Source organism: Ascaphus truei, chromosome 2, assembly GCF_040206685.1.
Source record: "Ascaphus truei isolate aAscTru1 chromosome 2, aAscTru1.hap1, whole genome shotgun sequence".
NCBI classification, from domain to species: domain Eukaryota; kingdom Metazoa; phylum Chordata; class Amphibia; order Anura; family Ascaphidae; genus Ascaphus; species Ascaphus truei.
Genome location: NC_134484.1, coordinates 320007223 through 320277284, shown reverse-complemented (window position 1 = coordinate 320277284; position 270062 = coordinate 320007223). Strand labels below are relative to the sequence as shown.

At 42.2% G+C, this 270062-nt stretch overlaps 1 protein-coding gene across 3 annotated transcripts; it reads right to left on the bottom strand.

Annotated features, from left to right (window-relative positions):
- Positions 1 to 28983: 28983 nt before the first annotated feature.
- ITPRID1 (ITPR interacting domain containing 1) lies at positions 28984 to 249337 on the bottom strand. 3 transcript variants are annotated; one of them, XM_075586548.1, is made up of 16 exons: positions 249159 to 249337; positions 234632 to 234696; positions 194502 to 194639; positions 188633 to 188673; positions 181915 to 181965; positions 170452 to 170503; positions 128336 to 128416; positions 123110 to 123312; positions 120719 to 121296; positions 111137 to 111191; positions 61057 to 61139; positions 48233 to 49366; positions 32859 to 32986; positions 32380 to 32491; positions 31760 to 32011; positions 28984 to 30652 (listed from the first exon to the last, which is right to left on the bottom strand). In XM_075586548.1, the coding sequence occupies exons 3-16, from the start codon at positions 194540 to 194542 to the stop codon at positions 30617 to 30619; spliced, it is 2847 nt and encodes a 948-aa protein (XP_075442663.1). In that variant the 5' UTR covers positions 194543 to 194639; positions 234632 to 234696; positions 249159 to 249337; the 3' UTR covers positions 28984 to 30616. The 3 variants fall into 3 exon arrangements, with proteins under 3 accessions (XP_075442663.1, XP_075442662.1, XP_075442664.1); XM_075586547.1 differs by lacking the exon at positions 234632 to 234696; XM_075586549.1 differs by lacking the exons at positions 234632 to 234696; positions 249159 to 249337 and adding an exon at positions 229206 to 229363.
- Between the last annotated feature and the right edge of the window lie 20725 nt (positions 249338 to 270062).

The following is a 270062-nucleotide window of genomic DNA, read 5'->3' as shown; positions in this document are numbered from 1 at the left end:
CTCCCCTCTCTGTTTCTCTGTCTCTCCCCTCTCTGTCTCTCTGTCTCTCCCCTCTCTGTCTCTCCCCTCACTGTCTCTCCCCTCTCTGTCTCTCCCCTCTCTGTTTCTCTGTCTCTCCCCTCTCTGTCTCTCTGAATCTCCCCTCTCTGTCTCTCCCCTCTCTGTCTCTCCCCTCTCTGTCTCTCTGAATCTCCCCTCTCTGTCTCTCCCCTCTCTGTCTCTCCCCTCTCTGTCTCTCTGTCTCTCCCCTCTCTGTCTCTCTGTCTCTCCCCTCTCTGTATCTCCCCTCTCTGTCTCTCCCCTCTCTGTCTCTCTGTCTCTCCCCTCTCTGTCTCTCCCCTCTCTGTCTCTCTGTCTCTCCCCTCTCTGTCTCTCCCCTCTCTGTCTCTCTGTCTCTCCCCTCTCTGTCTCTCTCTCTCTCTCCCTTCTCTGTCTCTTCTCTCGCCCTTATCTGTCACTTCGCTCTTCCTTCTCTGTCTCTCCCCCTTATCTGTCTCTCTCCCCCCCTGTCTCTCTCCCCTCTCTGTCTCTCTCCCCTCTCTGTCTCTCTCCCCTCTCTCCCCTCTCTGTCTCTCTCCCCTCTCTGTCTCTCTCCCCTCTCTCCCCTCTCTGTCTCTCTCCCCTCTCTGTCTCTCTCCCCTCTCTCCCCTCTCTGTCTCTCTCTCTCCCCTCTCTGTCTCTCTCTCTCTCTCACTCTCTGCCTCACACTCTGAATCTGGATATCTTATTTACCTTGTATATCTTAACTGCCCTATACTACACCGAAATAACCTATACTGCTTTCTTCCAGATCTGACTCAAGCTTCACACGGGAGACATCGGAATCCCCCCTAACCCAGAAGACAGGTAAGGAACACCTCCCCTCCAATGTATAACATTGCGGGAATGAGGGTACCTGGACATTGAGGGACTGCGGATCAGGTAAGATCCCAGGCAGGATTGCTGCTTTAAATATTGTGAAGCGGGGGCATCCAGACACTGGTTAAGGGGTGCAGGAAACTAGTCATTCACATCTGGCTTTTTTTCTAGATCCGACATTTACACACACACGTATCAAGGACTAATTGTAGTATAATGTAATACAATAAATAAACTTATGTCAAAAACGAATGTTCTTACTAGGAATTTATTCAATTTATGTATTTTTTTAAAGCGGGGGCGGGGTTGGGGGCGGGACTAGGGGCGGGGTTGGGGGCCGGACTAGGTGGCGAATAGATTATTTGGTTCGGCGAGTAGATTTTTGGGTGATTTGTCAAGCACTCATATATATATATATATATATATATATATATATATCATATAAAAATATACTTGTGAACACATTCACATGTCTTAGACAGGTCTGCAACAACCCTGCTTTTCACCATTATCACCTAGCATACAGAGCTTCCACTGCAGCAAGGGATTCTGGAAAATGACATGCAAATGAGCACACAGGACCACAATACATGGAAAACCCTTAAGCCTATATATATATATATATATATATATATATATATATATATATATATATATATATATATATATATACACAGTATATATATATTCCTGTGAGTGGTCATCTCATCCGTGGCGGGATCCTCAAAGGTGGGGACCCTGCACCTTGCACCCCAAGCTCCCCATGAGTGGAAGCTTAGGCCTTTTGTAGACCTACAGGTTAGCACCATAACACTCATTGCCTGCAAATATTCCTTAGGGCGGGTGGGGGGTGTTACAGTTATTTAGCTAAGTACTCTTTACCTGTATATGTGTATGCACTGCAAATACAACGGCAATATTTGTTTGGATGTTCAAGGATGGGTATTAAGTGACATGTATACATGAGATTGATATATTGTATTTTGTATTATGAAAGTACTGTATTGTCACTTGCCACGTCTCTCTAGATCCCCTGAGTCCACAAGGCCAGCTAGTCCCACTATCATTGAGCGGGAGCTGACTGAGCTGATTCGCTCCTCTACGTGTCAGGTGCAGGAGCTCAGGTACCCGTCTTGGCTGCAGCTGCATGATCAGCCGTTCTCTTATTTTTTTGTAACAATTTTTTTATTGGACATGTTCACAAATTGCTGTACATACAGAAATGTCATGAGCCCATGACACATCAGCTTAATACAATTATACAGTGACCAATAACATTTTTCCATTTCCTTTTAGGGGGAGGAAGATAGAGGGGGGGAGAAAGAAGGGGAGGGGGGGGAGAGGAGAGGGAGACAAACAAGTGGGGGGGATGGTTGGGTAGGTGGGGGGGCGCCCAGAGGCTTCCCTGACATTCTCCCCTGGGGACACGGGGGTTCTAAGGTACAGGAGATTGGCCGTTGTGGGTTTTATTTCTCTAACCAGGGGTCCCAATTGTTCCAGAACTGGGGCATCTTCTTTTGGAGCATAGCCGTCAGCTTCTCCATTGTCATAACCTTGTTTATTCTTCTAGTTACTGTAGTTCTCGAGGGGGCCTTAATCCATTTCCAGGCGGCTACTATAGAGCATCTAGCCGCTGTCAACATGGCCGTGATCAACCTGGACATTGGCGGCGGGAGGTCCTCAATGGGTTTGCTCAGCACCAGGGACAGAGAGTCCAGAGGAATGGGGAGTCCCATGACCTCGTAGATAAGCGTCTGGATCATGGTCCAGTACCTATGAATCTCCGGACATGACCACCAAATGTGGGCCATGTCCCCCATTTGACCACATCCCCGCCAGCACAGGTCCAGTGTGCCTGGGTAGATCTGGCTCAGCCTAACAGGGGTCAGGTACCATTGAAATATGATTTTATAGATATTTTCTTTTATTGTTGTGCAAATTGATGTTTTAGTAGCTTTCTCCCAAATCTCCTCCCAGTCTTCTTGATCTATTAGGAGGCCTAACTCCTCCGACCATTTCTGCATGTAACGGTGATTCGGTGGACTGGGTGATGGCTCCATGCCTTTATATATCTCGGAGATCAGACCTTTTTGGTAGGTGGTTTTGATACATAAGGATTCGAATCTGGTTAGCGGGGGGAATTTGGAGGTTGGGGATAATGACAATAGGAAGTGCCAGACTTGTAGATACTTAAACAGGTGGAAGCCCTGGATCGCGTATTTATCCCTTAGCGCCTGATAAGTAGCGATCTCCTCCTTCTGCAGTAGATCGGCAACCATCCTAATATTGTGACTCTGGAGTTGGTCAAATTGGTTTGGGGAACACCCTGGCGGGAATTTGGGGTTCCGAAAGATTGGAGTGAGCTGGGAGGGGGACGCTACCAGACCATATTTCCCTTTGCTTTTAAGCCATACGTCCCACGTGCATCTCATTGCTCCCAGGCTGAACCTCTGTGATCCAGCCCCGCTGCCGCCAGTGGTCCATAATGCCACTTGGAGGGAGTGTGGGCGGGCATAGTAGGACTCTATTTCGAGCCAAGAAGCTGAGGCCGGGTCGCAATTCCAAACTACAGCCTGCTTCAATTGTGCTGCGATGTAGTACTTGGCTATGTCGGGGACCCCCACACCTCCTCTTGCTCTTGAGGAGCGCATCACTGATCGAGGGACCCTGGGTTTTTTGTCATTCCAAATAAATTGGAGGAGAAGTGATTGGATATTTTTTAGCGCTAGCCGTTTTCTTTTTAACATTGGCCTTACTGTCCGCCCATCGCATTTTTAGCATCTCAATGGTACAGACAGTATTGCCCAGAGCGTTAAAGCATTGTAGAAAGCACCCAAAAACGCTGCTTTTCGGCAAAAACGCTGCTTTTTGGCAGTCGTGTTCCTCTTGCACATAGCCCCCAATAATTTGAAGTTGTTAGCCACAACTCCTTCAATGAGGATCTCCAGCGTCCAACATGAGCTTGGTATTACGGCCACGCTTCTGGACTTCCCTTTTCTGTTTTATTCTCAACATTCTGTAGGGAATTGCAGCCAGCAGCAATCCTAATTTCAACACTAAAAAATGCATCATACAGTATGCATAATATGCTAACATTTCTACAGTATGTAGTGAAATTTCCCCCACCCTATGGGAGATGTGGCGGCTACTGAGTGTGTGGTGCTTTACCTGTGGCTCACAGGAGGCCTGAACCTCCGCTCCTGGGTGTACCTGATCCGTCTGGTGACAGCGCCTCCACCTATGAGGGATCCTAGCTATACTGGATAACCCCGTCACAGGACAATATACCCAGTAACAAACACCAGAGTATGGTATAATGGTATTTACTAGGCACAGACTTAGAACTCACATATAATATGCAACAACACCTTACAATACGTATATTGGTATACTCACACAGTATTCCCACAGTACTTGGGTGCAGGAGCACCAGTGTCCAAGTCTCCAGCCCACAATAGGCACTCCCACCCAAATATGTGCGACAGGGCTGCCCACAATCAGTGTTAACATTGGTGCACTTGTAGATTGGATATACTTGCCGGGTGCTCCAACACCCGGTAGCACCAACGGAAGAAAAGGGGCCGTCCTGTCCCACGCCATCTCTGTCAGCGATGAGTCCGCCTCCACGTGGGGTGGTATCCATCTGGAGGGTCCCACCTTAACAGTCTTTTAATGCGTTGGTGGTCCTTTGCTGTGTCCCTGACACTAATTAGATAATGGGGCAGTGTACCTGTCTAAGGCCTGTCCCTGTAGCAGCAACAACCTAAATGGGAGTCAGGGCATAGCTGGGGCCTAATAGGGGGTTTCTGGCCTAGTGCAGGGGCCACAGACACCCTGCACATACACCCTTACCCTTCTGTGTCCCAGCTCCGTCTGGCGTGGCATGCAGTGTGTCAAAGGTAAGTGCAGGGAGAAGGCTGCAGCCCTATTGGCTGTGCTGGCTCAGGTGACTAGCAGCCCCAGCGGCTGCTGGGGATTATAGTTCCCCTGTGGAGCAATGTTTGTAATGGCCTCCGCTTTTGCGCTTGCACTGCACATGCGCGAGGAGTCCCAAGATGGCTGCTGCAACTCCGATCCCATCTGCAAATACACAACTTGTACTGCACATGCGCACGCATAACCAATATGACAGGGTGCCGCGGGGGACCTCCAGCGACTCGGTCACCTCTCCTGACCGCCCACATGCTCCCCGCATACCTCCCTGTACTCTGCTGCCAGCCGCAGACTGACTGGTGTAAGGGAAACCCAGAGGGAGATCTGGCCACATCTAAAATAAGCATGAATAGATCTAGCTATTTATACTGAAAGAGATATAAAGAAAGAAATAGTATATTATTGAAAAGTGAAAACACTATGATATTATTGGATAACATATGCACAAGCATTTAAAAAAGGGAAAGGGCATACAATATTGTATAGCAGATCAAAATCTTGATGACACTGTATAAAAAATAGATTGCATAGTGGTCTGGATATATTGAAAAGTGTGTGAACATACAGTATTATAGAATACGAATTTGCTTTCAGGAACAAGAAAATGTAGATATCCAACTAACAAAATATTTTTCAATAACAAGGATTCCAGGAAATCAAAAGGATGAAATTAAAAGAGGTGAATCAATACATCAAGCAATATTACTTCTCCATTGAGAGCCGTTCTAAACGCAAAACAGACAGGAAGTCAGTGGAGTTCTCTGGAGAATGGGGTGATACAATCTGGTTTTTTGGACCTGGTAAGAATTATTTTCATTAGGTACTGTATAAATATAGGAGCTCAGGATGTGATCTAATAAATGCATGAAATAAAAGTACTTTCTTAATGAGCAGCATTTTTTCTTGGACTGAGATAGACACTGCCCAAAGGATACTCGGATTTGGTGATGGCATATGTAAATAGTAGTTGACATAAACAAGCAATTATGATGAAAAAACTTATTGACAAAAGCAATTACACACTAAAAAAGGAAATTTCATATTGCAAGAAACAAAAGTGCAGAACACTACCATAGTGCAACAAGTTAGTTCAAGCTCTGCAGGTTAAAAACTTCAGTATTTTACCTAACTCGATGGATGACATGCCTATTATATGCCCTTATCCTGTCAGTTACATAGTGAGTGCATTGCAGCTCTCCTGTATATTCAAGCATACAAATACATTGTTTTATAAATACTGGTGTGGTTACTACCATTAAGGTAATGAAGGGGCTAACCCCTCCCGCTACCCACCTGAGAGGCCTAACTACCCACCCCTGGGACATTACAGTATGTGACCGGGACATTTAAACTTGCCAGAGATACCGTCCTCCCATACTTGGGCCTGTTACTCGGGTAGCAGGGGGTCCCTGGTGCTGAAATTAATGGGATTCATCTCCGTAAACCCCCTGCTTCAATCCTATATAATTAAAATTAAAGCTGCATGATTGCTTGTTAGAGCTGCACAGAGAGAGGGATTGATTCTGTTTCTCTCACTGCGCAGCTCTTCCAGACTGGTGCAGTCAGGTAGGATTAGCATAGTGGGAGTTCCATTCAGAAGCAGGAACCCCCGCTGTGTTAATCCTGATGAGCAATTAGTCTGACTGCAGCAGAACTGCGAGCAGGCAGTTGTCAGGCAGCTGCAGCTGCCACCTGTGGTTTCCTGGAGGAAAACTTGACAATATTTTGGACTATGGGGCCTATGCTAATAGCCTTCATAAACCAACTTGCTAGGCCTGTTACGCAACCAGTTTTTTCAGCCTAGTTATCACGGTATTCAGAAAGATTCTAAAGACCGGCGATAGCTAAATGCTCAAAACTGGAGAGGAGCAGTGATGTGATATTCGCATCTCTCAAAAGCCTTAATTTGTCTACCTGCAGCGATCTACTGCGATTAGGACTGTGCATATCTTGCCAGTGATCGCAGGGTTTTAATAACAATTTTAATACAAGTGTACGTTAGAAGGGGGTCTCCTGAGCAGAACTGCATTGATTTCAGGTCCGGGGACCCCCTGCTTCCCGAGATACAGGCCCCATTATGGGGTGTCAGTATCTCGTATGTATTTAAATGTCTCGCGTCATGTGACCGTGGGATTTAAATCTTTCTATCTTTTCATTTATACTTTTAGATATGGATATATCATTTTGTATATATTGAAATCTTTGAAAATACTGTTCATATTCTTCATCTTTTGTATCTTCTGAGTATGTAATGCATGTATCATTAAAGTATTGTTGATAGGGATTAAGGTTCCCTGCAACTCCGCGGGCACCTTCAGCTTTATCAAGCACTACATGGTGCAGGAATGGGATGTTTGGCCGCGACCAAACCTCCACTGGCGCTCTGCCGTAACAACAACTCATCAAAGGGCATCTCACCACTTGACTTTTTGCCAGGCATACTCTGACCTCGGCGCAATATTTAAATGTCCGAGTCCTGTGATTTGAAATTTAAATTTGGCGTGTCGGAGCGGCGGCCACAAGGGACATTGACGAGGGTTCACAGAACTCAGAGCACAGGACTCGGACATTTAAAGACGGTGTCGGGGTCAGAGCTCGCACAGCAAAAAAGTCAAGCGACGAGGTGCCTAACGGTGAGTTGCCATGGCGGTTTTGTCTCGGCCAATGGCAGCGGCTTAGTCCTATTTGGTGCTGTCCGTTCTACATAATATTTTTGTATACAAACAATGTCTCCATCAAGACACTTAAATTTTTTCTCTATGCTTGAAGTTAGTGCTGAGGCTTTTCACTTTCAGTGAGATTAGTTTTAGTCATCATTTTAAAAAAGATTTTTGAAAAAAGGAGAAAATAAGAAAATTAATCCTCGTAATTTCGTTCTTTCATTTTGCCGGAGATTGCGACTTCGTAGGAATGGATGTTCCAGTAAATGTGGGTTAATATATCTCATGGTTGAACGGGGCATAAAAAGGGTAGATGCCAAAATTAGGAGTCAGGCGAATATGGTAAAATGAAGTGAGTTGCAGCTCGCACCCAAAATTGAAAACAGTACCAGGATTTTAAATAACTGGTAAAAGGCAAGAAGCCATTAAGGGGGGCATGCAACTTTGGGGGTTTAGGACCATGAGAGCAGCTATCAATTACCGACAGCACATGTGTTGTCTAAGAATAAGAGTATGAGCCCAGGATAAGGGAGCGGTTGGGAGGAATATATTAAAACAATGGTTACAAAATAAACAACAGTACTACGTATTAGACAAAGCATTGTAGATACCCTCCCACCCCCTAGTAGAAACACAGTAATAACACACTAATACAATAACTTAGAAACTATTGTTTCCTATAGGTTTGAATGACACTTGTTAAAATTTCAAAATTCAATCATGATTTTCTTGATAGCGTTTCCCCTTGTAAGATTGTAGTATCTCATTATTTTACCCCAGAAAGACTGAGAGACTCCCATCCCCTGCTCAACTTCCCATCTCCCCATCCCACACTCGCCACCTGGGATATGTTTACTATTTAATTATTATTTAATATTAATCACTTGAGGTACTGGGGCTGGAAAAGTTAAGACTAACAAAGCGGCTTGGAGGGCCTCTCAATGATAGCCTGGAGAGCGCGTAATTCTGGGGGATACGGGTGAAGAAGTCATCAGGTAGCATATCTGCAATCGATCTTTAAGAAACCAATAGAGTCCCATCGGGGGTCAACTTTGGAGCAGAGATATTCGAATCTTAGGCAGTTCATGTGGCTTCCTGTTATCGCCATACTGTTTTTTTAATCTGCCCTGCTGTCGAGAGACTCTTAGTTTGGTCTGGGGCCTCATGGGCACATCTTACCTTTGTTATTTTTCTGAGGACTAATACCCAAGTATCGGAGCAAATCATTAGCCTCTTCCATGAATTTAATAAAAAGCTGTTTTACATCTTTGATTACCTTTAGTTTGAAGGGGAATGATATTTAGTTCCTTTAGCTCTCAAGAAACTTTTAATTGGACAAATTCCATTTTGTTTCATGATTGAGGATCTAGCCATGTCATTGAAGATCTGAATGTGAGAGCTTTCACATTTTCTGTCCCCTCTGTTTCTCCTTGCATTCAATAAGCTTCCCTTTGTAGTGCAAAAGTTGAAATTAACAATCACATCTCTTCTATTATCTGGATTCTTAAGCCGAGGTACCAGGGACTGCACTGCAAAATGCTAAAAGAACTAGATTGGCTATCCCTTGAGTCCAGCTGCAAAGTATAATTTTTCTGTTTACAAATACTCTGTGGGCAAGCTACCCGCCTATCTGAACAAACTCATCAACCCTACAACATGCAACACGTATCACCTTGAGATCCAACTCCAAAAGACGGTCCCAAGGCTCAACAAGGAATCCTGTCACTCCTCCTTCTCTTCCTGTGCATCTCACATCTGGAACAACCTACCAGAGACACTCAGAGCCACCTACAGTTTAATTAATTTCAAGAATTCAGCTGTCTCACTTTTTAATCTTCTCTGTAACTGTTACATATGCTCCTAATCGTTTATTATCTCTAACTGTCCATGAAATGTCTGCAAAGTGAATGTACAACCTCTGTTCATTTAATATAACCATGGATTATTATCATAAGTCTGTGCCCAGGACATACTGTATTGGCCTGAATATAATGCTATATTTTTTTCCTAAAAATGACCTTCTGAAAACTGTACTCGTATTATATGCGCAGCCTAACACCTTTTATTTTTAATGTAGAAAACCTTAAAAACATTAGGGTCGGAGGCGCATGCGCGACGGGAACGGAGATGGAGGCTTGAACTGAGAGCTCCGCAACCCGCCGGCAGTAATTAAATAAAAATCGATCGCAAAACTCAACTCAAGCGCAAATAAATAGCGGCACCCGATACAACTAAACACACAGCACAAAAGTAAATGGCGGCTACCAGGAAAAAATCAAAGCAGAAGGTAGATGTACGCACTTACTTTGTGGGGGCTAAAAAGCCCAGGGAGACAGACAGCATGGCGGCATCGGACTCAGACTCCGCACCGGAGCTGGAGGTGGCGACGGATGACCCGACAGGCGCTATGAAGAGGGAAATAGCCCCGCTCCTCTCCGACCTCAAAACCTTTTTCAGGGGGGAAGTGGAACACCTGCGGAAAGATATACTAAGCATCGGGACCCGCATGAATGACTTAGAGGAGAAAATGGAGGAGTCCACACAATGTCAAAAGGAGACAGACTCCAGGGTCACCACCCTTGAACGGAAGGTGGCTGAACTAGAAGAACGCCACGAAGATAGCAAAAATCGTGACAGGAGGAACAACCTAAGGGTTAGGGGGATCCCTGAAGAGATCCAAGACCCCGAAGCAATGCTCAATAGATGGATGACCTCCATAATGCCGGGAAAGACAGAGGCGGAGCTGGTTATGGACCGGTGCCACCGGGCACTGAGGGCCCGTCTACTGCCTAACAACCCACCCAGGGATGTAATTTTGCACCTGCACCACTTCACCACCAAAGCAGAGATCTGCAAAATCACCAGGGCCACCCCTACAGTGAAATTTGAGGGAGTGGAGATGGCCATATACCAGGACATTTCCCCGATTACACTCACAAGACGGCAGGCCCTCCAACCTGTCACCAGAATCTTACGGGACAAAAATGTTAGATATAGATGGGCCTTCCCCTTTGCCCTGATTGTGGTGCAGCACGGCCGGTCTCACATCCTCAAGCACATAGCAGATGGTCCGGAGTTCCTGAAAAGACTGGATCTACCCAACACACTGCAGGTAGAAGCCCCAGGAGAACGTCCTCCCCACCAGACTGAATGGGAAAAAGTGGGCTCCCCAGCCGGCCACCGCCAGGATAAGCCAAGACCCTCAAGATCTGCCTGAAGACCGAGTGCCATGCCTGCTTACTAGTTCCACTAGAACTAGCAGTTACCGTTATTGTCCCTGTTATATTAAAGAAATAAAGAGACTATTACCCTCACTGAGATTTGCCCGATGGCTGCATGCCCTTGCGCCACCCCCCATCCCCCTCCCGATGGTTCGGGACCAGATGGTCAAGTCCCTGCAGAAAACTTGGAGAAGGCCGGAGAAAAAAAAAAGAAAAAAGGAAAAAAATCTTAATACTTACCAAAATGGCTTTCTGCAAAGATCTGCGGGACAAGCTGCAGAAGAAGCGCCAAAAGAGAATGGCGGACGAAGTTTGGGCGCGAAACTCGGGAGCTCCAGTCGGCTCCACCCTCGGGACACACCTTCTTCCTCGGCTGCTCGCAGGCGGATATGCGCATTGGACCCTGATGACGTCAGGGGGCGGTCCCTCGCAGAGCCCCGTCGCAGGGGAAATGACGTCAACGGAGCCACCTGCAATGCAGGAAGGAGACCGGCGTCTGAGACTGGGAGAAAGTAGTGGCAGCCGGAGGATCCGCCAAGGAGGGGGGGGGGGACTCCTCAGGGGGGTGCGCGAATTCCCCCGCTGGGGAGAGGTGCTTAGATAACATTACTTAAAAGTTTAGCCAGTCAGTTATAGACCCTTGAAGTCAGAAGGCTGCAACAACTGAAGTTAGATTTTAGTTAACTAAATACATAGTTGAGTTCTTGACACATGTTTATGAATATAGCTGTAACAAGATAATGTTAGCACTGCCGGCGGGGGGGGCGGGTGATTGCCCTTATCCCCACCTGTTGGCATGTGCCCCTGGGGCTGGACTGCGGCCTTAAGCCACAGCCCGGTCAAAAACCTGGGAATCCGTGATCTGGAAGGTATCCCGCAAACACGGACAGAAGAGTGGGAGCACCCAGAGTACAGGCGGTTTTCCCAGGCAGTAAACCATAGGGCCAAGATGGTTTTCTTTGTACATGTTACAAGGCTTTATGTTCCCTGTCACTCCCCTATGTGTTTTCCTTCCCCTTCCCCAGGTTTCCCAAAAGGAGGTTTCACGGTGTCACGAGATCAGCAACACCACTACTGGCATCCACAGAAAATCCAAGGCACGGGTAGGAGGCAAGCGCACCACACCCACAAAGACTCACTACACACACAAACATGGCTCTGAAGTTCCTATCACAAATTGTTAAGGGTTTCAATTCCCCTCAAAAACGTAGAATCGCCTTTGCAGAATTCAAGCGTAGGAAAACAGATGTTCTCTTTCTTCAAGAGACGCATTACTGCTCCAACAAAAACCCAGGGTTTATAGACAAAAATTTTAGGAGGTTCTATCTCGCCTCAGCCAAAGAAAAGAAAAAAGGGGTTGCCATTTTACTCCATAACAAAATCCCGTTTGAGCTGGAAAAAATAAAACGGGATCCAGAAGGTAGATATATAATACTAGTGGGCCTACTACAGCAATGTAGAGTAACTTTCGCATGCGTATATGCCCCATGTGAAAAAGATCCTCAGTTCTTTGCTGAATTTTTTCTCAAACTACAACAATGGGCAGCGGGAAACATAATATTAGCGGGAGACTTCAATAAGGTTCTAGATCCGCGAATAGACAGATCTCCGAGACAGGAAAAAGAGAGACAAACAGGGGCCACAGCTCTAGTAGAGGGGCTGAGACGAGGATGTTTAGTTGACATATGGCGGGAACAGCACCCGGGCGAGCGTACCTATACATTTTATTCACACCCACACGACAGCTATAGCAGACTAGACCACTTCTTTGTGTCGAGCAGAATGGTCCCACAAATCACCGACACTCTAATCCATGATATCTCATGGTCGGGCCACGCATCAATCGAGCTAAGATGCACTCAAATTAGGCCGGTCAGCCCCAGAGCAAATTGGAAATTAAACGAGTCCCTGATTAAGATCCCTGAATTAGCACAGACAGTTAAAGACGAGATTAGGCAATTTTTTGTCACAAACACAGGCACAGTGGAATCTCACATTACACTGTGGGAGGCTCACAAGGCCACAATGCGAGGAATGCTGATTAGTCTCGAGCAAGACGGAAAAAACAGAGGGAAACAAAATTGACACAACTATATAAGAGGTTACATGAGCTCTCTATACTTCATAGCCGATCAGGTAGAGGGGACATTCTTAAGGAGCTGAAGGATGTAAGGATAGAACTTAACCTCCTCCTCACATCCCAGGCCGAGAGAGACCTGAGTTGGACCAAGAGGAAATTCTTTGAGAAAGCCAACAAGCCGGACACTATGCTAGCTAACAGGATCAGGAATAGGCAACCAAGTTATAATATACAGGCCATTAAAACCAAAACGGGGGAAATGTCCTCCAACCCTAAACGCATAGTGGGAGAGTTTAGGCTTTTTTATGAACAGCTCTATAATGGGGAGAAGGTGACACACAACCCAAAAACGAACAAATTATTACAGACCTTCTTAAAGGAGGCAGCCCTACCTAGACTGAACAGACTGGAGCGCGAGGCAATTCAGACTGATTTCACTCTGGAGGAACTGACCGCAGTTATCAAGAATCTCAAACCCTCTAAGGCCCCGGGACCTGACGGGTTTTGTAATTTGTATTACAAAAATTTTATCGGGGTCCTAGCACCGCACATGCTCAAGTTATTTAACGGAGTCTTGGCGGGGGAACCCTTCTCGGACCAGATGCTCCAGGCGTCGATATCTATAATTCATAAAAAGGACAAAGATCCCACAAACTGTCAAAGTTATAGGCAGATATCCTTAATCAATTCGGACGTTAAGATATACTCCAAATTATTGGCCAATAGATTGAGCGCGATCCTGCCAAGGCTTATCCACCCGGACCAGGTTGGCTTCATTAGAGATAGACAAGCGGCCGACAATACTAGAAGGATAATAGATATCATTAATTACATTAATGCCACGCATGGAGCATTCGGGTTTGGAGGTAAAATTCTAGGGTCAATAAAAGCATTATATACAACACCGACCGCCAGGGTGGTTCACCAGGGCTTCCCGTCAGAGTTGTTTAAAATCAAAAGCGGGACCAGACAGGGCTGCCCACTCTCGCCCTTGTTGTTCGCCCTATGCGTGGAACCATTAGCGGCACACATACGTCGCAGTCCCGATATTTCAGGAATACAAATCCACTCCCAAGAGCATAAAATCGCTCTATATGCAGATGACATCATATTGTCTCTGACAAAGCCGCTTACCTCGTTACCCAATCTGTTTGCTCTACTGGAAAAATTTAGTAGAATCTCCGGTTTTAAGATAAATCAATCTAAATCGGAGGCACTAAATCTAAATATCCCACGAGAAACAGAGAAATTAATAGAAATTAACTTCCAGTTTAAATGGCAGCCCAAAGCTATAAAATACTTAGGGATATACCTAACCAAACATAGCTCCAATCTATATCAAGAGAACTACCCGAGATTATTAAGAGCCCTCTCGAAGGAACTAAAGAATTGGTCTGCATATGGAATATCCTGGATTGGCAGAATCTATTGTGTGAAAATTAACCTCCTCCCTAGGATACTATATCTGTTCCAAACTCTTCCGATACCCGTAGTGAGATCAGACATTAAAGAATTGCAGAACGCAATTACAAGATTCATTTGGAAAAACAAAACACCGCGGGTAAAAATGTCAATTATGCAAAGACCTAGGGAAACTGGGGGCTTAGCAGTACCGAGCTTGATGGCATATTATAAAGCGGCACAACTATGCCAAATTACACAGTGGCATGTGATCCGGAGCAGAGGCGATGGGTGGCACTGGAGAGGGAGGTGTGCGCCCCGATAGAGCTTAAGGACCTAATTTGGTATCCTAAACCTAGATTAAAAGAATTGAAGGATCCGCTGACCTCGGTGCTTAACTCGCTCTCGGTCTGGGATGCGGCTAAAAATAATCACTCATTGACCTCAAAACATACTCTGATGACTCCCCTGTACGGAAATCCAGACTTTGCTCCGGGGCTGGTTGATAGGAACTTCACACGTTGGCAAAGATTGGGGTTGCGAAGACTAAAAGACCTGGAGGGGCGAGACACGATTAAGCCATTTGATCTAATACAGTCAGAAACGGACCTACCCAACACAGAATTTCTTAGATACCTCCAGGTCCGGGCATTCTATACCAAACACTTGAATAGACCACCGCTAACCAATTTTGAGAAGCTCTGTGATCGGGGAACCGATACAATTGGACTCATATCTGCTCTATACAGAGAAGTGGTAAGGGTGGACATTGACAGCTCACATAAAACCAGGTTCATGGCACAATGGGAGACTGACCTGACAGGACCATTAGATGACGACGACTGGACAGCAATCTTTAAAGCTGCGGCCAGTAGCTCAATTTGTACGACATTGAAGGAGAACTCATATAAGGTATTAATGAGGTGGTATCTCATTCCAGTTAGATTGGAAAAATTCGTTGTGGGAGCTTCCCCGCTCTGTCCCAGACAGTGCGGGGAACGGGGAGACCTGGTACACATGCTGTGGTCTTGTCCACGACTCATACCTGTCTGGACACAAATCAGAGATTGGCTACAGAGGATATTTTTGGGCCTCAATATTCAACTAGACCCATGGGTGTTCCTGTTAGGTAAGCCCACAAATGAGGTCTCTAGATCAGGAAACAAATTAATAGCACATTTTGCTACGGCGATGAGGTGCGAGACCGCAGCACTGTGGAACCAGAATGCAATTCCATCAATAGATAAAATCCGGAACAGAATTTGGTTTGCTTGCCAGATGGAAAAGTTGACAAGTCTGGTCAATGACACTGGCTCAAATTTCCAAAAAGTCTGGTCGCTATGGTTGGCGCAGACAGATATCCCAGGGATGAGCAATGCCTCCGTCTGGCTTTGATAGAAACAGATGGGTTCTCCTTCAAGGACGGACCAAAAACGCGGGAGATATGACACTAAAACTAAGCCTAAGGCAGATCAAGGTTGCCTATGCATCCCCCCTGACCCCAAGCCAGGCGCAGTACGGGCATAGATAGTACTGAACCCACAGTGGCGGTATAAGACCAGTGAAATACAAGAACGGAGCTACCTCCTTTACACCACCTTCCCATTCCCCCCCCCACCCCCCAGCACCCCCCCCCCCCCCCCATTACCCCAATTTTCTCTCGTCTACCTCCCCACGTCTGTCTAGATGATGTCTGTCCAACAGTCTATTAAATGGTACTAATTTGATACTTGTATGTAATACCCTTGAAAAACCAATAAAAGAAAGTTATAAAAAAACAAAAAAACATTAGGATTGTATTATATGCGAAGCCGTACTATATTCGGGTCAATACGGTACTCAAAAACGAGAGGTGACTCTCAATGTATTATTTCGTGGTAAAACATTTTACAAATATGTAGCCCCCTGTAAACAGCACAGGCTATACCTATCTTCCTTCTGCTGTGGTAAGTCCTGTTAAGATCAGGCACCAGTAATCATTATGGGTTTTCCCCCTTCATAGCCCTATCCTGAATGATAGACGCAGGCCTGGACTCTGCAGCAGGTGTGAGCAAGAGGGGAGGTCCTGTGACATCACGAGGGGCAGGGCTAGCTCTATATTTAGCAGCCAACTCCGGTTAGTAGATTAGAAAAAGTTGATAGTGATACAGAGAGTTGATAGTGATACCGAGAGCCTGGAGTTGCCGGTTAGTTATGCCGGGAGTATGCAGTGCAGCTAATATGCTATGAGTCAAGAAATCCTGCGGATCGGTCCGAGGATTTGGAGGAGACTACGGTTTCCCCTGCGCAGAGTGCAGGCGAAAGAAGAGCGGAGAGATTCAGCGTCCTTTAGTAGAGCTGATAGAATGATAGACTTGGTGGACCAATGCCCTCACCCCACTGCCAGGGGTGATGGGGAGAATTCAAGACCCCCACGAGGCTAACCTCGGGGGTGGGCCACGGGGTATTGAAGCCCTAGCTCAGACCATCCTGCCGGAGGAGTGACGTTGAGGGAAGGAGAGGAGGAATTATCTGGGTGAAGACGAGCGGCGTGTAACCCGTCCTGACTATTGTGTTGCGGCTGTTGGAAGCCCCTATCGTTGGGATATTGTTGCTTTGTCAATAAAAGAGACTATTCTTCATCTGTAAAGACTGTGTGTGACTTGGAAAGTACTACCCTGGGACACAAGGGGTTCTTCTGTACCGGTCCTTTCCCATATTCCTGGGAGTATAGAAGATGGAGGCGCTGCACCACTAAGAGATCATAGAGGCTACGACCCCAGAAGCCCGGTCCTGGCTCCCCCACAACATCGCGGGAAGCCCAGGCCCTCCTGTTCCTCACAGGTACGCACCACACTGCATGTAATCTGCCCTCATGCACCCTAGACACCACCGTAGAGTCTGGGGGAAGGGGGGAAGCAGGGTTACATTTGGAGGCGCTGCTGAGATATATGTCAGAACAGGACCGACTTATAGCAAGGCGGAACAGGCAGAGTGAGATGCACTCTCCACGCAAGTGTTGGAGAAGGATGGGCGCAATTGCATATGCTGAGGGTAGTCAGGAAGAGCATAGACTCTCGCACAGTATGCTTTGGGTGCCCATAGGAGGTGGCGAAGGAAGGGTGGATAGTTAGAGCTGACCGAGTCCCTTGAGGCAGGTAGCGTGAGGAAACTGGGGGGGTCAGCCTGTTAACCAGTCCAGGAACTATGGCCCATTGCCCGTGCTATGGGTAGCCAAAAGCAGGAGACGCCCGTAACTAGACAAGAGGTACCATAGCTATCACCCACACACACGCACCACAGAACACTTGCATGGTAAACATCGAGTATAGTGCATGGAGGAGAGGAGTTCCGCTGAGACTGGGGTACAAGCCACCTCAATTTAGTGAGAAACAGAATGCAGAGCACACAGTTGACAGTCAGTCAGTGTATTTTAGGTACGAGATACCCATTAGACATTGAGGATAGGGCCCATGGACATTTGGAGGACTCGTCCAAAATGGCGGCCATCCCCACATGCGCTCCGCGGAACAAGGACTGTGATCTAAAATGGCGGTTCCCGCCAAGCCTGGAGCAAGCACGTGCGTTGTTCACAGAGACAATCAGGAGAATGTGGCGGGACATGTGTAACAATTTGGCGCCAAACCCGGATTCTTGGCAAGGGGAGCGGAGCGGCGCGAAAGCCGAAAGCCCACCCACCTATGTCGTGACTGGTCAAGAACCCCGGCCACGTCACGCTGACGAAGAAAAGATCCCGCCTCTGGATTCCACCAGAGGGAGGGGGCCCAAGGAGAGCCAATCAGGAGAGTGCTCCCCCGCGAAGGGAGGGACCGGAAGCCTGAGCGAAGAGCATCACTTTTGTCTGGCATTCGAGGAGCAAGGAGCTGGAACACTGAGCTGTCTTCACTCTGAGTGAACCATGTCCGAGATGAGTACTTCTATTCACCAAGTACCAGGAGGCCTACTGGTAGTGGAGGTAGCTGAGCACGAATACGTTCGGTGTTTGTGTGTACACTGCGGGATACCGGGCGCGGTACCAAGCACCAAAGCCCGATGCCCTAAATGTGGCACGTTTTACCTTTGGCCAACCGAGCCGGGGGATTTGTTTGGAACCCCGCGGGGTGCCTCTCCGGGAACGTTGACGGAGGTGGCGGAAGACAAAGAAAAGACTGCCCTGGGTCCCCGTTATACCATATCGGGAGGAGCCAAGGCTCAGCTAGCTATTGAACTAAGCAAGCTGGCCACCAAAACAAGCGCGACCACAGTGGAGGTACACAAGCGAGAACATTTTGTACCTATACCCACTGGTTGTATCGCTGAAGAACCAGGTGACTCACCAGCGGAGGAACCGATCGTGATTTCTTCGGAGGAGACATGTGTAACATCGGTGGCGATGCGCCTACCGGCGAACCACTCCAAAGGCATCAAAAGAGAGCAGACAAGTCCGGAGACCATCCGACGGCGAGCGCTGGTGCGGCCGGAGGCCCGTACGAGTCCCACCACCGTGGTGACTCCCAGTGCAATAGAGACGGAGACCGAGACGATCCTAGAGGAGCCCGATGTCATCAAAAAGCAGCAGAGCGGTAAGGAGAATCCACCTCCCCCTTACTCCCGCCAGCCACAGACCGCATTCACGGTGAACGGTAAAGAGAAGCTTGAGGCCTACTTGTTTGACCGTGTACCGTATGTTCCACCGCCGCCCCTGCCGGTCCTCGACGCACTGCCGGTGCGTGACCCCGGGGCGAATGGAGATTCTGCAGGCAATTCGGACAACATCGTTTCCGGTTCCACCGTAACGCGAAGTCTGGGAGGGATATTCTCCCCTCAACACATAGCCTCTGTCATTGCCAGGGCTAATCTACAGAATCGAGGCCCCTCCCGAGAAGCCCAAAGTATGAGGGGGAGTGCCTCTTAGAAAAAGTTCATTGGGCGGGGTGTCACCCGTTTGCTGGACAATGCCCTGGACGTTCCCCCAGCCCCAGCCCATAGCCCCCCTGCCCCGGCCCCTGCCCCGTCACGAGTGGTGCCACCGGGACCTACCAGGGATAAGTTATGTAAAAACCCCAAATACTCCAAGGACTTGCGGGACTGGGAGTTGAGTGAAGAGTCGGAGGGGGAGATACCGTATTCAAGTGTTATACCTGTACTTAACCCTGTGCCGTTTTCTCCTGCAGCTAGAGGGAGGGACCGTGGGTCTCACACTCCAGTAGAGACTGGGTCTACTAGTAAAGTGGTGCACAAGATGAACCCCACTAGGTATTATAATGCCAAGGGAAGGAGGGATTGCTCGCGATCTACTGATGCGGGTACGCCCGGTGTATCATCACAGGTAGATTCTGATGTAGAATGCACTAGTCAGGCCGCAGAGTACGAACACCGCGAAAAATGGTGGGCGCCATTGTTCACCGGTTACCACGCAGGGATGGACCGTATGCGGTTCTTGTTAATAAAGAATGACGTGGTAGATCATTGGTGGGCGGCTGGTTCTTTCACTCCGCAGGAGGTGGAAGATGAGTTAGATCACCGGTTTAGGGAGATAGAAAAGAAACGTATTGTACACTGGCGACACGTTTTATTGAAGCACGGCTAGCACCGCAAGCCGGGGGATGCCCCGGCGTGCTAGCCGCACTCCCTCAGCGTGCCGCGCATCACCGATGCGCGGTCACGCGTCATCGGGTGCCTGCGCCCCCTGCACGCGCGTCCAGGGCTCCCCGAGGGAGCCCTGGTGTCCCGCGATGTGGGGGACGGCGGCAGGGGGTTCCGGGGGACCCGGCGGACCCGGCAGCGGGAGGGAGAAAGCCCCGATCGGAGGGCGCTGCTCCGCTGCTTCGCGCCAGGTTACTGCTGCGGCCGAGAACGGGCAATAAACTCGAATAAACTCGGCCGCAGCAGTACCTCAAGGCCCCAGTATATTGTATGACGAGGTAGCTCCAGAGGAGCCTGTATTTTGGGTACTGCCGAGCAGCGCAGGGCACCGCACACTTACCAAGCTAAGTCGAGCTGACCGGGCCATAGTCGCTAGATACCGGCAGTCACACGGGTATGAGTATCCCTACATGCCGGAGCCCATCATGAGAGAGATTGAAGAGAACCGAGACAGTTGGCTTAGGGAGGCAGTCCAGGAGTACCTTCGGACCAGGTTTGGTCAGGCAGGGTATCACAATGAGGATAAGATTAGTGAGCTAGTACGCATATGGAGCATCGGTAGGTGTATTTACATGCACGGTGTTACATACAGGCCTGAGCATGGGCCGGTTCAGTCGTTCGCTGTGACTGTCACTGATCATAATTGACGATGGGTAAGAAAGCCTGATCCAAGGCATTATCTGTAGGGTTCTCCATGTATGGAGTACCTGGGTGTACTTGTATTAAAACTACCTCATTATGCATGTATTATGACAATGTTATGTGTGCTGTTTCTCAGGTGGTTCGCCGCAGGATGGTTCTGCTAAAGATAGGTCCAAGTGGGGACCATTGGATTCCACCATAGGGAGAGTGTAGCCCCCTGTAAACAGCACAGGCTATACCTATCTTCCTTCTGCTGTGGTAAGTCCTGTTAAAATCAGGCACCAGTAATGATTTTGGGTTTTCCCCCTTCATAGCCCTATCCTGAATGATAGACGCAGGCCTGGACTCTGCAGCAGGTGTGAGCAAGAGCTGATAGAATGATAGACTTGGTGGACCAATGCCCTCACCCCACTGCTAGGGGTGATGGGGAGAATTCAAGACCCCCCGCGAGGCTAACCTCTGGGGTGGGCCACGGGTTATTGAAGCCCTAGCTCAGACCATCCTGCCGGAGGAGTGACTTGGAGGGAAGGAGAGGAGGAATTATCTGAGTGAAGGCGAGCGGCATGTAACCCGTCCTGGCTATTGTGTTGCAGTTGTTGGAAGCCCCTATCGTTGGGATATTGTTGCTTTGTCCTGGGAGTATAGAAGATGGAGGCGCTGCACCACTAAGAGATCATGGAGGCTACCACCCCAGAAGCCCGGTCCTGGCTCCCCCACAACATCGCGGGAAGCTCAGGCCCTCCTGTTCCTCACAGGTACGCACCACACCGCATGTAATCTGCCCTCATGCACCCTAGACACCACCGTAGAGACTGGGGGAAGGGGGGAAGCAGGGTTACAAATAAATAAATGAGCATTTTTAGTAGTTCATCCTCCATGCCTGCAATGCATTTGTGTTCCAGCTTGGAGGTTCTTTCACTTAAAGTCATTGAACTTAGCAGCAGCTTTTTAAAATTCCCTTAGGAAAGAACTTGTGAAATTTTTCGTAGATCACCCAGGTCTTTTTTTATTGCTCATCATCGCTCCTTCTTTTTGCAGGTCTGAATCATTTGACATCGCAGGAATTTGGACACTAGGGGCTGCCATTTTCTGATTCAGAAGCCTAGGTTCTTTCTTTGGAGAAAAAAAAATACCTTCTTAGAAAGCAACCTTTTCTGCTTTGAAAGCATGCTTCAAGTAGACAAGACAGAGTATTTAGAAAGCTTCTGGCAAACACATAAGCAAGTTGTGTCTCGTGCCTCTGTCAGAGATATTTATCTTCTTTACTTTGACTTTAGAGAAAAACTCCAGCAAGCTAGAGCATGCATGCATCCTTTTCTCTGTGCTCAGCATAAGCAATCATGATACACCTTGAGGTGATCATCCTGTAATGGTCAACAAGGGAAGCTGTTCTCCTTAAACATCCTTTCTAAAGGAGGTTTTCCCCTCATTTGGATGTGCTGATGCATGTGTCAAGCTACTGTTTCTGTGCAAATGACTCCACTTGTATCTAGAAAATGTAACATGTGGCGCTGGGCCTGTTATGCAAATGAGTAAATTTTCTAGAGTCAGATGCCAACTATAGCATGACAAATGTCCACTTTCCTGACAACTTATATAGGGAAACTACTGCACACCAAAATAAATGACATATATAAGATACAAATACCGGTGCTCCTGGTTCAGGATTCTCTGTGATAATCCAATATTCAGCGAAAGGTATAAAGAACTGGACTCCACAAATTTTAAATACACCAGAATGACATTCTACTGTTGAGAAAGGCCATGTATGGCCGAAACATCAAGTAATTCTGTTGGCAATAAATAGTGTATTTAAAATCCGTGGAGCCCTGTTCTTTATGCCTTTCACTTTCCTGACAAGACAGTTTATACGAAGAACATCTGGCAAGAAATAAGCAAGTTGTGTCTTGAGGCATTCATCTTTATTTTGACATTGATGGTGCTTGTTAAACAGAGCATCTGGTCGGATTTTATTTTACAGGAAGATTTCCATGTTGTGCATTAGTAGGCAAAGGTCTGGGTGCATGGTTACCAAATATGTTTTGGATATTTATTCTGTGCTCATCTATTTATTTAAATTTCCAAATGAAGTAGGTATGCCTACATTTAAAAAATAAAATAAATCATGGTTCCCTGCTAGGTTTCTTACTCAATAGGCTTCTATTCTGTGGTAGCAGGAAGATTGTAAAACCACAACTAGAAAGGAAAAAAAACATATAATAATGATGCAATGTAATAATATAATTAATGTATTGCTTTTTTTACAGCTCTAATACCGTCGATCTACACCATAATAATTCCTGGTATTTAGTCACATTGAGTACGTGACAGTGACATAATAGGCGCAAACACCTCAATAATAATGAAAAATATATAAATATAACAACAATAATATGTGATCAAAATGAGTGGATATGTGATAAAAAATCTGAAATTCCAGCTCAAACCCTCCGGTGGGACCTGTCTTCACAGGACCCTCACATCAACTGGAAATGTCACCTGTCTTCTTAGCCGGTACTCGAGATCAGCAAGAGAACTTCTCTGTGCAGATTACAGCTTCCCTAGGTCTCAGCGTCTCGGCACGCTCGGGTCTAACCCGGTCGCGCTGGTGATGTCACACTGCAGGCGGTTCTGGATACGGTTCGTCTGGGTGGCCAAAATTCCTCCACTCTACGTGTTTCGCCCAGTCAACACTGTTAGCAGCTTCGTCAGGAGTGTGGAGTGATTGATACTGTGCTACATTTATAGCCCTCCTAATCAATAAAATTAATTGGGCTGTTTGTATGGGCAAAAGAAGGGTGCAGCTTTGAATCAATTATACAATGAATAGAAGCACAATAAGAGCACCATCTGGTGTTCTCTTTACACATTTCATCTGTAATGAATTTAGAGGGAATATGTATTTATCCACATAGGATTTTTCTTAAGATTTGTCACTCAGATATTTAACCTTTGATATGGAGGTGGAGAATGAGTGTATGTGTGTGTATAGAGACCATATGTCTCCAGATAAAGAGACGCTGAGACCTAGGGAAGCTGTAATCTGCACAGAGAAGTTCTCGAGTACCAGTACCAGAAGCCCAAATTTTCTCTCTATGACGGATCGTGTAGATATATGTGCCACATTATACCTCTCCTCTGCTTCACATTGAGGGTTTGCCAGCGGGGTCAACAGCCACGGCCTAATTCCGTATCCTGAGTCACCTATAATCCATCGTGCACAAATATGATACAATTTGTGTTAAAATTATTACATTCAACAGTTCATAGAAAAACTAGAGTTGTTTCTTAACACATCATAATATGTACGCACCCACCAGCTAACCAGGTCCAAAATAGCCCTGTTCGAAAGCATGGAAGACTGATGAGTTTCTCAGGATAGAGGAATCGTGACTGGAACCAGGGAATTTGGCTACCACATGCATAATCTTCATCGTGGCATCGCATACCACCTGTACATTCAGGGAATGGTAGTGCTTACGGTTGCGGTAAGCATGCTCACGCTGACTAGGCGGGATCAAAGCAACATGGGTGCAATCTATTGCAATCTATTGCACCCATCACACATGGTATCCCGGCTATGGTATAAAAGCCATTCCTGACTTCCAGCCACTCTGTGTGCTCTGTAGGAAAATGAATTAATTCCTAGCGTGTCTATTCAGTGCACATAGAAACTGGGTAAAGGCCCGCGAGAATGTAGATTGCGAGACCCCACCCACTATGCCTACAGTAGTCTGGAATGACGCGGAATCAAGATAATGTAATGAGCACAGCATTTTAACAAGCCCAGGGACTGCACGACCTCTGGCTGTCACAAAATCTAAATCTCCACGTATCTCTTCATAAAGAGCTAAGATTGCTGCTGAACTCAAACGATAGCGACTTATAATCTCCTCCTCACTTATCCTATCTAACATGGTTCTCTCCCTGTACAAACGAGGACGAGGCACAACTTCTCTCCTCTCTCTTCTCCTCTCATCTCTTTGCCCTCTCCCTCGACCTCTCCCTCTCCTGTCCGCGTCCCTGTCCCTGTCTCTGTCCCTTCCTTGGCCTGTGACATCCTCTCCATCAGCTAGCCTTTCCTCCAATAGAATCTTCCTCCGTCTCATAAACATTTGCATCATTTTCAGGTCTGTAGCTGTCAATGCGCAGGTAATTAGCCTCCTTTAAATACCTATGTGATGATGTCAGGTGACTTGATGAAGTGCAAGGTGTTACATTAACATATCCAAGTAGTTAACTCCAAACGGGTATCCAGTACGAATTAAAAGGATTATTTATGTGTGTTCATCAGGCAATCATGAAATTTGACAAAGATGTAACGTTAAGCTTTGTACAACCATTTATTCGCAAGAATTTATGGAATGTGTAATGCATGTACCACTTCTGAACGCAACACTCAGTCATCTCATTAGGATACAACCATGACATTGACGTTGAAAAAGTACGTTGCAACATGTCTAATTTGGCATGTTATTGTCAAATGTTCACATAAACTAATTGTAATGTGTATATGCATAATTTAATGCCATCAGGATACTTGCTATTGATTATGTTTGAATCGTGTAAAAATGAGTAACTATTATAGATATGTGTATAACTTAGCATGAAGTGATTCTAATGCATGGTGTACAATGTAAACATGCAATGTTATTGAGTGTCCAATTGCGGACGTCATGAAAAGAGGGAGGTCACAAAGTACATGTAAACATGAAAACAAACAGCTACATTGACATTTGATCATGCGTTACACATTCAAAGCATTCTCTAATGTATACCAACATTAGTATATGCTGGATCTGTTAGATGTGTGAAATGTGTTACATCATATAATAAATTGAAGCACACTTAAGTAACATGTTTCATATGATGTGACCTGTTCCTTTAAGAGTTTACTATAGGAGTTTCCCTTGACACATCATAACATTAAGACTAATGTGACACGCAAATCATCATAACATTGAAAAGTACAATGTTGTGCCAATAAAAAACGTAAGCGTTGACACGATGAACTGATTGACATCGACACTGTAATGCCAAGCACATTTGTATTATGAGCAATAGAACGTAAACAGTCCTATAATGTTATAAGTCCCCGCTCCATTGACTACATTGATGTAGAGATGAGCTATTTTTTCTAAGTGCCGTCCCGGCAACCTTGCCGATCCTTCTCCCCTCTAACTTGCCAACTTCAGTTGGCGGGACCAATTGCCGATGAAATCTCCATTTTTGAGTGCCGATCAGCACCGATAAGCTGATCGGGGCTACTAGAATACAGCAAATTTCAAAAAGTGCCGATAAGTGGGTTATCGGCAGCCGCATGCCGATAAATTTTTATCGGGAAGAAGAAATGGCGATTTTGACCAGTTATCGGCACTTACTGAATCTCAAATCCAATTTTGGCGGGAAAATGCCGATAAAAGCCTTATCGGCTTCTTACTGCATGAGGCCCATCATCTTGATGATCTTTAGCTTTTCCACAATAGACATCGATTGGCTCCACTGGGGATGGAACTGCAGAGACATCATCGTTCTCCTCCAGTGCCATTGCTTCTGTAGGTGTACCAAACGGAGCAACTTCCATGGCTCATTAGTCTCTGGAGAACATCTTTGCGTCTTTCCTTGTGTGAATGTCCAGGGCACTCTTCACCTCCCTGGTCTCCTCGATGGCTGCCACTCACCTATAGGTGACTATAGACCTATAGTCTCCTCAGTGACTGCCACTCAATAGGTTGAACTTGATGGACGGAAGTCTTTTTTCAACCTCATCTACTATGTAACTATGTAACCTGCAGTATGAAGGAGGTGTTTCTGTATCAGCTCCTGGCAACACAAGATAAGACATCCATCTCATTGGAACTCCCACTGCCTATTGCTGAAGAAATATCATTATGGACATTCTTGCAGTCCCTAAACTTTTACCTCTGTGAATAGCATGTGCCACATGCATCACATTTGGCAGTGCGTGTGATTTCTCCTCCAGGGCGCCTGCAGATAACTCATACAGTACATCCTGGAAAAATAATTTGCCTAGGCTAGAAATCACAAAGATGCCCACCTTGGACTTTGTAATGTGTGACTGTTAAGGCAGTAGACTCCATGTTGAGTTGAGGTCGCGACATTGTAATGTGTTCAACTTTGCTGGTGAACACTACTAGAAATACTTTAAACTCCTCAAGCTTTAACAGGAACTCAAACGGGGTCGTAGTAAATTTTTAAAATCCAAATGGAAGCAAAATGTGCACACAGTACGGTGGGGCTTCGTTACACACTTGCTCACACGTGCACTTTTGCTTTTGTCAAACGTCTCTCCCCCGTCAAGACTATTGGGGGTGGGTCTGGCTCTTTTCCCTTGATTCTCATCAGACAGTCCTGAAAAGGTGTGGCCATACTTTTGCACCCAGGCATCCTTTTCAAAATGTCCTGTTTTTTTTTTTTTTTGCAGAAAACTTTCTTGGCGGGAATCTTTGTTCCACTTGGTTCTGCAGAAAAATACTAGAGGAAAACTTTTGCACAAAAGTCCCTATCACATTTTCAAACAATTTTTAGCTGAAAAATTGGACCCAGTTTATTCTGTCTCATTGCAGGACATTCAAGCAATGCAATACTCAGTCCTTGGACATTGCAAGCTGTAACTCCTGGTGCATAAATATGACAAACAGTCCATGATACTTTAATTGTGCAAACTAGCTCCACTGGCGGGAGACCGCAGTCCCCTTTTCTGTTGCAACATTTTCTTGTGGGGCCCACTATAAAGTCTGCAAAACTCTCTTGGCAGAATAAATTTTGCAATATAATCATAGCTCTTAGTGCACAGAAACTTTGAACTACAGTACTGAATACATGACCTGTACAGAAAACATTCCACTGGCAGATAACAACAACCTACATTTAGGGAGCGCCCTAGTTTATTTATATTATTAGATAACAACAAAATCTGGTTATATGTTAAAGATCCTCTCCACCTACAGTGTACGCTCACCTCTACCATCCCATGGATGCTTTAAATATTTATATGTAAATTTAAATTTAATTTATATGTAAATATCTGCATATTTGTGAGTGCAGGTTGTGTCTCTTGTCCTGTTTGTGGATTTCCTATGTAAGTATTAAAGTGTAAGTATTAAAGTGCTTTCTTTCTATTTGAATGTGACGTTGTGTTTATGAGTGCAACTTTTGAATATTGGTCCTGTTGGACCTTTAATGCTGAGATGATCCACCAGGCAATTTGCTCTTAATATTCTTAAGTGATGTGGCTAGATTACAGTCCAGTTTTAGTTCGCTGCTCCTTGATATAACACTCCTCTTTCCTTTTTTCATGTTCGCTGGGATATGAGTGGAGCTCTGATACATCTTGATCTTTGGATTTGGTGCAGTCTGGCTGGTGGTATTTGAGAGATCAGAACTCTCCTACTAGTTGAATTCAGTTAAACCTCTCCATTCTCCCACCTCTTGCAGATCTGATCCCAGGTAATAATGCATAGAGTTGTATGTTAACATGGGATACTGGTGAAGACTACTATTAGTATCACCACTCCAGTGTATGGTTAAGTAGGTATAGGGATGCTGGGTGAGCTATTAACTAGGTATAGTAAAGTTGAGAGATCAGGTGTCCCAAACTGCTGAAAACTCAATAAGAGCTGGTATTTATACCCCAATGCTTTAAATATCTGTGAAAGTGTGAGTGAACTGTATTCCTCTCTCTACTTAAAAGCTTATTGATTTGCACTACCGTATGTGTTCCTCTTTTCTCTCTTTTATCTGCATATGCCACTTGATTGGGAGGAGTGGTAATTGCAGCTGATTGCACTGGTGTGCATGTAAATATCCACCCCTAGGATCCTGTGATATGGTCCTATTTTTATTTCCTATCCATTAATATGGTTTAATTGTGTCAATATCACTTTTTAACAGTTACTTATTGTCACATTGTGTATTATATATTATATTGGTAGAGTGCATCAAGTGACCCCTTATATTTTTCACCTATTGTTGAGGAACCAGGGAGAGATTCACCTGCTGAGGGGACCTTCTCTGTAATAAAGCTGTAAGCCAGGGGACGTCCATGTATGGGCATTTACCTGTAAATGGCTACATCCTGTGGACTATGCTAGAGATAGGGATGACTATATTTGGGCATGCCATTTTGGGCTTCTTGGCCCACCTCCAACCCAAGTAATCAAATCAACTGGGCCTGTGGCCATGTGCAGAGACCAGGACTATTGTTCCTACACAGACTGGCTGGCATCTCCCTGATTGGGGCACGGGTAAAACTACTACTGCTCCCCAACCTCATTAGTTATCCTGGAGAGAGCTCAAAGGGAGTCACCAGATGGGAACGGAGGAGACCCAGTGCAGGGGTCTAGAGCATCTGGTAGAGCTGCAGTCTTTGTGTGCAGCATCAGCCAGAGCTTTTTGGAGTGCTGGATCGTATAGGTGAGCCGCATTGGCCGGAGACCCCCCAGGGAACAATCCTGGCACCAGTGCAGAGGAGACCAGCAACCCCTCATCACTTGAAAGAACATTTACCTGGAGAGTCAAGCTGCTGCGGCAGCCTCCAGAGGCAATTTTGGGCATCCAGCTGCGGTGGCTGAAGATTCCCAGCATACCAAGCATGTAGCCCTGGAGGCTATTAGCCACTTTCCAGTACTTTGTTCTGTTGAACTGTTTGAAATTAAAAAAAGACCTGTGGGTGGGTTCCGTCGACTATTCAGGCCCATCTGAAGCTATCACAAGAACTGTGATAACACTCTTTCTATGAGTATTTTTCCCCATGTCATTCCCCTGTATTTTATATTTGTCCTGGGTGTTCGAATCGCTGTTGTTGTGTCCCCACATAATAAATTGATAAATTCAGTATTATGCTGTTGTCTACTTTTAAGTGCACAGTATGTTATTACAATATATTCATGTGATTTGCAAATTAATTAACTTAATTACTTATGTATTTCAGTGAACTTCAGTGAGTTTCATTGAAATTCTTGAAGAAATATATCATATTAATTTGTACAGTATCTTGCATTGCTGTACATTTGTGTAATATTTTGTCTTCATTATCATTGACATTTCTGCAACGGAGATTAACTATCAAAAATGAGCAAGTATTTGAAAAGGATAATTACTTTGAGTTAATGCACACACTGGATATTCACTTTCAGACTACATAGAAGAATATTATTTACGTTTTCAAATAAGTTAAAATCAGACCCTTATCATTGTAAACTAATACAGTATCACTGCCCATTGGGCTGAATGTACTCAGTATATTTCTACAAATGTGTTCCTTTTTCATATACTGTAGTAGCTCAATGTACGCATATACAGTATAACGTTACTGATAAGTTTTTTTTCACAACATGAAATGTTAATAGTAAAGTTATGGAAGTTAAATATGCTGGTATTTGTTTAATTTTATCTACAAAGAAATGTACACTTCTCAATTAATTGTCTATTTAAAGTATAAATAGTATTTTGTTTGCTATAAAACTAATCTGTTGAAAAGAAAAATAACTTGTCACTTAAATCACTACTACCATAGTCTACACAATTATAAATGAATTTGTTGAAAGTAAATTCAGTGCCAACCTTACAAGGCCTTAGATTCGTCTATGCCTCCCACTGGCAGCAGCACAAAAATAAATGGTAAGTATTCTGAAGCAGGGGATAATGACCCTGTGTGCTCTTATTTACAGCAGCATTATTTACAATAAATAATAATCTAGAATGCACTTCCTTTTACGGCAATATGTGTGAAAATATAGGCAGTCGCTATGTACAGTTTCTTATTGAGAGAAACAGTGGCACAAAATGCATGATAGGAATACAGATGCATAGACAAAAGGGCAATTGCTCCGCATTCCTGACAATAAGCACAAAGTCTATTGTTGCCATTAAAGTAAAATATGGCTTATCAAAGGGTCATAGTCTGGGTGACCAGCTCGGTGCAGTATATTAAACCGTGTTAATCCTTTTTCAAGCACTAAAAGGAAAGTCCTCTTGGTTTAATAGTGTATAGTGATTTCTGAACCGCAACACCCGTGTGTATTTTATAGATGCTGGCAATGTCTGTATACTCTTGCACAGATCAAAAAGGACTTGAAATGGCCTTTAAAAATAATCAGCTCCACAATTATGAGAAATGATATGATCAGCAAGTAGTTGTCAGAATTTTTCATCGTCTTCTCCCAGTTTTATGTTCATGGGTTGTTGAAGTTTCTGAAGGTTCTCTTTATCTGGAAAGTAAAACAATGTTATTTTGACAGACATACACAAACAGAAGAGAATATTCTCTAGTGCACTGTGCTTTCTCAGTGGAAAATGAACAGTTATCTTACTTGGTTTTCATAGACTGTTCAGGCATACATAAATATGTATAAATCTCAATGGTTGTTTAGGGTGAAAATTTGAATAGAACTTAATTGAAGATATACTTCTCTTAACAAAGTTTAAAAACACACAACTCTTCATGTGGTGGCTATAATAGTACATCAAAGAAACAAACTATTATTCGCCTTAAATCAGCATTACAGTGCATATTATTAAGCAGTGGTCTGCCATAAGACACCTAAGGCCTGCAATATAGTGCGCTACCGTGCGCGCGTGTCAATTATAATTAGCTGTGTTTGCCAGACGTTCCTATACTCGGGACGCGTGTGCGCTCGGCCATGAGCGGTGGCGCAGCAGACCAGGAAAATTACAATAAAATTGTATTTCCGCGCTGCTGCCGCACCGCTGACCAATAACAGCGCGGCCTAACGCTGTGATGTCAGAGTCCCGCCCCCTAATCACGCACGTCACCGCTTGCAGCCTACAAACTAAATGCACACGCCATGTGCACGAGCAACGCCGGTCGCGCGCCCGCACAATCAGCAGCAACAACTATAAAACAAGCCTTACAGCCCATCCACTTGAATAGACCATAATGTGTCTTCCAGCATAGGAAGATGTCTAACAGTATGTAACAGCACTACTGAATGTATAACAGATATATGACGTTATAAGCCAAAGAGACTAAAGGGATACCCAGTCTCTGTATCCTTTAGAGCTGAAGTAGCAACAACAAGACATTTGGCTCATAACTCAGATGAAATTATATATGAAGCAAATGAACTTAAAAGAACACAGACTCCCTTTAGGTAAATTTACATTCTTTTCCAACAAAAGGACTATGCAACACTACGGTACTGTATTATAATGACTTTGTATTCATTGTAGTTCCTTATAGCCTATTCTTGCAAAGCTTTACTTGCTCAGAAGTAAGTTGTGTCACTTTCATTGTTATTTAGCTTGTATTCTTCGTAGTAGCAAATTATCTAATTCTCTTTAATTGAATAACTTACATTTTGTAGCATGACACTGAAGTCTATTTTTTGCGATTGTGACTGAGCGTTATTCTCCTGTTCTAGTGGTGTAGCTGTGGGACCTGGATCATCCTGAGGATGGACTTTAGAATTAGTACACGCCGATGATGTACAACTACCAATAGTCTGTGGGGTATCGTACTGATCCAAAGACTTCCTTTCTTGTTCCCTGTTACATAATTCAAGTTCAGAATAAAGTCTTGATTGCTCTTCCAATAGCTGGTCCAGTTGCTGAAAAGAAAAGTGAAAAAGGTCTATATTTAAAATATGAAGCACCATAACAGGAGTATCTTAGTGGCTCTGAAGTGGGACCCAACTCCAATCATAGCGTTCACTCTCTTTTTGACCTAGTATAAGTTAACATTGGATTGTAAATATAACCTATTGTATGTTTATCCACTTCAGTCTTGTGTCACAGCTACAGTTGCAGCAACGAGTATCCGAACACTTGCCTTTGAACATCTGGGGCAATCTCCGAGTAATGCTGCAATATTTCTGTGACATTTCTGCAGACGGATATCGGATACTCGTGGCTGCATCAGTACATCAAATAGCATAATAACGATATCACTGGATAACACTTTCTTTAATCCACATACCATTGAAATTGCTCCACTAACATGCTGTGCTTTTTCATCCAAATGGAATTCCAGCTCTGACACTTCGTGTAGAACACTTTGACGTAACAGATGCATTCTTCCAATTTCTTCCCTAAGTAAACGTAATAATCAAGTATTAACTACTTGCGCCTTAATTTATGTAAGACTATGTACTTTGATTTTAATTGTAAAAATAAAATGTGCAAGCAAATAAATTACACACCTTTTTTTCCCCCGTTGTGTTTGAAGTGCAGATCTTAAATGATGAAGCAAATGTTAAAAATTGTGAATGTCTTCACTTCAGTACAAGCAAGTGGGGGAGGTGTTTTAAGAGTGTAACTGGGACAAACTGTCACTAACCAAACCCTAACTTCACTCTAGTCATTTTATATTCATCCTCCAATATGTCTAATGAAAACGAATTACTTACATTGAAAATGTAAACAGAGTGTGATAGCTACAAATAAAAATGGATTTACCTTCCTTCACTTGAGAAAGCAGTCAGACATCCAGCTTGTTGTTCAGTCAAGAGTTGCTCAATTTCTAGTAATTTATTTCGAAACCTCTGACATGCTTTTTTCATGGTTTCCATATCATGGTCTGTATGCTATACAGGAAAATAAAACATTATTAGATAGAGTACAAAGAAAAATTGAAAGGAAATCATTTTTATTTTGGGTTGCACTGATGTTAAAAGCTAAAAGATGTAATTATAAAAATATGCAAAATGTATTACATTTGCCACTCTGAATGGAAGTAAAACTGAACTAAGTTTGGCATAGTTAGTACAATCTCTCTTCTCAAAATGATGACATTCAATAAGAACCTATTTTAAAATTAGAAGTCAAGTTACTGTATAGCTTCACAAAAAAAAATGCTATCTACACATCACTTACAGTAAAAATGTATTGTACGGCTCATTTCAAAAGTTCACAAAATGTAAAGGGAAAAGAACAGAGAGAAAGAGAGCAGCGACATCTACCGGTATCCGACGTCGGAGGGGAGAGAGACAATCCTCAACTAAAATATACCTGTTTATGCCCTGAAAGACATTACCATATGTGAGTGTGCATCCAGAGGGACTATTTTATAAGTGCATGCAATATTAAAGTGTATTTTACATATTACGCTATAAGTCCCCTTTTCTCATATTCCTGCCAAGATCCAATTGCACCTGCACCTACAACTACAACCATCGTTCCACCCAGAACTGCCACATTATGAATGAGCTGCTGTTTATCTACTGTGTCTGCGACACAACCACTCCCTTACCTTGTGTTTACCAGGAGGTATATTCAACTGGAACCAGCTTTATTCCTGTACACTTCACAGCAACACAGCAGTTCTCTGCCTAACACAGTCTCTGTTCTGGTCTCCCAAACTCAGGATGGTCTCTAGACCTTCACTATGGGTCTGTAACGAGTGCTCACCACAAACATGATGGGACTGCATTGCTGATGTGGGGATGTTAGAGAACACTGACCAACAACCGTGCAACCGCGTCCGGATTGCAGTCGCAGTCGTGTAGCTGGGTCAGGGTAGGAGAGGTCAGAATACTTGATATTCGCTGTTGTCTAGGATAGGAGAAGTCAGCTGGTCGTTGTGAGTCCAGGGGTCAGAGAAGCCAGAGGTCCAGGTACAAGCAAAGGTCAGTATCATGAAAGGCAGCAGTCAGGAAACAATACAAGACTGCAGGGTGTCTGGGGCAAGCACTAGTTACAAAACTATGGTTATGTGCAGCCAACTTGGAGAAGGGCTGGCTGAGCATATAAGGGAGTGACAGACAATAACAGGGCTGCAACAGGCTGTGAGCAATGAAGCATTAGACATATTCTGTCCACTGGTAAACAGGGGTGGAGTGTACTGCAGGTGTGGGGTAATTGGAGATTGCATTAACACCATGTGTGCCCCTGGTGATGCGACGTCGGCGCATAGGTGCGTGAGTGCGAGGGACATTCTCCGTGGCGTCACGGGATGCGTCATGGGGGTGGGGCCTAAGCCCAATCCTAACAGGGTCAAGGGCTCCCGCAGAAGTCCTGGCTCTTTTCAAGCCCTCTAGCAGGACCAGGGCAATAGATAATTACTGACTGCTCCCCTCGGGGAAGAGGACAAGGCCCTGCCACTGCTCAGCAGGCCTGTGTGATACCTTGTCTCTCAAGATAGAGACACACTGACAATTTGGGGATGCACTTCCCTTAAGTACAGTAGGGGGAAGGTACTAGGTCTGAATCCAGGGTTGGGCAGAACACAGACCTAGTCACACCTCCTCCCCTGCCACTCAAGGGACTGCTTGTGTGGAGGAAAACCCATGATTGGTTCTGGCACTGCCTGCTCTTACCAAGACTTGCATGCCAGTGAGGACATAATGGTAGCCAGGAACCAGCCATGACTACACTCTCCCTCTGTGGAATCCAATGGTCCCCCCTTGAAACTGAAATTTAGTATACCATCCCTCATCAGGTAACCTGGAACAGAACAACATAACAACAGTGTTTATCAGCAGTAGTATTATCACATGATACACAGGTGATAAGTATACCACCAGTATGAAAACATAGCTCAGTATTATATGAAAACACAGGCATATAACACAATAGAACTGACCCAGGTGCCTCCCAACATGGAGAACCTAATTTACTAACTAGTAGTAATGCTGTGGGTCTGGCTTACGAACCAACGCACCAGTACTGTCTGGTACAGTGACTGAGAATACCCTCTTTGGATGTCATTCTGAAACTTATTCTACACTATCCATGTAAATGGATCTGCCTACCTTCCACTTATCCATAAAATAGTCAATGCGGCATTCAATAGGACCAGCCAAATATTTACAGGTAGGTAATATCCTAGCTATTGGGGCCACTTGTTCCTTTGACTCAGACACAGAGGTCCCACTAGAGAACACCCCAAAAGCCTCAATCCTCCTCAGGGCTTAATTCAAAATCAACATCCACCTCCCACGGTTCCTGGAAATAGAGGGCTGAATTCAGATGATTTCGGGACCACTGCTCAGCTCTCTTAGAAATTAAGGGTGGCGCCAGCACATGAAGGTGGTATTAGTCGTATGGTCTTGTGCTTTAGAGTCCTTCAAGTCTCGTCAAAGTCCTTGGTCTGAGTCCCACCTTGATTGGATACCAGTGATATATTCACTATATGAGGTTCCACAACTGGCTGGTGTTTCTGGCCCATTACATGGTCCTGATATTTGGCCATTGGTTTGGGGGTAAAGGTGGCTGTACTCACCGGAGTTACACATTTTCTGCATTCCAGGTGTGCCCATACACGGGTCATAAAGTGAGCCATTCCAGTGCTAGTTGAAGCGGTACTCACTGGAGCGGGAATCAGCCGTTCCTCATCCGCCCCGGCAGTCGCCTCTGTGTCGACATCATCATATTCCAGTCTCACGGGATCCTGATAGAAGTCGATGTCCCACACCGGAAGTACGTCGACATCCGGTCTTTGTTTGGGTGTGTCATCCTCCGCGTAGGGATTGCTGTTTCCCGGTTCTTGCTGGGAGTAAGGAGGTGGACTCTCACCGCTCCGCTGACTCGCTTGAAACCTAGAAAGGATGGGGCTTGCTGATCGGGATGCTGTTTGCCGACCAGGCTACTAGGAACCGCCACCCATGGGCCGCTCCTCCACAGCTCAGGCCGCACGGTTGTTGTCATCAGGACCGGACTGCGCCGTCATTCGATGTCACCAGTAATGTTGTCATCTTTGGCAGGATCTGTAGGGGTACACACTGGCTGGTGAGGCACCACAGATACCCGACCACTGCTCTGGCTTGATGAGGGTAGGGACAGCTCCATGGGGGATAGCACCGTCATCTACAGCAATCCACAGACAGCGTTCTAGCTCCTGTGCCACGACTGACTGTGGCTCCTCCTCACCCCAGGCAGTCACCTGGGGTGGCTTTTACTTCGTCAATTCACGGACTGTCTCTGGCACCATCTCTGGGACCGGGTCTAGAACCATCTCGGGAATTGCTTCGATCATCGGGGTACATGACCCCCTGGAGCATCAGCTGGGGCACATGGGCCCTCGGAAACCTCCAAGGCTGAGGTAGTTGTTGTATCATTGCCGATCGCCCAAGTCATAGGATCAGCCACGTCTTTGGTAGCAAAGGCCGTAGGCCTCAACAGCGTTGGCTTTAAGTAATGTGCTCAGCACCATGGACACGTTGTGGCCCAGTCTTGCACCATTTCTATGGAGAACCCTCCTAACTTTGAAGACCTAATGGATTGAGTACAAGATAAGGAGGTTATTATGCAGTTCCATACCTTAACAAAGGCTCGAGAACCTAAGCCCCAAGCAGACATGGCCAGCCCTACCAAGGGAGCCATTGATGGGAAAGACCCCGGGGCAGTAAGAACTCCAGAACCTCCCCAACATGCCCTCCCAACACCTGCTCAGGTGCTTCGGGACCTGTCTCTTCTTTTCAGTCCAGAACCAAACTTAATTTTTGCTGTTATGAGCGTGGTGGAGAGGGTCATATAAGGAGAAACTGCCCTCAGAAGGTAACTACCAAGTCAGTGGCCTTGACTTTCGTTACTCAACCAAAAGGTTCAGTCACCCGGCATCAGGGAGAGTGTGCCCCCTTCAAGTACAGAGAAGGAGCCCCAAGCTGACCTCTCCTGTGGAATTGGCCCCACAGCACAGGTCAGAGTGCTAATTGAAGGAATCTATGCGTCGGCCCTATTGGACACTGTGTCTCCGGTAACTATTCTTCTATGACTGTCATCTGCAGCATCTACTGCTGACGTTGGCTGAGGCCATGACCCTATGGGGCCTCAGTAGCCATCGTTACCCGATTGATTGGGTGATCAAGGTGCAGGTGAACATACCCCAACTCAATAGCAACATGATCCATCCCATGGAAGTGGAAGCACTGATATGTCCAGAACCCAGAGAACACCCGAGTACAGCCATTATTCTGGGAACCAACGTTGATGTCGTGCAATCGTTGATCCGGGCGCTTCTCAAAGAAGTGGAAGAGATGTCCTTGACTTCCATAAGGATTCATCCGGCTTTGATGGAAGAATGTCACAGAATTTCTGCTCAAGAACGATGTGGTCGTTTTTTTAATCTGGCAAAAGGGGTGACCGAGATTCTACCAGGGGGAGTACGGCATGTGATGGCCCAAGTCAGCTACCCTAGCGATGATGGAAGTGACTGGTACTTCTCATTGGAGTCAGCACCTGAAGAAGATGAGAAGAGAGGATGGAAGGTGGTATCAGAGGTAAAGGAGTTGAAGTCTATGTTTCCTCGACAGTTTGCCATGTCTATCCAGAATATCTCTCTGCACCCTGTAAAGCTGGATTTCGATCAAGAGCTGAGTGAAATATACCCCCTGACGGGCGTGAAGCCCATGGTCCATGTGAATGCGACTTATGCAAAAAAGATTAACTCACCGCTATAGTTCGATTTCGGTGATTCGTTTCTACTGGCTGAAAGAAAGAAATGCCTCCATGCTAGGCTGATTGAGCGGAAAGAAGTGTTCTCCACCAGTAAGATGGACGTGGGTTGCATCCAGAGCACCATCCAGCTGAGTGATACCACACCCTTCCGAGAGCGATCTCGGCGAATAGCTCCTAGGGACGTGGAGGAGCTCTGGGGTATCCTGAACGAAATGGAGGCTGCTGGCTTTATAGCAGAGTCCCCCAGCCCCTATGCCTCTCCCATCATGGTGGCATTGATGAAGATTGGTCCATATGTTTATGTGTGGACTACCGGATCTTCTCTTCCTCAGGAGAAGACAGCGTTTATCTGCCTGTTGGGGTTCTACCAGTTCACTCAAATGCCCCAAGGCATCTGTGGAGCCCCTGCCACATTCCAACGCTTGATGGAAATGACCATCAGTGATGAACCCCCGAGAGTGCCTGGTCTATTTGGACGATATCATCTTGTTTGGATGGACACAGGAGGAACATGAGGAACACCTCCTGAAGGTCCTGGACCAATTGCAGAAGGAAGGCTTGAAGTTGTCCCTAGACAAGTGCAAATTCTGGTGGACCTCCGTCACTATGTGGGGCATATTGTGTCCGCCGAAGGGGTGGTGACTGACCCCATCAAGGTAGAAGTGGTGGTGAATTGGCCTTGCCCTGGGAACGTGATGGAGCTCCACTCCTTCTTTGGGTTCTGCGGATACTACAGGAGATTTGTTGAAGTATATGCCTGCATCTCCAAGGCCCTGAACAATTTATTGAAGATATACCCTGAGGACCCTTGTCAGAAAGCCACGAATCCCAAAACCCCAGTGCAAAATGGACCCCTGACTGTGAGAAGGCTTTCTTGAAACTGAAGAAAAGTTTCACCAAAGCCCCTGTTCTGGCCTACGCCGATCAAGACCAACCGTATGTGTTGCATGTGGATGTCAGATTTGATGGACTAGGAATGGTACTTCATCAGAAATATCCTATCGAGTTGCGGCCTGTCACCTATGTGATTCGTAGCTTGACTCTGAGCAAAAAGAACTATTCCGTCCATAAGTTAGAATTTCTGGCACTGAAGTGGGCCATTGTGGACAAGCTCCATGACTACCTCTAAGGATATCCTTCGAAGTAAGGATGGACAATAATCTACTTACCTATATACTGACCTACACCAAATTGAACGCCACCGGCCATAGGTGGTTGGCCACCCTGTCCAACTATAGCTTCACCTTAAAATACAAGCCTGGGCCCAAGAACATTGGGGCCGACGCCCTGTCCACGAGGCCTGGATTAAACCCCGTTTCTGAGGATGAAGAATGGGAAGAAATACCGGGCCCCGGAATTCGAGCCATGTGTTATACCACAGCCATTTTGGAAGGGAAAGTGGCCTTCTCTGAGCTGAGAGTGGTGGATTCCCTGGGATGTCAATCAAGTGCACTACCGGCTGCCTATTGCTTCCCTTAAGTCTTGTCAATGGTTAAAGGATCCAAAATATGCTGGAAGGATATCATCGAAGCTCAAAACGGCTGACCCAGTGTGTGTCTGCCCTGGTCCGTACAGAAGAACCCTGTCCTAATTAAGTGTGCTCGGGCTATACAGTCGGCCATCTCATGAAGGAATAGGACAAGTTACAACTAGACAATCGGTTGCTATACCGAGTGGTTACCTACCAAGATCATCCGGTACGAGACAGCTTATGCTCCCAAGAAGGCTGCAATACATGGTGCTGAGGTCGCTACATAATGACCATGGATACTTGGGCATGGATAAAACATTCGGGCTCATAAGAGACAGGTTCTACTGGCCGAAAATGAGAGAGGCTGTGGAGTATTATTGTCGAAGATGCTTGCAGACCCAATAGGCCATCTGAAGAGTTCAGATCCCATGAACCTAGTATGAATGGATTTTCTATGTATAGAGCTAGATTCCAGAGGCGTAGGGAACATGCTGGTGGTAACTGACCACTATACTCGGTATGCGCAGGCTTTCCCCACTAAAAATCAGAAGGCTATAACAGTGGCTAAGGTACTATGGGAAAGATATTTTGTCCACTATGGATTGCCCAACCGAATGCATTCAGACCAAGGGTGCGATTTCGAGAGCAAACTTATAAAAGAACTGTTGAAGCTGCTTGACATCGAGAAGTCCCGTACCACCCCATACCACCCTGAAGATGATGCCTTACCAGAATGGTTCAAACGGACTCTGCTCTACATGTTGATGACCCTACGAGCCACTAAAATGGTCAGTTGGAGCAAGTTCGTAGAACATCTGGTGCATGCCTACAACTGCACCCGACATGAGTCCACCGGTTTCTCCCCATACTTTGTGATGTTTGGTAGAGAAGCCAGAGAACCGGTGGAAATCCATCTGGGGATCTCTACTGATGGAGTGCCCAATGTGGCTCACAGTACATAAAAAGACTGAAAGCCAATCTCCAAAGAGCATACCAGTTAGCTGAAGGGACCGCAGCTAAGCTGGATGAGAATAATAAAAGGTGGTTCAACTGCAAGTTATGCTACTGGGAGCTTTGCCCAGGAGACAAGGTCCTTCTGAGAAATCTGGGAGTGCCAGGGAAACACAATTTGGCTGACCGATGGCGAGATAGGCCTTTCAAGGTTGGATTTCCAGCTACCTCGGATTCCTCTATACCGAATAAAGGACTCAAAAGGACGGATAGAAGTTTGGCATAGGAACCATGTACTGCCCATTCCTCAAATTGATGAGTCTTCCTCAGAAATGCCAGCGGAAGATGAAGAAGAGCCTACCGCCGGTCCCAGCAACCCCCTGCCTACGCCATCTGGTGCTGCTGCCTAGCCTCTAAACCCTGAGAGTCCAATATTCACCCCAAAGGGTGACAATGACATTTGCTCTATGAGAGGGCCAGGGCCTCAAGCCGCTGAAAACCTCTCCAACCAAGGAAATGATGAAGAACTCTCAAGGTCAACGAACAGGCTGGCTCCCGAATTGAGGAGGAGTCAAAGAGTCACTCGGCCAGCAATTAGAATAGCGTATGACTCAATAGGTGAACCCCACTATGAGTCTCAGCAGACATCTAGGGACAGGTTTGCCTCGATTATGTAAGTACTGACAGAGGTATTTCATTCCATTTAAACTGTGTATGTAAGTTGTGAATATGGTAATGTAGTATATGCAATGTATTTTACATTATATAAAATGTGTGGGTTACATGTTTCTCATGCAGTGACGATGAGGTCTCTACCAGGGGTAAAGTGTAGCTGGGTACTTCCCCTTATCTCCGTAGGGAGCCAGTTCCGTGGCTTGGGAGGATCAGTGAAAGTTGTGGCGGACATCATGAGATTGGCGCCGCATGTTATTACGGGACTGTGTGTAGTTTGTCGGAAGCCATGTTTTGGTTGGCGCCACTGGAAGGGGAGGTGCTAGAGACCAGGATTTCCTCTGTTGGACTGGAGGCAGCGAGGCAGTCTTGACGGAGTTGTGGGAGGAGGAGGTAGTGTCCAGGGAGCAGTTAGCTTCCAGGACAAGGCCAGAATTTACCCCCTAGGCCCCAGACAGTCTCGTCACTGTAGATAAGTGTGTGAGGGATCACCAACAGCATAGGGATTACCCTGCAGCCAGATACCTCAGTGGAGCAGGATAACAGACGTGTGTGTGCGTGAGTTACTCCAGCTGGAGGCAGCACCATGTGGTGGCCCGGACATGAGGCATGAGGGGCTTGGTGTTGGAGACCCCGCGGCTTGGGACATGACCACCCCATATCTTGGAAGCATCCCTTGGTTACAGGCCTATACCAGGAAATTAGATGTGCACCAACGATATATGAGGGTAGCACTGCCCTCACATATACACTTGGAACAAGGGAGGCTCTGATGAACACAGGGTTCTAGGTGCCCAGGGTACCCTACAGTAAGTATTGGGGGAAGACAAGCACCCATATTGTTGTCTGTTACTGTTCTAGTGATATTGCGGTGTTACATGTTATTCTCTTTGCCATACTGTGGGATCACAGTAAGGAAGTATTATAAAACCTGTGTGAGTGTGATTTCTGGGGTATACAGTATAGGTATACCGGTTCCCGTGAGGAGCTATTCTGCCAACGCTGGGATCCTCACGGGTGGAGGCACAGCACCCATTCACACCAGGCTCCCCACTAGCAGAGGCTTAGCCCCCTGTAAGCCAACTGGTAGCACCATAGTGCATAACGTCTGCAGTTTCCCTTAGGGGTAGGGAAGGGGTGTTACATATATACAGAAGAAGCTAGGGTGCGAAACGCTGCGTCGAGGTTGTCCCTACGATCGCCCTCATCTGATGTGAACTTTGCTGCAATTATTTCAGAGATTTTCTGCAATCCATGCTATTTCAGGATCTTACCACAGGACAGACCTCATTGATTATTTGTAAGTATATATAGTACTCATCTATTTCTACAGTAGTTATTTTTCACATATTTACTTGCTTGTTCTGGTGACCTAGGTGGTACTGTATTGGCAATCAATATTATTTGCAGTGTATAGTTCACTACACACAGCTTTATACTTTCTGACCGGCCGGTTTTACATACATCTCAGGAGTTCATTTTTTCTCCTGGGTAGTATTACTCTGATCTTATCACACATAGATCTAGGAGTATAGCATTGCTTTTCTATGTTGTGTATTTTCTATAGCTGTAGGGATCCCATGGGGACTGTTTTAAACTTTGTATCTTTTTTGTGTAATCCATGTCCTTGAATAAACATTTTTTTCATATTATTATTTTGCTTGAATGCTTTTAGTGGGACACTTTTTTCTTTTTCTTTTTTTAGTATTCATATTATTGTCCCCAGCACCGTCATTTAGCTGTTATTCTTTATTTGGTTAGCATTACATGATAGATTTTTGATTTAAGCAATTCAGTGTTATTTTTCAGTTAGTTGCAGGTTCATACCTTTTGTTGTTTTCATATATATATATATATATATATATATTATGAGAGAAAGAGCAGAAAAAGCCCCACACAGAAGCACTCTAGTATACCAAGGTAGTACATATATCAAAACATCTTTATTAAATAGCTGTCACAAAACAAAAAATAAAAGAAAGCAGAGAAAAGTTTAAAACAAGGCATGGATCCCTTGTACGTAGGTCTGGACACAAACCTCCAATGTTCAATAACAAAACATGAAAGAGCCGTCTCGCATCAGACAGATAGTGTGCTCAAGTGTCCCTGACTAATTGATATGCTAAATACAGACAATAGAGCTAGGAGAACAAGAAGTGGCCGTGGCCAAATGGTCAAAGCACAAAATAACATAGCATGCTCTCCCTAAGGAATCTCTGAGATAGTCTCTAATGATGCAATGCATAAGTGTGTGATGAAACCAAAGATATAAGGCCAAAAGGGCACACTTCAAATAGCCTATATGCTCATAGTCTAAAAGCACCTAAACGTCAGACATGCAGCAAAATAATGAAGGAGGCAAGGAACAAGAAACTCAAACCATAGTAACGTGTCCCTAGGGGGGGACAAACCAAGGGATCCTGCCTACACCACCCACTCCTACGCGTTTCGGCCAGATGCCTTCTACTGGGAGTGGTGAGGTAGGCAGGATAGCATGCTCACTTAAAAAGGATCTGTAATGAAGCCCTGAGCGTCAACACCTGGTGAAAATCTGCAGTGTGCCTAATAAGTAAATGACTAGCAGGAGTTTGTATAGTAAACATACTCACTGCGTGTGTCTAAAGAAGCGTCAACGGAGAAGGACCCAATCATGTTTGAGTATTAAGGACGCCCTCCCCCTCAGAAGAGGGCACTACTGGCAAAACATCCCCAAACAAAGCAGTTGCGCCTGCGCGTGATGTCATCAGGATTTGCCCGATGCGTTGCTGTATAACTCGCAGCTAACTCACATCAGCCAATAGGTGTCTGTACCTTAGGGGCGCCCTCCCCAGCAGAAGAGGGCAGTACTGGCAAATGAGTCCCACAATTCTATTTGTCGATGCAGAACGTCTCACCGCATTAATGCAACTTATCCTGAAGTTATTGAGGTTTATCCTCACTCATAACTACTTTACCTTTAGGAATAGGTATTATCTGCAGAAAAGAGGTACTGCGATGGGTGCTACGTGCGTGCCCTCCTATGCCAACCTCTTCCTGGGTTGGTGGGAAAGGTAGGTTGTGTTCTCTGAGGAGAATTCACGCTTCACTCAGCATGTGTCCTTGTGGTTGAGATACATCGACGATATCCTCATCCTCTGTCAGGGAACTGCCACGGGGTTTGCGGATTTCGTCGATGTCCTCAACCACAATGACCTTAACATTAAACTGACATCCAACTGTAGCCATATACAAGTTGAATTTTTAGATCTGTACATCAACTTGGGTCCAGGTGGCTTTCTCCATACAGACATTTTCCGTAAAAAAACAGCCACAAACGCCATACTACATACCACCAGCTTTCACCCACAACATCAAATTAGGGGTATCCCCAAGAGTGAATTTCTGCACCTTAAGCGCAATGTATCCACTAAGATGGGTTTCATAGAAAGAGCGGGGGAGATGAGAGAGAGATTCCATCAGAGAGGATATAGTCATCGGTGTGTGGAGAGAGGTTGCAAAAAGGCACTAGATACCCCTAGAGAGACCCTCTTATGTCCCAAAACTAAACCCACCTTTGAACAACAAATAAGATTCATAGGAACTCATAACAAACAGTGGCCACTATTACACAAAACATTACAAAACCACTGGAATGTTCTTATTACAAACCCTGATCTAAAAAGAGTATTAGGAGACAAGATTACTATGACCAGCTGCAAGTCCCCTAACCTTAGGGACAAACTGGTGATGAGCCACTTTGCCCCAAGCACTAATGTAACTTTCCTCTATACTGTCAGGCAGAAGGGTTTCTTTAAATGTAGGAATTGTTCCGCCTGCAGACACATGTACCAGACGGATGTGTTCACCGATTTCCTACATAAAAACACCTTCCAAATCAAAGACTCTAGGGTGCAAATCCAAGGGGGTAATTTATTGCATTACCTGCCCCTGTGGTCTCCCTTACATAGGGATGACCACACAGGAATTTAGATTTAGAGTCCTCGAGCATGTGAGGAACATCAAAAATGCCTCTAGAGACCTTAACAATTTTAAGAAAATTACATCGGTGGCCCGACATTTCCTTCCGGTACATGAGTCTGATTTTAACCTCCTCAAGGCGTTTGCGATAGAGAGAGTTAGTCTGGGGATGAGAGGTGGTGATTTGGAGAAGGCTCTCTTGCGTAGAGAGTCCAGGTGATAGTCCAAATGGACTCAATGATCCCACGGGGTCTCAACGACTACCTGGGCTTCTCTATGTTTTTGTAGACCTTGTCATCCACACTCCGTTCGACTAGTCCATGTCCCATATCTAGCTGGGTTATTATAGTGAGACACATAGGCATTCCGTGTTATTTTTGATGAGAATCTCATACACTCCTCTCTCTCTCCCCCCTCCCTCTCTCTGTCTACCTATAGGGTCCTGGGTTTGCATATCTTCACGTCGTTGGAAGATTGCCATACTTCCTCATCTGGAATTGGGGTGCGAACGTCATAAGATTGATCTTATTTTGATATATATCCCTATCCGTGTGATGGTCTTCGGAGAGACTATTTACAACTCATACACTTTGATGCAAGTAATTCAATGATAACATCATCTTTATCTTTACAACAAGGACAGATATTCAAGGACTCCAGCTACAGTTTGAATTTGTGTTAGTGAACTTCATGAGTTAGTGTTGGAACTAGCGGATTCATATCTTATATCACAGCTTGGACATACATGTGGATAAGATACTATGCTCGCTACCAGTCTGTAAATTGTTATCTTGTCATCTTTCAGTACTAGAATAAGGTTGCAGACCTCTCAGTGATGAGAAATTTATGTCCACGCTTTATTATTTATCTTGTTATTCCTTTTGCTGTAACATTGTATTATTACTGCATTTTGGATGTTCTCATGATACCTTCTGTGTCATATGTTCTGAGTATGGATATGAGTGTATTTGCATGTATTTACATGACAACTTTTTCCATCATTGACCAGTACCACTGATATCATTTTAAGTACAAGTCTATGATGTTTTGCATTTATATTTGTATTATTTGATTACTTTTTTCCTCATGTGACTCATATCCATTTGGTGTTCATTTTGCCCACACTGTTGTGGCTTGTCTGTCTTTTGAAATCATGCATGAGCTGTGCTACTATCCATCACTATATACACTCCCCCCTTAAGGCAGCACGATCTTTACTTCTGTCTCTTTAATGGGACAGGACTGATCTGTGTAACTGCGCTTGCGCATGACGCAATTCCCTATACAGGGTATGTCCTGCTACGGGGGGGCTTATCTCCACTGAGCTGCGCATGCGCATTTGATATGCATTAACTCACTTGCCGGTCTGTGCGTAAGCACGGAGCGACATGGGGATATATTGGACGATTCCCCATGTCGTCATGTGCATGCGCAGCCCAATGATAGGGGACTCATTTGCCAGTACTGACCTCTTCTGCGGGGAGGGCGCCCCTAAGGTACAGACACCTATTGGCTGATGTGAGTTTGCTGCGAGTTATACAGCAACGTATCGGGCAACTCCTGATGACGTCACGCGCAGGCGCAACTGCTTTGTTTGGGGATGTTTTGCCAGTAGTGCCCTCTTCTGATGGGGAGGGCGTCCTTAATACTCAAACATGATTGGGTCCTTCTCCGTTGACGCTTCTTTAGACACACGCAGTGAGTATATTTACTATACACACTCCTGCTAGTCATTTACTTATTAGGCACACTGCAGATTTTCACCAGGTGTTGACGCTCAGGGCTTCATTATAGATCCTTTTTAAGTGAGCATGCTATCCTGCCTACCTCACCACTCCCAGTAGAAGGCATCTGGCCGAAACACGTAGGAGTGGGTGGTGTAGGCAGGATCCCTTGGTTTGTCCCCCCCTAGGGACACGTTACTATGGTTTGAGTTTCTTGTTCCTTGCCTCCTTCATTATTTTGCTGCATGTCTGACATTTAGGTGCTTTTAGACTACAGTATGAGCATATAGGCTATTTGAAGTGTGCCCTTTTGGCCTTACAGTATATCTTTGGTTTCATCACACACTTATGCATTGCATCATTAGAGACTATCTCAGAGATTCCTTAGGGAGAGCATGCTATGTTATTTTGTGCTTTGACCATTTGGCCACGGCCACTTCTTGTTCTCCTAGCTCTATTGTCTGTATTTAGCATATCAATTTGTCAGGGACACTTGAGCACACTATCTGTCTGATGCGAGACGGCTCTTTTCATGTTTTGTTATTGAACATTGGAGGTTTGTGTCCAGACCTACGTACAAGGGATCCATGCCTTGTTTTAAACTTTTCTCTGCTTTCTTTTATTTTTTGTTTTGTGACAGCTATTTAATAAAGATGTTTTGATATATGTACTAACTTGGTATACTAGAGTGCTTCTGTGTGGGGCTTTTTCTGCTCTTTCTCTCATACCACATAACCTGGCCCATATAGCACCACTGACTTATTACTTAGTATTTACCTTCAGTCGGTATTTAGTTACATTTATTTATCTTGTGGATGCGGGGTCTGCCTTTTCTCTTATCATATATATATATATATATATATATATATATATATATATATATACAAATGTGAATAAATAGCCCACTTTTTCAAATAATTTATTTCACCCATATACTGTCTGCCAGAGAGGCTTGCAAGGGGATAACGTGTAATAAAAGGGTGAAGCGCTGTTTATATATATATATATATATATATATATATATATATATATATATATATAATTGTTAAGTTAGTTTGTAAACATGATGAACTGAGACGGGTGGAATTTGATTTCCTATAGCTACCGTACAGTACTACCTTTTGAGTAATGTCAATGTGAGAGAATGAGGAGAATTTGAACAGGCAATACAGTACGCCCCTCCCCTCTCCCTTACTATATTGAATTTGGCTCTCAGTTTGGGCAGGTTTGAAACTCTTCTATAAAGTTATGATTATGGCATAGATTAGACCCATACAGCGCTTCACCCTTTTATTACACTTTATCCCTTGCAAGCCTCTCTGGCAGACAGTATATGGGTGAAATAAATTATTTGAAAAAGTGAGCTATTTATTTTCATTGCAGAAATGGAGTCAAATGGAGTCCTTTTACTCTCATTTATTAAAAATGTAATACAGTAATAGTAGCTACATCACCCAAATGACCCATTGCTGCTACTTTGTCAGTAATCTAAGTCTGAATAATGCACTGCAAGATTGCAAATTACCTACTGTGTGCTTTTAATTAATCCCATTCAAGGACTTGACAGGACAGCAGTCCGTGGTTTCAATAGACATGATTATTTTGAAATAAATATGAACTATCTTGAAGTGCTATGTGTTATGTGTGTCTTGAATACTTACTTGTAACACGTCTGTAAGTGAGTCTTTCAACAACTTCAAAGTATCTTTCAGTTCTGTCTCTATGCTGCTGTAGTTTAAGTTAGAACTCATTGGTCCATTGTGTTGATGGACTGATGGGAATCTTGAAGAATACCAGTGATGGTGGCAACAATGGCAACAATGGATACAACTGCCTCGAGGTGTTTGGTGGTAGGGATGATATAACCCAGATAGCCCATTGTCAAAAGAAAGTGACGCCATGAGAAAACAACTTCTTTGAAGCAAACAATGATTGTGGGCGGAGCATTGGCATCGCACAACCATTTCAGTTTGACTAAAGGCTTCCTTTTTCAGGGTATCATCCTTTGAGGTCATATGACCAGCATATTCATTTCTCTCAGCTTGTGTGGTGAAAAAAGAATCTTCTCCGCTTACGCATTCGCTCAAATTTGTGGTTTGTACATTTGACATCAAATTTGAAGGCATCTGAATAGTTACAGACTTGTAAATATTTGTGTTTAATTTTGTCTGGAATATCGTCTTCTTTTCATTTTGACAAAGCTTTGACTCTTTGCTTAGGTAATCTGCAAACACACGGTGGGTCTGCATTTCGCAATTTGAGCTCATAAAATCACTTATTGGTTGAGATGTCCTCGTCGTATCTGATAATTCCAATGAGCTTTCAGGGCATTCATCAGTTTGATCAGTAAATTGATCTTGCTCTGTGATATTTTTGCCTTCAATTTCACTTACACATTCATTAGGGTTGTCTTGTAGATTTTCCTTGCATATCACACCAGTAGCCTCATTATGACTTCCCATACATTCTTTTGGGTAATGTGTGATATATATTGGAAAAACATATGGTGAGTCATCAATACCCATCTGTTCCAATTGATGACCTATTTGCTCGCCTAGTAAACATTCCTGCAAGAAGCTGGCTTCATTCCTATATTGTCCAGTGTCACTTCTAACCCCTCCCTGATCTTTTTGTGTGCTGTCACTATGTGGTGTCGCACAATTTTCATAATCTTCAGGAGTAGCACTGTAGTTTATATTATAGTCTTCTTGGAAAACAATGGAGTATTTTTTCTCCATAAGAGTTGCTTGACTGTCAATATGTTCTGAACTTAAGTTTAAACTTTTGTGTAGAGTCTGAAAAAAATAAAAAATAACATCCTTTCATTTATTAGGACTTGATTAGACGCTACATTAGGAAGAAATTTCATGGAGGCAGATTAAATGGATAATATCTATTGCAGCATCTGTAATGTTTAAAAATGTATTTTCATTCAATAAAGCCTATTATTATATATGGTGTTCTCACATGACTCAACCATGTAATCATAAACAACATTAGATGATTTGATTTAAATAAGCACTTCAGTTTCAGGTGATACCTTTTTTATTTGGACTAACAATTGATATTATAAGACAAGTTTTCGAGAGTTTTCTCTCTTCCTCAGGTCAAAATATACTGATTAACAAAGATTCCATGGGGTCTATTCTAGTAGGATTGATGAGTTTGCTGCAACATCGCAAGGTTTGTCATGTTCTTGCCGAACGGTTTGTCATTTGAGTTATCATCACGGTATTCAGAAATAATCTGAACTCCTCTCAAACCATGCGGCAGAAAAATGCCGTACGGCAAAGCAGCAAAGTCATCTGAGATTTTTTCAAAGTTTTCCCACCTGCAATTTTCTCTTAGTCTGAGCTGCACAGGAAGAGCCACCTCTCCCTACACAGCTCTTGCAGGCAATCACAGTGTTTTAATTACAATTTGAATACTAGTGTGCGTTAGCAGGGAGTCTCCGGAGCAGAACCGCATTAATTTCAGGTCTGGGGACCCCCTGTTTCTCGAGATACAGGCCCCGATATGGGGTGCTGGTATCTCCTAAGCATTTAAATGTTCCAGTCACGGGAACATTTAAACATTGCATAGGGATACCGGCACCCCATAATGGGGCCTGCATCTCAAATCAATGCGGTTCTGCTCTGGAGACCCCCTGCTCACGCAATTAGTATTAAAACTAATATAAAAACATATTAATTACCTTAGCGGCTAGCCACTACGGCAATGAAGGGGTTAAACTTGAATAGCGTGTTTACTGGGGGCAGCGGGGGTGGATGAAAGCCGTAGTTGCCCCAGGGTGGGTGGTTCGGGTGGTTTATAACAATAAAACAAGCTATCACCTAATACTGAAGGACTCATTTACTCTGCACTATTGCAACTGGACTAACACAGCTATTTCTACTTAATTCACGGTGTCAATAATGAAAACCCAGGACAGTTTATTTTTCTAGATCAATTTTCACAGAGTAAAAAAACAATAGGGTCGAAGATCTTAAGGAAAAAAAAGATACTGTATGTCCTGATTTTTAACTTACTAAAAAAACAATTAGAGGGATTTCTGAGAATGAATGGATAGAAATTACATAATGTGCTTTATGTTTGTTGTTATGTTTTTAAATATCTTCTATAACCAAAGTGTATTATTGCCGGTGGCGTGTTGAAGAGCTTACACATCAAGGGGATTAATGCCTGTTTACCTCAAAACTGTATAACACCCTGTAATAACAATGGCGGGGGATATTAAGTATTTGTATCAATTTGGTACTTCAGGGGGTTAACATTAGTTAGAAATTCTGTTAAAAATACAACAATTGATTTTATGACAGGTTAAGACACGTCCTGTGTCTGTGCTGATATACAAAGACTCATAGAATAACCAATAGATCTTTTTAGGATACATAAATACCATTTTCTTTGATTACTGGGAAACACTTACTTCAATCAGACCTTATTGTATATAATAATAATCACATTAACAATATAATAATAGGTTTTTGATGTTTTTATTTCTTGTTTTATGTTATTAATGCGTGTATTTTTTTTGACTACCTATTACCCATGGAGAAATCCTGTTTTCTATGGCCACCCTCTCCTGACTGCGGCTGTCAGTTACTTTGGATGCGTGACCATCGTCATGGCAACGGAGGACGCATTTAGGAGTTGGTGAAGTTAATGCGCATGCGCATCCAGACTCTCGGACGTGTGCAAGGTTTGTTGACACAGACACCAGCTTAATTAAGAAAACCGGTATCAGCAGTGGTTTGAATCCGGGAATCTAAGAATGTATCTCCCATTCTGGATTAGGATGCAGCTGCTTGGTCACATGATCTCTGATTTTGCCTATGAGGATACATGTGTGCCTTTATCTACCCTGGGGATGCATGGAATAATTCAGTAACCCCTAGCAGTAGGAGAGAGAGAGAGGTGGCAATTTTCAGCACAGACGAAGGACTTTACAGTTTGATTCTCTTATTTGCAAGAACAGCATACATCCTCTTGTTGGATCTGGACTATACATATTGAGCCTGTGCTTGTTCACATTTATATCAGTATTATCTTCATTTGTTGGTTTGCTTAGTTTGTTGGGGACGCAGGGTTTAGGGAAGTACCTGTGGTTCAATTGGACCTGAAGTAACGGGCCTGAGGAAGGGGTCTTTACCCTGAAATGTTGCCCCCCTAATTACCCTCTTCTCCATTTTTCCCCACAACCCCCAACCCCACACACCTTCGTTCCCATTGTGGTTTTCCTTGTCTTTTTCCCTTCCTCTGTTTTGTTACCCTACACCACTTTATTTAGGGTCTATTTTTTGTATTTCCGCTTGTGTGACATTGTTCCATGTTTAAATATATCTTGTGCTATCATTATTACATTTTCATTTTGGCACATTCTTACTTTTGCAATTATTCTATCAGTCAGTGAGTGCTGGAACACACTATTGTGTTTTGGTTATTGTTTTGGAGGATTAGGTTACTCCTTGTTCCTTTGGCACTCTGCATTTAGTCTTTGAATACTTTTTGTAGTGCTGTCTATCGCTGCTGTTCTCTATAAGACTATATATTGTTCCTAATATTGTTTTTATACGTTTTGGACTGGTAACTGGCCAACCAAGCCAATAGATAGAAAGGGCCACAGTAATGTTTAGTCAGCCTCCTGAAAGGAGTAGGTGTTGGTTTTATGATTTATATTTTGCCTTAAAGGGGCAGTAGCCGCAATGTTTTAGTTGTTTTTGTGGTGAATAAAACACTCATAAGTGCATGTGTGGACTCGTGTCTGACCTCGCCTACAGGCCGCATCGTCACATATGGTGTGAGAAGTGGGATACAGATGGTGACCCACGAGCAGTACTGATTCTGGAAGTAAAGACTGCCACACTGCATAGGACTACCAGATGTGATTGGAGTATATACAAGAAAAGAGTGAAAGAGTTGATAAGAAGCTGCGCTGAAGCAGAGAAACAAATACAGACGTGACCTACGCGAGGTACTGATTCTGGCAGAAAAGGTGGATGAAAAGTTTTAACTGTTGGTTTGCTGAAGTCCAGGCTGCACAACGACAGCAAGATGTAACTGTAAAATGCCCATAATATGTATGGAGTGTGAGGACCCAGGGCACTCGGAAGAAGTGTGTCCTTTCGTGCTGCAGTATGAAGAGTGCCGGACGTATGAGGAAGATTGTCTCCGCAACTGCGACAGCAAGCAGAGTGTGGTGCGCGATGAGAAAATACAGATGTTTTGAGCAAGGAAGGTGTGCTCAATACTGTTCATGCCTCAGAGCCTACCAAAACAAAGAAAAAAAAGAGCAAAAAGAAAAGAAGTTCGCAATTGACAGCAGAAGTTACAGAAACTGTTAATTACGAGCCTGCGACGTCAGGAACTCGCAATTCCGAAGGGAGCCAAGATGTTATGCAGCCTATAGCGACTGGCGGAATTCTCCAGGAATGGCGGAATATCCAGTGATTAAGGCGTGGTTTCAAATGGAGACGGCAAAAGAAAAAGATGAGAAAAAAGTTTATGATTCCATGAGCCAGGATAAATATGCATTATGAAGTGCCAAGCATGACTATGATGTCCTCCACGAACAATTGGTTAAAGAGCAAGAAGCTTAGATTGAGCTACAGAGGGGTCTGTCCGCAGTGATCACCAAGTGTATATCTTTGGAGAAGACAAAGCGTCACTTGCAGAGCGAGTTCCAGGACATGAGGACTAACCTTGAGCGGTCAAATGTAGCTGCTGTCACAAGGGATGAAGAGGCAAAGGCTAAATTGGAAGTCTCTCAGAAGGAGATTCACTGTCTCACCGCAGCGCTGAATTGATTTGATTACATCCTTGAAGAGCTCGGGAAAACTATAGAGACTGTAATTGAAGAGAAGAAAAACCTATGTAGCCTAGCCTCCAGCCGCTACCTATTTCCCTGGGCCCTACCAGTGTAAGCCCTGTTAGGTACAGGCAGTGGATGGTTAATTCCTCCAGAAGGCCTAGTGTGCTATTGCAGGCTTGAATACCCTTAGTGTATCCAAGGGCGGGACTAGGAACAACTAGAGAGTGTCAGCCTGGGTGACATGTGCAGATGTGACACCTGTGTGTAGTGACTTAAAGTGAAAAAAGGCGCTAACTCCTTAAATAAACAATAAAACAATGAGTGCAAATTACAAGTGCAATTACCAACGTGTGCTCAATATTCAACCAAATTAACCCCCCAATCCACACACTCCTGACGAAGACATACACAGCTTTCAAGGGCTGGGCGAAACGCGTTGAGTGGTATTTGGACCAGTGAGGGATCCGTAGCTTCACCATCTACAGAGCCGTGACGTCACACACACCGGAGGACACACAGAGAGGAGTTGGAATCCCGAAGTGCAGGCGAAGGAGCTCTGGAGCAACGAGGGGAGGCGGTGAGAGCTGCGGAGTACCCACTTAATTCACATTTATTGTGACCAATGCGTGTTTTAACTTAGCACATTGTAAGTGCACATTTTATATACTGACCTTTTACATAAAGTATTTTATATCAGATTGCGCTATGTAGTGCTGTTTCTCTCCTCTACATATACCATCACCTTACTGACGAGACGTGCCTGGAGGGAACCCCACACACCATTCCATCCTATTGGGTAGCAGCCCTATCTGCTAACTGCATTTATTACCACGAACATCTTGTGAGTAGATATTACCAGTAGAGCCAAGATTTCATCACATCCAATATCTCTTTGTCCAAATGTCTGCACTTAAATTTTGCACTCTTTTGTTTTTGTTTCCCATATATGCTCCTCCTGGACTGTCTGAAACAGATGTGACACCTGTCATTATCAGACCTGCCCTGTTATGGGGCAGGGTTACAAGCCAAACCCCAGGGTATATAAACTGTCTCTCTCCCAAAAGTGGATATGTCTCTTTCTTCCCCCTGTGTAGTGAGCAACAGCTACCCTGCGTCCCATAAGGAGATACAGGAGGAGCACCAGAAGGAAACTTAGATGGGCCTCAAGCCTTAAAGTAACCTTCCAGGGGAAGCAAGAAAGAAATGCAATGCTGTAACAACTAACCAATGCAATAAATACCCTGAAACCATATGCAAGTGTGATTCACTGTCTTGGGATATGGAAAAGTGTCAGCATGGACAATCCTACTAACACAGGATCCTCGCTGACTGGAGGTGCAGTCAAAGAATACGGTACCCTGTAAACCTGTATACAAGAGAAAAGGAAACCTAGTATATTAGCACTCTATCACAACTGAATGTATAATTATATTATTAAAATACTTTATTAATGAACAATGAATAAAAAAAGGGATGTTAAAATAAAAATATATATATATCAAACAGCACGTGACTGTATCATTTGTAACATAACTATGGGTAGTTAGGTTGATTGTACTACTACGGCCCCTTTCCTATATCTATAGGCAGCTACACTGGCGACACACTTTATTCGAGCTTGGCTAGTCCCACGAATTCGGGTATACCCGGGTGTATTGAGGTTTGTGACTGTTTTCTGCCCGAGTGCATTGAGTTATTTTCCAAGCAGGGATTGAAGCATTTTATTCCCACTGGCTGCAATACTGCACAGTATATATATATAAACTGCATTACAATTCATGAATTTATGCCATCTGGTAGACACGCGAAGCATTGCAGCCTATTAAATCCTAATCATTATCATTTAACAGATCAGCCGCCCATCAGCCAGGCATGAACCCAGGCTGGGAAGGCAAATGCAACGGGGCTTGTCAGAGGTTAGGAGTGGCGCATTCCAGGTATCTGCCAGGTACATACCGGGTATTTGCTCGAATAAAGTGTGTCGGTGCAGTATAAGTATAGCATTAGATCTTGAATATCAATCAGGGATCTCCTTATGTACAATCAACCTAACTACCCATAGTTATGTTACAAATGACACAGTCACGTGCTGTTTTATATATATATATTTTTATTTTAACACCCCTTTTTTTATTCATTGTTCATCAATAAAGTATTTTAATAATATAATTATACATTCAGTTGTGATAGAGTGCTAATATACTAGGTTTCCTTTTCTCTTGTATACATTCATGTCCTTACCTAGTTAGCACCTCACCTTGGTTTACTACTCAAGCTGTGCGGGTGTTCTCTTTACGTGTACCCTGTAAACCTGTCCTGATAATTTCCACATCATCGCGGAAGTACTTAGCCCTTCTGTTACCTCACAGGTATGCACCAAATTGCATGAAAGACATTAGTAACAGACCAGATCTCACGTAGGTTGGGGGTAAAGGGGCTACACCTACAAGAGAAGGTTGCAGATTTGACTAACTAGGTCAGTGAAAGAGACGAGAAGCTTCACCAAGCAGAAAAAGTGAATAAACAATTGGCTCTGGAAAAGATAGAAGTGCAGAATGCATTGCAGAATACCGAGAGAATACTGCATGGAGAAGACGGGCTGCGGATCCAGCTGCAAGGTCTGTGTGTGAGTCTGCAGGAGGCCAAGGAGAAACAGGTAGATGCTGAGGAGAAGTGCTACAGGAGCGTCTGAGTACCCAGTTTGTACCGCAGAGCAGCAAGATGGGCTGAAGGCCACACTGAGCAGAACCAGAGCATTGCTGGATGAGGAGCTTAGAAGCCAGGTAACTCTGTATTTGAGGGAGCATGAGGCGGTCCAGAAACTGGAGCTGGAGGAGCAGAGACACTGCTCTGTCCCTAAAACTTAGTACGACCAGGAAAAAGAGGAGTGGAAAAGGCAAGCTGCCGCGAGCCTAGCGATGAAATCGCCAGAGCACCAAAATATGATGAAGGAGGCATTGATGCAAACTAAGAGCAAGCAGTAGAAAGAGGTGGATGCTCTAAGAGGAAAATTGCAGGATCAATCGAAATTTTTCAAAATGAAAATGGGAGACACATCCCAGCAACTCACAGCTATGCAGGAGGATAACCTCAAACTTGCACAGCAGAAGGGAAGGAGCAAAGGGGAAAGCTCACTACTTAATAATCAGTTGCGAGAAATGGAAAAGAGAAAACCTTTAATAAAGAAAGTGTTTGAGGAACAAAAGGCTTCTCTACAGAAATCCTTTAACATCGCTAGTGCCTGGTTTATAGGAAAAGACAAAGAGCTCGAAAGACTGGAAATGAGATTACAGTACTTCAGGGAGATAAAGAGTATGCAAAGACTTTACAGTCAGTGGTTAAAACCTTGGAATCTGAAAAGATGAAGTTGGAGGAAAAGGTTACAGAATTAAATCAGAGTGCGGATTTGTGGACCAGTAAAGTATAGGTGTCTCCACTACAGGAACAGGTATTGGCCTTGCCCAAGTGTCTGTATTCCACAGAGACTAATGCCCATGAAGACAAGGGTACAGTGAGCTGGGGACACCGCTCAACTGCAAAACGGGATTGCAAAGTTTGAACCGCCAGAGCAAGCACTAGCTAAAACGTCAGCTCCCAAGCAGGCAACAAGCAAAGGTATGGGTGATGTGGAAGAGGAGGATATGAAATACCATTGTGAAGGCCTAGAAAGCAGGGTAATTGCCCCAAAGGAAAAAAAAACTAAGTGACTGGTTTGATTAAAAAGGTGCTTGGGAAACAAAGTCTCAACAAGGAAGACCAAGCTCATGGATCCAGCCAGAAGGTGGACACAGAAAAGATTGGAGGGAAGGTTGAAAGCCTCTTCAATTGGAAATCAAGAACAAATAAAAAGGAGTCCAAAAGCTGTTTCCCGAGAAGGGGGAGACATTTAAATGGGCGAGTGTGCGCCTGACTACACTCTGAGGGGGAGGTATGTAAGGGAGTCAAGTTGTTAAACTCCCCGTACAGGGCAGGAAACTGAACTAGGTGTCAGGTTTCATGAAGGTGAAATATAAACTCCTGATTGAGAAGGGCTAAACAGCAGGAAGTAGCTGCTGTCAGTATCCCTGTTGGAGGTTCTTTGAGAGGATCACAGATCACAGAGCTCCCGCCCACAGGGATCCAGGCTTGTTGACCAGAGGATTTTGCATCGCAACAGAAGGGAATCCAAAGCCACACAGAACAGCCTGCTCACAAAGAAGGGCACAATACTTCCTGAGAGCAGCAGGACCCCAAAGCCTGCAGATAGAGAAATCCGAGATGCCGGACCAGCATGTCAGGAAAGACTATATACTGCACCGACACACTTTATTCGAGCAAATACCCAGTATATACCTGGCAGATACCTGGAATGCGCCGCTCCTCACCTCTGACAAGCCCCGTTGTGTTTGCCTTCCCAGCCTGGGTTCATGCCTGGCTGACGGGCGGCTGATCTGTTAAATGATAATGATTAGGATTTAATAGGCTGCAATGCTTCGCATGTCTACCAGATGGCATAAATTGATGAATTGTAATGCAGTATATATATATATATACTGTGCAGTATTGCAGCCAGCGGGAATAAAATGCTTCAATCCCTGCCTGGAAAATACCTCAATGCACTCGGGCAGAAAACAGTCACAAACCTCAATACACCCGGGTATACCCGAATTCGTGGGACTAGCCGAGCTCGAATAAAGTGTGTCGCCAGTGTATTGTTCCCTAATATTGTTTTATAAGTTTTGGACTGGTAACAGGCCTACCCAGCCAGCCAGCCAGTCAGATAGAAAGGGCCACAGTAATGTTTCGTCGGTCTCCTGAAAGGAATAGGTGTTGGTTTTATGATTTATGTTTTGCCATAAAGGAGCAGTAGCCTCAATGTTTTAGTTGTTTTTGTGGCGAATAAAACCACTCATATTATGGCTTATGCAAAAGTGCATGTGTTGACTTGTGTCTAACCTTGCCTACAGGCCACTCCGTCACACCCAGTAAAAGTGAAAAATTTATAGATTGGAAGGTTGTGGACAATAGATAATTCCTGGGCTGTCAGCCTCAATTAACAACTTAACATTCTTGAAATATCCCCTGTGCATTAATGAGAGAGGTGACAAACAGGTTACCACTTAGTTGGAGGGCTATATTAAATATAAGATATCATTTGCCTGACACCTGTTTGCAAGAATAACAACTACATATTTGCAACCGTTGCAATAAGACAAATCAAATCATACCCCACGATTACGATACCCTATGATTATGAGGTGCAAAAGACAGAGATCTGTTTCTCCTGCGAGAATAAATGTTAGGCTGTAAAATTTTAGATGCAGCCGTGTATTGTAAGAACACAGATGCAACCGTGAAGATGGCATCTGACCCCCACTTCAGCTATAGTGAATGTACGTGGTGATGGTGCTCCTCTGGGTTAGGTTGAGAATATAGACTAAACAAGAAAAAAGAAAACCCAGTTATGGACACTCTGTCACCCTTCTGGATGATATGTGAATTAATTTAATAAACTTTATTTGTGTGGAGGCTTACAGATACTGTAGCTGTTAGCATATACATACCAGAATTACTGTAGTTGCCTTATATAGTTCCAATTTGAACAAAGGAAAGTGGAATTCAGGTCTCCCATTCACACTCAATATTATTGAGGGCTCATTACGTCTGATATTTTAACAATTTATTAGGAACACGGATTGCATGGTAGTCCCTAACTACTATATATACTCAATAGATCCCAGTGCTTATCAGAGTACTGTTACTTGGATAATTTCCGTGTCATTATTCAATTTTAACCCATCATTTTATCTTATGGTTTTGTAAATAAAGTTTATTAAATTAATTCACATATCATCCAGAAGGGTGACAGAGTGCCCATAACTGGGTTTTCTTTTTTCATATTTAGCTTATATACATCGAGTCAGACTTTTTAATTTAAAAGAAGGGAGTTTTTCCTTTTCTAAAGTCATAAAACTGTCAGCCAGAGCTGATTTACGACAGGGGTGGGCTTATGTTGTTTCAATGGGGAAAAGATAGTATATAAGTCTCACCAAGATAATATGAAAATTGGAATTCAATAGAGGTGTGTTTTGGGACCAGAACAAAGGAATTCTCTTCTACCCCAGTAACTTCTCTGGGAAAGGACCAATGGCATATGGTAACATAATGCCTAGGGATTTCTGTTTATTTTTTATCCTTTTATTTTAAGAAACTGGTCTGCATTTATTATAACTGTATGTTCTTGTAATAATCTTTTTCTGTAACCAAAGAACTGCATTTTTATATATAGTAAAACAAAACTTTAATAAGTAATGCTTTGGGCTCTGAATGAACTGTTTGCACGCTTTGTAAAGAGTATTAACATTTTCAGACACATTTTGCTACAACACATTTTTGTGTGTTACAGTAAGTGCATATTTTTCTTAAACAGGGACCATAGACCCTGGTAGATACATATTTTATTTGCATATTTCTTTTGTGGTGGAAGCAGGTACTATTTCAACCGAGTAAAGGGTAAATATTAACTAATTTGAAGTACCCTGCGGAATCCGAAGGTGAGTTGGCTAGTTTAGCCATGTGTATTAACCCTGGTGCCATCAATGAGTCATGTGCTCATGTGTGCTTTTCATGACAGATGGTACATTGGGACAGATTGAGTGCAGATATTGGACATTTGAATGACTGTTGCTGAAGATTACATACTTTTCAACTAGATAGCCGTGTATTAACTCTTGTACCATATGCAGGTTACAGTACGTTACAGTACGTGCTCACAGTTGTACCGTACGTGACACACCTATACGTATTTTTAAATAATGTTTTTAAAGTTATGTCAACATGGTGATCTGAGACTTGGGAGGGGGTTAATTTTCTCTGTCTTCTCCCTTTTGTGTGATGTCACTGTGTGATAAGCACTTAATTGCAAAGCCAGAATCCCCCTCCCCTTATCTTTTTGGTCTTTCTCATAAGGAGAGCGTGTAAAGATAAAGAAAACACTTGAGTGACACTTTCCAATTCAGAGGCCCCTAAGAAATTCATTTTCAAAAACATGAAACCAGTGAAACCTTTGCTATTAGCATCGTTAGATTTGCTTCGGGAACAAATTAAAGTTATACATTCTTTACAGAGGTTTTTTTCTGGTCGGCTATTTGGATTGCACCTTTAGGCAAGGGAATTTTTTTGAACACAGTTATCAGATAGAAAATTGTTATGTCTATGATTTCTTGTTCATAGAAAGGGTGTTTTGAGGCTACTCTAGTGAATAAAAAATGCATTGGGTAATTGCAAATCTCTGAAAGATTCGTTTTCGTAAAAAAATGTTGTATGAGATTATAATCTTATTAGTCTATCAAATAAATGTTATCTGCAATAAATCCATTGATTAATTCATTTTCAGGGTAACAAAATATGCCCAGAACATGTTTTCTGGTTATAAAACAAATATCAAACAAAGCGACAACAATTCTGCATCTTCCTTTATGCCTTTATGCATTTTAAGGGAACAAATATATAGAAAAACAACATTTAGAAGGGATAGATCTTAGAACCAGTACAGCTAAGGATGAATTGCCACTGTTTTACGTATGTTTAATCTAGGTTTTACATCTTCAATGGATTGGTTATTATGTACGTAGTTATTGCAAATTGTACAGCATGCTCAGAAGCTTTCACTTGTACTTAATTGAGATATCTTACTTGTAAAGGTAAAGGCTCTGGTGTTTCCTCTTGAAAGCCACTACTATCCGACTGGCAGCTGTTAGTTCTTGTCATTTCCGCATCTGTTAAAAAAAAATGTTTAATGGTATATGTATGTTAGTATGCATAAGATGTTTCTTTATTGTGGTACCCCTGCTTGGATCAAACAGATTAGAGGTATGTAGATTTAACCGGGTCAGAATGTAAAATATACACATTTTTCAGAAATACTGTCTTCAATAACATTATCTTACAAATATTTAACAGTTGTGCATTCTAGAGTATTTGATACAATTGGAAATACTTGTTTTATTCAAGTTATGTCAGTGAGATCATTTCATACCATCAAATGATTTAAGACTCTAATTTAAAAGACTTGGGGCTCTATGTAAAAATAGTAAAAAAAAATTGCATTGAATCAACAAATGTGCGACAAACTGTATGTTTGTATGCTATTATTCATGTTCTTACATGTCTTCTTATTCTTTAAGCATGTGCATTGGTCTTGTAAGGCAGGGGAGCGCAAACTTTTAGTGCTGCGCCCTCTTGTCTCTCTCCCCCCGGCTCTCGTCCTCCCCCCCCGCCTACCTTTATCCGCGTCAGATGACGCTGCGGGGTCATGTGACGTCACGTGACCCGTGGCGTCATGTGATGCGTGTGACGTCACACGGTGCCGCGGCGTCGTTGCCATGGATACACGTCACAGCCGTCTGAATTCCGGTAAGTAAACATTTGCAGAGGGGGAAGAGCCTGGGGGAAGAGCGTGGGACCACTGCAAATGCCCGCGCCCCAACCAGCAAAGTCTCCTGCCCCCCTGGGGGTCGCGCCCCACACTTTGCGCACCGCTGTTCTAAGGCAAGAGAAATATGACAGACAAGTATGACGCATTTCTCATGCTCAAGTGGTGCATACTTGTAATTTATTATTACATATCAATTGCATACGTACACCACTGACAACATCTAAACACCACTGCATCCAGTAGCGTAATTTATTTTTCTTTGTGCACAATGCATCAAAAGACGCATCAGAGCTCCTGCACTCTGAATGCCAATAGCAAGGCGTGATGTCATCAGGTTCGGCTTCCTATTGGCTCACGTGATGTGGGAGCTATAAAACTTTAAAACCCAGCTAACTCAGCCAGAGTGGCTACCGGTACTCCTTTCGGACGTAAATTTCTCCAGAAGCAGGGGGTCCTCTCAGCTGAAATTAATTGAGTTCAGCTCCGGAGACCCCCTGCTTCCTACCGGTGTTAATTTTTTTTGTAAAAGACCATGAATTGCTTCTTTAAACCCTCTTTTTGGTGAAGGCTGTAACTGAATAGGTTATTTGTTTAAAGAAGAATTATGCAACTACATAGAATCTCCACGTGGTGGCAGAAGCAGACTATAGTTTCTTAATACTTCTTGTGAAACTGATGATCAATGATGCACTGATCCTAATATCTTGTTTTGCTACCAACATTGAATATGCCTGCTCTTCGTGATGTCTAAAAATGGGCAAAATTGACAGACAGATTTTGATCATGTACTGTACCTGTACTTGGGTCATAAGATGAATGGTGATGCTAATGCAGTCAAAAGTACATACAAAATGTAATTGAATTAATTAATTGAGGAAAGAAGATACTGTACAAAGTAACAATGTACCGTTTATATGGTGCATTATGCATTGTACAAATGATGCAGTGCACTTTTGATACATTGCACCCTTTTCTGCTTTTACTCTCAAATATAAGAAATAAATTCCTACAGACAGTCGGACCCTCCAACAGGTTTCCTTCGGGGGCCCAGGACTCCATTTTTGTTGTTGAATGCAAGAGACTGGGACTTTAGTTATTGAGCAAAAGTGGGAAAGAGGACCATTACCTTACTGGCTGGCCCATTCCATCAGTGGAGGAAACAGATAGGAAAAAGCAGGCACCAGCAAAGCAGGAAAAAAAAAAAAAAAACATCCAAAGAGAGTGTGCCCATTAAAAAAATGATTTAATGGATTGCAGCAAGGGTTACAACAACATTATGGGGTACGGGGCCCCCCCACCAATGCATTTCGAGCGTAACCTCTTTTTCAACCCTTACTGCAATCCATTAAATCATTTTTTTAATGGGCACACGCTCTTTGGATGTTTTTTTTTTTTCCTGCTTTGCTGGTGCCTGCTTTTTCCTATCTGTTTCCTTTGCTAGCATGCTGAAAAATCGGAAGCACACCCCCTGCTGTGGATAAAAGTCTGGACAATCTGGATCACACATCTCATCAAGAGTGAGTTATTTCATTCAATCGGTCTCCATACCGATATATTATGCTGGGTCACTATATTGTGAGGTCCCTTACTACAGAGCCTGTGGGGACCCTAGTCCACTAGTCGGTTTATCTTGGAGCTGTGAGTGTTATAAATGCCTGGGATTTAAATCATGTCCAACCACTGGGTAGTATACATGTGCAGGATTCTACAATCAAGTTTATTTTGAACCTATGGGTTGTCTATTGGAGCACCACACACCTACTACATTTTGTCCATTCCATCAGTGGGCAAGGTGGGGGGCGTCTGCCCTTCCTTTGCTAGTCCTGGGACACTGACTAAGGCCCTGCCTACAGTTTTCAAGCATTGCTACAAACAAATGTTTATATCCTCCAGACATGGTGTAGATTCCATGAATGATTTAGTCGAACGGTGGCTCAGGTGGGCGATGATGTTTTAAGGAATGAGTCAGTCAGAGTCCTTTACTCTTTGACAAAGCACCGTATTAGGCTCGAAATGCATTAGTGCTTCCACCTTTGTAACATTTGTATGTGCCAATAAAGCACATTTTAGTTACTTTCTGCAGTCCAGCCTAAGATATTTTTGTGTCGCCGATTGTTTTCTTCTCTGCTTCCATTCCATCAGCTGGCTCACGAAGGCCCTGTCTACAGTTTCCAAACTTTGTCACCAGCTGATGTTTATATCCCTCAGACATATTGTAGTGTAATTTTAAATGCTAGTAAAAGCTAAAAACAATTATACATCTGTAACGGATTTTCTGGCCTAGCCAGACCCACCTAATCTCACATTGGCCCCTGTGGTCTAACCAGTCCCCATTACAGTGTAGTGTCTGGTGGTGCACCTGTTGGCAACAGGACTCCTGAGTCTCCCTCATGATGTTGTGTGGGGATTGCCAACCCAGACAGGCAGCTGAGGTAGTGTGCTTGAGTCCTACCTATATCCAGCGCAGCGCCTCCACCTCATCAGGATCCCAGCGTCCGCTTGTGGATGGTCCTGGTGAGGAACTCATCTGTGGTGCACTCCTCTGTGTAATCACTCCACACTTACACACGAGGGTATAGTTTAACAGGATCATCTTTATTGACTTGCGGCGGGCCAGCTGCCCCTCACAGTGGGTGTACTTAGCCTCTCATGTTCACCGCACTTCCCTTTGAAAGGTGTCCTTTCCCTAATTGGTGGATTCCCTATCTCCCCTTAGGGAGATAGTCCCTGTGCCAGGTCCCTGGTCACAGTCTTATAAGCTGTCTCCTCCCAAGCCTGCACTCAGACTTGCTCCTTGTCTCATAGTCTCTTACATAACCTTCCAACAGCTTAGCAACTCCTCCTCTAACAACTAACTTTTGCACAGTGCTGTGCCTTATGTATCCTCTGGGGGCTGGCACAACTCTGACATCACTAATCATGGATTCAGAGCATGTGACCACTCCCATCCATACATAGGGCACCTCACCAGGGTGTGAGGGCAAACCTCCATAATTACTGCTGGCATGCCCACAACTTACCAGGCCTTACTGTCAGCAGGAGAGATGACTGCAGCCATTTTACAGCATGGTTACACATCCAATCATAAGTTATTTATTACTTAACTCCTCTTCAGCTGCTCCTCTTGACATCTCCCAAATCTTTGTGCCAATCTTGCTCCACAAATGTGTTGCTGCAGCAACTCCAGGATATATACACAGTAATCACCATTCTGTTGTTTTTTTTATTCTATTCTTCTGCAGCATGTCATTTAATAATAATGGTTAAATAAACCCCACTTCCATGAGAGTACTAGCAGCACAAAAGATAAGAATCAAAATTGACGGAAGAAAAAGCAGTGTTGAATACTGTAGTTGCTATCAACACAAATGTGTATATGTTACTGTAAATAAATATTATTTAATGAGGGTCAACACTTTAAACTTACCAACAACTATAGAAAACCTCAGAATATAAAAGAAATGGTTGTATCACAACAACTATGCAGTCTAAATTATACACATTATATACTCATGATACAGTATGGAGTTGCAAAGTTTGGTCTTACTGTAAAGTTGCCTTTAATTACATTTGGAAATGTTTTATTGTTTGCACTAATTGGTTTACTAACTAGTTTTTTTTTTGTGCTTTACACTTCATCCAAGAGCTATCGAGATTAATGACACTATTACAATTAATTTTCTAATACTGTCATCTAGTGGTGAAAAAGGTGGTTTACACTATGTGAAAAATAAACATGGAATAATGTTCTTTTCATACAGAATGCTAATTTACTCACACATTGAATAGCATCTGTACACAGTTTCAAATATGTGTATGGTATGGCAAGTACCACTTAGTCCTTTTGAGTTTCGTGAAACACTGCAGCCCATGTAGGGCCATAGTTACTAAGCAGTGCTACTCCATAAGACATCTTGCAGCACAACTTGGTAATTATGGCCCTTTACAAGTGAACTTGCTGGAAGGTGCATTATGGAGAAACACTGCTTAGGAAATATCGCAGTATTTAACTCATGCTGAGAAATTCTGTATGTGTTGGATTTTTACTCAATAGGGATCTAGACTGGAGATCAATTATTGTGGATCCCATTTACTACAAAGGGCTAATATGGATATGCAAAGTATATTTCACCCCTTGCGGGCTGGAGGAACCGCCACAGCCCTCTGTGATCATGTAATCACTTCTCAGGACCGATCAAGTGATTGCAGCGACACAGATGACAGAATGGAAGAGTAAGGCCTCGTTTATAGTGCTGGCGATGGCGAAGCGACCGATGACATCACCCGTCGCCATTAGTGATTGTTGTAATTAGGTTTTTAGCGACGTTGCTGGCGACAAGGCCAGTGACGTCACTAAAGGGGTGGGCCGCGCAATTTGATTGGTTTAGAGACAGTCACGTGGCGACTGTCTCTAAAAAATCTAATTTACCTGGCTTCCAAATTTTTAGTTGCTCTGTTGCTGTCTCGCTTACTATAAGCGCTTGCGACAGAGCCAATTGATTTGTTTTGGAGTGACGACGCGCTATAAGCGCAGCCTAATGCACCTTTCCATACCTCTTATTGTCAGATTTGCATTTAGCTCTACACAGGAGCGCAGAACACGATCTCCCCTTGAGAAATTAGCAAATAGAATGACATAGCTACGACATCATGTCCCCCCCCCCCCCAGGGAGCACCAGACCTCATGACATAGTAGCTACATCAAATTGCACCAAAAGGGTTAAATTACTTAAATTAGCACATCCAGTTATCTCAGGTGTGCTCCTTTTTATGCACAGATGAATCTCTACATGTTGTTTAAAGGTGTGTCGGGAGATGTATATATAACACTTGGGACCAATGTGTCTTTTACTTGTCAGGGACATGTATTAAGCTCAAATGTTTTGCCTGTAAATTGAGATAAGTAGCCGTATTAAGTGTTGCTGAGCCTTTAGGCCATAAGGGGCCCTAAGGTTTAGCACTACTTCGTAAATATGGCTCTAGATGCCCTGTTTAGAAATGCATTTCCTGGCATCAATGTGACAAGATATTTTGGATTGATTTGGATTTTGTGAAACAGTAGGATGACTTCAAGAAAAGCCTATAATTTCTGTCTACTTTCCTATACATTCCGGATCCTAAATGATAATTCTAACATGTTTTGTCTCTATTTTCTGTTTTCCACAAAGTGTATTGATATGTTTAAGCTCACATTAAATCTGTTTATATAAAATACATTACATGTATCTGAATTTAAAAAGAAGTTTCTTACAATAGATGTGCACACCAGATAACATCATGATCATTAGCATATTTCCAAGGAATTGCAGGTGTATTCAGTTTTGAACGCCGGTATCTCTCCACATATTGTATAAAGGAGTGTTTGGGGAGATATACAAGTCACTGGTTACTTTCCAATTTGGAGATGGTAATCAGTAAGCATGGGCATTGTGTGCCAAATTTACTAAGCAGTATTATTCCAAATGAAACCTCCCAAGAGTGACAGCAACTATACATAATACCATTGCATGGGCTGTATAAAGTCTCCTGGTGTCTTACAGAAAAACGCTACTTAGTAAATATGGTCCTATAACTGATCAGAACAGCACAAAGATCTTGTCACTGTAAATTTAGGCAAATACAAATGGAGAGAAACTAGGTCCTGCTCAAATTAAACATAGTATATGGAGTCTTGGATTAGGGAAGAAAACAAGCTCCACTTATGGAATGGCAGCAATACTTTAACCTGCTGACCCCCTCAGTTCTCTGATGAAGCTACCCAAGCTTGTGTGGAATAGACTGGAATGAGGTTTCAAGCCCCTATCTGACTTTTTAAAGTTCTAGTAGCAAATATCAACATTAATTCCGTAGGGAGAAAAATACAACCCACTGTGTATTTTAGTGTGAATTCCTTTTGTCTCAATCCCTTTCCCAGCATCTCATAATCAATACAGTAAGCTAGAATGGTAGCCCAGAGAAGTGTCAGGAGGGAGCATTGACAGTTGGTGATGACCCCTTTATGTGATAGTGTAGCTTAGGCTAATTGGCTAATTACCTACTGTGAAGAGATACTTGTTGCCTAGACATCCAGATATGTGGTCAGATTTGTTTAGCTGCTTAGGTTGGTGGAGGTGCTTATAGGGTTAAGAGAAGGCCCACCCCTATCTGGTTCTTTGCATTTGGATATTATTTTGTGTCTGCTTTATTTATATATGAAAAAAATAATTTAAAAAATGTTAAATAAAGAATAAGTGAAGAAATTAAAAAGGTTGTACTCGCATTTAATGCAGGTTATCTTTTATATCATCACTGCATGTGTGTGTATTAAGGAAACTGGCAAATTATGTCTGGTGGCCACCAGTTTTGAACCCTGGATGATGTGGTGGAGAAACTTGGGTCTGGGGCAGCATCTGCTTCTTCTAACCTTTTGGGGTCCTATTTTTGGGCTATCATTTAACCCTAACCTGACCCCCAATCCCTCCTTGCTAGAGGTACGGTTGGCTATGGCTGGCAAGGTCTAGGATCTGGCAAGTTAATAATCTATTTATATTTATTCTGTATTATTTGGTTATTTATTTTAACTTATTTATATTAATAAAGGTTGTGGCCTTTTACTCCCCAAAATTCCTTTCGCCTGATATGATTTAAATTGTGTTGATTTGATTGTAAGTATGGAGGGGGCACAGGAGCAGGGGTGGTAAAATAAAGTTCTGTTGTCAAATTCAACACCATGTTTTTCCTTATTCTTAATTACAACAGCAGCAGCATCAACATCATTGTTATCCTCCTCCTCTCTCTTACTGTGCTTGGCATAGAGATGTAAATAGTACTGTATGTACTGAAAAATAATATTTTTGTTCACCAGAAAATGAATGAAAAGGGCATCAAAATAATCCGTTAAGATCACACACAATAAAAGCAGCAATAAATACTACTCTCCAACTTTTTTATTTGCAACAATATATATTTCTTCATTCTTAACTAAGCTGGCAATCATTTGATGCACCTGTTATAAATCTGTAAAAATCATGTTTGTGTGACTAACATAATGGTCGCCTTTCAGTTTCAATCAATCCTTCAGTCAGTGTAATTCAGCAGCTACAATGTATTCTGATATTTCTAAGGTAACATTGTCTATTATTACAATGTACAGCTCAAACTGCTGGGAACATTTGCAAAAAATGATCACAAATAGGAAAGTGTTGCAAAAATCTTGCACTGCTTGGGAGGTGGCTATGACCTGCTGTAGAGATCAATGGATGCTTTAAAACGCATTCAAAATGGCATTAAGAGTTGAATAAAGACAAAAACAAAAAAAAGGTCACTATTATCTAACACTACAGAACTGATTTAAAAAAACATATTCATTTCACGTTTTACTGCTTTAAGTTGCTACAGAATGTATCAACAGAAAACATTACTTGACGCAGCATGAGTGTTTCATTATATACAGTAGGTTAACAAACTGTATTTCTTTCACGGTATGGCTATCATAAATAATATTACACGAATAGATATTTACTAAGACTTTATAAATAAAGAATACACATAATTCTGATGTAGAATGTAAATTACATTGTAAATTATAATCAGGTATTTAATAGTAGGGACAAGTCAAAAATTATTTTAAACACTTTCTGAGTCCTACGTACTGTATAAAGTCTTTATACCTTTTATTAAGGTTTCTATCACTTTTTGGTACTAACATTTTGACACGCAAAAAACCCCAGTTAAAACGAAATCTTAGTACATAGGTTTCAGTATGATTCCTTTTATTTGATAATACTTTAGCAAATATCCCCTAAAGTCTTTAATTTCCCAGGCGTTTACACAGTGAGGGAATATGAGCAGGTTAGGATATAAGCAACATGTCACATTAATAGCACTTGTATTACAATTTCAGTTCTGTAAGAGCCTGCATACTCTCCTTGCACTAAGAAGTTATTTACATTCACTGATAAGGAGTCTGATTACATCTAGAGAAATCTTTCAGCACATTTGTAATCATAATCCTACAGGTATAAAGTATGAGACAGATAACATTTATTACAGTACCATGTTAAGAACAATCAATAACTACCTTGAATGTTAGTATAATTAAGGCGTCACAACCTGTAAATATCTATATGTATAAACCGTACACTAAATAGGAACACAATGTACTGCAAGGGGTTTTTATACCACCTACTCTCAGTAACACCAGGATTAAAAAGGTGTAAACTAGACTCGCAATCTGGGGTAATTTTAAGAAGGACAAGGAGTGGGTAACCGGTGCCTCACAGAAAATCAAGTCCCCATGATAAATGATAAATTCTTCCGTTAGGATCACTCTAATGTTATAGTGAGCAGCAATAAAACACCCTAATAGGGCTTAGGGACTAGTACCTAGTGCTGACAAGCACAATAAACAGTACATAAATTGTCCCGTCCATTATAATATAGAGAGTAATAATATGCAAAGAAGACCCACTTTTTGCTTCAAGGCTTCTTTAAAGAGCAGTCCCATTGGGTATCCTTCGTAGCATGCAATCCACCAGGCGAGGTAAGTAGAGAGTAGGTAGACAAAGGCAATGCACTGCCTAAAAGGTGGAGGAGGCTCACGGTGGCAAAAAGGTTCCTTTACTGGATAAGAGGATCATTGATAAAGGCGCACGGCCCGGAACGCGTAGGTGTATGTTTACTGTGATATCCAGGGGTTATGTTTGATCCTCTTATCCAATAAAGGAACCTTTTTGCCACCGTGAGCCTCCTCCACCTTTTTAGGCAGTGCACTGCCTTTATCTACCTACTCTCTAATTTTAAGAAGGTGCGATTTAATGTTAAATCAAGACTAATAACGTGATGTTGCCATGAACAGGAGCAGTCGATTTTTTCCCCCCATTTGCTTTTTATTTCTTTATAACTTTTTTTTTTCCTTAATAGTAATATTATTTGAAAGTTTCTTACAATGAAGGTGTGTAAAGAAAACTTTGAGATTTTCCTCAACAAATCTGCCAAATAAATCTTATGTGTTTGGGGCTAAAATGTAGGTTTAGGTCTAAAACTTGTGTAGCCCCCCTCTTAGGGGCTACTAGAGCCTTAAAGGGTTATCACTATGTGCTAAGAAACGGTAACACCCTTAGCCTGTCATCTGGTACAGGATAAATACAATCCTAAACACTCCCCTTATAGACATGATAACCTGTGATGTCCCTAGTAGGTATATATAGTGAGGGTAGAAGATTCTATATTCAGGTCCAAGGAGGAGACACAGCTGTGTGACCTTACTGTATATAGTGTAAATCATGTTTAAATGTAGACCTGTATGTATTAAGGATGTCTGTTCACCTTTATTATTGTATAGTTAGGGAACATGCCCTTTCTAGTCATAGTCCTTAGCAGTGGTCAGAGTTTAGTCATTTGCCGTGAATGATGGAGGATGCATGGTACAACTCTGGGGGGAATCTTTTTAAATAAAAGACACAATGGGATTGGCCCATACTGATCAGTTCTAAATGTGCTCCCATTCTGATACCTAGGTGTAAGGAGTATCCAAACCACGGGTCCTGGTGGGAAAGAGGCCAATCCAAACGCAGGGAAGGTACTACATGCAGACCCAGTGATAATGGTACCAAGTCCAGAACCTCCTTAGGATAGTGGTGAGAGCCACCAGTGAAGAATACCCAATGCCTCTGTATTATTTGTCACTCATTATTGTCTAAAGTTATTGGAGCTCAAATCAATTGAATTAATAAAGCTCTAGTTTGTACCAATAAAGTTCCTGGCGCCCTTCATTACTACCACCGTAGCATACACGCCGTGCCAGCTCAGATACCAGAACTCTTTATTTATAAAAAATAAGTGATACCGATGTAGACATCTTTTAGAAACCAGATAAAGAGGGGTTACACTTGAATAAACAAAATTATTCAAATTATCAACATCATTTAATACATTTATAATGTCAGAGATTGCTTGCTTTTCCAATAAAAGTTTCCTAACCCATTTTTGAAAATTAATATAAACCTCAAAACCATCATGTGGGTGGGTAGGTGAAAAGATTATCCCTTGTTTAGAAAATTAAAATCAGCTGCTAAGATCTCTTTGCATAAAGCCTCCATTTTCAGTTAGGATTTAGCTCCACGCCTCTTTCCTCTTCTTTTTTCATACACTTGACTGATCTTGTATTTCATATTCTTGGATTGTGGTGGTGAATACTGTGATTCCAAAGTTTTTTTGTTTGACATATCCACGTAAAAATTGTTTGGTTGCCCAAGTATGTAGCTACTGCAGTTTGTCATGGGATCTGTCCAGGGACCCAATGACTTAGTAGTTACATCATAATCTATTTCCTTCTTCTTGTAGGAGCGCATAATACAATTCTACAGGGATAGAACAGGAGGACTCCTCCTCTTCTGTCATCAGTGACAGAGCGATCACGCGATTGCAAGTGCTGGAAGGGGACGTGGCAATATGGTGCCTTGGCCCCTCCGGCACTCAAAGGATTAAATAGCTCTAAATCTGGAGCTAAATAGCACCTACTGGAAAACCAGGTTTAATTTTTTTAAATTGCATTTTACATTTGTACCTCGGTCAGAGAGCAACCCAAAGGATCTGATGCTACATGTTCTGAAGGGCCAAAAGGCTGTTTTTGGACAAAATTACATATTGAAGTCGATGGGGAATTTTGTCCGAAAACAGCCCGTTTGGCTTCTTCGGCACATGTCGGGTCAGCTAAATCTGTTCACTTATTCAAAGTGGGTCAACCACTTCAAACGCTGTGGTCTTACCACTAAGGTACAACCGCAGCCAATAATGGACATAATGGACATAATAGAAAAAATGGGGAATGACCCCCAAGATATACTGAGGCTACTACCCAGATTGTAATTATATCAGAGCAGGGAGAAAGACACCCCATCTTCTTAAAATATTGCTATAAAAGCTATTAGAACTTTATATAAATCCGGACTAAGTCAGGGTGGTGGGCTGGGAAGCATAAACCACCGGTAAAAGTACAGAAAGGCACGTCCATGGAAATGCCTAAAGGTAAGTCAATTTATCCGGTATCCGTCGGCCTCACCTCCACCCTATGTCCAATGATGTCGCAAATCAGCTGGTCAGTACTCCCTGAGAATGATGTGGTCTGCCTGTAGCGCTGATGTGTAAGCAGCTTGCATCCTGGCTGCTCGTGGTGTCGGTGTGCTCAAGCCGGAAGTGATGACAAGGGAAACAGTACATGCAAAAAACACATAATAACAATACGTATATATATATTATATATAATATATCCAATAAGAAAAAACATAATAATAGAAAAAAGGAGAGAAAAAAGAAAAAAAGAAATAAAAACATAGGGGTTAAAAACAAAGTGGCTGAATGTTCACATAAATAATGAGGTAAATATAATACATCACTATATTTACTTCATTATTTATGTGAACATTCAGCCACATTATTATGTTTTTTCTTATTGGATATATTATATGTAATATATATACGTATTGTTATTATGTGTTTTTTGCATGTACTGTTTCCTATATATATCTGGTGACGTGGAATAGCCAAGATTCAATTAATAGCTCACAGGTGAAGGGGGAGGTTCATCCCTGTGATATCTTAACCAATTGAGCCATGTCATCACCTATATAAGGATCGCTACATTGCAGGGGTGATTACTCTTTGATTAAGTCCACCATTGGACGAAACGCATCAGAGTAACTCTCTGCTGATGTTCACTGTTTGAATCAATAAAGTTTTTTACTTTTTCAATGCGTTTGGCTGGTTGGAGGAGCTGTGACCGCTGTTACTCGTTTTTCTTTTCCAATAATGGACATAGTCTGTCCCATTGCTTTGTACAAGAATGCATACAAATAATTGTGTGTGCTCAAGCAAAATCATCATAAATATGGCAGAAAGACAAGGATATTTTGTGTGAACAAGCTCACAGGAAACCAGTTTCTGCCCACTATTAAGAGATTGATAAGAAACAAGTTCATATGAAATTATTAGTAATGGTGCAGGAATACTTATTTAAAGAGCTCCATGCTTTCAAAGTCACCTTTCCTCGTTTAAACATGGGATATACAGTAAGGTTTAGCTACACATGTATTTTCCTTTGCTTAAGGTTTGTTTTCCCCCTACAAATACACTTTGCAAAACATCTTAGAAAACCGATATACCTTGAAAAAAAAGAAGCCAACGTATATTCCCAGCCACCACATGCAGGCAAAAATCCAGTAACTCAGGTTTCCCCTTTCCAGCTTTGTAAAATATGGGCTTTGCAATATAAACAGTCAACTGCAAGGCGATAACAGTAGCTCCTACTCACTGCCAGCATGGGCTGTTTCACAGTTGCTGGGTCCTAAAGCAGGGATGTGGATGGGGCTTCATTACAGTACAATGATGTTGGCTGCCAGTGCCTTACAGAACTGAATAAACAACAAATAAGCAACATCTGCTTCAGCATATGTGTTTGGTAAAAAAAAAGTCACAAAATAAAAGAATTTGTAAATGCCAAAAGCAACACTAAACTGCCAATGCAACTGTAGAGTGAATTTTTAATTGCACATGCATGCCGGCAGACTGAGGGTATTAGACTCACATATGTCTTGTTGCTGCCAACCTGGGAGTATAGATGAATTTAATTAAATCAGGATTATCCCTCTTTCCCCAGCCCAATTACTTATTTATAACAATGGTACAAATGACTGATAATAATGTGGTCATACATTACACACAGAGATAGAAAATACCATGTTTTTTTATTGCCAATTAGTCAGTGCTATGTGCGTTTTGGGGTGTCTTGAAATGAAGTTTCTGCACGCCACCATTCCCACACTCCCCTCACCAAATGTATCATTGTAAAGCCTATTGCAACAAAGCAGCCAGAATCAGCTTGATAACAATACATAAAGAAGACACAATGCGGTCTTAATATCGGCTGTCATGGGGAGCATAGGAAATGAACCAATTGGACGAAAAAGGTGGCCAAGCTATTAGACTAGGGGACTGTACCGTAGGGAGAGACAATTCAACGAGATTCGCATTTTAGGCTTTTTAGAGCATGCTGCAGCAGCGCAGCATGCTTGCTGTTGATAATAACTTTAACGTTTGAACACAATTACACTGAGTTTAAAGCCGGGGTGTCTGGTTCAAATCCCAGTGTCAGCTCCTTGTGACCTTGGGCAAGTCATTATCTCCCTGTGCCTCAGGAACTAAAAACATTGATTGTAAACTCTACAGGGCAGGGACTTGTGTCTGCATAAGTTCTATGCACGGTACTGCATTCACTGTCAGCGCTCTCAATTGTTTGATTCAATGGCTCATTGTAGTACAGTATACGTTTGTATCCAACATAAGTGATAATGATCTACTTCTGACAAAAAAAAACTAAAAATTAGAGCATGTTATTTAAAAAATTGTTTTAAATAAACAACTAAGTATTCAAGTCCTTTTCAGCTCAGTGGAAATTGGAGAAGAAGAAACAATAAAGGGACCAGTCTGGCACTTCAACCCAGACCACAAAGCAAGGCTGAAGGCGGTCCCCGCTATAACAGTCCTTACTCACAATACTTCCTTCACACAGACTGCCGCAGAGCCAGAAGTATAAATGAGGGTGATCTTTATTATAGCAGCCACTGCGATGTTGTTACAGCGAATGCTTTAGTTGATAAGGTAGATCCCTGGCTTTTGGATGGTACTGGCCTGCGGGTAATGGTGAGGCCTCTCTGGGTTGAATTAGTGCCTCAGCCCATGAGGGACTGAGCACATCTATCTCCCAGCCGGGAGGAGAGCTCAGAGCTCCACCCTATGAAGGGATAGTTTGGAACTCCAATCACTAACTGAAGGACCCACTTCTATGGGCTGAACTTCATACTATATTTTAGGCACTTCCTTCCTGTAGCTCGAAGAGGGAGGGCCCAGCACATGCACATGCACCCCCACTCCTGTCTGGGTGGGAACATTCACTGGTGTTTTGGATTTTCACAAAATTATGGAAAACTAAGTAGAAAAATGCAAACATAACATCATAAAGTATGAAAAAAAAATACTTAAATACATGTAAAATCATAAAACAGATATTAAACTAAAATAAATTAACTGAAATACTTAACCTTAGATATTTAAAAAAAATGATATGCTGAGAAACTCCCTAAATATTTAACTACACTTCTGCCAGTCAGCAACAAGAAGCTATGCACAGATATACAGTACTTACAGTAGCTATCTATACAGCACATACTGTACAATAGTTAATATATACATTAGAAACTTTATTAAAAAAACAAAATACTCATATTAATCTATGAGACTTTTTGTCAAATTAACAAAAACACAATTATTATTTTTATTTATTGAGTTTACATTAAATGTTTTACATGTGTATTTTTAATCACAGTCACAAGTTTCACATGTAACATACAGATATTCCTCTTCACTTGAGTTTTATGGTGGTGTTTTTAAAGTCGCGCATATTTTTCAGTTTTGCGCTTCCCTGACAGAAATGACGAGGACCCACTCCTAGATATCATTATGGTCATCTTCCTGCTGACCCTCGACATGATCGTCATCTAAAACAGGGGTGAGCAAACTTTTTATGCAGAGCCCCCCTTTTCATCCATGAAATTTCTCGGGCCCCCCCTGCCTGATGTAATCAAAATCACACGATGTCAGCGCACGTGAGCCAATGAGGGCGAATCAGCTTTGTGATGCGTCCGCCACGCGTCTACAATCTCCTGCAGCCAAGTTCACAAATCGCTTGGGCTGCAGGCGTGCACGCAGGCAGTATACTAGCATTGGATCACTGTTTATTTTATTGTTTGCTGGCATCTGGTAATATGTTTTTTTCTGGTGCACAAAGGCAATCCATTTGAGGGGGCATTCATCCACCTCTTTACTACATCCCTTCCCTCTCCCACCCCTCCTTTTTTCCCATCCCATTTTTCATTCTCCCATTTGCTTTCCCCAGTGTCATGCACTCCTACCTACCAGTTTTATGTATTATTTATTTATTCCCGTTTTAAATGTTGCCCAGGGATAAGGGACCCCCATAACCAAACTCAGGGGGCGTACCGATGAATCTCCCCTGCTGAGCAATACTCCCAAGTGACTCCCCCTGACCCAAAGAATAACCCTCAGCCCCCCAAAACTCATCCTCCTCCAAGCCCCTCAATTCTGCCATCTCTGCCTGACCTTCATCCCTCCGTTTAGCCATTGTGTCTCTCCCTCAGCCATTGTGTCTCTCCCTCCAGCCAGTGTCTCTCTCTCTCACCTTCCCCCAGTGTCTCTCTCACCTTTCCCCAGTGTCTCTCTCTCACCTTCCCCCAGTGTCTTTTTATCTCACCTCCCCCAGTGTCTCTCTCACACCTTCCCCCAGTGTTTCTCACCTTCTCCCAGTGTCTTTCTCTCACCTCCCCCCAGTGTCTTTCTCTCTCACCTTCTCCCAGTGTCTCTCTCCCCCTCCCCCAATATGTCTCACACCTCTCCATGTCTCTTTCTCTCCCCCTCCCCCTAACATGTCTCCCACCTCTCCAAGTCTCTCTTTCTCAACCCCTCCCCCAATATGTCTCCCACCTCTCCATGTCTCTCTTTCTCTCACCCTCCCCCAATATGTCTCCCACCTCTCCATGTCTCTCTTTCTCTCCCCCTCCCCCCAATATGTCTCCCACCTCTCCATGTCTCCCCCTCTCTCCAATATGTCTTCCACCTCTCCATGTCTCTCTCTCCCCCTCCTCCCAATATGTCTCCCACCTCTCCATGTCTCTCTTTCTCTCCCCCAATATGTCTCCCACCTCTCCATGTCTCTCTTTCTCTCCCCATCCACCCAATATGTCTCCCACCTCTCCATGTCTCTCTTTCTCTCCCCCTCCTCCCAATATGTCTCCCACCTCACCATGTCTCTCTTTCTCTCCCCAAAATGTCTCCCACCTCTCCATGCCTCTCTTTCTCTACCCCTCCCCTCAATATGTCTCCCACCTCTCCATATCTCTCTTTCACTCCCCCAATATGTCTCCCACCTCTCCATGTCTCTCTTTCTCTCCCCCCCCAATGTCTCCCACCTCTCCATGTCTCTCTTGTCTCACATACATGTCTCACACACTCACACACACACACACAACTCATCACGCGGCATTCAGCAAGTCAAAGCCTGTGCAGCATAAGCTGTGCAGCACAGCGTCACCTAATGGCTTTAGGAGAAATTGCAGCTACAGACAGCTTTTCTCTCTGCTTCTCTGCAAATTCACCCCCGCTGCCTGCACCCCCCCTAAACAATCATGCGCCCCCCCAGAGGAGCGCACCCCACAGTTTGTGCACCTCTGATCTAAAATAAGCTCTTCCTCGCCGGAATTGAAATCCTCTTTAAATCTTTATTCCAACCATGCCCCCTCCTCCCCCCTCTGGAAGAAGGACTGAATTACTATCTTAGTGTGATGCTGATGCATACCTGCTGGTTCAGGAGAGCCGAGTAGCCGCGCTGATAAGGGGCAACAGGACAGACTTTTGGTGGTCTCTGGGTTCTTGCTCATTGGATCAGCGCCTCCAGCTGTGATGGGATCCTAGGATGTAGCATGTCAGTTCCCTAACCACTCCCTACCCCTCCTGTCCAGGAACTGACACCCAGGCAGAGGTATGGTGAACAACTTGGTTTTTGGACATGCTGCAGCAGCTCTTCATACAGGACTTCAGGATGGTGCTTGCCCGATACTATGGGGCCTTGAGTATTGGTGGTCCTCAGGCCCTTAGGCCTGATGTGGGCCAGCTCATCCATGCAATGGAAGAGGCTGACAGACCATGCTCTCACCTTGGAAGGCAGAGCAAGACTGCTCTAACTTTGCAACACCCACTGGCTAGCTTCAGGATGGAGCGGGCTCTTGGACTGTACCCATCACCGATAGGCTTACACAGGCCATGAGTCACAACCTTACTTCCATAACTTACATGTGGGCAGACAGGGTGGTCAATGGTCCATAGATTAACCCATAAAGGCCCTGAACTTACTAGGAACTTACATCACAGATACACTGTGGGGGAAAGAGTGGTACTGTGAGGATCCGCCATCCTGGCGGCTGGAGACCGTCTCCTCACCTGAAAACACCTGCCGCCACGGACACCCAGGATACGCAGTCTCGCGGCCCCGTCATGCACTCGCGTGGATCTTTTGCGGCCTGTCTGCCGCGGGCTCTGTCTCCGCCCCCGCTTTGGCGCGCGGCGAGTGCGCTTATCCAGCCTCCCCTCTGACTCATGCCCCAGTCTCCGCCCCTGTCCTGGTGACGGACAGGACCGGCGTGGGAGTGACTTGTGCTCCAGACTCTGGCACCTGACCTCAGTGACGCGCGCGGGTCGGCGCGCGCTAAGTCCCGCCTCCATTCCTGATCAGGCTGCATCATAGGGCACCCCTGTTTGCACCAGCAGCCTATAGAATTTGGTTTCCTCGTTCCGCCCTGGCTCCCCATTGGAGGATCTCCCTTAATATACCCTCTGGCTCCATACAATCATTGCTGAGCATAGTCTTGTGTGATGCCGTGCCTTGCTGCATTGAGTTCCTGTTTCTCCTGCCTTGCCTGTTGATCCTGCCGCTGCCTGACACTGCTACATACCCTGGAATCCGCATCTTTCTACACCTGAACCTGGCTACACACCCTGACGATCCGCTACTCTCCAATCATGAACTTGGCTACGCACCCTGACGATCCGCTGCTCTCCAATCCTGATATGGCAAGTACCCTCTACTACTCTCACATTTAAGAGAATATCCACACATGAGGGATTAGTGAAGCACCGCAGATAGGGAAAAAGACAGGGAAACCGGCAGAACAAGGATAACAAATCTAATTTATTCGGAGGTGACTAAGGGCCTCATGCAGTAAGCCCCGATACAAAATTTTCGGCACGAATTGCGAAAATGTTTTTTTTGGGCGATTTGCCCTCGCAGTATTCAGTAAGGGCCGAATCCTTCCGATCCCTGCTGAAGCACTGCGAAAGCAAAGCTGCCGATGAGCTGTGGCGATACAGCCTGGCTCCCGATAAGGCTCCCGATAAGCCTTTGGTGCCGATAGATGTTTGCAGCTGAGAGAGACAAGCCGCTCTCTCAGCGCAAACTTCGGCACCAAAAAAAGTATTTAAAAACAACTTTTATTCATAGTGTACATGTGCAGGGGGTCTTCGGAGCTGAACCGCGTTGGTTTGAGGTCCGGGGACCCCCTGCCCCCCGAGATACAGGCCCCTTTATGAGGTGCCGGTATCCCTCGGCGTTTAAAGGTCCCGATCACGTAACCGCGACCTGTAAACAAACCAGAGGGATACCGGCACCCCATAAAGGGGCCTGTATCTCGGGGGGCAGGGGGTCCCCGGACCTCAAACCAACGCTGTTCTGCTCCGGAGACCCTCTGCACATGTACAGTATAAATAAAACACACACACATCAATAAAGACTCGTTCCTTACCTTGGCGGCTATGTGCAACGGTAATGAAGCAGCATGAATGTCTTTTTAATTATACTGTACAGTGAGCAGGGGGTCCCCTGAGCTGAACCGCATTGCTTTGTGGAGCAGGGACCCCCTGCTTCCCGAGTTACAGGCCCCGGTATGTGTCATCGGGTGGCAGTGTCGCCGCCATGTTTATAGCGTCCCCGCAATAAACATGGCGTCCACACTGTAACCGATGGCCCAAACCGGGGCCTGTAACTCGGGAGGCAGGGGGTCTCTGAGCCACAAATAAATGCGCTTCAGCTCAGGGGGCCTCCTGCTTCCGCACAATATTATTAAAATACATTAATGCTGCTTCATTACCATAGCGGATAGCCGCTAAGGCAATGAAGGGGTTAACGCATAGTAGCATGTTTATTGGGGACAAATGCCCCCAATAAACATAGCATCAATACACAACATACAGTATAGTAATGGGCAGAATGACTATTATCCACAAATGGATAATAGTGCAGTTGTCCATTTACAATACATACACAACAATAAAGACTTTAAATACATATAGCACTCACCCCTGTCCCACTGCCACGATGAAGGCCATCCTCATCTTCATCCTGCCCATGCCCCATCCGCTTCTGCAAAACAAACACAAGAATTACAACATCCAAATTAATGTCCCCTAACCCCTTAATCACCATAGCGGTTATTAACCGCTACAGTTATTAAGGGGTTAAGCCACCATCACCCACATACCCTCCCCCACAAAGCCCCCCAACCACCCTCACCCAATACCCACAGGGGAGTCCTACCAAATTCCCTTGGGCCTAATACCCCCTCCCCCAGCACATACAGTACAATAATGTGCCAAATAACTATTATCCACATAGGGATAATACATTATTTGGCCATTATTAAACACATTCAATAACGTTAAAATGTAAAGAAACTTGTACTAACCTCATCAATAAGAAGTCTCCGTCGCCAGCATCATCCTTGGGGTCCGTTGCCAACATTAGAAATAGCCACAACATTTCAATATCATTAACATAACACTGAACCCCTTAATCACCTTATCGGGTACTAACCTGAAAGGTAATTAAGGGGTGAAGCCATCCTGCAATGCCTACAACAGTTATGCATAACATCCTCAGTGAAATAAAAACCAATTGCCTAACCAAATTCCATTTAATCATTCAATCTGTAGGCTCACATGCCTCATAAAACATTGCATTTACAGTGTATACATGTAGCATAACATGTAAACTGCATGTACACGCTGCAAATCAATGTTAACAATACAATAATCCCACTCAAATCGCCATACATCACAAGAAGTATATTATTTAATACAATAAACTCACCATCAATGAATTACCACACATCAATTACATCCCTAAACAATTAAAATACCATCCATACCAATTACACAATGAACTAAAGCTATCCTAACAGAGAACAACTTCAAAACATAGTCAAAAGTACACCAACAATTACAATATAATAAAGCAAGGCTTTCCATATCCTACTGTACGGCCTGGAAGCCCAAAACTTACATCTGTCTAAAAATAAAATACATTTAGCACACATCAATGCATAGCCACAATGATTAACAATACAGAATTAGAAGCTTTAACAACACTATCATTTCTTACCCTGTATATATATCTGTACACATACATACAGACATACATACAGTGGGAAGAAATGATATGCATTGTAAAAAATGAAAACATGAAAAAGCAACACAAAAAACAGTTACATTAAGTACATTTCTTTATTTAACTTACCATTACTTGCCCCCACCGACTCCCGTTGATCAGCTTACTCACGAACCAATCCACGACACCATCCACGACACCATCCAGGAACAAATCCACGACACAATCCAGGAACAAATCCACAAACCAAACCAGGAACCAATCCAAGAACAAGTGCAGGAACCAATCCAGGAAGCAAGCCACGAAGAAATCCAAGAAACAATCCACGACACGATCCAGGAACAGGAACCCATAAAAGAAAAAAAACATAACAAATTAAACATTAAAATAATAAAACATGACAATCAAGGGTTGTACTAGTTTTATTCTTAGTGAATCTGTATTACAATACCTTGTTCCGGGGTCTTCTTGACGTCCGGTGCCACGCCCTGGTCTTCAATCTTCAGGAGGAGGTCCGTCCTCCTCGGCATCTGCCTTCAAAATGAGACGACATAGGCTTTTATAGGCCTATGACGTCACATTTGTCGTCATATGGTTCCCACGGCCCTGATTGGGCCGTAAAAACCATGTGTTTTGGCCGATGTAAAAAAATTGATGACGTCACTTAAAGGCAATGCCAGCACAGCCAATCAGAATGGCTTTGCTGCTATTGCCTTTAAGAAAACGTCATGAAATGACACATGGCCGGACTCACATGGTACTTGAACCAATCAGAGTAGGGATGGAGTTCCCACGCTCTGATTGGCTGGCTTACCATGCGGCCTTTAAGTGACGTCATCAATTTTTTTACATCGGCCAAAACACATGGTTTTCACGGCCCAATCAGGGCCGTGGGAACCATATGACGACAAATGTGACGTCATAGGCCTATAAAAGCCTATGTCGTCTCATTTTGAAGGCAGATGCCGAGGAGGACGGACCTCCTCCTGAAGATTGAAGACCAGGGCGTGGCACCGGACGTCAAGAAGACCCTGGAACAAGGTATTGTAATACAGATTCACTAAGAATAAAACTAGTACAACCCTTGATTGTCATGTTTTATTATTTTAATGTTTAATTTGTTATGTTTTTTTTCTTTTATGGGTTCCTGTTCCTGGATCGTGTCGTGGATTGTTTCTTGGATTTCTTCGTGGCTTGCTTCCTGGATTGGTTCCTGCACTTGTTCTTGGATTGGTTCCTGGTTTGGTTCGTGGATTTGTTCCTGGATTGTGTCGTGGATTTGTTCCTGGATGGTGTCGTGGATGGTGTCGTGGATTGGTTCGTGAGTAAGCTGATCAACGGGAGTCGGTGGGGGCAAGTAATGGTAAGTTAAATAAAGAAATGTACTTAATGTACACTGGCGACACACTTTATTTGAGCTCGGCTAGTCCCACGAATTCGGGTATACCCGGGTGTATTGAGGTTTATGACTGTTTTCTGCCCGAGTGCATTGAGGTATTTTCCGGCAGGGATTGAAGCATTTTATTCCCGCTGGCTGCAATACTGCACAGTACATATATATATACTGCATTACAATTCATGAATTTATGCCATCTGGTAGACACGCGAAGCATTGCAGCCTATTAAATCCTAATCATTATCATTTAATAGATCAGCCGCCCGTCAGCCAGGCATGAACCCAGGCTGGGAAGGCAAATGCAACGGGGCTTGTCAGAGGTGAGGAGCGGCGCATTCCAGGTATCTGCCAGGTACATACCGGGTATTTGCTCGAATAAAGTGTGTCGGTGCAGTAACTGTTTTTTGTGTTGCTTTTTCATGTTTTCATTTTTTACAATGCATATCATTTCTTCCCACTGTATGTATGTCTGTATGTATGTGTACAGATATATATACAGGGTAAGAAATGATAGTGTTGTTAAAGCTTCTAATTCTGTATTGTTAATCATTGTGGCTATGCATTGATGTGTGCTAAATGTATTTTATTTTTAGACAGATGTAAGTTTTGGGCTTCCAGGCCGTACAGTAGGATATGGAAAGCCTTGCTTTATTATATTGTAATTGTTTGTGTACTTTTGACTATGTTTTGAAGTTGTTCTCTGTTAGGATAGCTTTAGTTCATTGTGTAATTGGTATGGATGGTATTTTAATTGTTTAGGGATGTAATTGATGTGTGGTAATTCATTGATGGTGAGTTTATTGTATTAAATAATATACTTCTTGTGATGTATGGCGATTTGAGTGGGATTATTGTATTGTTAACATTGATTTGCAGCGTGTACATGCAGTTTACATGTTATGCTACATGTATACACTGTAAATGCAATGTTTTATGAGGCATGTGAGCCTACAGATTGAATGATTAAATGGAATTTGGTTAGGCAATTGGTTTTTATTTCACTGAGGATGTTATGCATAACTGTTGTAGGCATTGCAGGATGGCTTCACCCCTTAATTACCTTTCAGGTTAGTACCCGATAAGGTGATTAAGGGGTTCAGTGTTATGTTAATGATATTGAAATGTTGTGGCTATTTCTAATGTTGGCAACGGACCCCAAGGATGATGCTGGCGACGGAGACTTCTTATTGATGAGGTTAGTACAAGTTTCTTTACATTTTAACGTTATTGAATGTGTTTAATAATGGCCAAATAATGTATTATCCCTATGTGGATAATAGTTATTTGGCACATTATTGTACTGTATGTGCTGGGGGAGGGGGTATTAGGCCCAAGGGTATTTGGTAGGACTCCCCTGTGGGTATTGGGTGAGGGTGGTTGGGGGGCTTTGTGGGGGAGGGTATGTGGGTGATGGTGGCTTAACCCCTTAATAACTGTAGCGGTTAATAACCGCTATGGTGATTAAGGGGTTAGGGGACATTAATTTGGATGTTGTAATTCTTGTGTTTGTTTTGCAGAAGCGGATGGGGCATGGGCAGGATGAAGATGAGGATGGCCTTCATCGTGGCAGTGGGACAGGGGTGAGTGCTATATGTATTTAAAGTCTTTATTGTTGTGTATGTATTGTAAATGGACAACTGCACTATTATCCATTTGTGGATAATAGTCATTCTGCCCATTACTATACTGTATGTTAGGGGGGTATAGGTGTTGTTGGGTATATATATATATATATATATATATATATATATATATATATATATATATATATATATATAATTATTTAATTATTTATTTAATTCGTTATTGTGGGGCTGGGGTGTGTTTTTGTTATTATTGTGAGTAGTGGGGGTGTGTGAAGGGGGCATTAGCCCCAACGGTGGTTGTTTAGGGCTTGCGGGTGGGTAGCGGGAGGCCTTAACCCCTTCAGGACCGTAGCGGTATTAACCGCTACGGTCGTGAAGGGGTTAAGTGCCCCCGCATCCCCCCCGCAAGTCCTAAACTCACACCCAGGGCCAAATACCCCCCTCACCCATCCCCGCTACCCACAATAACGCTGGCACGGTGGGTTAACCCCTTCATTGCCTTAGCGGTTAGCCGCTAAGGTAATGAAGTGGCTTTTAAATGCCTTTTTCCTGCCTCGGATGCATGCCGGGGGGCTCCGGTGCGGGTATCAGCTCCGGAGACCCCCGGCATCAATCACAGGCAGGAAAAAGGGCTGATTTTTCCTAAGTGTCGCCCTTGCCGATGCTTCTCCTTCAGCAAGTTGCCAACTTTAGTTGGCGGGCTGGATTGGCCATAAAATCTCCAGTCTGGCCTGCCGATCAGCACCAAAAAGCTGATCGGGGCTTACTGAATTCAGGCGGGAAAAAAAAGTCCCGATAAGTGGCTTATCGGCAGCCGGGTGGCGAAAATTTTTTTTTTTCGGAACAAAAATTGCCGATAATTCCCACTTATCGGGGCTTACTGAATCAGGAGGGCAAAAAACGGCTATAAAATGCCGAAAAAGCCTTATCGGGGCTTACTGCATGAGGCCCTAAGAGAAACATCCGCAAAAATAGGACAAAACAGACAACTCTGATGCATTTCGGGCAAAGCCCTTTGTCAAAGAATATATCCCATAATAGAAATGTGTATGTTTATATAAGGAAACACTGATTGAACTCCGTCCATAATACCGGAAGTGACATAAGCCTGAAAGTCTTACTCTCACATCTATGCTCCTGACCTGGCTTGCACGACCAATCTATATTCTAGGCGCGACCGCGTGGCTGTGGGTTGCCATTACTCAGTTCCCTACCTCAGCACCTCGGTCGCGCTTCGTTTGTGGTGAGCTACACGTTACAGTATGCTCAGCCACACAAACTTCGACCCCGTTGAGGTAGGAAGAGTCCTGAGCACACACGCAAGTTACCTGTCCAGTATTGAGGAAAAATTAGTCTGCTGCTGAGGGAGGATCAACTTCTATGCTCCGTGGAAATTTGCTGCCGGAGAACATAGGGACCTGACAAAAAAACCCATCATTTGAGGTTTCGAAAACGCGTTGGAAGGTTTTCTGGCACCGCAGGTACACCGTAGAAGTGGACATTCAGTGGTGACGTCAGCGGAGGAGTTGATCGTGCTTTCTCCAGCAGCAAATTTCCACGGAGCATAGGAATTGATCCTCCCTCAGCAGCAGACGTATTGCACCCCATAGCGATTGGTTGATCCGGCGGAAAAGACCTTTAAACCATTGCACATGTCCTATTCACTTTTGGTGAGTAGGATTCCAATTTTATTAAGGCGGAGCAAGCTCAAAAATCATTTGGTCTAGTGAGGGGCACTTGCATATTTTAATATAATGCATTGTATTTTACTGTTTATTTTTAATATTGTGTAATAAATTGCTCTTTTCATTTATAATCTTATTTTTCCCTGGGTAATGCACTATTGCAGGCTTCCTGCTTGTTTTGTCTTTTTCTTTTCTCCTGAGGTAATCGATTAAAAGAAGAATCTTGTTCCCTCTCCACTCCACATCCTTGCCTCAGCACCAGAGGAGGTTACTTTCTTCCATGGTTCCTATCAAGCGTAAAAGAAGTCCCATTGCTCTTGAAGCCATTGACGGAAGATATCTTCAGCCGGCTTTTATCTCACTGGAGACGGAGGTACTTCATATCAAAATTGAGAATAATCACTTGGAAAAGATTCAACTCAACTTTATTCACACACCATCCATTAGCGTGATCCTCGGCCTTCCCTGGTTACAGATTCATAACCCCCAGGTGGACTGGAATAACAAAGAACCCATTCAATGGAGCTCTTTCTGCACTAAGAACTGCATCATTGAAGCAAGTAGTATTGGGGGTACCACCGTGTCTGAGGAAAAGGAAAGGGTACAATTGCCAGAGGAGTATGTCGAGTTCTGGGACGTGTTCGATAAGGTCAAATCTGAGGTTCTTCCACCACATCGTCCATTCGATTGTCCCATTGTTCTGCATGCAGGTACTACACCACCCAGGGGAACCTCTTACCCATTGTCTATGCCTGAAACAAAGGAAATGAAGGAATATATTGCAGAGAATTTACAGAAAGGATTTATATGTAAGTCCACCACTCCTGCAGGCGCTGGATTCTTCTTCGTGAAAAAAAAAGGATGGAGCCATATGCCCTTGCATAGACTACAGGGGACTCAACAAATTTACCGTGAAAAATCATTATCCTCTTCCCCTCATTTCTGAACTTTTCGATCGATTACAAGGAGCTAATATTTTCTCTAAATTGGATTTATGAGGTGCCTCAAATCTTGTCAGGATCCGTCAAAGTGACGAATAGAAAACTGCTTTCAACACCAGAGATGGACATTATAAGTACCTGGTCATGCTTTTTGGTCTGTGCAACGCCACATCCATGTTTCAAGATTTCGTCAATTAAGTTTATAGGGATCTTCTCAACTTCTTTGTAATCATTTCTCGATGACATCCTAATCTTTTCTAAATCTGAACTGGAACACGTTAATCATGTGAAACAAGTGCTCCTTCGCTCACGAGAGAACAGACGTTTCGCCAAACTTGAGAAATTTCATTTTCATCAAACATCTACTATTTTTCTTGGATATATAATTTCTGACACTGGCATCACCAAAGACCCCGCCAAGGTCAAGGCAGTACTGGATTGGCCTCAACCCACCACACTTAAAGCATTGCAGCGATTTCTTGGATTCTCAAATTATTATCGCAGGTTTATCCAGAATTTTTCTTCTATAGTGGCTCCACTCATGGCATTACCCAAGAAAGGAGCGGATCCTGCTTCATGGCCCACTTCCGCGCTTCAGTCTTTTGCACTTCTCAAGAAGGCATTCGTGTCCGCCCCGGTTCTTACCCATCCTGATCCCAAACTTCCCTTTACTCTTGAAGTTGATGCCTCTGACGTTGGAGTAGGCGCTGTCCTGTCCCAGATAAAGAACCCCCTGTCGAGGTTGCATCCTTGTGCTTTCTTTTAAAAAAAAAATTCTCCGGCCGAATGCAAATACGATATCGGGAATCGGGAACTCATAGCCATGAAATTAGCTCTTGAAGAATGGAGACATCTTTTGGAAGGTACTGAAGACCCCATAATTATTCGGTATATGGCGATAATGGGTGCTCTAAGAGTCCATAAAGAATTATTGATATATCCAATTCGTCAATAGAACTATGACATCCAGCTCAACCATGGAGTGGGTAAATTAGTGGGTGAGTAATATCTCAAAAACATAGCATGATTATCCTGGAGGTCACAGAAAAGACATGTATATACACCCTCCACTGTGCCTCATTGGAAATAGCTTTTATAGTAAATCCAGAACTCACCCCAATCTGTAGTAAAGAGGATGATCCAAAGTGATGATTATTAGAGAATCTTACCCACTCCTAGAGCTTTGAGGTGTTCCTAATGGCGTGTCCAGCAGCTTGTAGAGTTGAGAGCAATCCAAAAGATAATGCAAATAAATGCACAATAGCAGCGCACTGCAGAGGGACACAGGTGTGCAAAAAATGAAAAAAGATTTATTTATCTGTCAGACATGACAAAACAAGGGGGTACAGTAAGTACCCTCCAACACGTTTCACACAAAGGTGTTTTATCAAGGAGTATGGTACAACACACTTGGGGACCTTTTTATACACTGTAATAGTAATTACAATTTCGCGCCAAAAACGCCTTTGAATTACGTCTTTTCATCATTATAATACACCTCCATTGCTTCTGTCAACGGATCTCTGCATACTCCTCCCTACAGTACACATGCCCCTTGCTGACGTCACTACCAATCACTCCCCAGGCCACCGACCAGTGGAGGAGACACGCCTCCCTTTCCTCCCGGCTAGCTGAGATTCGGCGCGCACTGAGAGTATGCCCCAATCCCCGTCCACCGCGATCGGGCCGATGCCACGCCCCCAGTAGTCTTGGCAACTCGGCGGTATGTGATAGTAGTTAACCCCAAGTAGTGGTCTAAAGCCTCTTGCTAAAGGTGAGGCAAGGCGTTCGTTCCTCCCCCTATCTACTCAGAACATCAGCAGTATACAGGAAGGCTCCTATATACAGAAATCCATTTGCAATGTATTCCAAATCCCTTTATGTCCAAGAAAAAGGCACACACATATTTCAACATGAATACACATATTAAAAAAAATACACATAAAAAGATATTAAGAGGGACAGAGCTATTTAAATCTACCCAAAATACACCATTCCTATTTATTTCATTAATACAACCACCTTAGGTAGAAAAGGATGGGAAAAGGTACCCATATTTAGCTCTGCACGTCATAATATCAAACCTAAATGAAAAATAATACATGTACTGTAGATACAAACATAAGAGCTATACATATTTCCATTGTGAATGTCCACACATAACCCCCAACTTGTCCTCCGATATGTAAGTACAGGATTTCGGTTTATACAAATAATAATCAATTCTAAAGTATATCCATAAGTTCAATTTTATTGTAGTACAAGCTTTGCAAATTGAACTCGTGGAACAGAAAATCATCAATGAAGGGGAAGGGAAGAGAAGGCTAGATGGGGAGGAAGGGAGGGAAGGGGGAGAGGGGTGGGGTGAGGAATGGGGGGGAGGGGAGAGAAGGGGAAAGGGAGGGAGAAAGGAAGGGGAAGGGGGAGGGGGAAGACAAAGGGGGGAGGTGGGAAGGGGGAGGGGAGAGGGGAGGTGATGGGAACGGAATAATTTACATAGAAACGGAAATGGGATTTTATGACTGGAAGGAAAGGATGTAGTCAAATAAACAATATTCCAATTAAATTAAAAAAAATAACTTCTATTATATACTTATTTCAAAAAATGACTCAGATTCCACTCAATATTTAGACCGCAGGGAGGATGCCGCTAACTGGGTCACCTTGTCCGCAGCTCGTGAGCGCTGTCCCTGAGGGGCTTCTTCGCCCGACCGCGCACGGTCCGGGGATCGGGCTTTGATGTGGCCCGCTTTGTTGCAGTGGTAACACCGCCGCTTCTGCCAGAGCTCCTCCGCTGCCGGTGGACTACCCCCTGCAAGAGGCTGCTGAGTCCAAGGCAGAGTTGCTCAAGCGCCGGGCTCATTCTGGAGCTTCTCCGCCACTGGTGGATTGCCCCCCGCAAGAGGCTGCTGAATCCAGAGCGGAGTTGCTTGAACGCCGGGCTCAGGGAGGGATTAGCGGGTCAGGACATCGCCAGCTTCTGGAGCTTGTTCCGCTCTGCCTGGGACCACATCCCTCCCCATGCAGATATCAGTGAAAGCTATTCCAGGGAAAATGGACTGGCCACCGCAACGGCTGATACCTCTCCTGCTGCAAGACTCCCGTGGTCTCCACGATCACCTGCTCCCTCCGCAAGTCTCTGCAATCCCAGAGCTGGGTCCATTCCCTGCTCTCCGGGCGGTTTGATGGTTACAGCGGCTGCAGCGGTGGTTCTTTGCTCAGCCTGCCGGGTTTCGTGCTCACCGATCGCCTCTTCTCTCTCAGCTCTACCGGTTGCAGTTGCCGCTTGGACTTGATACATTCCTCCGGTCTCGGTGCCCGGCTCGTCACACGGATGGCCGGCACTTGGGTTCTGGAGGCAATGTTTCTCACAAGTAGGGGAACAGTGAGGTGGTGCCATATCTTGTGTTATATGTTGTACACTGTGTCCAATATCTTTAGCCTTAGGAACTCGCAATTCACCCGAGTTCCAACTGTATTACAGAGTCCCGCAGTTAACTGTAATACAGGTTAAATTCAATCCTGCCGCTTTCACCAGTTTTATTATAAGCCTGTCACGGTAGCTAGTGATAGGTTATAATAATACACACCAAAATATATCTGGGTTGAAATGAACACGACTTAGATATAATAAATATTGTTTATTCCTTAAAGAAGATGGACACACAGATACAAATAACAGGCAAAATATACACTTACTTAGGGTTAGAATGATGAAGTAATCAGGTTACACGATTAGCAGTTCATGCAGCAATCACGAAAAGACACAAAGACACGAAGACCATGGGTATAGGGCTTACCCTCATTTATATGGAGTTTCAGCCCCCATACCTTAACCTTGGGGCGCCTGACTGTCTAGCAGATTCCTTTGTAGTCAGGAAATCCCTCTGTCTGCAAGTGTGAATTATGACACGTACAGACCATTCAGGCCCTGCGTTTCTCCGCCCTATTGTACACAATCAGAGCGGTCAGCCTTTGATCAGAGGGTTTATTGTAGACTACTTGTCTCCCCCCTGAGCATTAACATACCGTATTGGCTCTGAGTTTTTATACCAGTCCCAAAATACAATTCATTCTTTAATACATTCACATATTAAAATAATACGTTCTGTGGGTCTGAGCGGGCTGAAATTTGCCAGGTCCTCATGCAGGAGGAACTTTGCAATAGTGGCAAAGTTTCAGCCCTCCACGACCCCCAGAAACAGAGATACAAAAAAACAGTTAAAATCCCCTATTAACTTTAATGCAGGATTCTCCGCCATAGCTAAAAGAAATTTCTGCTTTTCACTCTCCCATTGAAATCAACGGGCTCCGCCGCTATAGGCTTTCAATGGGGCAACTCCGCCGTTGAAGTCAATGGGCTCCACCGCCATAGGCTTTCAATGGAGCAACTCCGCCATTGAAGCCAATGGTAAAATTCACAATCTTAACATTTGCCTATACTCCGTCTGGTTGATCCAAGAGGGCTGGAAATGGCCATGCAGTCATGCCGGAACAGTGACTACCTGCGACCCAAATCCCAACTCTCTGGTACTCACAGAACCGAAGATATAGGCTTACCCTTTTACACTGTTGGACACGCGGCTTTCCCCCATCGGAATCAATGGCCGGCGCCACCATTCAAAATGCATGGGCGAGCGCCGCCATAGGATTCAATGGGACCTCCGCTCCACCATTAGAGTCAATGGTGCGACCCCCTTGGCGAGCGCGACCCTTTACAGGGGGTCCTTCATTCCTGGACCTGGTGGTGGTCAAGTGTGGGGGTTCCTAGGGTCTAGGGGCAAAAATAATTTTATTTCTGGGTGCCCTAGAACCTAAGGTTCCCACGCCAATTGTGATTGAACTTGACCGGGGAGTGATCAAAGCTCTCTTTTAGACATTGTTTCCGCTCTTGCGGTCTACGGTTTGGATGGCTGCCAACCCGTTCCTGGAGGTCGGCGTCGAGGAATCCCCATTGAAATGGATGGCTCCATTGACTTACAATGGGGAACCGCCGTTTCTCCTCTCGGGCGCCACCTGCAGGTCTTCTACCGAAACAGGCCCAAATGGTAGATGCGGCACACCAGCGGATGACGTCACACGGATAGTAGTAGATACCGGACCGGTAGAATTGCCAAGCAGTTCAAAAGCAAGTGTTTAGAAAGATACACTGCACACCTTCCCTACGCGTTTCATCAGATGAACTGACTTCTTCAGGTGTACCGCATCTACCATCCCCGGTGGGAACCAAAGATCATCGTTGGTGGTGTACCCTGGGAGAGATTATTGCGGAGTGCCTGACACGTTAGTTCCTGCAGGCGGTGAGCAACGAATGCAGCATTGGATCCAGTGGTGTCACGGAGTAATCTCAGCAGCGAAGCGGTGTTTCCTGGTCCTTGGAGCATGAGTATATCTCATAACATGCTTTTATTTGTTCTATGTTTGTGAGTTCATTTTATTGAGACTTTTGGGAATTAAATATATCATTTTGCACAGTAATGCACTAGGATTTGGCGCTTCTTTTCTTCTATTTTATATATATATATATATATACACAAAAACGAGAAGAAATAAAGCGCCTGATCCTAGTGCGATATGAAAAAAATATACACAATTTAATATTACAGTAAAAAAGGTCCAACAAATCCTCTGATGAAATCACCTAAGTGTGAAGAAACGCGTAGGGAATACCAGTGTGAGCAAGTGGTAGCTATTACACCCTACCTGTCCATACTCGGGACTTTACCAGAGACTATTTATGCCGCCAAGCATTGACGACCTAATCTAAGGTCATACTACCCAATCCTCATATCCGGAGCTGTTGGTGATTCGGTTCACTTCCGGGTGACATTTGGAGGAGTTGCGCAATCTCGGAGGCCCCTGCTGGACGGTGGCTGAGAGGTGCCGAAAATACACGTGGAAGTGAGGCGAGCAAGCGGAGCGGTGATGTCCGGTGTTTGGTGAACGAGTATTACTCATTACATGCTTATATATTTTTGTTGTTTGTGAGTGTAAATTTGTTGGACCTTTTTTACTGGAATATTAAATTGTGTATATTTTTTTCATATCGCACTAGGATCGGGCGCTTTCTTTCTTCTCGTTTTTGTAGATTCATCTGGAGGTCATTGGTTCCATATAGAAAGCTACCAGTATCCTGATAGTGGGCCATATATTTAAGTTTTGGTAATATACAGGACTATTTTTTATGGTTTTTTGGACGATATTGTTTACATATATATATTTTTATATTTTTAATTTTTGTCCTCAAGATTATTTCACAATCGTCATATTGAGTCATGTACTCACACTGTTTACTTATATTAGTATATGGTTTATTTAGATTTTTATAGAATCTGTCTATGTATTTGTAATTCTTACAGCTCTACATCATATTAACTTAACATCTACTTACCTGATATATATTCACTTATTTACATAACAATTTTGCAGTAAGATAGTACCCAAGCGGCGCAGTCTTTTTTCTTTTTATATATATATATATATATATATATATATATATATATATATATATATATATATATAGCTGAACCCCGTTATAATGCGGCCCTCGGGGTCCACCCTGTGCGACCGCGTTAGAACCGGGATCGCGATAAAACAAAAATGGCCACCGCGATCAGGGATTCTGCATCCGCCGCAGGGTGAGAGCTGGGATAACTCTCCCAGCTCTCCCTGAAGCCGGCGTCGCAGCACCCCCCAAAGCAGGACTTACTTGCAGCAGCTAATCTGTGCAGAAAAGCTGTGAGTCTGTGAGAGGGGGGGGGAGAGCTGGTGGGAGGATCTCACGGAGTCAGGAGAAGCCGGGCAGATACCAGCTCCCTTCTCTCCTCCCCCCCAGTGGAGGTACATGGAGAAAGGGAGAGGTGTGTGTATATGTGTATGTGTGTGTGTGTGGTGATGTGGAGGAAGGAGGGATTTGAGGGGCAGAGGGGATGGGATGTGCAGGAAGGGGTGATGTTCAGGCTGGGGGAGTGATGTGCAGGGGGTGTGATGTGCAGGCTGGGGGGATGTAATGGGCATGGGGGGATGGAATGTGATGTGCAGGCTGGGGGGGTGATGTACAGGCTGGGGATTTAATGTGAAGGAAGGGAGGATGTGATGGGAAAGGTATATTGTGTGTATCTGTCCGTCCGTTAGCAATATAGTGGATCGCGCTATAACGGGGTTGAGCTGTATATATATATTTATGTCAAAATGAGTGCTACTGAGCGTGGCAAATGTATACAACAATAGACAGGGGAGCCCAATGCTACATCCAATTGACAAAACATAAATGGTAAATACTTCAATAATAATATTCTCTTGGTTATTTAGTTAAACTCTTTGGCCAAAGTGTCATAAGCTGGCATACGAACCTCAAGGTATAACCAGATTTTCAGTTCCTAACACTACACTGTGAACCTTCCATTTTATCTCTGTATGAGGGGGAACAACCATACTGTAGTAGGTCCTGTCCATACAGCAAATTGAAATAAACCTCCCGTTAAAAAGGTGGGGAGGGGTGAGCTCTTGGAGGAGGTGTGACCTAGCTCCAACAATTGTGCTAGCACACCATGATCTACAGGCCAGTACACCATCATTGGGAGGCCGGACGGAGATAAAAGTTATTATTTGTTTGCGCAGCGTTCTCACTGTTGTTATAGTTTGCTTAAGTATATACAGTATGTGTATGGAGTGATTCGAAGAATTAGGAGCCTATTCACAAAGCAGTGATAAGTGGTTTTAAGTGTGATAAATGCATTTATAATGCGAGACTGCCTGCTGTGCGATTCACAAAGCAGTGATAACAGTGCAGTATTGCACTATAATGGCTTTTAATAACCAAAAAACATTCAGTGATTAAAAAGTCGTATGATAGGCCAAAAAATGCAAACACGCCCTTATTTGGCATTAAGCGCGATTCACAAAGCAGTGATAACTTATACGTACTATAAAAGCTCACTATTTCTTTTCACCAGCTAAAGGCTGGCGCAAAAGAGATGGAGACATGCATAAAAACATTTTTTTTTTTTGCACAGCATTAATACAAGAGGCCGGTGAGGTCTCCGGGTTATCCCAGTGGGTGCCGTGGGTGCCGTGGGTGCCGTGGGCCTCCAGGTGGTTCCCGCGGGTGTCCAGGGGGCCCACAGGGGTTCTGTAACAGGGACTTATTACTGTTTGAGAGTAACTGCCTCTAAATCCAGCAGTGTGCTGGTTAATTGCACACAGGCAATCAACCAGACTCCTCCTGGCTGATTAGGACTTTTAGAAATTGGAAAATGACTGAATCCTCTTGAACTCTTTCCGCTTTTCATCATTTCTGATAAAGGAATGAACACTGTCTGTGCACAATGACTTTTGGGTTCGAGTCTTTACACGTTCCTTGTTTTGCATACACTACAGCATTAACTTGAAAGTACATCATTTTCTAAAAAGTGATAGGTATGTATAGGAGATGGCTGGCATACATAAAATCTCTGATCATTTTCGGAATTTGGCAACAGCATGCAGAAAACTGCAACAGCTGCAACAAAGATATACTGTAATCTTCCATTCCATCAACTGAAGCAAGAGGTTGTAACAAGGTGGAAATCCACCTTCCAAATGCTTCAGTGACTTAAGGAACAGCGACAATCAATCACTAGTTACACAGCATCAGCAAAAAAAGCAGGAATAATGAAATATAACACTGCTGAAATGGAATAAAGAAAATATTTGGTTAGGTTTAAAGGACATGATGGAACATTCTGCAGTCAATTCTGAAATCTACTCAGTTTCTAGTGTAACCCCTCTTTATTTGGCCATACCTCAGTATATATGGTGGGGGCCTGAATCCGTTTATTATATACTGTAGCAACCCTCACTCTTGAGTGGGATCAGTAATAAGGGGGACACCACAGCAGTTAACATATAACAGTTTTATAAATAAAAGGAACATATATAATACATAACACATTTACTAACACCCCAGAACTACCCAGCGCTGCGCAAACAAATAATTTGTATCTCTGTCCTTGAAGCCTGGAGTTGGAGCTCATAAACTGTGTGTGTGTTGCAGGCCTGGTGCTTCACAAAGATCAAACTGTAATATAACTGCAGTTTATATCCTTTAGCTCACCCACACCAACCTGGTGTAATTCCTGCACAGCTGGGCTCCCTAATTGCTCTCTGTAGTAGCCTATGTCTGTCTGTTTCCCTCTGCACTGTCAGGTTCTGGTCTCTGCTGGGCCCTGCTGCATGCACTTGTCCAGTGGGGCAACTCTCTGCGGTCCCCTCTCTCTTAGGCCTCGGCCAGGGTGGCGCTGAGCGGACGGGCATGCTCATGCTGGCCGCACTGAAACACATTGAGGCAATGTGTGTGGCCTGCGTGAACAAGCGCCAGCGCACGCTCGGCGCTTAGATGCTTGCAGAGCAAGCAAATTTGATTTTGCTGCTTGCAAGTGTGTCGCATGAGCACCCGCGTGCCTGCTCCCTGCCTGGCCGGGGGGTCTTTCATGGACTCTCTGTGCAGGATGTGCCTGCACACCCTCAGCTCCCTTTCCAACTGTCACCAACTGTCATTCCACTGGCGTGGTCCCGTGGAATGTAATTCTTCAAGGGCCCATGTCCTGTGCTGATAGCAGACACAAAGGGTTACAGTAGAATGAGCAAAATGATGTAAAACATAACAGAAGAGATCAGGGCAGCCTGTTTATACTGTAAACTGGAATGAGAAAATAACTACTGTATCTTGAGCCCTTTGTAAGGACAGGCTATGCTTTATGTGAACTGTCCACCCTCCAATGTCTATTCAGCAGCACCTCGGGCAACTATGACCAAATCTATGTCACAAGAGTCTACTGCCAAAACAAGTTGAGAATCTGGTATTCATTCAAATAAATTACGCAACATTTCTTTAAAACTTTGATAAAGCGCCACTCGACGGGAAATGCGTCAGAGGATCTTTTTTTTTCTCTTGTTCTGCTATTATGCCAATTAAATAATTACATTTTATCCACTGCCTCCAGCCCTTCTATTTTAGCTGTGCCTCGCTTTTTCTCCAATTACTTAACTTCATGCGATCCCAAGACTGAAGCACGTCTGCATGAATGATAATTAATTGAGGAGATGGTACCGTGAGTACTTGAGTACCTACATTAAACAGTGGTACTGTTTATGCTCATATCAGCCAGTGTGGTTACAGTCTACTACTCCCCTATTTGTGCAAGTCTGTGGGTTGTGGTCTGGACAAGCATCGGGGCACTCCATTATGCAGGGGTGCCTTGCTAGTGTTGTTTTCCTTTCCTTCCTCCTCCCCCTCTTCCCCGCAGGGGGTATTAGGTTGGTAGAGACTGCATTTATTCCGTATGTATTTGGACTTTGCTTATACCGTACACCACAGAACAGCATACCTCCATGTTAATTCTGTAATTATTTACAGTATGATTGCAATTTCAAGAGAAACAGTCTTTGTTACTATTTATAACAACACATTACAGTGAAGTTTTGGAAGCACCAATTAGGGATCTTTTCCCATTTTTTTTAATTTCTTGAAAACAGTTGAATAGAAAAGAAACATTTGATTCAAGGGATGAGCTCACAGTGCTAACAGCGATGATGATCAAAATGAGGACGATTAACCATGAGCAATAAAGCATACCAGTGTCCCTTGTTTCTTATTGGCACCAATAGCCTCCCCCATTATTATTTTGTTTTTATTATTTTTGCTAATAAATTTATTTTATTTAGATTTATTTAATCAATTATACATTTTCAATAATCCAAAATTAACAGACATAAGGCAAAACTACAACATAAAAATAAGCGAGCATCCCTAATAGATAAAATATATTTGAAATGCAGTACTGTATAATATATGCCCAAATAAACTATGTTTTTATACCTCCAGGTCTCAGCTATTCGGATATTGCATTACAAATGCAGTTTTCACTGGGCTAAGGTCTGGATACATAATGCTCTCTTAATATCACACCTGGCACTTATTACCGCAATTTTATGACGGAAGTCATCAAGAATGTGGTAATAATTCACCTGGTGTGATATTTTACCCATAGTCCCGATGTGGGAATTAATGTGATCGTTAACAACATGTTTATTACCCCATCGCGATCACATTACTAATATTTCTATCATAGTGTTCTGTAATATCTTTTATTACAGAACCATATGGTAGAAATTATATTAACCCCTTTGATGTCTGTGGCTACCAAGACATACCACAGACATGAAAGGGGTTAATACGCACACAAAACACTCCATTAACCATCCCCTTGGCTAACTTGGTGGCTAGTAAAGTATTGCCACACAATGCTTTAATATCCACAAAGGTAATAAAGGGGTTAACCCCTACCATTTCCCCCCCTCTCACCCCCAGGGGGCCTAACCACCCCCTCCCCCACCATCCTGGCAACTGCCCCTAACCCCACACACACCCAACAAACCTAACATAGCCTCCCTCCAAATGTGACTAATAGGGCTTTTGGCCATTGCAAATAAAAAATAAAGGTGAGTAATGAAGAAGCAAGAACCCATTATGAGCACTCAATACCTCCTAAATGTATAATGTGATTATTAAAAATAATTTTTTATGCTATACTAATTAAAATAATGGGTGTTAAAATTCTACAAATGACACACATATATGTTAACCCTATGGTGAGTATATATGATATTCCGGGTCAATAAATAGAGGGACAGTTTGAGGTCTATTAGATCAAAACATCCCAGGGAGCCGGTACACAGTATTCCCTATTAGTGGTAGGATCAGGGAGTGGCTGTTCGAAAGCCTGTCTCAGGTGTCAGACAGGTCCCAAGGTGGTAATGGTGAAAATGTGAGACTGATCGTAATTGCTAAGTACAAGCAAAAAGATCAATACTAGAAACCAGTGTGTGCTCACTTAGCATAAAGTAAATCCAGTAGTGGAAAATAGTTATTATAGACTTTATATAAAAACCAACATATTGCCACCTAACAGCATCTAATTAACTCCAAAATGGTGAGGGAGTTGGCTGTCAAACACAGAACATGAAGTGCAGAGGCTCATAGATTCCTATAGACAGTGTGGTTGTCAGTATACCTGTGCATATATTCATGAATTTGCTTCCACTGTCAGGAATGCTGAAGCGGGGTTCTTCAATATTGAAAATAAAAAATAAAGCCTGATGTAGCACTATAAAAAAAAAAACACTTTTTGGGGGTCAATAATACTACATTTTTGTTTACTGGAGCTTGATGTATCTAGCCCTATGGGCCATATTTACGAAGTGAAAGTGATGCTACTCAATAAGACACCTTCTGGATCTGTAAAACATCTTTGCGTATATTCAAAGGGATGGTGATTTATGGCATAGCGCCGCTTAGTGGACATGTCCCTGTATGCCTATAATTCAGATATGATGAGGCTTACAGTACATAGATAATGGTGCACTATCTATTTAAGATCCTAATTACCAAGTACTTAATTACATAGTAGATGAGGTTGAAAAAAGATGTCCGTCCATCGAGTTCAACCCAATTTAGAAACAGGTACTTTATCCTATATCTGTACTTACAGTATATTGATCCAGAGGAAGGAAAACAAAACCCAAGTGAAATATCATCCATTGATATCTCATAAGGGAAAAAATAAATTCCTTCCTGACTCCAAATATTGGCAATCAGATTACTCCCTGGATCAACATCCTTCCCATGTTTACTTACTTGGTATAACTCTGTATACCTTTCCTCTTTAAAAAGATGACCCTGTGTCATTTGTACGGACCTTGGGATGAATAGTTCTTTTGAAAGCTCCTTGCATTGTTCTCAAATATATTTGTACATAGTAATAATATCCCTTCTTAGACACCTCTTCAAATGTAAAGAAATCTAATTTACGTAGCTAGCCTCTCCTCATAAATCAGATTATCCACCTCTTTATTAATTTGGTGGCTCTTCTCTGCACTTTTTCTAGTTCCATAATGTCTTTTTATGGAGTGGCGCCCAAAACTGTACTCTATATTCAATGTGTTGTCTTACTAATGCTTTATAGAGGGACATAATTATGCTTACTTCCCTTCCATCTATTCTGTTTAATGCAAGATAAGATCTTGTTTGACTTTTGTCAAGGGAAGACAACTGGAGCGGGTAGGACTTCGGGGGTTGGAACAGCAAGGATTGTTGGGTTCACAAGCAGGGTTCGATGGCAGACAGCTGGCAGGATAGTCTGGGTCCAGGCAGGGGTCGGCAATAGGAAGGTAGGAATGGCGACCAGGGAGCAGGGACTGATACCAGGGACCAGGGAACAAATGGGACAAGCCATAACACTAACAAGGGCCTTTAATAAGTACCAGACTTGATACAGAAAAGAACTGGACAGAAGCAGAAGTAGAAGCAAGGGAGGAACAGAAAACTGGAAACTATAAGGACAGGAGCAACAAGAGGAGACAGACAGACAGAGGAACTCCAGAGCAGACAGAAAACAGCAGCACAACCGGTGGACAGAGAAACGAACTATGTCTGGGAGTAGGATGTCTAGGAGACCCTGCCATTACTCCCCCGTCTCAAGAGCGTTCTCTGGATGATCCTAAAGGCTCTTCCTGGAGACCTTGATGAAAGGCAGACTCAGGGTGATCCACCTTTGGTGGTTTGTTGATGGGCAAAATACTTGTCCCCACTGCGATGGCGCAGTAACCGGTACATCGGGCATTGCAAGTAACTTCCTGATGGGTGCATTTAACTTAATCGAGGAGGCAATTACATCAGGAACATGGGCATCAGGAACGGGTGCATCAGGCTCTCCATACGAGTCAGTGGGGATATAGAGTTCACTTTCCGTGGTCTCTTTTTGTAACCAACATAATAACTTCTTTGGAGTTGAGTCACGATTCTTGGCATCCTGCAGACTCGCACGCAGTTCTTGCAGCTGCCTCTGCAGCATATTCTCTGCTTGTGTGCAGTGCTCCAGGGAGACACGTTCTTCTTGCAGCACTCTCTCTGCATTCTGCAGTGCTGTCTGCACGTCTAAATTTTCTGAGCCAATTGTTTCTCCTCCTCTTCTAATTTATGTAGTCTCTTATCTTCTTCACTGGCTTGGACAGAGAGGGTCTTACACATTTGGTTTATAGTTTCAAACCCACTATTCAACCCATCAAAGGCCTCTCTCACAAAACGTATCTCTATTTGTAAATAGCAACTTGGATTGAAGTGCCTGAGTTAAGGCAATTTTACCTTGGTTAAGGGCATCCTCTTTTTTTTTTTTCACTGCCCCTGGAATGATACTGCTAGTCCCTTTCTAACGCAGGCTTTCCTGATGTTGAAGGGTCATCCTTAATTCCTTTAGCAACTTCCACTGTAACACCTCGGCTCTTCTTATTCTTGCTCTTTGCTTTAAGAAGCTCTGAAGAATCAGTGGTACTGTGTTCACACTTGTTGCTCAAGACTGTTTTCAAAGTGGGAGACATAGATTCAGACACGGGGAACCCAAACTTCCCAAGAAAACCAGTAAAGAGGAAATGTGTCTTTAAAGCAGAAGCATTGGAATGAAAAACAGAAATATGAGGCACAACAGGGTGACATAAAATAGGAGAGCTGACCTATAGATTTGAGACCTTAGCACATCAGTCACAGAAATATCATAAATTGCAGGGGAAACCATCAACAGAAACTTGCAGTTACATTTGAAACATTTAGAATCAAGCAAAAGTTACCGGCCTATATCATTAATTAACACTGATGTTAAATTATACGCTAAATTATTGGCAAATAGACTTAGTCTCATCCTACCCAGACTTATACACCCAGATCAAGTCGGATTTATCAGGGGCCGGCAAGCAGCGGATAATACACGACGATTTATTGATCTGTTGGATTTGGCAAATAGTAAGGCAACTCAAAGCATGTTGTTAAGTCTGGATGCAGAAAAAGCTTTCGATAGGATAGACTGGCCATATTTAAAAGAGACGCTTGCGACATTTGGCTTTGGAGATCGGGTGAGTGAGGCGATTCTATCACTGTACTCTAACCCCACTGCCAGGGTCATACACAAGGCTACCCCTCTCTGCCATTCCAAATAAAGAGTGGCACGAGACAGGGCTGCCCATTATCCCCGCTTTTATTTGCCCTATGTATCGAACCACTGGCGGCACAAATCAGAGGAAACCCACACATCTCAGGGTTAAACGCATACTCCCAGACCCATAAAGCGGCCCTGTATGCGGATGACATCCTCTTGATTATCACAAAACCCCTTACGTCCCTACCAAACCTCTTCGACCTACTAGATCGATTCTCTAAGGTCTCCGGCTTCAAAATCAATCAATCCAAATCGGAAGCCCTCAACATCAACCTCCCTAGACACATGGAGAAATGACTAAAATTGAATTTCAAATTTAACTGGCAACAAAACCACATAAAATACCTGGGTGTCCACATCACCAAAACTGTAAAAGACGTGTACAATGCAAATTACCCCAACCTGATTCGGACCTTAAAATCTGATTTACGGAAGTGGACATCCAAAAGGATATCCTGGATTGGACGTATCCATAGTGTCAAAATGAACCTACTCCCCCGTATATTATACCTCTTCCAAACTCTTCCAGTGCCACTCAGTTGGAGGGACTTGCACTCACTTCAATCTGAAATCTCCAAATTTATCTGGGGAGGTAAAAAACCGAGGGTAAGTAAATTAAATATGAAAAGATCTGTGGTGGCGGGCGGCCTAGCAGTACCCTGCCTGGTATCATACTACAAGGTGGCACAATTAAGTCAGATTGTACAAAGGCAATCTAACCCAAAGTTAAAGAGATGGGTGGAAATAGAAAATGCTGCGTGTGCACCTCTGGAATTGAGCAGCTTAATTTGGTTACCTAAAACGGCGCAAAAATTTACCGCCATGCCGCTCTCCTCGGTGACCAACTCAGTGTCAATCTGGGAGTCTACGAAATTTCGGCATTCCCTCACGACAAAAAATTCCATGGCAACACCCATCTGGAATAACCCTAATTTCGCTCCAGGTCTATCAGTCAGTAATATCTCAATCTGGAGACAGAGGGGCTACAATCGAATTAGAGATCTGGAGGGTTATGACAGAAAAATCAAAACATTCGACCATATCAGGGAAGAAAAAGAGATCCCTCACTCAGAATTCTTTAGATACCTCCAGATCAGGGCATTTTATAACAAATTTGCCCCATACCCCCTACTAACATTTTTCGAAAAGCTCTGTCTGTCTGAGACCGACACGAAGGGACTTACATCTCAGCTATACGGAGAAGTGATCAGTTCTGGTTAACATGAGCAGCAGATATCCTCATTCCGATCTCAATGGGAAACAGATCTGGGAGAAAACTTAGAAGATGAAGAATGGAGCGCCATATATATGGCCACAGCGAAGAGCTCCATATGCACCACGCTCAAGGAGAACGCATATAAAGTCCTAATGCGATGGTACCTCACCCCACTGAAATTATCAAGGTTTGTGCCGGGTTCCTCTCCCTTGTGCCCCCGCCAGTGCGGAGAAACAGCCGACCTGTTACATATGCTGTGGTCTTGCCCACGGATCTCTCCACTGTGGGAGGCAATTAGACATTGGATACAGAGACTGTTTGATCTCACCATTCCCCCAGACCCGTGGTTGTTTCTCCTGAACAGGCTATTGATGGGCCTTTCCAAAGAAAATAACAAACTAATTGCCCATTTTGCAATTGCAAAGCGGTGCGAGATCGCAGCATTATGGAAACAATCTGATATCCCAACCATCCCAAAGATTCGGAATCGAATTTGGTTCATTTGCCAGATGGAAAAATTAACGAGTTTAGTTAACGATACTGGTGACAATTTTCTAAAAGTCTGGACGCCTTGGCTGGCACAGACAGATATCCCGGGGATTGAGAGGTCCTCAATATGGCTCTGATAACAGTAGATGCGTTCTCCTTGGGAGGGACATACAGGAGGTATTCTATACACCCAAGACCCCTTATAGCAGCATTATAATATAAGTAATGTGAGAGACGACTCAGCTTGCAAGCATCTGTGATGCTTGGCACGGGGCCACGTGTCGCATCTACTACTAACGCACTCCCCCTACCTCACCCCCAACCTACCCCTCCCCACCCCACCTCGACCTCCCTTTTCCTTATATATTTTTTTTTTTGTGAGTATGTATTGTCTCCCCTTTTAAGTTGAGTTATAAGTGTCTGTTTGTCCATTTAAGTAGAGTCGGCTTGGACTATATGGTCCACACCAAAATACCCGGAAGACCGGGTCCCGAAGCACAGCAGGACCTCGTTGTTACTTACACAGTTGTTAAAATATTGTTTGCATACAAGACAAAAGTATTCTGTAATGTATTTTATGCTGTTTTGATTCAATAAAATTTAAGTTATAAAAAAAAAAGAATCAAGCATTAAAATATCACAGATTGCGAGAAACTACAGGCAGAGAAACTTGTAGTTACATCTGAAACTTTTAGAGTCAGGCATAGGAATATCATTGATTACAGTGAAATCATGGTATATACTGTAGCAACAAAACAATTGGAGTACTTTTGTTTTTGAAATGGGAACCCTGTGAACAGAAGTGGTCCAACCACGGTAAGCAGTAAATCAAGGTAACAAGTTGTTAGGAATCCGACTTCTCAGTGCCGTCTGCGCAACACACAGTCAACCCTCAGGGAGACTCAGGGCACGCAGCGCAACTCCCGCCTACCTGCTTCCACATCCGCAGGCCATCAAGGTCTCCGTTGCCGCAAGGTTGCTCCATCCAGCAAAGCTCCCGCTCCCCCTCCTTCTCAGTGGGAGGCGCGGGCCCTCCGTCCCGCGCGCACACATGCGTCCCCCTCTGACGCTAGATGCGTGCACACGCAACTTTCAGAGCACGCACCCAGCAGACGTTCTTCAGCTACTACTCCTGCAGTAAGGCTTCGCCGCCATACACCTCGCGTTCTCACTCAGAGTGCTACTAGTGCTCACCTGGGCTGTATCATCCGCACCAATCCTGGAAGGCTCCTTGCATTCATCCTGTTCTGCCTCTACCCCGGATTGGCCAGCCCAGCTTTATCATGCCTCTCTGGGCTCTCACTCATCGCTCGAAATAGTCTCTGTATGGAAGTTACTTTGTGTTCTCTTGGTGATTCTACAGGTCCTGACACGGCTCGTACGACTACCCCCTTTAGCTCCCGACCTCGGCTCTCCTCTGACTACGTATACTCTGGCATCTCACGATCACGGCTTGGACTTCAACCCTCCTCATCTCACCACTCCCTGACCATGGCAAGGCAACTACTATTCTACTTCTACAACCGGTACTGGCAAGTATTGTCTACCTTACATACATCTGGCCTGGCAACGCTAAACACCACACTCTGGACATGCTCCCTTTACTGCGGGTGCGTGTATTCATACTTCCCCCCTCAGCACATTGGACGGGTCTGGTCTGCGGGCAGCACCGGCGTAACACAAGTCTGTTTTAGAAATACAAGTCTGAGAGTCTGAAGTGGTGACACCTGGTACTGCAGGGAAATACAATCTGATCTTTGGAAACAGGGGTTATGAGGGTCAGAAGAGGTTAAACCAGGCACTGCAAAATCTCAAAGAAAAGTGCACTGGTCTTTGCAGCAACGGTTCTAGCTCCAGTAGAAACATTCCTGAACACAATAAATATCCCCTATCTGTACAGGGGGTGCATTGGTGGGTTTGCGTTAGAAAAACTAAAAAAAAACTTTTTCAGCTGAAATTCCCACAAAAAAGAAAAAGAGAACTCTTCTCAGGGACAAAAATCAGGATCTAACAAACCCTGCAGAAAAACTTGAAGCAGGCACTTTAGGAATCCACACTTTCCAAACACATAAAGAGTACTTATCTTCAACCCAATGCAAGAAGGTGGGGTATGCTGAATCAGGCAGGTGATGGATCTGTTCAAGCGAGGTCTAGAAGAGGCCTTTGTTTTCTGTCATGGGGATACTCCTGGACCGAGTAGGACCTCAGTGGCCAGAACAGCGGGGAGCACTTAAGGATTGTTGGGGTCACAAGCCCGGGTATTTTTTGTTCCATTTACACCTTTTTATCTGGATAATCGTAACAGTAATGCTCACCACACACCTGGACCGGACCGCGGGGCTGAGGTGGGTATAGATATACACCGACCTTAGACCACGAAGTAGGATCCAGGTTGCGAATTCCGTTGTCAAACATAACCGGGTCAGGACTGGAGAAGGCAGGATAATCCATGGACAAGCCGGTGTCAGGATTAGAGAAGACTGGGTAAACGATATCCATGCTGGGGTTCGGCAACAGGATGCTTGAGCGAAGGTGCTTCAACGTAGAAAGGAACAGGAACAGGGGATCCAGTGCTTCAGCACAAAACACTCCCTAGCCGTGAGTAGTGGAGGCCACTGGAAGCAGGAGATTGCAGCAGGTAACAGGAACAACGATGCAGGCCTCTGCAAGGAGAATATGCAGCAGGTAACAGGAACACTGATGCAGGCCTCTGCAGGAGGGATATGCAGATAAGTAACAGGAACACCGATGCAGGCCTCTGCACAAGGGATACGCAGATAGGTAACAGGAACACCGATACAGGCCTCTGCAGAAAGGATATGCATAAAGGTAACAGGAACATCGATGCAGGCCTCTGCAAGGAGGGATATGCAGATAGGTAACAAGAACACCGATGCAGGCCTCTGCAAGAAGGGATATGCAGATAGGTAACAAGAACACCGATGCAGGCCTCTGCAAGGAGAATATGCAGCATGTAACAGGAACACCGATGCAGGCCTCTGCAGGAGGGATATGCAGGAGTAACCATGGCGGCGCGGCGGAGTCTGCCAGTAACTAGGAGCAATGGCAAGAAGGCCAAGGCAGGCCAAACAGAGGTGCTGTGGCAAGCACAGTTACTAGAAAGTCTATGTTCAGCAACTTCCTGGTGGGCGGGGCAGGAGTTAAATAGAACAGGCAGCCAATGAGGTAGAGCTGCATAGGAGGCAGCAAGAAGCAAGCTGCAGTCTAATTGCAGAAGCAGGTGATGTTGATTGCAGAAACAAGGGGGGAGTTGTCTAGAAGCTGCAAGGCTCTGTAAGGAAAAGGTTTCAGCAAAACTCAGGAGCGGATTCCTTACAATAATACATTGAGCAAAGAAAGATAACTGAAATAAATTGGAATTGTATTCACATGAAAAGGCAGACACACAATGTTACACAAACTACATAAGAGAAACACACTTACTTGGGACCTGTGGGGGAAAAAATAGTCTTTCCTAGCTTAATATAACATAAAATAAGAGTCTTTAGCTGACTGGGACTTAGCCCGAGATTTCCTGGAACTCAAATCGGCATGAAGTTCCTGAGGCCACCACTCACTTTCCTCAAGAGGTACTGAAATAACTTCACCGGGAGTTACCTCCGAACATCCTGGAACTAAATTCGGCTTTGCAATCCTAGCTGCATCCGCTACGCAAAAAGCTGGACTTAGAAAATATTTTACCTCGGATTTCTGAAGCCGGTGTATTTGCTATTTCTTTCGGAGCATCTTTTGGTCGTTTCAAATTTGCCGCTGTTGTTATGGCACTTAGAATCTGATGACCAGATTAGCTGAGGGATTCTTATAGTATTTCTGAGTTCATTCATGAAATACTCCACCCAATCCCAGCGTGTGAACTTTCTTACCAGCCAATCAGAGTGATACCAGTCTTCTGAAGTCGGGCAAGCGGATCTTCTGAATAAGTCAAGGGCATGTACAAGATTGCCACCTCTGCCACTGGGTATGCAGAAGCCCCCCACTGGTTTAGGCACCTCACAGTCTGCTGGGGCAAATGGTAGTCCCGAGGACTTCCATTCATCCAAGGATGTAGGTACTCAAGCTTAAACCTCCTTCCCAAAATGCTATTCACACCTAGCATCCTCTGGTGGCTTTCATGTCCGATGTCTGGGTAGACTTGATGGCACCAAGCTGGTAGCCCAGTGACTCATCCAGAGCATCGGTCCAGAAAGAACCAGCTCATTATACTGTGCACAAGCATACATGTTTAAGTCACACTGGTTAATAAAAATATACACTTTGAAAAATATCCTAAGCCTTTCTGGTATGGGGAATATAATAAAAAGCTGCACTTTATTTCTTACTAGCCATATTCCCCAAACACTATAAACTGGACTTGGACTTTTAAAACTCCTCACAACCTTATGTATGGTTGGAGCACCTCAGAAACCCTATATAGGTTCTGGGTGACCTGGGAATTAACTGGTATCCCCATTAACCTAGGGACCCCTTGACAAGTTAAGGGACACCTCACATCCCTATGCCCCATTTACATTTCTGGTCTGTGCTGAAGCAGGGAATCCTAGCGGTGAGTCGCCAAAGCGTTTTCAAGGGGAGATTTTGCCAGAGCAATGTGCATATATGTATCCGGGAATCCGACCTGATTCTCGGGTACATTTTTGGGGTATCCGGCAACTCTGGACCAGACTAGCTAGGGACATTCTGACAACACTTTCTCCGTAAAACCTCCCTAAAACCTCCACAATCTCTGCTTGCTGACACTCCTGGAAAGGTAAAAACACAAATTCTTTATTGGCACATAATTTTACAGAATGCACATACAATCACTGGGCTCAAGACCCGACACTCCCAAACCCTAATACATGGATCAGAGGTAACCAGACAGGCTTAACCTTTATTGTGAGCCTGGTTACCCCTCACCGTCACAGTGATGTCATCTCCAAGGGAGGTACGGGACAAACCAATTGGTTGAAGTACTACAGTATGTGACATGTTCCATTTGTTTTTAAAAGGATTTGACATCATCTTTAAGTGTGATGTCACATCCTTTAAAAAAAAAAAGTCTGTCATCACATGTTAGAGGAACCAAATGGGATTGTGAGTGTACTACATGGTATATTTTACCACATGATAAAGACGAGGATGACCTTCATCCTGGCAGGGCTAAGATAAAGTTTTATTTACTTTATGCTGGCTGGATAATGTTTTATTTTGCATGGGTAAATGCACTGTTATCCAAATCTGGATAATGGTAATTTTGCCCATTATTGTACTGTAATGCTATAGTTGTTGGGGGTAGAAGGGGTGCCCATGCATTCCCATTGGGGTTATCTTTGCTCCAATTGAGGGCATAGGTAACCACATTGACAATGAATGGGTGTATTAGCTAGTATTGTGTTGTAATGTTTATTGTGGGTAGCGGGGGTGGGTGAAGGTGATATTTGGCCCGCAGTGGGTGTTTATGCCTACTGGGTGGGTAGCAGGAGAGGTTAACCTCTTTATTACCTTAGCGTTATTAACACCCACCACAGACCAAATACCACTTCACCCATCCCCGCTACCCACAATAAACTGGGCACCGGTAGTTAACCTCTTCATTGCCTTAGCGGTTAGCCGCTAAGTTAATGAAGTTGCCTGTAAATGTATTTTTAGTGAACAGATTGAAGCCGGGGGTCTCCGGAGCGATATTAATGTTTATCAGCTCTAGAGACTCCCGACTTCAAGCCGATGTGGGAAAAATGCATTTCCTGTCCTTGGCTGGCGAGATTAATCTTTGATAAAATCTCTGTTCCAGAGCTCGGATAATATCATCAGAGCTACTAGAATAGCATGATTTTAGAAAAAATGCGATGTTTGGCCAGGAGCCAAAAATCCAGATAAAATGCCTTCCCCGTACGATTTGACCAACTTATCAATGCTTTCTGAATAGCTACCTAGCAATATTTTGCGATAACTACTCCACATCCCGATGAGTTGGTTATCGAAGCTACTAGAATAGGCCCCTAAGATGGTACAGAATCATTCTCAATACATAACCTACAAAATGCTCTGTAGGTCTGCGTGTCCCTTTGATTATATTATAACATTCCTGCAAACTTAGGTTTTTAAAGTGATAACGTTAGCTAAGGTAAAAACAGGGCTAGCCCCACCAATGATTTAATATATCAATGTAAGCTATGGTAAAAACAGCATTGGTTCCACCTGTGACTTAATCTACAGTAACAATGTAATTTAAGTTCAAAACACGACTGGTCCCACCTACTTGGTTAACACCAAGTTAAAAACAGTACTGGTTCTACTATCTGTCTTCCCAGTCTGTCCTTTCTTCACCTGCGGAGAGTAAAGATACATGGGCGATTGATATTGTTTTGATTATGCTGTTGATAAAAAGCTTTGAAATGTCTGTCAAACATGTAATCTGTCAATAAAATTTAAGTTGAAAAAAAAAACAGTACTGGTTCTAACGAGTTAAAGTAATAATATAAACTAAGGTTAAAACAAGACTGGGTCATCTATGCATGTGAGGTTTCCATGGATCTCTACTAACCTGCTTGTCCATGCAAATATAGACAAATGAAAAACAAAACAAATCTGCAGATGGTTCATGTTTGGACTGCAAACCTTTCTCCACTTTGAAAGGGAAATTAGGCTGTTGTGCTAGTGCTAAATTAGGAAAAACAATGTGATTCAATAGCAGAATATAGGAGAAAGTGGGTGGACAGTATTTCCTGAAAGAAATAGCACGTTGCTTTATTTGCTCATGAGGGATTGCATTAGTTTGCTCTTCCACTGTCATAGCTGGGCTATGGGGGCTATAAAAATAATAGCCCCCTTTTTGGTTTGTTTTATCTAGGGTGGTTTGACTTTAGAAGGATTTTAATAAGGTGCTAGACTGCCGAATTTACCTCCTTCTTCACAAATAAAACTGGAGTGTGAGGGATGTACTGTATTTACTAACCTGAAAGGCTGTCATGGTTAATTCCCCTTGGAGATTCTTCTTCAAAGCTCTGAATCTGAAGTACACAAAATATAAAGTTATATGTAAATACAACAGAATAATTGGCTACTCTTTCCTTAAATATTGTATACTGGATTAGAGAAAAGCATCATTACAATGCTTACCATGAGAGAATGATCTCTCAATGTTCCTGCATGTTTTATAGCATACAACATCGTAGACACATTTGGCAAGGATTTATTTCTAATCAATACAGCTTTTTATTATTATTATTATTATTAATTTGTAATCCACACTTTTATAACAATTAACATATGCAATACAGTACAATACAATACAACTCAAAAACAAAAAACATATCAGTAGAATACAGAATACACAATAACATACTGACAATATAAATATTAAATACAATCACAAAACAAAAAATTAGATTCAAATAAAATCTAGGAACCCATATTCATTAATCCAAATTGTCCCTATTAATCCTACTTTGGCAGATGTATCGTCTTTCAAATCTTTTATCAATACAGCTTTAATGGAAGGTGTTCTGACCTTTTTGTGCTGCATCTGTATTTCCCTAACTGTCCGCATGCTTGAACATCAAATTTTGTGTACACTGTTGTGTACATATATAAAATTAAACAAAAAAGAAATACAGCACCAATAAGATAGATGATTAGATGTGCAAAATTTATAGTATGTAATTCTAATTTTGACCCTCAATGGGACACTCCTATTGGGGAGCAGAGAAGGGAAGGAAGAGGTAAGGAAGGATATGGAAACAGGGAAGGGGAAGGAGATTGGGAAAGGGAGGGAAGGGAAGGGAGGGAAGAGGGAGAAAAAATAAGGGGGGGAGGGGGAAATGGGGGGAAGGAGGAGGGAGAAGGAAAGGTGGGATAGGCATGGGGCAGGGAAGGCAAGTCCAGATGCACAAGACACCTATGGCTGTGCTTTAATGTGACCCAAGAAAATACAAACAAAACAAACTGCAATTAGACAACAAACTGTAAACAACAAATAACAATAAATAGTGAACACCGTGAGGGAAAACACAGGGCAGGCAGGCTGGGAAGACAGAAAAACAAGGAAAACAAATATGTTACAAGTAAATATAAAAAGAAAAAAACAAAGTATGGATAAAAACGCTGGAGACTCCATACAGATTTCCACAGGAACATCCACCTTCTATGAAAATCTATAAAACCAATGAGTAAAAACTGGGTTTAATCAAGACATGGTACAATCAGCTCACTCACAAAAGTCGCAAGGACAATCACATAAAAAGTCTGTGGATAGAGGTCTTCGCTGGATATGGCGCCGGTAGACAGTTGTAACCCTCATGGATTCATAAATTGGTGACGTGAATCCGCTTCCGGTTTCAGGTGTGCACCAGATTGTGCATTCGAATAGCGGTCCTCCCAGCAAAAGTGTAGCACCTCTCTTGGTTCCACTACTACTGGCTAATGATCAGTGATCATGAGCTTTCCATCTATCTACCAGTGCCGTATCCAACGAAGACCCCTTGGCACAGACTTTTTATGCGATTGTCCTAGCAACTTTTGTGAGTGAGATGATTTTACCTTGTCTTGATTACACCTAATTTTTAATGAATTACGCTATGGAGCCTGCACTTTCCTCTTAGGCTTTAGATATACAATTAAGATCACATTTATACGAACACCAATCCCGCAAGATGTTTGATAAAATAATCTCTGTATTATTTTTTTTTTTATGTTTTACTAACATATTCTTAGGTAGTGAAATCAGGGGGTTACAAGGAATGCTGTAGAGTGTTTATGTGGGCAATACATGTATGTACTTGGTCTTTGAATTTGCAGAATATTTTCTGTTGTTACCATATTAAAACATACAGGAAAAAATGTTTGACGCAATAGACCATTTTGTTCTTCAAGCTGCGTCATTTGTAATAAGCTTATTGCTCCACTTTTTTCATCTAGCAGAGAATTATAAACAGTTAAAGACGCTTCAGACGCAAAAAGAAAGGAGGAAAAATGATGCACAGAGACGTACCGTACATTTGATACATCCTATTATAATACTGTATGTGATGTATCTGCGCAATATCCAATGCTTTTGACACCCCAAATCGTAAGCTGAAGCACGTGGAGCTACAACTGAAGCAAATACCTTGATACAATAATGCTTAGTGATACTAAATTAAATAAAATTAATTGATAAGGTAGTAGAAGAAAAGGCTAACACTAGAATCATCCAAATAAAGTCACTTTGGCCAAGATTTAACAAAGGTGCTAAGACTTAGCAGACTTTAAGGCCTGTTTATGACCTATTTACTTGAATGAAGACCTGAACATCTATTTCCTTTCCATTTCAACATGTAAAGAATCTTCATCTAAGAAAGTACTATAAAAGAAATATAGAATCAGGTCCAGCCACTTGGGATGCCCCTGCCAGTGTCTAAAGTGATGCAAAAATGTTAAAGATGGGTGGTAAGACAAGAAATCCGGTCAAGAAGTAGTGATCATGAAAAAATAAAGTCAAGCACACCAATTCAATAAGTACAGTAGCAAAAAAAGGTAATTTTAATAACTTAAAAAGACATACTGTAGTAGCACCCAACATTTCAGTGCATACAAGCACCTTGATCCATTATCTCTGATGAATGTGCTTGTATGCACCGAAACACTAGATGCTACCTGTACTCTGCCTTTTTTAAAAGTAATTAAAATGAGATGTTCTGCTACTTAATGAATTCTCCTTAATTTTGGTGTGCTTGACTCTATTTTTTCAAAAAACCTCATCACCCACGGTTAAAGTCTGATGATACCAGGGCGTGTGGAGTACCAGTACTTTCGTTCCCAGACTACTACTACTCTTTTTACCTTGAAAGTTACAATTCCACATTATTATTTTTTTAAATAAATAAAAAGATTTATTTTAAAAAGCCTTCCTATTTACATCATAAATATTTACGAAACCTTTCTAAATTACAATCTGAAAAGCCTTGTTACCAAGGTTTTATAACTTTCTAATAATTTTTTTAAAGTGGGCACAACATCTTATGTTTTTTAAGCCACTTGGCCACTGGTCATTACCGAAGTCAACGTTTGTTGTTGTGATGTTTTAGGACAGACAACATGTTTTACAATGTGTGTTATGGACAGAATGACAAAAATAATTACTTTTTGTAACCTCTTTTCACCATGACTTTTTCTATTGACATAGTGACTCATTCATACATATCTGAGGAAGAACTGGAACATATTTGTACTTGCTTTGAAGGGGAAGAGTCCCTCTTGAGTCCCAGTGACAGCTACCTGTGATAGTTTATTGTGCCTCAGGTACAACATTTGCAGATGTAGCCATGGTTATTTAACCCCTTAGGCACCGCATACATGTCACGCATCCCATGCTATTTGCTATATTATTGTTTTGTTTCCTCTTCTCTCTTTCCAGTGGAAGAGATACAAAATACACAGTTTACAATTAGTAGTGTAGGACCTGCTCAGTTGGGTTTACCATTAAGTGGTTGCAGACTTGAAATGTTTTGGCCAAAAGATTAAACTAAATGACCCACATTTATGAGAAGAAAAACATATAGTAATTGACTAAATGATTTGTCATATTCTTTAAAGTCTAACAAAGTAGTTTTGCAAAAATGTAATAAACCTTTTTTTTGTGGAAAAATATTTACTTTACTATTATTCACTTTATTCCTTGTGATAGAAAGAACAAAGGTGCGCTGTAAAATATTTATGATATGTGTTAATATAGTGATTAAGTGTTTTAATATAGCAATGAGGAGAACATTAACCCTTATTGCTACGAGCGAATGCTCAAAAAGTGGAAAAATGCAGCTTGTAAAAAAGATGATTCAGCTCATCAGAGAGAGAGAGTGGAAAAACAATACCAGCGCAGATTTTCATAGAATAGATTTTAGTAAAAAAGCATATTAAAATATATAGACCAACACATAATATGAGTGTTGAACATTCACAAAATAAACATCAGTGATACAATGTTACCGGATTCTTATTGCATAAGAAATGCATAGCCAGTAAACCTACTCACTGACAGCTATTTCGAACCCTTTGGATGTCATCAGTGAGAGGTTGGGTATACTGGCTTTGCAATGTGAAGCTGGGAGTGGATTCTTGCCCTGTCCCATCAATACAGTAGCTCTTACTGTTGAACGTTATCTTAAGTCAGGGGAGCGCAAACTTTAAACTGTGTCCCCCTGCCAGGCCTCCCCTGGTCTCGCGCCCTCTCTCCTACCTTCCACATGCGTCAAATGACGCTCCGGGGTCACGTGGAGACGCGTCTGAAACAAGGTAAGTTTCCTTGTTGCAGAGGCCTCGCGCGATCCCCTGGCATTACATGAAATGCCTGGGGGAAGAGTGTGGGGCCTCTGCAACGGCCCGTGCCCCTCCAGACAAAACTCACGCCCCCCCAGTTTGCGCACCGCTGTCTTAAGTCATAGCTCACAAAATGTGCATAAGATTATTTGCTTCTCTTACCAAGCAAACAGCTTAATGGCTTAATATTTGCATTGCTCATTTAAGTAGAGGTGTGCCCAAGGACAAATTAGTTTTCCCTTAATTAAAATATAAGGATATGGTGGCAGACAGTTGAAAAATACCTATTTGTTTTCATGACAGCTAGTGCCACAGTTTCTTTCAAATAGTGTGTGCACCTGTAATTAAACTAGTGGCAGTCCATAGTAATAATACTGAGCATCAATGTATATTTTAGATCTTCCATATATATGCTTTGTAATAAAAAATTATAATATATATATATATATATATATATAGCAACTGTAAATATTACTGTATGTTCATTTGCATGTCTTAGACAGGTCTGCAACCCTGTTTTTCCCCATTGTCACCCAGCATACAGCACTTCCACTGCAGCAAGGGATTCTGGGAAATGACATGCAAATGAGCACTCAGTGCCACCTTTTGTCTCAAGCTCGTATTACACAAGCCAATCCTCAAGCCAATGCATGCTGTTTTAAACACAGCTTTTAAACAGAGGCTGGGATGAGATGCAAAGCCATTAGACCTACTCACATACATGTTTTAACGTTGATGGGTATCATCAGTGTGAGGCTGGTCTTAATGGCTAGCAGGTTTGAGACTAGACTAGGTAATCACCACTGTCATTAAAGTTATGGTGGGTAAAAAAAAGTGACAAAAACCCTCCACAGTAAAGCATAAAGCAACTGTAAATATTACTGTATGTTCATTTGCATGTCTTAGACAGGTCTGCAACCCTGTTTTTCCCCATTGTCACCCAGCATACAGCACTTCCACTGCAGCAAGGGATTCTGGGAAATGACATGCAAATGAGCACTCAGTGCCACCTTTTGTCTCAAACTCGTATTACACAAGCCAATCCCAAGACAAAAACCCTCCACAGTAAAGCATAAAGCAACTGTGACAGTGGTGATTACCTAGTCTAGTCTCAAACCTGCTAGCCATTAAGACCAGCCTCACACTGATGATACCCATCAAGGTTGAAACATGTATGTGAGTAGGTCTAATGGCTTTGCATCTCATCCCAGCCTCTGTTTAAAAGCTGTGTTTAAAACAGCATGCATTGGCTTGAGGATTGGCTTGTGTAATACGAGCTTGAGACAAAAGGTGGCACTGAGTGCTCATTTGCATGTCATTTCCCAGAATCCCTTGCTGCAGTGGAAGTGCTGTATGCTGGGTGACAATGGGGAAAAACAGGGTTGCAGACCTGTCTAAGACATGCAAATGAACATACAGTAATATTTACAGTTGCTTTATGCTTTACTGTGGAGGGTTTTTGTCACTTTTTTTACCCACCATAACTTTAATGACAGTGGTGATTACCTAGTCTAGTCTCAAACCTGCTAGCCATTAAGACCAGCCTCACACTGATGATACCCATCAAGGTTGAAACATGTATGTGAGTAGGTCTAATGGCTTTGCATCTCATCCCAGCCTCTGTTTAAAAGCTGTGTTTAAAACAGCATGCATTGGCTTGAGGATTGGCTTGTGTAATACGAGCTTGAGACGAAAGGTGGCACTGAGTGCTCATTTGCATGTCATTTCCCAGAATCCCTTGCTGCAGTGGAAGTGCTGTATGCTGGGTGACAATGGGGAAAAACAGGGTTGCAGACCTGTCTAAGACATGCAAATGAACATACAGTAATATTTACAGTTGCTTTATGCTTTACTGTGGAGGGTTTTTGTCACTTTTTTTACCCACCATAACTTTAATGACAGTGGTATATATATATATATATATATATATATATATATATATATATATATATATATATATATATATATATATATCATTTTTTTTGTGTAAATAAACCCATTTTCACTGACAAAATGCTGACAAAAATCCTTACAATCTAGTGCAGTGTTTTTCAACCAGGGTTCCCTGGCATCTGTAAAAGTTTCCCTGCAATTTCCAGGTAATTTGAAACTTGTACCAAATACAGAAGATTTTTTAATACATCTGATCTCAGACGCGCTATTAGAGAGGGTTGGAGTTTCTTACAATGCATCTGATCTCAGACTCACTATTAGAGAGGTTTGGGGTTCCATACAATGCATCTGATCTTAGACATGCTATAACAGAGAGTTGGGGTTCTGCAGAATTTCACAATATAATTATAGTGTTCGTTAACCAAAACCCTTGGTCTAGTGTTTAGTGACACAAGAGGCTCCATGTTTATTTTTAGGGAGGCTGAGTCCAAATAATAACACAAACCTCAACTTCGCCTCTTTCATGTACAGGCATACCCCGCATTAGCGTACGCAATGGGACCGGAGCATGTATGTAAAGCGAAAATGTACTTAAAGTGAAGCACTCCCTTTTTTCCACTTATCGATGCATGTACTGTACTGCAATCGTCATATACGTGCATAACTGATGTAAATAACACATTTGTAACAGGCTCTATAGTCTCCCCGCTTGTGCACAGCTTCGGTTCATGTAGGGAGCTAGTATTGCTGTTCAGGACATGCTGACAGGCGCATGCGCGAGCTGCCGTTTGCCTATTGAGCGATATGTACTTACTCGTGAGTGTACTTAAAGTGAGTGTCCTTAAACCGGGGTATGCCTGTACTGTATTGATTGCCTGCAAAGCAAACATCTTTGCTGTACTCAGTATTGTGATTGCTAGCATATCTCCTCAGCTGTGCTGTTAGAATATCTGGAATTCAAATGACTTCGGTATGTCATTAGAGGAGCAGTTAACCTCTCCCTCAACCCCTCCCCCCTTTCTTAGGCTGGGCCCATGGTGCCTTCTCCCGTGCGGAGGCGCGGAGGCTGAGGGAAAGCGGGTGCTTTCCCTGGCCATGCTAGACGGGCCATGAGGGGCATTCCTGGGGGGGTTCCTAATGATGTCACAGAGCTGGTTCGCTCTCATTGGGCGAACCGCTCACGTGACCTGTCTGTCGTGTTGAGAAATCAATTTAACTGATTTCTCACGCAACGCGCGCCCTCTCCCGCTTCCGCGCGCATGCGCCCGCACGCCACATGGACTCGAACACTGTCTGTTCACTCAGCATGTGGACGCATCCACACGGTCTGCGGCACCATGTCTTAGGCCTTATACCAAGATGGGAAACAGGGGTTCACGGATCTAAATCGCATACATTACAGCTCCAAGGACCCCCTGGTTTCTGAGATGCATACTGGGAAAGGTGCCACCATTACTTCCAGGTATTAAGATCCCTGCATCATACGGGCCAATAGGGGGTTACTACGGATGATGTTGCGGCTTCCGATTGGCCCAAGATATGCCAGAGATTTACATCACCATTTTGTTTCCCTCCATCAATGTAAAAAAAAAAGTGTGAGAACTGCACTTTTAATTACTGATATGACTTTACAACGAAAGTAATAAACTAGATAGTGGTCAAAATGTTGTGGTCATAGGGGGTATAGTGTAGCACTATTTTGTTATCTTTTCTTTCCTCGTGTATTTAATCTTTTTCAAGTACAAACTTACAATTCCACTTCATTTTAGAAGGCCCCCCCCCCTTTTTGTTTACTGCAGAAATATTGATTAAAGCTTTGCCACAATGTTTAATAAATGTAGACCTATATCCTTTTTTTAAGCCACTTTGACCACTGAGACTAGGAGAGATAATCTTTAGCTGGCAGAGAGGGCTGAAAAACATCACATATGTACTACAGTACAGTATGTTTTCCTGACATATGCACCAGAGAAGAGGCCAATGAATCTAATTGACTACTTTCTGTCCACAACTTGTATCTCTAAAAACAACCTAACTGTAATTAATATTGTCCTAACTATAATTAATAACTTACTTCCATTTCATAAATTCCTATTTTTATTTAATTGAGATGGGTGAAACATTTTGCATATGTTTCCTAATGTGTCAAATTTAGGGAGATAATGTAGGTGATGATACGGAAAAATATGCGTGGATATGAAACTCTGCAAACATCCTACACATGTAGCAGACGTTATTACCGCTGTTAACGCATGTAAAGATTTGTATTGACGGCTCTGTTTGATAGAATGGGGCCGTTGCAATAATCATGCCAGCAGTAACGCAATATCGTGGGATAATGGGTGTAATAACTGCTACACCTGCACTCAGAGAACACTGCTGTGATAGCAAAAATGGTCGGTGTCGAATTTAGCAAATGTCATCAATATTTGAATTATTGTTCAATTATTGTAAATAGTTAATAAATCGGGAAGTGCTGCAAATCAACAAATAGCCTTCAATCTAAAACTTTGCAAATTAGCACTTTTTACAAATTTATGCTAAGGGACAGTTGCATATCTGTTAATAAACCAAATATTCTCCATTGATGAACCATTATTAAAACCTGTTCTGCCACAACATTGTTAATGTTAAGGGTCAAGGGATAGTAAGAAGGACATACACATCTCCCAGTAGAGCATCTGGCACAGTCACTAAGAATGTTTAAATTGGCTGCAGCACTTGTATCAATGATATTTTTAGTGACGTACAGCACGGATGCGCAAAGTGGGATTGCGCGAGATTCACACCGGGGGGTGCAGGGTTTACAGAGGCCCCACACGCTTCCCGAAGGCATTTAAATGAATGTCGGGGGAGCTGCAAGGCCTCTGTAAACTTCTCCTTACCTTGGTACAGACGCTCCTGGTGACGCGTTGCAATGGTAACGTGGCATCAAGTGACGCCACGGGGTCGTGTGACATCGCGTTGCGAGGTAATATGATGTCATGGCGGAAGAACGTCATAGCCAAGGTAAGCAGGGGGGCGTGTGGAGAGGGGGACAGCCGGCAGGGGTGGCGCAGGGAAAAATTATTGCGCTCCCCTGACGTACATTATGTCCACATCCTAATAATTTCTGAGTATTGTAGGTGCGGATGTAGCCAGGTAAATGTTCCCTGCTACTGGAAAATGCTGCTGGAAACCCAACCGCAGCAGTGGGGAAGAAAGCCACAGGTACTGCTGCGGCTGCACACTGCTTTCACTTAGCCCAGAGCAACGGCAAAATGCTTTATTTCCCACCACTTTAGTCTGGCTGCATCCGTACAAGACATGATATGTTCTGAAAAAGTTACATATACAGTAAATCAAGTCCTACCTCTTCAAGTTCAAATGAGTCTGGAGGCTGAAGGCTGTCTTGACCAGATGTCCTTCTAAGTATTTTAGAAAGTACTTTAGGAGCTTTGAATATTCTGCTCTTGGTTGTCATGTCAGTGGGAAGGATATAATGTTTCACAGGTGTGTGTATAGAAAACACCTGCGTTGTGTTACGCTGAGGTTTTGGCCTCTGGGAAAGTACATCTATATTGTCCCCAGCTGGCAGTTGCTCCTCTGTCAAAAGTGTCAAACTGCCATGTTGAGGAATATGCCTTCTTGTTTTTCTGAAAACTTTGGCAGTATTCTTATCCATTAATATCTCATTTCTATTTTCTTTATTCTCACACGGCTGTGTCTTGCTGGAACACTGGATAGAATTCTGGTCAAGCTTCTTGGCCTGTTTGGAAACTTTCCTAAGGAGTTGGTATACTCTCTTCCATTTTTCTTTGGTCAACGTTGATTTGTTCCCAGCGTTCATATTTTCTTTCCCCCCACAGTTTTGAACACTGTGCACATTTTTCAGCAAAGACGAAAATGCGCTTGTCACCTGCTCAATGACTTCCAGCTGGCGGAAACGGCCTTGAAACATAAATAAAAACATAAAGATTACTCAGTGAATTCATATGATTTACAGAGTATCCCACTATTACTATTGTATAAGGCAGGGGGGCACAACATTTTCTGGGGGGCAAGGAGGGGCGGGGGTGCGGCGCTTACAGAGGCCCTGTGCTCTTCCCCACAACATTTACAATAAATGCCAGGAGAGCGCGTGAGGCCTCTGTAACTCTCTCTTACCTGCTCTCCGGCGACGAGTCACCATGACAACGTGACGTCATGTGGCAACAGAATGTCCCATGATGTCATATGACGCCCCCCATGCCAGAGAGTAGGTATGGGGGGGTGGGTGAAAGCAGGGAGTGGGGGAGCAAGCAGGGGGCGCAAACAGAAAAGTTTGCGCATCCCTGGTATAAAGTATAGTTTAGGATTAGGATTAATAGGTTTTTTGAGTCGTTGAGAAACTAGGTTTGTAATATTATTCAGAATACACCTGTGTATGACCATAAAACAATGTTATCTATTTATAATACAGTATTTATTTTATTTTGATCTAACAAAATGTAACTTAACTTTCTCCACATCCATACTGTACTATTAAACAGACTATACAAAATAAGTCTGAAAGGCCAAATAATTAATTATTTTGTTGATAGCCATTAAGACTTTAAATACTTTAATTGTTTGCAAATGCCTGGAATTCATAGGTGTATTTTTAAACGGAGGGTTTACAATAGCAGTAACTTGATAAAAGTGTCTCAGTGGCCTTTTTAAATGACTACCAAACTCTATCAGAAGGAAAAGGTGCACTGCCCCCCAAAGACACATCTAGACAGCAATTTGGGTGATTACACTGCATACACAGGAGCTCTGTAAAGGTTGCCACAGCTTGCCCTTAAAATAAATGAGTTGTAGAAATCATAGAATTTACAAGCAGACATTATTCCAAGTAATAGCAGATAAGCTAAGAAAGGATTTCATCTGGGACCGTGAATAACTAATTACAAGGTTTCCTGAGCCATTGAGTGATTATACAAGTGCAAGCTAAAATTGCATTGGTTGCAGATACTGAAATCCTCAGACAGAGAATCATTTTGTTTAAAGTAACAACTCCACAATGTGCATTCGCCACTGTCACAGTAGCCATTAAAATCCATCCCACTCAGGCCTGTCATATGTAATTCAGCAAGAATTAGCCTTTTTCTTTGAAGTACTGTGTTTTTCTACAGTCAGTTGCTGAACTATACAGTAATAATAGAAGATGACAGGCTTTCAAAAAACTTATCGCTCATTTACATAGTAAACCTTTGAAAAATTAGTACAGGGTAAGCATGCCTGATTTCAGGCACAGTACCACTAACTCACTTTCACCAGTGAGTAGAATAGCATCTGACACAAGATTCAAGAGAGGTATTTGATTAGCACCATCACTGAGAGATACCAATAGATAAACTAGATTAAAAGTAGTGTTATAGAGTTCAGAATGCAAAGTGGCAAGTGCTACATAAATTAAGTGCTAACTCCTTTTCCTATTGTTTTGTCTGAAACGCTTATTCATATTGTGTCATAATATTATGTCACGTGTGCTGTAAAGCTCTATGTTCCTGGATGGCGCTATATAAATAAAGATATACATAAATACAAATTAAGTGCAGCAAATCTCCCACATAATTCCCCCAAATCTCGTCAATAAAATGTGTACATGCTGGAAAGTCTAGGTTAAAGTGTCACTTTTGCCATTTTTAGTAGTTAAACAAATAGTACTAAAGTAAAAAAGGTTTTTTTCTATCGGTACATTTTATAGTTCTATCACATAGTCCCAGTGAATATGACTTACCGCACAAATTAGGATTCTCAATGTCCATACGATTCTTTTGAGCTTCCACAAAGACACGGATGTTGATTCCCTTGGCTGCAGAAGGGCTCATGATGAATCGAGAAGGGATTTTGCTGCAGATGTCAAGTTCGTCTACACCAAACCCCAGATCAAAAAGAAGATCAACTGGGTCGGCTTCACATAGTTTGAGCAGATCAGGAATGCTGGGTGAAAACGATAACATTTTAGGATGCTTCATGACAAACTTGATTCTATCAATTTAATATTAACCATTTAAATGGGGGAAAAACAGTTTTATTGCCTAGAAAGTATTCAGTACATAGGTAATTTCTTTATTTATGTACTGTAATATAGGGTTCAGAGTAGATTATTCGCATAGGGAGGTAGCTATACAATAATTTTCGGTTCGTACCACAAAGAAGAAGGCTTCAAATTGACATTTCGAATGAATGCATTTATTTGTTAGGGCACATATAGGTGGGCTAGGACAATTAGCCATGGCCGTTTCACCACTGAGACAGTTGGCCACCAGAGGTAATGAATCCCCTAACCCCAACCTTAACCTTTGACCCTAAAACCCTTAACCCCTTACCCTAAAAACCTTAATACTTTACCCTAAAAAACTTAACCGATTAGCCTAAAAACCCAGACCTTAACCCCACTACCCTATAAAGCTAACATTAACGGCTAAAAGTCCCTTTTCAACATATACTATACTGTACACCGTCCGGCACTGAAAGACACTTTATAGCCCATGCACTTCAATAATGTTTTTCTTTTTTTGTGTTTACAATATATCCACTTGTAAAGTGCTTGAAGAAAACAGTTGAAGAACTAGATATAATATGATCCATGGTTCTTGTAATATTATTAGTTGTATGGTGTTTACAGATATACAGTATGATATGCATACATATCCTTTTATTTTATATAGTCTCAGATGATGTTACATTAAATGCTAGAGCAGGAGCAGATTTTGTAAAACAACTCACTGATTGTAAAGTCCAAAGTAAAAGAGGCATGTGTTGTTCAATGTGTCTTATTCTATTATGTCTAAGTACTTTTATTTACAGAGAGATTAAAGCAGATGTGCTGATCGCTATTTATTTTTGTATTTTATTATTTGATGCTCTGTTGAGGAGATTTAAGTGTTGTAAATATTAAGTGTCCTGGAGGTTATAATGAAGCTCTCCCCAGAACCCAGTGCATGATCTTTTAAGACTAAAAATATATATATATTTTTTAAAAGAGCAGGACACACTCAGATGGGCAAGACATAAATATTATACAAGTTTAACTTATATAGTCTTCTGTGGCAAATTGCCTTAGTTGTTTTTTTAATACCCATTTTGTTTTACAGAATGGGAACTGGGGAGTCCCCTGGAGCCAAGAACTGCTATTTTCAGTTTGGGAATTCCGTAGTCCCAGAGATACTTATCACTGAAGTAACCAGGTTTGAATCTCCCTCCAGGGGAAAAACAAATGGCTGCCAATTCTTTGGCCAATAGGAAGAGGCAACATTATTGGTTATGGCTTCTTATTGGACATCTATATAAATACCCTTTGAAAACCAGGAAGTAATACCGTTTACTTCAGCAGTAAGTATCTCGGAAAAAGGAGTCAAAAACAGCTCTTTAAATCAATATCATCTACCAAAGGATTTATCAAATCCAGGCCAGGAAGGGCCTGGACGGATCACACACAGTTGCTCCATAGATAGAGCCCCGGTGGGGAAAGGGTGAAGGCAGAGTGAGTGGGAGGGTGTGGGAGAGAGGAGGGGAGAACAAGAGAGAGGGGGGAACAGATACTGGAAAGCTATGAAAGGTTAATGATTTATGCAGTTATAAGCAGATGTATTGGTGTTCAATAATACTGTTATTCTGTCAAGTCTCATTTCTAGGATCAGTGGCCGTATTAACTTACATAGAGTCTAACACCTTGAAGGACGTACTGTAAAACAAAACTGTAATTTCTGACCCAGAAACACGAAACCTTTTATATTTTTGAAAGTTGGAAACTATGTGTTGTCATCAAGATAGGGTTTTTTGGTCACCATCTTAATACAGCTAATACTGTACTGTAATCAAAAATATGGATTTATTTGTCAATAATTTATTGGTCAGTGCTTTCTCAAGGAGTACCTTTGAGAAAGTACAGACAGGTGTGAAATGTGTAGGAGGTTTCCTGTGCTCTTTTTGGACTTGTTGCTTAGTATTTGACTGATAAATTCATGCTTCTACTGATCTAAGTTCTCCTCTTTCGATCGTGTTGCAGTGCAACCCCGTTGAGGATTTTCTATGTTGCCATAGATCAGATGTGGCTAGAGAAGTGAAAAGTATAAGGTTAAGTGAGGATAAGGATCTGTGAGCAGTGTTTCCATTTACTGGGAAATTTCCCAATTCCTATGAAATTTGACCCCTGGCCTGGATTACATGTCAAACACCAGGAAATAACAACAGAAAGGCCCAGCGCAACATACAAAATGACACAACATATAGTACAATACGTCAGTGCTTATCTGTTCATGAGTAAGGCTCATTTAATTAAACCCTTTGGCCAAAGAACTATAAGCCTACAGCAGGAAATGCCTGGAAATCCAGGGAAATTGGACCACTGGCCAGCAGCCGGTCAGATCAGAGGAAGGGCAGCAGGGCAGGCGACAGAGGGGGAGAGCTGGGACAAGTGTCCTGGGCCTTGTGGCTGCGGGGGCCAAGCGGCTGGTCAAAGCAGTTGGGCCTATCCTCTGGCCGGGCCAAACTTCTTTGCCCGACTGCCAGTCCTCTCGTTTCAGCCGGGCCTGGCTCTCCCCAGCTGTGGGCATCCCTCATTGACTGGCCCACACCGAGCTTCTGATGCTGGCGCACGTCTTCCCTCTCTGACATCGGTGCATGCCAGAAGCAAGCTAGGCTCAGCTTCCAGCGCACTCCAGCATGAGAGAGAGGCCCAGAGCGCGCTGGCATCAGAAGTTTGGAATTGGACAACCAGTGAGGAAGTCCCATAGATGGGAGAGCTGGGCACAGCAGTAATGAGAGGACCGGCAGCGTGGGAGAGCCGAGGCAGCAGAGGCCTGAGACCATTCCCAAAAGTAGGAAAATCTGTATTTATTTGGTGGGTTTTAAAAAAAAATAAACATATATGTATTTGGGGCTTAGTTTTTTTTTTTTTTTTAATACAGTATGTATTTGGGGCTGGGTGTTTTTTCTATATATGTATTTGGGGCTGGGTGTCTTTTTTCTATGTATTTTCTATGTATTTGTGGTTGGGTATATATATATATATATATATATATATATATATATATATATATATATACAGGGTAACCAGGGAAATCCAGGTAACAAAGAGACAGCACACCGCAATATAATGAAGTAAATAAAGTGTATTAACAACACACTCTGAGGACCGAAACATTGGCTGCCCTGTGTTGTTAATACACTTTATTTACTTTATTATATTGCGGTGTGCTGTTTCGTTGTTACCTGGATTTCCCTGTTTACCCTGTACATTTTTCTATTATATGGGACGAGCATCTGCCTTCATTTGAGAAACCGTGAGTGCAAACTATTTTTTCATTGACTATATATATATATCTATATATATATATATATATATATATATGTGTGTGTGTGTGTGTGTATTTGAGGCTGGGTGGTGTTTTTTTTATATGTATTTGGGGCTGGGTTGGGTTTTATATATGTATTTGGGACTGGGTGTTTTTTTTATATATATGTATTTTGGGATGGGTCGGGTTTTTTATATGTATTTGGGTCTGGGGGAATTTGTATGTATTTGGGTCTGGGGGATTTGTATGTAATTGGGGGGGGGCGGAATTTTTATGTATGTATTTGGGGGTAGTTTTTTTTAATGTATTTGGGGGGGTGAGAAGGTTTTTTTTGTATTCGGAGGGGTGGGATTTTTTGGTATGTATTTTGTGGAGGGGATTTTATGTGGAGGGGGAGGAGGGAATGAGTGTGATGAGGGGGGATTGAGTGAGAGTGGGGTAATTGATGGAGGGGGAAGAGTGAGAGGAGAGAGGGTGTGTAAAAGAGGAGGTGATGAAGAGAGGAGTAAAATGATACAGGGGAGATAAATACATGCAAGGCGGGGGCGGGGTGGATTGAGTGAGAGTGGGGTAACTAATGGAGGGGGAGAGTGAGAGAATAAAGGGGAGTGAGGACGAGAGGGAGTGAGATGGAGAGGAGAAAAATACATAGGAAGAGGAGGGGAAATAGAGGGGGCTCGTGAGGTGTGAAATGGGGGGGCTCACAAGACCACTGACACTGGGTGGGCCCAGTCATAACACTAGTCCTGGGCCCCGGGAAATCTGTCTGTGGCCCTGAAGGGCAGACTGCATGCGCATCCAGGCGTCTGGCATGCTTGGCTAAGGCAGGGAGTGAGTGAGAGGCAGCTCCACGTGGAGCCTGAAGGAAGGAGGATGATGCAGCAGCAGCTGTGAGACACTGACACTGAATATAACCTGACTATTGGTGCAATGCCAAGTCATCTCTGAAGCACGCAGCGCTTTGTGCAGTGCTAGTTCATTCTGGGGGCATAATTAGTCAATCCGCCACCAAATCAAAATGCCCCACAGCCACATTACTTGCTATTTTTGTTGATAAATTTTAAACTTTTTCTAATAAATGTTTAGCGTTCTTTACTTTGGTAACATATCAATCCTAAATAAACTGTGCAACTATAAGGGAACTCTGAGTAACAGACTTTGCAGTGTTACCTGTATATACTGATATATTGATTACTGTATATTTTCCTTGCACAATATTATCATTACAAAGGCAGATTGGTGTAAACCTATGATAAAATATTTGTACGTCGCCTGAGCTGAATGCTAAATGACACTGACAATGATATCGCTACTAACTTCAAGAATAAGGTATAAAAAAAATGAACAAACACGGATATAAAATAGGATAAATAGAAAAAAGCAATAACATTGATTTAGACTAGGAAGCAATTACAGTACCTGGTTCCTTACATATTATTTATGGACAGCTTTGAAAAACGAATCATTAGGGCCCCACCACTCATTTTAACATTAACCACTGAGGGCCATATTTACTAAGTGGTGCTAACCCATTAGACACATTCTACCACTGGAACACAGCCATTCAAGTGAAAAGTCTGTAAGGGGTCTACCTGCACTGCTTGGTAAATAAGTCCCTAATTATGGGTGCCTACTCCTAAATGAATGGGTTTCCAATGACCAACCTTGTAGGATAGCAAGAAAAATGCTGTACGGATGCATCCCATTGTGACACGGAAGGTGTTTCCATGTAGGTATGCAGGCATCTGGATGGGAGAGAACAAAATAAAATCAATGTTCAAATCATTTACCACAAGGAGTAGCTGTGTGATGCTTTTCCTGAGCAATCATTTTCATTTTGCCTTAGTTTTCTCTTAAATCAACTGTTTAATGAAAGAAAAAACCATATTGTGCGTCTGCTGCAACCCACAATATCTTACTTTGGAAAACAAAATATGGTAGCATATTGTAGGTGTGAGAATAAAGGTGTTGGGTACTAGCAAATGCTAATTATACTGTAAATGAGACAGAAGGTATCCAGCTTTATGACAGATGGTAAATCAGCTGCTAACCTTCAGGGAACACAGCTTCTCCAGCCATGACTTTCAAAATATATTATTTCAGAAATAATGTGTTCCTTTCTATGCTATGTACTACAGAGATCAAACTGGCCATGAGATCAGATTGCAGAATACATTGTTGATTAGGGAACTTTTAACCTGCAATGGTTAATAATTGGAAGCTGCCTGGAGAGAACACTTGAAATTATTTTCTTAAGGTGAACTTTGGAAAGTGATAGAGCAGTAAATTGTGTATACAAAAAAAAGGTTAGTTGTGTGTGTTTAATGAGGTATCTGAAAATTCTGTGGATACGTCAGTCACAAAGCAGGAACATCTAACACAAATAGTATATCTTTATAGGCTATTAAGTAATCCAGTTCAAATACGATCCAGCCCCTTTCCTTTGTCTTTGCATTTCAAATGTTCTCCTGAGAAATAATATCTCTATTTGTACAGGTATCTATACATATTACTGTACTGTATGTATGTAGTACATACATACACACACACACACATATATATATATATATATATATATATATATATATATATACACACACACAAAGATGTAACGCATGCCAATATTCCCGTAGCTAATACAACATATCCCAATATAACACAGAACATCAATATATAAAGAGAGATTTTTTGGGGGGGAGGGAATACAAGACAATTGGATTGAGTCACTGTTTTTAATTTCACAGCCTTTTTAACGATCAACAAGAAACTCTATATAGTTATTCTAAAATGATTAGTCATAGGTTTGGAATACTTGCTTGAAACACATAAATTATTTTTCTACCACATTCCTTAATTTAAAGCTTAATTATTGATTGCAATATAAATACATTATTTCTTTGCTTGGGATTCTGCACTTTTCCCCCCATAAAAAACACCACTCGTGCAGTATTCCATAAAGCAGCAAAGGTGTGCAAACAGGGGGGGGTGCGAGACTTACTGCGGGGGGTGCGGGGTTTACAGGGGCACCGCACACTTCCCGAAGGCACTTAAATTAAGTGCCGGGGGAACGCGAAGGCCTCTGTAAACCTTGGCTCTGGCGGCTTCTTACATGCGTCGCCATGGCAAATGACGCAGCAAGGTCATGTGACGTCACATTGCCACGGCAACGTTATGCCATGACGATGCCGCCAAAGCCAAGAGGGGGGGGGGGCGCGGAGAGAGAGGAACTGGTGGCAGGGGGGCGCAGGGAAAAAAGTTTGCGCTCCCCTGTCATAAGGGATAAAGAGATGAATGCAAATGTAATATTTAGCTGTTACCTGACATCAATGGCTTGGAGTCAACAAAGCACGATCCGCGGTATCGAGACCGAATCAGCGTCACCTGCCATTAAAGTGAATTACAGATATTGTCGATTTGGCCGCAACAGGGCGTGTCATGCTTTGACTCCCTGTCAATGTCTAATACCTTAGTAAAACTAAGAGGTATTTGTAATGAAAAAATACTATTCAAATATATAAACCTGGTACAAATGCCAGTGTCAGCTCTCCTTAGGACCTTAGGCAAATCACTTTGAACCATTTGTGATGCTATTCTATAAGACGCATTCTCACTTGAGATATTTTCCAGCGCCGGAAAATAGCACCACTTAGTAAATTTGGGCCTTTATCTTTTGTGGCTCAGGCACCAACATTAGATTTGTACGTTTTCAGCACTCTCCCTTCTGTTGTCGGTGGCTCTGTGTCAGAGAGTGTGTGTGTCAGTGTCAGATATACACACACAGACACAGACAGACAGACTGACAAGACAAACACACATTCCTTCTTCCCCACGCTGCCACATGATAGCTCCCATTAGTAGGATTGAGAGAGCGGGTGGGAGTCCTGTAGAGTTGCACCTCGCTTCTCACCCTTCTCGATCTCCACTACCCCCTGCCTGCCCCACTGCACACCCCACACCAGGTCCCCAGGTTCTCAGTTAAAGCAGCGAATCGTAACCACGTGCCCAATTATGCTTTGCACTTGTGCTACCAAAGCATGCAGGGGCCCACTGCTGCCAGTCGCAGAGGCAGGTCAGTTAGCACAGTGCACAGTTTAGATGTCAGATGTTACATTTTAGGCAACCAGGCACCAGCACATATCAATGGATGGGAACCTTTTAAATTAAACCAATATGAGAATGAATATTGGATGGAGCGCATTTGGAAGAAACAAGTCAATATTTCAAGGGAACCTTCCACTGTGCTTTAAGAGGAAAGTGTTCAACCTGTGTATTCTGCCTGTGCTCGCTTATAGAAGTGAAACTTAATTGAAAAGATAATTCTGAAGCTTAAGACAACTTAACAAAGTATGGGGTGAAATATGCTATGCGCCTTTCATGTTTTAGTCAGTAATTTGAGGAGCAGGTGTTGGAGTTTGATGTTGAAGTTTGGATATAAAAACATATTCTAAAGCTACTCCATAGGACACCTTCTGCAGGTGGAAGACACCTCATGGCCCATTCATTGAATGGGTTGTAAGGCGTCTTCCAGCTCTAGAAGGTGTCATTTGACATAGCACCACTTAATAAATATGGGCCTTAATATTTTGACTTTTTATTCCAATATTTATCTCATTATTTTTTTTTCCAACAAGAATCCCCGACAAATAAGATTGAGCATAACCTCCACTGATTACAGATCTGTTTCAAATTTAACATACTATAGAAACAAGTGTATTACACTTAAAAACAAATACAATTACTGTTTGTCAACGTACTTTGTAGGAGTTTGATAAATAGCTCTAATGTCTTTGGAGTGAATCACTAAGTGAGGCAATGCTAAGAACTGAGGGTTTTAGGTGGATATATACTTGGAACCAACAACAGTTTACTTCCTCTTAACAACAAAAATGCTTTGCAATGTGTCTTCGTTTGTTTCAGCAATGAAGTCAATAGATACTCACTGGGAAGTTAAGTACACTAAGGGACCTATTCACTAACCTACGATAAGTGGCTTAATGCACAGTAAATGCCCTTATTGCGCTATACTGCCTGCTTTGCTCTTCACTAAACAGTGATAACAGTGCAGTATCGGCTTTTTAACGACCTTTAAAACTCTGAGGAAAAAAATTCATCCGACAAGCCAAAAGAAGACCAAAATCACTCATTTTGACCGTAACTGCTATTCACTAAACAGTGATAAGCATATCGAACTTTAAAATCTTGCAATATTTTGGCGCTAAAGATCTTGCAAGATGCATAAAAGCCTTTTATTTTTACTGCACAGGATTGAAACCGGAGGCTGGTAGGGACGTAGGGACATAGATAGAGATCTCTCTCTCTCTCCCTAATCAAACTTAGACCACATAAAAGGGGAGCCAGGACAAGAGGATACGCATCTATAGATGAATCAAAGTCTGCTTCTGCAAAGTTGATGGTACTGGATAAAGCAGTCTCCTCTGTGACCCCCGTTATAGGCTCCAGATAGCGTTTCTGCTAAGGGTTCTCACTCTGTACATCTGTGCTGGCAGTGATTTGTGACGCATGTGTGATCTGGTGGCTAATCAGCTGTGATCTCCGTTACTATACTATGAGCCTTTGAGAAAGTCTCCTGGTGGGACGAAACGTGTCAGGACGTCACAAGGAAGCAGCGTCATTCCGTCATCATATTGGGACCGGAACTGGCTGGACCGCGTCCCTGCTGCTATAGCCTTACAGTACGTGGTGCACATTGCATTCAGCCTGTCTCTTAGGGCTCAGAGACAGGAGAGTCATTCTGTTTACCATTGCCAGCTCAGCCAATAATATCCCCGGACAGGTGGCTGATTATTTTCCTGCACCACAAGTATTCACTTGGAGGAATCGTTTGGAGGACCCTTCCAGCTGGTGGTGACTTTTAAAGTTCACAAAATGCTCTTTAATATGCTATGTTTGTGAGTGAGCCCTTTTCCTTCCCCTTCCCTCATTTTATACATTAAATGTGTAACAATATTACAATATGGGCCGTGCGCTTTCTTCTTTTTACACACACATACATACATACATACATACATACATACATACATACATACATACATACATATATATATATATATATATATATATATATATATATATATAATAAAAAGATCACTTGTCAGCGCATTCACATGTCTTAGGCAGGTCTGCAACCCTGCCTTTCACCATAATCCCCAGCATACAGTGCTTCAACTTTATATATATATATATATCTCAAAGGGCTAGGCACACCATAAATATGCAAAAAAAAAATTATTGGCCCAACATTTCAGCTACCCTCTGGAGCTTTTATCAAGAGCTCAAGAGGGTAGTTTAAACATTGGGCCAATAAAAGACACATTTGCATATTTATGGTGTGCCCATCCCTTTGTTATTTTTGTACAGTATCTCACGGGTGAGCAAACTTTTTATGCCGAGCCCCCCTTTTCATCCATGAAATTTATCGGGCCCACCCTGCCTGATGCCATCAAAATCACATGAAAAGGAGTATCACATCACACATGTAAGGAGTTGACTAAGTTAGTAAGTTAGTAGAATAGGCCCCTAGTCTTCATATATAATTGTATATTAATCAATACGATTCAATAAGACAAACTGTTTAAATATATACTGTAGCTTTGTTAAAGCTGATAGCAATTATTTACTTTCTACTTCGAGATTTTGGAAAATGTGCATCAAGTGTGTTGTGAGGATCGGCCTTCGGCCCCACCTCCGTGACGCGACCCGTGATGAGACGGGTGATGAGTGCCATGCTACCAGGCGGGGGGACAACGCACGGACCACTCTCAAACTCCGCCCCCATGATGTCATGGTTGATGCACACCGCACACAAGCTACACATAGGCACCACATTGCCATGGGTACATGAGAGGTTAATTTAATCTCCACTTATTCTTCACCTGAACTTCTCCCCGCCGCTGCCTATCAGTGAACTGAATATGTCTAAGCGGCGGGTTTCATTAGCTGCCTGTTCCTTAAAAACAAAAAACAAAACTGTGCGCTACTACCTAACTACCTATAAAGTTTAAATGTATAAATATATACAGTGCAGTGACTATACCATCAATTTAGTGATAAAAAATTTATAAAAAATTAAACCACAACTCCCACAGTGAGATAATTATACATTAAATAATAAGTGCCACATAACCGTGTTGGGGATAATGGCGTCTGCAGCTGTAAACGCAGGGGTGGCTCAGCACCCCACACACACTAAGAGAATGGAAACAAAAGAAAACAGCGCACAACGCCAAATAGTGAAGCAAATTCAACAATATATATATATATATTGTTGAATTTGCTTCACTATTTGGTGTTGTGCGCTGTTTTCTTTTGTTTCTGTTCCTTAAATGCTCAGCCAGCCCTGCTGCAAACTGGCTGAGCATAAACTCCGGTTTGTGTAACTAGTGTTTGCCTCAAACACCCTTCTGCCCTGCTATTGCCTTGTCTGACCTTGTCTTGCTTCTCTTGCTCCTGTTTGACCTCGGCTTGTACCTGGACCTCTGCCTTCTCTGACCCCTGGACACAGCTTGCATTTGGACTTCTACCTTCTATATTCCTGGACCCCGGCACTACTCTACGACTATCTGATCTCTCCTACCCTTGACCACGGCAAGTACAACAACCATTCTGTCTTCTCCTACCCTGACCCAGCTACACGACCTTCACTCTGCACTCCGGACTTGGTTGCTTTGTTGCTTGGTGCTTGGTTACTAACATCCCCACCTCAGCCTCGTGGTTCTGTCCTGTTTGTGGTGAGCACCCGTTACATGTGTCAACCTAATGAGATGATTCAGGTTAAGATTGCATAGTATACATAGCTGTTTAATAAGCAATTGTAAAGTCAGTGAACTGAACCCTCAATTGTTTTAACTCTGAAGCTTTAAAGGGACATTGTTGAAAAGTTAAAACTAAGTACATACAGTTCAATATAATTTACATTTTGATTATATTACCATAGCTCTTACCTTATATGTCTATAGCATCCAAAGGGAAATGTAATACTTAAGCTCTTTAAAATACCACAAATAATTTTGACAAACGATACTCCTTCCTGAAAGTCAGTGTAGGAAAACATTAAGATGATGAATGCTTGTAATTCCACTCTTGGTTTAGGTAGGGAACAGCACAATATAAATCATAGGTATTGACTACACAAGTTAAATATAAATAGACTATTTATTACAACTGTTGTACTTCATGGTGATTCTCCAAATAGGGCAATATGGGGTTTTTAATAGATTACATACAGTAGCATACTTTGAAGGATGGAACTGTTTTCCAGAGAATGTTTTGCTGGAAAATGACAGTGCATTGCAGGAACGTGTTCTAGCATACAAATCAAAACATGCAAGGTGACAGTTATCCCTTCCACCATGCACACTAGAAAATAATACTGTAGTTAGCTTAATTTCTATAACACATATCCTTTAATAAGATGAGTTAAAGGAAAGAAATAGGGCACAGCAACAAGAACGAGGAGGGCTAAGATTTGACGTTCATATAAAAAAATATATATACAGTATTTATTGATTAAGCCATTAAAACCTTGTATTTTTGTGCCTTGTTTTAATGACTTAATCAATATATATAAAAAAAATTTAGATGAACTCCACACATTCGCCCTCCCCGTTCTTGCTGCAGTGCACTGTTTGTTTTTACTCCTCTCGTGGATCTTTTGCCTCGGTCAGCATGCAGGGTCATTGCTTTTAAATCGAACATTCTTTGGCAGGATTACTTTATGTGTCAGTATCATTTTAAATTAAGAAGGCTTTCTACAAGTCCACACGTTGAATATCGGAACTGAGACCAGGAGGAGCTGTGGTTGCTCCTAGGAGCAGAGGCAGCCCCTTCTTCATTGTGTTTCCTCAACGAGTTGTGCATGGACTATCTACAGGCTGGCAAATGTAAATTTAAATTGCGCTTGTGTGAGCATACGTACTAACCTGAAATATTCCCATCTGCTGTGACAGCATACAAAAAAATAATCCTTTCTTCTTCAATGGAGCACAGAAAATGACTGCTAGGCATACAGATATGAGTGGCATGTATTTAATAAATTCTGTGCTCTAAAAAAAGGAGAAAGTGCGCTAAAATCACCCGCCAAGTTCAACTTGCTGTAAACCTTAAAAATTATGTTAATAGTATTAGCGCAGAATTAAGTTGCTATGTATCAACCCCAGTTTTCACAGTATGTCTATTACAAATAATATGACACTATTCATATATATTTTTTCCCAAACACTAGTTACAAATACAAAATATACACATAATTCTGTCTTCGTTTAAATTGTAGCAATCAGGTACTTTACTCAACATTAAGCGATGTGACAACAATGATTTAAAACAACAAATAGTGCATCATACAGAATGTATGAAGTCTTCACACATAGGATGCACATTTTATGAAGGTTGGTAATACTTTTTTAACACTATAATTATGATACAGAATTTGGCAAAAAATATATGATCTTAGTACATGGGTCGAAAAGCCTCTCACATGACAACTGGATTGCTCTAAAGCAAGACTAGCCAATTCCAGTCCTCAAGAGCTACCAATAGGTCAGGTTTTCAGGATATCCCTGCATCAGCACAGGTGGCTCGATCAGTGTCTCAGGTTGATTAATGTAAACAAATGCACCTTATGTTTCGATATTGTATTGTATCCTACGGTAGTAATGCTTCCATAATGTGCTAGGGCAGGAGTGGCCAACTCCAGTCCTCAAGAGCTACCAACAGTCAGGTTTTCAGGATATCCCTGCTTCAGCACAGGTGGCTCAATAATGACGTTGACTGAGTCACTGGAGCTTCATACCCCTGCTCTAAACAAACTAAATGTAATGAACTGATGTTTAAAAACTCTCCGGCTTCACTGTCTAAGCTACTGTATGTGCTAGCACTTACACTATGATGTCATCTAAAACCTGAGGCATTTTGCTCCCTGCTGGAGCTTCATCGGGAGTGGAGTGTTTACTTACAAGGAGGTACAGTATATATATTTACTGTATACAGTATATATATACATATACCCATCTAGGAGATTAATTAGCAACCACAGGTTAACGCCTTCATTGTTTTTCCCTTCTGTTGTCTAGGAGACTAATAAGTAGTCACATAGTAACCCCTTGATTACTGTATATCACAGACATGCTAGCTCTCTAGATAGTCATATGTGTGGACTAATTTTTCATAGCAGACATAAACCCCCCACAGTATTTATCATTCTTTATTTATTAGGCGGTATATCAAATAGCACTTAAGTTATGAAGAAGATTATGAATTTGGAGTTTCACAAAACATTATCTTCATAAACACGTGCAAAGTAACTGAATCAAAATTGTTAGGGAGATCGTTGTATAGCTTGCGCCTTTAAGAACAATGGTAACGTGTTCTAACTCCTTAACACACGTGCTATTAACTGTGTTAATACTTGTGTTATTCTATGTTAACGGACGACACTGAGGCAGTTCCTGTCCCTGCATGGCTACTTCAACCTTACAACCAGGATCCTATCAATGGGAAGTGCATTTGGGAGGCGACTGGCATTTGCAATGACAGAGGTAAAATCACTTTATCAGGGTATCAAAGAAAGTCAAGGGGTACCTGCAACTGTGGGATACATTCCTATGGTGATACAATTGTTGTACAGTGGCTTTGCAAGGTGTAGTGGAGAGTGGGCATATAGAGCTCTTTATGGATGGGGCTGGACCCATGGGTTTTGGGGCATTGCTTAAGGGACAATGATGCGCAGAGCGAGTGGGGGCAGTAGGAAATGTATGGGGAACTTAAGGTTCTTAGAGCTCTTTCCGCAGGTGGCAGTGGTAGAGCTATGGGGGATGGAGCTGGTTAAAAGGGAGGTTATCTTTCGGAGGGACAACATGGATGTGGTGGTGACCGTGAACAGGGTATCTACCTCATCTCTGGTGGTGGTCCGGTTGCTCAGGTTGCTGATCCTAAAGTGCCAGGATCATAAAACATAGTTTGTAAAGGCACGTTCCGGGATTGGAGAACAAGATAGCAGATCCGTTTCACGATTTGTGACATTCCTGGAGTTGGTCCCAGTGAGCGGCTATGATGGGGGAGTCCTGCCCGTGGAGGCTGCGGCAGGAAGCAGTATGAGAGTGATAGAGCTGGTGAGGACTTCGATAGTCCCGGGTACGTGGTCAGCTTACACCAGGGATTGGGAGGAATGGCGTTTAAGTAAAGAACAGATGATAGACGACTCAACGATAGAGGCAGCCAAGGATTTCATGACATGCAGGATAGTGGCAGATTGGAAAAGAGCAGCTATATCTAAGGACAATAGGGACCCAGCTTTGGCAGCAACGCTGGAAATATAGTAGGGGCAACACGCAAAGCATGTTTTTTCTAAATAGAAAGCACAATTGCCAATGCCGCATTTTTCCTGGCCTTGTTTGGGTACAGTGCACATTAGTGAGATAGTAAGCATCTCAAAGAAAGTGGAGGAGGGGTTGAAAAGAGAGACAATAGATTGGGATGCTGGTTTGGTGCGGTTTAGGATCAGGAGGTCAAAAACGGACCAGGCAAGAAAAGCGAAATGGGTTCACCTAGAGTGGATAGTGGGCAGGGTGATCTGTCTGGTAAGGCAAGTGGGGGAGTATGGGCAGTGAAGACCCCATGATGGTGCCCAGTCCTTTATCATACATGAGGATGGGACTGCAGTGTCCCATTTTCAGTCTGCATGGGATCTGAAGAAATAGGCAGAGCTAGGGTTTTGGGGACTTGATAATCAAGTTCCATTCTTTCAGAGTTTGGCGGCATATGAAGCCGTGAGGTTAGGCCTAGGGGAGGCATCTATAAAAGAGTTGAGCAGGTGATCATTGAGGGCATTTTTAAGGGTTATGTTAGACCCTGTACAAACTGTTTAAAGAGAGCAGTGGTTGATTTTTTATCAGGTCAAGTCCCGCTTGAAGTCTGGCTGTGCGGGGATTCATATATTCACTGGGCAGGGAAGTGAGCTGAGCGCATGCCAAGAGGAAGGTATTTGGGGATAAGGGCAGACTTTGCCAGGATGTCATGGGTTGGCAGTAGGGGCATGTGTTGGGATCATCTGCTTCCCGAGTTATTGCATAGGGAGAGGGGTTGTGTCCCTCCTGATATAATTTTGCTGCATATAGGGGGGACGATTTGGCAGCGGTCCAACAAATGAGGAACATGCAGAGGGACATAGTGCAGTTGGTGTCACAATTTACACCTATGATGGTTGGAGGTTTCTTCTAGGTGCGCTGGTGTGCGGCTAAAAATGATGCAGCAGTGGGCAGATCAAGGAAGAAATTGAATAAGGTGCTGATTTAGGGGGGTGGCAATAAGGCATGAGGACGTGGAAGGGGGGCTGAAAGGCCTGTTTAAGGAGTTCCCCTATCTTATATAGGGAAAAATATCCTGATTTTAGCGTGATTTTTGCATGGCAAGGTAAGCTGGAAAAGGCAGTGAGGCTAATGTCGACTCACAAGGCAATTTTAAGGCTCGTTAAATTAACCTGTTAGTGATGGGGATAATGTTTATTCTGGGGGGAGGTATGCAGTCAGTTTTTGGTCCTGGTGGGAGGTCTCAGACCTCATTAATGGCTAGTTGGGAAAGGCAGTACTATTCCAGGCTGTTGCGGACGGAATGGTGATAACATTCCATATGGGGGCTCTATGCCATTCTGGATAAGGTCCTGAATGGCTAGATAAGCATGAGCTGAGGGAATCCCAAGAGCTCCGGTAGATGTGGGTGGACCAATCTGACTGGATCCTTAATCGGGGATAAATATTATATTCATATTGTTGTTATAAATAAAGCTGTGGCCGTTAATTTCTCCCAATAAGTTTTATACTGTATTTATTGGGAATAGGAGAGGGGTCCAGCTTGAGGCATGGGTAAGTTAAGAAAGCCCTGGACCTGTAAGGGGAGGGATGGCATAACTTAAGACTGAGGGGCCCCTCCCCAAGGAGACATGATGTCAGGCCAGGGGTGGTGGTAATAAAGGGTACTTAAGGTAGGGGGAGGGATCCTACCATTTTCTTATTTCTAGGATCTATTAAAAAAATGTTCCACCCACCTGCCCTGTCTTTAGGCAGGAAGGATGGCAGATTTGGGAAGAAGCATCAGGATTCTGCCCCGTATTCTTCGTAGATTGGGAATGTTTTGGCTGGAGTAATATTACTCTAGCAGGGGGGATGCTCAGTCAGTATTGGCACCTGGAGGTAGTAAATATTTGGGGAAGGCTGTACCATTAGAGGCTGTAGCAGCTGGAACGGTGCTGACATTCCCAATGTGGGCTCTGTGCCATTCACACTAAGTTACTGAATGGCTAGATGAGCACGAGCTGAGGGTATCCCTCGAGCTCCGGTAGATGTGGACGGAGCAATCTGGCTGAGTCCTTAGTTCTGGATAAATATTATATTTAGAAATAAAGCTGTGACCTATCATTTGTCCCAAGAATTTGTATGGTGTGTTTATTGGGAGTAGGCGTAGAGCCCATCTTAAGGCATGGGTAAATCATGATTTGCTACATTTTTCTCTTACACATGATACACACACACACAATACATTACCAGCGGTGAGGTGGTAAGAAGGCAACAGTACTCAGCAGGTATCAAAAGTAGTAATTTTATTGAGAATACTTGCACATAGAACCAACATTTTGGTTCCTCAAATGGGGCCCACCCCTGAGGACGGTCCCATTTTGGGCGGCGGTTCTGCAGGTGTGCAGTGACAGTGAGTTTGATCAGAGGTTCCTATCCTGTATGCTTTACAGCATTGACACCTAAAAATATCTTTATATGAATCCTTCATCCTTTATCCTTTATCTTGTATTGTCTACCACACATTTATTTTAATAAATATATGCTCTTCTACATCATTGAAGCTAATGCACTACAGGGTGAGCTTATTTATTTTCCTTTTCAGATAGATAGATAGATAGATAGATAAATAGATAGATACAGTAGCGACAAAGCCTATTCTAACACGGCTGGAGCGCAATCCGCGTGAAGACGCGGGTTTGTCATTTTTTTTTGCAGCGTGCCGCGCGTCCCCGAAGGGAGCCCTGGTTAAGGGAGATGTGGGGATGGCGGTGGGGGGCCCGGGGGACCCGGTGGACCCGGAGAAGCAGTGGGGAGAGGCATCGATCGGAGGACCGATCTGAGAGGCTCCGGCTGGCACGCGGGAAAATACGGCGCCTGCCCGGAATCTGCCGCGGGACAAACCGGGTAAATGTTAGAATAAGCGAGGTCGCTGCTGTAGATAGAAACTGCGACTATTCTAACACAAACCAGTGGCAATCGCCAAAAAGACCCAGGTACATGCTGGATACATGCCTTAAACTTGCCTTAAACTAGACCCAGCATTTCTATATATAGAGGACATAGGATGCTATGAGTCAGGGTGTTAACCCCTCTGGAGCAACGGTGAGACCAGATAATAAAGAGTATATAGATGTTCACACATGAGTGGCCAAAAGGATTAAATATCCAGCTTTCCTGCTAAATATAACATCACTGCGCACTTCAATAGAGATTAATAGTGCGTTCAAATGAGGGTGCTTAAGTGATAGAGCTGGCACATGCAGTGATAAGAGTGGTATATTCACTGCATCATGAAACTGCCAAGCACAGCATTGCTAAGGTGAATTCACAGTGGTAAACTGTGAAAACGCCTCACATGGAGTGCAAGGATTGCAGGCACACTACCTATGAAATTAAATAAGTAAATGACTAACTCCTATGGTCTGCACGGTTAGAACCAGGAGACTGCAGACACTACATTAAAACAGCTCCAAGTAGGAGACTGACAACATTGCGCGTCCAACGCGCGTTTCCCTCCAGCAAAGGAGCTTCTTCAGGGACAAATTTTACTGGGGGAGAGAGGTCTGGACCCTTTTATACCCTTGCAGTACCCTAATTGCAAAATCAATAGCTGTCAGCTGTTGCCCATGCGCACTGAGCTCTCGCCCAAACTAACTCAATAAACTGCTCAAATGCTAATTAAAGCCATTATCTGGGGAATCCTTGGCATTGTACCTTTATTTTGAGTTGTTTTTATCATTAACTGATCGTTGGTAAAGCTTCTGAGGCCATAAATCATAAGCGCCGCATAGAATGTTTACTGCGCATGTGCGGGGACTTAGAAAACATTTATATTATAGCCCGTGCGTAATGCGCATGCACGGGAACTTAGAAATAATTTCAATCAGTTCTGCACACATTGCGCATGCGCGGGGACTTAGAAATAATTCCATATATGCCCACGCCTGTTGTGCATGCGCGGGGACTTTAGACATTGTACCATCCTTTCCCATACGTTTTGTGCATGCGCGGGGACTTAGAAATTCTTAACGATTACTACCCATTCTTTATGCGCATGCGTGGGGACTTAGAGACAGATGCTTCTGATAGCGAACAGAAGGGCTCCAGACCGAAGGGTCCTAACAAAGGTAGAGGTAGCAAGACCACCAAAGACACTCAGGCTGTTTTTTTAGCACAGGCCCTCCTAAACGCAAAACCTGGAGAGGAAAAAAGATCTTTAAGAACCAAAAAAAAAACAACAGCACCCACCTAATGACTAATAACTGCATAGACAATGATGCCCTCCAAGTCTTTAACCTGTCCAGCCACTCCTTCAGTGATAGTCAACTTAATCTGTTAAAGAAGGGATTATCTTTTTCACCCACTTCAGATTTCAATTTATTCGAGTGGGTGAAGGATTTAAACCTCTTTGGCAGACGCTTATTGTTGCACAAATTTTATTCTAAACGTACCACCAATAACCCAAATGCACTCACTGATGGTATGAGTGTACAGGAAAGACAGGATGTTGCGGACCTGTGTCAGCTGTTTGACCAGAATACCTCACCAAATAGTGATATAACTCCTCCCTTTACTCACCTCAAGACCAAGAGTCACTTTACCCCGCCAATCACCACCTGTCCAGCTGTTGAATTATTTGTCAGTTGCGTCACTAGGGACCTAGAAGCCGAACCTAAACATTATAAGTCTGATAACAACCTCACATTTGAGGAAAGAACTGGCCTAAGAGATCTGATGTCTATTAAAGCCTATACCATTAAACCATCTGATAAAGGTGGTAACATTGTTATTTTAGACACTGAAGCCTACGTTAGTGAAAACATGAGGCTTCTCAATGACAAAGATTGTTATGAGACCCTTGAACGTAGTCCTACATCTGAATATAAATTAGAACTGTTGAACATCCTACAGGACGCCCTTGATACAGACATGATAAGCCGTAATGAGTTTGACTTTATGTACCCCAGGTCACCTACTGTGGCGACATTTTATACCTTACCAAAGGTACACAAACGCTTACAGTCCCCACCTGGTCGCCCAATTGTCTCGGGCAATAATTGTCTGTCCGAAGGCAGCAGTATTTATCTGGACAAGGTCCTGAGGGATTTCGTCATCAGCCTCCCATCGTACGTTCAGGATACGAAAGACACACTGAAGAGACTGGACGGTATCCATGTTACATCCCAGACCATTCTTGTGAGTCTAGATGTTGAGTCATTATACACTTCCATCGTTCGCAAGAATGGCCTTACTGCTGTCAAATACTTTTTAACAACTAGGGACTGTAGGTTCAACAGACACAACTCATTTGTGTTAGACCTACTGAACTATGTTCTAACACATAATTACTTTGTTTTTGACGGGCTCTATTACCACCAGACCCAAGGTATGGCTATGGGCATGGCCTGTGCACCCACATATGCCAACCTGTACCTGGGCTGGTGGGAGCGTACCCACGTTTTCAATGAGGAACTATCTATGTACACTGACCACATTTCTATGTGGATCAGGTACATAGATGATATCCTGCTTCTATGGGAAGGATCCAGTCAACTTCTGCACGAATTTGTTGAGAAGCTGAATACAAACACGCTTAATCTGAGGCTCACGACTGTGTTGAGTACCACATCAATAACATTTTTAGATCTGAATATCTATGTTGATTGTGAACGGAACATCCAAACTAAGGTGTTCAGGAAAAGCACAGCAACCAACAGTTTGTTATTGGCACAGAGCCAGCATCCCAGTAGCCTTATAGCTGGTATCCCAATAGGGCAGTACCTCCGTCTCCGGAGGAACTGCTCTACGATCGAAGAATTTACTATTCAATCCAAAGAACTTCGATCCAGGTTCCTCAACCGTGGGTATAGCATCAAAACATTGAATAAAGCTTATCACCGGGCATTACATAGCGATAGGGTCTCACTCCTGTCCAGTAATAAAGAAAAAGTGAAGGACAAAACAATCAGAGTCATTGGCACCTTTAACAAAAGATGGTGGGATATTAAAAAGATCTTCGCTAGACACTGGCATCTTCTTCAGGCAGATGACGACCTGGTGAAAGTTATAGGCCCTACACCCACTATTACCAGCAGGCGGTCTAGGAACCTGCGGGACTCTCTAGTGAACAGCCATTTCCAGCGGGCTAGGACTATCACATGGTTGAGTCCCATGAAAGGAATGTACCATTACCAGGGGTGTAAGGCGTGCAGACATATCAACGTTGGCAAAGTATTCGCCAATCATGACAATACTTCACAATTCTGTGTGGATAGTTTGTTCAATTGTCGCACTACCAACGTTATCTATCTTATCACATGTAATTGTGGTAAGAGGTACGTTGGTAAGACAACTAGACAACTACACAGACGTGTTCTCGAACACATCAATTCCATTAAACACTCTGCAGAGACATCGGTTGCTATACATATCACACAATGTCATAACGGCGATACCAGTGTAATTAAATTCATGGGCATTTATCAGCTGAAATGTCCCATGAGAGGCGGAAATACTGACCAATCCTTGCTTCGTATCGAAGCGGAATGGATTTATAAGTTAAAAACCAGGAGCCCCAACGGTCTTAATGAGGGGTTTACATTTACGCCCTTTATTTGATTAGGGGGTTATTCGGTCGGACATATGTATCCTCTTGTCCTTTTACACTGTGAATATACATTTTACTGGTCTCTCTGACAACCAGCTATGTCATTTTCATTGTCCACTATGACAGTTTCCAGCGTTTGGTATTGAAATATTAAATAGACTACAGAATTATTATTATTTAGATTAGTGACTATAATACTAAAGTTCTAAACCCAGCAGAGGGTTTAGTGTTTGTGTAAGGTGTGTATATATGCTGCACATATTGAGCATAGACAATAAACTTTGTGCATGTATACATTTACGCATTTTTGAATTGCTTTATTAACTTATCTATCACTGCATTGTAAGTTGACACATTGTGTGGTACAATATACCCATGGGGGTTTGTTAACAACTTTATTTGTACAATCACGCTATATAAAATGTGCAATATAGGTCCTATATACCCTTATTCCCTTTCTATAGTCAGTACCCGATGTATTTGTTTTATTACAATCCTATCCATGTGCCACCAGCAGGAGTGTGGCTGTTTGGCATCATCAGCCCACCTCTGCTGAGTGTATGCCTTTACCTTGGCATTTGTTGTTATAACATAATATTTCTGAGTCCCCACGCATGCGCATTATGTTTGGGCAGATACTACAATAATTTCTAAGTCGCCGCGCATGCGCTATACCATCGACAAAAAATCGCGAAGAATTTCTAAGTCTCCACGCATGCGCAATACGCATGGACTCGTATGGATTAATTTCTAAGTCCCCACGCATGCGCAGTAGGTACGGCCAGCTATTGCGAAGTATTTCTATGTCCCCGCGCATGCGCTATATGTGTGGACCTGAACGGAATTATTTCTAAGTCCCCGCGCATAAAGAATGGGTAGTAATCGTTAAGAATTTCTAGTCCCCGCGCATGCGCAAAACGTATGGGAAAGGATGGTACAATGTTTAAAGTCCCCGCGCATGCGCAACAGACGTGGGCATATATGGAATTATTTCTAAATCCCCGCGCATGCGCAATGTGTACGGAACTGATTGAAATTATTTCTAAGTTCCCGCCCATGCGCATTACGCACGGGCTATAATAGAAATGTTTTCTAAGTCCCCGCGCATGTGCAGTAAACATTCTATGCGGCGCTTATGATTTATGGCCTCAGAAGCTTTACCAACGATCGGTTAATGATAAAAACAACTCAAAATAAAGGTACAATGCCAAGGATTCCCCAGATAATGGCTTTTATTAGCATTTGAGCAGTTTATTGAGTTAGTTTGGGCGAGAGCTCAGTGCGCATGGGCAACAGCTGACAGCTATTGATTTTGCAATTAGGGTACTGCAAGGGTATAAAAGGGTCCAGACCTCTCTCCCCCAGTAAAATTTGTCCCTGAAGAAGCTCCTTTGCTGGAGGGAAACGCGCGTTGGACGCGCAATGTTGTCAGTCTCCTACTTGGAGCTGTTTTAATGTAGTGTCTGCAGTCTCCTGGTTCTAACCGTGCATACCATAGGAGTTAGTCATTTACTTATTTAATTTCATAGGTAGTGTGCCTGCAATCCTTGCACTCCATGTGAGGCGTTTTCACAGTTTACCACTGTGAATTCACCTTAGCACTGCTGTGCTTGGCAGTTTCATGATGCAGTGAATATACCACTCTTATCACTGCATGTGCCAGCTCTATCACTTAAGCACCCTCATTTGAACGCACTATTAATCTCTATTGAAGTGCGCAGTGATGTTATATTTAGCAGGAAAGCTGGATATTTAATCCTTTTGGCCACTCATGTGTGAACATCTATATACTCTTTATTATCTGATCTCACCGTTGCTCCAGAGCGGTTAACACCCTGACTCATAGCATCCTATGTCCTCTATATCCCACCAATATTAACTGGTTAATTGGGATAGTATGATTCTATAATTAACGACACGGATGCACACAGTCAAAAGTCTGGTGGGAGATCACAAGTTTGCAAAGCTATCTTGACTCCAACATGATTCCACGTGGCCTTAGACTTCGATTGTGCCCTGCTTATTACATCACGTCCCAGGATTTTATTAAAAAATGGGAAGATGCTCTATCTAGATGTTCCTTTGCGCTTATGGATCTCCTTATTGATCATGAAAAATCAAGGTTAGATGAGACCAATATAGAACTTGATACTAATCTCAAAGACTTAAGCAAATACAATCAACTTAAAGAATTTGAAAATATGGAGAAAAAATTGGAAATAAATATGTCAAAGTTCAGACAGGAACTGAAAGATAGAAAACATACGAAATATATACGTGATACTAATGATTATGAGCAGGGCACTGTCTATCGATATCCCACTAGGTCTAGGCGCAGAGGCAATTACTCTGATTATTCCTCATCAGAGACAGATGCCTCAGATAGTGAACAAACTAGCTCTAGACCTAAAGGCTAAAATAAAGGCAGAGGGATCAAGGTTACTAAAGACACGCAGGTTGGTTTTTTAGCTCAGGCCCTCCAAAACGCAAAACCAGGAGAGGAAAAAAGAAGCTTGAGAACAAACACCAAAAAAAGCTAAAATCTAATCAACCCGCGACTGAGGACCCCGCAGATGATGATGCCTTGCAAATCTTTAACCTTTCTAGCCACTCCTTCAGTGAGGTTCAACTGAATCTATTAAAGAAAGGTCTATCCTTTTCACCCACATCAGACTTCAATCTATTTGAGTGGGTCAAGGATTTAAACCTATTTGGAAGACGGCTGTTGCTGCATAAATTTTATGCTAAGCGTGCAGCCGCTTATCCAAACATACTCACTGACGGTCTGAATGCACAAGAGAGACAAAATGTTATAGATCTCTGCCAACTTTTTGATCAGAATATCTTACCTGATAATGACATCATAGGTCCATTTACACATCTGAAACCTAGGAGTCATTTTACCCCGCCAATTACCACCTGTCCAGCTGTCGAATTGTTTGTTGCCTGCGTAACTAGGGACATGGAAGCAGAGCCAAAACATTATAAGTCTGCCAATAATCTTACATCTGACGAAAAAATCGGACTAAAACAACTGATGTCAGATAAGGCCTACACAATTAAGCCATCTGATAAAGGTGGCAATATCGTAATTCAAGACACTGAAGCCTATGTAAGCGAAAACATGAGGCTTCTTAGCGATAAAGACTGCTATGAGACCCTTGACCACAGCCCGACATCAGAATATAAATTAGAACTGTTAGACATTCTACAGAATGCTCTAGACACCGATATGATCAGCCGAAGTGAGTTTGACTTTATGTACCCCAGGTCACCCACGGTGGCGACATTCTATACCTTACCTAAGGTACATAAAAGGTTACGGTCCCCTCCAGGTCGCCCAATAGTCTCGGGCAATAACTGTCTGTCCGAGGGCAGCAGTATTTACTTAGACAAGGTTCTAAGGGATTTCGTCATTATTCTCCCATCGTATGTTCAGGATACGAAAGACACACTAAAGAGACTAGATGGGATCCACGTTACATCAGAGACCATTCTTGTGAGTCTAGATGTAGAATCACTATACACTTCCATTGTTCACAAGAATGGTCTCAATGCTGCCCAATACTTTCTGTCGACCAGGGACCGTAGATTTAACAGACACAACTCCTTCGTTCTTGATCTATTAAATTATGTTCTGACACATAATTATTTTATTTTTGATGGGCTTTATTACCACCAGACCCAGGGTACCGCCATGGGCACTGCTTGTGCCCCGACATATGCCAACTTATACCTGGGCTGGTGGGAGTGTATCCACGTTTTCAGTGAGGATTTGTCTATGTATACTGACCACATTTCTATGTGGATCAGGTACATAGATGACATTCTGCTCCTATGGGAAGGTTCCACTCAATTACTCCATGAGTTTGTGGAGAAATTAAATACAAACACTCTGAATTTGAGGCTTACGACAATGCTAAGTACCACCTCAATAACATTCCTAGATTTGAACATATACATTGATGGTGAACGTAACATCCAGACAAAGGTCTATAGGAAAAGCACTGCGACTAATAGTCTGTTACTAGCGCAGAGCCAACATCCTAGAAGCCTCATAAGTGGCATCCCCATTGGTCAGTATCTCCGACTTCGGAGGAATTGTTCTACGACCGAAGAATTTGTAACACAATCTAAAGAACTTCGGTCTAGATTCCTCAATCGTGGCTATCACATTAAAACATTGAATAAAGCTTACCATCGGGCATTGCATAGCGACAGGGCTTCTCTCCTGTCCAGAAATAAGATAACACCTAAGGATAGTACAATCAGAGTCATTGGCACCTTTAATAAACGTTGGTGGGCCATTAAAAAGATATTCACTAGGCATTGGCATCTCCTACAGGCTGATGATGACTTGGCACAGGTTATAGGCCCTAGACCTATGATTACCAGCAGGCGGTCCAAAAACCTACGGGACTCATTAGTGAACAGCCATTTTCAACGCTCCAGAACTACAACTTGGTTGAGCCCTGTTAATGGTATGTACCGCTGCCAAGGGTGTAAAGCATGCAGACACATAGATGTGGGCAAAGTATTCGCCAATTGTGACAATACATCAAATTTCTCTGTGGACAGCTTCATCAACTGTCGGACTCCCAACGTTATCTATCTTATCACATGTGTATGTGGTAAGAGATACGTTGGAAAAACAACTAGACAACTACGCAGACGTGTTTTGGAGCATATTAATTCCATTAAACATTCTGCTGAAACATCTGTTGCCAGACATGTGACACAATTTCACAATGGCGATACCAATGCCATCAAATTCATGGGCATTTACCAGCTTAAATGCCCCATGAGAGGGGGTAATATTGACCAATCCCTGCTTCGGATTGAAGCAGAATGGATTTTTAAATTAAAAACAAGGAGCCCCAATGGACTCAATGAGGGGTTTACATTTACACCCTTAATTTGATCACCTAGTTCCTTTGTTTAGACTTTATTATCTAGCCCAGTGTTTTTCAGTTGTTTAAATGGCTTATTTATGTGTTTTATGTGTTTTATACATTCTTTATATATGAGCAGCCAGATTATTTTCCATGTTCACTAGGCCGTTTTCCGGCATTTGATATTGAAAGATATTTACTTATTCATCCCAATTATTGACTATATTACCGAAGTTCTAAACCCATTTTTGGGCTTAGTCGTTTTGTATGACATACGTGTATAGCATGATAATTATATAATGGATTGTGACAGAAACCAGGGGATGGTAATAAATTCCGTATATAGGGCTCCCAGGATACTAGACAGTTTCTATCCTGTTTGGCCTGGGAGTGCAGCCTTATAATACATACACTCCATCCCACAGTTTGGCAAGCGCTGGAACTGAGGGATGAGAGATCCAGACCAGAGTTTGTCTGCTGCCTGATTTCTGTCACCTGTCATGCTAATTAGGAATCAGGTATGAAAGACTGATTTCCTGTTTGCTCTGGTCTCCCCACAAGAGCCAGGAGGCTGGAAGGCTGCTGAACTACAGAGGGGAGAAGCCTCTTCCCCAAACAGGTTCAATCTTTCTGTTCATTTGTGTAAGACTGCAAAAGTACCGTGTTTTGATGTTGGAAGTGGAAAAGCCACTTCCAACCCTGAGTCAGGGATATCTAAGTTAAGTTATCGCTCAGGTGAGCAGCTTTTGTTTTGATCTGTTTTCTGTTGTATGCACTGTGGCAGTCTCAGTGCCTGGGACTGAATAAACCAGGCATAGCCTGTTTAAAGGAACAGTACGTGACGCCTCATCATTTAACTTACCCTAAAAGACCGTGTTCTAAACAGTCCCGGACAAACGACGGAGCCCCGGAGTAAGCCGTTTGTCACATATGGTGGAGAATGCGGGCAGAGCACTAGGGGTGCAAACAAGATGGAAGACGTGGTGGGTGCGCTGGTACGCAATGTCGCTGCCCAGAAAGACGCGAATGAAACCCAGCAACAGCTGTTAATAGCCCAGCAAGAAACTAATGCAAACCAGCAGCAGACGAATGCAGCCCAGCAACAGCTGCTAATAGCCCAGCAAGAGATTAATGCCAACCAGCAACAGGCGAATGCCAACCAGCAACAGGCGAATGCAAACCAGCAACAGACGAATGAAGCCCTGCAAAACGCGAATGCAAACCAGCAAGAGACAAACCGCTTGCTGAGAGAGGAGCAACAGCGGTTCGCTCAGGGCTTACAGCAGGAACTCGAGATCCTGAGGGGGACTATCAGTAACCTTCCACTGGCAGCGGCAGCCCCAGTACCGAAAATGACCAGGGCAAGCCACTACCTTCAGAAGATGGGACCCTCGGATGATGTGGAAGCCTATCTTCTCACGTTTGAACGCACGGCACAGAGAGAGGGATGGCCAGAAGCTGAGTGGGCTGGTCTAATCGCACCCTTCCTAAGCGGCAAACCCCAGAAGGCTTACTTTGATCTAGAGCCAGCCGAAGCTAACGTCTATGCAAAATTGAAGTTCGAGATCCTCGCCCGCCTCGGCGTAACCACGGCTGTTCGCGCCCAAAGGTTTCACGCATGGTCCTTCACGATGGATAAAGCCACCCGAAGCCAGATGTATGACCTCATCCACCTCGCCCGGAAGTGGCTACAACCCGAGATCAACTCAGCCAGCCACATCGTGGAACGGTTGGTCATGGACCAGTTCTTGAGGAAACTTCCCTCTGCCTTACGCCGTTGGGTCAGTCGGAGTGACCCCCACAATGCGGATGAGCTTGTGGCCCTCGTAGAAAGGTACAATGCAGCAGAAGAGCACCCGCAACCCACAGTCGTGGAGCAACCCCACTACCCGAGGTTCCAGGACTCTTCCAGAGACGGTAAAAGGGTACCGGGGTTAAGGGGCGCTGAAGAGCGGCGACCACCTTCACGCAGCACCAGCAACAGTGGTTCGCACACTAAGGGCAATAGCCAACATGGGGAGCCGGGAAAGGGCTCTAAGTGGGACACAGACTATGTACCTAAATGTGTAAATTGTCATGAGAGGGGCCACACAGCAAAAATCTGCCCACTAAATGATGAGCCCATGCAATGCAACAGCGTGGAACCTTATTCGCTGTTGTCCCAATGTATGGGCCCTAGCCCAGAGGACCCCTTGAATAACCATCTGTGGGCATTTGTAAAGGTTAATGGTAAGAGGGTTCGGGCACTTCTTGACTCTGGGAGCATGGTCACACTAGTGTCCGAATACCTCTTGCCCATTAAGAAGAAACAGGGAAACAGTTCACAAAGAGTGGCAATTTGTTGTATACATGGGGATAATCATGAATATTCCACTGTTGATGTTTTTTTTGAAACAGAGTTTGGTTCTTTAGATTTCAAGGTGGGTATTGTACCCAAACTGGCACATGATGTGTTAATAGGGACCGACTTTCCCCATTTTCTAAAAATGTGGTCCCCCGCTCAGAATAGCGCCCAGAGTTCAATAGCGGACCATAACGAAGTATTAGAAGAAACAAATCCTTTCCCTTTTTCAGAAATGGAGGTTGACGAGGGCCCAAATAAGAAGGGGGAAAAGGAGGAGTGCTGTAAAATTCCCTTCCCCATCACTACTTTGGTAGGGAATACCCCAAATCAAGATGTTGAGCAGACACTTACCACCCCAGAACCGGATAAGACCCTCGCTGACCTAGAGGTTAGTCCTGGGAGTTTTAAGAAGGCCCAGTGGGAGGACCCCACATTAGCGGTAGCAAGGGGAAATATACGGGACCAGAATAGTACTCCTGGCCAACCAGATAGGTCACTTGCTTACCCCTACTTCGAGGTAGAGAACGACCTAGTATATCGGGTTGATAAAAGGAAATCAGTTACAACTAAACAATTGTTGGTACCACGGACATTCCGTAACGTAGTATTACACCTCGCACATAGTCATCCATTGGGGGGACACCTAGGGGTGGAAAAGACAAAAGAAAAGGTTCTCCGAAGCTTCTATTGGCCTGGGGTTCTGGCAGAAATTACGAATTATTGTTCCTCATGCCCAGAATGTCAGATCACCGCCCCGTTCAAGGCGTACCACAGCCCATTGGTACCCCTTCCCATAATAGAGGTACCATTTGACCGGATTGCTATGGATCTAGTAGGACCCCTAATAAAGTCTGCTAGGGGACATCAGCATATATTGGTAATATTAGATTATGCCACCCGATATCCGGAGGCAGTTCCCCTACGTAGCACCTCAGCTAAAAACATAGCAAAAGAGTTAGTAGTTCTGTTTTCCCGGGTCGGGATTCCTAAAGAGATTCTATCTGACCAGGGAACACCATTTATGTCCCAAGTAACAAAAGAGCTATGTAAACTCCTAAAAATCAAGCATCTCAGAACCTCAGTCTATCATCCACAAACAGATGGTTTAGTGGAAAGGTTCAATAAAACCTTAAAGAGCATGTTACGGCGGGCGGTTGATAAAGATGGGAAAAACTGGGATTGTTTGTTACCGTACCTGTTATTTGCCATTAGGGAAGTTCCCCAATCATCCACTGGCTTCTCCCCGTTTGAACTATTGTATGGCCGACACCCAAGGGGCTTACTGGATATAGCCAAAGAGACTTGGGAACACGAGGTTACCCCTTACAGAAGTGTAATAGAGCATGTTGCCCAAATGCAGGACCGCATTGCTGCAGTCCTACCCATAGTGAGGGAACACATGGAGAAAGCTCAAGAAGCACAGAGGAATACATATAATAAGGGTGCTAGGGTCAGAATTTTTTCTCCAGGTGATAGGGTACTAGTTCTGGTTCCCACCGTGGAGAGTAAATTCCTTGCTAAATGGCATGGGCCATATGAGGTCTTGGAAAGAGTGGGAGAAGTAAATTATAAGGTAAGACAGCCAGGTAGGAGGAAACCTGAGCAAATTTACCATATAAACCTACTCAAGCCCTGGAAAGATAGAGAAGTCTTGTTAACCCTAGTACCCCCAGGTCCGTCAGAGAATCAAGAAACTGACCCAGAGGTTAGCATAGCTGAAACCCTGTCTGTTCATCAGAAACGAGAGGTTCAGAATTTAGTGAAAAGAAACAAAGAAATCTTCTCTATACGGCCAGGTAGAACTAGCGTAATTGAACATGACCTAGTCTCTGAACCGGGGGTCCGAGTTAACCTTAAACCGTACCGAATCCCAGAGGCCAAAAGAAAGGCTATAAGTTTAGAGGTTAAAAAAATGCTAAAACTAGGTGTAATTGAGGAATCCCAAAGTGGGTGGAACAGCCCTATATAGTCTTAGTCCCAAAGCCAGATGGTACAACAAGGTTTTGTAATGACTACCGGAAACTAAACGCGGTGTCAAAATTTGATACTTATCCTATGCCCAGGGTAGATGAACTTGTAGAGAGACTGGGCAAAGCCCGATATCTCACAACCCTAGACCTAACAAAAGGGTACTGGCAGGTTCCCCTCACAGAAAGGGCAAAAGAAAAGACAGCCTTCTCAACCCCAGACGGCCTCTTTCAGTATAAGGTGTTGCCTTTTGGCTTACATGGAGCTCCCGCCACATTCCAAAGAATGATGGATAAAATTTTAAAACCACATGCTCGGTATGCTGCCGCCTACCTGGATGATGTGGTAATCCATAGTGAAGATTGGCAATCCCACCTTCCAAAGGTCCAAGCTGTGCTTGACGCAGTCCGGTCTGCTGGACTAACTGCTAACCCCGCTAAATGCACTATTGGTCTGGAGGAGGCCAAGTATCTGGGATATTCTATTGGCAGAGGTTTACTCAAACCCCAAACACTCAAAGTGGAGGCGATACAAAATTGGCCAAGGCCAGTTACAAAAAAACAAGTAAGGACCTTTTTGGGGTTAATTGGGTACTATAGAAGGTTTATTCCCAATTTTGCAACTAAGGCAACCCCACTAACTGACCTCACAAAAGCAAGAGGACCGCTAATGGTAAAGTGGTCCCCCGAAACCGAACAGGCCTTTAGAAGCCTGAAAGAAGCTCTCTGTGCCCAACCAGTGTTGGTCACACCTGACTTCTCCAAAGAGTTCATAGTCCAAACCGACGCATCTGAGGTAGGGCTGGGGGCGGTACTCTCCCAGGAGTCTCAAGGTGAGGAGCACCCCATCCTTTATTTAAGTAGGAAATTAAATCCCCAGGAGAAAAATTACTCCATAGTAGAGAAAGAGTGTCTCGCAATAAAGTGGGCTGTAGAGACGCTCAAATACTACCGGTTGGTCACAGATCATGCACCCCTTACCTGGATGTGTCAAAACAGGGAAAAGAATGCTAGAGTGACCAGGTGGTTCCTAAGCCTACAACCCTTTAAATTTTCTGTGGAACACAGGTCAGGGCACAAACATGGCAATGCTGACGGGTTGTCAAGGATGCACTTCCGTATATAGGGCTCCCAGGATACGTTTTTGGTAATATATGTTTTATGATAATATATTAAAAGTTAAATTTTAAATTTAGTAGGAGTGCATTATAGTGGATTCTTTTGGGAGACACATCCAATTTGTGTTCTCCTGCCCCCCCCCCCCCTTTTTCTGAATCATGAAGAGTAGCTCAGAATAATGGTGTCTGTTTTAATTGTGGTGGTTTTGGTCCTTGGCAGAGAGTGTGCCACTATCAGTCACATACACGATGCACTCCCTAATATCCATGGTCACTCATCCCTCGAGGTCTGAGCTGGGGGGGAGGATATGTGACAGAAACCAGGGGATGGTAATAAATTCCGTATATAGGGCTCCCAGGATACTAGACAGTTTCTATCCTGTTTGGCCTGGGAGTGCAGCCTTATAATACATACACTCCATCCCACAGTTTGGCAAGCGCTGGAACTGAGGGATGAGAGATCCAGACCAGAGTTTGTCTGCTGCCTGATTTCTGTCACCTGTCATGCTAATTAGGAATCAGGTATGAAAGACTGATTTCCTGTTTGCTCTGGTCTCCCCACAAGAGCCAGGAGGCTGGAAGGCTTCTGAACTACAGAGGGGAGAAGCCTCTTCCCCAAACAGGTTCAATCTTTCTGTTCATTTGTGTAAGACTGCAAAAGTACCGTGTTTTGATGTTGGAAGTGGAAAAGCCACTTCCAACCCTGAGTCAGGGATATCTAAGTTAAGTTATCGCTCAGGTGAGCAGCTTTTGTTTTGATCTGTTTTCTGTTGTATGCACTGTGGCAGTCTCAGTGCCTGGGACTGAATAAACCAGGCATAGCCTGTTTAAAGGAACAGTACGTGACGCCTCATCATTTAACCTACCCTAAAAGACCGTGTTCTAAACAGTCCCGGACAAACGACGGAGCCCCGGAGTAAGCCGTTTGTCACAGATACTTTATGCAAAATCTCTATATGCATACACATAACTTGTTTTTTATTTTCTTTATTGGTACCACTACCTTCAAGCCTGACACATTGTGCAGTATATCACTATGGGGGAATATATATACTCTAATTTTTGCAATTACACTCTGCATAAAATAGTTACATTAAGTACCATTAACCCTTACCCACCATGAATTGGCTATTATCAGTCATATACTTTATAACACCTTTCCCATTTGCCAACATTTAGGGCATGTACAGATCGTCTGAACAAATAAAATTACACTTTTTGTTCATAAGGCTAAATATTTCTAAGTGCCCATGCATGCGCGATAGGAACAAACCTTTTATTTTGGGGAATTTTTTCTAAGTCCCGACGCATGCGCGATATGAACAATCTCTACTTTATTTTGTTAAATTTTCTAAGTCCCGACGCATGCGCACTGCGCGCAACTACAAACGGCAGTTAACCAGAAATATCAGAGACCGAACGCATGCGCACCATGCCTGGACTATGACAGTACTATTGCCTAAGTCCATTGCACATGCGCCTCTAAACGAGTGATTTCGGGAGTTTCCGCGCATGTGCAGCCACATACATTTCGGGCTAGAGTTTACAAGTATTCGCGCATGCGCACATCACTAATTCTGAGTTGGCCAATTTTATTCTAAGTGCCGACGCATGCGCGGGGTGATTCATTCTGGTCCGTTGGATTTTCTGAGTCCACGCGCATGCGCGTTAGACTCAAATTTCGCCGATTTATGTCAGACTGCTTAAAAGCCCTAAAAACACTCGTTTTTACACACTAATACAGCACTTTTGTTACTATATGTGTGGGAATCTACACATATGGTTTATTAAGCATTTGTGTAATCTGAGGGGTGCAGTTTGTCAACGGAGCAACTGCGCATGTGCAACAGGTGTAAACTTGTTCAATTTGCAATCTAGGTACTGTGTGGGTATATAAGGGTTCATTCTTCCTCCCCCAAGCAAATTTGTCCCTGAGGAAGCTCCTTTGCTGGAGGGAAACGCGCGTTGGACGCGCCATGTTGTCAGTCTCCTACTTGGAGCTGCTTTTATGTAGTGTTTTGTAGTCTCCTGGACTTATCTATGCAGATCTGAATTAGGTACTTCACCTACACTCAGTGTGCAAGCACGCCTGCTCTTATATGATCTAACCATTTGGAGTGTGTTGTAGAATAATTCAATGATCAATATGCTGTGAACATTTGTTTCACTATGCTGTGAATCATTCACCCTCCATCACTATACTATCAGTAGCACTTCTATATATATTGGATGGCAACACATGTATAATTAACATCTTCAAGTGCTCTGTGGTTTACAAGTCTAAGCAGGACTGCGGTAGTCTTACGATACATCTCAGTCACTGAGTGTGCATGTCTATTTATTTATTTACTATTACTTGTGTACCTGATCTCATAGGTGCCCCAGAGGGGTTTATACCCTGACTAAGCAGCGTTCTGTGTCCTGCAGTTTCTACTACCAATTGTTGGTTGAGATCACTCCAACACACATTCACTGACACAGACGCTAGTTATTGTCAATTTAATTTATTTTTAATGCACAATACACAACGTTTTTGGTAATATATGTTTTATGATAATATATTAAAAGTTAAATTTTAAATTTAGTAGGAGTGCATTATAGTGGATTCTTTTGGGAGACACATCCAATTTGTGTTCTCCTGCCCCCCCCCCCTTTTTCTGAATCATGAAGAATAGCTCAGAATAATGGTGTCTGTTTTAATTGTGGTGGTTTTGGTCCTTGGCAGAGAGTGTGCCACTATCAGTCAGAAGCAGGTGCTGCTTTGCCCATGGGGGCTCAGAGTGCAAGTCTCTGTAAAAAAAACAAAACAAAAAACACACTACCTTATGTAAAAGAGTTTGTTTGTAACCCTGATGAATTTTTTTTTCCTGAATGATTTCTTGTGTGAAAGATACTGTGGGTCATGCTGATTATCATTTGTGTATAGGTCACCATCCATGAATTTGCAGATAATTACAAAAAATATGAATATTAGTTGCTCATGATGAAATCTAAAGTTTAAAAGGTTTTTTAAAGGTGTACACCGAATTAGGAGAGAAATACCTCACAACAAAAGGGGAGTATATTCAGCTCTGTCCCTGCTTATAGTTTGAAAGGTTTGTTCGTCCTGGCAAGGCGGATACTTTTTAAACTGGAGACATTTCTTTGCGTTTCTGGTATTTCTATCTTAATAAAAGGAGGGGCTCAGCCTCTCCCTTACAGTTTAAAGAATGTGAAACATTCACATTAAAATTAACTAGCTCTGTGCTTAAGCAGTTTATTTATGAGAACAAGGTAATGTAGAACTGTCTTCTTATCCGTAAAGCTGGCTGTGTATGAGAGACATTTTTGTGTTGTGTGTCCTGTATTGTGTGTAACCAGTAAGATAACACATTTCAATTTTATTTCTACAGGATTAAGATATGTTTGGGAATGTTTTTGTTTAAAAATGCTGGTACTGTATAAGCTCCCAAACACTGTTTGAATTTATATATTGTATTATATATGTATATAACGCCATTAATGTGTTTAGTGCTTCAAAAGGAGGGTGTCCGTGGTGGCAAATGCTGCAGAAAGGTTGAGTAATATGAGCAGAGTGTAATGATATCTGTCGTTAGCAGCATGGAGGTCATCAGTTATTTTAGTAAGAATTGTCTCCGTTAATTAAGCAGTGTAGAAGCCATACAAGACAGGTAGTGTCAAGCTTGCTGTTTTTTTAGTTATGGTATAACTGTTGCATGTTTGAAGATATTTTGTTTAATTTAAGAGAGGGCAGAGTTGAAACAGGATAGCATAAATTGTATTGATGGAAGTTTGCAGGAATATGAGATTTCTTGCAGAAGGCATTCAGGCGAATGAATGAAAGATTATTGCAGGCTCTTGTTGGCATAGATTTGGTGTTTATAAGTAATTTGAAATATTCCCGTTATTTAATTTTTGAAAGCCCATACAAAATGCAGTTTTAGGACAGCGTGGAAAGCTTCATAACATTAAACTAATGTTACAATCCCCTCCGCGAGGGATTAATAAGACAGCGAGAACCGTTATCTGCTATCCGTACTTTGAGGTTTCTGGCGAAAAGCCTGGAACAACTGGCTGTTTGCCCAGAAAGAAAAAAAAAGCACTTTGAAAATCAGAGTGTCTTTAAAAGTTTATGCTGGTCGTGTGCTCAGCACTTTGCAAAGAGTTCAAAATTATTTGTCTATTTTAAAAGGAAATCTCTTGTTCAAGATTTCAGGATTTTTATTATATTTACAGGTTTTCTATTGTTAATGCCACAGTTGTTAAAAGACCTACTGCAGGCTTTTTCTTTTAACACAAGCAGTAAATATTTTTATAGTCACTACACATACAAATCTATTTACCAGTTTAATTTTGCTACACTGGCGATACACTTTATTCGAGCTCGGCTAGTCCCACGAATTCGGGTATACCCGGGTGTATTGAGGTTTGTGACTGTTTTCTGCCCGAGTGCATTGAGGTATTTTTCAGGCAGGGATTGAAGCATTTTATTCCCGCTGGCTGCAATACTGCACAGTATATATATATATATATACTGCATTACAATTCATGAATTTATGCCATCTGGTAGACACGCGAAGCATTGCAGCCTATTAAATCCTAATCATTATCATTTAACAGATCAGCCGCCCATCAGCCAGGCATGAACCCAGGCTGGGAAAGCAAACGCAACGGGGCTTGTCAGAGGTGAGGAGCGGCGCATTCCAGGTATCTGCCAGGTACATACTGGGTATTTGCTCGAATAAAGTGTGTCGGTGCAGTATATATCAAGCAACCTGTTTTCATAACTATTTTTGTATTTTTGTTCACATATATAGATAATATATAACAAAAGAGGGGAGATACATAGGTTATTGAAGGACTCTCTGAGATCTATATAGAGGATCCAGAACTTGATATGTTGTAAATAATACACAATGCACAGCAGGTTCAGAATGTATTTGAAGCAATGTTAACTCCAAGGGCTCTTGCAGTAATAAAGGTTGCTGCCATACTAACAGGACTGACAGGCCCCTGGTAAAAAATAATAATACCTTTGCAGATGTCACAGAAAAGCAGGTAGCAAGCCATCCCTATGTTGAGGGATATATTATATCTGCCAAATTTATAATTTTGTAATCATTTATTCGTTTTTGGGTATGTCCTGGACATATAGTTAAAGGACAGGGGATATATTATTGCAAGTGTAATTGCATAAGTGAACAGGGTATATATTATATACAGGGCATTTCACATTTTTAGCAGAATAAGTTACAGTGGAGTGTTTGAGGTGAAAGCCAGGAGTGACTGTGGGTGTGGGACAATAGCCATGAGTGCAGGCTGTTGGGATGCTTGATTTGTGGGGCGAGTTTTAAGGTTAGTTAGTATTAAATGACTAAAATGTTGACACCATGTGCATCAGAAAAAATGGCAGATGGCAGTTAGGTATGAATGAGAGTAAGTGTGTATTGGGAGAAGAGAGATTGATTTGTAGTTTGAGACAGTGTTTTTGTCCCCATTTTTGAAGATTGGGACAACTCTCGCAGTTTTCCAGGTCTTAGGGATATGGCCTGCAGACAGGATAGAGTTGATTATGGAAGCAATTGGTTTGGCACAGGCTGAGGTACCAAGTTTTAGGAACTTGGGTTATAGCAAAGTCAAGTCCACATTGGTTGCTTAGTTTAAAATTTGAGGAGCGTTAATAGGGGATATCTCTGTTTATATCCGGATGCTAACAATAGTAGTAACCATATTAATACAATAATTTATTTCTAGGTATAAATTCTCAACCTATGAGACACTTATGGGATGAGTTATGACCATCAGTAGTTAAAAGTAACGAATTAAGGACCATGTTATTGGTAATAAAACAATTAATAAGTATTACATGCAACTAATATATATTTTTGAGTTTTTCTAGGTAGAGGTTAAAGCTGAAAGTGCACCTACGCGAGACGGGTTAATGGTCAAGAATTTTCTACGCAAGCACGCTCTTCATCCCAGATAAAAAGGCCATTTAAATACTACTCATCACCAGCATTGCAGTAAAAATTTCTTATCATCATGGATACACATCACGCACGTCAAAATACTGCCAGCCTAGGCACAAACAGCTAATAAAGACATAGCACCTGCAAATAAGTGTTTTGATGGACACAATACTCTCTGACCACTAATCATCAAGGGAGAAAGGTCATAGGCAAAAAAAAGTCCAAGCCTCAACACACGAACTTTGAACTTTTTATTTTTACAGGTTTTTATTATTTTTCAGTTACAATGTATGCTCCATTATGTTTGTGTAAGTGGCGTTCCATAAGGATGACAAAAGAGTATAAGGTATTATTTGTTTAACTCTGTTTATTTTGTTTGGATTTATAGGTTAATAGAATCTCCCTGCAGAATGATATCCCGGTGGGAAAATGCTTTATCAGTCAAACACACGGTTATGTTAATTGCTCACAGGTAGAGTTAGAAACAGAAGAGAGACACCCAATACACAAGTGCTAAATAGTAGTCTATGGGAAGAATAAGTTTCGGGGAATTTATTCTCAAATGTAGGAGTTTGGTTACTGTATGACAGGTTTACAGGAATATCCTCAATCAAACAACCACAGACATTTACTCACTTAACCAAGAATACAGTAGGTTTAGTTTAAATTAATGGCTCTACAGAATAAAATAGCTCTAGACTATATTTTAGCCTCAAAGGGAGGGGCATGTATGCGCCTTAGTTAAAGCGCAATGTTGAGTATTTATCCAGGATTCAGGGACCATGGGAACTTGGTGGTTGGATTGATTTGCTTTGAGCGAAGCTAGCGAATGTTTTTGTACTGCTGCGACACACTTTATTCGAGCAAATACCCAGTATGTACCTGGCAGATACCTGGAATGCGCCGCTCCTCACCTCTGACAAGCCCCGTTGCGTTTGCCTTCCCAGCCATGGTTCATGCCTGGCTGACGGGCGGCTGATCTGTTAAATGATAATGATTAGGATTTAATAAGCTGCAATGCTTCGCGTGTCTACCAGATGGCATAAATTCATGAATTGTAATGCAGTATATATATATATATATATACTGTGCAGTATTGCAGCCAGTGGGAATAAAATGCTTCAATCCCTGCCTGGAAAATAACGCAATGCACTCGGGCAGAAAACAGTCACAAACCTCAATACACCCGAGTATAGCCGAATTCGTGGGACTAGCCGAGCTCGAATAAAGTGTGTTGCCAGTGTATGTGTGTGTTTGTCCTACTCATTGTCTCTATGTGTTAAGTAGAGCAAAACTCTGATCCAGAAGTGCGTTGCAACCCCCACTGACGATATGCCTCTCTGCGGTGATGATGTCGCCAGTCCCCCAGAAGAAGAGACCGAAGAAGAAATCAACTGGGCTGATATAATGGCCGGAAAAGAAAGGAATGAAGTTATGCACAACTTGGACATCTTGGTCCAGCAGGACTATGAAATGGTTAACTGTTCTGTTCTTTAAATAGACTGTCTCTTAAGGATATGGGGGGACTGAGAAGACTAGATATGAGGAAGGTGGGAGGTCACCAAGGGCCATGAGTCAACCACAAAGAAAGGATCACAAGTCAACAATTTTGACCATAGCAGCAATCTTGGTCCGTTTTGCCATTCTGAGTAAATGCAGTATGAAAGATGCGTGCAAGAAGAATGTTTGTGCAGTCGCTCTTAGCAGAAATTAGCCCCCACCAATTCTCACAAATAGCTGAGCCTTAAATTATGTGATATATTGAGATGTAAGCCATTTTCTAATCTATAGAAATATTTAATGGTATATATATATATATATATATATATATATATATATATATATATATATATATATATATATATATATGTCTCTATTGGTCACTACAAGACCATAGTCATAGAGAAGAGTACCAAGTAAGGGTATTTGTTCTTTTAGAGAACAAAAAGGAGGGAATTGTTAGGACCAGTAGGTCAGGCCAGAATCTACACTTGTGTTAAGCATCCATTTTTGTCTGATCATAACTAGTTAAGATTCTGTAGTCAGCCTTTTGCTGAAATATAATTCCTAACGCACTCAGTTTCTGCCAAATTACATTTCCTTTCTTCCTGCTCAGGATATGGCTAAGATACTTTTTGTATTGTAAGTCTCTTTTGATAACAGACAATGAATAAGCTATGTATTCAGACATTGCTTGTATTGGGAAAGACACGTCCCAAAATCATGCCACTAATATGTCCTGCCCCTAAATCACACATCTAATCAAAGCTACGCCCAAGACACACCCAGGATACACCTATGTTACGCCTATGTTACGCCTCTAACCAATATCTTAGTTTTCCTGTATAAAAGTCATTACCCTATGAGTAATAAATTGAGACAAAGGATTTGAAACCTGGTGTGCTATACGTTTCATTTCTTTCGTATTTCCAGGCCTGTAAGTTCAACAAAGATCGAAGATAACAAGTTGCAGGGCGTGATTAAGCTTCCCGGGGAGTCTGCTGCAATAATGGTGCAGAATGTGTATCCAGTCACAAGGCCCTCAGCTTTCTTGGCAGAGGAAAGGTTCCTCTCAGTTCTGGAGCCTAGCCAAGGAAGAGGTTTTTCCTTCAGTAATGAACTTGAAATTGTTTGGAAATGGCCTTATAACCCTTCCCAGATTGATGGGCAGCAACAATTGCTTCTCTAAGATCATTGCTGATGTCTTTCCTCCTTGGCATTGTGTTAACACACACCTGAATGCTCCAGGCCAGCAAAGTGCTAAAACTTCGGCTTTTATAGAGGTGGTCACACTTGCTGATGATCAATTAATCAAGGGCATTTGATTATCAGCACCTCTCTGCTACTTAGCATCTTAATTCCTATGGAAGCAGTAAGGGTGTACTTAGTTTTTCCCACATAGCTTCTCCATTTTGGCTTTATTTTTGTTAAATAAATCATGACACGGTGTATATATGTCATGTGTTGTTATTCATCTGAGGTTGTATTTACCTAAATGTTATACCTGCTAAGGAACAGATGATTGTTATTATGTCCTGATATGTAAAACCATGGAATTCAAAGAGGGTGTACTTTCTTTTTCACATGACTGTGTGTATATATATATATATATATATATATATATATATATATATATATATATACATGTAGAGGTATCAGTACCGTGTTAGCCGAGCTTCAATAATCAAAAAATAAATAGATGATACCGTTCTGTGGCTAACGAAATGCTTTTATTTGTGCGAGCTTTCGAGATACACTGATCTCTTCTTCCGACGATGTTACAATGAATGAAGCAAGATAACTTAAAAACAGTGTCTCTTGGAATGTTATCTGTGCTGGTCCTTCCCCCGGTGTGGATGAGATTTATGGCTGGAGGTGTCAAAAGCAAGTGAAGAAAGAGTGTGTATGTGTATCAGTGTGAATAAAAATGAATGGAGAGCCCACAGTATAAACTGTGCTCTACACAAGGTGTGTGTGGAGTGAGAGGGGATATAAATAGTGTGGGTGGGTGTGGAAATGTGAGAGTTTGTAGCACAACTAAAAGTGTGTGTGGATACTATGTGGTCCCTATTGGTGTATAGGGATGGAAAAATAAGGAGTATTAGTATGTGTGAGAGACAGCTGTGTGTGCATACATATAGCACAGTATGTACATACATGGCCTTTAGCGCTCATGGGAAGAGAGTTCTCTAGTGCCAGTAATGACTCATAAAATTTCGATCTCTGTTTAGGCCACTGCTAAGTGTCCCGAACAGTTGCATAAATTTGTATTCATGCAACCGTCTCTCTTTCGGGGTTTTAAGATTACCTTTGAGTATGGCAACCCTCAGATCGTTCATCTTATGGCCAGAGTCAGAGAAATGTTCGCCAACAGGACTGTCTCTTGTTCCGCGTGTGATGCTGTGGCGATGCAGGTTCATTCTCTTGTTTAGCCCCTGTCCTGTCTCACCTATGTAGTAGCAGTCCCCTGGGCATTTCATGCACATGATGAGGTACACGACATTGCTGGAGGAACAGGTGAACCCTCCTCTGATTTTGTATTCCCGATTCTTGTGTGGTATTTGTATTGTGTCCGCTGTGTAGAGCATTGCGCAGGTTTTGCATCTTGGGTCCTGGCATGGTTTTGTCCCGCATTCAGTTGTACTGCTGAATACTTTACTCCTCACCATAATATTTTTGAGATTATGGGGTTGTCTGTATGATAATAAGGGTGCTTCAGGGAAGACCTGTTGCAGTCTTGTATCTTCCTGGAGGATGGGTTGTAGTTTCCTGGCGATCTTGCGTAGGGCTCCTAGGTGTGGGTTATATGTGATCACCAAAGGTACCCTGTCGCTTGTCTCCTTCTGTTTTGTATTCAAGGAGATCACTTCTTGGTATTCTGGTGGCTTTGTGAATTTGCTGGTCTACAATTCTGTGGTTATATCCACGGTTTATAAAGTCTGATCTCAAGGCTTTAATCCGCTGGTCTCTGTCTGCTGTGTCGGAGCATATCCGGTTGTATCGTATGGCTTGACTGTAGATGGTTGCATGTTTGGTGTGTGTCGGGTGGAAGCTGTTGTCCCTCAAATAGCTGTCTCTGTCTGTAGGTTTGCGGTATACAGAAGTCTGTAGTTGCTTGTTCTTTATGGTAATGGTGGTGTCTAGAAAATGTACTTCATCCGGGGAATGGGTGAGTTTGAGGTTGATAGTCGGGTGAAAAGTATTGAAGTTGTCATAGAACTGTAGGAGGTCCTGTTCGCCAGAGGTCCAAATCAGGAGGATGTCATCGATGTAGCGAAGGTATGTAAGGGGTTTCAAGTGACAGGTGGACAGAAAGTCACTTTCCAGTTTTGCGCAGAACAGATTCGCATACTGTGGCGCCATCCGAGTACCCATAGCGGTCCCGGTTGTCTGGAGGTATGTGTCATTTCCAAATGTGAAGTAGTTATGGGTCAGAATAAATTCAATGCATTTAGTCACTGTCTCTGTGAGTGGCTCCTGCGATACCAGAAAGTATCTGCAGGCTGAAATCCAATCCTCGTTGGGGATGTTTGTATAAAGTGACTCTACATCCATAGTTGCTAGTAGTGTTCCTGTAGGGAGGGGGCCAATGGCATTCAGTTTGTTTAGCAGGTCGGTGGTATCCTGGATATAGCTGGGTGTGTTCCGGACAAGTGGTTTTAGAATGCCCTCCACCCAGCCAGAAATATTCTCAGTAAGTGTGCCAGATCCAGAGATAATAGGGCGCCCAGGGTTACCCCTTTTGTGAATTTTAGGGAGCATGTAGAATGTGCCAGGTTTTGGGTTAGCTGGTATCAGGTCCAGAATTTGTTCTCTTGTGTGGATCGGGAGTGTTTTAATGATCCTGTTGAGTTCTCGCATGTATTTTTTAGTTGGATCCTCCTGCAGTTGGGTGTAGTACTTTGAATCAGAGAGTTGCCTGTGTGCTTCCCGCAGGTAGTCTGTGGTGTTCATTATGACCACTGCTCCTCCCTTGTCCGCAGGTTTGATTGTTATGTTGTGGTTGGCCTTTAGCGATTCTATATATATATATATATCTGTTAAAAAAGAAGAGAAAGAAGCACGTGCCCCATAGTGCAATTCTGTTAAAAATTTAATGCCAAACTTAAAAAATCATTGAATGCACACTCACAAACAAAATAGATAATTCAGCAGTATAGAGAAATAAATCTCTGATGGTTACTCTTCTCGGGTAGATGTCAGTCCTCCAAGATGTATGATCGAGGGGTTCTCCGTTCTAACCGGCACAACACGAAAACAGATGAGCAGAGAAGATGCCAGTTGCCAGATCGTATGTTTGTGAATATACTCTTTAGTTATACAGAGTGCACCATGTGCTGGAGCTGCTGCTAGAGAGCTCGTGGACGTCAGCGTGCGTGATGACGTCAGTCGTCAGTAAGATCTGGGTCCCAACGCGCGTTTAGTCACAGTCATGTGACGTTGTCAGGACAGTAGAGTCCCTCCTTCCTAATCTGCTTATATAGCACCAATAGTTCTAAGCAATTAGCTTTTTGTATTAGATTGCGCAAAATTATCTATTTTGTTTGTGAGTGTGCATTCAATGATTTTTTAAGTTTGGCATTACATTTTTAACAGAATTGAACTATGGGGCACGCGCTTCTTTCTCTTCTTTTTTAACAGATCTATGTGAGAAAGTCCTTTACGGACGAAACGCGTAGGTGCGTCCCTACCATTGCTGTCTATATACTGACCATTAAAGTATCCTTTAAATACTATTCCCTGTCTGGAGTTACCCTGATTTTGGCGGTCCACTAGCTGGTATGCTGCCAGGAAACGTTGCTGTGCTCCTCTACACCCTTGCTGCTTGTATGTACCCTGAGAGGATTGCACGCTGGATCGGAACCACCCTTCAAGGACACCACCAAGGAAGGTAAAGGGCTTATGCCCCTCATACCATTACCTCCCAGTGCTGGACTGACTGATATATTTCCCCCAGGGTGGTATATACCATTATAGGAGACCTATTTTGGGGTACCCGCGTGGGCACCACCAGGCCTCTGGTTTTTCACCCTGGGATGTTATGGATGGATTATTCTACATGTCCTTGAACTTGGATCCAATATGATATATATCATTTATGAGCTATCTATGGTGAAGCACCAATATACACTACTTACTTATCCTATAAGAAGCAGCGAACATCGCAAGGACTATTATATCATCTTGTGGACTCTCATTAAGTATCTATATTTTTATCATCTGCCTACTGCACCGACACACTTTATTCGAGCAAATACCCAGTATGTACCTGGCAGATACCTGGAATGCGCCGCTCCTCACCTCTGACAAGCCCCGTTGCGTTTGCCTTCCCAGCCTGGGTTCATGCCTGGCTGACGGGCGGCTGATCTGTTAAATGATAATGATTAGGATTTAATAGGCTGCAATGCTTCGCGTGTCTACCAGATGGCATAAATTCATGAATTGTAATGCAGTATATATATATATACTGTGCAGTATTGCAGCCAGCGGGAATAAAATGCTTCAATCCCTGCCTGGAAAATAACCCAATGCACTCGGGCAGAAAACAGTCACAAACCTCAATACACCCGGGTATACCCGAATTCGTGGGACTAGCCGAGCTCGAATAAAGTGTGTCGCCAGTGTACTTATATGTATGTAACACACTCTTTTTTCTAGGTCACATCTTAGTTAGGTAATCATATCTGTTCCTACTGTTATAGTATTTTGTCAAAGAACATTATTACTATTTGTTATCATTTAATTATTACCCTTTCCATTTATATTTGGTCTATCTAGCGCTGATTTTTGTTCTGTATATATGTATATATGTATATATAAATATATATATCTCAAAACAGCGCACACCTATGGAGTACATTGGTATACAGTATATTGGTGAGTGCATGCATCATAGGAATCACATAGACAAACTGTACCTTACTCAAACTTATCAATCAGGATAAAAGAGGAAGCAGCAGATCACAGGTATGTGACTCAAAAGACGTGTATTGCACACACAAATCCATTTTGGTACTTAAAGCAGAACCTTCATCAGTGTCGTGCACCAGATGACGAATGCTGGAAGGTTAATCTGCCCAGAATTCGGGCCCAACTTCCACTTCCGGCCTCCCTGTGCTACAGGGACTGAGCTCCCCTGCACTGCAGAGCTCTCCTTGACCACTAAAGATAGGTACACTAAGCTGGAGCAAATTTTGCAAATATTTTGAATGTGTGCAAATGTTTCTCAAATCGATTTAGTAAACCTGAAATGCTGCTTTCATTATTATCTATACCTGTATATATAAGACTGAAATAATGTTTGTGTGTATTTGTTCCCCCTGTGTGATTGGCCGGCAACAGCTCATTGGCCTTAGTGTCACAGCAGGGCATACCCCCCACACATTGCGTGCACCTCTTGGCCTCATTTGGAGTTGGAAGCTAACTTGGCAGGACCACAACTTTGGCTGATCTCACCCTCACTCTCTCTCCCCTGCTCCTCACTGTCTCTTCCCCCCCCCCCTCACAAAGGTACCCTCGCTACTCGGCGCTGCTGCCTCACCTCTCTTCTCCCTATACTCCCCCCCACTGGTCACAGCGCAGGCATTGGCACCCACTCCTTGGTGGCATGCCACCGCCCTCCGCACTCGTGCCGCCTCCTGCCCGCCGCACAAATGCCGACGCCGCCTTCTGCCCACCCAAACGGGTCTTCTCCTCCTCACACCGCGTGCCCCGTATTAGTGCCGGGTGTGCTGGGGGGGGGTGGGGGGTTAGGTGGGGAAGAAGACAATCAAGAGAGAGGGGGGGAAACAGTCAAGAGAGAGGGGGGAAGACAGTCAAGAGAGAGGGGGGGAGAGACAGTCAAGAGAGAGAGGGGGGGAGGAGACAGTGAAGAGAGGGGGGGAGGAGGCAGTCAAGAGAGGTGGGGTGAGATAGTCAAGAGGGGGGGGAGACAGTCAAGAGAGAGGGAGGGCAACACCAGACTGACTGCCACACACACACACACACACACAAACTGACTGCCTGACACACACTGACTTCCTCACACACACACTGACTGATACACACACACACTGACTGATGCGCGCACACACACACGCTGACGCACACATAAACACTGACTGACGTGCACACACACACACACACACACTGACGTACACACACACTGACTGGCTGACGCGCACACACACTGACTGGCTGACGCACACACACACACTGGCTGACGCAAACACACACACATACACACTGACTGACACACACATAGACACTGCTGCACACACACACTGGCTTCCACGCACACACACACGCAGACTGACGCGCACGCACACACTGCCTGACGCGCCCACAGACTGCCTGATGCGCACACACACACACTGAAGCACACACACTGCATTAAACTGTAAAGGGGGGGGGGCTGTAAAGGGTGGGGGGGAATGGATTGTGTGAACGGGAGACAAACAGAGAGGTGGGAGACAGGGGAAGAGAGAGAGAGGGGGGAGGGGAGAGGGGAGCGGGAAACATTATATCCCGGGCAACGCCGGGTATATCAGCTAGTTTTACATAAATATGTATGTATGTATGTATGTATGTATGTCTATGTATGTATGGTCTGTCTGTCAAAATGGATTTGAAGCAAAAGGTGGCACGGTGTGCTCATTTGCATGTTATTTCCCAAAATCACTTGCTGCAGTTGAAGCACTGCATGCTGGGCGATAATGGTGAAATGCAGGGTTGCAGGCCTTTCTAAGACATGCACATGAGCACACAGTAATATTTCCATTTGATATATATATTCATTCCTTCTGCTAGCTTTATACTATATTGATTAGACTCCACCATTATAACCCTGTCATATAGCCGTCCCAGTTGGCTCCAGCACGAAGATATTTTTGTCTTCCCTAAATAAGAAGTAAAACACTGTGCTCATTTGCATGTCATTACCCAGAATCACTGGCTGCAGTGACAGTTCTGTTTCCGAAGCGATAATGGGGGAAAGACAGGGTTGCAGACTGATCTGAGACATGCAAATGCACCACAAGTGGTATTTTTATGCACTGTGCACTAAATATGATAACATCCATCACACAAAGAAAGTTACCTCATATACTCTTTCACAGTAACGCTAGTCATTCCCATTTTGCATATGGCATCTGCAAATGAAACAGACATTGTTAAGAAACAAAAGAAGCTGAAAATAAGTAATGACTCTCCCACATTTTGGACATTTTTTTGTTGAGAATCTACATGTTTGGAACCAAGTTTTGATTTAAATATTATTTGTCTAATTAACATTTTCACAGTGCAATTTTGCACCTTAATTTTCACTGATTATCACTGTAGGAGATAAGTGCAGAGGTATAACCAGGGAGACGTTATGTCACATAGGGCGGAGTTATGAAGTTGGGGGCTGGGGCTTAGACTTCTGGCTCAGGGTGTTTCCCGTCAGCATTTGATTTACCTCATGCTGCATGAAACAGAGCCCTAATTCTTGAGACACGCAAATTGCGAGTCCTTGACAGGGCTGTAGTGTTAATGAGATGCAAATGAGATAATCTCCTATCCATTTAAATCTGTTAAGATTAATGCAGGGACTTGACCTTACATTATTTAAATTATAACTAAACATGGTATTACTCCCATCCAGAGCTTTTGCAGTGTCTGGACAGTTGCCACAGTTTGGCATAATTTAAATACCATTCCTTCTCCTCTCATCTATCTCTCTCCACTTTTAGATTCTTAGGGCCCTATTCTTGTAGCCTCGATAACTCATATATCAAGATATTTTCAGCCAAAATGCCTTTTGCTATTCGAAAGCCTCGATAAGTGGGCGATAAAGGCATGAATCAAAATGTTTTGCTGCCATCCAAAACACATCGATGGGTGAGCGGCTATAAGCCACTTATTGGCAGGTTTTGAAACTCATACAATTCTAGCAGCCTCTGTTAGTTTATCCAGGCTAATCGCGACTCTAGAATGGTGAGTTTCTCCCAAAATACTCACACCAGGAAAAGTTGGCGTGAGGCTGTGGAGAAGCTGCTGAGATGCGGCGAGAAAGGGGCTTTGGAAAAAAAAAACATTTTTCCGGCCTCGGATTGATGCCAGGGGTCTCCGGAGCTGATACACATTAATACCAGCACCGGAGACCCCCGACATGAATCTGATGCAATAAAAATGCATTTACAGGCAACTTCATTACGTTAGCGGCTAACTGCTTAGGCAATGAAGGGGTTAACGACCAGTGCCATCTTTATTGTGGGTAGTGGGGGTGGGTGAAGGTGGCATTTGGCCATTGGTGGGTGTTTAGACCTTGCGGAGGGGTTGCGGGTGGAGTTAACCTCTTCATTACCTCTCCACACAGGAAAATCGGTACACCGCCGAAAAGAATATGCAAAGGTTGGCGTATGTGACCGTGGATATTTTATTATGAACAGAGCATATCAGAAGAGTTCTGGCGGATCCTCTAACGGGTTTCATGTCGAAGTGCTTTGTCAAAGAGTGATCCACCAGTGAAAGAGTGAAACCTGATACAGGGTGTCAGTAATCGGCACCGGTGCAGCATAATTAATTAATCATGATGGACGACTGCAGAGCGTGACACACCCACAACAGGGAGCACATACACAAATGAAAATAATAATGTTTAAAAAACCAATGCAGTATGACCACAATATCTAAAAAAAAAAAATTGTGAATAATGCTGTGAATACTACTACATAGTGATAACATTGGTTGAATTAAAATAAAGTTAAAAATGCCAGAAACTGCTGAATTAATGCTTAATCTCATAGAACATGAATGTGTAAACACATAAGGATGAATAAAAAAGTTAATACTGCTAAGGTAATGAAGGGATTAACCCCTCCCACTACCCACCCGGTAGGTATAAACATCTACCAAGGGCCAACTTCACACATCCTCGCTACCCACAACAGACATTAAAAACACAACACTGATACCCACCTCCTCTACCCCAAACAACCTCCCCCTTCCCCCCAACAAATACTGTACATTAATGGCCAAAATTACTATTATCCAGATATGGATAATAGTGCATTTGCCGATTATAAAATCAAACATTAGCCAACCAGCATAAATAAAGTAAATAAAACTTTCTACTTACTCCTGCCATCATGAAGGGCGTCCTCATCACCATACTCAAGGTTCATGTCCTCTCTTGACAGCAAAACTACAGTAAAAAAAAAATACAATCTAATGGCCCCTAACCCCTTAATCAACTTAGCGATTAATAACCGCTATAGTATTTAAGGGGTTAACCCACTCTAACCCTGCTATCCACCTGGAAGGCCTAATGACCCACCCAAGGGCCAACATACCCACCCTCCACCCATTGATTGGCACAGCGGTACATCATACCCTTATAATATGGGCATGATAAGCGTCTATAGCAGTCAATGGCAACCTATTAAAACAATCAAGCTCAATAATACACAACAATTAAAGAAATAAACAAGCACCTAAACACCACAACAATAATAGAACTGAAAAGCCTCAACTACACATCAATAAAATTATTCTAACACAAAAACCGCTAAAGAATACAAATTATATTATACCAAAATAATAGAATACAATTAAAGAAACACCTAATCAACAAAACAAGAAATAAAACCGCTAGCCAATCCACACATGTTCTAAAAAGAAGTCATCCAAATTCCAAACAATTTAATCAAAACAATAGACAGAAATAGAAAAAATACCAATCAATACAAAACAAGCATTTAAAAATGCATTGCCTGTCACTGTATTGATCTGTACAGTGGGCACAAATTAATACATTAGCAGTCAATGGGCAAGGAAAAACAAAAAAAAGAAATAAATACAATAAAACAAATAAAGTGACAGACAATGCATTTTTTAGCCAATGCTTGTTTTGAATTGATTGTTAATTTTTCTATTTCTGTTTATTGTTTTGATTAAATTGTTTGGAATTTGGATGGCTTGTTTTTAGTAACTTTTCGGTTTGGCTATTTCTTTTATTCTTGTGTATTTTTGGCCTTAATGATTTGTATTAGGTTGACCATTGACTGCTATAGTGGCTTATCATGCCCATATTATATTGGCATGATGTACCACTGTGCCAATCAATGGGTAGAGGGTGGGTATAGATGGCCCGGGGTGGGTGGTTAGGCCTTCCGGGTGGGTAGTGGGGTAGAGTGGGTTAACCCCTAATTACTATAGCAATTATTAAGCACTAAGGTGGTTAAGAGTTTAGGGGCCATTAGATTGTATTTTTTCTTGTACTCTTGCTGCCAACGGAGAACATGGACATGGAGTACGGTGATGAGTACATCCTTCATCATGGCAGGGGTAAGTAGAAGTTATATTTACTTTATTTCTGCTGGCTGGCTAGTGTTTGATTTTAGAATAGGCAAATGAGCTATTATCCATATGTGGATAATAGTTATTTTGCCCATTACTGTACTGTATGCGTTGGTTTTTTTGGGGGGGTAGAGGTGGTGTGTAGTTGGGTTTATTTTTGTTTATTGGGGTAGAGAAATTGGGTGAAGGGAGTAGTAGCCCCAAGGGTGGGTGTTTAGGCCTTCCGGCAGGTAGTGGTAGTGAAGGGGTTAACTCCTCCTGCAACCTTCCCGGCAGGCCTAACCACCCACCCTGGGGCTACTACCCCCTTCATCTACCCCCTCTGTCCCCAATAAACAGGCTATTGCAGTTGAACCCTTTCATTGCCGTAGCGGCTAGTCATTAAGATTATGAACCTGTTTTAATAACAATTTGAATACAAGTGTACATGAGCAGGGGTTCTCCAGAGCAGAACCACTTTGATTTGAGGTCTGGGGACCCCCTGCTTCACGAGATACAGGCCCCATTATGGGGTGCCGGTATCTCTTATGCATTTAAATCCCACAGTTCCGTGACGTGAGACATTGAAATGCATAGGAGATTCCGGCACCCCATAACGAGGCCTGTATCTCAGGAAGCAGGGGGACCTCGGACCTGAAATCAATGCAGTTCTGCTCCGGAGACCCCCTGCTCACGTACACTAGTATTAACATTTTTATTACAATCTTGTGATCGCTGGTGAGATATGCGCAGGGAGAGGCGGCTCTGTCTGGGCAGCTCTCTATGCAGCTAAGCCAGTTTGCTGCAGATTGCCGGGTGAGCCTTTTTGAGAGAAGTTAACATCACATCGCTCATACTCGCCAGTTTTGGTCATTTTGCTATCGCAAGTATTCAGAACTTTATGAATACCGTGATAGCAACGCTGACAAAACTGGCGGCGTAACTTGCCAAGGAAATTTTTTTCTATGAAGGCCCCTTAAAGTCAGAAGGGAGCGAGGCATCTTATCAGAATTATATGGAATGTAACAAAAGTTGCAAAAGGGCAATCAGATTAGCAAAAATTTTAAATGAAAAAAAGATTGCAATAGAAAGTAAGATCAACCCTAAACAGTTCTTCAAGTGAATTAATTAGAAAAAGATTAGAAAAGGAGAATATAGGGCTGTGACGGACCTGGCCTGTAGAAGAGGTCAGAGAAACATACACATGCAGTAATGTAGTTAAACAAGCCCTTGGGGGGTTCATTTACAATCACAAGCAAACATTAAATATTTGCTACACCATCCCTATAAGCCAAAGTAAAACATGAAAAGAAAGCCTCCACCTTGGGGAGACGTACACAGGACAGGCCCTAGCTAGCTGACTTGCTAGCTAGGTCAGTTACCAGTTTAAAACAATATAGGATACATCTGGGAACAATATAAAAAGTCCTTATTTCAAAGTGCTGGTCCGGAGTCTTCAGTTTCTCTGGCAATCTTCAGTTGCAGGTGTTGCAGTCCTGATGCTCCCAGGAGGTCCCTCTGGTCCACTTCTGCCCTGTTTCTTTGCAGGCTTATATTTAGTGCAGGGTTTTTAGGTCCCCGCTTTTCCCAGATAAATTCCTCTGGGAACAAGACCTCTGGGTCCTTGCACACTTAGATCTGGTGCTGGTTTTGGGGTCCAGCCGTTCAGTCAATCCTCCTGTAACACTGGAGCAGGAACAGAGTCGGGCAGTTACGTCATGCCTTTTAAACCCTGCTCAATCAGTTCATTGAAGCAGCTCATGAAACCTGACACTAGGGTGTGGTTTCTTGAGAACACTTAGAGAGTTTAAGGTTACGGCCCCAGTCACTGTGTGCATGCGCGCGCTGGAGCAGCTAGCACACATGCAACAGTTTAAGCCGCGATCTGTGGTCCTAGGATCGAAATGGGACGTGCTTCTTAGCAGAGTAGGGGGAGCAAAGAGAAGATTTTTGCAGGCCAACGTTACGCAGCTGGTTTGCCATCATTGGCTGAACCGCTGCCGTGAAGAAGCCAGCACTCAGCATCCATGCCAAAAAAATAATTTCTTGTCTTTTGGCAAAGGCGGCCGCGCATTGTGCAGGTGCTATATATATATATATATATATATATATATATATACAGTATATATACAGTCATGTGAAAAAGAAAGTACACCCCCTTTGAATTCCATGGTTTTATATATCAGGATATAATAACAATCATCTGTTCCTTAGCAGGTCTAAAAATTAGGTAAATACAATCCCAGATGAACAACAACACATGACATATTACACCATAATTATATTACACATATTACAGTCAAAATGGAGAAACTATGTGTGAAAAACTAAGTACACCCTTACTACTTTCATAGGAATTAAGATGCTAAGTAGCAGACAGGTGCTGCTAATCAAATGCAGTTGATTAATTGATCATCAGCAAGTGTGACCACCTCTATTAAAGCCGAAGTTTTAGCACTTTGCTGGTCTGGAGCATTTAGGTGTGTGTTAACACAATGCCAAGGAGGAAAGACATCAGCAATGATCTTAGAGAAGCAATTGTTGCTGCCCATCAATCTGGGAAGGGTTATAAGGCCATTTCCAAACATTTCCAAGTCCATCATTCTACAGTGAGAAAGATTATTCAAAAGTGGAAAACATTCAAGACAGTTGCCAATCTTCCCAGGAGTGGACATCCCAGCAAATTCACCCCAAGGTCAGACCGTGCAATGCTCAGAGAAATTGCAAAATACCCAAGAGTTACATCTCAGATTCTACAGACCTCAGTTAGCATGTTAAATGTTAAAGTTCATGACAGTACAATTAGAAAAAGACTGAACAAGTATGGTTTGTTTGGAAGGGTTGCCAGGAGAAAGTCTCTTCTCTCTAAAAAGAACATGGCTTAGGTTTGCAAAGTTGCATCTGAACAAACCACAAGACTTCTGGAACAATGTCCTTTGGACAGACGAGACCAAAGTGAAGATGTTTGGCCATAATGCACAGCGCCACATTTGGCCACATTTGGCGAAAACCAAACACAGCATATCAGCACAGATACCTCATACCAACTGTCAAGCATGGTGGTGGAGGGGTGATGATTTGGACTAGTTTTTGAAGCCACAGGACCTGGGAAACTTGCAGTCATTGAGTCGACTATGAACTCCTCTGTATTCCAAAGTATTCAAGAGTCAAATTTGAGGCCATCTGTCTGACAGCTAAAGTTTGGCCGAAATTGGTTCATGACACAGGACAATGATCCCAAGCACCCCAGCAAATCTACAACAGAATGGCTGAAAAAGAAAAGAATCAAGGTGTTGCAATGGCCCAGTCAAAGTCCAGACCTCAACCTGATTGAAATGCTGTGGCTGGACGTTAAGAGAGCTGTGCATAAACAAATGCCCACAAACCTCAATGAACTGAAGCAACGTTGTAAAGAAGAGGGGGCCAAAATTCCTCCACAACGATGTGAGAGACTGATAAAGTCATACAGAAAACGATTACTTCAAGTTATTGCTGCTAAAGGTGGTTCTACGAGCTATTGAATCATAAGGTATCCTTAGTTTTTCACATGACTTCTCCATTCTGGCTTTATTTTTGTTAAATAAATCATGACACAGTGTAATATGTAATGTGTTGTTGTTCATCTGAGGTTGTATTTACCTAATTTTTAGACCTGCTAAGGAACGGATGATTGCTATTATGTCCTGATATGTAAAACCATGGAATTCAAAGAGGGTGTACTTTCTTTTTTCACATGACTGTATATATAAAATCAAAAATGAATAGACGATACCGTCCTGTGGCTAACAAAATGCTTTTATTTGTGCGAGCTTTCGAGATTCACTTTCGAGATTCACTGATCTCTTCTTCCGGCGATGGTACATTGAATAAAGCAAGCAAGATTTATCTTAAAAACAGTGCATATATTGTAAGAATATTATCTGTGACTGAAAATTAATACCCCCCCTGTGTAGTTTGTGATTATGAGGTGTTAAATAGTCCCTGAATGTTAGGGATGTAAGTGTGTGTGTGTGTTTGTGTATGTATTTATGCATGTAAATATAAATTTGTAAAGAGCCCACTGTGTATACAGCGCTTTACAAAAGGTGTGTGTGGATTGGGAGTGTATATCAATGGTGTGGGTAGATGTGGAAATGTAAGAGGCTGTAGTATTACTAAAAGTGTGTGTAGATACTATGTGGTCCCAATTGGTATATAGGGATGGAATTACATAGAGTATTTGTATGTGTAAGAGACAGCTGTGTGTGCATACATATAGCGCAGTATGTATAGACATGGCCTTTATCACTCATGGGAAGAGAGTTCTCTCGTGTCAGTAGTGATTCATAAAACTTCGATCTCGGTTTAGGCCATCGCCAAGTGTCCTGAACAGTTGCATAAATTTGTATTCATGCAACTGTCTCCCTTTCGGTATTCTAAGATTACCTTTGAGTATGGTTACCTTCAGATCGTTCATTTTATGGCCAGAGTAAGAGAAATGTTTGCCGACAGGACTGTCTCTTGTTCCGCCTGTGATGCTGAGGCCATGCAGATTAATTGTCTTGTTTAGACACTGTCCCGTCTCACCTATGTAGTAGTAGTCTCCTGGGCATTTCATGCACATGATGAGGTACACGACATTGCTGGAGGAACAGGTGAACCTTCCTCTGATTGTGTACTCCAGATTCCTGTGTGGTATTTGTATTGTTCCCGCTGCGTGGAGCATTGCGCAGGTTTTGCAACTTGCATCCTAGCATGGTCTTGTCCCGCATTCAGTTGTACTGTTGAATACTTTACTCCTCACCATCATTTTCTTGAGATTATGAGGTTGTTTGTATGATAATAGGGGTGTTTCAGGGAAGACCTGTTGCAGTCTTGTAACTTCCTGGTGAATGGGTTTTAGTTCCCTGGCGATCTTGCATAGGGCTTCTAGATGTGGGTTATTTGTGACACACCAAAGGTACCCTGTCGCTTGTCTCTGCCCCACACTGATGAGACCCATCAAGGTCGAAACAGCTGTCTGTGGGTGGTTTTCTGGGTATGCACCTTAGCCCTGACTGTGCTCAAAGCTGTGACCATGCAGCAAGCTTAAGCCTATAGGGAACCATGTTAAAAATGGTTATTGAGGCAAAAAGTGATACTGTGTGCTCATTTGCATGTCATTTCCCAGAATCCCTTGCTGCAGTGGAAGTGCTGTATGCTGGGTGATAATGGGGAAAGGCGGGGTTGCAGACCTGCCTAAAACATGCAGATGAGCATACAGCTATATTTGCATATTTGCTTTCCTGTGGAGGTTTTTTGTCACTTTTTTACTCACCATAACTTAACTCAGTATTATGGTATAGCCTATCCCATAGCCTCTCTTGCATTCCCAGTTAAAATCAACCCCACACTGATGAGACCCATCAAGGTCGAAACAGCTGTCTGTGGGTGGTTTTCTGGGTATGCACCTTAACCCTGGCTGTGCTCAAAGCTGTCACCATGCAGCAAGCTTAAGCCTATAGGGAACCATGTTAATAATGGTTATTGAGGCAAAAAGTGACACTGTGTGCTCATTTGCATGTCATGTCCCAGAATCCCTTGCTGCAGTGGAAGTGCTGTATGCTGGGTGATAATGGGGAAAGGCGGGGTTGCAGACCTGCCTAAGACATGCAGATGAGCATACAGCTATATTTGCATATTTGCTTTACTGTGGAGGGTTTTTGTCACTTTTTTTACTCACCATAACTTAACTCAGTATTATGGTATGTATATATATATAGCAAATGTAAATATTACTGTATGCTCATTTGCATTGAAAGAAACAAAACATAGAGTAGTATGTCTGTATTGGGTCTTCAAAATAGATAAGAGATGCACTTACAACTGTTTAGATGAATTATTCTCCAGTACAACTGGAACTCAATCTTTCTACAACTAATCAGTTGTAAGTGCATCTTTTATCTATTTTGAAGACCCAATACAGACATACTACTCCAGGCCTGCACAACACGCGGCCTGCATGTGGCCCACCTGCACTCATTGTGCGGCCCGTGGTGGCTTTCCCCATCCTCCTCCCTCCCGAGCCTGCTCTCCCGCCCACGAGCTGCTCTCCCCCCTCCTCTCCCGCCCGCGAGCCGCTTTCCCCCCCTCTTCTCCCGGCTGCGAGACGCTCTCCCCCTCCTCTCCCGGCCGCGAGCCACTCTCCCCCTCCTCTCCTGCCCGGGAGCCGCTCTCCCCCTCCTCTCCTGCCCGGGAGCCGCAAGCCTGCTCTCCCCCTCCTCCTCCTTGAGCCTGCTCTCAGGACTGCACGAGTGTGCTAGTCCTGCCTGCTCTGCCACCGTGAGGTGCCATTGGGGCAAGGGGGGAGGTGAGGTGCAAGGGGGGGAGGTGATGTGCAAGGGGGCATGTGAGGTGCAAGGGGGGGAGGTGAGGTGCAAGGGGGGAAGGTGAGGTGCAAGGGGGGGAGGTGAGGTGCAAGGGGGGAAGGTGAGGTGCAAGGGGGGGAGGTGAGGTGCATGGGGGAGGGGAGGGGAGGCGAGGTGATGTGAGTTGCAGGGGAGTGATGTGAGGTGCAGGGGAGTGATGTGAGGTGCAGGTGGGGAGGTGAGGTGCAGGGGAGTGAGTGAGGTGAGGTGCGGGGGGAGGTGTAGTGGGGTGATGTGAGGTGAAGTGCAGGGGGGAGGGTGAGGTGCAGGGGGAGGGTAAAGTGAGGTGCAGGGAGGGAGGTGAGGTCCAAGGGGGGGAGGGAGGTGATGTGAGGTGCAGGGGAGTGATGTGAGGTGCAGGGGAGTGATGTGAGGTGCAGGGGGGAGGTGAGGTGCATGGGAGTGGGTGACGTGAGGTGCAGGGGTGAGGTGTAGTGGGGTGATGTGAGGTGAGGTGCAGGGGGAGGGGGAGGTGCAGGGGAGTGATGTGAGGTGCAGGGGGTGAGGTGCAGGGGAGTGAGTGAGGTGAGTTGCAAGGGGGAGGTGAGGTGCAGGGGCAAGGTGTAGTGGGGTGATTTGAGGTGCAGGGGGGAGGTGAGGTGCAGGGGGAGGTGTAGTGGGGTGATGTGAGGTGAGGTGCAGGGGGTGATGTGAGGTGCAGGGGGGTGATGTGAGATGCAGGGGGGAGAGTGAGGTGAGGCGCAGGGGGGGAGGTGCAGGGGGTGAGGGGCAGGGGGGGTGGCATGTGTGTGGTCTGCAGGGGTATTGTGTGTTATGTGGAGGGGGAGTATTGTGTATGAGTGAGGGGGAGTGATGGGGGTGTGAGATAGAGGGTGAGTCTCGCAAAGGTTGATGATGAGGGGTGCAGGGGGAGATATGAGGATGAGGGGTGCTGGGGGAGATATATAAAGATGAGTGCTGGGTGAGATATGAGGATGATGAGGGGTGCTGGGAGAGATTGATGAGGGGTGCTGGAGGAGATATGAGGATGATGATGATGAGAGGTGCTGGGGGAGATATGATGATGATGATGATGATGATGATGATGATGATGATGATGATGATGATGATGATGATGATGATGATGATGATGATGATGATGATGATGATGATGATGATGATGATTTTACCCGTGCGGCCCGAATCTGTTTTCCTTGGAGCAGTTCAGCCTTTCTCGCTTTACAAATTGTGCAGGCCTGTACTACTCTATGTTTGTTTTTCCCCTTCCCCCTTTTTTCTTTTTCTCTGAGCCTAGGTCATTTACGTCGTTCTAATTCTCTCGGCTTTGGTGGGGTCGTGGACCTAATTGACAGCATTGAAACAGGGAAAGTAATTTACTGGTGGCACCTCCTCCTGTATAATACATTGTGTATTAATTCACATTTGTTTTATATTTGTTAGTTCACACACATATATATTGGTAGGTTACCATCCAGCAAGGCAGTGGAACAGCAAAGAGAGGCAGCACTCAGAGGTAAGTGTACAAAGAACTGTATTGTAACAGATACAATACAATTCTTTGTACACTTACCTCTGAGCGCTGCCTCTCTTTGCTTTTCCGCTGCCCTGCTGGATGGTAACGTGCTCTTTACATTATTTATGGGACTAGCACCAGGCTTATTTGGATTCCAACATTGGAGTGCTTACGGTTATATATTATATATATATATATATATATATATATATATATATATATATATATATATAATTTGTTATTATTTGTTTTGTAAATACATACATACATATACATCTTAAAAAAAGATGTTATTTTTCAGTTATTGTACTTGTCAAATAATTCACAATCTCCTTTTATGTTAATATATAAAAAATATATCACACATTTTATTATTCCTTACCAGCTGTTCCTAAGGCTAAGTCATCTTCACCGCCGAGCTGTTTTTTTAACTCTGAAATATAATGAATATTTATATTATGGTTACTATTTCAGAAGATTATAACAACTGGTCATGTGCATATTTTAGTGTTTCAAATCCTTTGGAAGAGCATACATTTTTTTCATTCCATTTACAATAAAGATACTAATTGACTGAACTTCAAAGAAGTTACAGGGGTGAAGGCTTACCAGTAAGGATTCAGGAAAATCAATCAGTTTGGTGGGAAACTGAGAGCGTTTTGTATGAAAGTGAAGGCCGGTGATGGTTCATTATTCCTGTTTTGTTTATTAGTATGGTTTTAAAAATGGTTTTGTATGGAGTAATGTGCTTATGTATCCATCCAAGTGTGGTGCAATTGTGGGACAAAAACAACTGCACCAGAATATACCCTATTTCCTCAATTCTAAGACGCACCTTTTTTTTTATTTTCACATGTCTGAAATCGGGGTGTGTCTTAGAATCAATGTATTACATTTTTTTTAACATGTTTCAGGAGAGGTCCCATGTCAGCGGAGGAAGAAGTGTGCGGCGGCGACAGGAGAGGTCCCACGTCTGCAGATCATTGAAGATGGACACCGGGCGGGAGTGCGGTGGCTGCGGCAGGACATTTCCCAAGTCTGCAGGTGAATGAAGATAAGAAGACAGCGGGTGTGCGGTGGCGGAGGCCGCTAATAGATGATAATAGCAGGAGCAGAGCAGCGTAGGGGAACGGCTTGGGAGGTGCACACTGTAACACCGGAAGTTGACCAGTGACTGACTTCCGGTTACAGTGTGCAACTCCCAAGCCGTTCCCCTATGCCGCTCAGCTCCTGCTCAGCTCTCTAGCTATTATGATCTCCTGTCGCTGCACCCCACCGCATGCCCGCTGTCTTCTTATCTTCATTCACCTGCAGATTTTGGACCTGTCCTGCTGCCACAAACCCACCCGCTGTCCATCTTCAACCACCTGCAGACGTGGAACCTCTCCTGCCACCGCCGCCCGCTTCATCTTCCGCTGACATGGGACCTCTCCTGAAACATGGTAAGTGAAAAAGTCATTTTCCTCGATTGTAGGGGCCAAATCTATGGTGCGTCTTACAATCGAAGGCGTCTTACAATCGAGGAAATACGGTAATAGAAAGAATCCTACTGTTGTCAATAGAATTTGTTTCTGTGAAACATACCATGCTGTTCTTGCCCAGATTTGCCTTGATACATACGCAAATAAGAGTCTAATATTCATGAAGTTAATTTGTTTATTGGAACATCATTTTCAAAAACAGTAGATGCATGCTTACTACTATCATATGATCCAGCAGGACACATAAATGAGGACACATAAATGCTGTATTGTAACTAAATTAACAATTGTCTGGATAACAGTACATACTCTAACATTTTCCCTTTCGTTTACTAACCAGGTGTGCAGAAAAGTTATGGTGAGTAAAAAAAAGTGGCAAAAACCCTCCCACTACTTCTAACATACAGCAATGATACAGCCCTCTCCCCCCCCCTCTTATGAGAACTTTCACATTTCAGACAGGTCCCCAGACCTGACTTACCCCATAATCACACAGCAGTACTTCCACTGCAGCCAAGGATTCTGGGTATCGACATGCAATGAGCATTCATAGGGGGCTATACACTAAGCAGTGAGTCATTTTAAGAGCGATAAATGGGTTTTAAGATTGATACTGCGTGCAGCGCGATTCACTAAGCAGTGATAACACTGCAGTATCACTCTTAAAAGGCATTTTTCAGGGGGAAAAAAGTCAGTGAAAAAAAATTTGTCCGATCAGGGGAAAAAAGTCAAATGTGCCGTTTTTTGCCAGTCATCGGGATTCACTAAGCAGTGATATGTGTATTGTACTTAAAAACACAGCATTTCTTTTCAGCAGCTAAGGCTGGCGCAAAGAGATGCAGACTGTGAGAAAATCATTGTTTACATTTTTTTCAGCACAGCTTTGATACAACAGGACGGCGGGTGTCCCCAGGTGATCCCCGCGGGCGTCCGGGGGTCCCCACTGGCCTGTTGTACCAATCATGTGCCAAAAAAACCCACAAATGCCAATACTTTTTAATAAATATACCCCTTTCCCTCCCCCACCCCCACCCGCCACCCTAACACATATGGTACAATAATGGCCAAAATTACTATTATCCACATATGGATAATAGTGCATTTGGCCAAATAAAATACATTAAGCAGCATAAATAAAGTAAATAAAACTTGCACTCACTCCTGCCAGGCTGCCACGATGAAGGCCATCCTCATCACCGTCCATGTCCTCCGTTGCCACAAACAATACAGTACATAAAAAAAGACAATCTAATGTCCCCTAACCCCTTAATCACCTTAGCGGATAGTAACCACTATAGTAATTAAGGGGTTAACCAACTTTCTGCCACTACCCACCCAGGAGGCCTAACCACCTTGCCCAGGCAACAACCCCCACCCATAACCCATTCATTGGTACAGTGGGTACATCATTCTCATATAATATGGGCATCATTTACCTCTATAGCAAGAAATGTTGAAGGAATAAAAAAACAGGCCCAAATAAAACACATCACATAGCAAAATAAAACACATTAACACATCACATAGCAAAATAAAACACATTACATAGCCAATTAAATAGATAACAAACACCAATAAAACATCACAAACAAGATCCAATGCAATCAAAACAATGAGAAACTAAAAACAAATAAAAAGTAAACCGATCTAAATTACCACCAATCAATTAATTCAATCCAAAATAAATATCACAATTAACAATTAAACACCAAAACAAAATCATGAATAAATAAAATAAATATGCAAATAAACTGCATCATTCAAAAGTCAAAAAATTAGCCAACATTAAAAAGCAAACACCAATCAAAAGCCAGAAATAACCAATTTAAACCACCAGCAAAACTTCCTGTAAACTACAAAAATATGCAAAATAAATAGCTACAAAATTAAAAACAAATAACCAATACACATTGAAAATACATAAAAGCAAGCATTTGCGAAAACATGTATGTATATCCTTAAAGGGACATACATAAGTACCGTGGCAATGAATGGGCATGAAAAAAAATGCAATCACAATAAAAATAAAATTAAAAACCTATGAAAAAGAAAAATAACATACATTCTATGTTTTTCCTTTACCAATTCCTGGGGACACCGCAAGCTCTCGGACCAATCCACAAACTCAAACAGGAACAGGCCACAGGTAAAATAAATTCAAAGTCCTTTTCTTCTTTCTTTTTCTTCATCTGTAAATTGTAATCCAATTTCGGGGTCTTCTGAGGTCTTCTTCATCTTCATTTGTATCTTCTTGCATCTTTAGCAGGCAAGCCTTTGTACTCCTATTGGAGGAGGAGGTCCTCCCTCCTCGGCTTCTTGCCGCCAAATGAGGCTGCATAGACTTTTATAGGCCTATGACTTCACAGTTTCGGCAAATGGTTCACACGGCTCTCATTAACCAGTGAAAACCATGTGCCTTTTTTTTTTTAATGGTGGCGTCATGTAAAGGGAAATAAAGCCAGACAATCAGAATGGCTGTGCTTCCTTTCCCTTTATCATGACTTCATCAAAAGCAACCTGGCTGCCGTCCCATGGTACTTGAGCCAATCATATTGTGGGAACTATATCCCCAATCTGGTTCAAGTACCATGTGACGGCAGCTAGGTTGCTTTTGATGACTTCATGTTAAAGGGAAAGGAAGCACAGCTATTCAGATTGGCTGGCTTCATTTCCTTTACATGATGTCACCAAAAAAAAAAGGAAAGGCACATGGTTTTCACTGGCCAATCAGAGCTGTGTGAACCATTTGCCAAAAATCTGATGTCATAGGCCTACAAAAGCCTATGCAGCCTCATTTTATGGCAAGAAGCCGAGGAAGGAGGACCTCCTCCTCCAACAGGAGTACATGGGTGTGCCTGCTGAAGACAGAAGAAGATACAGATGAAGAAGACCCCAGAATACCCCGAAAGATTACAATTTTCAGATGGAGAAAGAAGAAAAGGACTTTTTTTTACCTGTGGCCCGTTGCTTTTTGGGTTCGTTGATTGGTTCGAGAGCTTGCAGTGTCCCCAGGAATCAGAGGGTGAAGACATCTAAAAGGTAAGGAAAAACATAGAAAGTATGTTATTTTTCTTTTACAGGTTTTTAATTTTATTTTTATTGTGATTGCATGTTTTTATGCCTATTCATGGCCACTGTATTTATGTATGTCTCTTTGTGGACAAGCAATGGTTGTTTTTGCAAATGCTTGCTTTTATGTTTTTAAAATGTATATTGGTTATTTTTTTTTAATTTTGTATGCTATTTTGCATATTTTTGTAGTTTACAGGAAGTTTTGCTAGTAGTTTAATTTGGTTATTTCTGGCTTTGATTGGTGTTTGCTTTATAATGTTGGCTAATTTCTTGGCTTTTTAATTTGAATGATGCAGTTTATTTGCATATTTATTCACGGTTTTGTTTTGGTGTTTTAATTGTTAATTGTGATATTTATTTTGGGTTGAATTAATTGATTGGTGGTAATTTAGTTTGGTTTACTTTTAATTTGTTTTTAGTTTCTCATTGTTTTGATTGCATTGGATCTTGTTTGTGATGTTTTTTTTAGGTTGACCATTGACTGGCATAGTGCTCAATCATGCCCATATAATATGGGCATGATGTACCCACTGTGCCATTCAATTGTTTTATTGGCATCTGTTATCTATTTATTTAATTGGCTATGTTATGTGTTTTATTTTGCTATGTCGTGTTATATTTTGCTATGTGGTGTGTTTTATTTGGGCCTATTTTTTTATTCCTTCATCATTTCTTGAATGAGTGATGGCCTCCTGAGTGGGTAGTGGCAAAGGGTGGGTTAACCCCTTAATTACTATAGTGGTTACTAACCAGTGAGGTGATTAAGAGTTTAGAGGACATTAGTTTTTTTTTAATGTACTGTATTGTTTGTGGCAACGGAAGACATGGACGGTGATGAGGACGGCCTTCATCATGGAAGCCTGGCAGGGGTGAGTGCAAAATTTATTTACTTTATTTATGCTGCTTAATGTTCTATTTTAAATGGACAAATGCACTATTATCCATATCTTGATAATAGTCATTTTGGATATTATTGTACTGTATGTGTTAGGGGGCGGGAGAGGGAGGGGGGTGTATTTATTTAAAAGTATGTTTTTTTGGGCATATGATTTGTCTCGCAGGCAAGCAGGGAACCCTAGACACCTGCGGGGAACACCCAGGGACCCCTGTGGGGCCCCCGAACACCTATGGGAAACACCAGAGGGCCACCGCCGGCCTATAGTATAATTCCTGTGCATAAAAAACATTTTTTTTTATGTATATAAGGGGGTATAGGGCTTGTTGGGGGCACAGGGGGTTGGTGAGTTGTGTATTGCAATGTTTATTGGGGGAAAGTGTCCCCAATAAACATGCTATTGTGCCTTAACCCCTTCATTGCCTTAGCGGGTAGATGCAAAGGTAATGAAGCTGCTTTAATGTAATTTTTTAATAGTGTGCGGGAGCAGGGGGTCTCTTGAGCTGAACCGCTTTGATTTCTTGCTCAGGGACCCCCTGCTTCCCGAGTTACAGGCCCCGGTATGGGGTATTGGATGCCAGTGTCACCCCCATTTTTAAAGCATCCACGTCGCGTGACGTGTGACATGTAAATAATGGAGATACCAGCACCCCATATCTGGGCCTGTAACTCAGGAAGCATGGGGTCCCCGAGGCTGAAATCAATGCGGTTCAGCTCAGGAGACCCCCTGCTACCGCACAAAATTAATAAAAATGTAATTAAAGCAGCTTCATTACTATAGCGGATAGCTGCTACGGTAATGAATTATTTTTTATTGTGAAATGTGTTTTAATACTAGTGTAGATGAGCAGGGGGTCTCCTGAGCTGAACTGCATTGGTTTCAGCCTCGGGAACCCCCTACTTCATTAGATACAGGCCCCGTTATGGGGTGCCGGTATCCCCCTGTAAGATTTAAATCCCTCGGTCAAGTGACGCGGGAGCTTTCAAAGCACAGTGGATACGGCACCCCATAACAGGACCTGTATCTCATGAAGAAGGGGGTCCCGAGGCTGAAACCAATGCGGTTCTGCTCAGGAGACACCCTGCTCATGTACCCTATTATTATAATGTATATTTTTACAGTACGATTGTCTGTAAGAGCTGTGCATGGAGATGCAGCGTCACCATGCAGTTTTTACAGGCTGCTTTTTTTTCTATCAGCTATCACGCTTTACAAGGTTTAGCATGTTAGCAGGGAAAAAAATCAGCTTGCACGATTGGGCATATTTTTTGCCGCACGGACAATAATACGCTTCGCTTGTTAGTGAATCCCGCATTTGGCTTCACTTTATATCGGGCGAGTCAAAAATTCCCAATCGGGAGCAAAAGCTCGCTGCTTAGTGAATAGCCCCATAGTGTCACTTTTTGCTTCTTAGTCACTGAAACATGGATGCCTTTATGTTTGCCTGTGCTAATAAAGTCCAAGAAACAGTTGCATTTGTCTTGTTTGCCCACAATTGCTGCCACATATGGAAAACCATACAAATGTGATTACATGTATTATATATAATACATGTAATCACCAGTTTAATGTCTCCTATTGCAGATAGATGTATTGATCAATATATAAATATATTTTGAATGGTAGCTATTATTAGGCTTTGTTATCTTACCTGCTGGCTTCACACCCTGTAATATATCAATTTCTGGTATGCTGCAAACACAAATAATTTGATTAGATAAGATTTAAAGATTTACGTTGTTTACTTTTTGCATGTTTTATTCTGGGGACTTTGTAATGGTTCGCACATGGAAAAGTCAAGCAGCTTACCAACGCTTAAGTGAAATGTTGTACTGTATACTGTTTGTTCTATTGACTGCTGCTTGTGACTCCAAGACTAGCCAGAGTATTAAACCAATTGTGTTTTTACCTGAAACATAATTGACTAGTGCAGTGGATCTGAAACCTCTCCTAAGAGATTGCTGACTACCACAGGTTTTAGAAATAACCAATACACCGCATAAGGGAGATGAAAGTGTGTAGCATTTCTATACATTAAAGCGTGTTTGTTTTTGTGAAGTATTAACAGGGTTCTCCTGAATATGGTGACATTGAAATTATGTCTTTAGGTCATAATAATGAATATTAAAGTAATATTGTGAAAGTAGTGAAAACAACACAAAACTAGGAAGAGAACAATAAAAACCTGGTGTTTGCAGTATCTAGCAAAGTGCTGCTGCTATTATCTTATTTTTAAGTGGCAAAATAAATTAAATATTGCATTAGGGAGGCTGTCCCATTTATTGCACTCACAGCAACTCTGTTTTGGAGGGCTGTGGCTGAGCTCTAGGAAATGATTGTATCCAGCTCCCTTTGTAAATATAGTTACTATTGCACTAAGATACTGAATCTATAAATCTGTGTCACTGGATACTTTGCAGTATTCGGAGCCTGACCTGAAGATATTGTTTGCAAATTTTCTCATTAACAGTATAAGTGCTGCTCTGTCCCTGTCTACTACCCTATTGTGGTACATAGAGAAGAAGGAGAGGAGGCCAGAGAAGGGTAAGTAGTACAGGGTAAGTGAATAGAACAGAGTGTTCCAGTGCAACTTATTTCTATTGTGAAATATTAGTAGACATATATTGGTGAAAAGTGAAATCAAGTTCATTTCAAATTAATACAGCTCAAAAGGTATGAGGTGCTGCTCCAAATAGACCTTTCTACAGGGTCGGAAAACACAGATTATGAGCAGAACAGGAGCGCAGCTCTCGATTTGATATATGGAAAAGAAAAAAAATAAGGCAAAAATAGTGCAACACGGCTTATCACAATTTTGAAGAAGCCAATAAACTCGTGTGAGCTGCTCTCACAAATTTGCAGCCATTTTCAAGTGTTTTGATTCAGAATAGGCAGTGATACTAATCACGTGAAGGTACATTCGGAGATCGGGATATTTCGTTGAGATATTTAAACATGCAGGAGATAGAATACCAACATAGCATAATTCTATTAAAAAAAAGTTATATAAGAAAGAATAAATAAAATCAGTCATCTCACAAACTGCACGGACCAAATGGGTTTTGAGCTTACAAACTACAGTAGCACAAGTGAGATAAGTTCCCCTGTTCGATCGTCCCTTATGTGAAGTCCACGGTCACAGATTTGCTGTGAAACTGGAATAAATGGGACAACCTCCCTAATGCCACATTTTATTTATTTTGCTACTTCAAAAAAAGATAGTAGCAGCAGCAATTTGCTAAGTACTGCCAACACCAGTTTTTTTGTGTCCTGTAAATTGTTTTGTGTTGTGTTTTCACCACTTTTAAGAAATGATACTAATATTAATGTCACTGGAGACCAGGATGTTTAAAAAATTTATACTGGGATCATTCACTAGGCAAAACACAGTAGTGGAATTAAATTAGGTATATTCGGGTAACCCGCGTACACACAGTGAAATAGAAAGATACAGAAAATATACACACTTACTGGGGCGCTGGGGGTGAAATCTGGTCTAAAATAGGTGCAGGGTACCTGCTCCGGAAGGCTTATCCTGACCGGGATATGCACCAGAGCTTCCTGGTCCTCTTTTCGGCTAAAGATCTTAGCCGCGACCGCTACGTTCCAAAACGAAAACTTGTCATGCCTTCCAGTTTCTTACCAGGAGTTTGCCGATGTAGTCGACAAAAAACAGGCAGAGTAGTTACCGCCACATCGACCTTATGATTGTGCAATCGATCTGCTGCCAGGGGCCATTCCTCCTTGAGGCCGCACTTACCCCCTTTCAGAACCAGAAACCAAGGCTGTGCAGGAATACATTTCAGAGAACCTTCAGCGTGAGTTTATTTCGCAAATCAAGTTCCCTCTCTGGTGCGGTTTTCAACTTTGTTTCCAAAAAAGACATTTTCTCAGGCCATGTATCGATTTACAAATGCTAAATAAAATCACCATAAAAAATCGTTATCTTCCACCCCTCATTCCAGAACTGTTTGACCGCTTACGCAAGGCTACGATCTTCACCAAACTGGATCATTGAGGAGCTTACAATTTAATTCAGATAAGAGAGGGTTATGAGTGAAAAACAGCTTTTCATACCCGTGACGGCCACTACGAATATCTGGTCATGCCATTTTGGTTATGGAACGCATCGGCCGTATTTAAAATTTAATCAATGACATTTTCAGGGATCTTCTTGACCAATTTCTCATGGTATATGTGGATGTTATCCTTATTTTTTACAGTCCCTTGACCGAACATCGGGCACAGGTTAGACTGGTCCTCCAAAGACTTCAGGACCACTCCCTCTTTGCCAAGCTCGAGAAATGTCAGTTTGAACAGAAGAAGATTTCCTTCCTTGGGTATTTCATCTCTTTTGTTGGGTTTGAGATGGATCGTGCGAAAGTATCGGTAGTGCTAGATTGGCCTTTACCAACAGGCCTCAAACCAACTCAACGATTTCCTAGGTTTGCCAACTACTATCAACGTTTCATTAGGAACTTCTCCAAGGTGGTTGCACTCATTGCGGCTCTTACTAAGAAAGGGGCGAACACTAAGATATGGCCCTCTGAGGCTCTTCTAGCTTTCGAGAAGCTCAAGTCTGCCTTTTCATCCGCACCTGTGCTGATCCAACCAGATTCTACAAAACCCTTTGTGCTTGAAGTGGACACATCTGATCTGGCAGCCAGAGCCGTTCTCTCACAAAGGAAGGATTTTCATGGGAAACTCCACCCCTGTGCCTTCTTTTCTAAAAAACAATTCTGCCGCAGAATGAAATTATGATGTTGGGAATCGGGAACTTCTGGCCATGAAAATGGCTCTAGAAGAATGGAGCCATTTGCTTGATGGAGCAACTTCTCCAATCACAATCCTTGCAGGTTACAAGAACCTCAAATACATTGAAGGACCCAAGAGACTCGGAACGCATCAGGCGAGATGGGCTCTCTTCTTCACTCTTTGTTATCTCCTATCTTGTTATCTCCTATCATCCAGGATCCAAGAACTTCAAAGCAGATGCTCTATCCAGGCAATTCTCTCCAGACAACGCCAAGGAGATAGGGCATGGGCCCATCATTCCATCCTCTCATATCATCTCTGCAGTTTCATTTTCAGTTCTGCTACAGATTTCCCAGGCACAGGAATAAGATCCCAGGTCAACGTCCACTCTTTCGTCCAAACTATTTGTCCTCCCCCAATTTCGATGTGAGGTATTACTAAAGTACTAAAGTGCCGAGGACGATACACTGTGGGCTACTCCATCCCCTGCCAGTTCCCACTCTCTCGTGGTCCAATTATCCATGGATTTTATCATGGAACAGCCACCCTCCAGGGGTATGACTACCATACTGGCAATAGTTGATCGCTCTTCACGTCAAGCCCATTTTTGTTCCTCTCAGGAAGCTGCCTACAGCTTCAGAACTATCTGAGATCTTTATTAAGGAGATATTTCATCTTCATGGAGTCCCGACAGATATAGTCTCGGACCACAGATCCCAATCCATCTCAAGATTTTGGAAGGCATTCTGTCAAAGAATGGCCATCTCCATTCATTTTTCTTCTTCATACCATCCCCAGTCCAATGTACTCATGGAAAGGGCTAATCAGTCCTTACAACAATTCCTGCAATGTTTTGTATCTAAACTACAGGACGACTGTGTTGATATGCTCCCGTGGGCCAACTTTTCCTGCAATTCTATAAAATATGATTCGACACTGGAATCTTCGTTCTTTTGTGCCTACGGGTACCACCCTGCTGCCCTACCTTCTTCCAGTCATCTATCTGAAGTTCCTGCAGTGGATGATAAGATCCAAGATCCCCAATTACTCTGGAAGAAGATCCACGTCAATCTGACCAAAGCCACCCTCCAGCAAAAAACCCAGGTGGATAAACGTTGATGACCACCTCTCCCATTTCAAGTGGGAGATCAGATTTGGCTGACTACAAAAAATATTTGTCTGAAACTGCCTTCCTCCAAACTCGGGCCCAAGTTTTTTGGACCTTACAAAATCCTGAAACAGGTCAACCCGGTGGTGTTCAAACTAGAACTTCCGGATAGCTTAAGGGCACCTCTAGTGTTCCATCCTCCCTCCTCAAAACATTAATCCAGAACACCTTCTCTCCTCCTATTCTCCCTCCTCCTAGACCATTCTTGGTGGATGGCCAGGAGGAATTTAAAGTATGCCAGATACTGGATTCCTGTATATCCTGGTTATGGACAGGAGGAGAATTCATGGATCAAATTCAGGGATGTCCATGCCCCCAACCTGGTCCGGGCATTTTATCAGAGATTTGCTGCCAAACCGGCTTATATCGCCCGGAGGTCTCCCCTAAAGAGGGGGGTACTGTAAGGATTCTGCTCTATCCGTGCTGGGTTTTGCTGCCAGTTCGGGTTTCCAGGTTGCCTGCTCTTTTTGCTCAATTTGGCCATTTTGGTTACGGGCAGCCTTCAATATAAGGCTGCACTTCCTGGTGGGATTCGCCGAGCAAGGTTCCCTTCAATATAAGGCTGCACTTCCTGGTGGGATTCGCCGAGCAAGGTTCTAACATTTGCAGTTCCTGTTATCTTCGCTGTCACGCCTTACCCTTTTATCTGTTTTGATTTCCTTTTTGCTGACCCCAGACCATGACCCCCACCTCTCTGCTTTCTGCCTGCCCTGACCTTTTGACTTTTTACTGGACTTTGCACCACTGCTGCCAGCCCTGACCTCTGCCTGTTTACTGGACTTTGCACCACAGCCGCCAGCCATGACCTCCTACCTGCTTACCGATTATGGATACTCTAACAGGACTCTGTCCCTGGGCTTCGATCGGTTATTCTGCATCCCTAACTCAGCCCTGTGGGTTTGCTTCCAGATTGGAGACGAGCACCGTCACAATAATGCCACGTTAGCCATATGCAAATGTGCGGACTAACAGATGTTAATTTTGAATTAAATTAGCCTTCAAGATACCCGTGAAAGTTAGAAAAAATAGCGTCAATTACTACCTATTTTGGTAATGTTTGTTATTAGCGCAAAAGTGATGGACTTCTAAGGATCTACCCCAATGGCCCATATTTACCAAGCAGGACTATTCGAAAAGACCCTACGAGTGCTAGAAGGTATCTTATGGCATAGCACCGCTTAGTAAATAAAGGCCATCATGTTGTAATATTTGTATTAGGATATACAATGACAGCATTATCTTTTAAATAATTAATCATGTCTGAGTACAGATGTAGCCAGACTTATCTTTCTCAGAGCCATGGCAAATGCAGTATTTTGCTGTGATTCCTGAGAAGGTAAGAACTCCTTGAAGCCACTGTCGCCCATTCTTCTTTATTAGCCCCAGTGAAGGTTTAATTCCTAATGCAGGTTCCTGCTACACTCACTGGCATTGAGAAACATAAGTCTGGCAACATCTGTAAATACAGTCCCCATACATTTTATTACCATCATGGCTAATGGCACAGGTCTCAACTACTGTATACTGTAGGCTACTGTATGGATTGAGACAGTCAACCCCATTAATCAGCCATTAAGTAAACAATAGATGCAATTACCATTTTCTGTCTTTGGGGTTGATGAATTCAGAAGGATCCATTGTTGCTTATAAATTACTGAGATTTTCTTGTTGTTACATCCAAAGTTTTCTATTATCCAATCACAAACAGAATCTGAAGCCATCGCACGCAATAATTCTGAATAGAAAAGCAAAATATGATCAGTAATGCTACCTCTACAGTCTATCTAATCAAGTAAACGGTTACTTTAGAAAAGACAGGAAGATCTATAATTGGACATTTACTGTAGCTTCTACTCTGCAAAATACTTTGTTTGATTAAAATAGCCCATACAGTACATAAAAATGTCTGTAACATTTACAAACACAATTGCAAATTCGATGAATATTTTAAATGTACACCCTGCTAAGAATTTGTGAAAATGATGAAACCTTATTCAAAACAGAAAAATCAGCAAAAAGCCACTGATGTATTAAAAAAAAAAAGGTTTGCGATACCAAAATATGAAGTTATGGAAACGTTTGAGAAGTAAATGAGAACACCTCCACACATCTTGAGCCATAGGTTATAGAAAATGTGAACAAACTTATTTTATGTGGATTCAAATATCACATATTGTTATTTTAAAGTTCTTCATGCTAACCTGAAAATTACATACTTTGTCATTAATATCATGTACAAATATTGTTCTTAGAGAAGTGTAGATTTGCTGTGGATTGTAATGCCTTTTGATGGAACAACAACAGTTTTTCATAGATGCACAGTACTATGATAGTGTATACTGTACCTTGTTTTTCAATATTATGGTTCCACTAAAGTCTGAAATTTAGGAGTTATGGTTAGAATTTCAATAATAGTAGTGTTGTATCTAATTATCCGACTTTCCGTCTCTCTAATGTAAGAAAAACATACCATTCTACATAAATATTATAAATTGTGTTATGGAATTGTATTAAAATATTATGGTTACTGTTATTTGTTAACGGTCTTATGGAACTGTATTAAAATATGTTTAAAATGTTAATAATTACATTGCTTTGGATCTATCACTAATTACAAGTGGGTATATAAAGATGACTGAGGGGTGAATGAAGAATGAGGATGGCCCTTGAGGAAGCCATTATGGTGAAGTGTAAAGAGTAGAACAGTCCTAAACAAACACTTCCACTAACCCCCCCCTCCCCCCCATCCCCCAAGGGACATGGAGTGACGCGGTGACTAGCCGGAGAAACTGGAAGTACAGCGCAGTAGCACCAAGAATGCCAAACGAGGAGGAAGGGACATAAGCTTGGACGATCTAAACTACTGTATTTATGTTTGTGAGTAATTCTAATGATTTTACGCAGATACAGATGTATTAAATGTTTTGAATGATATATCTTCTTTATTCTTTCAACATGTACACTGGATATGATACAATGAGCCTGATCTGTCTGCACAAAGGGATGTCTTTTCTGTGTTAAGAAGTACAGTATTAAACTGTCATTGTTTGCAAACTCGCATAGATAAGAGCAAACATGGTTTCCTAAATGAGGAGTACTTTATTGCCTTACATCATAGAGTATGATAAATACATGAAAGTCAATCATAGACTCTGGAAGGGGAGGTTCCAAGCAAGCTTTTTATACACTTATTTATTTATTTATCAAATATTTTACTAGGAAGTAATACATTGAGAGTTACCTCTCGTTTTCAAGTATGTCATGGGCACAGAGTAAAACAAATAATACATGGTTACAAGTACAGTTACATAAATGAACAGGGTATACATTATATACAAGACATTGCGTGCACAGTTAAAGAAAATATATATTATGAGCGTATGAAACAGTTACAGACCAGGTTAAAATGTGAAACAGCCTTATATTTGAAAGAACTTAAACTGGTGGTGGATGTGAGAGTCTCTGGTAGGTTGTTCCAGTTTTGGGGTGCAGGGTAGGAGAAGGAGGAACGTCCAGATACTTTGTTGAGCCTTGGGACCAAGAACAGTCTTTTGGAGTCTGATCTCAGGTGATAAGTGCTGCAAGTGGTAGGGGTGAGGAGCTTGTTCAGGTAGCTGGGTAGCTTGCCCATGAAGAATTTAAAGGCAAGACAGGAAAGGTGAACTTTGCGCCTAGACTCTAGTGTTGACCAATCTAGTTCTTTGAGCATTTCGCAGTGATGTGTGTTGTAGTTGCATTGGAGAACAAAACGACAAATTGAATTGTAGAGGGTGTCAAGTTTGCTAAGGTGGGTTTGAGGTGCCGAGCCATTTACTATGTCTTCATAGTCAATAATTGGCATTAGCATCTGCTGTGCGATACGCTTTCTGACCAGGAGACTTAGGGAGGATTTGTTCCTGTAAAGTACCCCTAGTTTGGCATAGGTCTTGGTTGTCAGGGTATCAATGTGCATCCCGAATGTTAAGTGGAAGTCAAACCATAAGCCCAGGTATTTAAAACTAGTGACAGGTGTTAGGGTGGTGTTAGCGTTGGTTCTAATCAGGAGCTCAGTCACTGGAAGCTTTACAAATTTAGTCTTGGTCCCAAATACCATTGTTACAGTCTTGTCAGTGTTTAAAAACAGTTTGTTTTGGGAAATCCAGTTTTCGAGTCTCAAAAAGTCAGACTGGAGTATGTGTTGAAGGTTAGAGAGGCTATGGCTGTGTGCATATAGGATTGTGTCATCTGCATACATGTGTATTGAGGCTTCCTTACAAGCTGTGGGAAGATCATAAATGAACACTGAGAAGAGTAGGGGCCCCAGAACAGAGCCTTGCGGGACACCACAGGTGATATCCAGGGGGTTGGAGTTAGAGCCTGAGATGGACACATGTTGGGATCTTCCTGATAGGTTGGACTGAAACCAGTTTAAAGCATGCTTCCCTATTCCAGAGCTCTGAGTTTGTTAAGCAGGATGGCATGATCAACTGTGTCAAAAGCCTTTGCAAAATCTAGGAATACTGCACCAGTGAGTTGTCCCCGTTCCATTCAACACTGGATTTCATTGCAAACTTTTAGCAGGGTAGTTACGGTGGAGTGTTTGGGACGAAAGCCAGATTGGAATTGGCTAGGGAAATTTGTCTTGGTATAGAAATCGCTTAATTGGGAGTTGACACATTTTTCCATGACTTTGGATAGAATTGGGAGAAGTGAGATTGGCCTGTAGTTTGAGACAGTGTTTTTGTCCCCACTTTTGAAGATTGGGACAACTCTGGCAGTTTTCCAGGTCTCAATGATATGGCCTGCAGACAGGATAGAGTTGACTATGAACGCAATTGGTTTGGCAATGGCTGGGGCACCAAGTTTTAGGAACCTAGATTGTAGTAAGTCGGGTCCACATTGGCTGCTTAGTTTTAGTTTGAGGAGCGCTTGTATAATCTCCTCTTCAGATACTGGGCCAAATTGAAAATTGTGGGCAGTGTTGAGAGGGGGTGGGACTATAAGGGAACTCCCAGGATGAGATTCAGGTTTGTAGTTTGGGCTGCGTTTCGCTAATAAGTTAGTGGCACACCCCACAAAGTAATCATTGAATGCATTTGCAATGTCAGTGGGGTTTGTCAGAGTAATATCCCCCTTAGTGATAATACTTGGTTGTTGATGGTTAGGAGGCTGGAATATATTGTTGATAACCTTCCAGAAGTTAGCTGGGTTTGATGTATTTTGGTGGAGATTGTCAGAGTAATATTGTGCTTTTGCGTGCCTTGTTTGCCTTGTGCACATGTTCCGCATGCATCTGTAGTGATTGAGATCTTTGGTAGTGCTAGTTACTTTGTAGCTTTTCCACAAGGCATCCCTGAACTGGTAAAGTGCTATAAGGTCAGGTGTAACCCATGGAAGGTGGGCCCCCCATACCCTTATTTTGCGTAGTGGAGCATGGGTATCGCAGAGTTTTAAGAACTCAGATTGGAAATAGTCGAGCGCAGAATCAGGGTCGGGAATTAAATCGATTCTGTGCCATGGGCAGTTGGTAAGGTCACCCAGAAACTGTTGTGGGTTAAAGTTTTTAAATGTTCTAGTGAGGAGAACTTTAGGGCTTGAATGGGGCGGTTTAATTTTCCTTACACAGTACACTATTGCATGGCCACTGAAAATATCAGGAAGGATGCCAGAGGATTGGATTCTACTGGGGTTTGAGGAGAGAATCCTGTCTAGCAAGGAATGGTTATGCGATTTCAGGTTTATCCGTGTGGGTTGGGAAATGAGTTGCGATAGGTTAAGTGACTTGAGTTGTATCTGGATTTTGTGGTTTTTAGGGTCAAGCCAATTGAAGTTGAAATCCACAAGAACTAGCAGCTCACTCTTCTCATTCAGAGAGGAAATGGAGCCAAGAAATTGGGTGATATCAGTCAGGGATTGTAGAGGGGCTTTAGGGGGGCGGTAGATGCCAGCAAGCAAGATGGGCTTAGAAAAGGGGAGGCAGATTTTGCCAACTAGAATTTCAAAAGAGGGTGGGCTTGGTGGGCAATTTAACAGTGTAAATTGTAATGTGTCTGTAATATAAAATAACACCCCTCCTCCTCTCTTTGACCTATCTCTCCTTTGTCTAACATAGGTTGCTGGGCAGAATATGACTACTCCCTATTCTAAACCTATCATCTTAAAGGTCACTAAATTAAGTAAAAACTGGGTTAAAACATCTTAGCACAACAACAAGATATGTTAGAATACACTACCGACACACTTAATCACACTGCGGCCAGATCCGCAAGCCGGGAGATTTCCCGGCTTGCTAGTGGCCGCCCCTCGGCGTGCCGCGCGTCATAGATGCGCGGTCACGCGTCTTCGGGAGCGTGCGCCCCCTGCACGCGCGTCCAGGGGCTCCCCGAGGGAGCCCTGGTGTCCCGCGATCGCGGGACAGCGGCAGGGGGTTCCGGGGGACCCGGCGGACCCGGCAGCGGTAGGGAGAGCAGCCCGATCGGAGGGCGCTCTTCCGCTGCTTCGGCGCGCGCCCGTCACTCTCGGGCGCGCGCCAGGCTACTGCTGCGGCCAAGAACGGGCAAATGCTCGAATAAACTTGGCCGCAGCAGTACATATTATCTATAATTTTGTATAACTGAAGAATTGGTTATTATCACTATACTTCGGGGTGTTGAGCCATAAACCTGGCCTTGAGTATCTACTGCTAGCGAAACTCAACTCGCAACATGCACATTTTTTAGGAACACCGCATGAGACATAACAAGACAGCTACAGACAAAATGGATTCTGAATACTGCTATTAATTCATCTCCAGAGACCACCCCCCCCCCCAAATCCATTTCCGCAATATGTCATCCATTTCAACAGTGTTCCTTTCAACAGCAGCATTTACTCTGTTTCTAATATTTTTATATATGAGAAAACAAAGGATTTGATGAGCGCCAAACTCCTGTTTGCATATGTGAGTGCAATAAATCACATGTCACTTTATTTTGAGAATACCTAATAGTATTACACTATATAATTTTTTGCATTTTACATGGTTGCACACTAAATTGGGAGAATATGGCAAGGCCCTGAGCCCTTGGGTGAAATATAACATGTAGTTGAGGGGACAAGTAAGGAAACGGGTCTGTCATATTAGTGTTGGGGGCAGAGTTTCCTACCTCTTTATTTCTGAACCAGTGAAGAACCCCACCCTCCCTGTTTTCTTAATGTTGGCAGTTGGGTTGTTGGATTTGAACTGTTTAATTTCTTGTTGAAGCTTTGTGGGAAGGAGTTAGAGGGGGAAGGGACCCTAGCAGAAGTTTTGGAGCTGCGCCTCCCCCAGTGTTCACGCCCCCGCCTTGTCTGTGACTCGGCGTCAAATGATGCCGTCGCTCATGTGACGTCATGTTGCCATGGCGAAGCATCCAGAAGACTACAGAACCCCGGCAACTTGAGGTTGCAGAGGCCCCGCGCGGATCCCGGCATTTAATTTAAATGACTCAGGGAAAAACGTGGGGCTGCTGCAACCGCCGCACCCCCCCCACAACAAAATCCTGTGCCCCCCAGTTTGCACACCCCTGGTCTAAGCTACTGTCACGAGTGACCAGGGTTATTATACACCTTTTATACCGGGATCATATGATTGAGCGAGACACACTTAGTGGTATTTGGGCTAACGAACTAAGCTTTCCTAGAATGAAATGTTAACAAATGAAGACTGTACGGGTCCTTTCCAATGACCAGGAGGTACTCATAAAAGTCCTGGAACGTAATTCAGCATGCAATTCTAGCCACGACCGCTAGGTTCAATTTTCAGAACTTGGCCCCTGAAAAGAGTGACTTAGAAAATTTATTGAGTTGAAATCGTTGATGCCAGCTTGCGTCTATTCCTTCCAGAGCATCTTTAAATTTGCCACTGATGGTTTGGCGCTTGGAATCTGAGGTCCTGATTGGTTGCAAGGTTTCTTATACACTACCGACACACTTTATTGAAGTGTGGTCGGTACCGCAAGCCGGGAAATCTCCCGGCTTGCTAGTGGCCGCCCCTCGGCGTGAGTGCGCCCCCTGCACGCGTGTCCAGGGGCTCCCCGAGGGAGCCCTGGTGTCCCGCGATCGCGGGACAGCGGCAGGGGGTTCCGGGGGACCCAGCGGACCCGGCAGCGGTAGGGAGAGCGCCCCGATCGGAGGGCGCTCTTCCGCTGCTTCGGCGCGCGCCCGTCACACTCGGGCGCGCGCCAGGCTACTGCTGCGGCACAGAACGGGCAAATGCTCGAATAAACTGTGCCGCAGCAGTAGGTTTTGGAGTCCCATTCACAAACCACTACAGCCAGTCAGTGCGTGGGAATTCCTCTGCTAGCCTACCACCGATTTGCTGGTATTCTGATGCCGGGTGTGTACCTTTTCCAATTCTGCTTAGAGACATGCACCAACCTGGCACCTCTGCCTCTTAGCAAATTGAGCCCCCCGCTGTCCCAGGCTCTGCAAATTCTTGGGTTGGGAAAATGGTTGCTGGATAGCCCTTTGTTAGACTAGGACGTGGGTACTCAAGTATAACTGCAGTACTCCTCCTGTTCTAACACCTTGGCATCCTTGAGACTTTCAACTCCGGGACCTGAGCAGACTCAGTGGCACCAAGCTTGGTAGCCATCTGGTCTCTCGTAATCCAGGACTTGGAAATCCCACAGTTCATATATAGTGCGTCAAACATATATACAGTTGTGTGAAAAATAAAGTACACCCTCTTTTAATTCTATGGTTTTACATATCAGGACGTAATAACAATCATCTGTTCCTTAGCAGGTCTTAAACCTTGGGGAGGAGCGGCCACTACCCTCCCAAAAGCAGCTGAGACCAGCTGCACATAGTTAATAAACAAAGATTTCCAACAAGCTCTGAGAAACCCCAAACATTACCACAATATATATATATATATATCTATATATATATATATTTATATATATAGATATATATATATATATATAGATATATATATCTCTATATATATAGATATATATATCTATATATATATATATATGAGAAAAAGAGAGGAGAGAGCGCACGCCCCATAGCGTAAAATAGTAAATTTAATGAGGGGAGGGGGAGAGGGGGGATAAAAATGCACTTACAAAAGTACAAATAAAACAGGCATTGCGTGATATAATCACCACCATCCGGTTACTGGTCTCTGTCCTTATGGTGAAATCCGCTCTCAATGCAGGATGGGCAACGTCCCTGCAGAAGTCTCCAGCAGATTTCCAGGGCCAGTAGAAGTGAATCGTTGATTAGAGAGTCCAGGATGGTTAACTCCGAAATGCCAGGCCTCTGTAACACCAGCGCATGGATCGGTCCACACCAGCGCTCTATGATGACGTAGTGTCAAGCGTCCTACGTGATGACGCTTCCCTGACGCGTTTCGTCACTCTCGGGCAACTTTCTCAAAGGGCAGTATAGAGAGGAGGTGCGGCTTGCATTTAAATACACAATCTGATGCTATTGATTGAAAAGCACGCCTCTCCTCAGCTGGAAGGTGCTAAGCGCTGATACTACTGTAATTAACAGTTGAATATAGAAAAAACAAAACAAAATATGCCTTGTTGTAATAATAATAAACACTTGAATTGGAGAAGATAGACTAAAGGATTGAACCATAGATACTGAGGATACTTAACCTTAAAAAGGTTGTGAATTAATTAATTAAATAGTATTAATGACTCTATAAGCTAAGGATATGCTGACAAACCCATTAACCCTAATGTATCACATATAAAACATAATACATATATAAATAAAGATATACATTAAACATTTACAGATATATTAACTGTTAGATGAAACCTCAATAGTCTAAATGAAGAAATGAATATATGAACATTAAATCTAAGTGATAAACTAATCAATCTGTATTAAATGATGAATATGTCAAATAGAGTATGAAGAGTATAATTGTACATAAACAAGTCATATAAACTAGGAGTGACCATGCCACGAACAAAGCAAGGTGTCAGGAGGGGATCATGTTGATATCCACAAAACCTTGGTGTTGAATAAATGTAGCAGTGATAATAACACTTGTGATATGATAATGGTCTATTAGTCATTATAAAATATTAATAGTGTGTTAATCGTGATAATATATAATAAATTAATTGCAACTGTGTATGAACAACTATAATGAAAGAATTAATAAAGAATATTATTATATTAAGTGTATATCCCAGTTTGAAAAAACACAATAACTCAAATAAATAAAACCAAATACCAAATGTTGTGTGTGTACATATGTTCTTGAATAACTAGATTAAGTGTAAGTATAAGACTACAAATAGTGATAATATATATGTGAATGTTTACTGCACCGACACACTTTATTCGAGCAAATACCCGGTATGTACCTGGCAGATACCTGGAATGCGCCGCTCCTCACCTCTGACAAGCCCCGTTGCATTTGCCTTCCCAGCCTGGGTTCATGCCTGGCTGACGGGTAACTGATCTGTTAAATGATAATGATTAGGATTTAATAGGCTGCAATGCATCGCGTGTCTACCAGATGGCATAAATTCATGAATTGTAATGCAGTATATATATATATATATGTACTGTGCAGTATTGCAGCCAGCGGGAATAAAATGCTTCAATCCCTGCCGGAAAATAACTCAATGCACTCGGGCAGAAAACAGTCACAAACCTCAATACACCCGGGTATACCCGAATTCGTGGGACTAGCCGAGCTCGAATAAAGTGTGTCGCCAGTGTACATGATGTGGTTGGATCAACAAATTGAGGGCCCAAATGCATGTATTGAGGATAATATAAACAATGTGACTATTACTAAAACTGGAGTCCCAGCCAAGAGGAGAGTGGCGGAGAGACCCAGACAATAGATGACTAACAGCAGCAGAGAATGTGAGGACAGGAAGCAAAGTCCAGGACCCATTAAACAAATGTACTTATATTTAGGCATTCATTGAGTCCACTCCGGCTGAGAGTGTCCAACTGATGGATCCAAAATGTTTCCCGCCTGCAGAGGCTCTTGAAACGATCTCCCCCCAGAGCACAATCACTGCTACATTAATTCAACACCAAGGTTTTGTGGATATCAACATGATCCCCTCCTGACACCTTGCTTTGTTCGTGGCATGGTCACTCCTAGTTTATATGACTTGTTTATGTAAAATTATACTCTTCATACTCCATTTGACATATTCATCATTTAATACAGATTGATTAGTTTATCACTTAGATTTAATGTTCATATATTCATTTCTTCATTTAGACTATTGAGGTTTCATCTAACAGTTAATATATCTGTAAATGTTTAATGTATATTTTTATTTATATATGTATTATGTTTTATATGTGATACATTAGGGTTAATGGGTTTGTCAGCATATCCTTAGCTTATAGAGTCATTAATACTATTTAATTAATTAATTCACAACCTTTTTAAGGTTAAGTATCCTCAGTATCTATGGTTCAATCCTTTAGTCTATCTTCTCCAATTCAAGTGTTTATTATTATTACAACAAGGCATATTTTGTTTTGTTTTTTCTATATTCAACTGTTAATTACAGTAGTATCAGCGCTTAGCACCTTCCAGCTGAGGAGAGGCGTGCTTTTCAATCAATAGCATCAGATTGTGTATTTAAATGCAAGCCGCACCTCCTCTCTATACTGCCCTTTGAGAAAGTTGCCCGAGAGTGACGAAACGCGTCAGGGAAGCGTCATCACGTAGGACGCTTGACACTACGTCATCATAGAGCGCTGGTGTGGACCGATCAATGCGCTGGTGTTACAGAGGCCTGGCATTTCGGAGTTAACCTTCCTGGACTCTCTAATCAACGATTCACTTCTACTGGCCCTGGAAATCTGCTGGAGACTTCTGCAGGGACGTTGCCCATCCTGCATTGAGAGCGGATTTCACCATAAGGACAGAGACCAGTAACCGGATGGTGGTGATTATATCACGCAATGCCTGTTTTATTTATACTTTTGTAAGTGCATTTTTATCCCCCCTCTCCCCCTCCCCTCATTAAATTTACTATTTTACGCTATGGGGCGTGCGCTCTCTCCTCTCTTTTTCTCCTAGATTCACTGTGGATGTGGTTAGTCCACTTCGAGAGCAGCCGGAGACCCCCTGCAATAGCATTTATTTCATATTGGACTTTGGAATAAGGACTGGTTTTTATCCTCCTCAATTGCACATTTATGTGGTTTTGTCTGTTTAGCACGTTTATGTCATAGCTTTTGTGAGTGTATAGTTCTTTCTTTGTATTGAGCACAGGTATAGATTATAGGTGTTACTATATCAATTGTTTATTATTGGGTTATCATTCTTATATTTATTTTTCATTTTCATTTATGTTCCTTTTTGAATTGATTATTTTCATGAACACATATTTATTTGTAACACTTTTTGAGATTTTTATATCATTTAGAATCAGAGGCGCTGCCCTTTTTCTTTGTTTGTTTTTATATATATATATATATATATATATATATACATACTGTACCTGTATTAAATGTACATTTTAATAAAATATGCTTTTCCCCTGTATCTTGTGCTAAAAATGTCTAAGTCCCCTTTCTGGTGTCAGGGATGGAATAAGATGATATACTTTCCACTCTTACTAGCCTCATCCCTGCCACACTATAGAAACCTGACTTTAGACTGTACCCACAAATTAAAACCTTGCCGCTTTATCATACAGCTGGAGCATCCCCTGAATCCCTATACCAGGTTCAGCGTGACTGGGCATGAACTGGGCATACCCCCTTATGCTAGGAGCCCTGTACCGTTCTGGGGATAACATGATCCTCTATGCCCCATTTCTATCTTTCTGGTGTGTGCTGAAGCAGGGAATCCTGGGGGTGAGTCAGAAGAACGTTTCCCGGGTAGGATTTTTCCGTAGCACAGTGCTTTAATGTATCCGTGAATCTTACCTGATTCTCTGGTACATCTTTGGGGTATCCCGTAACTCGGCTACCCCGCTACATAGCAACAATATGACAAGACTTTCTCAGTAAAATTCACCCTGAAACTCAGCCCAGCAATCTCCTTGCTGGCACCCCTGGAAAGGCAAAAACGCATAAATATTACACATAGTCACAGTAATGCATATACGACAGTTCGGTCCAAGAGCTGACAGTCTAGGACCTTACAACACGGATCTGAGGTAACCGAGTTGGATTAACCTTTATTATTGAGCCTGGTTAAGCTGTCACCATCAACGGTACCACCAGGTACCTCCAGTAGTTGTTTGAGGTAAGGCAGTGTAATATTTGTCTTGAGTTGCCGGTATGGAAGTGACCTTCCAGTGGTTTTGTTTGTTTGGATCCAGTGACCTGGGCAGCTGTTGGCAAATAGAGGTACAAGCCAGGGGTATCCCGTGGGCTTATGTTTTGTTTACGGAGCAAATTAGCACTAGTTTTGTTGATATTTTGTATAATCAATTAAAGATGCAACCTGTTTTTTCCAAGTACTTGTATGTGTGTTATTTAATGAGCTGGTTCACGGGGTCCAAGTCATCACTCTCTTCCCCCACCCCTCAGATTGAGGTATGTGTGTCATGCTTTTAAGATGGATGTTTGACCACAGCCATTTATCTGCAACCTAATCGCAGCCAGCACTTCACCGCGATGCATGTCACCACCAGGACTATTCACCATGGGACACCTTACCGCAGGGCATACATATTAAATGATTTTGGAACGTTTAGTTGGAATGTTAATTACACGTTTAGAAAGACAACCACAATTCTCTGACACACTAGATTTACAAATATAATCAAATGTGAAATGAAATGCAATATGAGCAAATGCAAAGTTATGCTGATGAGTTTTGAATAGATATTATAAAGGCAATAAATCAGAGTAGTCAAATAGATGCAGTGTCATTCAAAGTTTCTTAATTATAATATACTTTTTTAAAGCACAGTTTTTGTGCAATGGAAGTGGGCCAATGTATACAAGGAAATGTGCACAAGAGAGATTCTATATTGATGCATACCACAATGAGCCATATTACGACAATGAGTCAAGACATACTCACCATAAAAATTAACGGCACAAGCAGTACATCTGATAAGGGACTTATTCTATATAAGTCAAAGTGACTGTGGGCCATTTTAAGCCAAAATTCCGCAGTGACTTTAATATGGAATTTCTGTCGAAAATCGTGGGTGGCCGCTTCAGCTGATAAAAAATTAGGCCCGTAAAGGTCTGATTCTATATATGCCAAAGTGGCAGTCTGGGCATTTTTCGGTCAAAAAACACAAAAATTACATCTACAGGGATTTGCAGTCGAAAAAGCCTGAATGACTGCTTTAGCATATACAGAATTACCACCTACGAGACTTATTTTCCAAATTGTGTTGCAACTTCCATTTAATAACAGATCATTATTTTCTTAAGACTGTTAGAACGACCCCACAAAACGTTTTCCTGCAATCTCAAATCTAAATACAAATAGACCAGCATAATGTGGCTACTTTTTTAATTTACCGCAACACAAATAAATAAAATAAAACATGCTGTATTTTTTTTGTTACTTTTGATTGTCATCATGTGTACATAAGTCTAAAATCGTGTGTCATGGGAGACCAGGACTCTTTCACAGGATCAAGTACCAGAGAGGACACAGAGATAAAATAAACACGTGTTTATTTCGGCCGGAGCCATTAGACGCAGCACAATATCACCAACAGAGCTATATTCACACCAGGCAGGGAATACAGGGTGAATGCTAGCAGTCCTAGGTGTCCAGTGCCACCAAAATGGCTTTCCCAGTGCAGCTTCCACACCTGTGGGGGATTGGGAACTCCAGATAGCGCTGGTTGCAAGATGCTAGCAGGAAAGTTTAAATCTCCCGCTTCAGAAAAAAACATGCAGCCTCATCTTGGGGGTTTCTGACACAGCCTCACAGAACACCATTTAGTCTATATCCACACCAGTCGAGGAATGATCTGTGGAACTGCAATCGGCCGCCTCTTCGAGATTCCTGTCTCCATAGTAAATCATGGAGAAAGGGTGGTGACCAATCACAGTGGATGCTGTGTGTGCGACCAATCACAGCACGGATGCTACGTGGGCCAATCGCAGAGCCAGCAAATAGGCCAATCAGGGCTGTGGGAAATTCAAACTAAGTAACCACTGAGACCCAAGTCAGTTGGGTCGTAAAACCTCTGGGTCCAGTTTCAGCTGGATACCTCCTGTGGAGACGGATGACTCATTCTGAGCTGAACAATGGCCCTGTCCTAAGCATTACAGTTCCCCAGGATTGAGTACACACCCCTTCCCCTCCAGGCCCTGCAATAGCCATTTCTCCAGACAAGAGGTTTCTCAACCCTGCATGTCCAAAGACCTTGGCTATGCTTTAAAACGCATTTTAGAGGTTTACACATACATTCACATAATATATTTGGCCAGACGAGCCACAATAGGATGTATTTACAGGGCAACCCGTTATATCCATCCAGATGATAGGGCAATGGCTGGGCTTCACCTTTATTACAGTATAAGAACCTCATTGCCCATATCGTCACAATGTTTAATTCCTTTTTTTAAGCTTACTTGCATTGGTATATTATGCTAAGCTTTTCAAATTCTGAACTTGAAATGAACTGTGCAGGAATTCCTGCTTGAAAGTGAACACGATTTAAAGAAAAACCAAGGATTAACAAACTATATAATTTTCACCATGTGGCTATTATAAATAATAATAATAATATAATAACATGTTCTTGTATAGCGCTGTTAGTTTTATGCAGCACTTTACAGAGACATTTTACAGGCACAGGTCCCTGCTCTGTGGAGCTTACAATCTATGTTTTGGTGCCTGAGACACAGGGAGATAAGGTGACTTGCCCAAGGTCAAAAAGAGCCGACACTGGGAAATGAACCAGGCTCCCCTGCTTCAAACTCTCAGTGCCAGTCAGTGTCTTTACTCACTGAGCCACTCCTTCCTAATTATTATTATTATTATTATTATTATTATTATTATTATTATTATGTCCTCTAATAATTTATATTTACTTATACTCATTTTACATAAAAATACACATAATTATGTTTTAACTTAAATTGTATCAGTCCGGTATTCAGCAACACAATGCCACAACCTAATTTCAAACAACTAACTGTGTACCTATGAAGTCACATAACGATCTTCATACATACAATACAGCACACCTATATAGGTTTGTACTACTTCATAACATTTTTATATTTAGGCAAAACATTTTTTAATATGATCTAAGTAAATAGACCCCAAACTGTTTGTATGACAACCCAACTTTCTCATATTATCCTTCACAACAATGCTTGCTTGATGTTTTCCCAGCTGCATTTCTATAACTATGCCTTTGGCAAAAGCAAAAAACAATATTGAAGTAATCAGGTAAACAAGTTAATCCTGACTACTGTTGTACACCGTGCAGACTACCTTGTGTAGATTTTAAAACTTGAGTTTGATTTCAAGTCTTTTAAAGTGACCCTCAACAAAGCCACTTTTCCAAAGAACAATACAACAGCAGATACTGTATAATTTATTGGTCTGTATTCACTAAGTCGCGATGTGGGGTATTCATTCCCTTACAGGGCAAAAATAAAATACAGGATGATTATTTTTACAATGAACTTAAATTTTATTTGAAAAAAAAATAGTTTTCTATCTTTTATTGTTAAATAATATACAGTAGAGAATGTCTCAGTTTTCTAGATTTTCTATATTTTCTAACATTTCTATGTTTTACAAAGTAGCCCTTATGCTCATGATAAGTGTAACACCCGTATCCCCCCACCCCTGGCAAGAGGGACAGGGGGTACAGTGAAAAGGATGGGATTTTTAACAGTCTCTGTCACTTTAAACAGAGATTAGACCTGAATAAAGGGTGTAAGTGCTCAGCGGTTTACCTGGTTTCATCAACAGGACAAGTTTTCATCTCAGGGTACATATAGTAGATCCGCGCCGGCTTGTAGGAGGAGTATTATGGAATAATTGCACATGCACCAGGAACTTTTCAACTTGGTTTATTAATAGGAACACTTCTTCTTATGCATTCATATATTCTTGAAGAGGCACACTCTTGTGAAACAGGACTGGTTTTAGCATATCCAAAAAGGTTATTTTAGCTCATAGCACTACGAATCACATAGTGGCTCATCTCTATAAAGAACCTTTTGCCCTGATTGACACAAACCCACTATCCTATAGTCTAGGTTTCGCCAGCAGTACACCCAGGCCTATTCCATGTCCTGTGATGGAGACTACTCCATCATGTAGTGTGATTGCTTTGGTTCCTTTTCCTTGGGAGTCCCTAATACTGGGATACTGTCATGCTAAAATAAAAGGTATCCTTATTACCAGCTAAGATAGCTAAGAGACCTCCCTCCGTCGCCCTGGATGTTATGGTGATCCTCTTAGATGTCAAATGGGGTCTGGCTACAAAATAGCGGATCCCCACCTTTTATACCCAGTGGGCATGGCCAATAATCTACCCCAGTATTTGGGCAGATTACAGTATATGTTGCAGAAGAATCACACCTGTCATGGAACCCTTCCAGTACATTCTAGAAACGGGGCAGTGCCAGATACTGAACTTGAATTAGCAACATATTACATACTAAAATATAATAAGGCACGTCCTGCACAGGATTAACCCCTACACTGCCTCTAGGGGCCAATACTGAATAGAGAGATTTCTAGCAGGGTTACATTAGGTATTTGTTGTCCCGAGGTCAAAACTGGAGTAAGAAAAAGGGGTAAATTGTATACATGAAGAAGCAGGCGTTCAGGCCGTTCTCATCCAAAAACAAATCCCTATCCGTGTTGTTTATTTATTTATTGCCAAACTGAACCTCCCAAACCTCATATTTGGGGACCGCCTGTTTTCTGAAATATTTTATTTTTCGAACTTCCAACCGAATATTTTTTTTTAAAAAGTGCAGTTGCCAGCTTCATCAAAAGACATTGGCAGCCATAATGTTCTATCAGAGAGATTGGGGTAATGCAACCTAGATCACTATGGGAGGGAGAGGAGGGGTGCTGCTTTAAAAGTATTGTGTCTCTAAGCCAGCTGTGTGCAAAGTGTGGGTGGGGGGCATGTTATTTTCTGGGGGAAGCGCGGCTTCTACAGAGGCCCCGCGCTTCCCCGTAAGAATGTCAAATAAATGCCGGGGATTGCACGAGGCCTCTGTAACTTTCACTTACCTGGAGTTCCAGCGACACGTCTCCATGGCAACCAGCGCCAAATGACGCCGCGGGGTCATGTGATGTCACATTGCCATGGCAACGTGACATCACACATGACTTCACAGCATCATTTGAAGCTCGAGCCGTGCAGGGAGGGGGGACGAAAGCCGAAGGGAAAAGGAGACAGAGGGGCACATGTTGGTAAGTTTGCGCACCCCTGCTTTAAGATATTGGTTTAAGCTAGGGAACTTCAGCAGATGCAGTTGTCTTGTATGGCAGTTTACCATTTAACAGGTACAATTTCAGCTCCAGACTCACACATCCATTTGTTTAATCTGCTAACCAAGTCGTTTAACTCCTTAGGCTCTAAAAAGCACTATAAACCTGGCATGGGATGTAAAATAATCTGACTATCTGAAGACTCACCGATTTAGCTAATGATGGTGTCAATACAGATTTAGAGCAAATGGCTGCTTTCAAGGTATTATCCTTTTTCTCAATGGCAAGTTGACGTTTGCCTGTTTTGCAAGCTTAGACTTCCAAATTGAATGAGTTTAAAATATATAAACATTGCACCCAATACTTTTCTTTTCCTTTCCTTACTTGGCTTCACATGTAATTTATATTTGAAGAATGTTCCTGGCTGGTTCTTAAAATTTGCATTAGTGAATTAGTTATCATAGCTAAACAACCATTTGTTGGTTTACCCTAAAAGCCGGATATAACAAACTTCTGGCACTTTCAAACTGTGTTTACTGTTTCCTTATCTCTGTGGTGCTTTGTTTCCTTCCAAAAAGGCATTGCAGCATTTGAAATAAATTTGCATATAAATAAAAAGTATTATTTAACAACTTTCAATATGGGAAATTATAGGCTAAAGCAGTAAAATTCCGGGCATTACTGAAATCCCTGCTCTCTGATTGGTTAAAATTCTGTGATGCTGTGAACCAATTACAGCGCATATATATATATATATATATATATATACACACACATATATACAGTATATAATATATGTGTGTGTGTGGGTGTGTGTTTAGATTAAGGCATTGAGCCGAGAAGCTCTTAAGGCAAGTACATGATACAGGAATGTAAACCTACAAGGATATAAAATGTAATCTAAACAAACAAGTATCAAAATCAGTGCGATCCGTGTGTACTGTTATGGAACCAAAAAAATGGCATTGTAACTGGAACGTGCTGATTTTTATCATTTAGATTCCTTTGAAGTCATAAAAAAATAACATACTGTACTTGAAGGGGGTAGGGACAAGAAACAGATAATGAACTAGACTGTAATGCTCGGTCTGCCCACAAGCCAGATGAGACCCCGGGACTGAGGTGGAAAGGAGTAATACCACAGTAAACAGGGTCACGGCCGGAGTGTAGAAGTAGCGTAGATGGTCCTGATAACAAATGTAGTTAGTTTTACCGTACTTGACAACTCCAGCGTAGAAAGTAAAGTTTGTAAGCCAGTGGCCGTGGGATGGAGAGAGCAGCGTAGTATATTGTTCGTAAGCCAGTGGTCTTGGGATGGAGAGAGCAGCGTAGTAGAATGTCCATAAGCCGTGTCCAGGGGATATAGACGTCAGCAGGGTAGTAATGTCCAAAGCCAATCCAAGGGGTACCAGAGAGCAGCATAAACGAAGTCCAAAGCCGAGGGTCAGAATCCAGGGAGGTCAGCAGAATATCCAGGGACAGGAACAGGAACTGAAAGACAAAGGGGGCCAGGCAACAGCAGACAGCACCAAGGTTCAGAAGCTATGCAGAGCAAGGAGATAATTGTGAGGGAAGACTAAATAGGGGGCTGGGACCTATCAGAGGAAGGGGAGGGACGGAGGAGCGGCCTGAGGGAGGACCTGAGAGGGGAGGAGTTCCTGGGAGGCTGGGACCTATTAGAGTGAGGGGAGGATTGGAGGAGTGGCCCGAGGGAAGACCTAATAGGGGAGAGGTGTCTGGGAGGTTGGGACCTACCAGGGCAAGGGGAGGAGCGGAGGAGTGGCCCAGGGAAGGATCCGATAGGGGAGACGTGCCTGGGGGGTGGAGCTGCGGGAGCAGGGGCAGAGAAGCATGCACTGTGCGCGCAGCCACAGGAGAAGAGGAGTCAGGCGCACGGCACCAGAAAATAGCAGCCTGGGTCCGCACACGCCTTTAAGGGTGATGCGCGCTACCCAGAAGTGTGGGAACGGCCATGGAGGGGGCCGTGAGAAGTGAGGCACGCCGCCGGGGAGCTTCGGCGGCATGAAGACCAGGTAATGAAGAGCTGGAAGCGGGTGTACCCGCAGCGCGGATCCTTACATAGACAGACAAGATAGGAATGGGGAAATAGCAAGGGTTCATGGAGGTGGAATGGGGACCAGTTGGAGTTTGGTAAGCAGGGAGACACCCATACTAAATACAGATAATACTCGAAAACTTCCAAAGACTAAATACAATTAGAGTAGAAAGGCCGGAGCAGATAAGATAATAGGAAAGACTGGAAAACCCTAAATGCATGTTTGCTAATGCAAGAAACCAAATTGTAAAGCAGGGCACTACGGATTTCTGTAAAATATGGTTTATTCAGCCAATATTCTGACATTTCGGCAAATAAAATTGCCTGTTTCAAGTTTAGCTGAAAAAGGCAGTTGTATCTGCCAAAAAGTTGGATTATTGACTGAATATATAATCTTTTTTGCAGAAATCCGTAGTGCCCTACTTCTAATTTGGTTGGCTGATTCTGGAGTGTGGGATACTGGGATTCCCTGAACCAGGAGGACCGGTTACTATGGCATTAATTCTTTATGGTGTGCAGCAGATATCTACTGCTCTTGCAAGAAGCCTGAAAGATAAAATGGGGGAGCCTGAATTAATAGCTACAAGGGAGCAGTATGATATCATAGGCATTACTGAAACATGGTGAAACTCATGACTGCGCAGTTAATTTAGAGGGTTATTCCCTTTTTCGGAAGGATCAAGCAAATAGAAGAGGAGATGGAGTATGTCTATATGATAAACCGGATTGAAAACCTATTACAGTATAATGGAGGATGTTCATGAAGGGAATGATGAAAATGTAGAGACCTTGTGGATAGAAATTAGTAGTGGAGGTAAAAGTACAAAGAAAATGCTTGTAGAGATATGCTATAAACCAGCAAATATTTGTGAGATTGAGGAAGCCAAAATACTTTGCAAATGGAGAAGAAATTACAAGAAAAGGAAACAGTTTTTTAGGGGTGCTAAAAGACAATTACATAACCCAAATTATTGAGGAACCAACAAGGAAAGGGGCAATACTGGATTTGGTAATATCAAACCAAGTAATAAAAAATATCCAAGGCCCGGGAACTTTTGGGAAACAGCAATCATAACATTGTCGCTGAATTTAAGTCAGATCTGAACTCTCTGACCAAACAAAACGTGCAGCTGGAAAATAAACTTGAAGAATCTTTGCAGAGCCAGGGTTCAATGGAAGACGAACTTTTCAGACTCAAATTTTCAGATGAAATAAGGAACCTGAATGACTACGTCGATGACCTGGAGAACCGGGAAAGGAGGCAAAACCACAGAGAATGAAACATCCCAAGAACAGTCGATCTGGGTGAGTTGCAACTCTATTTGGCGAACCTATTTACCCAAATAGATCTGTTGCTTCAAACAATTGAACTGCATATGGACAGAGCACACCGAGCCTTAGGTCCAAGATTTGCGGACCCTCAGAAATGCAGGGACGTAATAGTCAAACTACACTATTACACCACCAAGGAGAAAATAATACAAGGCTGTGGGAACCAGGAATACAGTATGTGGACTTTGAAGACTCCAGAATTCAGATATTGCAAGCTTTCTAGATCTATAATCTCAAGAAGGAGAGGCCTCCGCCCAGTCACAGCGGTCCTCAGAGATAACGAGATCCGCTACAGATGGGCCTTCCCGTTCCGCTTAGTAATAAATAAAGATGGGAAGCAATTATCGCTAAGATTCCTGGAAGAGACAGAGAATTTTCTAGGAGCCCTTGGTGTACACGGCCAGCAGTTGGCAAAACCGTAACATTCCCCAAAGCACAAGAGACCACCGGAACCTTCTCTGCGGAGTGAAAGAGAGGACCATCCAGAAGCTCCTGACTTAATCACCCGACCTGACCGAGATAAGGGACCTTTCACTTTGATTAAACTGGATTAGCTGGTGAAGGAAGTTGGAGGCTCAGAATATATGATCCACGGCGAACTTTTCTTCCCGGCAATGTTTGACATTTTCGAAGTCCCCCTGAGATTCCGTTGGACCTAGGCGGGGAACAAGGAATTTAAGAGAAAGATGTCTCACCTTCAGCCCCAATGTTATTTTTGTTAAATTTGGTGTGGTTAAGAATTTTCTCTAAAGTTTCAATCTGTACTCCCAGTTGTTATTGTTACAAGTCGTGTGCCATAGGGGAAGAGCGGAAATATTTAACGTAATAGGTGTAGGCTGTTATCTGAACCGAAGGTATTATCCTGTTTTTCTTTTGCGATTTCTATTAAAGGGGTTTGAGTTCGGAGGTCAAAAGGTTTGGAGGAAACAGTATGCAGGAGACTTTCAGTGGAGTTCGGAGTGTTCTGGAATCCTCGAGGCTTGTGCCCCTGCCCCCCCCCCATTTGGGCCTTTTTCATCCCTTTATTTTGGTCCACACAAGGACCAACTGTTAAAAGGTTTTAGGATGGATAATAGATCCATCCCCCCATATACTCTTTGTTGTTGTTATTCTCTATTTTGTTCCCCTAATCTTTTCTGCCCTCACAAGGTGTTCCCCACCTTGTACCACCACAGAGCATCGAGGAAGATGCATCTTCCCTCTCTTAAAGCGGACCGTAGTAAGTCTTCAAGTTCAGGTAAAGACATCTTCACACCCACACCCCATTCCACCCTTCACGATGACTAGAGGGTGAGCTTTAATCAGGTTCCAATGACTACTCAACTGCCCATAAAAATAGTCTCTTTTAATGTAAAGGGACTAAACTCTAATAAAAAAATGAGACTAGCTCTGAGAGAATTTGAAAAGATGCAGGCAGATATTTTATTTCTCAAGGAAACTCATTTTAACAATCAGGACCCCCCCTAACACTTTTCGGGGTACTTACCCTTTATTTCTCTTCTTTCTCCAAAAAGAAAAGAGGAGTCGCCATTTTTTAAAACACGATATCCCATTTCAAATGGAAGAAATAAAAAGGGATAAGGAGGGAAGATTTATAATGGTGAGGGGCCTTCTATCTGGGGTTAGACTAATATTGGTTAATATATATGCTCCAACTGACCAACAAATTGATTTTCTGAAGAAATTGAAGTTCCCCTCAGGTGATATAATATTCGGAGGAGATTTTAATATGACCCTGAACCCCTATCTGGATAGATCATCATCACCACGACAAAAGATAGTGAACGATGATGTATTTAACAAAGCAAAACATTTTAAGAAACTTGTAAAAGATTTTACACTCGAAGACGCTTAAATAATTAAAAAAACAAAGAGATTATACATTTTACTCTCCCCCTCACAATATTTATTCAAGAATTGATTATATATTTGTCTCTGCGAATCTTTTGGATCGTGTCGCCCAGAAAAATATTGGTCCTATAACATGGTTGGACCACACTCCAGTTGAAATGGTCCTGAAACCCCCTTTTACTAGGCTAAACGAATCGCCTTAGAATCAGACTGGGATCGAGGAACAGATAGGGAATATTTTAGTAGACTATTTCAAATTAAATATAGATTCAGTTGAAAGCCAGTCCACCCTTTGGGAGGCTCATGAAGCCTCCATCAAAGGTCAATTTATTTCAATAGCTTCATATAGGAAAAGAGAAAAAATCTTAAATTTATGGCAAAACTAATTGAGCTAGAACAGGAACATAAATCACGTCCATGCAGGAAGGCATACAAGCTCCTTTACCAGTCTATAGTGGAATTACACAAATTAAGAATGGTAGATACTGAGAAAGCATTAAAGTGGACCCGTCAGGCCTATTATGATAAGAGCAACAAAGCAGATAAGATGCTGGCTAGCAAGTTAAGAAGAGCTAAAACTAAATCGCAAGTCTCAGCAATAAAACGGGGTAACAGGGAAATTACACATAATCTTTTTCAAATTGCTGAGGAATTTTCTAAATAGTATAATAATCTGTATAATCCGGACTCATCAGACCCCAAATGTAATAAAACTTTCACTGAACAATTAGATAGCTATCTACAGGCATGCGAACTCCCAAAACTGTCGGTAGAAGAATTGGAGGGACTTAACACTAAAATATATATCACAGAGTTAAAAGAGGTTATTAAGGGACAGATACTTCAAAAGCTCCAGGCCCGGATGGATTTGCAAATCTATATTATAAAAAATATTGGGGAATTTTAGCACCATATCTTTTAGATATGTTCAATAGTTTTTTATCGGGTTCCCAGATCCCCTCGCAAATGTCAAAAACAAATTTAGTACTAATACCTAAGGAAGGATAATATCCAATGAGTTGCACTAGCTGCAGGGCAATTAAACTTCTTAATACAGATTTAAAAATATATAGTAAAATCCTGGCTAATAGATTAAATCCAATTCTGCCCCGACTAATTCATAACGATCAGGTAGGCTTTATAAGTATGTGACAAGCCTCGAACAATACAGGTAAGATTATTAATATAATTGATTATGTACAGTCTTCTAAACCTAAAGCAATGTTATGAGTTTAGATGCCGAAAAAGCGTTCGATAGAATTAAGTGGGATTTTATGGATAGAACTACTGTATGCAGGAGTTTGTTTTTTCAGGACCATTTTTAAAGGGGTCCTAGCCCTATATGATGCACCTATAGCTTTTTTGAAAATGCCAGGGGGGGAGCTAAATCAAATTAAGATTTCTAATGGTACCAGGCAGGGTTGCCCACTGTCCCCCTGCTCTTTGCGTTAACAATTGAGCCGCTTGCAATTAAAATCAGGAAAACCCCCAACATTCAGGGTATCAAGATCGGCCAGGAAAATGTCAAATTATCTTTGTTTGCCGATTAAATTATTTTGACAATCTCTAATCCTCTGACTTCTCTTCCTAATTTTCAAGAAGCTTTCTAGGTTTGGCTTGTTTTCAAGTTATAAAATTAATTCAGCCAAGTCAGAGGCTTTAAATTAACTTTATCAGATATTGAGGTCAAATGAATTAAATTAAATTTCAATTATCACTGGAATAACGTAAGACTGAAATATTTAGGGATCTTTTTCACAAAAAACTATCAAGCCCTTTATAAATATAATTACCCAGAGCTTTTCACTAGAATAAAACGGGATCTTTTGCTTTGGAGAGATCATCGAATCTCCTGGATGGTTCGTATTATTTCAGTCAGATGAACGTCCTCCTGAAATTGCTTTACTGTTTTCAGAAACTACCGGTCGCCACCCCGATAAAATATTTAAGAGATTTACAGAATAAAATTATGCAGTTTATCTGGGGTAACAAAAGACCAAAGAGTGCCAAGATCAGTTATGTTCGCACCCAGATAAAGAGGGGGTGTGACGGTCCCTGATATTGGGAAATACTATTTAGCCTCCCATTTAAAACAGATAATCTCCTGGCATTCCCAAGAAAATCAATATCGCTGCGTAGATTTAGAAAATATTTTTAATAGCTCCGCAGCACTCCCGGCCCTTCTGTGGAATAATAAGTCAACAAGATGCTCTAGACCAGATCTTATTGATTCGGCAGTAATAAAAAAGTCCCTCAAAATTTGGCATAGGTTCATAATCCACTATCAATTATCTTTAGCTCCCTCGAGATGTTCCCCTATATTTGACAACCTAGATTTTGGGCCGGGTTGGTTTACTTGTACTTTTGATCTAAGGAAGCTTAAAAATGTTAGAGAAGTCAGGGATATGCTTTTGAATGGTAAATTATTAAGTTTCAACTATTTTTGCCATGCCAGAGATACTTTTTCACGGGTGCTGAGGTGTACAGATTTTTGCAAGTCTCCCATTATTTTAGGCGGTTGTCCCCGGATGGGTCTTTGCCAGAGTGTTCTGTGTTCAATGAACTATGTAGGAATAGAAACTATCATTAGGGGCCTCATTTGAATACTGTACCAAGTTCTTATTTCTAGGGAATTTAAGGCCCCCTGCACACACTGCTATATATGCTACTGTATATGGACCAATGGGCCCATGATTTCCAGGTAGAGATTCCCTGGGAAGATTGGCAAGATATTTGGGTCAATGCAACGAATACTTCACTTTGCACAATATCTAAAGATAATATTTATAAAGTTATGTTCAGATGGTATCTGACGCCTCAGAGGTTGAGGCAGATTTATCCAGCGACCATGAATCTTTGTTGGAGGAGCTGCGGTGGTTTCGGAGATATGGCCCATATTTGGTGGTTTTGTCCCAAAATACAGAGATTTTGGTGAATAGTGCAAAACCTGTTTAGAGAAACTATTGGGATAAGACCTCCCCTTGACCCGATAATAATGGTCCATGGGTAAGCCGTTAGATAATTTAAACAAAAACAAATCTATATTATTGTTACATATCCTGACCACGGGGAGACATGCAATCCCAGAGGCCTGGAAAAATCCCCTACCCCCCTCTAGGAGAGCGATTATCTCCAGAGTAAACGAGGTGCAAACAATGGAAAGACTAACAGCCTATGTGAGACACAACCTAAAAAAATTCAAAAAGTTTGGGAGCCCTGGCACTTTAGGGGAAAAGGTGAATTCTTGTGATACTGTGGACCGAGGGCAATTTTTTCACTCTGAGAGTTGGTTATCCTGTGTAATGTGTGGAGTGGTGGTTGTCTAGCGTAGTTACAGTATATTTTTGTTTTTTCTTTTTATTGACTCCGGTGTTAAATTTGTGGTACCTCCCCCCCCCCTTTTTTCTTCTTCTCTATTTCTGTATCCCTTTCCTCCTATGTGTATAAAAAAATTCAATAAAAAAATCAATTACCAAAAAAAAAGTTAGAAGGGACTGAGGCATCATATAAGATTTATATGGAATGTAACACTAGTTGCAAAAGATCAATCAAATTTGCAAAAATTGAAAATGAAAAAAGAATAAAAAGTAAGAAAAGTTATTTAAGTACCTTAATAACAAAAAAATTAGAAAAGAAAATATAGGATCCTTTCAGTGTGAGATGGACAGGCAAGTTTTTGGAAATAAGGAAAAAGCAGAGGTATTAAACAAATTCTTTGCCTCTGTGTTTACCAGGGAAGAATCAATTACAAAATAGTGCCACGGGATAAGGCCACAGCCTCGATATTATAAACAATTGGTTAACTGAGGAAGAAGCGCATAGGCGGCTTGATAAAATGAAAGTAAGGCACCTGGTCTTATGGCATATATAAAATACACAAAATAACACGTCACTCACCATAGACAAACAACATCAAAACACTACCTTGGCATATATCAAGAGTTCTTAAAGGAGCTATGTTCAGTAATAGCCAAACAATTACATTTAATATTCAAGGACTCTACTTCCACAGGCTCAATACCACAAGATTGGTGTAAAGCAGACATGGTGTCTATATTTAAAATAGGAGCTAGATCACAACTGGGGAGATACAGACCTGGAAGCCTGATTTCAATAGTGGGGAAGCTACATGAAGGTTTAATATTGGATAATATTCAGGAATACCTAATAGATAACACAATTATTAGTAATAGTCAGCATGGATTTATAAAGAATAGATCATGCCAAACTAACCTTATTTGTTTCTTTGAGGAGGTAAGTAGGAATTTAGACCAGGGTAATGCAGTTGATGTGGCTGAAGTTGTGAGTTGAGTACCTGAAGGATTGGTTTTGGGACCCCTGCTTTATGATTTATGACTTTGAGGTTGGCATAGAGAGCAAAGTCTCCATCTTTGCTGATGATACTTAATCGTGTAAATTAGTAAAATCAGAGCAGGATTTAATTTCTCTCCAGAAGGACTTGGATAGACTGGAAACTTAGGAAGGTAAATGGCAAATGAGATTTAAAACAGATATATGTATTTTGGAAACAAGAAAAAACAGGCAACTTACAAATGAAATGGGCAAAATTAGGTGAAATGTTGACGACGAAAGATTTGGGAGTGCTTGTGGAAAGCAGGCTTAGCAATAGTTCCCAATGTCATGCAGTAGCTGCAAAGGCAAACAAGATCTTATCTTGCATTAAAGGGGGAATGGATGGAAGGGAAGTAAACATAATGATGCCTTCTATAAGGCATTAGTAAGACCACACCTTGAATAGTGATTACAGATTTGGGCACCACTCCATTAAAAAAAGACATTATGGAACTAGAAAAAGCACAGAGAAGAGCCACCACATTAAAAAAAAAAAAAAAAAAAAGTGATGGAAAATCTGATTTATGAGGAGAGGTTACCTGTATTACATTTGTTTAAATTACAAATGAGGCACCTTAGAGGGGATATTATAACTACATACAATGATATTCACAGACAATACAAGGAGCTTTCAAAAGAACAATTCATCCCAAGGGCAGTACACAGTGGAGGGAAGCAGATTTTACCAGCAATAAAGGAAAGGGTTCTTTATGGTTGTATTGGGAAGTACCACTTATTAGCTTAAGTGTTCCATGGCATGTGCTTTGAGTTAGCAGATCTCTCTCTCTCTCTCTGTCACATGTTTGCCACATATAGATGTGTTTACTACAAAATAAGTGTGACTGTATGTGAAAGTATCACTCATCAGGTTAGTGTGCCATGACATGTGCTTTGAGCTAGCAGAGCTCTCTCTCTCTCTCTCTCTCTGTCACATTGTAACAGGGGACTTATCCCTGTTCAGTAATGTTCCTTTAATCTAGCAGTGTGGTAGTTAATTACTAAACACCACCTGCCTGATTAGATTGTTTACAAAAAGCCTGCCTTTGAGACTCTCTTTAGCTCTGACTGAGAGCTGACCTTTGGAGAGGCAGAGCAGAGGTTCTTGAGTCCCAGGAGAGACTGACCAAAAGAAACCCAGATCTCTGGAGCTGACCAGTCTTGAGCTCTGCCAGACACACAGCAGAGCTGATTGCAAGACACCAAATAAGACTTCTAAACCTGGATGCTGATATTTTTCTGTGCACGCACGGGTGCGGTTCCAGGAGAGCAGAGAAGCTTACTCTACAGCAACTAAACAGATAAGACTTTCCTTATTAAGAGACTGTTTATATCTGCTTATTTTCATGTTATGTGTTTGGGCTGGGAGAAGCTTAACTAATGGAGATGTGAACTAATTGCAAGGATTTCACTAGAAATACTCCCAAGTGAATGGAAGCTTTGTTCCCCCCCTCTGTTTGGATAATTTCCTGATGAAAAGGAAAAGGCACTATAAAGCCTATTATAATTTCACATTATAAACGTCTCCAAATTGTGTACCTCTGTGAACGTCCGTCTACACACATGTTTACTATATATAGAGTTGTTTACTACAAAGGAAGTTTCACTCATCAGTTAAAGTATGCATTTTGCTACAACACAGCATTGATTGGAGGAAGCCTAACACAAAATGTTATAAATAAGAGCTTAGGCTGGGGATAGTGCCAGAAGCTTCTCCACGGACCATGCAGGTGCCCTGACCAAGAATTCCTCTCGCTCTCTCGGGATCAGACTAGACTGATTGGGGCTTCCCCGGGTGTTTGGAGCGTTTTTCCTCTTGTATGCTATTAAGCTGTGCAAGCTGTAACTGGGAACATACAGTAACTGAAGCTAAGCAAAATCCCTTTTTGATTACATCTCTAAGACGGTTTACTGACTCAGAGTGTGTAAGTTATTGGCTGAATCCAGAATCTTTGCATTACAACAGTAATGGCAGTTAGAATGAGGAATTAATTACTCATAGATTGTTATTGCAGATAGAATAGATATCTTCAAAAAAAGGTTGGACATCTTTTAAGAAAGGAAAGGTATACAGAGATATACCAAATAAGTAAACATGGGAAAGAGGTTGATCCAGTGAAAAATCTGACTGCCAATATTTGGAGTCATGAACGAATTCATTTTTTTTATTTATGGGATATCATTGGATGATATTTCACTGTTTGTTTTTTTTTGTTTTGTTTGCCATCCTCTGGATCCATAGACTATAAGTACAAATATAGGATAAAGTAGCTGTCATCTAAATTTAGCATAGGTTGAACTTGATAGGCATGTCTTTTTCAATCTCATCTACTTTGTAACTATGTAACAATGGCCATATGTACTTAGTGGGGATTCACTGATTCGAATGACCCATAAAGTACCTTCAAGCACCAGAAGGTTTCTTATGGAATAACACTTCTTAGTAGACAGAAGGGACATTTGGGGATTGTTTATACAAAGAAAAATATTTTGTTAACTTCCTGGAAATTCACTTGGAAAAATATATAATATATAATATCTTTTTAGACAATTCAAATCTCATAATGCCATGCACTCAGCCATCAGATAATATTAACCCATTACATGCAGCAGGGTCTGGATGTATCTCCCATTAAAATGTAAGACAAAACATTTGGCAATGGTGTTTTCAAATTGTTACATTCATGCTTTAGTTCTAAGGGGCCTATGCAGAGAGCAGCGAATATAAAAATTGGCGAGGGTAATAAAAAGTAGCTTTTTTGGAGAGTTTTATTCTCCATATGCAGAAATGTGCGAAATCTGCAATTTATAGCATGAATGCGCGTGGCGAGTTTAAAATGGAGAGATGCGCGCTGCTGAAATGTGTTAAAAAAAAATCGTGCATTTTTTTTTTCTTTCCTATGGCCGGCGAGCTCCAGCTTCTTGCCAACTTTTGTTGGCGGAGCTAATTGTAGAAAATCTCGCCATTTTATTGGCGCGAACAGCCGGTAGATGGCATTCGCGCCTTTCTGAATTCGGATATTTTTAAAACTGGCGAGATGTAGGTTCTCGCCAGCCGCGCGGCGAGATTTACAAATAGAAAAAAAAAATGGCACGGTTTTCGTAACTCGCCATTTTCTGCTGTTTTCTAAGCAAATTTCGCCAAAAAATGCGATATTTGCTATAGCGCTGCTCTCTGCATAGGCCCCTAAGTATAAGGCAGATTTTAGCCATTTTTTATGTTTTACGCATTCAGTGTTTCTCAATCATTTCACTGCGGAAACCTAAGAAAGTGTCAAGTTGTGTCTACAGAGTTTACTATATCTTAGCTGAAGTGCAAACAAAACATATATACAGTGATAGTGTTTAAAATATGGTTACTATATTAGTCTGTCGTGCATTTCCTTGAAGTGTAGGTTACCTAACGTTTTGCAATCCTTAACCTTCAATGGGTAATATGAGCTCTCTAGATCTACACAGGCCTGAAAAGCTTAATTGGAAATGGCACTAAGTAGTAAAAGAGTTAACTTGCAGATTGTTTGTTTTATTCAAATAACATAACTAATAACATTGTCAATAGTAAAATCAGTCAAATCCCTGTTGCCTGTAGGCAGTTTGTAACACTGAAATACAAAAGCACCAGTTTAGTACGTATGTTAGAATGTTGTGCCATTGTCATGTATCAATGATTAGATTGAACTATATTGGGTTTAAAACAGCACCAGATTTACCAAAGAAACTCTTCTCTTTCTGTAACATTTACATTTCTCTTTGTATTGAGAGGAATGTGCAAGACATAATTTGCCAAGTCTCTTGGATTAATATGCAATTAGACTTCTATTAAAATACATGTATGTAAATATTTTATATATTAATACTACATCAACGACCTATAGTATTTATAATTAGTTATAAAAGTGGCATGAATATTATTAAATGTGAGCTCATATTATCTATGAAGATCATATGCGTAATATTAATGCTTTTTAGACCACTTTTTGTACTGCCATTATGTGACTTATCTAGCACCTTAAACATTGGCACTGAGTCATATAGCATTATTTCATGGAATGGAGAACGCTAGGCATTGAATTATCCCTTCATTCAAAGAACATGCTTAATGGAAACACATACTGTAGCAACCTAATAAAGTCTGCTGTAAAACCAAACTTTATTGACTTACAGGCCCATATTTACAAAGCAGCCTTGGCCATAGTACACTTTCTGGCACTGGAAGACCCCTTATAGCCCATTGACGTGTATGTGTTGCAATTTGTCCTCCAGCTTCGGAGGGTGCTTTGTGGCAGTAGACAGTTTATTAGACAGTTAGACAGTAACTGAAGCTAAGCAAAATCCCTTTTTGATTACATCTCTAAGACTGTTTACTGACTCAGAGTGAGTAAGTTATTGGCTGAATCCAGAATCTTTGCATTACAACAGTAATGGCAGTTAGAATGAGGAATTAATTACTCATAGACTCTTATTGCAGATAGAATAGATATCTTCAAAAAAAGGTTGGACATCTTTTAAGAAAGGAAAGGTATACAGATACCAAATAAGTAAACATGGGAAAGAGGTTGATCCAGTGAAAAATCTGACTGCCAATATTTGGAGTCATGAACGAATTCATTTTTTTTATTTATGGGATATCATTGGATGATATTTCACTGTTTTTTTTTTTTGTTTTGTTTGCCATCCTCTGGATCCATAGACTATAAGTACAAATATAGGATAAAGTAGCTGTCATCTAAATTTAGCATAGGTTGAACTTGATAGGCATGTCTTTTTCAATCTCATCTACTTTGTAACTATGTAACAATGGCCATATGTACTTAGTGGGGATTCACTGATTCGAATGACCCATAAAGTACCTTCAAGCACCAGAAGGTTTCTTATGGAATAACACTTCTTAGTAGACAGAAGGGACATTTGGGGATTGTTTATACAAAGAAAAATATTTTGTTAACTTCCTGGAAATTCACCTGGAAATATATATAATATATAATATCTTTTTAGACAATTCAAATCTCATAATGCCATGCACTCAGCCATCAGATAATATTAACCCATTACATGCAGCAGGGTCTGGATGTATCTCCCATTAAAATGTAAGACAAAACATTTGGCAATGGTGTTTTCAAATTGTTACATTCATGCTTTAGTTCTAAGGGGCCTATGCAGAGAGCAGCGAATTTAAAAACTGGTGAGGGCAATCAAAAGTAGCTTTTTTTGGAGAGTTTTATTCTCCATATGCAGAAATGTGCGAAATCTGCAATTTATAGCATGAATGCGTGTGGCGAGTTTAAAATGGAGAGATGCGCGCTGCTGAAATGTGTTAAAAAAAATCGCGCATTTTTTTTTTCTTTCCTATGGCCGGCGAGCTCCAGCTTCTTGCCAACTTTTGTTGGCGGAGCTAATTGTAGAAAATCTCGCCATTTTATTGGCGCGAACAGCCGCTAGATGGCGTTCGCGCCTTTCTGAATTCGGATATTTTTAAAACTGGCGAGATGTAGGTTCTCGCCAGCCGTGCGGCGAGATTTACAAATAGAAAAAAAATTGCGCGGTTTTCGTAACTCGCCATTTTCTGCTGTTTTCTAAGCAAATTTCGCCAAAAAAAGGCGATATTTGCTATAGCGCTGCACTCTGCATAGGCCCCTAAGTATAAGGCAGATTTTAGCCATTTTTTATGTTTTACGCATTCAGTGTTTCTCAATCATTTCACTGCGGAAACCTAAGAAAGTGTCAAGTTGTGTCTACAGAGTTTACTATATCTTAGCTGAAGTGCAAACAAAACATATATACAGTGATAGTGTTTAAAATATGGTTACTATATTAGTCTGTCGTGCATTTCCTTGAAGTGTAGGTTACTAACGTTTTGCAATCCTTAACCTTCAATGGGTAATATGAGCTCTCTAGATCTACACAGGCCTGAAAAGCTTAATTGGAAATGGCACTAAGTAGTAAAAGAGTTAACTTGCAGATTGTTTGTTTTATTCAAATAACATAACTAATAACATCGTCAATAGTAAAATCAGTCAAATCCCTGTTGCCTGTAGGCAGTTTGTAACACTGAAATACAAAAGCACCAGTTTAGTACGTATGTTAGAATGTTGTGCCATTGTCATGTATCAATAATTAGATTGAACTATATTGGGATTAAAACAGCACCAGATTTACCAAAGAAACTCTTCTCTTTCTGTAACATTTACATTTCTCTTTGTATTGAGAGGAATGTGCAAGACATAATTTGCCAGGTCTCTTGGATTAATATGCAATTAGCCTTCTATTAAAATACATGTATGTAAATATTTTATATATTAATACTACATCAACGACCTATAGTATTTATAATTAGTAATAAAAGTGGCATGAATATTATTAAATGTGAGCTCATATTATCTATGAAGACCATATGCGTAATATTAATGCTTTTTAGACCACTTTTTGTACTGCCATTATGTGACTTATCTAGCACCTTAAACATTGGCACTGAGTCATATAGCATTATTTCATGGAATGGAGAACGCTAGGCATTGAATTATCCCTTCATTCAAAGAACATGCTTAATGGAAACACATACTGTAGCAACCTAATAAAGTCTGCTGTAAAACCAAACTTTATTGACTTACAGGCCCATATTTACAAAGCAGCCTTGGCCATAGTACACTTTCTGGCACTGGAAGACCCCTTGTAGCCCATTGACGTGTATGTGTTGCAATTTGTCCTCCAGCTTCGGAGGGTGCTTTGTGGCAGTAGACAGTTTATTAGATATGACCAATGATCTGCTAGGTTAATTAAAGAATGGCTTCAGTTTTACAATGTAATATAAACCTGCAGATTTGTCACTAAAAAGGTTAAAAGATTTTCATGAAAAATCATCAGCGCTAAAGGGCAATCATTTTGAACACGTGGATTGAAACCCTACACAAAGTACAGTGTACATCCTTCAGTTCATATTTAGGGTAACATTTACTGTAACATCTAAAATGCTTTGTAAAATAACCCTGCGTATCTGTATACTCATGCAGGGCCTCACCATTCAATTCCTGCTCTTAGAAAAATAAATGATTGTAATTAGTCTCAAAACACAAATGTTTGCAGATTGAATGTGTTTCTTGCTACCACCAGTGTCTAACTCACAGTAATATTCATCAGGCGAGTTTTACGAAAGAGTATATTTTTAGAAGGGTTAGATGGCATTTGGAATAAGCACTAGGGGACAGCAATTGTAATTACTGGTTACTGGAATTACAGAAAGAGCACATGTGCTTCATTGTACAGTATTGTTGCATAATTGTACAAAAGATTGTACTGCGTTGACACATATTTTACAAAAGCTGCCCAGTACATGAACATTCACAATGTTGAGATGTACTGTAGTATAAGTCTTCAAAAGCAATAATTTTGCTAGTAAACCGCAATGTGTGGAATTGTGCAGTGGAATATATATTTTTTACTTACAGAATTAGTATGTCTGGCATCAACAAAGATAATGTGGCTCAAATTAAATCACTATAATCATAGTTTACATTTGATGCACAGATGTAGCCAAACCCAACTTTGCATTTTCCTTCAGCTCCAGAAAAGGTGAAAGACTTAGACAGCCGGTGCGTCTGAATGTAAGCTTAACGCGGTCGGTTTTCCTGGGGGAATGTTCCAATGGCGACAGTATATCTGTATTATCTGTGTGCCGTCTCTAGTAACATCACATGACAGTTACCTATCGTAACCCAAACTATTTGGAGACAGGGTAGATGAGTACACTACTAACAATTGACATTCAGATTACATTTTTTTGTCACCATGTGCAACTGTTAGTCCTTCAGTTTTATATCTTACTATCTGTATCTTTGCACCATATTCCATGCAGAAGATTCCATGCTCCGGATAACAAAATTAAAATCAAGATCACCCAAGCCAACGAGAATAAAAATAACCATTAACACCTTCATCCATCTTTAAGGAAAATTAACAAATAAATGCACAGTACTGTGAGCAAAAACAGCATTATTCTTATGTTCCTATCTAATACAATCAATGGGTCTTCTCCTTGATGGAGAGGCCCCATTCACCCTTTAGAGAATATTGAATAGAAGTCATATTAAGAGAAATACAGATGCTTATGATATGTTTGCATACAAAACACTAGGCTGTGAAGATACAGTAACTACACATTTCCAGGATTGTTAAGTCTAGTTCTGAAATATAACTTTCTAATTCTGCTTTTGTAGTCGAGCTCTTTTTCCCTTACAAAGCCAGGACCAGGCATTTCAAAGTGTTTATGTATTTAAGGTTTAGGCTGGGGTAGTCCATACTTTACATCTCAGAAAATCAGGATTTAGTGGCATTGGTATATTATGTGGGTTAAAATGGAAACTTACTAGCTGATGAAACAAGTCAAAACAATCACTCCGGTTTGCCAGCACATATTGAATCAGAAGCTCTTGGTTAATCCACGGTTCCTAAATCAAGAAGCAATCCATTGCTGCATTTGCTAGTAAAATAAACATTTCAAAGCAGCAGATATTGCACCATTTGCTGCAGCTCTCACCAAAATGGAATCTTGTACTGTGTTAATGCCCCATTTATACAAGAGAATCAGAGATTCTCAGCCAAAGAGTGTCATCATCAGACATAGACTGCACAAAGAATCACATAGCACATTGATTGAACAGCGGGGACATTAAAAATAAATGGGGAGGAAAGACGGATTATTAGGGTCAGATACTTCATTCACTTTTTTTTAGCGGAGTGCTGCTCCTTTTTACAAATTGGCAAAGACACAAAGGAAAGAATAACACGTGAATGAGGAAGTATCACAAACTTCCCTTTCTCTGGTTTCCATGGATATGGTACTCCTTTGCTAAAACGCTCCAATTTGCATTGCAAACAATTACAATGAAGAAATCACTGCTGAAACTTAATATTCAAGAGACACATCTTCTATGGAAGTTAACTTAAAAAAAACAGAAGTTACAAAATGAAAGGATAAACAGTTTAGCTAAAAAAAAGTTAAGCAAATTCAGTACATTGGGATAAAAATTGGGTAAATAGTAATAACTTTTGTAATAACTTTACTTCATAGATTGCCTTTCTCCCAATGAGACTTAAAGCGCTTTATAATTACAGTATATTGCACAGCAAAAGCACATACATTTTTTAGAGACACAGGGCTCTAAGCACAAATCGCCGCAAAGTTTTTTTTCGCCAAAAAAAGCCTTTGGGATTCAGAAAGCGCTGATAAGTGGCCAAAATCGGCATTTTTTTTCCCCGATAAAAAATTATCGGCACCTGGCTGCCAATAAGCCACTTTTCGGCACCCTTCGAAACTTTTTTAAATCGGCTGTATTCTAGTAGCCCCGATCATGTTTTCGATGCTTATCGGAGCTGATCGGCAATCTTGAAAAGACATTTTTTCGGCAATTCGTCCCGCCAACTCAAAGTTGGCGGGTCGGTGGAGAGAAGCAGTGGCAAGGGCGACACTTAGATAAAATCAGGCCTTTTTCCTGTCTGTGATTGATGCCGGGGGTCTCCGGGAACTGATACCAGCACCGGAGACCCCCGGCATGCATCTGAGGCAGGAAAAATGCATGTAAAGCCCACTTCATTAACTTAGCGGCTAACCGCTAAGGCAATGAAGGGGTTAACCCGCCGTGCCAGGTTTATTGTGGGTAGCGGGGGTGGGTGAAGGGGGTATTTGGCCCTTGGTGGTTGTTTAGGGCTTGCGGGGCGGTTGCAGGTGCACTTAACCTCTTCACGACCGTAGTTACAGACCAGATTAAAATTTATAAAATATTTTACCAGGAAGTAATACATTGAGTGTTACCTCTCGTTTTCAAGTATGTCCTGGGCACAGAGTAAAACAAATAATACATGGTTACAAATACAGTTACATAAATGAACAGGGTTACATTATATACAAGACATTGCGTGCATAGTTAGAGAAAATATATATTATGGGCGTATGAAACAGTTACAGACCAGATTAAAATGTGAGACAGCCTTATATTTGAAAGAACTTAAACTGGTGGTGGATGTGAGAGTCTCTGGTTGGTTGTTCCAGTTTTGGGGTGCATGGTAGGAGAAGGAGGAACGTCCGGATACTTTGTTGAGCCTTGGGACCATGAACAGTCTTTTGGAGTCTGATCTCAGGTGATAAGTGCTGCAAGTGGTAGGGGTGAGGAGCTTATTCAGATAGCTGGGTAGCTTGCCCATGAAGAATTTTGCGCCTAGACTCAAGTGATGACCAATCTAGTTCTTTGAGCATATCGCAGTGATGTGTGTTGTAGTTGCATTGGAGAACAAAACGACAAATTGAATTGTAGAGGGTGTCAAGTTTGCGAAGGTGGGTTTGAGGTGCTGAGCCATATACTATGTCTCCATAGTCAATAATTGGCATTAGCATCTGCTGTGCGATACGCTTTCTGACCAGGAGACTTAGGGAGGATTTGTTCCTGTAAAGTACCCCTAGTTTGGCATAGGTCTTGGTTGTCAGGGTATCAATGTGCATCCCGAAATGTTAAGTGGGAGCCAAACCATAAGCCCAGGTATTTAAAACTAGTGACAGGTGTTAGGGTGGTGTTAGCGTTGGTTCTAATCAGGAGCTCAGTCACTGGAAGCTTTAAAAATTTAGTGTTGGTCCCAAACACCATTGCTACAGTCTTGTCAGTGTTTAAAAACAGTTTGTTTTGGGAAATCCAGTTTAAGAGTCTCAAATGTCAGACTGAAGTATGTGTTGAAGGTCAGAGAGGCTATGGCTGTGTGCATATAGGATTGTGTCGTCTGCATGCATGTGTATTGAGGCTTCTTTACAAGCTGTGGGAAGATCATTAATGAACACTGAGAAGAGTAGGGGCCCCAGAACAGAGCCTTGCAGGACACCACAGGTGATATCCAGGGGGTTGGAGTTAGAGCCTGAGATGGACACATGTTGGGATCTTCCTGATAGGTTGGACTGAAACCAGTTTAAAGCATGCTTCCCTATTCCAGAGCTCTGGAGTTTGTTAAGCAGGATACCATGATCAACTGTGTCAAAAGCCTTTGCAAAATCTAGGAATACTGCACCAGTGAGTTGTCCCCGTTCCATTCCACACTGGATTTCATTGCAAACTTTTAGCAGGGTAGTTACGGTGGAGTGTTTGGGACGAAACCCAGATTTGAATTGGCTATGGAAATTTGTCTTGGTATAGAAATCGCTTAATTGGGAGTGGACACATTTTTCCATGACTTTGGATAGAATTGGGAGAAGTGAGATTGGCCTGTAGTTTGAGACAGTGTTTTTGTCCCCACTTTTGAAGATTGGGACAACTCTGGCAGTTTTCCAGGTCTTAGGGATATGGCCTGCAGACAGGATAGAGTTGACTACGGACGCAATTGGTTTGGCAATGGCTGGGGCACCAAGTCGTAGGAACCTAGATTGTAGTAAGTCAGGTCCACATTGGCTGCTTAGTTTTAGTTTGAGGAGCGCTTGTATAATCTCCTCTTCAGATACTAGGCCAAATTGAAAATTGTGGGCAGTGTTGGGAGGGGGTGGGACTATATGGGTACTCCCAGGATGAGATTCAGGTTTGTGGTTTGGGCTGCGTTTTGCTAATAAGTTAGTGGCACACCCCACAAAGTAATCATTGAATGCATTTGCAATGTCAGTGGGGTTTGTCAGAGTAATATCCCCCTTAGTGATATTACTTGGTTGTTGATGGTTAGGAGGCTGGAATATATTGTTGATAACCTTCCAGAAGTTAGCTGGGTTTGTTGTATTTTGGTGGAGATTGTCAGAGTAATATTGTGCTTTTGCATGCCTTGTTTGCCTTGTACACATGTTCCGCATGCATCTGTAGTGATTGAGATCCTTGGTAGTGCCAGTTACTGTGTAGTTTTTCCACAAGGTATCCCTGAGCTGGTAGAGTGCAATAAGGTCAGTTGTAACCTATGGAAGGTGGGCCCCTCGTACCCTTATTTTGCGTAGTGGAGCATGGGTATCACAGAGTTTTAAGAACTCGGATTGGAAATAGTCGAGTGCAGAATCAGGGTCGAGAATTAAATCGATTATGTGCGATGGGCAGTTGGTAAGGTCATCCAGAAACTGTTGTGGGTTAAAGTTTTTAAATGTTCTAGTGAGGAGAACTTTAGGGCTTGATTGGGGCGGTTTAATTTTCCTTACACAGTACACCAGAGTGCATGGTCACTGCAAATGTCAGGAAGGATGCCAGAGGATTGGATTCTGCTGGGGTTTGAGGAGAGAGTCCAGTCTAGCAAGGAATGGTTGTGCGATTTCAGGTTTATCCGTGTGGGTTGGGAAATGAGTTGCGATAGGTTAAGTGACTTGATTTGTATCTGGATTTTGTGGTTTTTAGTGTCAAGCCAATTGAAGTTGAAATCCCCAAGAAGTAGCAGCTCACTCTTCTCATTCAGAGAGGAAATGGAGCCAAGAAATTGGGTGATATCAGTCAGGGATTGTAGAGGGGCTTTAGGGGGGCGGTAGATGCCAGCAAGCAAGATGGGCTTAGAAAAGGGGAGGCATATTTTGCCAACTAGAATTTCAAAGGAGGTTGGGCTTGATGGGCAATTTAACAGTGTAAATTGTAATGTGTCTGCAATATAAAATAACACCCCTCCTCCTTTCTTTGACCTATCTCTGCTAAAAATGGAGTATCCCTGAATGGCGATATTTGCATCAGGGGTTTTAAGGGATAGCCAAGTTTCTGTAAGAATGATGGCTTTGGGTTTATGCATAAGGCACCATGCTCTTAGTTCGTCCAGTTTGGGCAGCAGGCTCCGGATATTTATATGGGCGACAGATAGGCCTTTTTGGAATTTAAAGGTGGAATTCTCAGGGACATGGGACAGAGCTGAAATGGGAGGACCTGGGTTAGGTTCAATATCACCTGCTAAGGAGAGTAACAGTATGAGTAGGAATTTGGGTAGTTGTTTGGAAGTTGTAAATTTGTGGTGTTTGCCATTAGAGTGAGCAGTGGTTGGTGTGCTGCTTTTGAGAGTTCTCCCCCAACATTCAGTAGATAGTGCAAGGCTTTTCAGTAGTCCAGGGTGTATGGTGATGTTGGGTGTGGGCCAGGATGGAGGAGTTTGTAGTGTATAGAGAGAGTAAAATCTCCATGAGGCCAGGAGAAAAAAATATATTAAGATACAGAGCAGGTTCATTTTGCCAGAGGTAGGCAGTGTTGCAAGGAGCTGTTGTGAACAAAGTGAGTGTGTGCTGAGTAAACAGCAGTGGTGTCCCTGTTCCTTATCAAATGTTTTGGTGGATTGCAATGCTAGAGTCAGTTCAGCGTTTCAGTGTTTTGTGCGGTCAGTTTTGGGAGAGGCTGCAGTGAAAGAAGTTGTAAAGGGGTGGGTGGTTAAATTATGCTGTGTGATCTGAGTAGCTTACCGTTTGTTGTCGTGAGTCAAAAAGTTTGCAGAAAGATGCAGTCCCCAGTCACCTCATGTCAAACTATAGTCTAACTATATTTATGATTTAAAAAGCTCACTTTAAATGCCTCACTATCTAATGCCAATTGCAGTTCCTGCAAATTGCAGGAGAGGTGTTGGTTTAATACATCTAAAACAGTCACATAACCCTCCCCCTCCCCAATCAATCAGCTTGTTCCAGTTGGTCAATAAACAGCACTGAGTTAAGAGGGGCAAAAAAAAACACTTTTGAAATTCAAACATACTAACTCATTTCAATGCTTAAGGCCACAGAGTAAATCTTTTACACAGGACTTGCACATTAAGGGACATACTTATTTCAATGCTTCAGGCCACAGAGTAAAGCTTTTACACAGGACTTGCACATCAATGGACATACTTATTTCAATGCTTAAGGCCACCGAGTAAATCTTTTACACAGGACTTGCACATCAAGGGACATACCTGTGAAGAGAATACAATTAGATCCATGTCATATCAGCTGAGGTTAATGATCTTGCATGAAGATAGTAAGTGTATTAACTATAACTATAGTCTAACTATATTTATCACTTAAAAAGCTCACTTTAAATGCCTCACTATCTAATGCCAATTGCAGTTCCATATATGAAAAAATCACAAAAATATAAACATATAAAACTAAATAAAACATGAAATAAATAGTCTATGTAAAAAATTTATAAAATGAAAAAATAAAAATGAAACAATACTTAAGTGTCCATATGAAGCCACTGTACAAATGAATGGGTGATGGGTGGGTATCGGGCCAGTGTGGCTAAACCCCTTAATTACCTTTGCGGTTATTATCCGAAAAGGTGTTTAAGGGGTACATTGATATCTGAATGTAATTGCAATGTATTGGCTATGTATTGGCTATGTATTTTGTGGGCAACGAAAGACAAGGATGTTGCTGGCGACGGAGGCTTCTTATTGATGAGGTCAGTAGTACTTTATTTATTTTAATATGCTAGTTAATGTGTTTAATAATGGGCAAATAATCTATTATCCCTATCTTGATAATAGTTATTTTGCACATTATTGTACTGTAGGTGTTGGGGGGGGGAGGGGGATGTATGTATTGAATGTATAGGTCAGGTTTATTTATTTTACATTCAGGGTTTTTTCCTTGGTTCTGCGTGAGACTTCTGGAGACGACCTGCGGTATCCTCGTGTATCTCACGGGTATCAGGCTGGTGGTTCACGGGTGACACCTGCGGGGAAGAACCGGTGGCCCCACATCTGTGGGGGCACCGCGGACCCGTAGTCTGCGGGAAATAACCGGTGGTCCCATATCCGTGGGGGCACCGCGGACCCGTAGTGAGCACCCGTGAGTCCCCAGACCCCCGTGAGAACCACCCGAGGCCCCTCAGACACCTGTTGGTCTGACCCGCGGCCCCCAGACATCCGCGGGCCTACAATGGGGACCCAATTGTGGCCCACGGTGAGCCGCAGAGACCACCTGGGGGCCATGGTGCTTGGCGGGACCCACCAACAGGCCTCCAGAACCTGTGTGAGACATTTTGCTGGTACCCTGTAGGTCTGTCAGGTGACCCATCAGCCCGCCGGGGACTCGCATGGGGCTGGGGTATGAACCCTGTATGTAAAAGAATAAATCATGTATTTAAGGGGGGGCACAGGGGGTGGGTTATGTATTAATAAATAGAATGATGTTTAATGTGGGGCTGTGTATTGTTTTTATTGTGGGTACTGGGGGTGGAGGGATGGTGTATTGGCCCCAAGGGTATGTGGGTAGGCCTCCCTTGTGGATAGTGGGTAAGGGTGGTTAGGCCTCATGGGGGGGGTTTGTGGGGGAGGGTATGTAGGCCTCCCGAGTGGTGGGTGGGTTAACCCCTTAATGACTGTAGTGGTTAATAACCGCTATGGTGATTAAGGGGTTAGGGGACATTACATTGGATGTTTTTATTCTTGTTTCTGTTTTGCAGCAGCGGAAGGGGCATGGGTAGGATGAAGATGAGGATGGCCTTCATCGTGGCAGCCGGACATGGGTGAGTGCAATATGTATTTAATGTATTGATTGGTGTTTATGTATTTTAAATACAGGGGGTGTATGTTGTTTATTGCAATGTTTATTGGGGGCAAATGTCCCCAATAAACATACTATTCTGCCTTAACCCCTTCATTGCCTTAGCGGCTATTCGCTATGGTAATGAAGCAGCATTTATGTATTTTAATAATATTGTGCAGAAGCAGGGGGTCTCCTGAGCTGAACCACATTGATTTCTGGCTCAGAGACCCCCTGCTTCCAAAGTTACAGGCCCCGGTTTGGGGCATCGGTTACAGTGTCGCCGCCATATTTATAGCGGGCACGGCGCTTATGGAATGCTATAAAGATGGCAGCGACACTGCCACCCGATGACACATACCAGGGCCTGTAACTCGGGAAGCAGGGGGTCCCTGGTCCACAAAGCAATGCGGTTCAGCTCAGGGGGCCCCCTGCTCGCTGTACAATAATATTAAAAATAAATTCATGCTGCTTCAATAGGAACAATGAGGCTGCCTTTATCTTTATTTTGAATATGTGTCTTTAAGCGTCAATGGGGCCTTTTCAAAGTGCAAACATGTACAGCAATTGTCTATATCGCCAAAAAAAATGTATCTTGTCATATTAATTAAAATATGCGAAAAGTTCAGCTATCGGTTTCTTTTGGTCTTTGAAATTCTGTGCGAAAATCAAATGTAGCATGTAAATGAGAACAGTACATGTCGAACAAGGAAACAATCGCACTATTGTACATTGCAAGATAGAAATTGACAAGTGAAATGTTGCAATTTCAGTGTGTGAAGCTACACTTCTCAGGAGCTTGAAACCTCCCCCCCTAATCTAAGCCCCCAGATATTTTACTTTCCAGTGTATTGTGGATAATTATTTATTTCCCTCTTTTGGGACCTAATTAGTAGGGATGGGCAGAACTGTCAAAATCCGTTTCCTGGAATTTCCCAGGCTGCGCATTATTAATCCACCATGTGGATTGTCAGTGATCGAAAAAAAGCCAAAAAAGGTCCAGCTCTACTAATTATCCCTCACAATTATATGTTAGGTTGAAACATTCACGGATATTAATTGATATCCATAGTTTTTCTTTTTTTACTGTATAAGAAATATATTTTACATAACTTTTTTTCAACACAGAAATAGAAAGTCATGGAAAGATAAAGAAAGAAAGAGAGATAACATGTACATATAACCATGATGCAACCCAACACAATTCCTTTTCAAGAATTTACCCTCAGAAGGCTAATAATGTGTCATCAGTTTTGTAATTTCACCAACTTTTAGCAAAATATCGCCAGACAGTGAGCGAAACATGGTATGCCCTGTTTTTAGTCTCAACATTAGATGGATATAGTGATTTTAAAGCATTTTATAACAAATGTAGTGATTTTTAGAAAACTGAGCAACTTCACATATTAAGCGATGCACATTGCTCTAATGCTTGGCAAATAATAATGACACTGAGTTTGAAGCACGGAAACCTGGTTCAATTTCCGTGTAAGTTTCTTGTGGCCATTGGCAAGTCACTTTATCTCCTTGTTCCTTAGGCACCAAAAATATAGATTGTAAGCTCATCTGGGCAGGGACTGTGTCTGTAAAAATTCCTATGGTCCCGGTTGTAGGTCTTGGTGTCCTACCTAAGGCCCAGATCAGACAGGATGCTACACGATGTGTGCGCGCTTACGTCACTCTTTGAGGTTAGTGGATGACAGTTGTCACACTAGAAACTGATTGTGGCGGCAAACTACAGCATTGACGCTGCAACATTTTGCGACCACAACCCAAATTGAAATTTGGGACTGCAGTCACGTCACGTGTTCGTCACGCCCACCGCCACGCCCCCAATTGCCATGACCCAACTTCTGCGGTTTGAGCACAGATCGCTGGACTGCAGAAGCGTGGGGTGGAGGCGTGCACGCAAGCACGCGGATGTTGCAGCCAGTCGGAACTCGGCCTAAGTTCCTACACACACTCTAGTACCGAGTTCTTGGTGAGAAGCTCCTTAGAAAAAATTAGAAGTAAATAAACTCTGACAAGGTCATGTGCTTTTCAACGGCTGAAAAAGGGCAAGTTGCTCCTGGTTCACAACCATGGGTCGCACATCTCTTGGTTTTATATTTATCTGAGAACATAAATATTGAGAAATACATTGGTCAATATGCTACTTGTAAGATGAGACCAGAAAAAGGCTGTTATATAAGGAAGCAAACTATAGTTGTTATTCAAAAGGAATTCACAGGCAACATAATTCAGTATCCAGAATTTCATTGTGCTTGACTTTCCAAAACACTTGTCCTTTTATTTTTTACTGTGTTCTTTTTTTTTCCAGAGGTGGTCTTGGTGAGTGTGACAATATATGCAAAAAGCAAACAATACAGTTCCATGCTCTCAAGGACAAGGAGTAATCTCCGTAAAAAAATAAACAAAACACAAGTATTGAGCTCAAAAGGCAAGTTAAATATTTGCATCAAGTTAAGACATGGGATCAAGTGAAATATTGTGACATGGTTCCCCAGTTTCACAGGGTTTGTTTAAATTAAGAAAATCTAAATTCCTCTTGCATGAAAAGAAATAGAGCAAAAAAAATCATATTGGGGTTACAATGAATGTCTTGAAAGCTTAAACAGTATATGCCAGTGTATTGGAAATGTATTGTTTGCTTAAGAATGACTGAGCAAACACACTAGTACTAACAGATCATTTGAAAGATTAACAAGCATGAGGAAGGGATCATGCTACAATTCTGAAAATTAGCTTATTGTAACTCTCAACAGCAATGTAGCAATCTACATTTTGCTATAAATTGATGCTTAAAACTTATCTATATACTGTATGCTCAAAAAAGCTAATAGGAAGAGTAGGTAGAGTGCAAAAATTGCATATATGTACAACAAATATTAATTAATAGTAAAAAACATAATACATGATGATTAAATACTTTAAAAACTTTAAGCTCTCATTTATTTATTATAATCTGATCATTTATAATGTTTGTAGTATTGCACATTGGTGTAGGTGTGCACATTTGTCTCAACACCCACAATAGATCTTAAAGGTTAACATCTTTACCTACAGTGTGTAAGCATCACGCCCAGAAGTGCTCATAGAGGTGAATATACGCATCATATACTGTATGTATTCATTGATATGTACTCTTGTTGTTGTTTGTTCCATATACCCATCGGAGAATAACGCCAGCAACACCAGGATTCCAGCGCCAAGGAGAACTTTTTTCTATATCACATTTCAGAAGGTCATCTTTGAACTGACCTTCAAGTCATCTGGGTTGCAGGACTCTGGACAAAATATATAGTTGGTATTGTATCCAATATTGTGATATATTGCAAGGAATTTACTTTTGAGCGCTAAGGTTGTGTTTAACATTACACATAGTCGTGTATATATTTCCCAAAAATTGCAATATTTGCAAAACATTCTCTACACAGATTCTAATTTTACACATTGATGTACTGTAGAAAAGAAGATGTAGATAACACAAATTGTTTGGTGTTTTAAACCTTGTTTGGTCACATCGACCTGTTTTATATGGATTTTTTATGCAGAGTTTTATTAAAATAAACTTGTGATCATATGTTTGGTCTCTCATGAGGATATTTATATCCAATTTATCATCAGCAATGAAAAATCATCAGGGATAATGCACTATTACGGAACATTCTCTTTTTCTTGTTTCCAATTGTATATATCCACGACGGCACTGCTGTAAACACTGAGGAATTCCCAACAGCAGAGCTGATTTTGAAGGATACTCACCTGGATGGATTTGAGTTCACAGATCATTTGTTCATGCATTAACTGTCCAAGCACCATTAAAGTTCCTTTTTTTCCAATAGCCTGAGACAGCACTGAGGAGTTTATCGCCTAAGCAGGTTAGCTTGATTAATCTCTTCAGCTAGCTCATTAAGGGCCTTATTCAGAGAGGGTTGATAAACAAAATCGCCAGGGAATTTAAAATGCCGTGTTTTTGGGTGTTGCTATCACGGTATTCAGAAAGGCTCGATTACCAGTGATAGCAAAATTCCCAAAACGGGCGAGTTGCTGCCAGCGAGAGCATTGAGCCTCTGAAAGGGCCTAAACCAGCGATTCATTTCTGCTGCAGAGAGAGCTGCTCTGAGAGAGCCGCCTCTCACAGCGGAAATGTCGCCCGAAAATTATTTATTTAAATATATATTTATTTAATAGTGTAGAGGTGCAGGGGGTCTCCGGAGCTGAACCACGTTGGTTTTATGTCCGGGGACTCCCTGCTTCCCGAGATACAGGCACATTTATAGGGTGCTGTATCTCCTTTGCAAGTAAATGTCCCGGTCACGTGACGCGGGACATTTCAATGCAGAGGGCTACCGGCACCCCATAAAGGGGCCTGTATCTCGGGAAGCAGGGGGTCCCTGGACATAAAACAAACATGGTTCAGCTCCGGAGACCCCCTGCACATCTACACTACTAAAGAAATGTATATCAATAAATATTTTAATAAACATCAATACACGCCCCCCCCCCCCCCTCCGCCAAAACCCATACAGTACAGTAATGGGCAAAATAACTATTATCCAGATATGGATAATAGATTATTTGCCCATTATTAAACACTGCATTAGCATACATAAATAAAGTAAAAAAATAAAGTTATACTTACCACAACAGCAGGTCCCTCTGTCCTCTGTTGCCAGAAAGCATATATACAAAATAAATACATTCTAATGGCCCCTAACTCCTTAATCACCTTAGCGGTTACTAACCACTATAGTCATTAAGGGGTTAACCCACCCTGACCCGATACAAACCCGGGAGGCCTAAGCACCCACCCCTGACTGACTATACCCACCCTATACCCATTGTGTAGTATAGTGGTACATCATACCCATATAATAATAATATGGGCATGATAAGCCTCTATAGCACTTAATGGGCACCCTAATGACAATAAATTAATACACAAGACACACAGTAATAAAACGTAACTAATCTCCAAAAAAACACACTTCGCTAAATACAAACAGTAGCCAGCTAATCCAATCAATACAATAAATAGCAACATCAACAATGAATTAATTAAACCATTAACCAATCAAAACAATTAATTCCGAAACCAACTCAAAATGAATAGTAACACTAACCAATCCAAACAATGAATTACTCCAACATTTATGAATTTAAACAGTAAAATAGAAGGAAAGAAATTCTAACAATATCTGAACTAACCGTAAAACATATTAGCTAACATAATATAACATTAAGTACAAACGAACACCAATCGCAAACCTTTAATTACATTAAGCATGAAAAAACAATCAATCACATCCACATAATAAATGAAATGCAAAAAAGCAACAGCAATACCAAGCGACAAATGCCCCCCAAATATTGGCATAATAATGTATTAATCTGTACCCTAAAGAGGTACAGATAATATATTAACAGTCAATGTACCTCCCCCAAAAAATCAAAAAACACATCCAAAGAATGAACCTGTAAAAAGAGACATTTACAAACATTGAATATATTACTTACCATTAGAAGCGGTGGCCCTCAGACTCCCATGTTAAATCCCAAACGATGTTGTCCCGTCGTCTTCTTGGGCTCAAATGAGGCGTCACGGCCTTAAATATGGCTTGTGACGTCATTTAGCCTCAAAATGGTTAACAGCCACCTGATTGGCTGTTAAAACCATATTTCGACTTTAATTTTTTGACATGATGTCACTTAAAGGGAATGATGTCAGCCAATCAGAATGGCTGTGCTTCATTTGCCTTTAAGATGACGTCACGAAGCCGGCATCACATGGTATTTCAGCCAATGAGATCGTGGGAAGCAATTCCACACTCTGATTGGCTGAAATACCTTGTGACACAGCGGCCATCTTGGATTTTGTGACGTCATGTTAAAGGTAAATTAAGCACAGCCATTCTGATTGGCTGGCATCATTCCCTTTAAGTGACGTCATGTCAAAAAAAAAAATTAAAGTCGGAATATGGTTTTAACAGCCAATCAGGTGGCTGTTAACCATTTTGAGGCTAAATGTGACGTCACAAGTCATATTTAAGGCCGTGACGCCTCATTTGAGCCCAAAAAGACGACGGGACAACATCAGTTGGGATTTAACATGGGGTATTTTGGATTGACAGATGAAGAAAGAAGATAAAGAAGATGAAGAAATGGTTACAGATGAAGATAGAAGAAGGTGAGTAAAGAAAGAAAAAAGAAGATTGGGGTACCTGAGCCAGATCTTCTTGGCGGATGGCATCGGATGCTGTTGGAGGCCTTCAAGGTACGTGAGCTTCCAGTTACCCCGGGAGTCGGAGGGCCACCGCTTCTAATGGTAAGTAATATATTCAATGTTTGTAAATGTCTCTTTTTACAGGTTTATTCTTTGGATGTGTTTTTTGATTTTTTGGGGAGGCCCATTGACTGTTAATATATTATCTGTACCTCTTTAGGGTACAGATTAATACATTATTATGCCAATATTTGGGGGGCATTTGTCACTTGGTATTGCTGTTGCTTTTTTGCATTTCATTTATGATGTGGATGTGATTGATTGTTTTTTCATGCTGAATGTAATTAAAGGTTTGCGATTGGTGTTCGTTTGTACTTAATGTTATATTATGTTAGCTAATGTGTTTTATGGTTAGTTCAGATATTGTTAGAATTTCTTTCTTTCTATTTTACTGTTTAAATTCATAAATGTTGGAGTACTTCATTGTTTGGATTGGTTAGTGTTACTATTCATTTTGAGTTGGTTTCGGAATTAATTGTTTGGATTGGTTAATGGTTTAATTAATTCATTGTTGATGTTGCTATTTATTGTATTGATTGGATTAGCTGGCTACTGTTTGTATTTAGCGAAGTGTGTTTTATTGGAGTTTAGTTACGTTTTATTACTGTGTGTCTTGTGTATTCATTTATTGTCATTAGGGTGCCCATTGAGTGCCCTTATGGGCTTATCATGCCCATATTATTAATATATGGGTATGATGTACCACTATACTACTCAATGGGTATAGGTATAGTCAGTCAGGGGTTTGTGCTTAAGCCTCACGGATGGGTGAAGGGGGTATTAGCCCTAAGGATGGGTGTTTAGACGTTGCGGATGGGTAGCAGTTGGGTTAACCCCTTTATTACCTTAGCGGTATTAACCGCTAAGGTAATGAAGGGGTTAACTCCACCCGCAACCTCCCCGCAAAGCCTAAACAGCCACTAAGGGCCAAATTCCCCCTTCACCCAACCTCGCTAGCCACAGTATTGTATTGTATTGTATGTTTCTTACAATAAGCCAGACACGGGTGTTTAACCCCTTCATTGCCTTAGCGGTTAGCCGCTAAGGTAATGAAGTTGCTGTACATGCATGTTTCCTGCCTCGGATACATGCCGGGGCGGTCTGGAGCTGTTTTTAATGGCTATCAGCTCCGGAGACCCCCGGCATCAATCCGAGGCAGGAAAGGGGCCTGATTTTTTCTAAGTCCCGACACATCGCAGCTCATCGAGGCCATCTCCCCACCAATTTACCAAAAAGTTTGTGGTGAATTGGATTTGGGGAGAAGAACGCCTTTTAGGGCTGCAATGGGCTGCGATAGGTCACGACAGCCGACTCGCGGGTCTCTGAATCGCGCGAGTTTATCAACCCTCCGAAAATGGTTGATAAGCGGCTGAATGCCACTCAGTTGGCGATTTTCTGTGGGTGATAAAATTTTGCGTTGATACAGGCCGTTATCGAGCACTTATCGAGGCTTTCTGAATACGAGTAGCCATTTTGATCGATAAGTGCTCGATAAGGGCCTTATCGAGGCTTTCTGAATAAGGCCCTAAATGTATAAAAACCTACCGATACTCACTGCAAATGTCTATCTGATTCACATCCTGGACCACTATAGATAGCAGGCTGTGTTTGAACTCTCTCGTCCTGGTAACTACCACACTGAACCACTGAAGAGAGAGCACCCAGCACCTGGACTTTCCATCCCCTTTCCCAGCCAGAAGGAACCTGGGAGCCTGAAGGTAAAACTTTCCCCAGACTAAGCTTGTGCTATGGTTGGTAAGGGGCTTAGCCTTCCAACCCACAGATATGGATAACATTCTTGGTGTAGTCAGTGCTCCCTATAGGAGCTAGGCCTGTTCTGTTTTGTTAATTTTTTGATGCGGCGACTGCAGGGAGAATTTTTTTTTTGCAACAGCTTGAGCAACAGGAGTAAAATTGAAAGAACCACGTGCAGAAGAGACCAGAAATAAAGAGCTACAGATCTAGCCAGAAATGCAAAGTACACTGTGGTGGACAAAGTCACAACCACCACAGTCAGACTGGGGGACTGATACAGATTTTGAAATACGCAAGGAATTGATTCTGTGAATAAAGTCTCCTCCATCACGTGTGTGGAAAAAAAACACATGGGTTTTTAAAATGGCTGCTCTGCAAAAATAAAAAGTCTACAGAGACACCTGGAGAGCTATGAATGCTGGAAGTGACGTCTGCCCCACCTGTATGACTACCAGTTATGGTTCTAGCATATACAGAGAATATTGATGCAGGTCAATCTGGGGGTCAGTGTGAAGAATACACCTGAAAGTGCCAGAATAGAGGGCAGAATATGTTTTTTCTGTAATGAACCCGGCCACAGGAAAGATTGTCTTTTATGATGATCATGAGGATGTCTCTTATATTGTCCCAGAAACAAGACGGTCCAGCTAAACACCCCTAGGTTATTGGTGGTGCCTGGACCCTGGACACATAATAGAGTCATGTCCCTACATCCTGGAACATGAACGTTAGCAGCATGGCCAGGAGCAACTGAATGCTGAATATTTCTGCCTGATACTACAAATGCAAGAAAAGCATGGTGGGTGCAGGGAAACTGCAGATGTTCCAAGCAAAGAAGGGGTCCTTAGTATTCCTCATGCACCAGAGTCTTCCAAGTAAAGAAAAAGAAAAGAGATTTGTCAGCTTACCGTGGAAGTTGCAGACGTATCCGCAGATGACCCTACCACATCAAAAGGGGACAGAGATAACCTGCAGCCTAGAGTAACAGGTGGATTTGTCCTGGGAATGGTGGAATCTCTAGAGGGCTCCAGGCAGAAGTTGTGCCCCCCTGAAGAAGTGTCTGTCCGGTTTCAACAGTGACAAATCCATATCAAACAGTAAAAAGGAAACTGAGCCGAAACAAATGTGACGATTCCTTGATCAACCCTAAAGATGCACTGCAAAATGCCAGACGTGATGGTGATATTCTCCATTAACAATTGGAAAAGGAGATAGAAGCAGACCAGAAACAAGTTTAAAAAGAGGCTAGGCAACACAGCGAACAGACCAGGCTAGCCGAACTACTACTGCATGAACATGCCAAACAGAACAGTGGGCAGGCCAAGCAAAATGGACTACTACTGCAGAGTTTGCAGCAGCAAGCCCAAATCCAAACCAGCAACAGGCAGTGTAGGTTGAAAGACTAGCTAAACTGATGGCAGAGCTGGAGATGGCAAACACTATTATTACCATTATTGCCATGGATAGGAAACAGAGCAGCAGTGGTGAAATTTATGCTGACTGGAAGCAGAAATATGAGGAGGTTAAAGCAGAGCTAAAAGTCTCTTGGAAGAAGGGCCTCAGTCTCGGTATAGAGCTTGAACTTTCTCAGAAGGAGTCTCACAGTCTCAGCACATAGCTGGGAATTTCTCAAATAGAGTTTTGCTGTCTCAGTACAGACCTAGGAGTCTCTCAGAAAGAGAGTTGCAGTCTCAGTACAGAGTTGGATGGCTCTCAGAAAGAGGTTCACACTCTCAGCATAGAGCTGAATATGTATCACCAGGAGGTCAGTGGTCTCAGCTCAGAACTGGAAATCTCTCAAAACGAATTTCAGTCTCGGTGTAGAACTGGGTGTGTCTCAGAAAGAGATTCAAAGTCTTGTTTTCTTCTGAGCCATCCTTAGGTCTCCTGCTTCTCTCCTCTCCTGCCCTGATGGGCTAAGCATTAGCAGAGGCCAGAAGTGCCACTGCCCCTGCTTTTACCTGCTGCACCTCTCCCTGCTGCCTGTCATCTTAGGGGTGGCCACATCACTCAGCCTGCACCCCTCATTACATCACATGTCAGGGCTGCACTGCTGTGAAAGCCAGTCCCCCATTCCCTCCCCACGTGCTTTAGCCTCTTTGCTCCACTCTCCACCCTGGACCCAGGTACCTCCAGGCCTCTGCCATTGCCTGTACTGCTGCTGAACCTGCAGCACTGCCAGAGTCTGCCCCACCCTCATCCAACACCACTGACTCGTCTCTGCGCCACCAGTTGACCCCCCCCCCCGGCGAAGACCCCTGACACTGTCAAATACATGGGCAAGCAACCACTCTGGAACATACTGCCTAGCCTCCCTGCAGCTCTTGCATCCATGATTCTCCTCCAAAATCACCAATGCAGACCTCTTGCCATCACCTCCACTGGGCCATTTGACCTCATCCAATGTTCTCAGTGCCATTGTGACATCAAGAACAAGATACCACAAACCAGGAAACTTCAGATGGGGAACTTCTCTCCAGTTGATCCTACAGAAAGAGGAATGGAAACGCTTCCCCCCACCCCAATAAATACCCTCTAGATGCCCATCCCTAACCTGACCTCACAGCTCTTTAGCGGAGGAGCCTCTCAGGCTTAAGTCATACCGCCCCTACCTTTACAGGTCCAGGGCGCTCTGGTATTTTCCACGACCTTCTTAATGTTACTTCAACATTGCAATTAGTTTTTGCATGCCCAGCAGGGTTTCCTAAATGGATCAGTCATTTCAAATATTTTATATTAGTGAAATGGACTTGGTAGGTATGATCATTTTGGTCTTTCAATAAGGGATCCTTGATTAAAAAAAACATCAACAAAAAATATGGTGGAAATTGCTGATTTATTTGCTTCTTGCATATGTCATTTAGAGATGTGTCAACTGTTTGAAAAACATTTTTACCCAACACAAATTTGCAAGGTCACATGACCAATGTGCAGGTCTCTCGTCTCAATACTTTGAATATATTTAGCCATTTCACTAGTCTGTAAATAAGTTAGGTCATCAATTGAGTGTGGATTGTGGTAAAGGGAAATGAGTAATAGATGATACCATCATTAGAACTGTGTGTGTGAAATCAAAACATTACATTTCAAACCAAATTTTTTAAAAAAGAAAAGCCTTAAAGATTTTTAGAACCAGAAGTTAAACCCATCTGTATTTATTTTTGGTCAAACTCCAAAACTAAACAAATCGAGTTTTTGCAAAACCAGAACCAAAACTAGAACACACACATTTTTTAGAACCAAAACCACTCCCCATTCCAAAATGCAAAAATCTTTTAGAACCAAAATCAGAACTTGAGTTAAAAATTGTTCCCTCCCCCCCTAATTAAAATATTGTAAATTACATTTGGAAATTGTTCTTGGTGCCAAATAAGGTTAAATATGGTGGATTTTTTTAGTGCCCTAATCAGTATGGTACAAATACTAAATACAGCAGGTCGCACCACTAAAAAAAATCTTAAACCTGTGTTAGTATTATTTATACTGTACTGTTGTGTGGAATGTGCCCCACACTTACTAAGTGGAATGCTATTCCATAAGACACTTTCCTGGCCTATTGGGTTAATTTGCTTGTAACATAGTTTATGGAATACCACCACTTAGTAAATATGGCCCCTTATGCCCAGTAAAGGACTTTTGTATCAATTACTTTTCTATTTTTCTCATTTGGGTTATCAATATAACCACATTTAAAATGTTTATTGTATTTACTACAGTTGTTTAAATATAATTATACATTATTATTTATTTACATTTATTTTAACAAATTTCCCACAGATTGATGCAATTTCATAGAATATTAAATTGGGACCTTAGACATATTCCCAGAAGAGCATTACATAGGGCAGGGGCTTCATATCAATTGGATGTATGGCTGATAGCATCGATTTCAGTATAAAAACAATAGAAGGACCTGTTGTATAAATCCAACACTAAAGGCATGTGAGTTCAATTATGTAATTGTTAACTCCAATGCAAAGAGGAGCATTACATGAAATCAACCTGTTACGTGTTTTTTAGTACTGTACTACTTTTAGTTTTAAAGTACACTGTATTTGCTCTTAGCTGAGTTGGCTTTGGGGATGCTGAAAGTGTTTTGAAATATTTAGCATCCTTATAGCAAATGCATCATGTTTGCTGTAGTATGTGATGACACACACAGTACAAAATAAAAAAACACGTTTATAAAAATAAAAAAAACACATCAGGTATAGGTTTATTACCAAAAAATCCTAAATGTCTTCCTCATATAACTAGATGTATCTTCTTCAAACAGGCACAAATCATGTACAAGACAATTTCAAGTAAAATATGGGAATAAAGAGATGGAGCACCCCTACAACAATGAAAAGACCTCTTATTACTTCCTGATCAGAATTATATTGCCATTTGGTAAACCAACTCCAAATCCTAAAGCATTAGTAAAACAATTGTAGCAGAATTTAGCAATTAGTCTCACTCACTTATAAAAGTCTGATTTAAAGTCCTTGATTTAAAGATAGTAACTCCAGTCACGTACATGATCTGGTTTGCAATTGGAAATCTGCAGTATAGACACATGAATGACACAATGGAAAACGTGAGAGCATCAATGATAATGTTGCACTTTTAAACGACAGATGATTTCAGGTCACATGATGCAATAAAGACGAAACTAATCATAGGTCACTAACATGACAAGTCACCGATGTTGACATTGCTGAATGTAAACATTGTGTCGTATGACACAAGATCACACATGACAATAGTTTCACATAGGCATGTACGTACATAATGTACTACAGATACAGTATGTGTTCTGTTACATGCTCTTTTACACTTCAAGTAAAATCGATTTCTTACCTTTTGAAGTATGATCATTTGGTATCCCCTGACAAACTTGAAGAAGGATACAAAATTAAAAGTGGCATGTTCCTTAGTGATCCAGTTGATTTTAATTCATTTAATATCTTTGAGCTTTGCTCTTTTGTATATTCCTTGTGGTGTCATAACTGAGCGTTTGTAAGTGAGAGTGCCTTACAGGAAACAGTGAATGCATTTGCTTAATCTAAGAAAGCATTTTCATAATCCCACCCACTAGACAAAAGGCTAACCTGTTTTTCAAGGTAAACAGTAGGTATTACACTTTCCAGGCAGTCGATAAACTAGGAAAGAAAAAGGAGGTTGAAATTGGCAACAACAAAAAAAAGTTTAAGTATTTGGAATGTACAAGAAATTTATGTTGGTTTAAAGTAATGTGACACACTGATTGGAAGCAGCAAAGGTGGATAAATACACTGTCATCAGTGCACTTTGCATACTTTCCGATGTGTAAAATAGTCTGCATCTCTAAAGGAAAACAGAAGCAGTGGATTGATAAGTGATATTAATGACTTCACTTAATGTTTACCAGTGGAAGATTTTATTGTTACTGCCAAAGTTAATCCACCATTCCAAATCAGGCTTGGCATTTTGCACCAGATTTTGTATTGTGTCTACTTTTACGCTAACAGGTATCTTAAATATAATGGGATGGAAGCTATTACTCTGTTCACTGGTAAAGATTTGTAATAATGATAAGTCTAGGTATGGCCAGTGGGGGGGAGATGTACCAGCGGGGGGGGTGGGGGGTGGGGAGATGTGCTGGCAGTGAGGGGAGATGCGGCAGCAGCGCCACGAGATGTGCCGGCAGTTGGGGGAGATGTACCAGCGGGGGGGAGGGGGAGGCGGAGAGATGTGCTGGCTGCGAGGGGAGATGTGCCGGCAGTGGGGGGAGATGTACCAGCGGGGGGGAGGGGAAGGGGAGTTGGGGAGATATGTCGGCAGTGAGGGGAGATGTGGCAGCATCGCCACGAGATGTGCCGGCAGTTGGGGGAGATGTACCAGTGGGGGGGGAGGGGGAGGCGGAGAGATGTGCTGGCAGCGAGGGGAGATGTGCCGGCAGTGGGGGGAGATGTACCAGCGGGGGGGGGAGGGGAGGAGGAGTTGGGGAGATATGCCGGCAGTGAGGGGAGATGCGGCAGCATCGCAGGGTTGATGTGTCAGCAGCGGGGGCAGTGGGGCCACGGGGAGATGTGCCAGCAGCAAGGGGAGATGCGGCAGCACCACGGGGAGATGTGCAAGCAGCGGGGGGAGGGTGGGGCAGGGAGATATGCCGGCAGCGGGGGGGGAGGGAGGCATGTAGATGTGCCGCAGCGAGGGGAGATGCGGCAGCAGCGCAGGGAAATGTGCCGGCAGCTCCCCGGGCGAAGCCTGGTACAAAAGCTAGTTTGCTATAAACAGATTTATTAAGTGTCTAAGGAGATCATTTACTCAGTTTTAGTATTGTCTATTGGATTGTTAGCCTATAGTTACTAGAAGGTTTCTGATAAATGAATAATATTAAAAATATGTTTAATTAAACTTCAAAAAGTTAATGTAGGATAATAGGCATTTGAGTATTTGGAGTTTGTTTTACAATTGTTTATCCAATAAAGTGAGACATATTCATTTTTATAACTAAAGAAGCGATACAATGTATTAAAGTAATTGTCATTCTGCAACATAAAGGTGTAAACAACTGATTTAGTTTAGACTTACGGTAAGTACTGTAATTGGCACATGGACACATAGCGGGAGTTTTAATTTGTCAATCCAAATAAATCACAGTTGAGGACATTTTGACAATAATAAAGTGCTTCACAGTAGCTAAAGATGTAAAGACAGTTGAAATGATTGGCTTGAGCCAATAATATTTTTGTACCCCAAAAGTTATGGACAGCTGAGAGTGCTTTGCTACAGTATGTTTAGTTTTGCTTTCCAAGAAATCATGTTCCTTTTCAGTGAGGACCCTTGACCTATATCACTGCCACGGGGAACATTAAATCTTGGAAAAATCAAACTTGGCTTTTACTCAAAATGTACAACTTGGTTGTGCGTTTATGGTTCTGTCTTACTTAGGGCTAAAACAGTTGAGTTGAGAAAAACATTGAACCTGTGCAAATTTTTAGGATAGGACAAGGATTTACAGTATGCTGTAGGAGAGCCAAATGTAATGATACAAAGGTTGCATTACAGATAATAAAGTAAACAAGCACTTTTTATTGCAAGCACATTTTGACCCTTGTAAAATAATTTACTGGTATGTTATAAAATAACAATTACCCACAGTTTGTGAACAGGATGTAAGTAACCCTTTACCTGTATGTACAATACCACAAAGGAATCATGTGATGATATGCATTATTTTGTAATTAGCTCTTAATTCCGGAATTGATTTAATATAATACATACAATATACTATACTTAGATTGGAAGTTCACCATCAACATGAAAAGTAACAAAACAATGGATACTTATTTCGTTTAAAAAATACAAATTATAATTTTGTGTATACTGTATCATGCTTACAAAACTTCTAAAAAGAGATAGCGTGATCTTGCTCAATCAATATCATGATACTGTAGCATTATTAAAGAGGGTGCTTCTTTCTTCTTTATCTTCATCTGTATGTTGTTATCCAATTGGGCAGATGTTAGAAAGTTACATAGTTACATAGTTACATAATAGATGAGGTTGAAAAAAGACCTGCGTCCATCAAGTTCAACCTATGCTAAATTTAGACGACAGATACTTTATCCTGTATTTGTACTTACAGTATATTGATCCAGAGGAAGGCAAACGAAAAAACCCAGTGACATATAATCCAATGATACTGTATCTCATAAGGGAAAAAAAATTCCTTCCCAAGAATTGGCAATCAGATTCCTGGAGCAACATCCTTCCCATGTTTACTTATTTGGTATATCCTTGTATACCTTTCCTTTCTAAAAATACATACAACTTTTCTTTGAACAAATCTATTGTATCTGCCATCACAGTCTCCATGGGTAATGAATTACACATTTTAGCTACCCTTACTGTAAAGAACCCTTTACTTTGTTGCTGGTGAAATCTCTTTTCCTCCAACATTAAGGGATGACCCGAGACCTTTGTACTGCCCTTGGGATGAATAGTTATTTTTAAAACTCCTTGTACTGTCCTCGAATATATTTTATATAGGTATCATATCCCCTCCTAGACGCCTCTTTTCTAATGTAAATGAATCTAATTTAGCTAGCCTCGCCTCATTAGTTAGATTGTCCATCTCCTTTATTAAATTGGTGGCTCTTACTGCACTCTCTCTAGTTCTATAATGTCTTTTCTAAGGAGTGGTGCCCAAAACTGTACTCCATACTCAAGGTGTGGTCTTACCAATGTTTTGAAACATCATTATGTTTACTTTCCTTCCATCCATTGACCATTTAATGCAAGATAAGATCTTGTTTGCCTTTTCAGCTACTGCATGACTTTGGGCACTATTGTCTGCTGTTTACAAACTCTCCTACAGTAAATCCTTCTCCATCAAGGATTCCCCTAATGTATCCACATTTAATTTGTAAATTGCCTGTTTATTCTTGTTTCCCAAATGCATAACCTAACATTTATCTGTATTAAACCTGATCTGCCATTTACCTGCCCAAGTTTCCAGTCTCTCCAAGTCCTTCTGGAGAGAAATTACATCCTGCTTTGATTCTACTAACTTACACAATTTAGTGTCATCAGCAAAGATGTAGACTTTGCTCTCTATGCCACCTCAAGGTCATTAATAAACAAGTTAAAAAGCAGTGGCCCCAGTACCGATCCCTGAGGTGACAACCCCTTTATGGCAACCCTCTGTTGTCTACCCTTCAACCAGTTTTCAATCCAGGTGCATATATTTTTGCTGAGTTCCATTTGCTTTATTTTGTACACCAACCTCTTGTGTGGAACCATATCAAAAGCCTTTGCAAAATCTAAGTAGACCACACCAACTTAATTACTCTGATCTAAATTCCTACTTACCTCCTCAAAGAAACAAATAAGGTTAGTTTGGCATGATTTATCCTTCTTAAATCCATGACTATTACTAATAATTTTATTTTCCATTAGGTATTCCTGAATAGTATCCCGTATTAAACCTTCAAGTAGCTTCCCCACTATTGAAGTCAGGCTTACAGATCGATAATTCCTCAGTTGTGATCTACAGTAGCTCCCTTTTTTAAATATAGGCACCACATCTGCTTTAGGCCAATCTTGTGGTACTGAGCCTGTGGAAATGGAGTCCTTGAATATTAAATGTAATGGTTTGGCTATTACTGAACTTAACTCCTTAAGACCTCTTGGATGTATGCCATCGGGGCCCGGTGCCTTATTTACATTAATTTTATAAAGCCACCTATGAACTTCTTCCTCAGTTAACCAATTGTTCATTAATATGGAGGTTGTGGCTTCCTCCTGCGGCACTGCTATTGAAATTGATTCTTCCCTGGTAAACACAGAGGCAAATTATTAGTTTAATACCTCTGCTTTTTCCTTATCTCCTATAATCTGCTTGCCCATCTCACACTGAAAGGTTCCTATATTTTCTTTTATGATTTTTTTGTTATTAAAGTACTTAAGAACTTTTTAGGGTTGATTTTACTTTCTATTGCAATCCATTTTTCATTATCCATTTTTGCTAATTTGATTGCCCTTTTGTAATTTTTGTTACATTCCTTATAATTCTGATTTGATGACTCCGTCCCTTCTGACTTCAAGTATATAAACGCCTGCCTCTTCTTTTCCATTTCCTCCCCTACCTGTTCATTTAGCCACATTAGTTTTTGCTTGTTTCTTTTATACTTATTACCCAAGGGTATACACTGATAAGTGTGCTTTTCTAACAATATATTAAAGACTGCCCATTTATCTTCTACATTTTTCCCTGCAAAAACATCATCCCAATTTATTCCTTGAAGATTACTCCTCAGTTTATTAATATCTGCCTTTCTAAAGTTGACGGTCTTTGTAGAACTCAAGTAATCGTTTTTTTGATAATTTATTTAAAATAACACATAGAGTCATGATTGAGCTCTTGAAGAGAATGGAAGCAGAGAGCTGTGAGTCTCTCCTATGACAGGATGAGAGTGCTCACCCCAGCCTCTGAGCTAGGGGAACAACAGATTCAACCTAAGGCTCTATACTACCAGGGCCAAAGCACCATCCAGAGGAATGGAACCTATGAGACCATGCACCACAGTGAGGAAGAACTGCAGTGGGTGCCACCCAATAAAGACCTTGTGCTAATATACTTCAGTCTGAGTATCAGTCCTTGGGCTGAGGGGAAAAGAGTGCAGTAGTGGGGGCTGATTTCTGGATACCCTGGAACCCACTACGGCTGGAGGCACTGAACACCAAAGAGAAAGAGCCAGAGAAAGAATCTAAGCCTGTCCTGATCTCCACTACATCGCAGATCATCTCAGCTCACCTGCTCCAAACAGGTATTGCACCACATACTAGGTAGCATAGGCTGTGTAATCTCCCAGAGGAAGTGGGGGGGGGGGGGGCAATGCTACACCTGTTTTTTTTTTAGCTTCCCCATTTATTGCTAAAGTGGCAAAGCATGCCCATATTATATGGGCACGCTTTAACACTGTGCCAATCAATGGAGAGCGGGGGTGGCGGGTGGGGGTATTGTCACCGGGTAGGGTGGTTAGGGCTCCTGTGTGGGTAGAGGGAGAGGGTGTTTTAACCCCTTAATTACTATAACGGTTACTAACCGCTAAGAGCATTAAGCGGTTAGGGGCCATTTGATTGTATTGTTGATGCCAACGAAGGACAAGGACTGTGATGAGGATGGCAGGCTGGCAGGGGTAAGTGCAAGTTTTATTTAGTTTATGCTGCTGGCTGATGCAGGCTGGCAGGGGTAAGTGCAAGTTTTATTTACTTTATGCTGCTGGCTGATATTTTATTTTTAAATGGGCAAATTCACTATTATAAATATCTGGATAATAGTAATTTTGCCCATTACTGTACTGTATGTATTGCGGGGTTGTTTTTTTATTTATTTGAATGTATTGCACTTTTTTTTGTCACAGGATTGGTACCGCAGGACACCCGTTGGGCCCCTGGATACTCGCTGGGACCACCCGAGGACCCCTGGACACACGTGTGGACCACCCAGAGACACCAGGACACCTGCGGGGAACACCTGAGAACCCTAGAACAACTATGGGACACCCAAGGGGACCACCCGGACAACCACAGACACCCGTGGGGAGCACACGGAGACCCCCGCCAGCCTCTGGTATCAATCCTGTTCATGTAAAAAATGCATTAGTGTGCATTAGTGGGGGTTGTTGGGGGTACAGGGAGTGGGTTGTGCATTGGTGGATAGTAGATATTTTAATGTTTATTGAGGGCAAAGGGGGTGAGTGAAGGGCCAAGAACCCCCTTCACTCACACCCTCTGCCCCCAATAAACCTGCTATTGTGCCTTAACCCTTCATTGCAATAGCGGCAAGCCGCTAAAGTAACAAAGCTGCTTTAATGTAATTTTTACTAATAGTGTGCGGGAGCAGGGGGTCTCCTGAGTTGAACTGCTTTTATTTCTGCCTCACGGACCCCTGCTTCCCGAGTTACAGGCCCTGGTATGGGGCCTAGTCTTCCGGTATCGCTACCATTTTTAAATCGTCCGTGTCACGTGACAGGGGGATTTAAATACTGGAGGAGATACCGGCACCCAATACCGGGGCCTGTAACTCAGGAAGCAGGGGGTCCCGAGGCTGAAATCAATGCGGTTCTGCTCAGGAGACCCCCTGCTCCCGCACACTATTAATAAAAATTAAATCAAAGCAGATTCATTCCCATAGTGGATAGACGCTACAGTTATACTTTTTTTTCAACTTTATTTGGGTTTCGATACTAGTGTGCAGGAGCAGGAGATCTTCAGAGGTGAACCGCGTTGATTTCAGCCTCGGGACCCCTACTTCCCGAGATACCGGCTCCGTTATGGGTTGCGGGATTTAAATCCCACTGTCATGTGACGCGGGAGATTTAAAAGCACAGGAGATACCGGTGCCCCATACCGGATCCTGTATCTCGGGAAGTTGGGGGTTCTCGAGGCTGAAACCAATGCGGTTCAGCTCAGGAGACCCCCTGCTCCCACACACTATTATAAAAATCTATATTTTTAATGCACGATCGCCTTTAAGTGACGTGCATGGAGACGCAGTGTCTCCATGCAGCTCTTCAAGGCTGCAATCAGCTATCACGCTATAGGATTTATAATGTGATAGCACTGATCAAAAAACTGGTTGGATGATAGTGCATTGCCTCAAATGCCACTTAAAACATTGCATTTCCATTGTATACATGTTGCATAAAATGTAAGCTACATGTACACGCTGCAAATCAATGTTAACAATACAATAATCCAACTAAAATAGCATTACATCACAAGAAGTATACTATGTCATCCAATAAAGTCACCATAAATCAATTAACATACATGAATTACATCCCAAAACAATTAAAATAGCACCCATACCAATTACACAATTAACTATAGCAACCGTTACAGAGAACAAGTTACCATCATACAAAATAGGACATCAACAATTAATAAGTTAGATAGGTTACTAGCAAAACTTAAACACAGCACAATTCTGATAATATTCTATGAATAAAAACTAGACAACTAACATAATATTTAGGAAATATTGCTTGAATTTAATAGTTTCTACTCTAAATTATACTGTACAAAGCTAATCTTAACAGGTAGATAAATGTATCAAGTTTCACAACTATAGTACACTTCTCTGGGTGTAAATTGCCCTATTTGTGTCGTCAGATTCGAGAACAGCTACGATTGATTCAACCATGCCTTCATTAATTTATATTATAAAAATGTTACACTATTCATATCCCTCATTTACTGTGTAGCACACCTGTGTGAATATCACTACTTTACTTAAAGGCCCTGGAGGCTTAATTGTATGTGTCTCTGTCACTGAGTTTGAAGCAGGGGAACCTGGTTCAATTCCTGGTGTCGGCTCCTTGTGACCTTGGGCAAGTCACTTTAACTCCCTGTGCGTCAGGCACCAAAAATATAGATTGTAAGCTCTACGGAGCAAGGACTGTGTCTGCAAAAATGTCTCTGTAAAGCGCTATGTAAAAAACTACAAACTATTATTATTATTAGTTCCAATTGTATCGTCTTTATCCATCACATGGTTTGGAATTTCTGGACAGAAACCACATTGAATAAGATACTAACTCGATTGTTAAACACCTCCCTTAGTAGCCATAGTGATTTGTGATGTCACTATGTAGTATATGAAGATGGGATGGAACATTCTAGTTCAGATCCCATGAGTAGACCAAGATGGGGGATCTCATTGTAAAGTCTGTAACTGTGTGTTAGTAACAAGACCCCTTTATTATTTTACAGGTTAGGGAAAGTGTCACTCCTAAATACTAGGGCCCCTCTATATGGCTCTGAGGTGTGTTCCACCCACAGAAGGGGATGGACATGTACTCTATAGGAGGTGCCTCAGAGTAGCTCTGATAGGGTGATAGGGTGGGTATCCTCATGCAAGGGGGCACCCTCACTAGGGATTTTAGTGGAGGAAGGAACTACCCACAGCATTGAATTGCCACATATAGTGACAATAAAGGGAAGAATGTGCCTCTTTGGGGAATGCTGCCTCATCACCCGTAAGGCAGAAGTTGTGTATGTTGTTCCAGTTTATATAGTCAAATAAAAGTTCCTGGAGCACTTTATCTTTTCCAGATCCATATTTCTTATATAGTGTGATATTAAAATGATTTACTACGTACTAGCTTAGGTTCAGTGCAAGTAGACAGGCGCGTGACAACATCAGAAGGGTAATCATTCATGTGGCCTCCTATTGGCAAAACCTCCTCTCTAGTTGTATCACTTGATGATGAGAAGGCCTTTGATAGGATCGATTGTTACTTTGTACAATTAACTTTAAATAATTTTGATCTGAGTCTAAAATGTAGAAAACAAACGACAGAGAAGCCCAATGCTACATCCAATATGACAAAAATACACAGTAAACTACTTATATATTCTCTTGAAAAGGGGTTATTTAGTTTAACCCTTTGGCCAAAGCATTCTCCCTCCTAATAGAGGTAAATGAAAATTGTAATCCTAATAGAGGTATATTAGTATTTTATCTGATAGTGTTAGGACTTGCGAACAGGGTCTGCCTTGACATGGCTCGCAAGCTTACAATGCTTTGGCCAAATGTTTAAACCAAATGACCCTTTTTCAAGAGAATATATAAGTATTTTACTGTGTATTTTTTTATATTGGATGTAGCATTGGGTTTCTCTGTCATTTGTTGTATAAATATGCCAAGCTCAATAGCTCTCCTTTTTGACACATATACATATATATTTTGTGGGGGCTCAAGGGTTCCAAAAAAGAGCTTACTGGGGTTTGTGTTGTTTGTTTTCTAAAATGTAGAAACTAGATAACAACACTTTATTAAAATTACAGGCCAAACATCCCACGCTGTTTGACATTAAGTGGAAGATTCACTAACCTCCGATATAGATTATTGCACTGCTTTCCTGCGGTATCTGGCATTGAAGTCAATAACAGTGACAAAGTTAGAATATGATGCAAGGAAAGGGGAGGTCTGACATAACAGCACTGGGATCTAAGCAGCCATTTTAAGTCAGCATCCATCTTAGGTGCCTCATATTGTCATCCATGTTGCCTATTGTCTGTATGAAAGTTGATATGGAAGTTAGTTTAAAGACACATTTTTTTTATTTTTTCTGCTCTTAAAGTTTTAAATGATAATACAGTAAGCCATTCAGCTAAGCCACAAGACCTTGAAGATGGGAGAAAAGCGCCAATGTTATGAAAATAAAAGATAGATAACAAGCACGTCTCTCATTCCGAGGGAGGTTCCCATGGTTATGTTCACCCGTTCACAGAAATCTCGTATATAGAGAAAAGGTCACCTGCCTGTATAAGGTGTTATTGCTGAGTCATTTCATTTTTAATATGAATCTCATAGTAATGCTATTAACTCAATGTGTTCATATTCATATTTTGTTTATCTTATATGCTTACGTAGTGACGCACACGCAACCTCGCGTGTGCTTAGTATTTTGGGTATAAGTAGGGCCTGTATGCCAGTATTTAGTTGGGGGAGTTTTATTTTGAAACTTCCTTCTATGTGTGCACACGTACACTGAAATAAACGTATTTGTTATTCTGCAAATAATCCTCAGATGTTTCTTATTTATTCACGCTTTTCATAACAGTTACTGTAAAGTGAGATTGTGGTGCGATAAACCATATTAGAGGATAGTGAATTCCAATGTACTAGAGAAACTCTCAGAGATGTCCTTTGAGCCAGGGCCTTAGGACAAGGCAAGCAGGGCAACCACCTTCGGCTCCGCATGTGGAAACAAAAGAAAACAGCGCACAACGCCAAATAGTGAAGCAAATTCAACAATATATTATAGAATTAAAAAGGGGGTAATATATCTGCGTACATGAAAAAAGTTGGTAAAAGGCATGTAGTGTGTATCACACTGTTTACCACTCGGCAGCTGTTAGCTGTAGATTCAGGTGCTTGCTTCCTTCTGCTGCTGCAGCTCAGTTGATTCTGGGGCAGGACGTCAGTCTTTTCACTCCCAAGGGGATTTCCCTTCATGCAGCCAGGTTCAGCAGCTGGTACTGGGGCTCGGTGAAATCGCTCCTGCTTCCTGGCCGATATGAAGCTGCTCCTGTACCTCGGCAGGTGTATCCTCTGCACAGAGGTTAAAACGCAGCTTGCTGGGGTGCCCTCAGCGTGCCACGATGCCGCTCCATCGCGGGACGCTGTGTAATGACGTCACTGTCTACACAGCAGTGGTGGATTCAATAGGGAAGTTTGAACAGTCTTACAAAGTCTCTCACAAGTGTCCAAAACAGCACACAGGATGAAATAAAAACAGGACAGGCCATTACATAGACAAAGGCCAATGTAAGCAGATATAAGGCAATAGAATGTTACATCCAACTAGTTTGGTAGAATTAACTACTTCTTCAGGAAATAATTAGGCCATTACCCAGAGGTCTTAAATACCTCACATAGATACCTTATTGGTCAACCAATTAGGGATAGATCAATCATCTATAATAGGTAATGGTCTGCGTGATAGGGAAGATGTGTAATTTACTTTTAAAACAACAACTTTATTAACAAAAAAACAAAACAAAAAAAAAAACAATACCTATTTAATATAAACTTACATATAGACAAAACCTAGCATAAATAATTAAAAACATGCTGGAATAAAAGAAACACAATATTAGTCGACTTAAAATAGACACCATCATTACTTGCATAAAAAGATGTAACTAGGAAAAAGCGTAGGATAAAGAAAGGAAAACAGAGATACAGAGATAAATGATACATCCCCTAGGTACAGAGGGGTGGTGAGCTAAAGATTCAATAAAGTGCCCAAATATCCACATCCTCATTTAACCCCTTAAGGGACATAGTATCTAACTTATGTATCCAATATGTCTCTTTAGAAGACAATGTTTTAACTCTGTCCCCTCCTCTTCTATTTACAGGAATCAACTGAATCCCCTTAAAAGTGAGACTTGACGGATCTTTATTATGGTGTATCAGGAAGTGTCTAGATACACTATGTTTTTCAAAACCATTTTTAATATTTCTGACATGTTCCTGAATCCGAACTTTAAGGCTGCGTTTGGTTCTGCCTACATATTGATACCCACACGCACATTTCAAAAGGTATACAATATGTGTAGAGGTACATAGAATAAAGTCATCAATATTAAAACTTCCTTCGTTACTTGTGAATAAAAAGTGTGTTTGTCAGGATGTTGGTATTTACAAATCGTGCAATTACCACAGATATAGTTGCCTTTTGGTTTAGGCCCTAGCCAGTTCTTTTTCGATGTAGTATTGCTCTTACTTATAAAAACATCACTAGGAGCAAACAAGTTTTTGATATTTTTTGCTCTCCTGTAAATAAACCGTGGTTTAACGTCAAGATGTGATCCCAAAATGGGATCATTGCACAATATACCCCAGTGTTTGTTAAAAACCTTTTCAATGTCTCTATGAACCGAATTAAAGTCTGTAATGAAAGCCACATTAAGAGTGTCCTTTTTTGTGTTTTGACCTTCTTTATTTTTAATCGTGGATCTATTTTGAACTAACATATCCTTACGATCCATATTACGTACCCTTATGATCTCTCTTTCTAGAAGTTCCTTAGGATATCCCCTCTCTCTAAATCTCCAAAATAATTTGTTAGCCTGTTGGTTGAAAACATCTAAACTACTACAGTTACGTCTGAGTCTCACAAATTGCCCCCCTGGTATGTTGTTTATCCATGTCTTTTTGTGATTACTATTCGCCATCAGCACATTGCTGGTATCCACCTCCTTAAAGACGGTCTCAGTCTCCACGGTGCCATCCATTTTGGAAGTTAATCTTAAGTCCAAAAAATCTATCTGGGTGGCATCCACCTTGTGTGTGAACTCAAGGTTGTAGTCATTCCTATTAAGGTTGGCTACAAATGCACTGGCTGAATCGTAATCACCATCCCACACACACAGGATGTCGTCTATGTAGCGTCTCCACACAACGACATTCCTGTGGTATGGTTGGTCGGGCATGATAAACTGAGACTCCCACCTTCCCACGTACAGGTTTGCGAAGCTGGGGGCAAACCTAGTACCCATTGCAGTTCCGCAAACCTGTAGGTAGAAAGTGGAGAGAAACAGAAAATAATTATGTTTCAATATGAAACTTATAGACTCTAGAATAAATTCCCTATTTAATGGATGCAGATCAGAGTCTGATTCCAGAAAGGAATTAACAGCATCCAACCCTTTCTGGTGAGGTATATTAGTATACAGGGATTTTATGTCACATGTAATCCATACATATGAACTTTTCCATTCAAAATCTTTAAATAAGTTTAGAACTGCTGTAGAGTCCTTCAGATAAGAGGTTAATTTTCCAACATACGGTTGGAGAAAAAAATCCACATATTGACTAAGGTTGGCTAACATAGATTGTATACCTGACACAATTGGGCGTCCAGGTGGGTCAACCAGAGCCTTATGAATTTTCGGCAGGTGGTAGAATATGGGTATTCTAGGAAATTCAGAAAATAGAAAAGCAAACTCTGTTGTGTTGATGACGGACAGGGCTACTGCGTTGTCTAATAGTGCTTTAAGCACCCTTAGATATTCAGCTGTAGGGTCCTTAGGTAATTTTACATAGGACGATGTATCGTTGAGAAGCCTTAGAGCTTCTTTTTCGTAGTCACACCTATTTTGGACTACTACGCCCCCACCTTTATCTGCCTGTCTTATAATGAGGCTTTCGTCATCACGCAAAGTTTTAAGGGCTAAGGACTCACTTGCACTGAGGTTGTGTTTAATATCACCTGACTTAAAATTACTAGATAAAATGTTAAAATCATTGATGACCATATTAAAAAATGTATCAATATGATGACCCTTGGAATGTGCGGGATAAAACTTGGATTGGGTTTTAAAATCAGTATGTTTGATTTTAACTTCCGTATCTATATTAATCACAGAAACCATTGCAGCCTTGTCAGAAACAAGATCCCTATCGTGTTTCAGAAAATGTCTCTTTAGGGTAATATTGCGAGTGAACTTATGTAGATCTTTGAACAGCTGGAAGGAGCTGGGTCCACAAGTTTTGGAGAAACTCAAACCCCTTCCAAGTACGTTCAATTGATCCTTGTTCAAAGCTGTTGAGGAGAGATTAAAGACCCCTTGGTTTACTACGGTGTTCTTTCCCAAGAGTACTCTCTTCTTTTGTGCTCTGGTCCCTCCTCGTGTTCCTCGTCTGATGTAACCCTTTTCTTTCTTTTCTCTTGAGGGGTATTCTGTATATCTTTTACTGTGTTCACCTTCCTTTCTAGTCTGGTTCTTACCAAATCTAAAAAAGAAGGTGAATCTGTAGTGGGTTCCGGTCTAGCAGGGCGTTTAGGTGAATATCTAGGGGAGATCCTGGGTGAGTATTTAGTTGTTCTTGGATGAGGGTCTTTATGCTCATATTCAAAATTCCTTTGTTGGCCCTGTGGCCTTGAGCTATATCTAAAGCCCTCAATGTAATTTTTCCCTTTATAGTTGGGATTACGATACCCATTACCATGATTAGAGCGTGAGCGATCTCTGTCTGATCGGTCATTTTTCCTGGTTCTGCTCTCTCTCCTTTGTTCATAGGTGTGGTAATTTTGTTGTCTGCTCTTTGAGTGTGCAGATCCCCCTCTTCCTTTTTTATGGGGGATATATTCATCACCTACTACTCTTCCTCTATCCTTTTTAGCCCAGTCCCTTTGTCTCCCTTGCTGATAATCTAGTTTGTCTCTTAAAAATTTATTGTGTTTCGTTTTTAAAAGTTCATCTTCCTCATACTCTAATTTGACTTTTAAATCATGCTCAATCTCTGAGCAATCAGTATCTATCACTATCGGTTCTAGTGCCTTAATCGCTTTCAAGATCTCCTTTTCTAGATCTTTGATCTCACGATTCCTTTCGTAAATTATTAGCCTGATGAGGTCATTAGAACACTCATCCTGTATTCTATTCCACTCCTGCATGAACTTGGGGTTATCCTTACCGAAGGTTGGGCTTTTTGAGAACCTAAGTCCTCTTGGTATTCTACCCACATCCAGATAACTCTGTAGGGTCTTAGTCTCAAGCCAATGTTTACCTTCTGTAAGCAATAACCGTTCTAATGTTTTAAAATGATCCTTAACTGTGAGCTCTGATGGTTCCTTATGCTGACCATGTAGCACTTCCTCAGTAAAGAGGAGTTTAAAATGTTCCTCCCTTTTCTCCCTACAGTTAATCAAGCTCCAAACCATATTGTAAAACTACTAATGTACGCAGACCAAATAAATATATAAATTAGAGTAACAGTGATTAGTGATAATTAGATGTGCAGCAGCAGTGAAGAGCAGAGACAGTAAACACAAAAAACAAAACTGTGCGCTACTACCTAACTACCTATAAAGTTTAAATGTATAAATATATACAGTGCAGTAACTATACCATCAATTTAGTGATAAAAAATTTATAAAAAATTAAACCACAACTCCCACAGTGAGATAATTATACATTAAATAATAAGTGCCACATAACCGTGTTGGGGATAATGGCGTCTGCAGCTGCAAACGCAGGGGTGGCTCAGCACCCCACACACACTAAGAGAATGGAAACAAAAGAAAACAGCGCACAACGCCAAATAGTGAAGCAAATTCAACAATATATTATAGAATTAAAAAGGGGGTAATATATCTGCGTACATGAAAAAAGTTGGTAAAAGGCATGTAGTGTGTATCACACTGTTTACCACTCGGCAGCTGTTAGCTGTAGATTCAGGTGCTTGCTTCCCTCTGCTGCTGCAGCTCAGTTGATTCTGGGGCAGGACGTCAGTCTTTTCACTCCCAAGGGGATTTCCCTTCATGCAGCCAGGTTCAGCAGCTGGTACTGGGGCTCGGTGAAATCGCTCCTGCTTCCTGGCCGATATGAAGCTGCTCCTGTACCTCGGCAGGTGTATCCTCTGCACAGAGGTTAAAACACAGCTTGCTGGGGTGCCCTCAGCGTGCCACGATGCTGCTCCGTCGCGGGACGCTGTGTAATGACGTCACTGTCTACACAGCAGTGGTGGATTCAATAGGGAAGTTTGAACAGTCTTACAAAGTCTCTCACAAGTGTCCAAAACAGCACACAGGATGAAATAAAAACAGGACAGGCCATTACATAGACAAAGGCCAATGTAAGCAGATATAAGGCAATAGAATGTTACATCCAACTAGTTTGGTAGAATTAACTACTTCTTCAGGAAATAATTAGGCCATTACCCAGAGGTCTTAAATACCTCACATAGATACCTTATTGGTCAACCAATTAGGGATAGACCAATCATCTATAATAGGTAAAGGTCTGCGTGATAGGGAAGATGTGTAGTTTACTTTTAAAACAACAACTTTATTAACAAAAAAACAAAAAAAAAAAAACAATACCTATTTAATATAAACTTACATATAGACAAAACCTAGCATAAATAATTAAAAACATGCTGGAATAAAAGAAACACAATATTAGTCGACTTAAAATAGACACCATCATTACTTGCATAAAAAGATGTAACTAGAAAAAAGCGTAGGATAAAGAAAGGAAAACAGAGATACAGAGATAAATGATACATCCCCTAGGTACAGAGGGGTGGTGAGCTAAAGATTCAATAAAGTGCCCAAATATCCACATCCTCATTTAACCCCTTAGGGGACATAGTATCTAACTTATGTATCCAATATGTCTCTTTAGAAGACAATGTTTTAACTCTGTCCCCTCCTCTTCTATTTACAGGAATCAACTGAATCCCCTTAAAAGTGAGACTTGACGGATCTTTATTATGGTGTATCAGGAAGTGTCTAGATACACTATGTTTTTCAAAACCATTTTTAATATTTCTGACATGTTCCTGAATCCGAACTTTAAGGCTGCGTTTGGTTCTGCCTACATATTGATACCCACACGCACATTCCAAAAGGTATACAATATGTGTAGAGGTACATAGAATAAAGTCATCAATATTAAAACTTCCTTCGTTACTTGTGAATAAAAAGTGTGTTTGTCAGGATGTTGGTATTTACAAATCGTGCAATTACCACAGATATAGTTGCCTTTTGGTTTAGGCCCTAGCCAGTTCTTTTTCGATGTAGTATTGCTCTTACTTATAAAAACATCACTAGGAGCTAACAAGTTTTTGATATTTTTTGCTCTCCTGTAAATAAACCGTGGTTTAACGTCAAGATGTGATCCCAAAATGGGATCATTGCACAATATACCCCAGTGTTTGTTAAAAACCTTTTCAATGTCTCTATGAACCGAATTAAAGTCTGTAATGAAAGCCACATTAAGAGTGTCCTTTTTTGTGTTTTGTCCTTCTTTATTTTTAATCGTGGATCTATTTTGAACTAACATATCCTTACGATCCATATTACGTACCCTTATGATCTCTCTTTCTAGAAGTTCCTTAGGATATCCCCTCTCTCTAAATCTCCAAAATAATTTGTTAGCCTGTTGGTTGAAAACATCTAAACTACTACAGTTACGTCTGAGTCTCACAAATTGCCCCCCTGGTATGTTGTTTATCCATGTCTTTTTGTGATTACTATTCGCCATCAGCACATTGCTGGTATCCACCTCCTTAAAGAAGGTCTCAGTCTCCACGGTGCCATCCATTTTGGAAGTTAATCTTAAGTCCAAAAAATCTATCTGGGTGGCATCCACCTTGTGTGTGAACTCAAGGTTGTAGTCATTCCTATTAAGGTTGGCTACAAATGCACTGGCTGAATCGTAATCACCATCCCACACACACAGGATGTCGTCTATGTAGCGTCTCCACACAACGACATTCCTGTGGTATGGTTGGTCGGGCATGATAAACTGAGACTCCCACCTTCCCACGTACAGGTTTGCGAAGCTGGGGGCAAACCTAGTACCCATTGCAGTTCCGCAAACCTGTAGGTAGAAAGTGGAGAGAAACAGAAAATAATTATGTTTCAATATGAAACTTATAGACTCTAGAATAAATTCCCTATTTAATGGATGCAGATCAGAGTCTGATTCCAGAAAGGAATTAACAGCATCCAACCCTTTCTGGTGAGGTATATTAGTATACAGGGATTTTATGTCACATGTAATCCATACATATGAACTTTTCCATTCAAAATCTTTAAATAAGTTTAGAACTGCTGTAGAGTCCTTCAGATAAGAGGTTAATTTTCCAACATACGGTTGGAGAAAAAAATCCACATATTGACTAAGGTTGGCTAACATAGATTGTATACCTGACACAATTGGGCGTCCAGGTGGGTCAACCAGAGCCTTATGAATTTTCGGCAGGTGGTAGAATATGGGTATTCTAGGAAATTCAGAAAATAGAAAAGCAAACTCTGTTGTGTTGATGACGGACAGGGCTACTGCGTTGTCTAATAGTGCTTTAAGCACCCTTAGATATTCAGCTGTAGGGTCCTTAGGTAATTTTACATAGGACGATGTATCGTTGAGAAGCCTTAGAGCTTCTTTTTCGTAGTCACACCTATTTTGGACTACTACGCCCCCACCTTTATCTGCCTGTCTTATAATGAGGCTTTCGTCATCACGCAAAGTTTTAAGGGCTAAGGACTCACTTGCACTGAGGTTGTGTTTAATATCACCTGACTTAAAATTACTAGATAAAATGTTAAAATCATTGATGACCATATTAAAAAATGTATCAATATGATGACCCTTGGAATGTGCGGGATAAAACTTGGATTGGGTTTTAAAATCAGTATGTTTGATTTTAACTTCCGTATCTATATTAATCACAGAAACCATTGCAGCCTTGTCAGAAACAAGATCCCTATCGTGTTTCAGAAAATGTCTCTTTAGGGTAATATTGCGAGTGAACTTATGTAGATCTTTGAACAGCTGGAAGGAGCTGGGTCCACAAGTTTTGGAGAAACTCAAACCCCTTCCAAGTACGTTCAATTGATCCTTGTTCAAAGCTGTTGAGGAGAGATTAAAGACCCCTTGGTTTACTACGGTGTTCTTTCCCAAGAGTACTCTCTTCTTTTGTGCTCTGGTCCCTCCTCGTGTTCCTCGTCTGATGTAACCCTTTTCTTTCTTTTCTCTTGAGGGGTATTCTGTATATCTTTTACTGTGTTCACCTTCCTTTCTAGTCTGGTTCTTACCAAATCTAAAAAAGAAGGTGAATCTGTAGTGGGTTCCGGTCTAGCAGGGCGTTTAGGTGAATATCTAGGGGAGATCCTGGGTGAGTATTTAGTTGTTCTTGGATGAGGGTCTTTATGCTCATATTCAAAATTCCTTTGTTGGCCCTGTGGCCTTGAGCTATATCTAAAGCCCTCAATGTAATTTTTCCCTTTATAGTTGGGATTACGATACCCATTACCATGATTAGAGCGTGAGCGATCTCTGTCTGATCGGTCATTTTTCCTGGTTCTGCTCTCTCTCCTTTGTTCATAGGTGTGGTAATTTTGTTGTCTGCTCTTTGAGTGTGCAGATCCCCCTCTTCCTTTTTTATGGGGGATATATTCATCACCTACTACTCTTCCTCTATCCTTTTTAGCCCAGTCCCTTTGTCTCCCTTGCTGATAATCTAGTTTGTCTCTTAAAAATTTATTGTGTTTCGTTTTTAAAAGTTCATCTTCCTCATACTCTAATTTGACTTTTAAATCATGCTCAATCTCTGAGCAATCAGTATCTATCACTATCGGTTCTAGTGCCTTAATCGCTTTCAAGATCTCCTTTTCTAGATCTTTGATCTCACGATTCCTTTCGTAAATTATTAGCCTGATGAGGTCATTAGAACACTCATCCTGTATTCTATTCCACTCCTGCATGAACTTGGGGTTATCCTTACCGAAGGTTGGGCTTTTTGAGAACCTAAGTCCTCTTGGTATTCTACCCACATCCAGATAACTCTGTAGGGTCTTAGTCTCAAGCCAATGTTTACCTTCTGTAAGCAATAACCGTTCTAATGTTTTAAAATGATCCTTAACTGTGAGCTCTGATGGTTCCTTATGCTGACCATGTAGCACTTCCTCAGTAAAGAGGAGTTTAAAATGTTCCTCCCTTTTCTCCCTACAGTTAATCAAGCTCCAAACCATATTGTAAAACTACTAATGTACGCAGACCAAATAAATATATAAATTAGAGTAACAGTGATTAGTGATAATTAGATGTGCAGCAGCAGTGAAGAGCAGAGACAGTAAACACAAAAAACAAAACTGTGCGCTACTACCTAACTACCTATAAAGTTTAAATGTATAAATATATACAGTGCAGTAACTATACCATCAATTTAGTGATAAAAAATTTATAAAAAATTAAACCACAACTCCCACAGTGAGATAATTATACATTAAATAATAAGTGCCACATAACCGTGTTGGGGATAATGGCGTCTGCAGCTGCAAACGCAGGGGTGGCTCAGCACCCCACACACACTAAGAGAATGGAAACAAAAGAAAACAGCGCACAACGCCAAATAGTGAAGCAAATTCAACAATATATTATAGAATTAAAAAGGGGGTAATATATCTGCGTACATGAAAAAAGTTGGTAAAAGGCATGTAGTGTGTATCACACTGTTTACCACTCGGCAGCTGTTAGCTGTAGATTCAGGTGCTTGCTTCCCTCTGCTGCTGCAGCTCAGTTGATTCTGGGGCAGGACGTCAGTCTTTTCACTCCCAAGGGGATTTCCCTTCATGCAGCCAGGTTCAGCAGCTGGTACTGGGGCTCGGTGAAATCGCTCCTGCTTCCTGGCCGATATGAAGCTGCTCCTGTACCTCGGCAGGTGTATCCTCTGCACAGAGGTTAAAACACAGCTTGCTGGGGTGCCCTCAGCGTGCCACGATGCTGCTCCGTCGCGGGACGCTGTGTAATGACGTCACTGTCTACACAGCAGTGGTGGATTCAATAGGGAAGTTTGAACAGTCTTACAAAGTCTCTCACAAGTGTCCAAAACAGCACACAGGATGAAATAAAAACAGGACAGGCCATTACATAGACAAAGGCCAATGTAAGCAGATATAAGGCAATAGAATGTTACATCCAACTAGTTTGGTAGAATTAACTACTTCTTCAGGAAATAATTAGGCCATTACCCAGAGGTCTTAAATACCTCACATAGATACCTTATTGGTCAACCAATTAGGGATAGACCAATCATCTATAATAGGTAAAGGTCTGCGTGATAGGGAAGATGTGTAGTTTACTTTTAAAACAACAACTTTATTAACAAAAAAACAAAAAAAAAAAAACAATACCTATTTAATATAAACTTACATATAGACAAAACCTAGCATAAATAATTAA

Bases quoted from the DNA above. Each gene is read 5' to 3' on its own strand.
- ITPRID1 (XM_075586548.1), bottom strand. From the start codon at position 194,542: ATGGATCCTTCTGAATTCATCAACCCCAAAGACAGAAAATG. The intron at 61,140-111,136 runs GTTAGTAAATAC...TTTTTTTAACAG, and splicing joins TAACCATGACAGCCTTTCAG to ATGCGGAAATGACAAGAACT. The intron at 49,367-61,056 runs GTAAGATATCTC...TATTTTTTTCAG, and splicing joins CAGAGCCTTTACCTTTACAA to ACTCTACACAAAAGTTTAAA.